The sequence below is a fragment of the Melanotaenia boesemani genome, chromosome 19 (assembly GCF_017639745.1).
Source record: "Melanotaenia boesemani isolate fMelBoe1 chromosome 19, fMelBoe1.pri, whole genome shotgun sequence".
NCBI classification, from domain to species: Eukaryota; Metazoa; Chordata; class Actinopteri; order Atheriniformes; family Melanotaeniidae; genus Melanotaenia; species Melanotaenia boesemani.
The window spans coordinates 10770598-10985578 of NC_055700.1; the positions used below are offsets into that span (position 1 = coordinate 10770598).

At 37.9% G+C, this 214981-nt stretch overlaps 9 protein-coding genes across 13 annotated transcripts; 3 read left to right on the top strand and 6 right to left on the bottom strand.

Annotated features, from left to right (window-relative positions):
• The first annotated feature begins 13996 nt into the window (after positions 1–13996).
• Positions 13997–42140, top strand: pcsk5a (proprotein convertase subtilisin/kexin type 5a). The gene is made up of 37 exons (XM_041970695.1): positions 13997–14158; positions 15764–15868; positions 17984–18136; positions 18258–18401; positions 18696–18772; positions 18997–19085; positions 19186–19358; positions 19516–19722; positions 21465–21565; positions 21674–21777; positions 22103–22223; positions 22481–22669; positions 23436–23572; positions 23666–23788; positions 23913–24015; positions 24299–24489; positions 24694–24778; positions 25181–25284; positions 25427–25565; positions 25801–25916; positions 26301–26403; positions 28456–28592; positions 29291–29491; positions 29667–29735; positions 29895–29937; positions 30098–30240; positions 30685–30885; positions 31871–31954; positions 32063–32261; positions 33069–33283; positions 35409–35651; positions 36337–36573; positions 36689–36866; positions 37376–37593; positions 39476–39576; positions 39994–40192; positions 40904–42140. The coding sequence occupies exons 1-37, from the start codon at positions 13997–13999 to the stop codon at positions 41386–41388; spliced, it is 5679 nt and encodes a 1892-aa protein (XP_041826629.1). The 3' UTR covers positions 41389–42140.
• Positions 42141–42231: 91 nt separating this feature from the next.
• prune2 (prune homolog 2 with BCH domain) lies at positions 42232–56093 on the bottom strand. Of its 2 annotated transcripts, none has more exons than XM_041970016.1 (11): positions 56022–56093; positions 52224–52290; positions 51943–52143; positions 51360–51536; positions 50066–50168; positions 45817–45948; positions 45584–45670; positions 44001–44099; positions 43855–43893; positions 43346–43396; positions 42232–43222 (listed from the first exon to the last, which is right to left on the bottom strand). In XM_041970016.1, exons 2-11 carry the CDS (start codon positions 52252–52254, stop codon positions 43189–43191), a joined length of 954 nt encoding a protein of 317 aa, XP_041825950.1. In that variant the 5' UTR covers positions 52255–52290; positions 56022–56093; the 3' UTR covers positions 42232–43188. The 2 variants fall into 2 exon arrangements, with proteins under 2 accessions (XP_041825950.1, XP_041825948.1); XM_041970014.1 differs by lacking the exon at positions 56022–56093 and adding an exon at positions 55317–56011.
• Positions 56094–56419: 326 nt separating this feature from the next.
• LOC121629528 (guanine nucleotide-binding protein G(q) subunit alpha-like) lies at positions 56420–65010 on the bottom strand. Its single transcript, XM_041969151.1, has 7 exons — positions 64724–65010; positions 62457–62641; positions 60244–60398; positions 59921–60049; positions 59573–59702; positions 59304–59457; positions 56420–58333 (listed from the first exon to the last, which is right to left on the bottom strand). The coding sequence occupies exons 1-7, from the start codon at positions 64842–64844 to the stop codon at positions 58143–58145; spliced, it is 1065 nt and encodes a 354-aa protein (XP_041825085.1). The 5' UTR covers positions 64845–65010; the 3' UTR covers positions 56420–58142.
• Positions 65011–67606: 2596 nt separating this feature from the next.
• On the bottom strand, positions 67607–79186 carry LOC121629527 (guanine nucleotide-binding protein G(q) subunit alpha-like). Its single transcript, XM_041969150.1, has 8 exons — positions 78896–79186; positions 78503–78659; positions 75501–75685; positions 72192–72346; positions 71870–71998; positions 69855–69984; positions 69205–69358; positions 67607–69018 (listed from the first exon to the last, which is right to left on the bottom strand). The coding sequence occupies exons 2-8, from the start codon at positions 78636–78638 to the stop codon at positions 68828–68830; spliced, it is 1080 nt and encodes a 359-aa protein (XP_041825084.1). The 5' UTR covers positions 78639–78659; positions 78896–79186; the 3' UTR covers positions 67607–68827.
• A 104-nt stretch (positions 79187–79290) lies between these two features.
• hnrpkl (heterogeneous nuclear ribonucleoprotein K, like) lies at positions 79291–93865 on the bottom strand. 4 transcript variants are annotated; one of them, XM_041969147.1, is made up of 16 exons: positions 93671–93865; positions 92155–92264; positions 91467–91564; positions 91318–91374; positions 90407–90450; positions 89052–89124; positions 87764–87877; positions 87346–87474; positions 86817–87124; positions 86592–86645; positions 86385–86421; positions 84567–84582; positions 82124–82156; positions 81933–82000; positions 81670–81839; positions 79291–81179 (listed from the first exon to the last, which is right to left on the bottom strand). In XM_041969147.1, exons 2-16 carry the CDS (start codon positions 92219–92221, stop codon positions 81149–81151), a joined length of 1299 nt encoding a protein of 432 aa, XP_041825081.1. In that variant the 5' UTR covers positions 92222–92264; positions 93671–93865; the 3' UTR covers positions 79291–81148. The 4 variants fall into 4 exon arrangements, with proteins under 4 accessions (XP_041825081.1, XP_041825080.1, XP_041825082.1 ...); XM_041969146.1 differs by lacking the exon at positions 93671–93865 and adding an exon at positions 93496–93648; XM_041969148.1 differs by lacking the exon at positions 93671–93865 and adding an exon at positions 93279–93332.
• Positions 93866–97298: 3433 nt separating this feature from the next.
• ntrk2b (neurotrophic tyrosine kinase, receptor, type 2b) lies at positions 97299–114154 on the top strand. The gene is made up of 18 exons (XM_041970746.1): positions 97299–98346; positions 100078–100152; positions 100224–100295; positions 100381–100449; positions 100551–100699; positions 100869–101005; positions 101979–102111; positions 102566–102874; positions 102973–102987; positions 103109–103111; positions 103234–103268; positions 103437–103536; positions 107944–108132; positions 108519–108649; positions 108783–108955; positions 109173–109413; positions 110783–110941; positions 112758–114154. The coding sequence occupies exons 1-18, from the start codon at positions 98150–98152 to the stop codon at positions 112941–112943; spliced, it is 2373 nt and encodes a 790-aa protein (XP_041826680.1). The 5' UTR covers positions 97299–98149; the 3' UTR covers positions 112944–114154.
• Positions 114155–116186: 2032 nt separating this feature from the next.
• On the bottom strand, positions 116187–126374 carry kcmf1 (potassium channel modulatory factor 1). The gene is made up of 7 exons (XM_041970726.1): positions 126173–126374; positions 124324–124491; positions 124054–124193; positions 121993–122094; positions 120776–120959; positions 119946–120240; positions 116187–119185 (listed from the first exon to the last, which is right to left on the bottom strand). Exons 1-7 carry the CDS (start codon positions 126186–126188, stop codon positions 118921–118923), a joined length of 1170 nt encoding a protein of 389 aa, XP_041826660.1. The 5' UTR covers positions 126189–126374; the 3' UTR covers positions 116187–118920.
• Positions 126375–127137: 763 nt separating this feature from the next.
• Positions 127138–181745, bottom strand: itga1 (integrin, alpha 1). The gene is made up of 30 exons (XM_041970436.1): positions 181501–181745; positions 159716–159836; positions 157099–157208; positions 153339–153427; positions 149693–149807; positions 148459–148586; positions 147662–147810; positions 147127–147277; positions 146615–146789; positions 145441–145514; positions 143237–143384; positions 142445–142587; positions 141252–141395; positions 140851–141102; positions 140363–140493; positions 139407–139582; positions 139128–139282; positions 135891–136001; positions 134047–134123; positions 133465–133594; positions 133292–133369; positions 132997–133073; positions 132768–132857; positions 132028–132130; positions 131764–131880; positions 131071–131169; positions 130889–130993; positions 130651–130746; positions 130413–130526; positions 127138–129113 (listed from the first exon to the last, which is right to left on the bottom strand). The coding sequence occupies exons 1-30, from the start codon at positions 181547–181549 to the stop codon at positions 129057–129059; spliced, it is 3564 nt and encodes a 1187-aa protein (XP_041826370.1). The 5' UTR covers positions 181550–181745; the 3' UTR covers positions 127138–129056.
• A 17287-nt stretch (positions 181746–199032) lies between these two features.
• LOC121630102 (Golgi phosphoprotein 3-like) lies at positions 199033–202766 on the top strand. Its single transcript, XM_041970177.1, has 5 exons — positions 199033–199450; positions 199873–200004; positions 200214–200328; positions 200499–200659; positions 201963–202766. Exons 1-5 carry the CDS (start codon positions 199241–199243, stop codon positions 202224–202226), a joined length of 882 nt encoding a protein of 293 aa, XP_041826111.1. The 5' UTR covers positions 199033–199240; the 3' UTR covers positions 202227–202766.
• The last annotated feature ends 12215 nt before the right edge of the window (positions 202767–214981 follow it).

The window sequence follows — 214981 nt, forward strand, 5'->3', positions numbered from 1 at the left end:
CATGAGATCCTGGCCTAATTTAATTCCAAACTTTGCAAAGTGTTAGCTCTCAATTTATTTGCCTGCTTATTTGGATTGGTACAACTACTGCCAGCTCCCTCTTCGCCTCAAACAAAGCGGTTAGAAACAGACTGTTGTGTTTTTGTTGGGAAAAGATTTTGCAGGCATCAGTGTCAGGTAGCAGTCCATGCTCCCTCATGTGTTGCTCATGTGTTTCCTCTTTTTTTATTTTCTTGGATCTCAGGACATAAGTGCACAACTGTGTTTGATTACACATGAAAATACTCACATGCAGAAGTATAAACTGTTTTAAAGGCCGCATGACAACCTGTTGGGATTTTTTTTTTAACTCTGGGAGAGGGCTTTGCATGTAATGTTGGGAATATTTAAATATTACATGTGCCATGGTACTCATCAATACCACTTCTATTCCTCAAAACTTGAGGACATAAAGTCACAATATATCAAGGTCCTTGAACTTCTCTGTTATCGTTACGTCCCCTGACTCTCTCCCTAGGGTTCCTCCTACTTCTTTGAAAATACTACCAACAATCATCAAAGAAAACTACATGACAACTTTAACACTTTTAAACAAGCAACAGTAGAGCTGGACAAGAAAATGAGACTCCAGTGTTTGCTTTTTAAAAATTAAGATATTTGCAGAGCAGTGCCAAATTTCCTGAGTGCAATGTCATGCTCTTATTATGGTCTGTAAATGTACAAAAATATAGACTTTATATTTATATGGATCCATATAATTTACATCTGAAGAAAAAAAAATTCTGAAGGCATAGTGGCTTTTATATTGATGTGGTGGTGCAACACACTCATTTACATGTAGTGGAAATTCTGGTATGATAAGATGTTTCCTTACCAAAGAAATCTATGTGAATATGAAGAACACAGCCAATTTCACTAGAGCAAGAAGGTACAGACAAAAGTAATCGAAGTTAGATTACCCAACTAAGCCCCCTTTGCAAAGAATTAACAAATGACTAAAAATGATCCCATTTTAACGCTTTAAAGTAGAACTATATAACTTTTTTTGAACTTTGATAGTACAGTGACAATCATTACGTTCATTCCTGAAGTCATCATTGTCCAGCAGTGTCCCAAGGCCTAAAAATACACTTCAACAACTTTTTCTTCTAGGACGCTGCATCACTTGACAGCTGGCCATTTTGAATGTGCACTGTTGCTGATTAATCAAAGAGAATATTATTGCGGGAGAGAAGAAAGGAAGGGGCAGCGAGAGATAACACAAAAGTCAAGATTGGACCGACTTTTACTGGCTGTAGAGAACTCAGTATACATGTAGGACGCAAGACCAACACCGCATAAGTCATTGTTAGGGGGTGCCTCACAGAAAAAATCTGCCAAAGTTCAGTAGTGCTTCTTTAAATATAAAGAGTTTTAATTGTTCTTCAACTTGCATCTCAACAAAAATGGTTCCTTGTGATTGATCTTTGTACTGTGAAATAAGAATTTATTGTCTTTATCGCTGTAACAGATAAGTGCTTCTTTTTAACTTGTCACACAACGATTTGACTCTGACCTGCTGTGCTGAACTGAGATGTGGAAGTGGTGAAGCCTTTGCTGCACGTACGAGCACTTTAAAATAAGCAACACATTTGCACACAAACCCTGTGACACACACAACTGTGCACACAATCTCACCCCTAACATATTGTTCTCAGACCAACACAATGCATTATCTCCCCCGCAGTTGTTCTTCTCTCCATCACAACCAGGCACACGCTCCATCCTGGTAGCTCTGTGTGTGCTGTGCAATGCTGAGAGGAGTGTGGAGTTGTCAGTCATTAATTTGCTACAGCACAGCCTGTAATCCTGATGACAGAGCGGAGCAGGCTTACAGAGAGCAGAGAGGATCTGAGCCCAGCCTGGAGTAGGGAACAAAGGAGCCAGAGAAGACTGGCTTTGAATCTACAAAGAGAAAGGAGTGTGTGTGTGTGTGTGTGTGTGTGTGTGTGTGTGTGTGTGTGTGTGTGTGTGTGTGTGTGTGTGTGTGTGTGTGTGTGAGAGCAGGGATTCTGGGGTGAGCCAGGTAACTATTTTGTCAGCATTGCTGCAATGCTGCTCCAGAATGCTGGCACACACAAAAGAGAGAGAAGCTTTACATGGAAAGCATTTACAGCTGCTGGGGTGTGACACTGACACATCAGATCAACCAACTCTGGTCAAGACTGGACATTGTGGAGCTCTGGAGAGATGCAAAAGTCTGCATAGAAAGATAGAGAACAGGCTTATTTTGAGGGCTCTTCAAAGAAACATCAAGGGTCAAAGTTGGCTCACGCAATTCGGTGCAACATCAGAGGAGACTCGGCTAAAATTGAAGGAGAGAAAAATAGCCGTGTCTCGCGGCATCAACAAGCATGCATAATGGCCATGTGGAAACAGTTATAACTGCAGATGCATGCTGAGAGGAAGCAGCAAAGCTAATACTGCATGAGTCATTGATCTTAGGCTGCTATGGAGGTATTATGTTTCACTTCACCACATTACAACCAAAGAGGTCATTTCACAGTCAATCAGTCTCAGAAGTCAGAGGTGCTACATTTCGCACTCCAGTCCCGAAGCAAAACAATATTATCTTAAAGCTAACACAATAAATGATGAAATACAAGCTGTCTCATAATGATGCTGATAAACAAGCCCCAAAATTGCAATAATACTTTAAAGAAATTTACTTTCTTTGAACTCCGATAGAAGGTTCATTAGAGACCAAATAAAAGAAAATATGGATTGAATGTCAACTAGAGTATCTAAAGTAAAAACACACAGAAACACATGGGTACATACTCAGGCCTAACACTTCTGGATTGCAGAGGCATTAAACACCAACACACGTCACTGGGAAATGGTAAATAATGGATAAAAAAAATTCCATTTTTAAGATGACCTGCCAAGTTTCTAAGTCAAATGTGATAGCTGTAAAATTGGTTTAATAAAATATGAGCTAAATTCTCCCCTGCCACTGCAGTCACTGATGCAAAAAAGGGCAATGAAATGTAAATACGCTGGGATGGCGAGGACACAAAAAAAGAGCTGTGACACAAGAAGCGCAAAGGAATATGGTCTGATATTCACGCAGAAGTAATGGGAAGACGAAGAAAAGAAGTGTAATTTGTCATAAAGCTGTGTTTAGTTTAGGACATGGTGTCATAGAAACCCCCCAGAGCAGACACACACAGTGAAGGTTTTGAAAAAAGAAAGTTGCTTTGTGGCAGGGCTCTGACTGAACTCATGTTGGAAGAAGGTCAAAAGATTCAGACAAAATTTCAAAATAGGAGTTTGCATGGTTGCTGTGGTGACATTTAATTAGTATTTATTTATTGACTTTGTTCATTCTTTAACTTGAATTTTTTTCTATGCTTTTGTTCTATGAGCAGCAGTTCAATGTGCACAGTTTATACCAGAAATACATTTATCATTTTATCTCAGAAGGAAGACTAGTGTGTTTTATTAGGGTTATGGTGGGTTCCTTTCTGTGTTGGAAAAAGAATATACATTATTACCAAGGCTTTCTATATTAGAAAATCTCCAGTATTGTAGAACAGTGCTAAAGATTTTCTCTTGGCAGAATAAAAACATCACTTAGAAAGTTTTTCCCCACATTCCAAGTTAAGTTTTTATTGGCACTCCTTGCATTTTCAGATATTTCTCACATATATGGCCACTTACTAAAAGTAAAAATACACTATCAAATAAAAAGACAAAGGAAAAATATTTATGCTGTACATTATTTCAACTTAGTGTGTTAAATTTCCTTTAGTTTTCTTTGTTTTCTGTGTACTGTAGAAATTCCAGCAACAGTCTGGACAATTAATTTCCTTTCATTCTTCTTTTATATTTCAGGTATTACTATTGCAAGCCCATAAATGGCTACAGTTTTACATTAATCTGTTTTACTAGCATAACTAAAGTAATGATGGTTCGTGCTTAGCAGAGGTTTCGCTTTTTTTTTCTCCAGATAAAATGCCACTATTCTACAATAGTGGATATTTTTTAGATCTACCTGATATTACTTAGAATAAATAGGCTAATTAAATAACTGCTATTATCACAGCTAATAATGGCTGTGTCATGGCCACATTACCACCTCAATAACTTCACCCCTTACATAAAACCAACACAATGCACAGATACATACACTTAACATGACTTTTGAAACTTCTTTAAAAAGAAAGAAAGAAAGAAAGAAAGAAAGAAAGAAAGAAAGAAAGAATGAAAGAAAGAAAAAGATCTATGAAATACAGGTTGCTTTTGGACTGGATCTTTAAAAGTTGCTGTATTATCAGGGAAATCAAAAAAATATATATATTTTCATCCATCTTGCTTTTATCACTTCCTACTGCATCAGGAAGGCCCAGCACGATTAAATCAGGTCATCATCAGGTTAAAAACTAGACTATCAAGAATGTAAAGGCTCCTTGTGATAACAACCCAATGTACCAGACCAAAACTATGATATGATGTTTGGTCAAACTCTCAAACATCTTTTTGGGAATTCAGAAGTTATGATATAGTAAAGATTTTATGTGCAACTGGTCACATAAATAAGCAGCTGTTTTAGATGTTAACAGAATGATAACTTTTCTACATACATATGTTTTTTCTTTTTCTTTTTTTTTTTCTTGGTCTTAAATGGCCAATGTAGCAAATGTTGTTTGCATCTTCTTTCTTAAAATTTGTGTTTATTTTATTTTATTTTATTTTGTGTATTACAGCCAGGTATAACATAACTATGCTGCCACCCTCCGACAAAACTAGCAGTTTTGATAATTTGCTTTAAACCTGTTAGCAGTTAAAAAATAGATTTTTCTCAGTGACTTAAAGTTTTGCTTCAAGTTCATAAAGCATTTTAATGGAAATACAACATATGTGTTTGCTCTTAAAATAGGCCAAATAAATGAGCCAACAAAACTATTAAATTCCCATTTCTGATGATATTCAGGTCTTCAAAATGTGAAACAGAAATGATGCCATATAAAAGAACTTATTGAAGAGCAGAACATTTTGAACAAAGAATAACAAGAGTTCAAGTGTGTGCTTGCCTGCAGGGCAGGCTGTGTGCTCACCAACACATTTAACAATTATTTTCAGGGGAAAATGTCACAGAGAAGAGTTTTCAGAACATCAAAGTCAGCTTCTCTAAAGACACGTTAGATAACTTCAAAGTGTTGTGTCTGCTTTGCCAAGAGGTGTTTTTCTTTTGTCTTTTTCTGCTAGCTTGTTTTGCTCCTCACTGTGGAGAAGATGATAGGGACTGTGAGAGCATGTTGCATCATGAACCTGTTCTTTGTAATTTACCATTCAACAACACAATGGACATTAAGCACATCTTCAAATGCCAAAATACTCTGACAGGTGGGCATCCCTGCAAGCTGTTTTCTCCCACTTATTTTATTATTGTCATGAAATGAAATGAAATGTGTGAATGATGAAATTTTATTATTTCAGAATTTTTCAGAATAGTCTTGCAATGGAATGACTGCATATTACATTTACTATTTTTTTTTTACCTTAAGTTTCTTTTACAGACAATGAAGAGCTTTTCTACAAATAAATGATCACAATGTGCAATCAATGCATATATGAACCAGAAATATTACTAAAAATAAAAGCCACGCTCTTATACTATATCATGGCATAAGCACTTTTAATAGTTTTTAACTACAATTAGCTTCTTCTCTTTTTGTCCAGCAGTCTAGATCCAATGCTAAGTGACAGCTGGTTGTAAAATTAAATATTTCAAATTAATATCCATCTGGAAATACATAGGTATACAAAGGCTGATAGAAGGGCCAGCTGCTGCCTCATCAGAAATGATCAGCTGTTGTGCTGCCTTCATTTCCCACAGCATCAGAGCACAACACAAGACTGATGCCTACAAGTCTCCTTAATTAGTAAGGCAGCATGCAGTATACATACCATTATGAGCCTCGTCTACCAGATGCAAATATACTAGTGGCCTAATTATTTGACTGATCAAGTTGCATTAATTGAAATAACTATCTATGAAGATCAGTGTCTGGATGTATTATAGAACAATCTCCGTGGTATTGGCCTGCAGCCCATGCGGACAGCACAGAGTCACAATGTGCAATCAATGCATATATGAACCAGATAATGCTTGATTACATTGGTGAAAATGAAAACTCTAATCTTACCAATCTATCAGCAGCTATCGAGAAAATTATGGTCTTAGATTTATTTTAAACTTTCTTTTCTTGCATCTCTTTTTTTGAGGTGAGTAACAGCAATGAATTAGAATGACTTCCACTGTTTTGGTGCGATTGCAAAGCCAGATGGAGACTTGCAAAACATTTTCACTAATCTCACATCTTTTGTGATAAAGCAACAAGATTAAACTGAAATTAACTGAGCTTCTGGGGTGTGTTGCATCACTTGTTCTGGTTATCCTCCACTTCTTATCATCTCCCTTTGATTTTATGTATTGCAGTATTGTGGATAGCAATAATAACCTTTTCTTGGCGCTGGGTGAGAAGATTTGCTGCCATAATGGTAAATGCTACAATATAATAGGATAAAAAAGTAGCTTTTTAACTTCTGAGATACATAAACTGTTTAATTTAGTCCATACCCTCTTTCAGAGTTTAGTCACTATTAACAATATGGAAAGCAAGTTAAATGTTAAATACAGTGGCAGTAAATTTAAATGAGCCCTTTTGGATGAACCTATGTTTAAATATTTAAATAAAAGAAATAAATATGTTAAAATATGGCTAGATGTTGTTTTCATTGTCTATAAAGAAAAAAACAGAAATGCACAAACCAACCCAAGACTTAATGACCAAGAGGCTGTGCTGCAAAATGAAGCCATCTGAGGGTTTTATTATTCGGTCAATGGTCTGACAACATATTTGGAGACAGAAACCATTCGGTTTTTTGTTACCATAGATGTATATGCAGTTAAAGTGATTCCAGAAGCTCAATGCACATGCACTGAATGCAGGCTCACACAAAGGAGTCCACAAATCATGATGCAAGGTTTTATGGAGCATTGTGTTCACAGGATGACACTAAGGAGGAAGCAAGCACCTTAAGAGTCAACAACCCTACAGGGGAAATGTTTATTGACCAATGAAAACAGCAGGAAAGAGGCTTGCTTCTTTCTGCCTGTAGGCTTGGACAGCTTGCTGGCATTGAGGGAGAAAATGAAATCCCAAGTTGAACTTAACGCAGGAACTCTGAAAGACAGCTGAGATTAAGAATAGAAGCAGAAAATGTGTATTTGTCTCTTAAGCTTGCTTCAAAAAAGTTTATGGCTGCAGAGATCTTTTCTGTTTAATAACCTGTGAGAATGGAAAGAGATGTGTACACCAGCTCAAAGATAAAAAATCAAGTTTGAGCTATCATTATGTTCACATTAAAGACACAAATTTAGCATTGAGTTACTGTTTTGGTATATGGCTGATCACAAGGTCTGTTTTATATTTAATCATTTTAGGTCAGCAAAGGTCTACTTCATTCCTTTACAGCTGATTGTGTAGTCCTCAACACACTTCACAGGACATAGAAGAATCTTTATAATCTAAAACCTGAAAAGCTTACAGTCTTATAATCAGGCAATTACTTTGTAGAGCTAGTCATCTCTCTTGGTTTATCCCAGGACCTAATAAAAAGTTACTAAAACAGCACGATCCCTTCACCTCTAAAAACAACTTGCTTTCAAGCAATTTCTTGGCCAGAAAAAAAAAAACACTGTTGTTTCTTTAAATCTTGCAGAAAGTAAGTTGTTGTTTTCCATTTTCATTAGCTACTTGTACTAAGGTAAGCTAATGTAGCTGAGTCAGCAGCTAGCTTAAGCTTAAGCTATATATACATACATGTAAATATACATAAATTAAACAGAATACAGAAAACATTCAAAATGAAAAGCAAGACACAAGAGACATGGGGGGATCATAGGGAGTACCAAGAGTTTGAAAAGAATAGTTATAAGTTTGGATCTGAATAGTGGAAGTGAGATGATATTGCAGCAGTCAGGGGGAAATGGGTTCCATAATTGGGGAGAAATCAATGCTCTGCCCCTCCATGCAAGTAAGGCGTGAATGGGATAGAGTGAGACAGATGGAAGAAGAGGATCCAAGAGCACGTTAGCAACATGGATGAGAGCTGAGATATATGGAGGGGCGAGATTATGGATGGCCTTTTAAGTAAGTAGTAAATGTTTTAATTGAATGTGGTATGAAATGGGAAGCCAGTGGAACTGCTGCAGGACAGCTGTAATGTGGTGGGAAAATGGAGTCCTAGTTAAGATTCTGAACCATTTGCAGTTTGTGTAAAGTTTTGTGAGGGAGACCAAGTAAAAGGTGAGTTGCAGTAGTCTAGGCGAGACGTGACTAGACGAACCAGGATAGAAGCAGTGTGGGGTGTGAGGTAGGGGCATATATGGTTGATATTGCAGAGATTAATGTTTTTTTGTTTGTTTGTTTGTCTGTTTGGTTGGTTGGTTTTGGATTTTTTTTTTTTTTTTTTTTTGTTAAGGTACCACAAGAATGTCACGTGATCCAGTCCCACCAGCATGAACACAGATAAAAGGATAACAGTGATAAAACTGCAGTAACTAGATCAGCTTTAGCATGGTTGTTAAGTAAACATATATTTTTAGAATAAATTAGGTAGTATATATCTGATCTAATCATTTTCACAGCACCAAAACAGAACAACTAGCTTACCTGGCCTACTGTCAGGTTCACTGGAGACTTAAGATCTGAGACTTTCTCCCAGTTTCTGTTTGATGTTGATGGACCACATAAATCCAGAGATATGATAGTTTGAATTTAATTAAACAAAATTTTTTATTCAAGCTTAAAACTGGGATGAACCGGTGTTTGTAGGTTATTATTGTAATGAATATTACTTTTTTATTATTAAGACTTTATTATTTTTGTGTATTTTTGGTCTGATATGTTAATAAAGTGTGTTAAAGTGGGAAAATGATAAGATAATGGTGTGGTTATGTTGAAAAAGTGACACTAAACATAGGTATTGGAAACATTTTTCTATATGGTATATATCAAAGTCAAAGTCTCAGAGCTCTCAGGATTATCAGGATGTTGTTGAGGGGTTACAGCTGAGTTGTAAGTCAACGTTTTAGGTGATAAACCCCTTTCACAGTGCAAGCAAATTAGCAATACAATAAATAATATTGTTGTCTGAAATTATTAAATCATTATTGCTCATGCTCTAGCACAGGGGTACCCAGCTCCGGTCCTCAAGGGCCACAATCCTGCAAGTTTTTGATGTGTCCCTGCTCCAAAACCACCTGACTCAAATTGATGAGTCATTGTGCAAAACTTAATAGGTTGTTGGATCTATTTAGAATAGAATAGAATAGAATAGAATAGAAATACTTTATTAATCCCTTTGGAGAGTCCTCAGGGAAATTTGGGTCATTTGAGTCAGGTGTGTTGAAGCAGGAAACATCGGAAAATCTGCAGGACAGCGGCCCTCGAGGACCGACTTTGGGCACCCCTGCTCTAGCACTACTTCATAGACTTTCTTCAGCACTGTACCCCTATGAAATATCCTCTGACCAGAGCAAAATATTGTTGAGAATTATTCCAAACATGACATGAGAAAAACTAAAATATTCATATATGTGGGTTTTTTTGTACTTTTCTGTTGATTTTATTCTTGATAATTATTTTATGACTCAAAGTTTTATTCTCTGATATTTTATTTATCTCAAGAACTTTCTGCAGTATTTCATAGTACTCCCATTTGAGAACCACTGCTCAGCCAGGAAGGCTGAATGAGAGCTGAGATGTTTGGAGAGGTGAAGCTGAATGCTAGCATTCTTGTTGAACATTTAGATTTTTTGTGTGCTTGTTTTTGAGCAATTTAATGTTAAACATTTCATTGTTTTTATGCTCAAGGTGGCAGGAGAGAGACAAAACTAGTGAAGGGAAAATGAAGGTGGAAGGAGCAGTTACAGTAGATGAAGAAAAAAGAAGGCAAAGCAACAGGAGAAGGCAAAGACGGATAAACTAAGCTTTATAAAGTTTTTCATTCTTTCTTTCTTTTTTTTTTTACCTCAAATGTAACCTTCCAAAAAACATTAGATATTAGATCTAACATTAGATGGAAGGTTATACATCATCAAGCATTAGATGCAACATTACACTGTTTAAGCTGGATTGCAGTTTGTCAGTCTCCACCCTTTACGGTCAGATCAGTAAGACTGGAACCCCAACAGTAGGGTCCCAAAAGAGTAGGACGAGACAGATTTGCTTATTTTGGCACCCAAGTTTTTGCCTGTGGAAACTAAACGAAATGTATATTAACCTAGACCCATTAATGGAGATGGGGCTTTGAGGAGAAAGTGATAAATGTGGTTTTGATCCTGTAACTATTCACCTAAAAGTAAAATTTAAAACTTGAGACCCAATACAATTAAGCCTGTTGCATACTCTGCGAAAGCGAGAACTTTTTTCATGTAACAAGAACAAAATCATGGAAATCTTGCGGACGTATTTAGGGACATCTTGCAGCTTGTTCTTGACACATCAGCTGAGCAGAACTTTCTTCTCGTGGGTCTCTAAGAGGTATTGTGTGATTGGTCGGACATCAAAGGTGGGCGTGGTTAACGCAGAAAAGCTTGGAGTGGAAAGTTGTCACTTCTGTTGAGCAGAAATGTAATAACGCTGATAGGGGTTGTGAGTTTCTTTTTATGAAAGCTAGGGACAAAAGTAACAGCCTAATCACCCTGCTAACTGATGCATACAAATCTAAGATTAAAGCAAAGCTGGTTTCTAAAATAAATTCATGCCTACAAATACTTGAGACCCAATTGACAAACTAAAATAATAAAATAGGAAAAGGAAGCAACGATTGCCATATCAGAGAAACATTGAAACATTTGCAGAACACAACTGAATACAGCTCCGGTCACTAGAGGGTATTCACATGGAAAATTATTATTAGATTTTTTTTTACTACCCCAAAACTAAAACTAAAACAGAAAGGCCAGTCTGAGTATGGACATTGTTGGAGACAATATGAAGAACTGGTAGCTCATCACTTTCACATCTTCTGCGGTTGCCTTGATATTCAACCATATAATATATAGGAGACAAATTGTAGAAGAAAGTAACCCATGTAATGTGTTTTGAATTGAAATATAATTTTTGTACTATTTACTTGGAAAATACTCCTACATCTGTTTCCTCCGGTGAATGATACTTAAATAATATTTTGTTGGGAGCTGATTGAAAAAAAGAGAAAAGCTGTTACCAGGAAATGACTAATGAAAGAACCTCCAGCAAAGAAAGAATTGATAGAATAGCAATGGAAATATATCAAATGGAGAAACATTTTTCTTTAACCTTAGAATGAAACAGTTCCATAAGTGCTGGAAGAAATGGGAAAGCTATGGGGCCACCATGTCATGTACTAGTTAATATCTGCAACTTGATGTTAATGTGGAGCTATGTATTTTGACAGAAAGGTATGTGCTTGCCTTTAACACCAATTAATCCAATCCAAATAACGTTTAATGCAACTTTTGTTTTTACTTTTTGTTCTGGGTCTAAAATTTGACAGCAGTCAGTTTGTGAACATAAAAATATTAATAAAAAAAAACATCACATGCTACTTATGAAAGGGAAAAAGTATGACCATATATTATGCTTCAAATCAAACTCTTTGTGTTCAAATGTTTGTACTTTTATGTCACGATACTCTGCTGTTTGAGATTCTTTGGTGCAGCTTCACACACATGTTAAAGAACTCTAGTAAAAATTAATCCCTAATGATGTTGAAATTGAAAGAGTGTCCAAAATTAAATTTCTTGGAGTAATTATAGATAACAAAAATGGATGAGAGGGAGAGGCCGAGATGGAAATGAAGGTGAAAGATAATAGTTTTTTAGCTTGTCCTGTTTTGCTTATTTTGTATGATGGTGTTTTTGAATTGCTTTTATGGTTTTGTAAGATTTTCATATTATAGAATTAACTTCTGAAAGAAGACAATATTGCATTATGAAATCTTTTTCTAATTATTTATGTTATACATTAGAATTGTATTGTACATGACTTGTGTAGATTTATTGGTTACTGGATTTCTTATTTAGCATTTCCAAGCATTCTAACACAGTTTTCTGACCACGTAGCATGCTCATAAAACAAAACAAAATTAAATTAAATTAACTTTTTTTCTTGTCTTCTGTCCATCCTCTGTGTCATTACATGTTACTTTACATATTTCAATTATGTTTTCAGAGATCTTGCGGATCTCTGAACTAGCCAAATGCAGCAAAACAGAACAGTACCTCTGGAAATCGTAGGAGCAGAGTTGTGTAGTGTAGCTCATATGCGACCAGTAAAAGGAACACAGAAGAAAAATAAGATGCTGCGTGGTATTTAATAGCCGCACAGACCACCACCATCTGCTGTGCTGCCTTTCCTTCTGTCTTTTTTCTGACAATGTGAATCTGAACTCTGCACTGGCTTCTGGTGTTGTCTAACACTATGCAAAGTAAAACATGTAAATGTAAATGTAAAACTGCAAAGCACCTTTGCAGTAATATTTGACAACACTTGAAGCAGATGTACATATATACACTGAGTAAGGATAAATGAGCTCAAATGGACACAAAGGTTTGTCTCTGGGGTGGTACCCTCAAAGGTGCGAATCTTGTTCATACCCTTGTTGTTTGTACCTTATGAAGACCAAAATTGTACCTCTGGTGGTCTCCTTGTACCCTGATTTAAACAAAAAAAATGTCTGTGCCAAACTACAGGCTAAAACAAAGATGATGCTTTTTCTCTAATTAAACATGCATTCACCTGCCAATGAGCACATATCAGAGGCAACATAGGGTTCAGCGTCTTGTCCAATACATAGCCTTCTGGGAAATCCTCGACTCAAACCACAAACCATCTGACTGCCAGACAAACACTCTACATCCTGAGCTACAGCCACCCCAAAAGCAAGACAATAATGTAAAATGTTTAAAAAAAAACACATGTGGTATATCATTGTACATAAAAAAATTAAATCCACAAATTAACCTTCTTTTTCTTTCCTCAAGACAGCTATATAGCAGCTTATTAATATGTGCTTTGAATGTATGAGGGAACTGTAAAGCATATCAGTGATGATTATTTAACCTTTTTTCCTGTTTTCCCACACACACTACCTTCTAAGATTGTAACAGGAAAGAGTAAACATGTCTAATGATAACATAGGAAGAAAAGAAGTTTAAAATAGCCATGAAGTCTAAACTTGAATAAAAAAGAAAATGCAAACTAAAACACACACACACACACACACAAAAATCAAAATATTCTAGACATAATATATATAATATATATATATATATAGTCATAATATGTATTTCATATAAAACAACTCAAGTACTCAAGAAAGAAAGAAAACTGTCCTACAAAAAATATAGTTTACATCATGTTATGATTAATGTATGTATTTATTTATTATTCATTTCACAACCGCATGTTTTGGGCCTGAACAATCTCTCCAGCATCTTTTAAATCATTCATATCAATGATGTTGTCAATGCAACATGTTAAATTACCAAAGCCTATTTTCTCCTATCGTCTCTTATATCATTTGTCAGGCTGAAGATATAGAGAATCAATTTGATTAAACTGGGACATGTAGACACATCGTGAACTGGAATACCCAGGTGAGATCATTGTAAGGGACAGACTAGTTGATCTGTCGCTCCCATGTTGAAGTAATTTGATAGGTGATTGCTGGCAGTGAAACAGAGTCAAGTCTTGACAACTTCAGCTGGCAAACATCATTTAGTTTCTGTAGAACATCAGTGTGTTGGCAGCAGTAGTCTTTACCTTCATTTTTTATTTCTTTTTAATTCATATTTTAAATTAGATAGTCCACAATGATAAGCACCTTTAGCAGAGCTAGCAGCAGTCACAACTTGTGAAACTTCTGGTTAGAGTCTAATTGAGGAAACCTGTTATAAATGTTGGCAGTAATGGTGCGATTTTTCATGCTGTGGATGGGAACTCTCCTTCAGCTTTCTCATGCAACAATTTACACCAACAACTGGGCGATAAAAGTAAGAGGGGACCTTGAGTCTGTGAACAGAATCGCAGAGAAATATGGACTTACCAACATGGGTCAGGTGAGTGTGTTCAAACATCAGGAGCAGACAGAAAGAAGACATCAGGCTTTTTTTTTTTTTTTTATCTATCAGGGTTATGTGACTGTAAATAATTTCTTAGATGGTTGTATCTAAGCTAGCAAGTGAAAATGAACAGAGGATGTAACATATAAAAGGATGTAACACTGCCTATAATTCAATCACTTTGAATGACACTGAGTCAAAGAAAATGTTATTAAATATTCACAGTTTTACATTAATTGAAATTATTGTGCTCTAATATAAACAACTAGCCATTAACATTTAAATTAATTTAATCTGAGAAATCAGCAGAGTTCTACTTAGACTTCTAAGAAGGAAACATCCGCCAAAGTGCTTTAGTATTTTCAGAAATGCATTTAATTGTATTGTGCTGGCAGACATTTTCTGAGGAATATTTTGGATCAGGGCTATTCAGTTCGGTCCTACGAGGGCCACAGTCCTGCAGGTTTTCAACACACTCAAACATGCCTGATTTAAATTAAATAGATGCAACAGCTTCTAAATTTCTGTACAATGACTCATTAAATTGAGTCAGGTGTAGTGGAGCAGGGAAACAATGAAAACCTGCAGGACTGTGGCCCTCGAGTGACCGAACTGAATAGCCCTGATCTAGATCAATGAATACATTTCTATTCAAGTGGAAGAAAATAAAAGCTCCAAAAAGAGATGATGAAAACATTATGGACCCATTAGATGGAGCACATGAGGTAAAGTAAGCTTCTGCTAAGTTGAGATATTTTTAGTTTCATAGTGTAGACTCAGATTTTACTTCTGTGGGATATCTAGAAAGAGGGAAAAAAACTGTATATAAAAAAAGATAAAACAAATCAGCAGCTGCTCATCAACAGTAGAAACCTGTCTGGTTTATTTAGTTTCAGCTGTCTAGAGAGAGCTAAAAAAGTCCTAATTTATCCTCAAGCCTCTTAATTTAATCTCTGCCAGTTAAGCCCTACAGGACTAAGATCCTGAACCTAATTACTGTTTTATTCAAGGTTGCAAGACCCACAGAATGGTAGCATAAATAATTTATTAAAGCAAATAAATAAACTGAGTAATAGGGCCCATGAAAATTAACGTGTACTCCCTTGGGTTTGATGCTGTAATGAAACTTTCAGGTCTTGGATTTGCTGCAAGTAAAATGAAGCAGAAAGCTCAAATGAAGTTATATAAAATACTTTATTGTTCTAAAGGAAGAAATTTAAAGAAACATTTCACAGCAGAGTCCCCTGGGAATAAATTAAGGTCACAATTTACTGCAAAAGAAAATGGCCAACTAATGACTTTTTGTAAGAATTGAACATAAAAGACCTCATTAAAAAAAAAAGAAAAATCTATATGACCTTATCGACACAAATCCACACGTGCATGTGGAAGTCAAACTCACACAGGCAGCAGTGTGGCTCAGGTTGCCCTCAGCTGAAAAACTATCACAGGTGTAAGGTAGCTGCCTGAACGAAAGAGGCCAACAACTGTTTCATAATTCAACAGCTGTTTAGAACAATGAGAGAAAGAGATGAACTGCCCCTTCACCTAAAAACAATAAATACATATTTCATTTAGAGGATTTAATGTCTGTCTTACTAGATTGGAGACCTGAAGAGCTACTACAGTTTCCGTCACCACGAGACAGCAAATCGTTCCACAATATGCAACAAAGAAGTGACTGGACGCGTTGCCAAGGAGACCGAGGTATAGTAATGTGATATGAGGAGAGATGGACGACTCTGCTGGATTATTGATAAGCAGCATGTCCACTCCCTTCCTCACGTTTGCTGACCGCCTGCACACGACACCATTAATTACAACCCCACCCCCCAAAAAATGTGAAGATGACAAGAGTCAGAGCAGAACAATAAAATGTCAAGTACCCATCACATTTAGAGGATAGTTGCAGTGTTTTTAGATTAAATTGGAAAATCAACCTAATTTCTGTCAAACGAAAAGCAAGAAAGGCAGATATACAATGACATGTCCATGACATGCGGGGCAGCATGGCTCAGTGGGTAGAGTGGTCGTCCTGCAGCCCAAGGGTTTCCAGTTCGATCCCGGCCCTGAGCAAAACACCAAGCCCCTAATAGCTCCTGATGGGTCATGGTTGAGTGCCTTGCATGGCAGCTTTTGCCATCCTTGTATGAATGTGTGTGTGAATGGGTAAATGTGATGTACATGTAAAGCGCTTTGGATAAAAGTGCTATATAAGTACAAACCATTTAAAGAGCCCATATTATGTTCATTTGTAGGCTCCTCATTTTTTCTTAATGCAGGACAGAATATCCCTACATTGTGAACTTTGTAACTCTGCATTTCTTTAACATGCACAAAAAGGTTCATGGCAAAATAAAGGAAACACAAAATATGAAATAGGTCATCAAGGTAACTTAGCATTGGACAAAAAGAAAACAAAACAAAGGCAATTGCAAACAAAAATATGTTTTTTTGGTCCTTCATTGTGAATTATGAAGGTAAACTTAACCAATTTTGACCTGACACAAGTAGTATAGTGGATGTTTAATGAGCAGTTTTCACACTGATGCTAGGTGTGGAAAGTCATCTAGTCAAGATTATGTACAGTAGTATTTAAGACTTTTTAACAACAGTAAATTGTGTTAAAAGACACAGCTGGATTGTGTTGTCACACAGAAACTGCAGCAGCCCTCTTAGTTACTATAAATGAAAAGAAACATGGCTCTTTCTGGTGTAACATAGAAGAGATCAGAATTGTAAACTTCTTCATGTATAATGGACCACAGATTTATAATTAGGAGTCTGTAAGATGTCAAAGAGACCAGAAGTTGGCAAGAAGCTGCAGATATAACAGCCACATGCAAGAAATTAGGCCAATTTTATTCAACAGAATATTGTTCTCCTAAGCTGAGTGGTAATGTTTGTTATAACTTGTTATATAAAAAAGGTCAGATTGAGGAGAAGGCAGAGACAGCAAGAAGTAAATAAAACCAAATGTTTACTGATGTGATCCTTGAAGAAACCAAACTTTAGTCCTCCCAGGCTATAGGTGTCTGTGAATGTTAGATATGGCAGCTAACACAGAAAATCCCAGAGTCCGAATAAATCTTGTACTGAACAGTTGTGGCTGAACAAAAGCTTGGCAGGAACTCCCGTGGCTGGTAGAGATCCTTCCAAAATAGACAGATGTTACTGAGGTAAAGGCAATGCAGCAGAAAAAAACACTGGCTCAATGTGGTGTGGTATGAACTGCTCCAGTCTGGACAGGGTTCTCACACTAAAAGAGGTACACAAAAAGACAAGTCATTATAAAACAAAAACTTAGATTTGGCCAGCATTGTATCACTCTGGTGAGGCAACAATCTGACTCTGTTGAGACTGCAGACTGGAGCTTAAGTAGGCACTGGTAGGTGATCTGCAGCAGGCGACATACTAACCAAAAACAAGGTTCCTGACAATGTTAATGGTCAGTGTGGCAACTTTTAAATGTTAACTAAAATAGTCACCTATCCTGTACTTCACATTGCTACTGGCAGGCATAGCTAATGATTTTGTCATTAGATCTGCAGGTTTTAGTATTTTAATAAATCATTTGGATTAATAAAATACTTCTTTAAGGTGCATGATAAAAAATTAAGATATAACTGTAAGTATGGAAATGACTCCTTGGAGTTTAGGTATAAGCAGGGACATATACTGTAGAAAATTAATGTGTCACTAAGATTTAATGCTAGTTGTTACAGAAGTTACTGAAATATTTAAATTGTCATACAGATTTGGTGTCCCTAGCTTCGCCCCTATCATGGCTAAAGCACATATACCCTGTGTGTTCATTTTAAGGTGGAGTGGATCCAACAGCAGGTGGTCCTGAGAAGAGTAAAGAGGACCTCCAAACATCATGACATCTATCCCACTGGCATAAGGACCAATCAGTTTAACCACAGCCAGACAATGCACCTCAATGATTCAGTGTTAAGCAGCCTGTGGTACATTGTAAGTTTTATTTCTCCTTTACTAAATTCTGAAATACAGATGTGTAAACCCAGACAGACAGAAACTAAAATAGATTTATTCCTTGCTCCTAAGGGCCAATGTCCTACTATTTGCTCCACAGCACTGCAGGGATGACTCCGCAGGCTGCCTGTCTCATATGAACATTGCAGGAGCCTGGAGGAGAGGGTACACTGGGAAGGGTGTGGTGGTGTCTGTCCTAGATGATGGCATTGAGAGAGAGCATCCGGATCTGAAGCCAAATTATGTAAGTGCCCTGGGATGGGACGCTCTTCTTAGGAAGGGGACATTAATCATAAGCAATTTGGCAGGGCTCTTAGTGGAAGAGCGCAGAGCTGAGACAGATATTGCAGGCAGAGCTTTTGGGCCAAAGGTTTGGAAAGGCCGGCTAAGAGTATTGGAATGGACATTAAACGTCTGATCCACTTAACAGTGAAGGGGAGTGGTGAATAATGCTCTTTGTCTGATTTGTTTGATGAAATAGAGACAGATAGTTGCTGGCAGCTTTTATATGCTGCTACTTACTTTCTGCTTGATTTAGGACCCACTTGCCAGCTATGATGTGAATGGACAAGACCCAGATCCCTCTCCCAATTATTCCTACAATGTTGCTAACTTGTGAGTTCTCATTTCTTTATTTCTTTTTGCACCTGCTCTGCTGCTTCCCCATCATAATTTAAATTTAATTAATGCATGATTCAGTAATTACATGCACGTATGGATATGCAAATTCCCCAGTCTGAATTTTGTCTTCACACTGGTCTGATGTTGTGGAAACAGCCTGTCTTTTCTTCATGCATATGCATCTAACCTGTTGTTCTGATCTTCTCCTTTCTCTGAAGCCATGGGACTCAGTGTGCAGGGATTGTTGCTGCAGCTGCAAATAACTCTCAGTGCACGGTTGGAGTATCGTTCCATGCACGGATAGGAGGTGAGTCCATGTGATGGCATAAAAGTAGCATTTTAAAGGACTTCTGCAGGTTGGAGAGTTGTGGTGGATTCAAACTTTTGTTGCTCTTTTCTCACTTTAGGGATCCGTATGCTGGATGGAGATGTAACAGACATTATGGAAGCCCAATCACTGAGCTTCAGGCCACAGTATGTTGATATTTATTTAGCCAGCTGGGGACCAGAAGATGATGGGACTACTTTGGATGGACCTGGATCTTTAGCCCGTCTAGCTTTAAAGAGAGGCATTCAAACAGTGAGAATGACAGAGAAATAACAAGCTTTGCTGATGTTTATGTTTATGTCACCTGCAACTGTATATTTACTTCATTTCCTCTCCTTTATTTTCTCCTTATCAATACCTTGATATCAGTAGGTCATTCATATTTGTCTGCTTCCCAAATTAATTTCAGGGTCGGCATGGGAGGGGATCTGTCTTTGTTTGGGCTTCGGGGAATGGAGGGCGAGAAGGTGACCACTGCTCCTGCGATGGCTACAGCAATAGCATCTACACCGTCTCTATCAGCAGCGGCAGTCGCCATGGAAGCCAGCCAGATTACCTAGAGCGATGCTCCTCCACACTGGCGGCGGCTTACAGTGATGGGAAGACAGAGGAGATGGTGAGTTGAGAACAATGAGTAAGATTAAAAACATCTCTTTATCTGCAGTGTGGCCATTTAGTGTCAGAAGACAAGCACAGGCCTTTGCAGATTATTATCCTTTCTATGTAAACTGAAGTCTGTTTGATCAAATAATTTAACTTGTCTGTTTCTCTTAAATACACTTCTTGCATGCAGTACATTAAAGTTAAAATCCTTGTGCTTTTCTCATGAAAAAGTCCCATTTGTTATAGTAAATGTGTCCTCGTGCATCTCATATAGGATCCTCTCTGATCAGACAAACAACAAACAAACAAATCCACTTTTAAGAAAGTTACAAGAGTTTGCAGTACAAAAATAAAAGGGATAAACTCTGACATATTAAAAAAACGAAATGATAGAAGATGTATGTCATTTTTAAGAGATTAAAATGCAGAGATATAAGATAGATTTATTTACAGCCAAGCCAAGTACCTTAACTGTGTTACTGGAAAATGTTCATTTTCAGTGTATTTAAATAACAAATAGTGGTGAATCAAAAATTACTATTTTATTGTTATTATGAAAACAAAATTTTAATTTTACAGGTCTTTCAACGCCAAAAACGGTTGCCTTGATAATACAGCTGTTATCATAGTTTACAGCCCATTTATTTTTTTTAATAATTTCTTAATTATTTCAGTCCATCACTGACTAGAGTAATTTATTTTGGTTCAATTATTATGAGGACTGGTTAATTAAATAAAAATAACAGAAATAGAACTGGAGAATAGTTTAGTAAATAAGCAATTGATTAGTCTTTAGTGATAATAAGGATGAAAAGAAGAAGTAGATAATGATGAGGAAGATGATAATGATGACCCTGGTGATAAGGATGAAGAATGAGAAGACATAGAAGCAATTTTAAATATTGTTTTAAAAATTATGAGGAGAAAAAGAAATTAGCGGCTGAATCTGTCAACTTATTGTAAAATCTAAAACACAGAAATTTTTTGGGAAACACTAAATGCAAGGACAAACATGGCATATAAAACAAGGACATACAAAACTGAGAGTGAAAAATGAAAGTACTGTGATTCAGAGAAACATTTTTATTTGTTTGCTTGTCTCCAGCAAAGCTGATTCATCTATAAAAGGATGGAGCGTTACAATATCTTAGTATCACCTTTAAAACTAACAGCATGATTCAGAAGTATGTTCTGTCCATTATTATGCCAAATTTTAAAATCAATTATCTGTCATTTTTTTAATCATGCCACCTGTAACTTTGATGTAACTTTAAGGATCGCTTTGTAACGTGCAGCTGGATCTAACAGCAGCTCTTCCTTGTCAGCTCAAAGCCAGAAAACACACATAAGATGGAGGATGAGAGAGTATGACTGCGATGCTCTTAGACATCCTTCAGTCAAACCAAAATGTCTCAGGATTACTTTCTTTAAACTTTCTTCATTTGATAAAATAATATAATTCCTTGTAGCAATCAGTTTAAAATTCTCAACATCACACAGTAGAACAAATAGACTTAAAAGTTGGGCGTCTTGTTTATTTTCCTTTTTCACTTCAGCAGAATATTAGCCGTTGCTTTGTGGTTTATTTTACTGTCAAAGCTACCAATCCTGTCTGCCTGTAATCCTCTTATGCATATAATAAAATAATAAAAAAAATAGCATAAACTCTTCAAAGAGAAAAATCCCATCTTTAAACAGCAGCAGGTGAATACAGTTAATTACTGAAAAGCTAATGAGATGTGTTGTCCTGGACAGATGACACTGGGACCACTGCAGAGCTGCAAGAGGACTCAGTCAGGGACTTCCTTCTCCTCCGCTGTGGCAGCTGGTGTCATTGCTCTCACTTTAGAGGCCAAGTGAGCAGCTCTCTTACACAAAAGCCATACATTCAGGCCATGTTAAAACCATCAAATATAACTGTATACAGAGACCATATTGTCTCCTTCTGTTTGAACTTTTTACAGCCCCTTTCTGAGCTGGAGGGACGTGCAGCACATTATTGTCCGAACATCAAAAGCCCATCATCTTATAGCTTCTGACTGGCATATTAATGGAGCTGGATACAAAGGTACCATCAGATATTTGTTGAATTTCTAAACTGTCTTTTCTTTTCATTTTTAATATTTGCGAGAAGTTTAGAGAAAACTGATTAGATGACATCTTCTGGATCAAATCAGCTCAAAACTCAATATTTTGGTAATATTTCTCTTTACTTTTTTTAGCAAGTAAAAGTTTAAAAGCATAAAGCAGTGAGCATATTCTAAGATAATGAGGTAAAGTGAGCAGAACAGCAATAAACGCCTACAAAGTCTCAAGAGGGTGCAAAATCTGTAGAAGACTCAGTGCCCTTCATAGCCCAGTTAATGTGATGTGTGTGTCACTATGTCTATCAGTTAGCCATCTGTATGGCTTTGGCATGCTGGATGCTGAGAGTATGGTGAAGGAGGCTGAACACTGGAAACACGTTCCCCCGCAGCACGAGTGTGTGGAGGAGGCTGCCATCCAGCTGAGCAGGTATTACACCAGCAGCACTGCAAGAGATCTGTGTTCCGAGCCGGATTTCCTCTCTTCTATCACGCTTCATCTATTCCTGTCTCAGTTCTCACTTGGATCTCTCTTACACTGATTCTCACGCACTTTAATAGGCGTCTTTTTCTTTGGTGTAGCTCTTCTTGTAACTCTCTCCTGCGCCTCTTGTTTTCTGCCTCGCCTCTTATCTCTGCCACTTGCTGTGTCTCTTTATTCTCTTCCCCCTCTGTGTCTCATGACAGGATTATTCATCCTAACTCGGTGCTGACGTCTGTGTATGAGTCTACAGGCTGCTCCAGCAAGGCCCTGCAGCACGTTGTTTATGTGGAACATGTTGTAGTTCGTATAACCATCACTCACAGTCATCGTGGCGACCTTTCCATCACACTCACATCCCCTTCAGGCACTGTGTCAGAGCTGCTAGCAAACAGGTAACTGAAATGCCACACCCGCATTTCCAGTACATGGTGTTTTATATGAGTGATAATCAATAAGCATGCTTGTTCTCATTTTGGCAACTAAGAGCAAAAGTAGATTTTGGCAAACACTACTACAAAAATCACAAGAGTGATGCTCATATGGTGTTTCAAGGGAACTAGTATTTGGGTGAGTTCCTGGCTAAATGAAGTGCTGGCAAGTTTTTAACATGCAGTGTCTTACTTTTAATTAAGTCCTAAAATAAACCACAAATAAGCAAAAACTAAATGTTGAAAATGGCTGATAACTCTAATGATATTTTCAAGATCTCTGGAAAGTTAAAATCTGTATAGCTTTTTCAAATATGCATTTCTAAGTAGATTATTTTACAGTATTAATATGCATTAATAAATCCATGTAGCTCTCAATACATATGTGATTCAAAAGATGCCCTGAATGCTCACGTGTAAGAAAAGCACACTAAGATATTTGAATCATCATGATGTCTCCGTCATTGTCAAATCTGTCATGGATGAGCTTAAAAAATGTACAGCAATCACAGTGAATGTATTTATCTGCAGTCATGATAACTTTAGATTGCATTTTTTTTTGTTTGTTTGTTTCATTTTTTGTTTTTTTCCTTATTAACCCAGACTCAAATTTCCTATATTAATCCATCCATTAGAAGTCATTTGTAATTATCAGTTACTATGTCATCACAGAATGAGTGATCGTAGGGGAGTAGCTGTATGCTTATGGTTATGTAATGTTTTGGTTTAGGCCTCTTGACAGCTCTACTGAGGGATTTCAGAACTGGGAATTCATGACGACTCATTGCTGGGGGGAGCAGGCAGCAGGGGAATGGACTTTGAAAATCAAGGATATGCCCTCTCTGAAGAGAGACAGCACTAAACAAGGTATGCTTATCCTCCTCAGTATCATAAAAGCAACTAACATAGTTTGCAAACGTCATGGGACAGGCGTGTTTACTTGATCTCTGTTGTTTATAGGAATGCTGAAGAACTGGTCTCTGGTGATTTACGGCACTGCAGAGCAGCCTTACCTTGAGCATCATCGACGAGCCCGCTCAGTCGAGATTCCAATGGATGAAGATCTCACTGAAGGATACAACGGTCAGTGACACACTCCACTTTTCTATGAATTTTCCTATAAATGTGAAACTAAAATAGCAATCTGACTAACTTCTCAGTTCATGCCATGGTGATGCTGTGACTTTGTGTCTATCCAACCTTGCAGGACCCTGCGACCCAGAATGCAGCGATGATGGTTGTGAGGGGCCGGGCCCGCAGCAGTGTGTCACATGCCTGCACTTTTTTCTCAAATTCAAGAATAATTCAAGGTCAACCTGATTACACAGAACAGCACAGTTAGAGGATTCAGAAAGCATGTTCTAAACCCTGCTGCTGGAGCGCATACATATTATATTTGTAAATCATCAGCATTTATTTAGTAGACATTTTTGCAAACTACGCTAAATCCCACAAGCTTGTGTGTTTTTAAAATAAAAAGGTTATTAAGGGGGCAAAAACATACCAAGATTAAGTAGTGATTTTCTTTTATCCCATTCGTTGCAACAGTTGTCTCTTGTCTTTTAAATTCCTTGTTTTAATCTTGTCCAAAAGGTTGTGTGTATCGGAGTGTCCACGAGGGTTCTGGGGTGACCGTCGCCGTTGTAAGAGGTGCTACTCCTACTGTGAAAGCTGCACAGGAAGTCGCAACAACCAGTGCACTTCCTGTCAGCCTGGTTATTACCTGACAGATGAGACCAATACCTGCACAGCCACCTGTGGGGATGACTACTACCCTGATCATGGTTGGACTCTTGGATTTTAACTAATCATCATAACATCTCATATAGAACATATTTGTCAATAATTATTCAGAAGAAACATCTTTGAGTGAGCCTTGAGGGATCCATATTTAGCAGCATATGATTGTACTCATAACCAGTCTGTTGTTTTTAATCTAGTTGTGGCTCTAATGTGTAGTGACTGTGTAGTTTTTTATTTCCCTACAGAAACAAACACGTGCAGAAAGTGCAGTGAAAACTGCTTGAAGTGCACCTCCTACAGCATCTGCACAGAATGCAAACCAGACACAAGGTGAAACAAATTCTCTGATGATGCTTGAATTAACTGCTCTGTAAACACTGCTCTCTCTCCTCCAACACTGAGAATACTGATGTGCACACACCGCCGGCAGCAGCACATCAATTAGAAAACGCCACAGTATTTTTGACTCTGTGCCATCGTTACCTTTTCACACACAACTCACAAAGATAAGGGTTTCTTGAAATCTGTTTTGCAGAATCATTACTGGGGAGTTCAAATTCACTGTAATGTTAAGTAAAAAGTGTTCACTGACTAAGTTCACCAAGTGTTTGTGGTGGTGTGCTGTGGGTTGGAAAAGCAAGCCAGCAGTCTGAAGGCAGTGACTCATTTTTGTGGTATCACATGACTTACTGAGTGTGTCATGGTGCCAGATGCTCTCTCCGCCCTCTCCAGTCTGCAGGGGAATCGGTGCCAGCGTAGCTGCATAACTGGATTTTACCATGACACACAGGACAGTATATGCAAGCCCTGTCATGAGGCCTGTGCAACCTGTGCAGGTGAGAACAAGGTTAAGGGGCAGGATCTGTGTGAAAATGCATTTCAATATCTAAAATTCACAACACAACTCTTATTTATTTCATTTTTTTACAACTTAAAATCCTTTGTTTTAAAGTGTATTTTTGCTTAATGTGGCATCAGGTGCAGGTGTTGAGGCATGTAGTCACTGTGCAGAAGGCTACTTGATGGAGGAGTGGAGGTGTGTGTCCTCCTGCAGTGCTGGCTTCTACGCCACAGAGCCAAGCCCCGAGATAGCTGATGGGCACAGGATATGTAGGAGGTGAGCTCACTGGTGTGTGTTCAGGTGTGGGTGGTTTGTTTATCGGCTGACGGCAGGACTTATTCTGGTTGTTGGCTTCAGCCTGTGTTTGCGCTTGTTTTGGCACTTCTGTTTGTTGTTGTGTGCCTGTATGTATTGGGGGTAGTTATTTTCTCTGGGTTTGTCTTGTCTGCTGGTCAGCAATGTGCATTTGTTGGTTTCAATGTGTGTTCAGTCTCTGTGCTGTTCTCCTCAGGTGTGACGCCAGCTGTCTCACCTGTGTGGGGCCGAGCAGGGGGAACTGCAGCAGCTGTTCCAGTGGTCACAGCCTACAGGAGGGAGTGTGTGTTGTTAACACTGAATGCACAGACGGTCAGCATCTCCCTGCTCTATTACATGTTGGCGTAGCACTGCTGGATAAATATAATGCAGCCTTTACAACTTGTGTTTACACTTCGCCAAATGTATTTAATGCAAGAACACAGATAATATGTTATGTTCACACAAGCTACTAAAGTTTGCTTATGACAAAAATGACTTATTTGCTTTTCATATAAGTCTACTGCTGTATTATTGCCTCTTTTTTCAGAGACTAAGTCAATCATAAGCCAGCTGTGTTTCTTTGTAATAACAAAAAATGCAGGGTTGTTTGGTTTTATGCACCTTCCACTCTTTGGCATCTGACATTAAACCATCAAATGTGCCTCAGACTGTTTTTCATTTCTGAGTCAGCATGGTTCTCTTGCTGTCTATCAGGAGAGTATCATGATAGTGACGGGGGGTGCCGTGAATGTGATGCAACGTGTTTGAAGTGCACAGGGCCACGAAGCGAAGACTGCATCAGCTGTGCTTCTTCACGGTGAGTTAGACGTTTTTGATTTAAGCTCTGAGGGGAAATCAACGCATCCTCTGTTTATCTGAGTAATAAATGTTATTTCATCAAGGTGTTGAGTAGCAAATAATAATGTTTCAGAAATATTGGTTTAGATATCATTAAAGCAAATAGAATGCTCATTCATTCTCTATTAATGAAAAGTTTGATTTACACATGTTAATCACAACAAACATAACACAGAAATTAAAAGCAAACTATTCAAAACTTTGAACATGGAACTGATGTTTCTGGGCTGTTGATTGTAAGGTTGACTTTTATAGAATATATTTAGTGAATGTGACTCATTTTTAAACAAGTTGTTATTAATGCTCATCTTAAATGAATCAGATGGAGTACAAATGGATTAATAAATGCATGCACTTAAGTTGAATGTCTATCAGTTAGTCAGTGTAAATAAGATGTGTATGTAAAAATGGCGATAAGAGGGGAGTCGGTACACATTGCTGTTGACTTCCATTTCAAGGCAACAAATTAGAAGTGATTATTTAACTTTGTACTCCCAGGTCGGGAGCTCATATCATCAATAACACATCTTTTACCCTGAAAGCAGGCGAGAGAATCTCTTAAATCTGAGTAAGGTGAACTTGAACTCATCATGTGATGCATCGCCTCTAATTTACATGGTTTTGATTAAATTGTTTTTCTTGCACAATTTCATGTTAAACATACTCAGATTTATGGAGTTAATTTAAACTCTATAAACTTAAATTGTTTCAGTTAATTGTACTCAGTAACTCGTGTTTCTAAAACTGATTTTTTGAGGCAATGAGTTTGTTTTTGTTTCTTTGTTGAAAGCCAGCTTGTTAGATTTTTACTGTGTGGGATTATATCAGCATTTGCAGTAAATATTTTCTCTCTCTACAATCCCAGTAACAAACAGGGGCCCTGAATCTGTCATGATCTGCGGGTTTTAGTTCTGTGTTTGGTCTAATTCTTAACAGATTTCCATTTGTAGTTTTTTTCACCTCATGTTGGTCTGTAAGCTTTGTTTTCTGGTATCATTTACATGCTAGTTAGTCTTACTACTTGTTTTATTTTGTAGTCTATTCCCTTGTGTATTGAATTGAAATTAGTTCCTGCTCCTCTTTTTTGCCTGGTTTCCATTTCCTGGTTAACATACTTGCTCCTTACTAATCAGCTCCCTCTGTATAAAAACTCCTTGTTTTTATTTTGTAAATCCTAGTCCACCTGCTCCTGCGTTGTAGTCTTGCATTTGGGACCTACCTCCTCCTCGTGTCCCCACTATGACCCATGACAGAATCAAACATCATTCAATGCAAACTTACTTTGCTGTTTTTAATGTTGTTTTTTTTTTGTTTTGTTTTTTTTTTTTAAAAAAAAGCCCCTGTATTTGCAAAAAACAATCACAAAAAAAGAATAGTACAGCAATTTACACTGTAGATGAAACAGTTTGGTAGCACAAGGGTTTATTGTGTACTAGGGCTTACAGATGTGGACGCAAGATGTGGTACAAGCCTTAGCTGGCCAAATTTTAAGAACTGTAGCTTAAAGAGAATTTTAAAACAAGGGCTCAAGTAGAGCCGTACTATGCAGTAGCAAAATTACATTTAGTTTAAAATTTATTCTGATGTAAAGAACATTAGAAAAATTGCTTATATGCATTGTGCACAAACGAACTGAGGATGCTTTAAAAAGTAAAAACTGGACTAGCCTTTTATTTAACTACCATCCCCACTCCCTCCATTTCCTCTCCCTTTGTTAACTTACTCAGTTACGCCTGTGTAAATGTGCCACATTGCTAGCCTCTTAGCATGATTGCCTGAGTCATATTTTAAGGTTTTATAGGCAATGATGCGCAGTCAATCAGCAATATTAAGAGAGTACAGTTAAACAGAAATCACAATTTAGTCAAAATATAACTTAGAAATTGTACTATGAGGCTAATGATATGGTGCATGCTGGAATGTAAGTCAGCTCTGCTCATTTAGAAAGACATGATTCATATGTATTAATTTTTTCTCTCTTTTTGTTGGGGTGGGGGGTGGTTGGCTGCAGGGTTTTAGAAGAAGGCCAGTGCATGGTGGAGTGTGGCAAGGGGAAGTATGAATCGGGTGGACAGTGTCACCTGTGTGACCATACCTGTGCCACATGTATAGATGCGGGAATTGCCAGCTGTACCAGCTGTGATACAGGTGAGGAAGAAAATGGTAGCTCACACTGTGGAAAAGCATGTGGGTTGAACATATGAGCTTATAAGAAAAATACCCTGTAGTTTTGTTGTACTGCTGGGCCAATTTAGTCTCATAGTATGGGTCCACTTGTCTCCATAGAGAGAAGGGTCACTGCAGATTAATTATTAGCTGTAAAGAGGGATGATCTTTATCCTGTGATGAAACAATTTTATCCTGTCTTAACTGGAGTGGCATTCTTGAAGAATGCCACTCCAGTTAGGACACCCCTTTCCACTCATTTTGAATGGAAGGGGGGTCCTGTATTTTGAATTGCGCTTTAGGTTTTCATCACACAAAGAATGATAAGCAGTATCTTGACTTTAATACTGTTCTAGTCACTAACTGTGGCTGCTTGGTCGTGATTTAATGGGGTTTTATTGCTTTTCCACTGAAATAAGCTCCCTGATGCATCTGAAAATGTTGCTTATGAGACCAGTGACAGTGAATCAATACTTTTTTGTCACTACAAGTGATCCATTTCATCCTACAAATAATCATTTAGTCACTTACATTTTGTCCAGTAGCTTCATTGACTATGTAAGCCCTTTAAAGCTTAAAGCTTTGTGTATTGCTTTAGGTTAATAAAAAAATTAATGGTATATAACCAGGAAGTTAAGATGGTATGATTCACCTCAATGATACCCTCTTTTCTGCTCCAGATAAGTTTGGAATAGAGCGTTACCTGTATAACAATCTCTGCCTGGACACCTGTCCTGAGGCCTTCCACCACACCAATGAGAAGACCTGTGAGCCCTGTTCAGAGCACTGTCACCTCTGTACAGGCCCCAACCAATGCCTGAAGTGTAACTCCTTCTACTACATCTCCGATGGACAGTGTGTGAAGCTGGAGTGTGGTGAAGGTAAACAAGGTCACAGCATTGTTTGTGAGGCAATTTTTTGGGTAACTGTTGTGTGAGTGACCTTGCAGAGTGTCGTTTCACTAACGTCCACTCACAGCCCCCTCTCTTCCTCCGATTTCAGTTGTTTTGCTTGCTGCACCTTTCCCCACAGTTTGTCTGTTTTCTGTGTTTTCAGGGGAGGTGGAGGACCCAGATTATGATGAATGCATGGCGTGTGAGGAGGGCTGCAGAAAGTGTGTCTTGTGTAAGTCACAGTTCAGCAGCTATAATAGTTTTCCCCAAGTGAGCACCCCCTGTAGATGACTGCGCTCTTGTGCCGGCGTGTCATAGACCATGTTCAGAGGTTTTTCCAGGTAGCTCCTGTTTAAAAGGAGAGCTGAGTGTTTTTGTCTGCTTTCAACAGATAACCCCAGGCACTGCCTGTCCTGCATTGAGGGCTTTTACAAGTAAGGCTGTGTGCCTCGCTTTGCCATGTGTGATCTCACCTCTGCGCTCACTCTGCCTTTCATTTCACTGCTATACCTGAATGAAAAGGCTTATTTTTGCCACGAAAGCAGAGTGGATTTCTGTGTACGTGCAAGTATCGACTGCTGCTTTTATTATCAGCTTTCAGGATGGCTGCTACAAAAACTGCCCTGCAAAGACATACAGCGTGGAGGAGGAGATGACTTGTGTTCCATGTGATGACAATTGTGTGAGCTGTGATGAACATGAGTGCTACTGGTGTGAGACCGACCTCTTCTTATCAGGTAAAACTGTATTTTTGACATTAATGGAGGTTCTTTAGTCAAGCACCAAAGGTAATCAATAAACATTATTATGCATGACATATTAATATATATTTTTTCCCTGATATATGTTTTTCTCTACTTCTTTTCTTGTGTTTTCTTTGGTTAGGGTTCCTTTTTGTATTTATATGTTAATTTAAAAAGGCAGAAAGAAGTGCATGGTAATAAATACATCTGTGGTTTGGAGTCTTTTGGGCTTTAAAAGGGCTGCCACCTCAGTGCAATACAATTTTTTTCACTTCAACATTTGTAATTTTCGGCCCCAAATGATCCATCAAAACATCCTGAACATTTTGTTCCCTCCATGAAATAATACTTTAAACACACTTTGATATGTAGAATCAGTGAAGTTTGGTTTAAAGTGAAGCACAGCCACCCAAAAGGGAATCTTCTCTTCTTCTGCAGAGGGGAGGTGTGTTTCAGTATGTTCTGATGGTTTCTACGGAGATGAAGACTCCAACGACTGTGAGGAGTGTCACTTGGACTGTGAGACATGTAGCGGTCCTGAGGACAGTGACTGTCTGTCATGTGAAGACGGAAAGATTCTTCAAAATGGGGAATGTGTGTTTGGCCATGAGGCCTGCCCCATTAAGACCTTTCTCAACGGTGAGCCTACTACTTATTTTCCACTAATCTAACTGTCGGCCTTTAATGAAGCAGGGATTTAGGCACTTTCACAGGGGCAGGGAAGAAATCTTGGAGGGTAATTGGTCTGTGTGCCTCTTTCCCTCATCCTGCACCCACTTAAGTACTAAAAGTACAATAAATGTCAGACAGATACAGAGTTTTAAATAATTGACTGTATATCCTGAACATTTTGTTCCTCCCATGAACAGGCTTTAAAACAACATAGTAATTAAAGTGAGGCAAGACATCTTAATTATAGGAGCTACAATAACTCTGACAGAAGTGCATGGGTTAACACAAAGTCTGAAAATGAACACAGAAGTGAAGTTAGTTTTACTCTTCAAATCTCAGCAATGACAAAAGTTGATAGTTAAGGATAAATTGTTTACAAAAGATGGATGTTATCAACTAGTGTCAGGAGAGACGTGCAGCACCACTGACAGTTTCTACGTTCTGGCTCTTATGCAAAAGTGTTAGATTAATATTGTAATAAGTTTCTAAGAAATTTAATGCAGTTCAAACTAGGCCAAGAGGATAAAGTAGACCCTGATCTGTCATCTCAGTGACACAAAAGGAGGAAGAGATAGGACACCTCTGAGTCTAGACACTGGTGGTGAATCAGCAGTTAGGAAGTGGTAGAGATGTCTGATTAGGCTTCCTCTAGCAAGTTAGATGGGGAGAAGACAGGGGCATCCCTGTTAGTTTGGAGGAGAAATGACAGGACAGAAGAGAGTTTTAAAGAACAGAGATCAGACTTAATTGCTCAAAATGTAATGAAAGATAATAATCAGAACTTTTTTCTCAAGATTAAGTTAGTGTGTATTTATCTGAAGCACTGTTTAGCATAAATAGGTATGAAAGTCCTTCAGGTCTCATTTTTTTCTGTTCTCTATAGAGCTGTAATAAGAAACTACTTTATCACCCACTATGGTTATATGATGTTCAAAGTGTTGTTTCCCTCCAGATGATGGGGCATGTGAAGACTGCCACCCATCCTGTGAGTCCTGTTCAGGAGAGCAGAAAAACCAGTGCACGAAATGTGGAAAAGGTGTCAATCATTCATACCTGCAGCAGTAATTTATTATTTTCATGCTTACACCACTTTAAATCAGCTCTTTTAAAGCTAATGTTTACTGCTTGCTGTTTTCCCCTTCAGGGCGTTTTCTAACCATGCAGCAGACGTGTGTGTCGAAGTGTCCGGTGGGCTTCTTTGCCAATCGGCTGAGCGGCAAGTGCGAGGCGTGCCCTGTAGGCTGCTTGCAGTGTGTGGATGCTCAGAGCTGCAGTCGATGTCAGAGTTCTCGGAAAGCTCAGTTATTCCTCCAGGATGGACAGTGTGTTCAAGAGTGTGTCAGGTCAGGGGGCAATCCTATCTCAGTTGGTTTATTTGACTCATTTAATTGGGCTTGTATGTTTCTTTTCAGCTCTGCAAATATTCTTGGTTTGACGAGTTTTAACCCTGCAGGCAGAATCATATAATCATTTCTCCTGAACGTCAAACCAGATGTATTAGAGACACATGCTCTGAAGTGCCAAAAATAAATGACACAAGACATATTTGCTGCTGTGATTATGCTGCTTCTTTCTTGATGTTTATATGCCATCAAGCTGTGACATACTTGAGACTGGAAGCGTCAAACTGTCCTGTCAGAAGCTCAAAAAGCACTGAGAGGAGTATTTTAATTTTTCAACTGTGGATGTTTTTATCATTTTGTTTTTAAAACATCTACAATTTTTTTTTAGCCATTTGAGTATTACCTAACCTCAACAGAGTTTTCTGGATAAATTTCTAGTTGTCCTCTTTATTGTGCAGCAAAGAACACAACAACATGTCAGTCTGCTTGTTTACCCCAACGGCAATCATGACAGCTTATTTGATCTTTTTCACATCCGAAAAGAGGAAATAAATGTCCAGCTAGACATTAATATGAGAAAAACAAATAAACTCAGGGAAATAAAATTGTACTTATATGTAAATTGTTATTGTTCAACGTTCACTGCCATGTGCTTTATTAGGAATATGAGAGACATGCAGTATGTGTATATTAAGCAGCCTGCTCTGCAGAATAAAGGCAAATCAATGCAGAGCATGCATGCAGTAATTCAGTGTATGGTAGTTTGTTTGTTAATCCATCTACTGATCTCTGATTGGATATCGACAGGGGTTATCCTGCAGGCCAGCTGTGTCTCAACTGTGCACCCGGCTGTGCATCCTGTGAGAGTAATACCACGCACTGCCTCACCTGTGAAGAGCCTCTCCTACTACATAAGCACCTGTGTGTGGAGGAGTGTCCTCCAGGGCACATTGTCCGAGAAAGGGAGTGCCATCATTGCCCAGCAGCCTGCAGAGAGTGCAGCCCACTTGGGCTGTGCACAGGTACCAAAACACACTGCAAATCAGGTCAATGTCAGCTCTTGGGATTCACTCACAATGTGTGCTTTTGTAGTGATGTGAATAAAAAAAAAAAAAAAACTGTAATGGCTCTTTAACCATTTAAAACAAAAATCAAATTGAAAGAAAGAAAAGAAAGACAATATAACAGATGTTAAATGTGCTTAGAACTGTGTGATGTTTGTTATTGCTTGATTTAAGATTTCAGATACCCAATTGTTCATCAGCCCCTACATTGTTGTTGTGTTTTTTATGATAATGGCAAATTTTTTCATTGGGTTACAGATCTGAACAAGTTTAGCCAGTTTAGCACCTGCACTGTTAGTACACAATGATGTTCTTGCTTTTGCACGATTTTCCTATTAACCTCAATCCATCCTGAATAATATACTCAAATATCGTTAACTCTTTGATGCATAGTGTCCACTACAGTGGACACATATTTAAAGGCTGTTTTTAAATGTATGCATGGGTGTGGATCATACATTAGCAACTCCATTGGACCTCAGTGAGTCACCAATACATACAGCCATGTATAAAGAATAACTAGTTGATATAGTATTCATACATACGTTGTAATTACCAAGTTTGCCTCAGTGATAAAAAGGACAAGAAAATGATCCAGGTGTTTATAGAAAATTTATATTAATATGACAAGATATTATTTTATAAATATTTTCATAGATAAAATAGAAAAATCAATACACTGAGTAAAAGTTAGCATAAGATTGAAAAACTAAAAGACATCAATCTGCATGTCTGTAGAAGTAAAATATTTTATTTAAAAAAATGTGGTACTTTTCTGTACTAATTCATGCACCAGAGGGTTAAAAATGTACTTTTTTTTTTTTCATGGTAGATTTTGTAATTTGTATTTGTGAATGCAGCAACAGTCCATGTTGTTATGAAGGACCTCACAGAGAGAGAACTGAAGTGACAGGTTTATTGTGAACCAGGTTATCACATCCAGAATATTACTAGTTCCAAAGATGGTGCTGAGTCCAAGTAATTAGCTGGGTCAGTCGGGACGGGGAACAGGGGAAGTTCAGGTAGCTTGAACGAGGTCCGACGGAGACTGGTAGGTGAACTGGAGCTTATAAGGACTGGTGAGACAATGGGGAACAGGTGTGGCAGGTTGGGTGGATTGAGAGCTGGGATCAGGGACAGGTGTGGAGGATCAGGGGAGTGCTGGAGGAGTGGCAGGACAGACTGTGACACATGTACTGACTGGTCTCCAGTATGTCAGCCAGCCTGCAGGGATCTTACCTTTTGAATTCTAATACTTGTCTTATCTGAATATTTTTTAAATAAATCTGTGGGACTTGTCACAGTAATATGTTTGGAAACTTTTTGTTAGTCAAACATGTTGCTTACCAGCTGGTAATTAATCCAAAGGTAGTCCATGTATCAGGTTGTGACTGAAAAATCAACAGCTGAAATGAAGACTAAACCTGGTCCATGAAGATTATAGGGTCAGTTTAATTTGCAATGTTTTACTGCAATATTTGTTTACAGGAAAATTAAGTTGGCTTGACAAAATTTATATTCTTTGCCTCACCTTGTCTTATTTTTTATTCAAGGTTTGTCATTTTTCTAACAAATCTGGTCATTTTTTCTCTTCTTTTTGCAGTTCTCTTCATGAGTTTGAAGCACTCAGTTTAATATTGATTAGCTGTAACCAGTGTTGGGGTAGTTACTCTAAAAAAGTAATTAGTTACTAGTTACTCATTATTTCTGTAAATTGTAATGAAATTACTTTACTCGTTACTGCATTTGAAACGTAACGCCACTACTTATTACTTTACCATATCTTAATTCACCGTGTGGACAAACATCCAGGCAAGCACACACACAGGCAGCAGCATGCGTGCACCACTTTAAAAGATCAGAACTTTACACGTAGGCAGACACGGCCCAAGTAACGCAGAAAAACATGTTACTGTAGTCCAGTAAAGTAATTTCGTCACTGATATTTTAAGTGTAACGCACTACTTTTACCCAAAAAAGTAATATCGTTACTGCAACACGTTACTTTGAAACGCATTACTCCCAACACTGGCTGTAACGAATCATTTCTCCATATATAGTTCAAAAGCTCATCTTTCTGCAGGCTGTGAGGAGTATCACTTTCTCCATGAGGGCCTCTGTGTGCCCAACTGTCCTGAGAGGTTTTTTGAGGACAGCGAGCAAGGGAAGTGTTTGCATTGCCACCCTGACTGCGCATTGTGTGATGGGCCGAACAGCAATGATTGTGATGCCTGTGTGGATTCTGAGGCCACCCTGCACAATGGAGCCTGTCTGGCTGCCTGCCCCTCCCATACATATAGGGATGCTGTAACAGGAGAGTGTAAAGGTATACCATCCTTCAAGCTTTGCAAAGTATTTAGTAAAAGGTAAACTATTTTTGCAGGCTTTTTGGGGGGCAAAAATTCCATCATAGAAGACTAAATGTATCTTACTAGCAAGAAAAAGCTCTCAAGTAATTAAACTGAAATCACAACTAAAAGTATGACAAAGACAGCTCCATCTATCCTAAAATGATGTGTGTTCTGTACTGTAGAGTACTCCTCATGCATTTTCTAAATTATTCTCTACTACGCCTGAGTGTGTTTCTTGACTTCAGCTCAGACTAAAATAGCAACACTTTCAGATGGTTAACAGGCAGCTGTCAAACGATGGAAACTGCACAGTGATGCCAACAACAGTTCCCTAGAGAAAGACACATCGCTCTGGTTTTGTTTTTCAAAAACACAGAGGATGGTGTGTTCCTCACAAGAAAATGTTGTAGGCAATCACTGCTTTTTCTTTCCTGCTGAAAGTAGCTGCCAGTAGAAAGATATATAAAAGGAAGTGCATTGCTTTGCTGCAAAATGGAATGTAATTTTGCAGCAGAAAATGTTTTATAGACCATATACTCAAAGCTCAATGTGTGAAAACTATTGGATAAAATGTACAATGCAGAACGTATTTGACCTTGTATGGATAGAGTTTTTCAGTTACCATTCACTGTAGTTATAATAATCTTTGTGTATTTCCAGACTGTGATGCATCGTGTCTTACATGTTTTGGGCCCCACGTGAGTTCCTGCACCAGCTGCAGAGACAGTCAGAGGCTGGACAGCAACAACCACTGTGTGTCATCAGACCACAAATGCTCAGCTCACCAGTACACAGACCAGGACGGGGAATGCCACCCTTGCCACAAATACTGCCACAGGTGTTCAGGTCCAGGCAAAACCCACTGTCTGAGCTGCAACCAGGGACATCTTTTGCTTAGTTAGTCAAGTTTGTTTTTTATTCATTTTCTGAAGTTCTGTGTGTCCTGGAGAGCTCCTCATGCTTATGTGACATGTTTGATTAACTGCATGATCCTGTGTGTTTGTTGGTACAGATGGCACCTGTGTGGATGAGTGCCCAACAGGCTACTATGAGGAGGAGTCAGAGCAGAAATGTCAACTTTGTCATGCTTCCTGTCATACTTGCATTGGAAAGCAGAGCCATCAGTGTCTCACCTGCAAAGCCCACCTGTTCCGAGAGGCCAAAGAATGTGTGGAGACCTGCCAGCATGGGTAGTTTAACCTGCTCACCATCCAACTGTGTTGCTAATCCATCACATTAAATGCAGTGGCACCGAGCTGTGATTAAGAAAAGATCAGTTTGGCAACATAATGTCGTTGTGGACACTAAACTAAAGCTGGACAGATTTGGAGATGCAGGCTAATTTAGCTTTAGATTAAATAGCCATTCATGTGGTCTGGTTCAGTAATTGAGAGAGTTATATTAATGTGCTGTTAAATTGATGTGCAGTTAAACACTCAAAGAGAAAAATAACAGGATACAAAAGCTACATAAGTACCTTACAGACCTAAATGCAAACACTGTGTTATCCTCAGCAATGAATGAAGTGCTACAAATGCAGCTCCTCTGTTTTGTGTTGGTCTATGACATATCCAAGTATTTCTGGCAGTCTATATGTAAGGCTGTGAAAAGGAATTTCCTCTTGTGCACGAACAAACCTCTAATCTCGTTTCATTTAATTGAATCTCATCTATCACAACTTTTACCATCTGTCCCCTAGTCACTATGGAAACACTGCCTCAAGGATGTGTGAAAAGTGTGACCCAAGTTGTGGTGAGTGCATGGTGGGTGGGGAGGATGGCTGCCTGAGCTGCGCTCCCGGCCTCATCTACTTGCGGAAAGAAGGCCGCTGTCTCCCTTCATGCCCTCAGGGATACTATCATGATTCTGTGCACCGGACCTGCGAGCCCTGCCATGCCACCTGCAGAACATGCTCAGGTACAAATATCCATTCAGTAGTAATTTAATGGATTGTGGACACACACACACACACAAACACACAAATCATGTACAGGTTATGAGATACTGATGACGTTTTCTCTGTGGACTGCAGATGTTAAAGTGTTGGAGAACTGTTCTCTGTGCCCTTTAGCAGTGTTATATATAGTGCAGTCCCATGTGCGCTGTGTATCCTCAGAAAACACACAAAATTAAGCCACAAACGATGAAACTGTTGATCAGTGGTATAGGACTGTTTCTCACTTCAGCTTCCTTATTTTGTATGTGGCTTTCATTCTTATAAGTAGACTAACAAGTTCAATTAGGAAAACTCTGAACATTAATATTGATTAAACAAATTGTGCTTTGTGGAGATACAGTTCAAAGAATGAAGTCAAACTCCTCATTTTGCTTTTGTGGTTCTATATTTTGGTTGCAGTTCTGGCTTTGATTTCATGTTATTTTATGTCAGCCCCTCCCTTTTAAACTGTTGACCCTCCTGGTGCTTATTAAGCTTCTGGAGAATGTGTAACAATTCGATCCAGACTTTCTTCACAGTTGCTTTTCACACATGCACTTCACAGCTGGAGATTCTGTTCTAAAGATGCTCACTCACAGCTGGAAATGCAAGGAATGGCTGTGTAGAGCGCATAGGAAGACATGACAGAAATAGTACATGGAAACTGTATTTTGTTTACAGCTTGTTGAGAATGGCTGACAAAGCCCTTTTCATGTTTTCAGTGCTTCATGTTTTTGATCAGAAAGTATTATTTAGTATGTGGAAAGGAGCATGCAGGTCAGATTTAAAGAATATAAAGCATGTATTTTTACTAACACATTCACCTTTTCGCTTGCAGATTTCCTGGGTGGAAATTCTTTGCAAAAATCCAGGATGAATGTTGCAAACTCTTGCCCTCTCAAATGCAGGCCCTCTGAAAGATGTTTGCCAAGTTTTAAGGCTAAAGAGCATGTGTGAAAATTGCTCAAAAGAAAGAATTCCTGCATTACATTGTGAAAAACAAAATGAGAGATGGTGGTACAAAGGCATCCCACTGGAATGAAACCAGAGTCAACACTGATCTGACATGGAGCTTCCTCTGTTCAAGCACTCCCATTTAATTCTGATTTCAGTTTTGGTCCTGTTAGTTGTTTGTCTTAAATGGTTGATACTGTAGTGTAGCATCCAGCTGTTCTCTAAGTTTTTCTACATTACTTTTGAATCTTTGCAAAGGATGCACAATTTTAAAAAGAGAGTGTATCTTTTCATAATGTAAGGGACATTTACCAGTGAGTTCTTATCTTCTTGATGAGGAACATAAGACAGTATTTCCAAAACAGCATTTTGACTGATTAGTGTGCTGACCCCTGCCTGCCACCAAAAATTCTAATTGTGAGCATCAGACCTCCATCATTAACCAAAGGAAGAAAGCAGCCTGGTCTGATGAGCCATATTTTCTTCACATCATGTAAACGATGGCGCTAATGTTCATGTTTAGCTCAGGGGAAAGAGGGCAGCAGGATGCTATATTGGTCAAAGGAAGCCAGCAGGGTCTGGATAATATTTTTTTCTTGGAAACCTTGGATCCTGGCAACCATGTGCATGTTAATTTAACATGTGTCTCCTATCTACAAATTGTTGCAGACTGCGTACAACCTTCACAGCGTTAGTATTAAGTGAATCCTGTTGCCGTTTGCAGCAGGATAATGCAAAAACTGCCAGGAATGTTTAGATGAACACTTTACAATTGTGGAAACTTTTCAGTACAGGATAGAAGAATAATTAATGTCATTCCTTTTTTTCTATGAACTGATATCTTGGAGACTTTTAAGAGAAAATAGCAGATTATTACCACTTACCCTTTAAGTTGACATGTTTTCACAGAAAAAGCCTCCCAGTCCTGTGACTCCTGCTACCCTGGATACCTGTTGTCAAATGGCAGGTGTGAGTCCATGTGCGATACTGGCCAGCATCCTGTTATAAAGGTAACAATATTTTTCTGTATTTTAGTTTCACAAATACTAACTTTTTGATTAAAAACCCATTTAGCCAGTCCCTCAACGAAACAACTAATAACTACTAATGTTTTGGCCTCAGGTGTCATGTAATGTAATTCAGACTGGCTTATTACTCCACCAGAAGCTGTTTCAAACAGCAGAGTGAAAATTATTACACTGTCTCGCTTTCTGAATAAATCTTCCTCCTCCTGCTGTGAGGCAGCTGATTGAGACTGTTTGACAGGTGGAGATGCATGTTAATTGACTGCTGCGAGACTGCTCATCATTTTTGCTTAACTCTTCAACAAAGTTTTAGAAGCAAAGAAACAATAACTATGATATATTTTTAAGAAACGAAACAAAAACTGTAACTGTTTATCAGTCCTCTCTGTTTCAACTCATCAGGGTTCAGGCTACGCTTGTGAAGACTGTGACAGCTCCTGTTTGGAGTGCCGGGGACCTGGTCCATCCAACTGCACTATGTGTCCTGCTCAGGCAATCTTAGAAGCTGGGGGGCGCTGTCTGATGTGTTGCCGCCATGAAGAGAAAAACGAGGACATTGCATTGCCACAGCAGGATTGTTGTAACTGCACTGAAACCCGAGGTTGGCTGTTCTAATATCATGCTTGTTGGGTCAAGGCTGGGTGAGATGGTGATCTTTGTCAGGTTTTTAGGGATAATTAATTGTTTCTGTCTGAATTTATGATAGCAATATCCAAAAGCTCTGTAGCTGCAATTATACGTAAAAAGCACAAAGGCATTTGCTAAATTTTCCCAAGATTTGCTCCAAAACTGAAAGTTAACTCTTGAAGTTATATTTATAAAGCCAATTTTTCTTAGCTTGATATTTTTAAGGTCTGTGATTGAAAGTTTCCTTCCAAAAAGAAGACTGAGAGTTGTGATTAACTATTTAAACAAGCTTTATACTTTGAGTTTTTATCAAAGAACCAAGTGTTATATAATGCATTTGTTAATCTCTTGAACTGATAAATCAGTCAGTTTCGTGTTGGTCCAAGCCACAGTTGAGCTTGAAATTAATGTTTTTCACTTCTCAAGCAGGAGTGTCTGGAATAACTCTTCTACTTCACAAACTCTATTTCTTTTTTTTTCTTTTTTTTTTTACTTTGAAAAGTTCCATCCAAAGCCCCAAGATATTATTCAATTGTTCGGCAGCCTCAGAAGTATTTTTGATTCTGAGAAAACCAAAGTTCATGTGTAAAATTGGCAGAGTGCCCTTTGAATTTTGTCATCTTGTAAGCCCCATTTTATCTTTCCATTTAGACTGCACAGTAAGTGGTGCAATTGTTCTCTGCAGGAGAGTGCATCCTCAGTACCAACTTGCCATTCAGGAATGAGGAGGAGGAGGAGGCTAGAGGTAACCTGACAATCTTCATAATCACCTGCATCCTGCTTGTGCTGGGGCTCGTGGTAGTCGCCTTCCTCATCAAACACTCCAGGTCCAAAAGCATACCCTCGGACCTCCCTCCCCGTGGATACGAGAAGTTGGGCTCTGGCAGAGGATTTGGAGGTGGAAGCAGACATGGTGGCTACAGCTCTTCTTCTGCATCTTACAGCGGGAGAGGCAGCTCCTCTGGAGGCCGATTCCAAGAGACTCAGCTGGTTGACATCAGTGAGCGTCGCTCAGGGAATAAGGATGATGATGATGATGACGACGATGATGAGGACATTGTTTATATGGGCCATGATGGCACCGTGTACCGGAAGTTCCGGTACGGGCAGCTGGGGGAGGACAACGAGAATGAGCTGGAGTATGATGATGAGAGCTACACATTCCGATGAAGCATAAAAAGTTGCCTTCTGTTTTCTTCTACAAGCTTCTGTCTCTCTGATTCCCTCCTCTCTTCTGTTTGTCTCTTCCTGCCCTCAGGGACAGACCTATTTATCCTTCACTGAATGAGCTCAAACAAATGAGACGTGAGAAGCTATTTATAATGATCTGCATTTCATAACTGTTATCCATTCACAAAATTAAATATGCTGCAGAAACAAATCCATATTCAACATGCATGAAGGGGGTTGGTTTCACTCTTTTCTTTTACGTGTGACAGTTTTGGATATATTTACATGGCCAAAGCTTCAAACAATGTGGCATCCCCCAAAACATATTACACGAGTAGTTTAATTGGTGTTTAGATATATTTCCAGTATACAGCAGTGAATGGAGATACTAAACACTGACAGCAGAATAACATTTTAGCAACTACAATGCATTTCTCCACACTGCAAATGTTTTCCTTTCAGTTAATATTTTAGATTAAAGATAAAAACAGAAAATATGCATAATATACTTGTTGATTAGGCTTTGTTTTTTTTTGTTTTTTTGTTTGTTTGTTTGTTTTTTGGCTTTATTTGAGTATGACCTTATGTGTATATTTATTATGGACATTTACTAGTTTTTGCTTTTCTGACCTTTTACTTGTTGTAGTGTTTTGACTAGGATTTGAAAATGTTGCCTTTTGCTGTATCTCATGAGTTTGTCATTGAAATTTAATTTGACAACGTGTTATTCTGTTGAAATAAAAAACACTTTTGAAAACAATGAGCTGCTGCTTCACAAGGTGGAAAATTATTCATCATTTGGCAGCAAAGCTTCTCTGACCAATAAGACATGACCACATTTAGGCTTAAATTTCTTTTTTATTGAATTTATAGACATCAATCCATAATTTCTTTGCACATCCTTAACTCCATTAAAGACTCGTGGCTTAGAGGACCATCAGATATCTAATGAGGGGACATGCACAGATGTACAAATACACACATGCATGTGGAAACACACAGAAGATGTTGTGCTTTATTGAGGTCCCATTGTTACGTTCATCTGAGGTTTCTTCCTGATTATCCAACTGAGACTTTATATTCCCATTTTATTTTGACAAAGAAACATGCACACACACAAACACACCCACACGCACACACATCTTTAGAACAAGGCTAGAAATATATGCTGTCATACCACACTGACAGCTTGATTTCATATTTAACTTGCACTTGCTTTGAGTCATATCAACACTATACAGTTGAAGTATCTATTTATAGGTTTATTCTGTAGGACAAGATAAAGGTTTGAGTTGCTTAAATGCAAGCAGGTCATCAGCTATGGCACAAGGTTCTAGGCAACACCTTGTCTTTTTTTGTGTAGCCGGTTGACACACACAAGTTGTCTGTTTATCAGTAACCAGTAAGGGGAGATATTATTGCTTCACTGCTTCTCATGCACACAAAAAAACTATAGTCTACAAATTGATTTGTGCAGTGCATTGTCTGGTGTGTAATTGCATTTTCTACCCTAAAGTAAACACTGATGCTACTCTGTTGATGCTGGCACGCATCACACTTGATTATATAGCTCTTAGGACTCCAAGTGCACAGTACAGCAGATGCTACAGCAGCAGTAAAGACTGATCTGAGTGTTAACAGGAACTACTGTAAATTGTTCATATTAAACTCTAGTGTCTAATTGAGAAACAGTGACACACACATACATACACACACAGGCTGCACTTTCCAGCTTGACCCATTCATTAAAACAGCAACTTTTGAAGATTGAGGTGTCCCATCCATTCAGGATGTGTGGGTTTACGAGCTGCCGGCACCAGCGTCGCCTTGTCTGCTGCAAAGATGAAAATACAAAGCAGAGACATTAAGGATGGGTGTGTTTATGTATTGGTGACAGACTGAAGATACAAGCCCATTTGTCTTCCATGTGTGAACTTTAACGCCTCTGAAGACTTACTCTGTTCTGCTTGCCGCTGTTGGCTCAGTCCCCTGCAGAAAACTATTCATTCTTGAAGGAAAGAGACAAATGGAGAGGTTGTTCTAGCAGGATTTACTGCTACTGTTATATGCTTCCATGAACTGAATTTGAAGACACATGCAATTTATTTATTTATTTATTTTATTTACGACTCAGTATGCAATTAGCCCACCAATGATTAGTGTATGAAGTCTCCAGCTTTGTTATTACATCTGTTATCAGTGAAATAAATCACCATGTAATAAGGAGACGCTCATTTATTTTACTGTATTGATAAATGAGATGAAAGCAGTGCATTTAGCATCTTTAGCAACTTTTTTTGCATTTCTCTACTGTAATTTGAAACTCCAGTGTTGGTTCTCATCCAGCAGAAAAATCTTTGATCTTAAAGTGAGCCATAAATGAGCTTTCCAGCCATGGATAAAACTGAGGCAGGGGCCACTGCCTCCACAGAGGAGGTAACAAGAGACAGGAGAGTCAACACTTACTTTGAGTTCTCTGCTGCTTCCTTCAGTTCCTTATCGAGTCTAGGGGTGAGAGTTCAAACAGCAAGATGAGTAATAAAGTCATTAAGACAAGTCAGGCTTGGATGGGGTAAAGGTGGTGCTGCATTCAGGGACTTCGAGAAACTCACTTAATGATGCATTCTGGGATCTGGATGGAATCCATCGGGATGAGTTCCTGCAGCTCATCTAAACTGTTCACATACCTAATCTTACTGCTGAACTTGGCACTGCAGAAAGAAACACATATAAACATGTTTACATGCTTTCCAAATTATTATGGCAATTTACACATTTAGACATGTATACAGCTTCATATTATTATTTATATTCATATAAATTTTTGATTATTTTTTTATTTAACCTGAAGGTTTTTGTGGCTGAAAGTGACGAATGACAAAGCAGTTTGACACTAAGTCAGAAATGTTAATCACAAATATTTGGAGTTTGTTTTTGCTTATAATTGGTTATTCTTTTCCAGAAAACAATCTCAAAGCCTTTATGCACATTTGCATGAATCAGTTCTTACAAAAGCTACCAAGCTTGCTGCATGCCTCCACCAAACTTTTAAGCCACTCTTCTTTTGCAATGACCTCCGGGTCCTCAAGGTTTATGGTTTCCTTTCCACCTTTCTGTTATTTAGTTTCTCCAAACATTCAGGTCTGGATTCTGGTCCAAAATACTGACCAGACAACTCAACTCAACTTACTCACTTGTCCTTGTCTTATTGTAAGACCTGAAGTCTGAATTTTTCTCCAGAATCTTAAAATACTCTTCTTTAAAAGGTTGCTTATCCTTTACAAAAAGCTAATATGTAAAGTTAAAAAAGTTTTTGGAGATGAACTCTGAGGTCAAATTAGTCACAAGTTAGGTTGTTTAGACACATATGAGGCTTCTCATAAACACTTGGGCCCCAAAATGCCACACTGGTCAAGTAAGAGGATTTTTCGTCCCCCATGTCAATAATCTAAAACAACTTCATGATAGCAAATGACAGATAAGATGTTTACGTTAAGACTCTCAAAGAAAAAAGCTACATGCAAGACAATTATCAAATACAGCAACAGTTAAGTGCCAAACATCTACCAACTCCCTTTTTGGACATAAAACGTCTGTTTAAATCACCATAAGAAAAAAAATCTCATTTCCATTTTCAAAATGATTTACAGAGAATAATATCAGCATTCTGGAGAGACAAAGCAAAAGTTCAGATGTGATACATCACAACTTTGCAAAGCCTTTCAGATTTAAAGACCTGGAAAACAGTGACTCAGAATCCTGAATCCCAGTGGAACAAAAAGTCTTCTAGCAACTTTTAAAAACCCTGTGGTTCCTGAAATGAGAAAGTGGGTTTTGTTCTTTTTGTTTTGTTTGTTTGTTTGTTTTTTTCAACAACACAACATTTAATCATGTTTTGCAATTTGTGTAATTTCCAGTCAGAATATAACTACAGGTCTAATAAAATTCCCAATTAATCAAGGATGCAATTCTGAATAAAATAATGCATTAGCTCTAACAGAATAATAAAAACAGCAAATCATATTTGCAACCAGTCTGAAAATCTCTTAAGTCTTAAAAAGTTAAAGTTATTACTACAACAGTATTTACTAGCATTCACTCAACAAATGTTCATTGTATGAAAGTTTTAATAACATTCAGTAAATCTGTCTGAAATGACACAATCCAGTATTTTTGTGCTGTGAAATTTGTTTACCTGATGAACGGCTTGGTAATGGCTAGAACGGTCCTGATAAACCATGAAGGATGAAGAATAATGAAGGACTTCAAATTCTTCCTGAGCCTGAAGATAACATGTCTCGTGAAACAGTGCACATGTTCACTTTTACACTTGAAAGATACAAATTTAACTCATAGTCATGAAATGTCATCATTAACTCACATACAAAAAAAACCTGAGTAGTATCTTATCATAGATAGAGGACAAACCTTCTGTCAATCATTTGATAGCATTTCTTCAGCCAACCAAGGCCAGGCATTCTTCTGTGAGGAGTGGCTCCATTCAGATACACAATCATGTAGTCCTCAGCCACCATCAGCTCCAGTGTGCTGATCACATAGCTGAAGTCACACACAAGGATTCATATCTCCATCAGTTCACAGGACCTTACATTGATAAACATTCATTTCTTGGAGTCCTACCCTGACTGTAAACTAAGCCTTCAAGAAAATATAACAGCTCACTTCATGTGGGCTTTTTTCCCCCAAAATGGAGGCAGGTCCTTACACATTTATTTGTAAATGGGAGAAGACGTACAGCTCACAAGACATAGCTAAAAGTACAATTTCAGACCCTCTAGATATCCTAAATATTACAAAATATTATAAAAATAATAATAATATATATAAAACAATCTATTGTTTGTGCACTTGTGCAGATGCTTTAATCTAAATGCTACTTTAAGCATCCTAGCATGCTCACATTATCATCATCTTCATGTTTTGCAGGAACATTTCAAGGGAACCTGTTCATTATATTTAAAGGTCTATATTATCTTATCTTAGACAAACCACCAGAGCAGCTTTGCATATTTTTTTGCAGATTGAGTTCATCATATTAGAGACTAATTGTTTTAGCTCCTTTCGCTGTAAGGTTCTGCACTCTGACAAGCTTCTGGCTTGCACTCCCAAAAAGAAACATGTTTTCAATGATGTACAAATATATCACATAACTTCAAAGTTAAATGCAAAAAGCAGGTTAAATCCTGTAGTTGTGGCTCAAAGGAATCCTGCTTATTAGCACTAGAGTTAATGCAAATTACAGAATTCTGTGAGAATTAAATTAAATTTACACATCATCCTCTGGGTAAGATAAAGAGCTGAAGCTATAGTAATGTTATGATAATCCCTTTAATAATTTTTTCTCACCCCCAAATTTAATCATTCTAATGGTACTAGAAAACAAAAACGAGTGGATCCCTGAAGTCATTAAACCTCTCCTTTAAGAAGCAGAATATTTGCATCTATTATACACTACCAGTCAAAGGTTTGGACACACTTTCCCATTAAATCTGGAGGCAAAGTGTGTCTAAACCTTTGACGTGTGAAAGTGTGTAAATAACCTAACAGGTGAGATATTTTGGCCTTTGTTCAATGTGCTACACAGACCAACAGATCATTGCTTTCCCCATATTGTTAGTGATATATCTTGACAGAAGGCTTAGTTTTGAAGCAAAAAAAATTGAGAAGATCTTTCTGCAAATTTTAAAATTCAGTTTTTCTTGTAAATTATTGACTTTGCTGTCAAGTTTGTAGATATTTGATTATTTTAAAGGCATGTGACTTGAAAAGGTTGATGCAACATGTGCATCACTCCTGTTATGAACAGTGAAAACACGGCATGTTGCATCAGCTGATGATTTGTTAATATGGCATTCAGCTCTGGAGATGGTACTACAAGAGAACACAAAAAAGGTAATGGAAAATACTACAATGGCAGTATCTTTTATTTGTGTAGACATCAATGTGGGTGATGCAGTATTTACACTAAAAACAAGCAAGGAAATAAGGAGCATTGAACCTATTATATATTTTAGTCAGAAGATTCAACATATTATTTATGTATTTGGAATTTGTCAATATTTTGGAAGAGAGAAGCAACTTTTGTACTGAACCTAAGATATGAGGAAACAGTAGACAAGTCTTACTCTAATGTGAAAAAGTCAACTATCTGCATGTTTGAAATTTCACTCCTCTGAAGTCAGAAATTGGTACAAGTGTTGCTTCATGGGAGATCCATTTTGAATTTCCTCATCTTTCCTTCTTTACATCAATCTCAGAAGCTCAATCAGACCACTTTCCAAAATCCAATTCCCCGATTCAAACCCCAAGAAACTGCTATCTCTTTCTCATTTCTCTCGTCATTCCCCTCTGTCCTCTCTGTCAGTGGGGAATTTTTTTTGCTTCCTTTGAAAAAAGGAGTTGAAAATATCCTCAGCCACTTTCTTCAATAACTCCTTTAACTTCGCTGACTTTGGTTTCAGTCTGACTCTTCTGTCGTTTTAATCGAATGTCCTTCTTCAGCTTACAATCCAACACTGCTGATCCACTTGTTTTGTGACTATTGTGATCATCTCCCACTGACAAACTCTGTACTGTTAAATACAAAGCTACACCTACTCCTCCTTGCAAGAAAATCAGACTTTGAGCCATCTGGCATCAGACACTGCAGACACTACTGTTTACCTTCTCTCATTTCTATCCAAAACTCTCAGACATGCTAGCTTACGCAATATCTCTCACAGACCAGCCAGTGGGATCCCAACCACACTTTCCAGGCATAAAATACAATCCTGCCAGCAGAGTGGAGCTATAAACACGGCAGGTCTCTGGAAATAAGATTTGTTTCTCATCATTTTATTTGGAGAGAGGCACTGAGGCTTCTTTTAGATGCAATGCAACATCTTCACACACATAATAGCTTAATTCCAAAAGATTTTGATGTTCCACCAGTAGCCAACACCGATTGGGAGTCAAGTTTTGTGTAGTTTTGCATTGCCTGTCGATGGGATTCCTTGTGTTTCATAACAAAGTGAAGTCTTATTTCATTGTTTAGTTTGCAGTCATGTACTTGTTTGTGATCTTTTGATTCCATATTTTATCTGTACTGTTTTCTGTGTTACCATTCTTTAATATGGTTTTAGTCACAAAAAGTCACTTCAGTCCCAAATGTCTTAGACTTGTTTGTCAAATTTTACATTCCCACTGGAGACCAAATTTTTTTGTTTGTTTGTTTTATTAAATTCCTTGCCAATTCAACAGAATATATTTGGCCCTGCGGTGTCATTCAGTGCCAATCAACCTGTTTCTCAAAAACCCTTTATTCTTTTTTTTTGGTACACCTCCAAAAACCCTCAGGAAATCATTTGCACCAGCACGCACACTGCCAGTCAACTTTGACTTCAGAGAAATAAACTTCCTGAACTAATCCATTTGGACGCTGCAGAGACTAATCAACTTCACTTTATTTAGATCACAGTTTTCAAACACAAATGCAACACAAGGATTAACACAGAATGATGAAATCATGGCAATAAAATATAAACGATAAAAAATGTAACAAAACAAACTGCGGTAAAATATTTATGTAAATGAAAGTAAAAGAAAAACATCAATTAATAAGTGTACAAAGGATAGAAAAGACAGAAAGAGCATATCTAAAATAAGAAAAAGAAGTGCACCAACAGACTAGATAATTAAAGCTTTTTCTTCTTCTTAGCAAAGAGGGAGTTGTAGCTCTGCTCCCAACAGGCTGCTGGTTTTACAGAAGAGGAATCTGATAACTAAAAGCTCTTCTTCTTGTTCTAGTTCTAGAAATTATGGGAACCACAAGTAGAACAGGGGGTTCTTCTGGGGTTATGAAAACCAACAGGATCTTCAGATTTTTGTACAATATGAGGATTTTAGATTATTTTATTATTCTTACTGGGAGCTGGTGTTGAGAAACTGCAGGAGAAATGTGATTTTTTTACTGGTGGTGACAGAACTCTGGCCTCAGCATTTTGGATCAATGATTGTTTTGACACTTTCACACAGATAAAATTAGATCAGATGTGATAAATACATGAACAAGTTTCCTGGGAAAGGTTTGGGAAAGGGTACACCTGATTTGGGGAATATTATGCAGATAAATGTGACGCTCTACAGTCCTATTTAAAACAAGACTTGATAAGTTTCTGGCCTTAAAACTCTGTACTTCAGACTGATTTTGATGGCACACTGACATTCATTATGTACATTTCTGAAGCCATTGTTGCACTGCAACATCCCAGGGCTGAAAAAAACCCACATTTAACAATGTGACACACACTGGCAACTGGATATCAACTCTAGACACTACACTACCCATTTTGAATGTGGACAATGACTGATGAAGCAAAGAAATGCAAAGGGACATTTTTGGAAGAAGTAAAGAAAAACAGAAGGAAAGTGACAGAGCAGAAGATTTATGTTAACTTGCTGGAGAGAGCTCAAAGAAGAGACAGGATGCAAGATGGGTGCTGAATTAGCCTTTGTTAGGAGGCACCAAAATGAAAACATCTGCGAGACTTTAGACCTTTATTATGTTTGTATTTAAGCATTTGCTTAAAGCATGCAACTTTAAAAATGATTAATGATTTGTCATTAGTATAAACTACGAGAGGCCATAGGAAACAGGGCAAAAAAAGAAAATACTTACAGGAAAAGGTTCTCCATTATTTCATGGTATTCCTCTCGGTTGCTGTCTGGCAGGAAACAGGCAGCAAACACTATGATAGCATTCACTCCGTTGCCATAGTAGCCTTGAATACAAAAAAAAAAAAGAGGACACAAAAAATGAAAGTAGTAAGAGTCAACTTGAATGTTTTGCTTTATAGGTGAAGACTTGATTTGTCTGTTATTTCCCTTCTTTTTGTTCTTTTTATCAGTGAGTCTGAGTTTCTTTTGTCTGTCTTTCGGTCCCGTTTCATCCAGCTACTCTTCAGATTAATGTAATTTCCTTTTATTCACCAACCCATTCATCAGCGGATTCAGAGTCACTGAGAAAGAGTGTTTTCTCTAGATGGCATTGCTTCTGATATTGATTTTTCAGTGACAGATATCTCAGTTTATATGGGATGTCTGTGTTTCACGTAAGCCCACAGCACTGAGCAGAGTGAGGAACACTGTAGGGTTAGTTTTCTGTTCATTATTGTATATGATCAGTGTTTACACCGTGTCACTAGATTACCAGAGGGTTGCCTGCAGCCATGAGGACCTCTGAGAGAAGGGTCTTTAGATGTGAAACTAGTAATATGTGACCCTGTATCTTTCTTTGTTCATTTTTAGATTCTATTAGCTTATCAAGATGCCTGGCCTTCTAGCATAAAAGAGAAAATACTTTTCAAGATAACTGATGTCACTTGGACCTCTTATGTCTTAAATAGAAACATAAATTTCCCTTTAATTCATGTAAGCATACTTGTAGCAAGCTGACACCGTTCATTAAACAAGCTGCAGCTCTGCCAGTGTGCATAACCAGCCCTGATGCAGAGGACACAAAATCAGACACAAATTTGGATTCCTTGAATTCCCACCAGCTGACTACACTGAGAACTGTACTTCCTTGCTTTGATGTTTCCTCATTATTAAGATAAGACAAAGATAAGACATGTTCTTGCTAGCTAAGAAATTATGAGTAATTGCGATAGAGTAGATGATAGAGACTTACTTTTTCACAGTTTTGCTTTTGTAGTAAGACAGACTAACTGCAAAAGAACATCTAACTTCTGCATAAAGACTGTGTTTTGTTTATCTAATTATGTAAATCTCATAATTATTTTTTAACCAAAATCACAAAAACAGACATGCAGGTTTTTGGATCTGGATGCACGCAGTCCCTTTAATCTGCCTTTAAGATAATAAACCACTCTTGATTTTATTGGCATTTTCTTAGGCAGAGTATATCTGAGAAGTATTTTCCTCTGTAAAAACAGCTCATATTGAATAGTCACCTCCATGGGAGATGACTCTCATGTAGGGTTCAATGATCTTCATGTTAATGCGGTGCTCCTGCTCCCCGATAATAACGGTCCTCCATAGCTTGCCATCCTGGCGCTCCTCCTCGGCGCTGTATGTTGGAATCGTATTGTAGGAGTCACTTGTCCCACTCCTGTTGGCTGCACTGGGATCTGAAATGGAAAAAGTCCAAATACAAATATCATTTCTTAAGTCTATGCTCTCTTGATGTCTCCTTAACACTGTGGCAGTGAGCAATGAGTCACCATGTAAAATAGCAGAACCCTGAAAATTACACAGCCAAAATAGAAATCCTAATCTAAAATAAACTCACTTAATTAATCAAAGCATTGAAACTAATCTTTATTAAAATATCTTCCATGGAAAAGGATTTTAAAACCAAAGGAACATCCGTGATTTGTCCTTTAGCTAAAATATTGACACTTAAAACAGAAAATGTGGAAAGGAAAGCTGCAGCAAGTGTTTGGCACATGACACATTCATTCTCAGCAAATATGACTTCACCATAATCATTTCAGGGCCATCATCAAAACATTGTTTGTTTCTCATGTGACCCACCTTCCCAGTCCATTTCATGATCAGTGTAGTCGAGGTAATCGCCCTCATCTGGAGTGTCGAGGTCATCAACATTAATGTCGAGGTCGTCTGGCGTCTCCCCCAAATCATCCTCACTCTGGTCCAGTGACAGGCTGATTCGAGGCGCAGAGAGTTTTTTTCGCTGAGTAGCCCCCCCTTGCAGGGGTAGCGAAGTAGGAGGGACTAGAAAACAAAACAAAAAAATCAGTGCAAGAAAGACATTTTTTAAATTGAGCCACAATGTTCTTTAAATTCACACTCACCTGGTCTGCTGTCGGCACCGTCTGAGCTCATTTTGCTCTCTGACGCCAGGTCCGACCACAGGAGGACCTATAGAGAAATAATTACATTATTTCACATTGTGATGGAACACAACAACATGAAAATGCCCAAATTTTTACGTAATCTATCTCCTGCATTTCCTCTGTGTGATGATTTATCAGAGTGAGAGTCGGGCTAATGTTATGACAAATTGTAATTGACTGGTATGTACGTGTTTTTAAGTGCTGAATCCCAGGGATATTTTGTCCTCCTAAATAACTTGGCTTCAGCTCTTTAGTCCCCTACATTACTTTTCCAGCTTTGGTAGCAATTCTGCCACCAAGAAATAAGCTTTGTAAGATGATGCACCCCCAAAGTTCCTTTACTATTTGAATTTTTACATTTAAAAAGTATATGGTGAACTTCAACAGGTCACAAAACATATTGACTGAATACATTTTTACAAAAGAATTTTGGATCACTTGGAAAATAAGCTGTAAAATTCATCATGAATAACCAAAAGGGCACTGAGGGCATATCTTCAGCTTAGACCAAGGAGTGTGCTTACACTGGCAAATATATACATCTGTCTCAGCAAGAGTAAATGTGTATAATGTTATAAAACAAAAAATAAGACAAGTTTTAACCTCACTACATTTAGGTTACATTTCAAAAGTCTGATTTTAATTCTAATGCAGTATTTCTATGTTATAGAATTGCTCTGCTTAAATACAGTACATACACATGTTATATAAGTTAGAATAAGAAATAATAAGTGATGTAGAAACAGGGTGTAGACCAGGTGTGACAAGCTGGCCTGTGTGACCGGCTGTAAACAGTGAAGCAATAAAAGCGGAATCGAGTAAAAAATTATTTTATTTATTACATTTCAAACGGACCAGGGGACTCACCATCCTATTGTGGAGCAGCCCAGCTCCACCAGCAGCAGCTTTCCAAATGAGTAAATAGTAATTTATCTCCTCTGATGCCGATTGGGCTAAACTACTTCCTGCTGAACAGAGTTGTTTCCCAGGTCATAAAAGAAACTCTATATTTTAGAAAACTCACAATATGGATCTTAAAAATATCCATAACCTGCCTACTTAAATAATTATAAACACACATTGTAAACTAAACCCAAACCTATTGCCCAACACCTAAAACCCAAATACTAATAATCTCATAGTTCAATAAATACCAATAAATAATCCAACATTTGTGTGCAAATATGCATATTTAAAGTGCAAATATGCATGAACAAACAGCCTACAGTGCTAATACAGTTAAGTTACAGATGCCATGTAACGAACTGCTTCTTAATTACACCGCAACTCAATGCGGTCACATGAGGGCCGGAACCTTGCAGGTTTTCAGTGTCTCCCTGCTCCAACATACCTGACTTAAATTAATGAGTTATTGTGCTGAACTTGATAGGTGGTTGGATCCACTGAATTTGAATCAGGTGTGTTGGAAAAAGAAGTGATTTCCTTAAGAAACGGGGGGAAAGAATCCAGCCAAGACTTGACACAGCACTCAAGAAATGAATCTGAACTCCCTTTTAATCCATCAAATTCTCATCAGAAATGCTCTCCATGGAAATGTGGCTGTCTATAGGCCATTCTTAAGGAAGGGAAACAAGAGAAAAGGCCGAGGAATGCCAAATGACAAAAAAACTAGTCTAGCAATCAGTAGCAACAGGTTTTATGGGCTGATGACTCACCAAATTTAAGACCTTAGCCCTATTGAAGAAGTATGGGATTATCTTGACAGAGAACAGAACAAAAGGCAGCCAACATCCATAGAAGGGCTTTGAAATGTCTGAAACGACATGTCTGAACGTATTGCTGAAAAATACTTAACGAACAGAACTACTTGTCCAACAGGATTTAGGCTGTTTTGAGGAATAAAGAAAGCCATACCAAATATGAACTTTTATTTTCATTATGATTGTACAAGCTGTTTTTGCCTTGTACAGCGTTTTTCCATTTATATTGACATGCTTACATAAATTACTTCAACTATTTTTTGTTTTCTTTGTCCAAGAAACATGCGGTGTCTCGAGAATTTCCTACAAAAATGTATAAGTGTGAACATCTTGTTTCTAGTCAGATAATGTAATGTTTCTCAGAGAGGGCTTTCATTGCTTTCATTTAACCAACAATAGATATCTTATAGAAACTACACATGTATAAAGTTGTTTTGGTTTTAAATATTTTTGTTTAAATATTAATGCTTAGCCAGGTTTATCCTAATCAGATGTGTCACACACCCTGTTTCAGTCTGAAACCCCAGAGACCCCACCCTCTGTACAAACCCTGACATGTCTTCACATACGTATTGATCAGGGCAAATTAAGCTCCATAATGAAAAGGGAGCCACAAAGGGGGAGGGGAGGGCAAAGATAAGCGTATAAGCATGTAAGGGAGAGAACACTGGAGGAGGGAAATGAGTAAGATTGAGGTTAAAAGGTCATTTTTCCTTGTGGATAATCCTTCTATTGAAAGTGGAGGAGGGGTAGGGTGGTGCGTACTGGAGGGGGGTCTTGTTACATCCTGACAGGCTCGTTCCCCTCCTCGCTTCCTAGTGCTGATTCAAATCGAATGACTGCATGCTTGCCTGAGCACAGATTGGGCAGAGATGCAAATTCACAGCAAGTCACGTGACATGCTCACTCGCATAAAAAAAACACATCCTTGTTCTTCCTCGCTAGAATTTCTGTGGAACAGTGGAAATGTGATTGCATTAGCAGCTGAATCAGAAAAATGCTGAATGTTTTAATTCTTGTATGCTGACGAGGGCTATTGATGAGTCAGTGTGTCTATAATATGTGCACACACACTTCCATACACAGATGTATAACAGCACTGATACATAGAACAATAAAAGAAGAAATGACATATTTTCTGCATCTTTTTACAGAGGATGCTGAGCTGCTTCTGATCTACTTCCACATCACAGCACAGGACCACAGTGCTGATGACAGCAGCCCCTCCCTCACTCTCGCTTCCTGACTGCTGGTTGTGATGGAGGGGGGGAAGCAGAACATATACCTCTTTCTCCTCTTTTTATCTTCACTGAAGAAACAGTTTACTCACCACTGCTAGGGCTCAGGAATCTTTGTCCTCCTGCGAGTCAGAGCATGGATATACCTCCCGTTTCCTGCTTCCAACCTCTCGATGGAGATGCTCAGCTTATAAACAGCTCACAGCTTCCACCATTTTGTGGTCACATGATCTGGGCCATTACCAAATAAGGGCAATCACCTGCTATAGCAGCTCTTCACACAGCAGCTTCCTAAGGCAGCGCTAATGAACAGCATATATATAGGAGGGTACATTTGTGTGTCATTATCTTTGACTGGAGGGGATAATCTCTGAGTATAGTGTTTGCGTAGGCATTGCTGTGTTAGCAGTGAGAAGAGCAGGGGACTGCTGTTAATACCTGACTCTTGTGCCTGGCTGTGCAGTTACAAGATTTTATTAGCCCTCGGGGAGAGGAAAAAAAGCAATAACATCCAAACGAAAATGCTGTCAGCTTTGTGTGCAGATAATATTTCCAAGCTTTACCATAAGCTACAAGAAAATAGTGACTGGTTCAAAGCAAACATCTGCAGCATATCACCCCACTGTTTATACGGCCGCTTCCAATGTGTCCTATCCAGTTTGAACTGAACTTTTCAACCTTAACCAAACAAACTATAACCACAAAGCAGATAAATATCAATAATGCCTGCACAATTTCTCCTTCAGTGTGTGTACTGTCTACAGATCTAACCTTACTGGAAGCCTCTTCGTACTTACCACTTCTCAGTCAAAACAGTAACTCAGTAAGACGGAGAGCAGTCTGCCAGCCCTCATTGTTGAGCACTGTTTGGTACAAAGGTCAATACCAAAGCATGCCAATCAGTGAGGTAAAAGCAACCATTTGTTAATCAGTACCATTTAGTGGTTGTAATATAGAAAGAAGTGAATAATGCACGGTCTAAATTAAACCTTAGTCTTACATACACAGACATGCATGTATATTTTAAATGAAAAAAATAGCTCAAATAAGGAACAATAAAGTACACCAGCATTCAGATTAAATGACGTGTTTTTTATTTGGTCAAAGCCAGTGGAATAAAGATAATTAGAAAAGTAAAATATTAGAAAAATATGAATAATCACTCATAGAAAGATAACTGAGGCACTCAGGAAAATGATGAATAAAAAGCCTTTATTGTATCATGGCTAGTCTAATAAAAACATGGCCATGCCAAATCGTTTCAGCCTAAAAGGCCTTTGTCAGGGCAAATGGCAAAATGTTTGTCAGGCAGCTCAGTTCATGTTTAAATAGACAATCAAAGACAGCCGCTCTGTGTGGGCAGGTAGGTAGTCACAATTTTTCACTGCATAATTAAACAAGATGTAAGAAACATATATGTAGACATACATATCAACAAGTGTATCTTCTTAAAAGTAGACAGAGATATTTTTTCTTTTTTCTAAGACACCACAGAGCTATTAGTTAAACAGCAAAACCATTACAAAAAGGAAGAAAAATCTAGGTCTCCATTTAAACCTGGGTAATGTGCAGCTTTCAATGTATAGATCCAAAAGGACTCTCTTTGGTAGAGTCTTTTTGAGCCTGTCTCCACCTCTGACTGAGTTTTCAGTATGCTCTATACCTGATATCTTCAATGAATTACAACTGCTATGATTAGCATATTTATAATAAACAGCCATAAGATATTGGGGGTTGCCAGTTCTTATTATGTTCAGCCAATCTTGCCTTCAGTTTGCACTTTGTTCTCCTAATATAAAAACAACCACAAGCACTTTCGAGTCTATAGAATACATATGAGGAATTGCAATTAATAAATGATTTTATGTCAAACTTACGACCAGATGAAACATTGGTGAAGTAGTTGACACTTATGTTACTGCAGTGGTTACACTTGTGGTTACCTTTTTTGGTTGAAAGCCAAGATTTTTGTCCTGTCGAGGATGAGATGACGTTTAACAAGTTGATCGTTTAAGGTTGGAGCTTTTTTAAAACCAATCATCAGTGAATATGTGGGGGAGCTTCCTGAAGAACACTATCACTTTTCAATATGTCCCAATTTTTTGGGGCAATTTGTTTAATTTGATTTGCTTCATTGCTATACTGTGTCACAAAATATATTTAGAATTTGGTCAATCTTTCTGTTTAGGAACCAACAACTGTTTGCTTTATTATATGCTTTGAGCAGTTTTTTGTTGATATCATCTTGTCTTAAATTTCTGACTCATGTCTTGTGCATTTCTCTCAAACTTTTCTTCTGTATCACATATATGTTTCAGCCTCTTAAACTTACCAAAAGGAATGTTATTTACTAGTCAAGGAGGATGAAAACTATCAGCTCTAAGAATTGTGTTGCAATCTGTAGATTTTCTAAAAATGCAGATGTGTAAATCCCCGTTGATATCCTTTGATATTTTAATAATAGTAATAATTACTTTAACAAAAGAGAAAAAAAAGGAATTGTAGTTGCTGACGGGGTGTTTTTTTTACTTCCTCCTCAAGGAGCTGCAAAGCAGGCTGAGTCACATTTTTTCTAGATAGTTCCTCTACCAGTCTGATGCCGCCTGCTGATTTAAACAGTACTGTCATACAAAAACAGTCAGCATTTACAAAACTAACAATGCAGATGTCCATTTTTCCTTAGTAGCAAAAGGAAGCATGTCTACTAATAATTTATGATCACCTAATTTGCAATTAAATGACACTTACTGTCTGATATAGTTGAGGTAAATGTGTCTTACCTGGCTGTGCTGTCTGACTTTCTCACTTTGATGTTTCTGAACATCATTTAACTGACAAATTGTCTTTAAAGCTGTTACAACATTGGATTCTAACCAGTATTTGTGTTACTGAGGGTGAGATAATTATTCTGTGCAGGCTTATTCGAGGTTGAACCTTTCGAGGTTATCTCTGAGGAGTGTATCTCTGACTGCTTTGAAGACAACGCGGATGTTCTCCGTGTCTGTGGCGCAGGTGTAGTGTGAGTAGAGAGGTTTATGGCGCCCGCTGTGCCGATCCACGTACATTCTCAGGATGAATTTCTTCGCTGACTCAGCATCAGCTTGAGGTCCTATGGGAGCGAAGTTGGTTCAAATTAGTGAGAGGCTGCTTTAAACTGGTAGAACTTTGAAGAAATGTTAAGAAAAATGACCAAATGAAGGAAGATAAGCCTCATTTTATTATTAAAAAAAATAAAAAAAATGTATTCTGTGAGATTGAAAAACAGCAATTTGCGAGTTGAATTTTTATTATACACTTTTTGATCTTTAGTCCCTAATATAGAGCATGTTTAGATCTTCTCGCATTGTTAGTGGCACTGATTGCTTTTCTTAGATTCCTTTTCTGTTTGTTTGGCCTTTGCCTTTTTTTTGTTCTATATTTCAGTTACCCTCATTAATGATTAATTTTGTTCTGTTTTTTCCTGAACCTTGAAGTTTTACTTCCTGGTTTTATCTGTAGAACTTGTATCCCCTGTGCATCTTGTTTAGTTTTGCTTCCTGCTTTTCTTTCACGTCACATGTTTCGGTTGTTCATTGTTCTGTAGATGGTATATACTACCAGGTTTCAACTTTCCTGTAGTTTCTGTCGTGTCTATGGATTGTTTCTTGTTGAGCTTAATGTCCTCGAACTAATACCTTTCAGCATCTTACGGCCTTTTTTTTGTTTTAGTTTTTTTTTAGTTTATTTATCTATCTATCTATCTATTAGATGTGTCCTTTGTGCTCCTGTGTTACTCAAACTCCAGCCACCCTGGAGACCATTACGTATCTCTAAGTCAAGCTGATTAGTTTCAGTCAAATGTGATATCAAAAGCTTACAATACTGTCAACATAAAATATTCAAATCAAAACCTAAATGGTAGTTTCTTTAGAAGTTTTCTTCAAATCACTTGTATTGTCAAACCAATACTCAAAACACAAAGACATAAACTTTACAATAACTTCAAGAGTCCTTTAAATTTGACTCAAACAAGTAAGGTAATAAAAAAAAAAGAAACTCAAAGAATAAAACATATTTTGTGAAAAGAGAGCAGGCTTTACCTGTGTATTCTGGGAAGTAGGTTGCCAAATGCGACTTTGTGATTTTCTCCTCTAGCAGGTCTGTTTTGTTCAGAAAGATGATGGTGGAGGACTCTTGAAACCACTGGCATGACATGATGGTCTTAAACAAAGCGAGGCTCTCAACCAGTCGGTTCTGAAAAAGCAAATGGGAAAAGTTTAGCTAAAGACAACATATCACCCCTTTTTAAAGCAGGAGAACAGATACAGGAAGAGTTACTGAGAGTGACTGCATTGCTACATTAACATACATCGTTTTCACTCTCATAAAGGACTTGATCGAACTCGCTGAGAGCCGCCAGGAAGATGATGGAGGTGACGTTCTCAAAACAGTGTATCCATTTCTTCCTTTCTGAGCGCTGGCCACCCACATCCACCATCCTTGAGACACATGAGTGATACAGTTTAATATGCATTACAGAAAACTTTCAATTTAGAATTAGCTTAAATTATCATTTTTGGCATCTAACATGGCAATCAGCAATTAATGACTACTAAATGGTTGCAAGCACATGCAGACTATTCTACTCTATACACTGCTTTAGCTTTAAAATAGCTTTACATTTGTTCTGACCAGATAGTCAGGTGTCGTACTGTACCTGAAGAGAACTTTTGACAGGTCAAATGGGTACTCTATGATGCCTGTAGTGGCAACCCTGACCCTCAAGATGTCCTGCAGGGTGGGAATGTACGCTGGGTCTGCGATCCTGTCCATGTCAGTGAGGTAACTGAAAGGTTAAGCAATGCATCCAGTTTACTATCCTGACAAATCTAACCAGATAAAGGGAGACATCTTACAGAAATTGGAACAACTTGTTTTTTTTAGGTTTATTAGCATATATCTCACTCTGTTAAACTGAGTTTATGAACTCAAGATAAAGCATTGTGAAAATATCTAATATGAAATACATAAAGGACTTACTATTTGGCAGAGTCCGACAACTGGTACTCCCTTCTACGGTCGTAGCATTTTTGAATACCGTGGTCATTCCACACTCTCTTAATGGCGTCCACCTGCCAGGACTCCAAAGTAGACACCTGGGTTGAATCCACTTGGCTCAGCTTCTCTGCATGGCTCTGACACAAAAAAAACAGCCACAAGGCACTCAACCTAAATCGAGCTTTCATTTCCTGGAGGAAAAATGTGCACTTTCCTGAAGAGATGATTTTTGTGGAAATATTTATCACTTTTAGGCAAGCTGACAGTGTAACCGGGTATAAATCATCATATTTGTGAATATATTTATACTGTCTGATGTCATTATCTTTTTTTATTTTTTTAACAAATGGTTGAGATGACAGTTAATATAGCCAATTCACAATTGTTAAATGGTCAAAATTTGAAACAGTAAATGAGATAAACACTTGCTTTTGGAGTAATGTACTCAAACCAAGTGGTAGAGATCACTCAGACAGATTTATTTACACTATTTTTTTTTATAAAATTCATTATAGTCACTAGATTTTTTATTTTTTTTTACCAAACGGCTGTTAAAGGGTTGAACTCTAAATACACAAATACCTGCACCTCAGAAGTTAAACTATTTTAACTTTGGTAATCTTTCACATTTCTAGTTTAAGTATTTCTAAAATCATGTTAATTACACTGTAAACCCCCAATTCATCAGTATCTGGCCCAACAATGACATATTCTTAATAATTCTTTGGAGTTTCTAATATTCTGCTTAAGGACTGAAAAGTGATGATGACTCATCCTGTATGTAAGTGCAATTGTTGGATGACTCCACTAGGAAGTACACCAGTAAACTAAAATTATACAGGACTTAGAGACAGTGGGGCAGGTCCTGCTTCAAGATGTTGGATTTCCAGTTTAATTTCTTTCTATCAGTCACCTGCATATTGCATATAGTGTTCCAGAGGACAAGTAAAACCAATGTTCCACATGAACACAGGAAGGTAGCCTCAACAAGTTAACGTGCAATAAAAAGAAAGAATATCCTTTGGCTACTACAGAGGGTGTGAATTGTTCAGTTTGACATGAACGAGGAAGCGCTACTCTACTGAATTTCAGCTAGTTAAATATTAGCAATCCTTTATATTTTGCAAGAAAGATAGGACTGTGTTGGTGCAAGTGCATGAGAATTCAGTAAATATTTGGTTTCATGATAACAAACTCCATCAGTACAGCTATGAATTAAATGTTTATTTTAATGATTATGTTTCCAATGATTAATTCATAAAATCAAAATCTCTCTACAATATTTAGCTGCATAGCATGACATTCTTTTTGTTGCAGCTCTGTAAAGGCAGCGCTCAACATAAGCAGTAGCCTGATGACCCAGCGTCAGTTAATAAGCACCCACAAGTCCTTTTACCTCTGATGCTAGATGGCTTAGGCTCGCCCTCGGCTCCCTGACAAGATGTGGCCTGTTGTCAGCATTTTCACTTTAGTCAATTCTTTGAAAATAATGTTAAAAGATTTGTCAGAGGCATTGGCTGGAAGAAGAGGAAGGTAGCAGTAAATAGAGGCAGGGTCCTCATTAGATGAGCTTTGCTGGAAAACACCAGCGGCAGCAGTTTAATGGTTGGCCAGTAAGCATTAAAAAGGCCACTGGCAGCACTGAATTTCCTTAGTGCTGGAGATGCACACACCTCTCTCCCTCTGCAGGTACCTTTGGCTGTTGCTACCAACTTGCTCATTGTTTATTGTTCATCAGTGCTGATTCTGTCTGTTTCCTTTCACCCCACCTAGTTGAGGCAGATGGCCCACCACCTTGAGTCTAACTCGGTTGGAGGTTCTTTTCAAATTGGAGTTTTTCTTTCCAGCTGTGCTGCTGAAGGGAGCAAAAACCTGTTTTCACTCTGTAATACGCCACTGAGTCCTCTGAGATAACAGTATCTGCAGGATTGTTTTGGGGTAATTATCAAAACAGGATGTGACATTAGTTCCTAAAGAGAAAAAAAAATATCACCATGAGGATGTCCACATGCTGATGCAAGCATTAGTTTGAATCTCTGCTGTGTCTAAGTGCAGCCTCACAGAGCCGCTAGCAAAGGCTGCAGACTCTTGTTGAGTTTTATTACATTGTACCGACCCTCTGAGCCTTATCAAAAGCAATACAAGAAATTAAGACATCAGTGTGGTCTTTTAGGAAAGTGTGTACATCTTCTCACAATGTTCTGGTCGTCAACATAGTCAATTTGTAGAGTGCTCATGGCACTGATCAGCGCCTGGATGGCTGTCACGATGTTCTGAAACACCACCCGCGTGAAGCCTTTCTTGTCAGCATCACTGTATCCCGTGCCATGGATGATCCTCATCTGTTTGATAAAGGTGCTCTTCCCACTTTCACCAGTCCCTAGGTGGTTGAGATGAATGAGAACAAAAGATGAAAAGTGGAATAAGATCAAAGTAATGGCAGAAATAGGACATTTGTGGCATACACATAGGGGAAAAAATGAAAATAAAATCAACATCAATTAGCAGCAACTTAAATGGATTTTGGCAGCAAAAACAAAAAAAACAAAAACAAAACTGAAGCCTTTAGAGAATAAGAATGTTCTCAGAAGTTGAGATTCACACGTCACAATAGTTTCTCAAGCCAAAGACGTGTGTGTGATGGTTTGTTTATACGATTTTAATTCTTCCAATCATTCATTTGATTCACCTCATTAGTAAAAAACAATAGAGTATGAATTAAATATGTAACTGGTTCCTTTTTGTCCTCTAACAATTAACATTGAAAGTTGGTGCTGCATTCAAGGAATTCAATGTTTTGTTTAGTTTTTTTCAACAGTCATGTCCTTGAAACTAAGTGGTGCTTCCTGCCTCTTGTTGTAAATTGTTCTCGATAAAAGTGTCAGCTAAATACCTAAAATGCCTAAAAATGTTAACCATTACTCTGACCTTAACAGGGTGATATTGTTCTCCAAACAACTCAAGCTCAACTTTGAAGTAAATCTGACCTTTAAGATAAATAAACTCCCTCAGGTAGAATACATTGTTTCCAACACAACCACCAGTCAAGCTATTCTAAGTGGCCTGTTCTGATAGATCTAGAATAAAAACAGGCCTTATATCATTTTATGAGACATTCACTCATCAACATAGCTGACCTAATCTTGTCATTCTCTTTTTAAAAAGCTGGACAAAACATTAGCTTTCAAAAAGGAGTATCTATCATATTGCTCCAAAAGCAACTTGACATTAAGGAATTATCTCAGAAGTAAAATCTAGTCACTAAATAGTATGCACAGCCTCAGTACACTTTATTCCCAAGTGTCTAGTCTTATAGTATGAAAACATGCAGCAGTTCATTCTAGTTTTATTTTAACAAGGAAACAAGCCTATCAAGCGGACTTATCAGGGTTTCAGCTGTGTGAGGAATGCAAAGGCTGATCTGCCTGTGTGTTAAGGGAACACTACAGCAAAAAACAAATACCAAAGTCTTGTAATCTGTTATTTGCTGGGTTTACCTGTTTAACAAATCTATTCCAGCTCAGTGACACGTAGATTCAGGATGACAGAAATATTCACTGAATGATTCCTGTGTTTCTTTCAAGCATAACACTCACATCGAACAAACTTTAGTGATATTTTCATTGACAATCTATTTTTTTTTTCAAGGTAGTTTTTGCATCAGACTGAAATTTCTGGGTGTATTTAGGGTCCTATTGTATGAGTAACCACAAACTTTGGTACAAGCATAAATGCTGTCCAGATGATGGTGATGGTGAACAGTATTTGAGTCCATTACCCTAAATTGGAGAAATATATTCAGGTTCCCTTTAGAGTTAAGTGTAATAATATTGGCAGATACTTCACAGTTTCATTAGTCCACATGGTTTATGTGCAGAAGTGGCTTTTCATGAACTTCACTTGTATTTCCTAAAGTTTGCAGGCCAGCATTCATAATGCTATAAGCTAGTGTGTAAGCAAAGAAACACACAGGTATTTTTTTGTAATAATAAAAAAAGGGGTTTGATAACCTTTCAAATACAGTCTTTTAAGAATTCAGTAAGCAATTAAAGTCATCTTTTGTGACAATGAATGGCAGGTCCATTTATTGTCACTTTTTTGTGTGTGTGTGTGTTTGTTTTGTTTTGTTAATACTACTCATAGCTGATAACTACTGATAATAATAATGATTTTAATATGGTTTTTACACATATAGGTGCGTATTATAACACTCGTGAAAGGTAAAAAAAATATCGTAATATAAACACTGCAAATAATTAAATAATTATTATTGTAATGTAATATGAAGAAAGAAAGAAAGAAAGAAAGAAAGAAAGAAAGAAAGAAAGAAAGAAAGAAAGAAAGAAAGAAAGAAAGAAAGAAAGAAAGAAAGAAAGAAATTTCCACACTACAGCCAACGACTGTAACCAGATTTAAAGAGTAAAAAAAAAAAAAACTTGGAGTTTGTTTGCTGAACTCTTACCTAAAAGCAGCAGCTTGAGCTCCCGGTGGGACTCTCTTTTATCCCGGCGAAGTTGTCTTTCTATTTCTCTGTGTATCCTCAATCTATCCTCTTCATCAGGAGACAAGCAACACTCGTCCATTGTTGTTCACGTTCACCAGCTGCCGTTTGTTAAATTATTTCACCCTAACAGATGAATGAATCTTGATTTCTTTTTTTCTTTTTTTTTTTTCGCTCCAACCTGCCAGAGAAACTCTCCTCCCGGAACAGGTGGTTTGTCGGCAACTTTCTGCAGTCATTCTTCCTCCTGCGGGATCTAGTTCAGGTGCATTTCACATTCCTGCTGCGCAGGGGGCGGGCCCAGACTCAAAGGCAAAGTCATATATCTGCTTTCAGCTCCATACTCTCTTGGGCAGCTGAATTTGAAACTCCTCTGCCACTTTGATGGAAAACAAATTGGAGGTCTGCCAGGTGCAACATAATGTAGCCCACAAAATGTGTTTCTACCTACAGCAGTGATTTCAGAGTAATTTAGTCCAAGATCAAGTGCTATCAAAATTATCAGTCACATTTTCATAAGGTTAAACAAGGGTTATTGCTGATCCTCCTGCTGAACTTGCCTTATATTTCAATCAACTGACAGAGGCCAAAATACCACAGTTGTATTCACAGGTTAAGACTTTCAAGAATTTAAAACTAGGTGTGAGATGACCCTAGTGCAGGACTGTTCAACCCTGGCCCACTAGGGTCACTGAAATGCAGGTTTTAGATGCTACAATACCCCTGATTCAAATTAAAGGAATCCAACATCTTGTGAGGTTCTGCACACGACCCATTAATTTGAGTTATGTATGTTGAGGCAAGGAGACATCTACAACCTACAGAACAGTGGCCCTCACAGGCTGGAGTTGAATAACCCTGCGCCAGTGACACAATCATCCCAAACCTGTTTCTATAGGGTGTGCTGTCTTCATTGGAATGTTGTAAGTCTAACATTGGTGTTAGACTTACTCATCATCAATCAACATTATAAAATTCATTTATGCTGTTCTTTTGTCCAAATTACCCAGCTTACTTACTAACCAGGCTAACCAGGCTTTGGGCCTCTTAGAACCTGATTGGATACTTAAAGACTTGGACAAATCCTCTAGTTCACCTCTCAAAAAACAAATAGGGTTGTCTCTGTTTGTTGTGCCAAACCATTTTCACAGACTATTTGAGACAGGAGGATGAGTTCAGATGCACTTAATATTGTAATTAACATATTTCTACTAAACATGAATTAAATATTCTGCACACTAGCAGACGTTCCCTTAAGAAGAATGCAGTCAGCATTATCTCACCTGTGCCCAATTTTTTTGGAATGTCAGAATGTGTTTTATACTTTGAAAGTGTTATCAGTCCATTGCTGTGAATATTAGTTGCAACAGTTATGCAGTTAGTTATTAAACAGACCCAGATAATTGTTAATAGTTTATTCTTGTTTTTCCGTAGCAGAGATGAGGGCAGTTTAGGCAGGGTATTATGTACGACTAAGGTGAAATTATTTTGTTTAATATCAGACATGATTTTATCTTTCTACTGCAGCTCATTCAGTGATGCACTCACAAGCTGTATTAGCAACTTCTTTACTAAGCCCACGATGCCCCTTTTTAGTCTCTTCTGCCATCTTTGCTTTTCCATGGTGGTCTCTAGCCATGTTTGTCTCATTTGTGCTGACAGGTGGCGACGTTAATGTGATTTCTAACATCCGATATAAGCACCCAAAAATGCATGTAAATGTAAGGCTATTCCAATAAATGACACTTTGGTGTTTTAACAGGTTTTGGTCCATTCTTAAATATTGCTGGCAGTTTCTGTAAAATTGTGAAGACAAGTTTGAAGAGATTTTAAATTTCGTATGGATATATCATTTCTGCATCCAGGCCTTGAAATGATGGCAGTGATGGTGATGTGGTTCTTCTAGGAGTTAAAACGGTAAAGAAACAAATGAAATGTAAAAATATAAAGAAAATAAAAATTTTAGATTAAAAGCATAGATGCTAGTATTCATAAGTAAACATATAAGTAATTTATCTTTATAGCCACCCATTTAATAGAGTAATTTTTTCTCAGGTTGCATAAAGATCTCTGACCAGGACAAAGACAAAGGACATCTGAAGAGGTCCTGGACTGTCTGCTTTTCAGACCATAAACAATAATCCTTTGGTCCCTGTGGGCTGTGTTCTTTTTAGATTAGGTTTTCTTCCAACTAATGCCATCAAATCCCATCAGACTGGTATGTGAAGAGTTTGGAAGTGAGGTGAACACCTCACAGACACTTTTCCATGTTTTTTAGGACTCTGTCATGCAGTGGGTGGTTGATAATGTAGAAGAGCTCTGTTGCTGTGTGGGGGGTGTAATTGGTTTACAAAAATTTTTGTTTATGTAGGTGGCAAGTGTCAAAGTAACATTCCCAGCAGAATGTTGCATTGCAGTATTCAGCAGTTGTGATTACATTTGTCAGGGGCTTTAAAATTGTGGCTGATCAGTATAATTATGTTCTTATTTATCCCTCTGCATGAATCTATCATTTTTACAGATTCTATGCTTTTTGAATAAACCCTGAATACATCATATGATAATAGAAACACTATTAGAGCCCCAGGTGTACTTAACTGTCACCAAGATGTTATTTGCATCACCGATACAGTATATACAAAACAATTACTTTCATCTTTCATAGCTCAAGAATTATAGGTGGAATTATAAATTAGTGTTGGTTCCAAAAGTTTCTTGCTCCAGTTTGTTTCAACAATTTTCTTGAACTGTTTGCTGCAACAAAGACAAACACTTGAATGACAAACCATCAGTGTGTTATAGCTCATTTGTAAACACAAGCGAAGACTGAGAACCAGAGCAGAAAACGAGCAAACAATTTATTTATCCAATCACATTTAAAAACATTAAGACAGCATTAAGATACTGCAACAACACTAAAAGTACCCATAAATTAAATAGTACAAATTAGAGTGCAATTAATTTTACAAGAGAAAAAGCGTTGTGCAAACATTAGCACGGCAGCTTTGCCTTCATTATCTTTTTTTCTTTGTGCATGTGATACCCTTGATCAGCATAATTTAGAAGCACGAATGCACTGATTTAATCCCTTAGAGATCCATATTTAATAGCTTCCTCTTTAACAGGTGACCATTTAGCACTGGCCTTCATGCAAATAAAAAAGACAAATAACCACAGCAGATTACTCTACCATGTAATGTATACACAATGTATAAAAAATAAGCTTAGAGGTCTTTTAGCACATGATTTTTGAGTTAAGAAAACTGCTTAAAAATCAGATTGTAAAGTCCCTGAACTGAGAGGGTATGTAATTCTACTGTACAGCTTTGAGTCAAGAGTTGAAAACACTAAATATGACTTTTCTTTTAAAGAAATGGGTCAAAATGTATTAATGACATGGCCACAAAAAAGTGTTTCTTTAAGCCACAAGTGAAACAAGGTTAAAGAAAGGATCCAATTATCTCGACATAAAGTAACAATACTACAAATCGTAGAGTGTTTCACTATATATGTCATTAGTGTTAATTATTATTTGTTCCCTTTCAGTTAAGATGAAAACTAAGCATTTCAAACAGTTGTTAACTTTAAAAGATAAGACTAAGTTGGTTTAGTGATGCGAGGTGCTGCAGTGCAGTTAGTCAACATTCACTCCACACTTTCCCTGAAGGGGAGATCTAGCACATCGCAATTCCTCAAAGGCCTGTGAGGCCACTAAAATACTTTTCTCCCTCTTAATCCGTCTGTGCATTTACACTGTTACAGCTCAGAATGACCACAAAGCGCTCCATAATTTCAGAGTGAGTGCTATATTAGCCTCCTCGGCAAGGCAGCACTTTAATTGGCAGGTCACACTTCGTAATAGCCAGAGACATCCATTTTCAAAGAGTCTAACACGAAAATTTGAAATGCATCAGTAGTACGGTCATTTGATGACAAGCTCTGAAGCTTCTCAATTTCCTGTTTTGGATTATAGTGTAGAGCAGCAGCAAACTGAGCCACTGCAGAGCCCTTCCTGACTGCCAGCTGCACAGAGCCGATTAAATTACAGCGGCAACACCAGCATTTTTAAACCAAGTTGTGGTCCTCCAGGTTGCCCTGCAAGATGTGGTGCTTCACCGCGCGGAAGACAAATCGAATGTTGTCCGTGTCTGTGGCACACGTGAAGTGGGAGTAGATAATTTTGTCCTCGTTTGGATTGAGACTGACAAACATGTCCAAGATGAATTCTTTTCCTGCTTGGACGTCCCGCTGGGGACCTGGGAAATATAAACAAAGGGCCAGAACAGCAGATGGAAGTTACTGGAGCATTGTCAGCAGTTGCAGACAAATTCAAATGGCACAGTGTCAGTTTATTATCAGTTCAATGCATACTGGCATTGCTGGGCCTATTCATTGGTTAGACCAAGTTTTGTTTTAGTGTTGCAGTCAAATTTTTCTCTTACCGTTGTACTCAGGGAAGTAGTCGACCAAATGTGAGTGCATGATTTTTTCCTCCAGCAGGTCTATCTTGTTGAGGAACAAGATGATTGAGGAGTCTTTGAACCATTTGTAGGTTATGATTGTCTTAAACAAGGCCATGCTTTCCTCCATTCGATTCTTTGAAAAACACATGCACATCAGTAGAAATATTAAATAAGACACTGACAGCAGTTCTTCAGCAGTGATTGTCTGTGTGAGCAAATTCAATTGGCTGTAATCTCATCAAGCCTTGCTGAGGTGCCCTTTGCTTAACAGAGTAACTAAAGAGCTCCTCCTGCAGGTGAATAACATGAACTGCCATGAAGAATTGTGCAGATGAGGCTTTTAAGTGGGACCACAGAGAGAGAGAGAGAGAGAGAGAGAGAGAGAGAGAGAGAGAGAGAGAGAGAGAGAGAGAGCAGGACTGCTGAAATCTGGGTCATCATTTCCACCTATTACGTTTGGTTTAAACAAAGGAAACAATGCCGCTTTGTGTCCCTCACTGACATTTTTTTTTTCTTTTTGTATCACAAAGTAAGCCTCTTCTTCATCCCATGCACAGAACAGTAAGATATTGTACTATACATAGGAAAAGATGGATTTGTTTTACGGCCCACAGATGCCTGTTACTCACCTCACTGTCAGACTCAACAAGGACTTGATCATACTCGCTAAGTGCCACCAAAAACATGATCGAGGTCACTTTCTCAAAACAGTGGATCCACTTCCTCCTCTCAGAACGCTGGCCACCCACGTCCACCATCCTGCAGCCACAGGTGTGAGCCGTGAATGAAGGACAATTCAAAGCATACATCTGGAGACTAGAATTGTATATGTAGGCAACAAAATATATGATTAGAGATGAAAAAATAATGTAAAAGGGAAAGCAGATGTTAGCCACTTCTTTTTTTTTTTTTTTTTTTTTTTTAAGGGACAGCTTTGGACTTAAAAAAACAGCATATTTTTATATTACATAAGTGAATTTAGCAGAAACTAATTAAAACTTTCTTTAATGTTTGCAAATATTTCACTGTAGGTGCAACTGATATTTAAAAAATTATCTCAATGTAACTTGTTATATAGACAAATACACCCACTGTACATGTCTCATGTCTGTAAATATATTTTACCTACAATGGTAATCGTAAAACAGTCAATAGACTTTATGAGTACTATGTAAACATCTTGAGTCACCACTTTTTCTTTTAATATTTGACTTCCAAGAGGCTTGCATGTAATCTTTTTAAGTGATCTTGAGTCACAAGTTTTACTTCGGCTTTGTTTGCTTTTTTACTCCTATTCAATCAAGTTCTTCTACTTGAGGACAATAATTTTAGTGGAATGGGATTTTTTTCTGTTTTATGCAACTTAACAATGACCAATAGATCTTTCTAGCTCAAAGAATGAACTAGTGTTAATTCATTTTCTGCCTGTCACAAAATAGTCTCCATGGAAGGATTGCTGTCAAGGAGCAATGTTTAAGGAAGGGAAAGAGGGAGAAATGGCTGAGGTATGTCAAATGTCACCAGAACTGATCTAAAAATCATGTGTAACTGGTCTTTTGAGGGATAAATCCATCAACATTACTGAAGCAGTGTCAGATTATCTTAACAAACACCAACAAAAGGACGCCAACATCCAAAGAGGAAAATTCCATCAAGGAGCGTGGTGAGCTATTCCTGAAAACTACTTAAGAAATTACAGAAAAGTTCCCCTAACAGGTTTCGAGTTGTGTTGACAAATAAAGTTGGTCCAAATACTGACTTTCCAATTTTTTGAATTTTACAAATTCTGTCATTACATCAGTGTTTGGCAGCAACATACGAGTGGTTTACGGGATCTCTTGTTATCAACTCAGTCCTTGCATTACTTCAAATAAACTACCATTAAATGCAGCAACAAATCACAGGACAGATCCCTTTAAAGAGAGCTGTCGCTTGTCTTGACCCAGCAGAGCAGCTGTCTGTTAGCTGCACATTAACATCCTCAAAGCAATTTTACATTAAAGTAAAATCAAAACAAAGATCAAAATGTGATCTTATCAGATGCTGTCACAGTTGTAAAAAGTGACATCTGGTGAGCATGTAGCACTAATAGGAGTTATTTTAGTCAGCATTTCTGACTCTTTCTGCTTTCTGATGGTAGAAATAGGAAAGAAATGAGCTTAGTTGCAATAAAATACAGAATATAAGGAGAGATTGTGGGAAAGAAGCAAACAGATAGTAACTGCTGACATGAATAACATAAGGTAGGATACAAATACTTAAGTTTTCCGTAGTACTATTAAGTGTTATAATAATAAATATTCACCTAAATTACCAGCCAATGCAGCCATTCTGTCTGAAAATACCAGGGCATCACTTTTTGCCTGCATTACCTAGCCAAACAAATTAATCTGACTGCATTTTGTACTTATTAAAATTATTCTCTATTAACTATTTTGTGCTGTTATTGTTAAATACTCTCCACTTATTTAGTAAGTGCAAGTGATTTGCCATTAATGTAATTTCTTATCAATTATTATGGCCAACATAATCCATCAGTCAAAGTCTGATGTTGCGACAGCCCAAAATTTAGAGACATTCTGACCAGACATGTCCTCCATCTGTCCTGCTACAATGAAACCATTATAGCAATGAAAACACTCACCTGAACACCACACTTTCCAGGTCAAAGGGGTACTCTATAATACCAGTTGTAGGCACCCTGACCCTCAGGATGTCTTGCTGGGTTGGCAGATAAGCAGCATCAGCAATTCGGTCCAAGTCATTCAGGTAGCTAATGCCACAGGAAGATACAGAGTTAACAACATATAACTGCTTAATAAGATTTACTTTTTCACAGATAGAAGCTTTTCAACTTTTGTCAACAGCCTTAAAAGGAAAAACTGAACTTTAGTGTCCTGAGACGACTGGCAACACTATAAACTATTTGACAATGTCTGAGGAGTTATTAGTCTGTTTACACTCACTATTTGGCTGAGTCTGAGAGCTGGTATTCCCTCTTTCGACTGTAACATTCCTGAATCCCCAGGTCGTTCCACAGGCTTTTCAAGGCATCAACATAAGCATTTGATAAAGATGTGACTCTTTCCACATCCACCCTACTGACCATAATGGCGTTGGCCTGGACAGCAGAAAAACAACAGCGAAGTCGATGTCATTAAAGAGTTTCCTCAAGCAGGAAGTAATTCAGAGCCTGAGGCACACAACCAACACAGCACTGAAACCACACTTGTCCTGAAACAAATACAAAGATTTAATAGATGTGACTCCCTTTTTTTTGGTATGTCTGTTTGGGTTTGCAAACTGAAACCCCTCATCTGCAGACATGCTGTGCAATCGTTCAGCCAAATACCCTTTAAGTTTGGAGCAGCTTCATGCACATTTATGGGTGCACTTTTTTAGTCTGTTTTCTCTCAGTTGTGCTGCTGCAGACATTTTTGTTGATGTGCAGCTGTGTTTGATGTTTACATATTTTCTTCCACTTCTACACTGACAAAGCAGAATATCTGAACCCCTCATTATACTATCACTCACAAGCTGGGATACTGTGGGAAATTCCAGCGTTATGAAATGTGTCTTTACACACTATAAATGGGTTGATTACACTGTTGATTCTCGTGAAGCCATTACTGTGACAGAGCTGTTTGTTAAGTCATATATCTGCTCACAATGTAGAAGCAGCAAGAAGTTGTTTTCTTTTTCCTGCATGAATGTTATTGCTAAAAAACGCTGTATTATGCACACAACTCTTTCTTTGTAGTTTGAGTGCTCCACCCTTCACTTTGCTGAAATTATGGGACACGTTTAAAGCGATCCATAAAAAGATCTTAACAACCTCTCTCTTTTTTTTTAAATCCACCACCAAAAACCTCTTAGGAGGACTTTCTTGCAATTTATTCAAGGGGTCTTTAGGAAATATTCTTCAGGTTTCTTGAAGGATATTTCAATGCTCTTCTTTAGATAGTGGCTGCCTTTTGTTTTTTTTCATCCCAATGCAATCCCGCTGCATCAGTGATGGTGAAGTCTGACTTCTAGGAAGGCTGATAGTGTTCTATCCTATGTTTCTCTATCCAGGTGTGCTTTCATTACATTGCCAGTATGCTTTGTATCATTGTCATGCTAACAAAAATGGTCTTGTAGGGTTAACAAAATAGTTCTATGGTCATTATTAAATCAGTTTTGACAAGATGTCCCTGTTTCCAAGTCTCCTACTGCTCAAATGACCAACATTGCCAAAAAAAATTGTAAACTTTTGATTCATCACTGCATAAACCTGCTGTTGCTGATTTTAAGAACGGCTTCTTGGAGAGCCTTGACAACTATCTTAAGACCACTTTAAAATGTTACAAAGTCAGCTCCTAGGAACCAAAACATAAATAAATGGGAGGTGACGGAAGATTTTGGCAAAGGCCTGAATATTGGACACATATACCACCACTAAATCACCACCTTGATTTAACTAAGCAATTTACGTAAGGGATAATGCCCGACGAGGTGGCCATTATCATAAATTAATGGACGACGCGGAGGCGTGAACCGTCCTCTGCGAATGGTTCATGCCTCCGCTTCATCCATTAATTTATGATAATGGCCACCTCGGAGGGCATTATCCCGCTTATACCATGGTCCATTAAGAAAGAAAAAAATATTAAATAAATTATTAATGCGTTAATGTTGTTTTTTACTGGTAAAATCGTAAGTTTTTCACAAGAAGCAGCTGAGAGGACTATTTCGTTGTTACCAAGGTAACAGGCTCTGACACAGAACCTGCAGATCGGTCGGCTGCAGTTGTTATATTAGACCAGATCATTGGAGAGTAGGGAGATGATTGCTTAACGTTATGTTACGTGACAGAAAGTGTCATTTCAGAGGGCGGGTGCAGCTCTTACAGTTTGTGTGTGTCCAGAGGATGATGCAGCATTTTGTTTCAAACAGTCAAAGTCCACAGATAGTTTCCTACATCGTTCAATAAGCCTGCAGGCTGCTCTGATCTGGTGTCTGCTGCCCGGCATCTGAGTTTCTGTTGCCACGGTTACCAACTACCATTTAGTCAGCGCAATAACTTACAACAATAAGTCTATTTGACCGGAACTTCTTTCATAGGTGTCCATTATCAATTTTAAATGGACACCTTCCAGCCAATCAGAATCGAATATTCACCCAGTATAAGAGTTGCTTCAGTTGGTCATGTCAAGGTGCAGCAATATGAGGTCAGCTGACTACCTGAATATACTGAACGAGCAGGTTTTTCCATTAACTATTTTTGTTCTTCCCTGATTGCACTGGCATGTTCCACTATGGCAATGCCAGGATTAATCAGGCTCAAATTTCAACAGCGTTTCAGGGAGCATCAGACATCATTTTCACTCGCAGATTGGCCACCAGAATCCAAAATCTTCAGGATATGCTGAAGAGAACTTTGCACAGTGGCCCAACCTTTCCATAATCAACACTGGCTTTCATGGCAAAACACAAAAAATGTTTTGACGCTGAACTCACTGAAACAATACCACAGAAAATGTATGATGTAATCAAAGTTAAACTGGTCCAGCAAATAATTTGAGTGCATGACTTTTATTGGCCAGGAAATACATTTGGTACACTGCAGTGTATGACTGCTAGCAGAGAGCAGTGCACATGCACAATGCAATGTATTTACTAGAGATTTTTACACTGAAATTTAAAACACAGCCATTGGCTTCTTAATCTATCTGACCAATAAGTTATTGTCATTCCACACTGATATCTGCATGCTGAGTTAAAATACCATCATCAATCTTATGAGCTTCTACAGAGCACTGTCTCAGGAGAAAGAAAAAAATAAATTCAGCTGACATGCTGACTCAGACTTAGCTCTCTTTATCTGGGTTTTATCCGAACCTGGAGTTTTGACTGTTTTACTGTGACATATGGGTGTGTGCCAGCAAATTTGACTGATTAATGAGCTCCTGCTATTGGTGGGACAGGTGCAGATTCTTGTACGATTAATGAGGAATTTGCTGTCTTTACGAGCTGGCTGTGTACCATTATGTGTACTTCAAAAAGACAACCTCCTCCTTAAGTAGACAAAACTCTCGAGCAGCTGGATTGAAAAACTAAACAGTGTTGCAAATTACCAGAAGTGCTTCACCCACCATAAGTACACAGTAATACACACTGCAGTGGAAGTTAACCTTGCACATGCATCTCTGGGACAGTGTGTGGTAAAAACCTCTTACTCAATTTGTCTGAGCAATGCAGCATAGAAGAGAAACAGAAACAACTGTCTGGCCTACCTTGTTGTTTTCATACTTGTAGGGGATCTGTAATGAGTTCATGGCCTGGATCATGGCCTGCATGGCAGTGAAGATGTTCTGGTAGACGAGTCTGGTGAAACCTCGCTTGTCCTCGTCGGAGTATCCACAGCCATGGATGATCCTCATCTGTTTAATGAAAGTGCTCTTTCCACTTTCACCAGTTCCTAATCACCAACAGATACATAATATTACTGCACACATACAGTACAAAAGGTTTACAGAACAGGCCAGAAACAAATGAATTAATACAACATTCAAATACAAGTACACAACATTTTCCATCTCTTAAACTTTAGAACTTTTTTGTTTAATCCCAAACTCATTGATTCTCACTTAATACATAAATGCTGAACAAGTTTAGCTTTTTTTTTTTTTTTTTAGTCAAATGTGATTACATTTACACACGTAGATGGAATCAGATAGTTATATTTTATTTAATTAGTCATTTATTTATGGCATTTTTATGATTTTCTTCTCTTTTTTTTTACCCCACCTTTAAAGGGTTGCGGTTTTACTGAATTTTAAGGCATTTCTGTTACATTCTGTTTTCTCAGAAGTCGGTGATTAAATTATGCTTCACCCAAGCTGACAGAGTTCTAGTTAATAAAATGGAAAACCGCTGAATTTGCACAAAGTTCTGATATCGGTTGATAAGAAAGCATTATGCAGCATCTGGCATTAATGACAACAGCAGAGTAATCTTCACAAAAACAGGCTGGACGGTACTAAGGTGTGAGACTGATTTAATGGCAGAAGCGCAGATAAGTGTGTGTACCATGCCATGTTGGATTTTAAGGTCAGGGTTGGCATGATACTTTCCAAACAGGAGGCATGTTCCAGTTGAAATTTCCCATAAGAAACTTGGATATTCTGATTTCCCAATTCTATATCAGCTTCATGTTTTAGATGTTATGGCAATGCATCTCTTTAATATATAGCTAAGAGATGAACTCACTGATTTGCACGGGTTGCTACATGTTGTTGTGGTGGAAGATTGATCAGGTTGTCTGGTTGTCACGTGAGGAAGAAGTTATAACCATGAGAGCATGTCTTACTGAGTAAAGAGAAAACCTGGTATTTTTAAAAAAGAAATTCATTTGTAAGGCAAATAAACAAGAAAGGACGAAGGACGCAAGATAAATGTTAATGTTGTCATAAAACGGTGCTTACAAAAGAAAGACACTACAGTGACCAACATGAAGACCTTCATAAGAATTTGGTGAAACCGCTGACTCATCAGACGAAGCTGTTACATGGCTGCAAGGCTTGCTGTTGTGGAGTACATGTGTCTTGGTATTTAAGACAAGAGACGAGAACCAACATCCAGACAAGATCGTACTTGTCTGGATATGTTCTTTTAATTGGAACAGGATTTGGGCTTCAGCTAATAATCTTTCACAAGTGCAGACAAGTAGGCATATTGAATAAAGGCCAAAATCTCATCTGTATCCACTTTACCATTGATACGGTTAAAGCTCTTATTCTGGTTTTGGGCAAGAGCCAGGCCACACAGCACACAGGTTGCTAGTCCATCACAGGGCCAACTCTGGGACTAAAAACTCTTCACCATCACAATGATGTTCATTTTATAATCACAGATTAACCAAACATGAATTCCTTAATACTGCTGGAAGAAACAAGCATCAGGAAAACATGCAAACCTTACTGAGAAAGACCCCAGCTGACCAGCAGCAGGTTCAAACCTAAAACTTTGTAGCTGTTAGGTGACTTTCTGCCAAAATCTAAACACTTTCAGGATTATTTGCATCTTGAATTGCTTCCCTAACCACATTTTCATTTGGATGTAAAGTGATAAATGCGTCAGTTTGTTTACATCATTATTATTATTATTATTATTATTATTATTATTATTATTAATATTATTATTATTCCGACTTAATGTCACCATGTTAGATTTATCATTGTAAGCATCATGGAGCGCTGAAGTTAGTACTTAACCTAGTGAGTCCCAATTCCTCAGCACAACTCCACTACCAACCTGGGTGTAGATGAGTTCGAAAGCAAAAGTTAATGGTTTCAGGAATCACTCTTATGTCATCCTGGATTCACCTTAATTGCCCAAGTCCGGGTTGTACCTTTTGGAGGGTTTCCCTTTTACAGCACTACATTATTAACAGCTTAGTAGCTTATTCTCATCTCCCTTCGTCCTCCTTGGCTTGAAGAATAACATATATCCAGTATTAGTAAGTAAACAGAAAGAAGAAATAAAAAAAAAGAAAGAAAAAAAAAAGTAAGAAATGGTATTTATTTGAATGTTAGATATTCTTCCAGAAATATCTTTTGACTTTCTTACATGCCTCAACCCCTAGGTTGGGAAAAATAAGATTAAAATGAGAGACACTATATACATATCTAGCGTTCTTTTATGTGGTTAAAATGTAGTTCACACATCGAAGCATTAGTGTTGTAATAAATAGTAAAATCAGTCATGCAAATTTTTTTTAAGTAGTTTTATTTTTAGAAATTTTAATAATCTATTACTCCTGTTTTTTGGACTTTTTCTTGGGTAAGCATCTGAATACCTCCAAGTACAATATTCAGTGTTTAAAATCTAAACTACTTCTAGTAAACCAAGCAGGCATATTAACATATTAAAGTAGCTGTTACAGGTTGTTGTTAGATCCATGTTTTTTAAAGGCTCGATTTGATTTTTTTTTTTTTTTTAAGGAATTGAAAGTATTTTTAAGCCATTTTGAAGTATTTACACCGAAAACAATTTTAACTTCTTGCACTGTGCAAATCTACACACTAAACTACTTCAAGAATGAAGTGATATAAATTACCCAGATAAATTAATTTAAAGGATAAATAAACTCAAGCAAAACATTATGATCTTATCCTGCTGTTGCATACTTAAGAAACTTTGTTAGAACTCACTTGATGAATGAATACAACTTGCAAAATATCTGAATACTTCCGCCTGACTCTAGCCTACCACCGATGCGTACAGAGTCTCTCACCCAGCAGAAGGAGTTTATATTCCCGTCGGGAATCCTTTTTGTCCCTCCGGAGTTGCCTCTCAATCTCATCGTTGATCCTGCGAGCTTCTTTAGCCTCCGGGCTGAGGCAGCAAGCTCCCACAGAGCTCAGAGTCATTATTCCTGGGTAACACTTCACCTTCCAAGGTAGAGACACATTTGTAAAAATACAGTAAGGAGAAGCCCCGTATACTCTGTAAAAGGTTATTAAATCTAATTACTGCGTAAAACCGAAACACTTCTGGCTGATAACTAGATTTAGACAGTTTAAGGAAGTACTGGTACTCCCCATGCGCTTTGCATTACATTGTTCCTCCCCAGAAATGAGGAAAGTAACTTTGTGCAGCAACTTTTGTGTAGCAAGTCTTTACAAACCCTGGTGGCAGAGCTCCGGGCGTGGTGGGGTGATTATGGCGGAGTTAGTGCTTCAAAATATTGGAAAACGATAAACGGATGGTGGAAAATAATTCTCCAGGGGTAAACAAATGGGATCTTCTTAGTTTCTGTCTCTGCTGAGCGTGAAACTCGTGTTATCCTTCTCGGAATCCAGTTTACGATCTCCTCTCCTGGATGAAAACCTAGTGAGCAGTGTGTAGCAGGGCTGCGCTGTGACGGGAAACCGTGTGGGCTTCCCTTATTACATTATGGGAACATGTTTCCGGTGTTAACAAGCAGGCTACGGATGTACGAGACACAGCATCAGGTTGCATCTTCGCCTTAACTGGAAACACCTACAGTTCTCCGTTGTGCCAAGAAAAACACACAACTCGTGAGCTGACAGACTTTATTTAATAAACACCTGCAGCTACTACAGATATCACACAGAATACACCCCAAGCTGCACACTCATATCAAACTGCTTCTTTAGAGGTCATTTGAAAAACTTCAAAAACGTATTATTTTTTTAAAATGGTTAAAATTAAAAGCAAGGATAAATGCATGCAACTTATGAGATACTGAGACTGGAATACAGCAAGTCCATCCCTCTGAGTGGTGGAAAAGAAATCAAATGATTAAAAAAAAAAAATCCTGATGGCCCTGAGATGCAGCATCACACAACCAAAAACATGTCACACAAAATGACATAATTAAATCTGCATGCTATAAAACAAACTTTGGAAAACTACTTTAAAAAAAATCCTACAAATTTCAAGATTAAAAAAAAAGTTTCTGAAAGGTTTACTGTTCTGCTTTCTGGCAAAGGTTTCCTTTTTAATATATTTTGTAAAATGCTGCACATCTTGCCATTGCGTTTTATAATCTTTTGGCACCTCTGAGCCACCGTATAAAAGAGAAGCAAAGGCTGAAACAATCCAACCTCTCATGAAACAACTATTTATGCAAATAAATACACACTTTATACATCTTTGTCTTTCTATGAAAAACAAAACGTTCCATTTTTTTTTTTGCACAAACAATCTGGCACTTTAATGACAACTTAAAGCAAATCAAACATTCGGGGGAAAACATGTTTATTTGCCCTCTAGCTGGAACTGCCTCAAAGTCTGGAACCAGCTTGGTTCTGCTGAATAACAACAAAGAGCACCAACTGCACCAGGACCTCAGCAATATTCCCGTTATCCAGCATTTCTTGTTTTATGCAATTTTGATTTGGAAGGTAGGATATAAAAGTCCAAGCGCCCAAGAGTTTCAAAGCCCCTCCTCCCAATTGAACAAATTACTAAAAAGAGGCATTTACATGTGAGCCTTAAAGGCACCATTACAACCAGACAAAGCCAGTCTGGTTCTTTGCTAGTTTCCAAACTTTATGCTAAACTAAGTTCCTTTGATGAACCTTCATATTTTACCTCCAATGATGAGGCCAGTCTCACAAAAACATTTCAGAATGGTTTTAATTTTACAATTAGTCTAATGTGAATCACAGTGATAAATACAAATTTAATTTTAGAGTTAGCAAACGTACATCCTGTCCATCTCTGAAAAAAAGACTGTTTCTAAATTAACAGTCAATGCTCATGTGTTCTTTCTTCATAATAAACTAGAAAACGTGAACATTAGTTTTATTCCTCATAAAACTGGCCAATGAGATTACCCTTTGATTATCTCAGCTCCTAAATTATATCATGTTAAATTAACTTATTTACTAATATGACTCAAGACGACTGAATTTAAGCCCATTTTACATTTAACCCCCCCCCCCCCCCAAAAAAAAAAAAAAAAAAAAAAAACATTCTTGGACCCATCTATCTTCTTTAAAATGCACATCTTCATTAGGACAGTGTGCTTAAAATTTTGAGGGACCAAAAAAAAATTAAATAAAATAAAACTGAACAAAACGTCTGAACAAACTATTACATTCTGCATGCTGTACTGAAATGAGACAAAAGGCCCAGGGCCGGCTCACAACACAAAGTTCTCACACAGATGGGTTCACTCCAGTGATAGCACAAAAATCTTCTCCCAAAAATATTTGAATATAATCACCTGCACAGAAATGCTGACTTGTAAAAGAAAAGAAGTTTCGATTCATACATAGGTGTGGTGTGAGACAGTGAGGGGAGGGGGCAAATCTACCCAAAGCAGCGGAATGTTTGCTCTGAATAGAGAGGGGGGGGGGGTAACAGTATGGCAGCATGGCTTCATTTTTCTCCTTCACTTCCTCCTTCCTTAGAAGAACCGACCAGAGTACTGCCTCACACTGAAACGAGACAGATACAAGAACCGAAAACATGAAGTATATTTACACGAACAAGGACATATACATATATGAGCAGGGGAGGGGGGGTAGCCACTGAGAGCCACTTAGTTATTTGGTGTTGACAAGGGATGTGACTGAACTGTGTGCTCCAAATGAGGAGCTTCTGTATTTACATAATCAATTAATCTTCCAATTACTGGCTTGACTGATAAATTTACGATTAAACATGTATGAAAATAGTTTACAGTCACGTAACACAAACCGCACCTCTTCCCATTTGAGATGGGGCCACAAATGGTTAATTTGTGGTAACTGTCAGCTCTAGAGAAAAGTACTGCTCTGTAGTTCCCTTTCTGTTGTGTTTAACTTGAAGCTGTGATCTATAATAATAAACTCTGTGTTATGCCGTGTACATTTATTTGAAAACAAAAATGTAATAACTTAGTAACACTAGTGCGATAATGATGATGTTTGTGGGAAAAACACATGCCTGTTTTGCAGTAGGTACTGGGCGTTCTGGATCTGGTCTTGCGTCCCTGTGATGGTGATGATGCGGTCCTCAGAGCCCTCTAGTGGTTCATCGATTTTGATGGATGCCCCAGACTCATGGCGGATCTGCTTGATCCTCTGGCCGCCCTTACCGATGATTGAACCCGCCAACTGCAGAACAACAGCCACACAGGCCCAAAAGAAATGGATTTGGAAGTGCTATTTCATCCATGTCACCATTTTAACCAGTCATGCTTTACTTACATCTTTTGGGATGGTGACTTGTGTTGTAATGACCGGGCCTCCGATATCGCTGTATGACCCTCTACCACCTAGACAGTGAGTAGAGAACATTTGAGGGGAGGTTGTCTTTGACTGAAACACACATCAAGAAAAACAATCCCTTCAGGTCAGGAAACAAGACTCTGGGACAGTAACTATCCATCCCAACTCACCATACTGAAAGAGATCCCAGGAAGAATTGTTGTCTTTGAAAACAATGAAAAGGAAACAAGAAAGTGAAAAATGAAAATATACCTTAGGAAGTGTGAAGAGAATAGATAAAGTGGTAGTAAACAAGTTGTACAGCCTGAATGTCCAAGACAACAGCTGCAGTGATTAAAAACAAACAATATAGACACATCTAATTAGACTTTTTAGGGTTTAAATTTTATTTTATTGGCTGACAGGAAGGCTGTCCTAATATTTTATATTTTTAAGAGTACTTCCATATTTTGTTTTACATAAAAATTGTCATACTTCATTTTCTAAAGATTATAGCTTTAGAGAAATAAGTGCATTTTGCGATATTAAGAGAAATGCTGCTAATAATAATAATAATAATAATAATAATAATAATAAGAAGAAGAAGTAGAAGTCATTGTTAAACAGCTCAGCCGGATAAAAGGAGATGATTCATAAAACCTCGGAGGAAAATTACAAAACTATTTTCACGTAACTGAAAGAATAATTTCTGTGGTTGCAAACATTTTAATATGAGCTCAAACAAATGTGTCTGTGTGTCTTAGCTATGTTAGTTAAAGGATGCAGCATGTCAGCCCTTGTAGCCACAACTGGACACTAAGTTTAATAACTTTTAGAGAGAAGTGCTGCAAACATTTACAGTTTATTCGTGCAATAAAAAGGGGCTTATTGGGAAAGATCACAATTGCATTATATGAACACAATCATAATGAACGGGACTAATGGGAATTATTATGATTTAATGGGATTACAATCTCATTACAATAAACTGGACTGAACAAGACGGCTCCTTTAAAACTGCCTTGAGATGACCTGGTGCTGTTTTACATGGTACCATGCAAATAAACTGAATTTTACTTTATGCCAAACTTTTCTAATAATTATTTAGAAAATACAGTAATTTACAATAAAATATGATTTAATCATTTATTATATAGTAAAACTGTCAGCCACACAGGCTTTTTTCAAGTTTCTTTTAAACAGCTGCTGCCTACATTTTCCGTCATCTAAAGTGATGCAGAGATTAGGTAACTATTCATCTAATTTCCAGTTTAATGTTATAAAAAGTCCCACATCGCAAGCAAATTAAAGCAAATCTTCTATGTCCCAGACGTGTTGTTCAAAGGATGGCTCCAAAACACAACAATGAAGCCCTCCTGTAAGCAAACCTTGCCATTTCATTCCTGTCCTAACAAACTATTTGCAGTCCTGAACCTTAGGAAAGCATAACTTTCTCCAAGAGAAATCAAGATATCAATAGCTGAATTCAGAGCACAGACTTCGCTTTTAACTTTGATTAAAATCACTATCAAACTTTGTCTGAATCTGAATTGCAGCCTAGCACATCCCTTTTATTTCAAACTTTTTCTACTGTCAGACAACAGAAAGAAAAACAAGTATTAATGATTTGGCTTTAGTGAAAAGCAGGATATATGAAGTCAGAAGTAGGGGGAGAATCAAACAGAAAAGGGGACAGAAAAAAGCCAGAGACGTTTGCGTTACAAAAGAAGAAAGAGGCCATTTCAAAAGACAGCAACTGCATCAGATAGTTGAATTGGATTATTTCAAGGCTACATGCTACATGTAGCTCCATTCACAATCAACATTTGCAACTGCATTCATAAATATCCTTTAAGTTTTTAAGATAATCTAGATAGCATTTATAAATCCTGCCTGAAATAATTATATCTATATATTTTTTTTTTTTTTGTTTGTTTTTTTTTTGCACCAATTGCCGTTTGTAACAACCCTTAGAAATGCAAAACTAGAAAAAGAATTTAAAATAAGACACCAAGTTGTGAATAAAATGAGGCAAGCATTCTGACCCGGGGAGAATAGAAAAAAAACAACTTCTGCACAGTTGGTGTGGCTGAAATAACATCGACATTTACAAACAATAGCACCACCCCCAGCATTACACCTTAAATTATAGTATTATTAATAAAAAACTGACAGTTGAATATCAGAGACAGAATGATGGAAACACAGAGGCTGGGACGTGATGAACATTCAAAAATGTATTTGAATGTTCTGCAAGCCCCACCATAAAGTATCAGGTATTATCAATAGTACCACCCACTGTTCAGTGCTTAGGTATGTAGAATACAGTGTTTTTACAGCAGTCCATCTATGATTTGGTCCAGTCAGGCTGACAACTTGGAATCTAGAAAGTTCATAACCTTGAGGAAAGTTTCTGCATTGAAAATATTGCGTCTACCACATGCAACTAAAGTATGGGGCAAATACCAATTTTGCATACAATGAAATGTTTTCTTTGAATTTTGAATTTCAGCAGATATGAAGCAGACAAATAGAAGTGTGTCAGCAACTTCATTGGGACTTTAAATAATGGCAGAATAATTCTGATTAAATCAACTTAATCTATGCAGGATTTACAAGTATATAAATACTCACCATATCCACCTCCACTCTGCATTTCAGGATCGAATGAATAGAAAAGGGAAAACAAAGGATGTAAGAAAATTGCACTGATGTAAAAATAAAGACAGAGCTCTCAGAGATATATATATATATATATATATATATATATATATATATATGTATATATATAAAATCTCAATATTAAACCATAAACTATAAACTCATTAACCATTTATGTGGGACATTGATGCCTTAAATATTGCCTGAAAAGTACACAAATGTTTTAAAATCTGTGGCAAAAAGGGTGCTACACTGTTTAGATGAGTATGCTGAATAGACTGACATAAAGCTGACCTGAGAAATGAACAAATACTTGTTAAAAAAAGATTTACCACTTATGTATAAATAACTAAGAAACCTCAAAAGCTTTCAGCACCAAAAGATCACAAGGATCCAACCTCTCGAGTACACACACAGTCCTTCATGACAAGCATCGGAAAGCATCAGTAGTTAAACCTGCTCATCAAGTGCATAAGTCTTCGGAAAGATCAGCTAAAATTAGTTTGAAGTTTGGAAAATTAAGTGTTTTTCAGATGTTAATTTCTATTTCAAACAAACTCTTCTTCTGTCCAACAAAATAACCAAAATATTAAATTACCCGACTATACTGACTCGGTACAATTTTACCTTTAATATGGCTCTGACAATAGGAGAGAGAGTTCAAATATTACAATTAGGGCTGCACAATATATCGAGATTTTCAAATATATCGAGACTTTATCAGATGCAATATAGAAAGAGGGAAAATCGTTTATATCGAGATGGCTTGTTTTAAATTAAAAGCATCTTTTGTTTTGCATTTTGCACAGCTGTATTTTTGTCTTGGTCATTGAAAAGTATTTTAATTTGTTTTAGGAGCATTAATTTAATATAAAGGTACTTTAATTTCAGTCAGCTGTTTTAATGCACATGTGCTGCTGATCGTTAATAAAAGTATATTTAGCACTGAAGACTGTAAATTAGAGCTGTCTTGTTTGTTACTTGACAAAAAATAAATAAATAAAATAAAATAATCGAGAAATATATTGTGTATCGTGATTCAGGTAAAATATATCGAGATATAAGATTTGGTTCATATCATATCTTATCAAGGAATGAATTGCCCTAAATATTAAGATGCATGGAAATAATTTCTCTTAACAGCCATACAGACTTTTTTGGTCTACCTACATTATTCAGAGCAAGATATAAAGCACAATGTCCCAAATTAAATAAAAAACTTAATTCCTTTATTATTCAATCCTGTGAACACTATTAAATTTACAGTATGCAGCAGTAACCTAACTTATGTTTTATAAAGCCTTCAGATGACTCTTAAAGCTCACAATATTAAAAAATTAAAAGGATACATGTGTGATTTGTGACATTTTCTTGGACATTGAGATTACATCTCAAGAGTTATCTGGCATCTAATAAAAAAAAATTTGATCAAAACATATTCTTCAGCCTTTTAACAAAAAACTATTTGCTTTCAGCAACAACCTGCAAGGAACTGCTTCAGGAATTGCTTTGGTTTCAGCTCAAGTTCATTTGCTAGCCTGGTGAATCTCTGCACTACGCACTCAGCTGCTCTGTGGTAACCACGGAGACAACTGTTGCCAGGCAACAACAGGCCTACATGAGGGTGCATACACAGTGGAAACAGCAGCAATGTCCAAGCTTCTTTACTCGTGATACACTCAAAAAAAAAAAAAAAAAAAAAAAAAACCTAATGCATTCACTTCATTTGAAACATAATTTCAAACTACATGGACGTAGAAAGCGTCAAAATGCATGCACATGACAACTCACCATGCTGTCGTAACGGTCTCCTCTGCTTCTTCTGTCACTATGATCAAAAATAAATAATATTTATGCATTAATGAGGTTATCAGAGGAGTCCTGGACTGATACTTGGGAGATGGCCTGTAATTAAACTTCCCAATTTCTGCCAGTGAACACGCAAAATGGACATTTTGCTCCGCTTTGCAATGAAATTAAAGTGACAGTGCTCCTCACCTTGGTCTGTCGTCCATGCTACTATGATAGCTGCCGTGTGAATACCTGTCACCTCTGCAAACAATGACAAAGAAAAATAGGGAGTGAAGAAAAAAGAAATGAAAACAATCAAAGGAATTGCAACAGCCGGGTATCTAATGGTTTGGTTCATGGCTTTACTTTTCTTTTAACTGGACCAAACAGACTTAGTTAGAAAACACTAAAGTTACTTGGCTCCATCCTCACCCTCCTCTTGGTGGTGGTGGTGGGGGAAGAGGCAGGTTACGTGCTCGACTCCCTCCTCGCCCCCCCCTGCTGAGTGGTGGTGGAGGACCTCGGCGGGGGCTCATGTCATCATAATCCCTTCTGGAGGGAGGCAGTGGTCTGCTGCCACGCACAGGTGGCATGCGCTCAAAATTACCACGTACACGAATGGGGAACCCACCCATAGGCCGTCTGCCCCTGTCCTCAAATAACATGGTGAAGCCGCCATAGTCGTATGTCTCATCATAGAAGTTAGGGTCATAAGGCTGGGCACGACCTTTGATTGGAGCCTACAAATTGAATAAAAAATATAAGTTGAGGAGGAAATATAAATAATTGCGAAAAATCAAACGTTAAAACAAAAACATTACATCATGCTGAATTATTGATACTTAGAAAAATAAGTCAATATAAAGTCATGAGCTTCTAGATTTAAAAGCATTCTTACTGCAAGAGACACCTGTATATGGTGCATATAAGCTTTTAACAGACCTCAAGGGTGGAAGCTCACCTCTGAAACCAGCTCCAGAATGACTTTTATACATTCAATGACACGTTCTGGCTTTCCTCCCACTAAGACAACTCTGTCAGTGGAGTGTGGACAGCACTCCTGAAACAACTTGATAGTGGTCTGGGTGTTCTACAGTACAGATATGGAAATACTTAAGAGTCAACTTTTAATCACTGATTCAGAGAAAGTCAAGAGCACCAGTAAAAACAATTTCCAATTAAATACATGTATACAATACATGGGTGGGTTAAAAAACATGCAAGAACTTTTGGAAAATTAAGACGAACCAGACAACTAGAAGGAAAAAAGAAAACCTACAACGGGGGACAAACATATTAATTGTTCACACAGTAATTATCATTAACAGGTGATCTATTAGTGCAGGGGATGTGAGCTGGTACTCGGGACCAGGTCCTACCTCTCTCAGCTCCTTTATCTTGGCCCCTTTCACGCCAATGATGCCACCAGCCAAGCTCTGATGGATCAGCAGGCGAAGCTCACAGTCAAAATCCATCCCGCTGTAATGTTGGTACTACCGAAACAATGCAACAAGAGTAGTTATGGCTCAGTATGGACTTTCCACTTTTTACAGTTTAATTTTCACCGTGGCTGCTTTCTGGTTGCTCTGTGGTTTACTGCAAAGTGGGCTGCAAATGGTATTCACCAAAGTGGGATTAATGGTAGGGAGCAGGAAAGACCAGTTCAAAAGGAAACTTTGAATTTTGTAGGAAAGACCTGAACCACAGTTCATCACTTCTCAATAAATCAAACAGCGAGCAGTGATAGCACCCTGACTGAGTTCCAACCAAAAAACAGAGAATTTGCTAAACACTTTATGTCCACTGTAACAGCAACAGATATTGTTGGGATTTAAGTTAAGCTACCTAAAAACAACAATGTTTAAAAACTACAGAAATTCTCACATCTTCAGGAAAACAATGGAATGTAACATCTCACTGTAACTGTGTCAAAACATATAACAATGACATTAAAACACAATTTCAATTTATCTGTGTCAAGAAATGTGAAAGTTTGTATAAGAGAAAGATTGTAAGGATAAGAATATATTGTTTGGAAACACACTGAATGATCAGAAAATGTGAAGCTGAATTTCAGTTTTGCAGCGTGAAAGACATTTACGAGCAAAAATGAAAGATTTCATATGAATCAGACATCTTAAGAGAAACATTTACCACTCCTGGCTAAAAAAAAACAGTATAAGAAAATCTCCTACATCGTTCATAAAAGGTAGACAAGGAAAAAATTTGAGCAGATTTAGGGTATCTGACCAAATGAGTTAACATTACAAAAGTTCTTATTTTGCCCTTGCATGTCATTACTGGCAAATCAGTTGTGCCATGTCGCCATGGTCTACAGCTTTACAGATCAGTGGTAAAAGAAATAAAAAGAAAAGTACAGATTTAGCATGTGATCAGATTCTGGTGTTAGTGGTTTGTTTAAGTCTAATAATTTCTTAAAGATAAAAATGCTTTGTGTATTTTCCTGTTAATGTTAACTTTTCTGACCACAAGATACACTGCACATCCTTATGATACACAATGTGAAAAAAATAAATGAGCAGAAAAGCAAGAGTTGAGCTGTTAAATCTAAAATTTTTAATAGTTGTATGACCTACAGGTAAGGGGTTTTAAGTCTGAGAGTCATCACTAATCCTGGTCTGCTTTCTGCTTTAATACACAGCTTACCTCCTCTAGAGTTGGGATGATTTTCAGCAGAATCTCTCCAATAGTGTCGATGCCGGCGTTCACACTGAGGATTCTGTCAGGAACCAATTTGGCCAAAAAGAAGCCAGGCATTACAAAAGGGTTATAGAGTGAAACAGAGAGCTAAACCTGATCAAAATAATATAATATAGTCCAGCAAACAGGCAAAGACAGACTCATGAAAGGTTTCAATTTACAAAAAAAACAAAAAAAAAAGGTAAAAGGAAAAAAATAAAAAGGAGCAATTAGAACTGCCGCATACTATGAAAAGTTGTTACTTTTCCCCAACACTTTACTTATGAAATAAGCAGCAGCCTTGCAGTGAATCAAATAACGAATCTAATACTGAAATACTTTAGAACGGCTAAAATAAACGTGAAAGAGGCCACAAAGAGTTCGGGGAGGGGGTGCGAGCGGGAGAGATCTTCAATAACCATCCCACCACCAGCAAGTTGGGGAAAAGGACAGTATCAATCTAAAACTATAGCTTCCATAAAAACTGCGCCACCAGCACACCTTCTCATTGTGACCAGGGAGTTGGATAGAGGGGGTGGGGTGGGGTGGGTGGTGGAGGAAAGAGGGCAAGGGCTCTGAGGTGAGAGGAGACGGGGTGGGCAGAAGAAAACAGTAACAGAGCAGAAGGGTTGAGGTGGGGAAGAAAATGTGTGGTTACCAACTGTGGCAGAGAACAGGAGCAGGTTGGGAGGGTTATGAAAGGCTTGGTAGGCAGATCTGATCTGATGCGGCCAGAGGGCAATTTAACAGAGGGGAAGCAGCACAATGAAATCAAGAGACAACATTAATGAAGTGACAGAGCGGGGAGACAGAGCCTCCAAACGAGAGCAAACACGCTCTTAGAGATCATGGACAGTGATGCTGAAAAACAGTAGGGAGGTAAGGGGTTGTGGAAGAAGAGGGGTGGAGGTAAGGGGGAGGCCAGGTGGGTCACAGAGGACAGAGCAAGAAAGAGATGTCTGCTTTCCACACGTTTCATGGTAAAAAATAAACACCACAGCAAGGACAAAACAACATCCAACTGCTGTGTCATCAGGTAGAAAATAACTACTTGGTTGTGGGCTGTCAGTGATTCTCTGCATGGATAATTAGCTGTTTGACAGAAAGTCCAACTTAATGGAAATACTAAAAATGGACAGAAAAATCAAAAAGAACAATACATGTCTCTTACAAGTGGAGGAAGGGGTGTTTGTGGGAAGGGGGAGGGGTGGAAACTGTAATATATATATAAAAATGTTTAAAAGAAAACAGAAGGCAAGTTATCAAAGACATGTGTTTCACTGTTCTAATCAGGCAGTGAGGCAATAACTGGTGGGACATACCGCTCGGGGCCACTGCTGTCTGGGACTGATACACTGGCATTGTACTGCATGGGCCGAGGTGGTGGTGGTGGTGGAGGAAGTTGGCATTGGGCGGGGGCATTCAATCACATCATGTCAAGTTAGGTGCCCGAATAAGCAGGGGCACAGTTTATGGGCAGGGCCAACCGGGAGTGTCAGGTGGGCGGGCGGGCGTTCAGGGGCGGGCGGAGGTTGGGCCAACGTCAAGGTGGGCAACGCAGGAGGGGCATGTCGATCCAGTACATGGGCAACAGAGGAAGGTGGCCAAAAGTGAAAACAAAAAAAGTAAAGGAGAAAGGAAGAGGGGGAGAAGGAATACAGTTTTAATTGAATACAAGCTACACTTTGTCCCAAAAAGTGAAATGAGAAACTGTGATGAGTGAAGAACAGGAGGTGTGACTTGGAGAAAATAAGTATAATAACGTATCTACAACACTACAGATTTACAGCCGAGGGAAACTAAAGGAAAATTAAAAGCCCTTTCAAATCGGGCTTTAAGGAACCTGTTACTTCATATGGCTTCTACAAACAGATGTGAACTGAAATCAGGTTCACAACAGGACTAAAAACCAAATCCAACACAACTGTCTAATAAAGCCTTCCTCATCTGTCCAACTTTGCTTCATTGTAGTACTAATGCATGTCAGTTATAGTCTAATGATAGAAACTGACAGGAATAAAATCTGGGCCAGTTTCTGTGGGAATGCAGTGAAAAGGGCTTGGGATTAGAAGGGATTTAGGTATGGATCATTTCAATTGAAATAACCTCCCAAAAAATAGTTACAGTTATCACCAACAAGACCCCCACAGGATCTGCAACACAGGCAGTATTAGCCAGGTAAACTTTCCTCTCGTGTGCAGGCATACTTGCAGCTGTTAATCCATTTACTCACATCTGTCCGCAGGGCTTTTATGTTCTTTCCACCTTTTCCAATTACTGCGCCGGCATTCTGTTTAGAAAAAAAAGAAAAAAAAAAAAAAAAAAGCTTTGATCAACAGCAGAAAAACAACTAATACTCCTCACAGTGTAAGCCCTCCTTACTTTGCTCTGAAGAAGTACACGCAGCTCCACCATCTCATCTGTGTTTCGTGAACGTTTGAATGCGTGTTCTTCATCCATGTCCTCAGCAGGGCGCTTACCTGACAGGAAAGACAAGATCCATCAAAACTGACCCAGACACCAACTTTAAAGGAGGCATTTAGAGAAGAATGGATTAGTGGTATTAATTATCTATTTATTGTCACAGATTATTATGATGGCCATACAATTAGCCAAAAAGAAATTAACCAAATCAGTTTAATAAAAGTGATAAAAAAAAAAATAAAAAAAACTACATGGCAAGTGCTAGAACTGCAGCACATTTTACCCAAAGAACTGGTTTCATTCAGCAGCCAACTGTAACCTGGACTGTCTCCAGCACCAACATGTACGCTTCCTGGATTAAAACAGCAGATCTGCTAAGAGCCTGCAGAACAGCAGTATCCTGGATGGGAGAATCCCTCAACCATCTGACAGAGCCACATGCTATGTAGTGACAGCCAGAAATGCAAAAGCTTATTTTTCTCTCAAGCACACCAGTTGGCCTGTATGTTTCTTAAACATTTCATTTATTATCATGTCAGGACAGGACGAGTTAATCATCTTCTCAGTGCATGAGTTAATTGCATGCAGTTTGCAATATGTGCATCAATTACTTTGAAGTAATAATTATCAAAAATGGATATCTTACCATTTGTGTCAGTATTGCTGAATGTAATGTCTTCGTCCTGTGATTCTTCTTTCATCTCCATTGTCATGCACCTGCAGTGGACAGCAAACTGGTTCCTCTCCTCAGATGTCCTAAAACGGTAGAAGAGGGCAATGATATAATTTCCTAAATCAAATTCTTCACATACAAAAACACAGCTGATCAATGACTATGTAGAGTTGCAACAAACTTTTTTCTTAGCTAATAAGCCTGAAAAACATTTTCCCAAGTATCCAGTCATTAAGCTCTTTCAGTTTGAATCGATAGTTATTTTTCTCACCACCTGTGGAAGAAACCACATCTGCTGTTTTTGTTTAATGTGTGTTTTGTTTTATGTTAAAATATTCAAAACCAATTATTGTCATTTAAAACATGTACAATATGTATTATTTAACTGTTTATCATTATGGAAAATTAAATTAACGGTTTTAAAATATATATGATATATTTTGATATATATATCAAAATTACACGACTGCTATAATTTGAAAATGTTCAGTAAATTTGCTTGATGCTTGACTGAAACAGTAATGGATCCAGTAAAATGTGACAAACCCAGCATGCATGATGACAGCAGATGTCCCAGAGGTGAGAGGCATTCATACACCTGTGCATTCCCGGTTCTATCAGTATGTTTGATGCGAACAGGGTTTATAATAATAACAATAATCATCTCGGGCCGAAGATTTTGATTGCAGTCTCAGAGGAGCCTCCGTGTACTCAGTGTACACATGCTGCCCTCTACATGCGCGGCCCACTGTTGCTAACTGACCAGTACACAAGCTGCCTAGACTTCTACAAACATCACTCCCACACCAAGGCCTTGCTTAACTTCAACGCCTGCATAGCTAAGGAATTAAGAGCACCTATTAACAAAAAATAAACAAATATATAAAAACATGGGGCTTACTGAAGCTGTCAGTCAGCTCATGTTTGCATGACATCCTCCAGAGAGCGCGACACTAGTGCAATTCAGGGCAAATCAAACATTGCTGTAATTAGCTCAACACACGAGGCATTTAATTATTTTTAAATTACAATAAAACGCCTTCATAGTGGAGAAAATGCGCAGCTCCATACAGGTAGTGGGAAACCTTGTTTCTCACCTGACATGTCTGTATACAAGCCAAAGTTAGCCTTAAGCGTTGTTGACATTGCTAATCAATGCTAACAGTTCTGCTAAGCTAGCCAATTGGTTTCTGTTTTTACGAGGCGTGTCTACCAGCCACACTGTCCACGTTGCGACCGCACAACACTCAGTGTTGAGAAATAACAAAGCAGCCAGCCTATTTTACTGTCAGTGACGATGTCTGATTTACTCACCTCCAGCTAGCAAACAGGATACCTGAGGTGACGACACAAGCTGAGCTATCAAAATATTACAATTATAAAAACAAAGCTGCGACAAAACCACGTTCACTGCGGTCCTCAACGGTCGCCTCGCCCTCAACGTTGGCAAGCGGGTAGCAGACAATGTGGAAGAGTTTGATTCGTTTACCTTCTCGCGGTGGTTTCTTGCACACGCTTGTCAAGTTAGCAAGGACGGGCGGAGCTAACAGAGCAAGTTAAATTCGACCAAAGATATCGATATATCTTTAGTGTCAGTCCAGCTTTTTATCTACATCGCTGATTATTGGAAGAATTATAGCTCCTCAGTATGACTGGCAGGCAGCTCGTCGTGCTTACTTGCCTAATACCCCACCTCCTCCGGAGGACACGGCGCCGTTCAACCTGCAATAATCACCGACGGAAATATTTGGGATTTTTTGCCCTGCACTAGGACTGTCAGGGTACATTATTTATGTTCTAGTAAGATCATTTTTACATTTGATCCAACAGATTCGACATTCAGTCGTTTCTTATTAATGTATGCATAATAATTTTAGTAGGAATCTTGGTCTGCTGTAAAAATGCAATGGTAAATGCTGAACACTCATAATTTTTTCTCTTAGTGACTTAGATAAGGTCACTTAGCTCAAGGATGTTTGTTAGATTTATGAATATCTAAAATTAGTCTAAATTCAATGTGAGAAGTCAAAAAGTGGTTTTCAAAATATGCTCTGAATAAAAGTATGAACAATATCCATCTCATTTATGTATACATGCTGTAAAATTCTTTCTACAGATAATGTTTCTCTCTCTCGCTTTTTATTTCATGTGGCTGATTTGACCAGTCGCAAATTAATTAAAGTAGTTTTGTATAGCATAGATAAAGTTTGTGTGTGTAACCCACAAGAATGAGCTGGAAGCTGATTGTTCAGATTGGCTATCAATGCAAGGTTCAAGGCAAGTTTGCCACCAGAAGTAAGGCCTCAGAGATGGATGTTGCAGGAGTGGCATCAAACTAAATTCTTTTACAGCTTATCTTTTTTCTCTATAGTGGTGCAATTTCTAAAGAGAGCTTTACAATTAAACAGTTGATTAAAAAGTCTTCATAGCTGCTTTAAATATACATATCCAGTCCAAATTCCAGTGTCCTTGCTGTACATCCTGGTAAGGTGGGTCAATGAGTTAATGCCTTGCTCAGTCTTGGCATATAGTATCCATAGTCAGTCTATTGCTATGGTCTGACTGAAGGGGGTTCAGGCTCATGAAGAACAGGAGTGGGGACAGGGCACCTCCTACCACGTCTGATAGTGACTTATACAGTGGCTTTGAATCCTCTTCCAGATTTGTTTTCCACATTCACTGAGTTCCTGATGAAGGCTCTTATGGTCCTGTTGATGTGGCTTTCTGTTTGTATTGTATTGTTATGCCCAGGTACATTGCTTTAACAAAGACCTTTATTTATATTTTATGCCTGTTGCTTTTATTTGGTTTCATTGTTTAACATTTTTAACTCCAGTGTTTTTCCTAATGGGGACCCTTCATGTCGGAGGCTATCCCTGCTTGGTCTGCAAGATTGTTGCCACAGTGATCACCCTTGTCTAGGTAGCTGTGGATCCTGGGCAGGCCACCTTTCCAGTGGTAGCAGCCTCTGTGGTCATGAGTGGGTTGACTCCCAGTGTGAACAGATCCCCAAGATAAATTTCCCTCACAGCAGCGTCAGCCCAGATGTTCTTTTCCTTATTAATATACAGTTAAAAAGACAGAAGCTAGAGGTTAGAGTCACAATAGGATGGAGGGTGTGGGTGATTGTGGTGGTGGGGTGGATGCATGCATGGTTTGTGTGTGTGTGTGTGTGTTTATACTTGGGTGTGTAAAAACTTGTTTTTGATTTGTCCCCAATTTTTTTTTTTAAATTTGTAAAGCACTTTGGGCTACATTTTGTATGAAAAGTGCTTTATAAATAATATTTGATTCGATTCGATTATAGTTCTAAGTATTCCAATATTCCATGAGTTCAGCTTTGAATCACAAGCTTTCTTGTTGTCTAGGCAGTGCACAGATTTGTATGTCTGATCTTACTGTCTCATGCAATGACTCTGTTGATCAGTAGCTGGTGTTTAGCTCCTCTGAGGCTACTTCTAATTCCTTTCTGAGCCCCACGGATGTAATGCCTACTCTTATCCACCTTGATGCTTGACAGAAGCTTTCATGTTGTACAGAGGCAGGTTATTGGCCAATAGTTAGAACTACTCCTTTCTGGGGGACCTTTCATGATCAGGACTATCCAACCTTTAAGTAGCCATTCAGGGTGAGCCCCATCCATGAGCAGTTGGTTCATGTGTGCTGCTTGGCATTCATGGAATAAAGATGATTTATTTAACCAGTAGTTGTGTATCATGTCAGGGCCTGGAACAGTTCAACTCTGCTTGGGCTTGGATGTCTGAGAGATTGCTGTGGTCAGCTCTTAGAGCCACATATACATATACAAATACATTATATATTTTTGTGGGAATTTCTAATGTCTGGTGAATGAGATTAAGTCAAAAATGCATTGGAATTGTCAGTTTATGTTTTATTCTTGCAAAAAGGATCAGTTCACACAATACAAAGTCTGTCAGAGAAGAGCTCACTGGCTCAACAGTGCAGTAACTATTTATAACATAGCATGCACCCTTAGAAAGTCCAATGGCTGGAAAGATAGAAGGAACTTTCTGCCAAAATGTTTCAATGCCTCTTTGAAGACTAGAGTTGTCTTAATGGAAGGGTGTGGAAATTTGTGTTAAATTAGATTTTTTTAAAAAAAGTTGCATATAAGCTCACAAATATAACTTAGCAGAATGATCAAACATTCAAGTTGTTTAATATTCTGCTTACACCCTATACTTAATTCACTGCCATATAAATGTAATAACATGACAAGGCCATGATATCAGACTTCTTAGGACCTCTCTGCCCATCTATTTCAAATTACATCCATATTTGACCTATTAATTTTTTTTATAGTGTTGTGTTTTGAATGCTTCCTGAAATATAAGCAAAGATCTATTGCAAACTAGAGCTCTCTCTTCCCTCTGCTATACTCTGAGGTTACCATGGAGACAGATATAATTCAGTTCTTGATGTTTCTCATAAAAAAAAAGCCTGCGTACATATTTTCATCTGCAACCATAGCGACACTTGACATTGTCCGTGCTATTTGTAAAAAGCAAGTCACCATAGCGACACTAACCATCCAGGCTGTGTCATAGATCATGTGTCCTGGCTGCCTCCTCATCATGAGGAAACTTAGGAATCTGTTGGTGAACAGGATTTTTGGTCAATTTGAAGATATTGTCCTCTTCATTGTCAGAATTACTGATCAGATTGAAAGGCAGGCAAGCTATGTGCTCTAGACATTTAAAGGTTAAATATATACACTGCAATTGAACTGTGTCAAAGTCAAGTACAAATTTATGAGTGAGGGCCAACATCATGTTTCCAGCCCCCAAATAACACTGAAAATACTTTAACCCTGTAATAAACAGGTCAGAGTTGATCCTGAAATGTCTTGAAGTTCAACCCAAACATCTATTTCTTCAATCTATTTATGTATTTTATATTTCTGTAATAATCTGTGCAAGAAATAAAATAAAAAGTATCAAAGAGTTAATTCAGCAAACACAGTTGTGCTCCTATATCTTGCACTGCTCAGAGACTTAAGTGAAACCTATTTGAAGTTTGCAGACATAGTGTAGGTAATTATTTTTCATAGATGCACCCCATCTTGTGCGTCACCCGTACGTCACTCTAGGCCTAATGGGCAACCGTACAACAGCCTTGTTGTGGAAAAAAAATCTCAGCTTTCGTCCAATGCATGGCTTCAGAGTTACCACAACACAAGAGTTTACATTTATTTGACCCACGGCTTCCCACTTAGTGGGTCAACTACTTACAAAACATCAGCAGCTATGTGTTGCGTTTTTCTTGGAAAATCAAATGATAATTCCCCAATAAGTTATCTTGAAAACATCTCGTATGGTATGAAATTACCATCGCAACCATCTTATATAGTCCCAGTGATGGCTGGGAGATGCGCTCGTCTTCGGTGATAATCGATAGTCGGATGCAGGTAGCCGTCCTCCTTACACACGCAGCATCACCACGCATCCTTACTCTGCTGTGCAGTTTTCCTCCTCATCACCACACATATGAGAAATCGCTCGTGGGGGCCTGCCTATTGATCTCTAAACATCTGGAACACCTCATATTTGCTTTACAAGGCAGAGGCGAGCAGTCAGTGGCTGCGATAGGGAAGTGAGACAGCTTCAGCAGCACCAGGACGGAGCACTTGACACCTTGCTTCGCGGCATCGATATGCAGTAGTGTGATACCAGCTCTGCGGAGACGAGAAGGCCAGTCCATGGCATCTTGATATTAAAACCGTGGGCTCTGCGCATTCCTCACTAACAGCGTCCTTTTTGTCACTCTTTGTTTTTTTGTTTTTTTTTTTTGTTTTTTGTTTTTTTATTTATTTTTTTCGCCTTTTTTTCCTCCTAGTCGAAAGGATTAACTTGACCAGAATAAAGGCGGCGAGTGAGGACATCTTAACAATAATTCAATTTGACCAGATTCTTTTCGGGGAGATTCGTGGGATATAATTGGACCTGAGATGGACTCCAGTGCGGGGGAATATGGCATGGCTCGTTTTGGATTGTTTTTGCTTTTGATGGGGTTGTGGAGATATAGCGATGCTTGCCCCGAATCCTGCACTTGCAGCATCTCAATGATTGTTTGTATTGATTCTGAACCAGGGATCGAGGATTTCCCTGTCCTCACGTTAGATGACATGGAAAACATCACCGAAATGTAAGTGCATGGAAATGATCGTGCAGCCAGCATTAACTTCACAGGGTGCAGAGAGCTCCATTGGATCGTGAGGGTTGCAGTGATGCCAAACACTTAGGGTTATATCAATAATGATAATTATAATGATATCAACATCAACAGTAATGTTAATCACCATAGGCCTAATAATATCATTCCCACGTGCTTTAAACAGCCGCTCAGATCTCTTTTTATCATTTTGTCAAACGTAATTTGCGATTTTCTTTTCTTATAACCTGTATGGTTTGTCAGATCATGTAGCCTCGTATGTGTGCGTACGTGTGAGTATGTAGCGTGGAGGAGATAGTGCTTGCGCGTGCGTGTATGTGCGCGTAACGATGGCGAGAGTGCGCGTCAGGCTTATTTGGATTAGTGTGTTTTCCTTTACAAAACAGCTCCAGAGGTAGTGGTGGAGTAAAATGCTCAGGCCCAATGCAGCCTCCGGGGTGTTAATTCGGTTTTTGGGCGGTGGTGTGAAATACCCCCCAAAATTTCCATATGACCACACAGTTGGCTGATTACACACAAGATCACATCAGTTGTGCACAGCCGGCAATATAGGCTACCGACAGTTATGTACTCTTATCTGCGTCAGTATATAGGCCTGTGTTGGAGTGTGCTTGTTACAACCTTGCACAACAACTGCATGGCACCTAGTGGAGAATGTGGGGAGACTGGTGTGTGATTTAGAGGCAGACAGACTGGAGCGATCCTGAATGTTATTTAACAGGCATTTGTGCCAACTTGATGTCTTCATGTCAGTCATGCAGCAGCCACCAATTTGCAAAATGTCCACAGTTTTGCGTAAAAAACCCTGCAGTTTTGACTTAAAGATTCAGCAGCTATCCTTACAGCACAACAGAATATTAAATTAAAGTTTTGGATTGCCATACTTTACTTTTTATTAGCAAACTGTGAATTTACAAATTCCTGTCAGACAAAACTATCGACAATATAGAAAGTTAAAAGTCCATTATTTGGCACAGTAATCCTGTTAAACATATTTCAGTATGAAACACAAACTTCTAGCTCAAACAACTCATAGCCATATCACAATTTGAATCTAAATTTACCCTATTTTATTTACTTTTGATCTCATATAAAAATCTCTACTTGATTTATTAGATTTACATTAAAATAATGATCTGCAAAACATTATAAATGTGAAGGTAAATGGTAGGTTACACATTAAAAAAATAGATTACAAGTTTTGAAAGTGTTTGTTTTAAAAAATAAAATAAAATACTTGTCTATTTCCAGGATGTTACACTTATTAGATATTAAGTTAGGGTATAACACACTTGTGGAAGTAATCATTTCATTAAAAGTAAATTAAAAAATGGCACTTGTGGTCTTTCAAAACTACAAAAACAACAAAAAATACAGGGGCTCCTTGTCTTTATAAATAAAAGGGAAATTTCTTCAGTGAAGCACAACTTTGTTGCCAGTTTAAGATTTAGCTAACCAAGTCAAAAACAAAATAAATAAAAATGAATAAAGATGTCTCAGATGAAAACTATATAATATAACTTACACAAATTTCTTTCACTGTGCAATGTTATGTGTAAGTAAATTTCTAAAAGGAAAATGGATTCATGAACAGCTTCAACATTACCTCAAGTTCATGCAACTGAACTTTGCATTACAAATACAGATAATGTCCCTTTAGAATAAGTTTCATAACAGGTTTTCCCATTACATTTCCTTTCACAGATACATTGCCAATCAAAGCAGACTGTTTGACATCAGCAATAACAGTCTGAGGCACTACATTAACCTCAGAAATCTGTAAGTACTACTCATAATTTATTTGTGTATCACTTGGATTTAAAGTAACTCTACATTTTAATGTCTAACAGAACAGTGACAAAGACAAGATTGACATCAATATCATCAGATGCTTTTTATAACAACACAAGACTTCAATATGTGTAAGCAGCATCTTTCATTATCTTTAGCTATTTCAACATGAGTTGCCTTATTTGGATTCTCACATTTTTTGCCCTCCCTCTTCAGAAATCTCAGAGACAATAACCTGTCAACATTGTCATGGAGAACATTTCAGAACTTTAACATTGCATATCCGTAAGTGATGGGTGCACATAAAACTGTCAGTGTATCTCTCTCTGTTTGAGCAGCCTCTTATACAGCATGTTTCTGCTTTCTTTTTTCTGTTTAATCACAAGGCTCCTTCTGTCTGGAAATCCCCTGAATTGTGTTTGTGAGAATTTGTGGGTCAAATTGAGGCTCCAAGAAGAAATAGATGGTCCAGAGCTGACATGTATTGACAGAGGAGTGACAAAGGACTTTGCCACGCTCAGTCCACCAGATTGCTGTAATGTAAAATCACGTTCTAAAAAGAATAGCTAAGCTCCTTACTGAGCATGATTGTTTTGTAAAGATGGAAAGTTGAAACAAAAACAGAAAGAATGTTAGAAACAGTCAATGTATGTCGTGTTTGTTTACAATCACATTTAGATGTATTGTTTGCATGCCACTTGCAGTAGTTCCTAATGTAGAGGTCACCCCCAAAACTGTGACTAAGATGGAGGGGAGCAGTGTCACAGCGGTGTGTAGCGCCTCTGGCTCCCCTAAACCTGTGATCCGGTGGAACCTTGAAATGCTCTCAACCCACGCTGAGGTGAGCAGTTTACCTTGAAGCTCCTCTCATATCTTAGCAATAACACTGTCCTCCTAAGTTATTTAAGGCTAAATGTAATGACCAAGAGTCTTCGTTTCCAAACCATGAAAATGACTACTTATTGTTTTGTTATCCAAAGAAGCTTACAATGGAAGCTTTGTGAGGTTCAGAAGGTTCCCAAAGACCCTTCGACATGTGAGCTATGTGGGAACTGGGGATTGAATGAGTAACTTATGTATTGAGAGATAAGCACTTCTTCAACAACAGCTGCCTGATTTTTTAGGAATGTAGTCTCAGTTATTACCACTGGATAAGGTACTAATGATCAAGGTGTCAAATATCTATTTTATCAACAATGTTAATCTGTTAGTGAACACAGTCTGTCTCTTATTTGAGTAACACTTGATTGAAAACACAGGGCAGTTGTTGTGGTTGGTAATTTAATTTCCCCAAAGTTTGGTTTAAAAATAAATTAATAAATATAAAAAAAACATCTGTTTTATGGGATCCACCATTACTAAAAAGATATATAGAATATGATAACGTGGTAAACTTCAAAAAGAGCTTGGAGACTTATAGACTAAAACTATTTGAATACAACTAATACATTTTTGCACTAAGGACATTGTAGCATTGCTTATGTGCTTTTAATTATTTAAACTCTTTATCCATCATGTTTAGCAAACTAATTTTAGTAGAGCTTATATAGAAGAATGGGTGGTGCCTGATCAGGCCACTTGAGCTGACCAAATTAGAACAGATTATGCATTTTGGGGAAGGTGGGCGGTCCAAGCTCCCTAACATGGTTTTTAGCAGTAAGCATTTTCTTATGCCTAAGCAATTCACATGCATTCATAGTATCTTTAAGTCATACTGTACACTGTTTTATAGTGTTGTTTATTGGTTATTATGCATGTGCTTAAGATCAACATCACACCAAGGTAACAGACAGAATTGAATGATGTGTTTACAGATAGATACCTTGGATACAAAGAGCATCCTCAGATTGTCAGGCCTGTCTACGGATGATAATGGGAGGATGATCATATGCAGCGCTGAGAACATGGTCGGTCAGACTGAGGCCACCCTCCAGCTCAACATTCTCTGTAAGGACTTCAGTTACATCATAGAAATTATACTTACATGGATAAGTTTAATTTGTCTAATTTGCCATGCAATGAGCTTTTAAATGCTTTGTTCTCGACCATGTTTTTCCTGTGGAAGCAGAAGGCTCCTTAGTTTGTTATCATTAGTGTCTCTTGGCAAATCTTATTGACTTTCCACGTTTCCTGCCCATAACTCTTCCTCCTGTAAAGGTCCTCATGCCTTGCCATACATCTATTCTTGTTTAATGCCACCCTTCTCCATATTCTCCTCTTTCACATTTTCCTGTTGTCACACTTTAAATGTTGTGTGATCAGTCTAACCTCTCCTTTCCTCTTATCCATATGTTTCTATTTTTTAAACCCATAAGTGTTGCTTTTCCTACTCGCTTTATTCCTAGTGTTTATTTCCTATCATCCCGTGATTACTCTTCCTCTACTGTTGCCTTCGTGTCAGTTGCCCCCACCATCCCGCAGCTGCTGCCTCCAGAGCGGGACCACCACTGGTGCATCCCATTCACTGTGACAGGGAACCCCAAGCCTGAGCTGCATTGGTATCACAAGAATATGCTGCTCCTGGAACAAAACTACACTTGCACCAAGATTCATGAGTCCACTAAGAATGAGGACCATGGCTGCCTGCAGCTGGTCAACCCCACGCACATTCATAACGGCGAGTACAAACTGGTGGCAAAGAATGAATTCGGCCAGGCCGAGAAGACAATTTCTGCCCAGTTTATTGATCCACCTGACTTCAATCACTCAGGTCAGTGTGCAATGTCATTACAAGGGTTTAATAATTGTAACAGTCAGGTAATTTCTGAGCTAATCTCTAAAGCACCTAATGTCTTTTTCTTTTTATAGAGGACTTTGAATACTGTAAGTAACATTTAAAAATTAGAACATCAAAAGTAGTTACTATACTGCCACAACAGAGTTCAAACTAACTGATGCTTGTTTATCTTACCTATTTTGGCTTGTACCTGCATCTCCTATCCAGATGGTAGGTGTTTAAAATCTTACCAGCCTGAAGCTACATAAAATTGCATTAATATTTACAAATGATAAATGGGATTACTTCTAAATGCTTATATAAGCATTGTTATGCTTTTTTTTTTTTTTCAGATACGCCAATCCCTCCTCTGGATGATAGTGTTGCAGTAAGTGATCCTACTTACTCATTACTTACCACATATAGTCGTAGTCCTTATGAGACTTTATAAAAAATGTTTTCATTGTAATTTTTTTGTTTTGTGATGCCTCCCTGTGTCTAATGAAATGTAATGACTCCCTATATTATTGCTTTTTGTTTTTTATTTTCTTGCCAGGTGTATGTAGTCGTGGGAATTGCCGGAATTGCCTTGACGGGCTGTGTTTTGATGGTAATCATTCTGAAGTATGGAAGAAACACAAACTTTGGTATTAAAGGTGATTCAAATACTTCGTCTTAAAATTGATAAACTGTCCTTTAAGAGATATAAAATTATGCACTTACTTGCCCAGAAAAGATAATTGTTTAATCAGGAGTCATAGTCAATGATGGATGTTTAGCATAATATTATATAGTGGGATACATTTATATGGCAGCCTTTTAAGTATAAATTGGCATAATTATCTTATTTGACATCCAGACATCCACTTCTTTTTTATCTCTGCTCCTCTTACTCCTCCACTTTGACTGTTACAGCTAGCCCCTTATGGTAACATCCACACATCACCACCAGTGTATTTCCAATTTAAATTTCTTTTACAGGCATCACTTCAAACTATTACACACAACACAACAAATTATTACTTTAATAAGTTATTTTATTTTTCTCACACCTTACAGTGTTATTATTTCAACACTGAAATGTCAATTCTTTTATATTGTATTAGTTATTGTATTATCATATTGTTTCTTTCTCTTTGAGTTACTTGGGGCTTGGTTTATCTTTCCTGGTACAAGCCAACGGCTGAGAACTTTAACATACTGCTGTTAGCCTCAGTGGACTGAACCACATGCTGCTCTGTCACAGGGGTGTTTGGGGTTTATGTGTTTTTGAATATTTTAAAATGTGGCAGCCATTTGATTTCCCCCCTTTGTGTTACTAATGGTTTAACTAAACCAGCAAGTTAATTTTTGTGTCTTTTCCGCTTGGTATGTTTGTCTATAAAGTTCATTCATTTGTTGGAGTTTTCTAACTTTATGTTGAGTTATATTATGTTGACTTCTTTTATAGGCCTGCTTTGTTTAACTTTTGGTTTGGCCACGTTTTCTTATATTTCTGGGGGTAAAATAAGTTAAGAATTTGTGCCAGTGATGGGATCATCCACTTTTGTTTTCTTCCTTTTTTTCTACCTTTTTCTGATTTTTTTTCCCCCACTTAGATGAAATGCATTTCAGTCTCACCCATAAATAAAGTCCAGGATGGAAAAATTAACTGACGATAACAATGAACACTTCTTAATTATATTTGAATGTATGGCTATAACATACCTTTGGCAGAACTCTAACTAGAGGTGCATATATACAAATGGACATTGATGATTCCTTAGACTAGCCCGATGTTAATTCTGCCATTCACTCGAAATAAAATGGTAATCCTGAGACCTCCAAGCAAAGATTCTGATCCCTGGGAGTTAAACCTGATGAAAGCCCACAAGAACTGTATGCCAGGCTTAAGGAGCTCTGTTGGAAATTGATCCAGCCAAAAGTTAAAACCATCCAAGACATAGGTGAATTCATTTTGGAGCAATATCTGAGAATGCCGCAACTCAAGATTCAGGTTTGGATTCAAAAACACAATCCCCTTTCAGCATAAGATCGTTGATGTATCTTTGGCTACCAGGAAGAAGGGAGAAACTATGAAGCTACAATTCTCGGAAAACTTCAAAGTACGACTGGAAGATGCTTCAACAGCACCAGCAGGAGACAGTAAATATAAGCACCAGTAAGACTGTTATTATGCTACATGATCAGCTCATCAGCAGGGCTGAAGCTGGTAAGAAGCCAATTTGTTGCCTCTGTGGTTTGGAAGTCCATACAAAGCCTATGTGTCTCAAAAATTCAATTAATATAGTACAAATGTGCTTTGTGTTGAACTTGAACAGAGGAGTGACACTTCTGTTAAAATTTGTCAGATTAATTTAGTTAAGTTAATGGAGTGTACTCAAGGCCTTTCTTGATTGTGAGAGTTTTTGGATTCTTGATCACTCACATTTTGTTCTGTGCAATATTATTCACACTAGTGACACTGTTTTGATCTGCCGTGCTCATGGGGAAAAGAAAAGTTATCCAACAGCTGACATGTACATAAAAGTTCAGGATCAGATGTTGTCTTCTAAATGCTGGTGTTGTCGAGAGTCTTCCCTGTTCTGCTGTGCTTGGACGTTTCTTCCTATGCTTTTTAACTTACAAAGTTCTGATCAAATTCAGGAATATTATGTTGCTGTTACCAGAGCACAGACTAAACAAACCAATAATCCAAGATTCTGAGTACCCTGCCTTGTTTCAAAGAGGAGTTGGAAACAACTGCTGTGAAACCAATGAAGGTCCACAGACGAAGAAAGTACCTGTAAAGATGTCAACTAACAATGAACCAGTATTGAAGCTATGATACCCGGAACAGTGAGAAACTATCTTCACCTTGGAGCACTCTATTCCCTGGGTTGGCGACCTAGGTAAGCACAAGACCACAGTTTGCATCAAATGCCATTTTCACTGGCCAGTGCTGTACAAGGATGTTGCTCAAATAAATGTCCTCACTGCCAGTTAACATCTGCCAAAGATTCCTTCCAGAGCTTCACTCCAGCCGCTCCCTGTCATCGGTACTCCTTTTGAGTGCCTTGTAATGAGATTTTACTTGTTCAGAGCCAGAGGCCTAGTAACAACAGAAGTCCTGGTATTTTAAATCTGTCTGGTAGAGACATTTTGAGCCCGGACAAAAAGTGCTATTGCTCCTTCGCAGTAATAACAACAAACTGCTGGCCAATTAGCAAGGACCATTTGAAATTGTGAAGAAGCTCAGCCCTACCACCTTCAAGGTGTCCACACCTGGGCAGTCATGCTCCAGTAAGGTTTTGCATGTTCTCCTGAGGGTGTGGATGCAGCATCCTGAAAGCAGGGCAGATGTGAAGCTCATACCTGAGGTGCTGGAGGAAGAGGATGTGGACAAGCAATATTTATCACCTGCTTGCTCTATGGACTGTGATCTCAGCCATCTTCCAGAAAACAAGCAGCAACTGGTGAGAGATCTTGTTAAATCAGGGGTATTCCAAAAATATTAAGGGAGAACAAATATTGTTGAACATGACATTGATGTTCAGGAAGGTGCTTTGGTGAGATGATTAAGTTACACGATCCCTGAACGTCTACTGTCCTCGCTGAAGGCTGCGATTGATCTGAGGCTGTCCCTGGGGATCATTGAGACCTCTAAAAGAGAGTGGTCTAGCTCAGTGGTTCTGGTACCTAAGAAGGATGAAAGCATTAGGTTATTTTTCATTTTTTTTCACTTTACCATCTTACCCTTTGGACAGCATGGGGCCCTAGCAACCTTCTAATGACTAATGAACTGGGTACAGTGCAGGTGCTCAGAGGATTGCTCATAAGGTCACAAATCAACAAGAATCAGGCCATAGAGTCATGTCCTCTGCCTCAAACAAGAAAGCAGCCCAGGTCCATTCTAGCTTTTCACAACATCCAACAGTCACTAAGTAAGCAACCTGTCTTGTATAGTCCAAACTTTGACATGGTACTCGATTTTATAGACTGATTCTTCAGATAGGGGTCTGGGAGCTTTCCTTCTGCAGGGGCCAACAGGAAAACACCATCCAGTAGCGTACATCAGCCAGAAGCTGTTTCTCCAAGGAGTTCATTATTCTTTATGTTGAGAAGGAGTTGTAAGTGAAAAAGTGGGCTCTAGACTCCCTTTGTTATCTACTGGTAAGAGAATTTACCTTGGAAACTGAGCACAGGGCGTTCAGTGGCAACACAAGATGAAGGACTCAAATGAGCACATCACTCATTGGTATCTAGCCCTTCAATCTTTCCGGTTTACTATCCACCACATGCCATGCAAGGAGAACCTCACTGCTGACAATCTCTCTTGCTGGCACAGTTATTCTTGAAGAGGGGGTTGCGTGATGGCTAGCCACACATGGCAACATCCACATCTCACCACCAGTATACTTCCACATTGATTTGCTTCACAGTCACTACTACAAGCCTTTACACACACTACTCAACACATTATTTCTTTAATAAGTTATTTATTTTTCTCACATTTTACAGCGTTAAGAAGGAGTGCACACATATCAACACTGCAAGGTCAAATTTTGTTTATGTTGTGTTAATATTTGTTTCTTTCCTTTGAGTTACCTGGGGCTTGTTTTCTCCTTGGTGTAGCAAAAGGCATGGCCAGTGGCTGAGGAGTTTAATATATTGTTGCCAGCCTCATTGGACTGAACCACATGCTGTACTATCACAGGGGTGTTTGGGGTTTATTTTATGTTCTTTGGTAGGTTTAAAATGTTGCAGCTATTTTGTTTTTTCCTTTTTGTGGTACTTGTGTTTAGCTAAACCAGCATTTAAGTTCCCTTGTGTGTCTTTTCAGATAGGTCACTTTGTCTGTTTTCATTCATTTGTTTGAGGTTTGTTTCCACTTAAATTATGTTGCCCTCTAATATTTTGGGAGTAAATTAAATACCTAATTTTGAAATAAAAACACCTCCTATATCCTTGCTGTCTTACTGCTTGGTCCCTGACAATGACCAACACCTAACATCTCCTTCTGTGTGCATCTCTCCTCCTTCTCTTTTCTGATCATCTTCTCCACTTCTTCTGTGGCTCCCTAGCCTCCTCCTCAGTCATCAGTAATGACGATGACTCTGCCAGTCCTCTTCATCACGTTTCCAATGGCAACAACACCCCGTCGTCCTCGGAGATGGGTCCAGACGCAGTGATCATTGGGATGACAAAGATTCCTGTCATTGAGAACCCACAGTACTTCCGTAACTCCGGCAGCATGCTGAAATCTGACACATGTGAGTTACCGCTTCACTCAAGAAATGCCGGGTAACCTAGGCCTTTTCTGATAAATCCATGCAGGGATTGCTGCTAGGCGCCATATTTAATGTCTGGATCCTGCTGCATTGTAATACTGACTCCTACCCAGGGGCCCACTGGACAGTTGACGTATAGATGTGGAGGAATGTTAATCTTAATCTAATGGTAATTTTTAAAAATAATTAATAGCTCAAACGAGTAAGTACCTTAACAAGTAGAAATATAAAGTTTAAATAACATGACCTACATAAGGGTATAGGTGACAAATTCTAACTTCTGTGGATATTTTCTTTAAAATTTCCAACTAAATAATTAAGGTGCACACATGATATTAAGAATGATTTGACTTGTTTTGTGTTCACAGTTGTCCAGCACATCAAAAGACACAACATTGTATTGAAGCGGGAATTGGGAGAAGGAGCCTTTGGGAAGGTGTTTCTCGCTGAGTGCTATGACCTGGTACCAGACCAAGAGAAGATCCATGTGGCAGTCAAGGTACAGATCAGCTAGCTCAAGCAATCAATACATCTGCCACACAGTTAGGGAATTCTATTGATTAGATGTACATTCTTGTAGATAATGCTCTTCAGTGTGTGTGCCTGGTCTTTGTGTCTTTGCCTTCCATCAGACTTTGAAGGAGGCCAGTGAGAGCGGCCGAGCAGACTTCTACAGAGAGGCCGAGCTGCTCACCAACCTCCAGCATGAACATATTGTCACCTTCTATGGAGTGTGTGTAGAGAGTGACCCACTCATCATGGTGTTTGAATACATGAAACACGGTGACCTCAATAAGTTTCTCAGGTGGGCTGATTTTTGACAATAAAATGCAAAAGAATGTCAAAATGTATTATTATTATTATTAGTATTATTATTGTGTTAATGAGTTTTTACCTTGTAGTATTTATTTGCTGTCTTTTACCTTTGCTGTGTACAGTGTTGTTTTTAAATTGGTTTACAAATAATATTGGATTGGATTGGATGTTAAAGTTATTCAAAGTGCAATGGTTTCTGGGTACAGGTCTCATGGTCCTGATGCAGTTCTCATGGCAGACGGTCAGCACAGTGTCCTGGTGGAGCTAACTCAATCCCAGATGCTGCACATTGCCCAACAGATTGCTGCTGGCATGGTCTACCTGGCCTCCCAGCACTTTGTCCACAGAGACTTGGCAACAAGAAACTGCCTGGTAGGAGAAAACCTGCTGGTCAAGATAGGAGACTTTGGCATGTCCAGAGATGTTTACAGCACAGACTACTACAGAGTAAGTATTTTAGATTAATCCCCTAAAATATACAGCTATAATTAGATTTTTCCTTTATTCTTTCCTTTCTTTTCTTTGTTTTAACCACCTTTGGACATGAAATAAGTGTATAGCAAAATAGTAAATTAATTGTATTTATTTGGAAAACCATTTACATACAAATTGCATAATCTATTAAATTCTTTTGTTTGGATGGGCACTTTTTCATTTTCTCCAGGCAAGAACTTCATCCTTTCCCTGACCCAACATGGATGGCATCATATAAAACCATGAAGGAATACTGAACCTCTGATTAACATAAAATTAAAGCCAGATAATGACCTAATGTTATATTACATGTGGATTGAACAAAAGTACAACATTTACAGAATGAATGAATCTTATTCCTACAAATGTGTCTTTGATTTCAGCTTGAATACCACAGTGCCCTCTGCTGGTGTCAGAAATCTAAAATACACACAAAAACACAAAATATTCATATCTAAGGTCATTTCAAACAAGGCCCATCACCAACTTCTGCTGTCAGACATTTTTATCAAATGGAAAACAAATGAAAGAACAAAGTAGATAATAGGAAGTGCTTGCCCGGTGTGCTGTAATGCTCTCATTTCACATATAAAATCATCTTGAACAACAGATTAGATTAAACAGGAAAATAAACAAACAAAAAAAACAGCATTAGACTCACATTTTAATGTAGGTGAACAACATTTTACTCTGGAATTTTACATGTCCACAACATTATTGATCTGCCAGTAATAAAGTCCATTATGGGATCATGTGCTGTGGCTACTCCTGCGGAAAATTCCAAGTACACTTGTGGTGATGTGTTGTCTCCATCACAGGGAGGGCTTAGCAACGAACAGCTCTCAGGATCATTAACCAGTAATGGCCAGATGAAGCTTCTTGAAGTACAGAGACCTTCCAGTCAACTGTGTTAAAAATTGTTCATTTTTTAATGGGTTCTAATATTCAGTTGAACCATATGTTGATTAATTTGAGTATTGAAAGACGGTACAATATTTATGGGCTGCATGGCTGTGTGGTGGTTAACATCATCGCCTCACAGCCTTTCTGTATGGAGTTTGCATGTTCTCCCAGTATGTGTGTGAATTCCCTCTGGGTACTTCAGCTTCCTCCCACAGTCCAAAACCAGGCTGTCTAGGTATATCAGTTTCTCTAAACTCGCCCTTGGAGTGAGTGTTAGCATGGGTGGTTGTATTTCTCTGTGTTGGCTTTGTGATGGACTGGCAGCCTATCCAGGGCGAGCCCTGTGTCTTGCTCAGTAGCTGCTCTATATGACCGTAAACCCCTCAGCTGAATATTTGATGCCATATGCTCAGGGAGGCTGTCTTTTCCGTCTCTGCAGGTGGGCGGCCACACAATGCTGCCGATTCGCTGGATGCCCCCAGAGAGCATCATGTACCGGCGATTCACCACAGAAAGTGATGTGTGGAGCCTTGGTGTGGTGTTGTGGGAGATTTTCACCTACGGCAAGCAGCCCTGGTACCAGCTTTCCAACAATGAGGTCAGTCACACAACGTTCTACCTATGAGAAGGTTTGATATAGTTTTGCAGTTTTAATTTTAATTTAAATGTAAAACACTTTGCCAAGAGCTGGAAACCTGAAATAACTTTAATAGCCCTCAATCTAAACACAACATAATAACCACTATAGGCTACAGAATGAGAAGCGTAGCAGGCATTGTTTAAAAAAAAAAAAGACAAATAGAAGAACTCAAAGCTTTAACGGATTCACAACCAGTGCTTCTATAATGTTTAATTAAGTGTAAGTCACAGATCTTTATAAAAGCACAAAACTAAAATGTTGAAGATGCACTGCAATACTTAAGTATCCCATCATAATTCACATAATATTGATAATGGAAGCACGTAAAAACATGTAGTTGATGGTGACCTTTTAATTGAAGGGTAATATAGAAAATCTAAACGTAAAATGTTGCACTGTCATGTTTTTTTTTTAAACTCCAACACTGGTTATAATAATTGTCCTTATACTAGGGAGGAGCTTCTCCCACATTGTACACTAATATAAGGAGAGTTGACATAAATTAGGTAACACTTTACATTGCAGCTTTTTAATAAGATGATAAAGTGGGATTTGATAATAAAGATTTATTGGTCAGGGAATATTATGTAATTACCAAAGTGATGACAGGTAATAGGTTGGCAGAAGTAATGAGTAGCTACATCTGTTTTGTGTGTGTGTGTGTGTGTGAGTGAGTGAGGAGAAAAAAAACAAAGCCAATAAAGTATTTGATCCTAGTTTAGTAATACCTTATTAATATTATCATATGAATATTAATATAAATATTTTCATAAGAAATTGGTACTAATGTGACAATGTGGTAAAAACAAAATGATGTAATATAGAATTATGTTTTTATATTTTAGGTTACAATCATCCAACCTTTAAAAATGATGAAAGAATTAAACTCATTAACCATATCATTTTACTGAAATTATACCGTACTATCAAACATTATGTTGTTTTAAAGTCAGGTGGTATAAATGAGATGTTAACAGCTGTAACAGGCTACCTGGAAAAACATCTGGTAGTGCTAAAACAAACTATAAATCAGGGCTGCTAAGTGATGAAGTGCCTGTTTCTACTTCATTTCATGATAATATTACAATAAACCAAACATCTAGAAGTGTAATAATAACTTACAAAATATTGCAGTTGTGTAACATTTTATTTAGTCTGTGCATACATTGTGGGAGAAGTTTGTTTTTTAAAAAAAGCTCCTCACTAGCAAAAGGATTTAGATGAAAGGGGTGTCTGGGATTATATTACAAAGCCTGCCAGCTCTTATCTGTTTTTAAACATACTTTTCTGAAATGTTACTGGCAAGGTGGATTCGAGCTCAGGGGCGAAAACCTGCCTCCTTTATATATTCTATCCTCACAAGTAATGGCAGGATTATTTGTGAATCATCGGTATGAGTTACAAATGTGTTTTCTGCAGTGCTGCTCTGTGATGATGAGCTCTAAACCTTCAAATCTGCTTTCATTTGATTCCTATACGACAGATGGACAGAGCGTTGCTTGACTTTAATGCTATCAGTAAAATAATTTGAGACTTTTTAGAAGAAACTTAAACATGATGAGCGAAATGTAAATTCTGCCACTATATTTTAGATGGCTTCAGCTTTTACTGAGGAAAATTAGCCAAGTCTACAGGGATTGAAAGTTGATTGGCTTGTATTTACTGGATGCTTTTAAATTATTTTATATATGATGCAAAATCTGGTTGTAATTGTTTTTTTGTTTTTTTTTAAGAGAAAATACATAAATGTGTATTTTCCCACTGTCTCCTGCAGGTGATTGAATGCATCACGCAGGGCAGAGTGCTACAGCGGCCTCGTACCTGTCCTAAAGAGGTGTATGACCTGATGCTGGGCTGCTGGCAGAGGGAGCCCTACATGAGGCTGAACATCAAGGAGATCCACAGCATGCTCCAGAGCCTTGCCAAGGCCTCACCTGTGTACCTGGACATACTGGGCTGATGCGCCGGCATCTGTGTATGTAGTTTGTGTGGCATGTGTGTTTGTACGTGGACGTATGTGTTTGACAGCACATTATGGGGCAGAGCGAGTGGAGGAAGCGATGGCTGTGTGACAGCGTCTGTGTACAGAACCTGGCTGTAAATGTGACTGTAAATGCTAACCGTCCATGTCCTCATTACATTGAGAGAAGCCTTAAATTTGGAGTTTTGCTTTTTTTCTGGTTTATTTGTGGATTTTCTGAAGCATGTTTCACAAAAGGAAACCAAAATACATACAGAGTTATGTAACTTACCCAAACCTTTAAAGCTCCAGACTTAAAAAGAAACGAATAGATGTCTCATTCTGCCAACGTTCACCTCATTAAATCGTCACTGTCTTATTTTCCATATTTGCTGGGATTAAATAAAGGGAAATAAACATGTCACTCCTTGACAGACAGCTTATGGACACATCTATGTAGATAGAGCTTTTCCATATCTTTTCTCTAAAAAATGAAGAGGTTATTTGTTTTATTCTGTGAATATCTGATAATATTTTATGTTAATTATATAAAGTGCTTGATACAGTAAGTGGAAATGTTTTAAAAGTTGTTGAAGAACTACCTGTCCAATCTACATTTCATTTGGTGGACTTATCTAAAGCACACAGATCGGAGACTCTGCAGCACAGATCATTTTTGTTTTACATTGTTTCTCATTCACCAGCAACGTCATTTAGCAAATCTCTGTTGTTCGGTGGCTCATATCTGTAAGTGATGTGGCTTGTGTGTGTCTTCAGAGGTAGTTTTCAGACATTGTGGGTGCTGGTCAGGCTGAGTTCATCGTGTGGACTGATGAGACATTTAGGCACAGTTTATTGTGCATTTACTGAGGGTTTCAGTGTTGTTTTGTATCCCTTGCATAAGAATAGTGTAACTGTGAGGCTGCAGTTAAAAGGCAAATAAAGAGTCTACCTAATCATGAGATAATGCAGGAGTGCTTTCATCTCAACTTGCTGTCCCTGCCAGCCTGGTGGCAACTGAAATAGCAATGGTGAAGCACATTTGCATGGGAAGTAAATGAAGTAAAGTAAAAAGTACTCTCGTAATGTTTTCCTGAGATTAAAAATAATAATAAAAAAAAGAGTAAAAGGTTTAAAACATGTTCCAAGAGTTAAAACATCTGTATTAATCTTAGCAAAAAGAGCAGCAATCCCTCAGTCATGCAAATCATCCTGTTTTTCTATATGAAGGTGTACAGCAGTAAGACAATAAGTTATGTTTGTCGAGTGCACTTTGTAGCGTTTCTGAACTTCCAAATGCACAACCCGAGCAGCTGTGCTCATCCCCAACTCCCTCCATCTTGACCTCAGCTTTACCTGAAAACATCATCCTGGCTGTTTTGAAGCAAGTCCAAACTTAAACACACTGTCCCTGATGAAAACAAGTTTTTGTGTCCCTCTATGTTTTTATACAGTGTTCTGTATAATAGTCACGTGTCTGCTGTACATAAACTGCTGTCCATTCTGTACAGTTCTGATATTTGTCTATATGAATAGTAGGCTATGTTTAATAGTATAATCTGTTTAAAGCAGGTATCATGTCAAAACTGTGTGACATCTATTGAAGACAAAGTGTTATGGGCCACTGGCAATACATACTAAATGTAAATACGGTTTTATTTGTGATACGTTGTATGATTTCTTTGTGCTCGTTCATAATACCAGTGAGAATACAATCCTCTTCTGGCAACCTTTGATCTACTGAGGACTTTAAAGCAAGTGTGTTTTTCTCTGAAGAAAAAAAAGAAAAATATCCTCTTTCCTCTCCACTGTGATGGAGAGCTCTCACAGAGGCTGTCTGGCTGCCTGTAGGAGGACCACAGACTAAACATCAGGATCCCTCTTTGTTGACAGGCGTGCCAGCAGATGTGTGGCTGATGGCGAGGACGTTAAAGGTGTCCTCCTTGCTGACCCCACCACTCTGACCACGTCTGACTGACTGTAGCCTATTTTGATCCTCTTTCAGATGAATAACTGTGACTTTGCATCATGAATAGTATATTATTTTGAATGTAATCTAGACAGGTGGGGACCTTTTTTGAATGTCATCTCTCTTGGGGGTGGGGGGGTGGGTGGGGGTATTGATGATGTTTTTGTAAATATATGGTAAAAGAAGAAAAAAGATTTTCATTCTTGTGCAGATGAAATTTACTATATGAATACAAAGAGAGTGAGGATGTGTTTGTGTGTGCCTTTGCACATACATCTGAATGCACGAGTGTGCGTATGTGTGCGTGCATACTCTCCTGGCAGATTTAATCCTGCTTTAATCAGCCGGTTCTATCAATCAATTCAATGCTTTGTGCATCATGTGAGTAGCTTATCCACATTTAATGGAAATGTTTCTTGTGATACTGTGCATTTAATAAAGGTGGTATGTCTTACAACATGATCTGCACCCTCTCAAGTTTTTTTGATGCATGAAAGTCGACACATTTAAACTATACTAGGCAACGGAGGAAGCATTCATGTTTACATTGCTAAAACAATGTGGCAAAATGTGTCCTAGTCTAAGTCCAAATGAAGTCTGATCAACCTGTAACTGTTTACCAACGCACCAGGTGTAAACAGGATGCTGATGTTGTGAGAAAAGAACACAGACCACATTTTTCAAATTTAAAAAGCTCTCATCTGCAGGCTGTTGTTTTACATTTATGTAGGTTTATGAATCGGGTGCCTAAAGGTAGCAATGACTCAGATATCTGCAGGCTATGTGATAAAGCTGGACATACTGAATGTAGTTCCTGGAAGCAAAGTCATCAGGAAGCTATTTGTACCAAGAAACTTGAGGTGTGTGAATGTTCAGTCTGTCAAATCAGGTATTTTTTCTAGTGAATCCTATCTTTTTTTTCCCCAACAGAGCACCAGCTTAGTTCAGGAATAACACAACCAGTAAGTGTGTTTTCCATCGTAAAGTATAAAACAGATGTGTGCCTTGTCGATGACACTTGCTATACTTAACCATTACAGCAGGTGCAGCATGTGCATCACTCATTATCCAGCAGAGTAAAAACACACCTTTAGGCTCTGTAAGGGCCGTCCGACCCACACCTACAGGGATATAAAGTGCTTTTCTTTATTAAACTGTGTATTCTCACTTTCCCTAACAAGTCTTTCCTTGCATCTGAGCTCTTCCCAGCAAGACAATGAAAAAGATGCAAAAGAAATCTTCAGTTACTTTATAAAAGCAACTTTAAAATGTCTGCTACATGAAACGACAAAATATAAAACAGGCAATTCGTTAAAATTCTTCTGCATAGGATACACTTGTGTTATTGCTCTGAGCTTTCCCAGCAGTCTTCTCTCTATTCACAATGTTTTGAAGACACAAGAAGTTTTAACTTCTGAAATGGGAAAGAACTTCTGGATCAAAGTGCAGAAACAAGCCTGACCCACAGGATCTAAAGGATCCACTGCCAAGGTCACGGTATTGAGTCATCACAGGAAAATGCTCAAGATTTAGTGATAATGATGGGTGTCAGCTCATGAGGCTAAGAATATAAGTTAGAAAATTTTGAAAATAGAACAAACTGAAAACACTTAAATGAGTAAATAGGTCCAGGTTTACTTGTGTGTACATTTAAGATTACTGTGCTCCCCCCCCAAGTATTTTCATTTCATCATTTAACTTCTGCTTCACATTTTTTCCTTTAGCAAAGCATCCAAGCAGAGGACTGATTTTCAGCAGTCAAAATATGATTCCAGTTAACTTTCTTCATTATTGGCCCAGCAGTTTAGGACAAATTATAACCTCTGACACTGACAGACTGTCACCTTAAATATGAATCATATTCCGACACTGGCTCCTTTAAAAACAACAAGCAGCCCCACATGTGCCATGGAAAAGCCCCTTTTGTTTCTAACAATATCTACTCAGGAATGGCGAGGACAGCTGGCCCACAGGCCTTCACACACACACACACACACACAAACCAAGGGCAAACTAACAACAACTTATTCAGTTATACATGTGTTTCTGAGGCGTTGCGGTGCAATGCATTGGTTTATACTGACCAAATCGTCTTTATGTCATCTGTGAAGAGGTCCATTCTGAATGTGAGGACAAAGGCCGAGTCGATGCACCCTTCAAACACAAAAACATCTTAACAGACTTGTCTTGTGTCTTAGAAGTGGGACGTTTTATCATAACCTATCTGATAAAGGAAAAGTCAAAGTCCACTCTTTTAATTTACACTCATATGAATGTATAGGGTGCTACGGAAACAGTGTTCAGCTTCCATGTTTCAGCTGTGAGGGTTGATATCTACAAGCTATGCAGTGACTTAATGTTTGACTTCACACTATCTCCTAATCTCCATAGCACTTGGAACTGCCTCAACAATTTTCAAAGTTAAGATGTCGCTTTCTATTAGAGATCAAAAACAAAATGGTCACCAAGCCCTTCTTCTGGAGCAATGAAAGCCATTTAGATGGCTAGATAGCCACTACTCCTTCATCCATAAAGAAGAGAGTTAGTTTGCATGAGCAAAACATTGACAGGTCAACAAATAAAAACTTTCCCTAAACATAGTTACACAAATATATCTACTTACAGCCATATAAGTGTTATTAACTATTAATTCAATGTGTATTTACTGTTTTCAATGCTTAAATAGGGGTGAGGAGTAATGATGTGCTCAACTCTTGAAAGTGGATGAAGGAGGCAGAGCTTTCGTCGATGAAACAATAAAAAGGTGCAAAAAGTTTGGTGTTCTCTGGCTTTCTTCAAAAGCTATGCGCAGTTTATATTTATTGTTTCCTAAATTTACATTTTTTTATAATAAAAAAAAAACCAAAACAAAGTCTGCCCGTGACTTAATACCATTATGAAAGTTAACGCACAAATTCAATATAATTTTTTTTAAACATAGAGGATAAAAGTTTAGGCATGAAGGTGGAATCATCCATAACAAGGCTACAAAAAGAAGAAAAAAATCAAAAACATGAATAAATAGAAAGTGCTAGTTTTAGCAGAACAAAAAAAAAACTTCTTGTTAAAACAAAACAAAAGAGAAGAAAAAAACTGCAATGAGAAAAGTCTCAAGCTCCTGTTTTCAAGAAAAAAAAAAACTTAAAACAAGCCATTGAAAGCACGTGGTCTGACATGAGCAGAGGGTGGAGGAGCACTGGATTGAATCGTCTAGAAATCATACTTCGCTTAAACAACGTATAACTAAACATTAACATCTAGAGAGGCAAACTCTTTTCTTTCACTTAGTTTTTATCTAATGTGCGAAGTTGGTTGTCAGAGGTGGAGCTAAACACGCAATGTGGTATTTATTTAGGAGCCACCGTTGAATCCAATAGTTTTTCTTTGCTTGCAGAAAACCTAACAGAGCATATTGTAATTGATTTTCTGCATTAAGCAACTGAATTTAAAATACTAGTCTGAAGTAACCGTTTAAAAACAGTTGAAAGCTTTGGGATATCTTAAAAGTTTTAATGACAAGGTCATTAAAAGTCATGCACGCTGCAAATAACTGCATGCAGTAGTTTATGGTAACCCATCCAAGCACTTTTTATTAATAATCATTAACACACACAGCAGCTTCATCAGAGGAGCCTGTGCCCTCTCGACTTTTGAATGTGTAGTATTTATATGGAGAGCCATTTGTATGCCACAGCAGCCTGTAACATTAACCTGATAAAGAAAAGTTAAGTTGACTGATTATCGACTTCATATATATATTTTATATATATATTTATATATTTCTCTTCTCGCTTGCTTGCTCACTCTCACATTTAATCCCACTTGCTCTCATTTAGTTTTGTTTACAATGTAACAAATATGGTGACAGGCCTGAAATTACAATCACCAAAAACAAACTCAGAAAATAGGAAGGAGAAAGGAGGGTGAGGCTGGGGAGGACTGCTGCTGTCTGCTGCCCATCACTGACAGTTGCAGCACAGAGGACACAGTCTGCTTGATGCTCGGACATCAAAGAGGCGGCGGCGGAGGCTCTTTCCCCGAAGAGCTCCGCTCTCTAAGCTGGAGATTCTCCAGCGCCACATCTAAAGGCATGATATCCACGCAGCCCATGGCTCCGAAGTCGGTAAAATCTCGGCGCTCATCTTCATCAGAAGAGGAGCTTTCTTCGTGCATCAGCGTAGACAAAAGCAGCTCCTGGACAAACAGACTGCGGTCGGCACGCTCTCCTTCTAGAAACTGTCGCTCTGCTTCAGACATTTTAGGTTCATTCAACCTGAAAAACATTTAAAGTTTCATTTGAAGGACATATCTTAGGAGGGAAAATAACAAGCTGGCTTATACTCTGAGGTTGTGATGCTATGTATGAGCTGGACTGATCCTTATAGGACAGATGCTGTTCTGATTAATCTGAAGGTTTTGGCTATTTTTGCATAAATAAAACCCATTCTTTATTAAAAGAAATAGTTAAGTTTAACATTTATTTGCTTCAGTATAACTGCCCAACTTATTACAATCTAATGCTGAACTTAGGAAAGAAAAAGAAAAAAAAAAAAAACAAGCATCCTGGCATTCACATGGATATTAATTCAACACTTCCATCCTAAACACTGATATAGACCAGGCTGGAGCTCAGAAGCCACAACGCCCAAAGGAACTATTGTAAAGAATCAATACCACAAACTCAAACACACTTTCAGATCACACCAGACTGGTCAGAGCTTTTTCAGGAGAAACTGATAGACAACTCAAATTAAAATGAATGAACCATCTTAATTATTCCAGACAATCATGCTTCTCGGAAACTTGTGGAACACTGTCACATCGTGCCTTCATGTTCTAGTTGACTATATAATAATATTTTACCCGGAAAGTTAAAGCACTGATTTTAAAGAGTCCCTTGAGCACTGAGAGTAAACATGCTGCTTTAAATAAGCTTATTACAGTGGGTATGCCTACATTTGTAAAATATGTGGATTACGTAATGCAAGGATTTCTTTCCCAAACTTTAAAACTTCCCAACTAGCTACACTCACCGTGCTAATAGGAACTGGGAGCTGTGGGACGAGGACGAGGGATTGCTGTCGCCTACAGTGGCTGCGTTGGCAGTTGCTGTGCTGGGTGGTGGTACGGCGGTGCCAGTGTTGCCTGGGTTGTTGCCACGTCTCGTTGCATGACGGCCCGTCTCTACCTGCTGTCGTGCTGCCTGAGCCTGCTGACGCTCCAACTGTAGTTGCATCTGGAGCTGTTGGAGCTGTGAGGCCGAAGGCCCTGATGAGTTTATTTGGCCCCCTGCAGCACGTCGGACACCTGACAGCTGAGACAGCAACTCTTCAAGAAGAACAAAAACAAGGTTTAGTCATTGTTTTTATTTATTTATTTTTTTTAAATAATTCAACATACAGGGGTATGGCCAAGCGCATTTATGGTACCAAAACAACAACAAAAAAGAAGTAATCCATTCTGTGTTCCAGGTGGGTTTCCCACTGAAAACTACAAGTCTTGTTTTTGAAAATACTGGAATTATACAAATAAAAAAAATGTGAAAATGCAAATTACAGCTATATACCCTCAAAATGAACAAATAAACAAACTGATCCCACTTCTGTAGTTATTTAAAAATGTTGAAGATATTTGGTGTCGGACCACATATCCTAAATGTTTGGTTTAGCCGCCCTAATTATGAATTATTCACCAAATAGTAAACTATTTCTCATCAAAGTTTGATGGTTAACTTTTCAGACTGCAGAGGGTCATTTAGAGGACAAATTCAGCCTCTTGCTGTTTGATACCAAAAAGATTCTGACACAGACAGAAACCATGAAAATGTGTTGAACATTACTCGTGGCACAACCCTGGTTCTCACCTGCAATTGGGTCCATTGCTTCTCTGTTACTGGGGGTGTAAGTCGAGCTCTGTGTTGAGGAGGATGAAAGTCCCCCTGCAGAGCCACTAGTAAAGTGCATATTTGTCCGTCGTGCTCTGGGTCCGCCCAGTCCTCGTCCAGGGTGAAACATCCTGCGTACGTGCCGGACGCTGCTGGACTCATCGTGAACAGGACTGTTAAGGTCAAATTTAGTCATGGCGTATGTTACTAATATAACTTGGAAATGCAAATGAATTTATGAAAACATACTGATATTCTGACTAGGGCTGCACGATATCAGGAAAACATGCGATAATACTGTTGAAAGTTGCAATGATGATATGACTTGCGATAAATAAAATAAAGTTGCTGCTTTGATGTTTTCTCATATGTAGCTCCACTGGCAAAAGTCTAATACACAGATGTCTGCTGGACTTCATAGCTTGTGCTATAATAACATTAGTAGCATGTTTTAGCTAACGATAGATCTTTGTGACACTTCTTAATAAAAATCATACTGACACACATAGATCATGTACTATGGTGTCCTTCAGCCTAAAGACCAAAGATAAAATAGAAAATTGACAGCTATTGCAAAAGTTTGAAGATGTTTACCAACTTTTGATGGAGATTCATTTTATATTCCTGTGTGGATTGTCAAAAACAGGTTCTGTCAGATGAAGCAGAGTTTACGTTAACGGATTGATGACTCCTTGTGGTTGTACTGTAGGAGGCAGTGAAGATTAAACATGTGTCCCCTGGTGTTTGGCACAAGTATTCGACATGTCTTGCAGAGCACTTGTGTTCGTAGTGTCATCTCTCTTTAACCAACATAGTTAGAAATGGTCGACATGCTGTTCTGTTAAGCCAAAACTTCTTCTGGATCCACATTTTTCTCGCTCCTCTGGTTACCTTCAACCATCAAAAACATGTGCTCTAGTGCCGCAGCCTCTAACAATCTACATGGAGCACGTATCAAGGACAGTAACAGTCCATTTGATTCACCACTGATGTGCACAGAGCATGAATGCTCAGCAGCGTTTGGAACAGCGTCATTTTCTTAAAATATGCAAATAGGGACTACTATTTATTGCACTTTAGGCAGCTGTTGCAATATGTATATAGAAAAGGCTAATATAGCGATGAGGGTAAATGTTCTATATATTGTGCAGCCGTAATTCTGACTATAATGTGTAGTGGTAGCATAGAAAGGATATTAAATCTCTTGGCGCTCTGTGTTCAAGAGTGAGGTGAGCTGTAAAGTCATCTGTGACGTGGTTGGGGTCCCCTCCTGGCAAGGCAGCACATATTGGACAGATCTGAAATGAGAGTGAGACAGGGGCTTCTGTTTGAGATGCATTAGCAAAACGCTTCAGCATGAGATGTCATAACCAGCTGCACATTGGAAAATGGCTAATGTAACTGCTTCCCAAATGAAAAAAAAAAAGACTGAACTCACAATGAACAGTTAAAAATAACACTTGCAGGGCTAATACAGCAATTAATAAATAAATAAAATAGATATATGTGTGTGTGTGTGTGTGTTTGCTTGTAAAAACCTTTATTATCTTTAACCTCAATGTCATTTAATAGCAAACAGCAGAGCAAACACTGAAGCTCAACTGGTCACAAATAACACTAAAAACTATTTGAACATTAATGGATTTGCTGCAAACAGAAAGCAGTTTAGACTGAAGATGACCCTTTTTATTATGGCACAAAATAACTTCAACTTTAGTCTTTAGAAAACTGCCACATTTTCTCAAGTTCTTTGAAGTAAATATTAATAAACTGACTACATTAGGAATGTGGCTAACAGTAATTAAACACATGGTATGTTGTGCAAAATTAACTGTATATGTTTTACCTCTGACATTTTCTTTTTGAAAAAAACAATAAACTGGAAAAATGCAGTTAAATAAATGATGTAAACAACAAAAACAAAACAAAAAATGCAGCCCAGTAACATGCAGTTTATCATAAATGAGTCCACTAAGTAAAGACAGTCCTAATCATTTGTAAAAAAAACATTCACTTGCTCTCTGTCATCGTACCATCATTTAATTGCATCTAATTCTGGGTGCAGCAGTCAAACAAATCTTTTGCATTACCTGCCATAAACATGCACAAACATGGTGACGTATGAAAATGTCTACATGGATATACATACTGTTTATATAAAAGCACAATGATGTAGTTTTACTCTTTCCCACTGTCATACATATGGCCACCAAATGTGAGCCAATCCACTGCCTTTCATAGCCTCTAACAAATGTATAATCATCTGCTGTTTGAGTGATGTTTGCTAAAAAGTACAGTACCCAGTTCCTTAATACAACACTTACCTAAGTGTAAAATGAAAATGTTTGACTTATTAGAAAGACTTATATCCTCATTAAGAAGAAATGAGCCTTAAACTGACTGCCAGAGGAGGCGTTGTGTAAATGGGGAAGTTTGTTTCTGTCTATTTAAGAGTTTAGAATACTAACACTAAACAGAAATGAATACACAAGTTTCATAAGGGGTGAAAGATTTTTTTAGGGCAAAATTAAATTAATCTAAAAAATTTTAATTAAATTTTTATTCTGGATGATGTGCCTCTTGTCACCTCTGATTCTCAAAAAACACTTGTAGCTAACAAAAGTTTTCATGTGTGTAAACACAAAAAAATGCATCCCTACACGCCCCCGTTGGGTCAGAGATAAGCTAGCAAGCCAACCAGGTGTTAGCACTGCAGGGCTCCAGACAAACTTTTTGCACTGGTGCACCTAACTTCTAAATTTGGGTGCACCCTAATTTTCACAGCGTCACTCTCGACAGCTCATTTAAATGCGTTTTTGTGACTGTCTTTTGATCATTACACAGAGAGATAACTGAAGTCCTTCCCCTGGACCTGTTAGGTACGCCAGTGCGACCAAAAAAAAGTTAGATGCACTCAACAAATTTGTGGCTGTATGTGTGACCAAAATGGTCGCAAACTAGAGCCCTGCACTGTTAACAGCAGTGTGAACCTTTACACTGATTTGCTCAGTAGTGGAAAGTACTCACGAAAAGCCATTCGGTGACAACAAGTAAACCATAAATGTTCTTGGCATGTGCATTAAGGGATGTAATTTCAGCTGACTGAAGTGCAGAACTCAACAAAAATAGAATAGTAAAAGTAAAAAATAAAAATGTTTCCCTCCCTCTGACCTCAATAAACAGCACAACAGTGGAAGGCAGATGTTAACTGGGATGCTAGAGCTGCTTATAGAAATTAAAATGCACATTGAACTCACCACCTCTGTTGATGTTTCTGAATGGTCAGAGGTGACGTGCTCCTGTAGGGATGTTTCTGTGAAGCCCATCTTACCACAGTAAGGACACGTGAATGACTGGGGTTGCTCTACTGAAAAAGTGTCTCCACCATAATACAAGTCTGAAAGACAGGATTAAAACACAGCACATGTTAGGGAATAAATTCATGTTCATATGGGATGAATTGTATGAATCATAATGTTCTACTGCTATGATCAAGTTTCTGTCCATGTTCCCAGCCAGGTCCTTACCATAATCTACCCTGGTTAATATACACTGCATGGGGTGCTCTGTGGTGTGACGTGTTGTAGTGGCTCCGCTCTCATAGCATGATGCACACAGGTCGTAGTCGTAGCAAATTAAACACTTAAACCGTCTTCCTCTAAAGTTGCCTTTTAAACATGCATCACAGCTCACACCTGAAAGAAAAAAAAGAAAGAAAAAAAAAAGAGAGAAAATAAGATTGTTAAATTTGTGGACTCAACAATGCAGTTACAAATTCCATACGACAGTGCCTGCAAGATGGGCTGTGAGAAAGCAATCTTTATCTGATTGCCAGTCTCACATAAGCATGTGTTTTGGAATAGCATCAGCACCAACAAGCAAGTGCCAGCAATGAAGAACCCTGGCATTCCAGTTAGCTTCACAAGCAAGTCAGAGGCACAACACAAACATCTGCGAGCTGCTTTCATTGCAGCGCTCATTTCTCATTTATAGAGCAGTAAACACATTTTCAGGTAGCATACTGTTGCTTATTACACCTTCATACACAAGCCAAATTCATCATGAAAGAATTAACTTAAGGGAGCCAACAAAGGCAGAAAAAAGCCCATTAAAATTACCCTAAAATGTATAAACTACTACTGCATCTTAGTGATAGTATTCAAACACTGGCTCACTGTTTTCCCCAAGGCTTCATGCTGACGTTTAGTTTGTAAGTAAAAACTCCTTATTTGGCAAACATTGTGTAAAAGAGTATAAAGGGAATTTTCTCTGACTGATCTAACAATACTCTGAAGACAGAAAAATCTCAAGAGCTATCATTTTCTAATCAAACCAGGCCCAAACAAACAATCTAGCAACATGTAGTTATTTACTCTATGTGTTGATTAAAGGTTTGGCTGTTCCATAGCAACTTTAACAGGGGCTTACACAGAGAGATAGTAGCTGTGAAACTGTGTGCTTCTCTTCGTAATTTACATAAGAAAATACCCAGACAACCATCGTATTATCTCCAGAACAGGCTTGTCCACTAAAGTACAGTTAAACAAGTTGCCAAGTACCTTTGTTGTTTTCTGAAGAAGAAACAAAGTAAGTTATTGCACTATGTCACTCGGCACTGTAGAGGCTAACTAACCTTACAGTTGCTATGTTTGTATTATTGTACAACTCAGTAACTTAATAGCTGAATCAATTAAACAAACATCTGGCTGTCTAAAAGTGCAGATTGCAACAAAACTTACCCTTGACTAGCTACTTACCTGGCAGCTGGCTAACTTGGTGACTGATTTATGGTCAGAGGCCTGAGACTTTCTGTCTTCTTGATGACAGTGCACTAGCTAACAACAGTATGTGACTACACGAGACAGAATGGTGCTAATTTAACTGCTACATGCTTTTAAATTAACACATAGCCACCATGTAAACAAACAATGATAACATGATGTCTTTTTAAGTTTATGTAATGTCACTAACAATGTGATGAGGGTCAGTATGAACATCAGGAAGTCATAACTAATCCAACGACTTCTTATATTAGCATACTTTAGCCATCTTGCTAGCCCGGCTAACGAAAGGTAACGTAGCACCGAGGAACGGCTAGCTACTAAGCTCCGCTCTACCGCCGTATCAATACGAGCGGGTTGAGTGAGGCTACACCCGTTATCGTTGATTTGCAAAACATGAGACATATTTATATATATATAGACCAGAGATACTGACAGCAAACATACACGTTAAGAGACATGCCTAGGAACCTCCACGAAAAGCGCAACAACCCCTCCTGACTTGGATAAGCACTTAGCAAAGCTAGCAGAGAAGCTAGCTGATCAGGTAAAGTAGCCACCACACCAGACGCTGTGGATCCGTTTATCAACTCACCCTCATGTCGGGACATCCTACAAACAGCGACACAGCCCTCCCTGGGCTCCCCAGAGCACTCAACGGGGAACAAAACAGTTTATGTGACTCTAAACAGAAATTCTTCACCCCTCGCCTCTTTTTTCGGGCAAGATGGATCCCCAACAGCATACAGTTTGTTCTTCTTCCCCTCCCGGAGTATCACTTATGTCCGAGTGTTACTGTTGACTGTTGAACACCAGGTGGCGCTGTCCCATATAAAACAACTTTGGTTGTCGCTATTGTGTTTTTTACCCTATAACTTGACTTGCAGGATTTTATTTAGTTCCTTACCTGAGTAAACACAGAAAGATACTTGCAATCAGGCTACTAGTTGATTAAAATAAAATTATATTATCAGCAGTGTTCTGTAAATATGTTCAAAATGTGCTCTAGACAGGCACCTCACAATATGTACTTGGACAAACATTTTTTGAGTTTTGCAAACATATTTTTTTCTTTTTAGAAATTCTTAGAATATTTCCATTTAGGTGGACAGGAAACATGGAGAACATTGCTCTTAGAAGGCAGAAAGATCACTTTTTTGGGATTTAAAATGCTCATATCATATTACCTATACAATTTCATTTTAGGGAAAAAGTTTGCAAGTGTCTACATGACCATAGGTGTCCTGTTTAGCTTCATCAGTTTAAATTTTTGGTTCCCTAATTCAAAGAAAGTTAAACAAGTTTATAGAGCAACAGCAATTACACACTTTATTCCAAATATAATCTGGGTATATTTGTTTCTAGTATCTTTAATGTTATTTATATTTTATTTATAATTTCTATATCTATGTAGCTACAAAATAATGCGAAAAAAATCTATTTTTACTTTTGTTTATCTCTCTTTAGACACTATAATAATATAAAAGAGAATTGTGTTTTACTAGAAATAAACCAGAGGCTTGTTCATTAATACACTACTTTTTCAGCAGCAAAACAGTGTTTCTCATAAAATGTCTTTATTTTGGTACATAGGATTTAGTTCATTTCTGTGCTGATGAAGACACATAAAATCTAACAAACCAGTGCATTACATTGAAAACTTCACAGCAGTGTAGAAGGCAGGCCTGGAGCTCATAACTTTCACTTTGTGCCTCTTACTCCCCTTCGTGCATAAATCAGATGTGGCCATACAATCTTAAAACAACTAATGCTTTCATGTTTTGTACAAACAATTTATTACATGTACTTCATGCCAACAGTAAAGGGCGAGAGCTGAGGAGAACTGAAATGCTCAAAAGCTGTCTCTTTATATTGCCATTTCCCCTAAAATTTATTCCACACCAGTGAGGGAAAAAGTCAAATATATTTGCAGAAAATATTTCCCCAGCATCTCTCTCAGTATACTGTGTAGCTGTTCCACTGCTGGAAACAAAAACAAAGCAGAGAACCTGAATGAATAAGGTACTATGTATCGCTTACGGGGTGACAGTGAACCTACAGTGAGCTAATGTTTTGTGTAAATGTTGAAGCAAACAGGGAATCCCTTTACTAGATGGAGAAAACTGGAGAATGGGAAGACATTTATTTCTAAATTGGAGCAATATGCCCATCATTTCTATTGTTCAGCACTTTGGGCAACTGCTGTTGCAAAAAATTTGCTATATAAATAAACTTGAACTTGATCTATTATGCAAATAAAAAGGTTGAAATCTAATCTAATCTCATTCAGCATCAAAATTCAGTATTTCAACAAGTTTGAAAAATAATTTGCTGATCAAATAAAACCAAAATAGCAGATACAAACCATCATCACTGTATATTTTTCAGTACAGAAAATTATATGTTAATTTTTCATCAAATATAACAATATTTACATATTTGCATAAGCTTTAACTTTGTGGCAAAAGCCAGATAATTTTCTGATGTGTCCAATGCAGATGTCCTTATTCATTATACTTTTAGCACCTGAGCAAAATCCACAAAAATAAGGAATGACCACAAAAAAGAAAAGAAAATTAAACATTAAATTAAATGCAAACAAAATTATGTACATATGAAAGCTTTACATCTGTGAGCACATCTATTTACAGTACAATCAAAGGTGCTGCTTTCTGTATCTCAGTAACCAAGGTGACATGAACTACACTCACTTAACACCAAAACTGGATAGCAATAAAAGAAAGCATACAGACTGCACCTTTGCTTGAGGAAAATCTTGCATTCCTTTTTCATATTTGGCCAACACTTTAAAATAAAACATGTGCCAAGTTATATAGTTAAAATACAGCAACAACAAAATGCTATAAAATGCTAGAAGTTACAGTGTTTCGTAAAATGTATCAAGAAAACATGTTTTAACACAAGAGTCAACGCTATAAGACAAACTTCTCCAGCGCATGTAGAATTCACATATTGTCTTTTCATACAATTGGCCGCAAATGTTTTAACATTAATTACTGTTTGTAAGATGGTTTAGGCAACTTTGGATTCGCATAATAAAAAACCTGAGACTATTTTTCCTTTTAAACTGGAGTTGAGCTACGGTAGCTTTGAAGCAGATGTGAAACGCCTGTGTGTGATGCAGGTAAAATGCTACTTTGTCAGCAGTTAATGGGAGGGGGGAGAAGCTGAAGCAAAATAAAAAGTTTTACAGTGAGTGTCATTGGCTCTGTTTATGGGGCCATCTAAAGTGGACCCCAGTCTTGTAACCTGATGCCTGAAACAGCACAGAAAAATCATTTGGAAGTATTTGCAAAGATTCTCTGACACATGTCAGTGTCGGACACAGTTTTAGAAACTGTGTTTTCCAGGTAGTCAATGTGTCAAAGCACTGAGGTGTCTGTGGGTTTTATGGCATTTCCTCCCTCTGGTTGGTTGTCTGTCTCACTGAGTGATCCAGTGGTGGTTTTCTGAAAGCTTCAGTCCATCATGTCCTCCTTTGAGTAGTCCCGGGATTTCCTCTTGAAGAAGCCAAACTGAAAGACCAGAAAACTTAGTCAAAAAAAAAAAAAAAAAAAATATAGTTTCACATTCAGCGAAAGGGGGTATTATATGTCTCTAGACACCAAGATAATCCATATTCCAGGATTCTGTCTTTTCTGGGACTACAGATGCAAATTAGCTTGTTAGCTATAATCCAGCATGTTTAAATCTGTTGCTAGATGTTCACAAATATGTGCTGTCCCTATCTAATAAACTACTAAATGGAAAATTAAATAAATATATACTATTATTGTGGAGCAATTCTTAATTTATTTTTGGATATGTCTTTTTTGGCATTTTTCCTGAAAATAGGGCTTGGGCTTAAGGGGTTAAAGAGGCTAATGTCATTTCAGTCCTGGGTCTTTTGCATTTTTACTGCAGTATATGGTACAGGGTAGATTAGGCAAATTAAGCCCACTTAAGTGTGTCACTCCTCCTATATTTTCCCTTGAGTGTTGGAGCTTCTGCACTAGGTCACACCAGGAGGTGCCCTTCAGCTTTAACAGAAACATTAGCTTATGTAGCACACTTGTATGGGTTGTAGGTGTCATTATTAGCTGTGGGCAAAATCCCTGTGAAACAATCAGACAAATGGTTAATTGCTTATATTCACGTCTTTCTTGTCATTATCAGAGTTCTTCGTCCTCCTCGGTAATGCACAAAGGAGTTGCATTAAATGAAGGACGTTTGCTTCAGCTCCATTTACTTTAAATCTCATAATAGTAAATTTGTATTTTATTTGTGCTTTTGAGCATAATTGCTGTGAAACTCTCAGAGATTAACATTTTATTGCCCTGATTTCAATGCTTTTTTGATCTGAACAAAGCTCTTCATTCATTCTCCAGTATCCATAACAACTGTAGCCTATGTGTGCAATTTCTTCTCATTACACCTGAGATGACAGAGACAGAGTGGTGGAAATGAATACTCATCATTCAGAAGCCCTTCCAAGGTAATTTTTTTAAGGTTGAAATGTTTCCCCTGCAATCCTCTTTAGCTTTTGGTTCCTGCAGTGCAAATGAAGAGGGCTAGAAAAGGCCCTGATTTATACAAAAAGTTAAAATTAACCAGTGATGCACTGTTTTAACAGACAGGTTTCTTCATTCTTTTTCTATTCTCTATGCTAAACTAAGCTCATCATCTTATTTTCAATTTTAACTTCACATAAAAACTTCTCACAAAACTAAACTTTCCAAGATCATGTTTATGCTGCAGTGACAAAATGCCACAGGCTGGTTCAGAAAGGATTAGAAGATTAATGATACTCAGCAGAATGAATCAGGAAATATTACCCTCCAGAGAATGAAGATGACAAGTGCTAAGATGAGCAGTCCTATCAGGATACTGATGATGACGATCCAGATGGGAATCCCACTGACTGTCTCTTTTGAGACCTGGATCTTCACCTGTTCAGCAAACAAAACATTGTAAATGCAGACATACATCATAACATGCATGTGGACTAGTAAAAATCTAAAAACAAAAATAAACCAGAATATATGAAAATAATATAAAAACCTTATGACTTACACTTCTAATCCTGTCATTACTGTCCAGTTCAAATAGACGAGTGTTTACAAGGTTCAAGGTGCCATTCACTGTCATGGAAAGGCTGGAAAACTCCCCCTGTAAGACAGATATGTCTTTAAATGTTTGTTTTCCTATCTACCCACCAGTCACACATCAGTCTACTTTATATTGTGTTATTCTTCAATGTATCCCCATTCATAAAAAGTACAAAACTACATAACATGCTTCTTTAACCTACCTTGATGAACGTAGGTTTCCACACCCGGAACGTAACATTGATGTAACTCTTCTTGGCTTCGAGGATTTTACAGTTAAATGATGCACACGTTGTTTGTCCACATTGCTGCAAAGAAATGACATCAGTAAGATAGAAGCAGAAACAATTTAGCAGTGTTTGGAATTGAAAATCGTATCACTTACCAACAGGAAGAAACTGAGTGTTTCCTTTTTTGGTTTGGGTACTATAACACGTGGGTTGATTTTATCCGGGTTGATCAAATTATTTGAGTCACATTTTACCTGCAGAAGGAATCATAATGGTGAGTCTGCTAGTTTAGAAACAACTGCATGTCTGTATGTATGGGCTTTTTTTTTTTTAAATTTATGTTGAATTTACTAATCTTGTTGTTGGGGCAAATATCACTTATGAGGACTAAAAGTGCTCATGAGGTAAAAACACCTCTGCATAACACAATGCAAAGTCCTACTAAGCCCTGCTGTCCCAGTTTGTGTGTGTTTGTGTTTGTTTTTATATCATTTCGAGGACCAAAGTGCGAGTTTTCAAGGAAGATGAAAGGAAAGGTTGACATAAAAGGTCCTGGGTGAAAGTGAAAGTGAAGACTGAGAAGAATTGACGAGGCACTGGCAAAAGCTGAATGGGTTTGGTGACTGCACACTCAAAGATAGTTAGGGTTAGGATAACCAACCAGGGTGAGTATAAGACATTAAAAGGGCTGGGAACGTATTGCGTTAATGGAGTATCCCAACAAAAATTCTAGTGTGTTAGGGTTAGGACAGCCCCTAATGTGTGTGTGTGTGTGTGTGTGTGTGTGTGTGTGTGTGTGTGTGTGTGTGTGTGTGTGTGTGTGTGTGTGTGTGTGTGTGTATAGACACCTGTGGGCTGGTGATGACATGTGTCAGGTACAGTAACCTGTTATTCAGTGGAGACAAATATGGATATGACACTGTAAGTTGAAGAGGTGGAATCTTCGAATCACTTGACGTCATAACCTGTGGATATGTGAGATGGAGAAGATTAAAAAGTTAAATAAATTTTTAAAGTGTCCTCCCTGACTACTGGAATACCAAACTACATGCAACTTAATTCTCTGTTTATTTGAATAAATCATCATTTATGGTGTTGTGTGTAGATGCTACCGTGTAGTTGATGTTGACCTCCTCTCCGATCATGCTGGTGTCATTGAATTCTGATGCGTACTGCTCACCATCTTTTACTTCGACATGTACATTCCTATGCTCTCTGGAGGATGAATGTTTTTAAGAAGATCTGTTAATATATACTTCATAACTTAAACCTATGCAAATATATATTTTTGCCACATGAAAACAGCACAAGATGGGCGTTAATGTTGTCAATTTATACAGATGATTGTGTAAAAGAAATATTTGCACTTATTTGGAGTTTTGTGTTGGGCCACTTCATTAATCCAGTTGAGTTATTTACTCTTTTTAGAGAAGAATATAACTCGCTATGTATCACCCAATTGCTCTATTAACTACAACATTACCAGCTTTATTTGCATTGCTGCATCTGATGAGAGATTTTAAGCATGTTGTATAGATGAACTGCAATTTTTTGCAATACAAAAAAGTGAAATTTGAAACTTTTTGCATATTACAATTAGCCGTCAAACCACTGTAAGTCTCTAATTATAATTACTCTTTTACAGAAAGTTAAAGGCTAAATATCTAGCACTCGTTATAAGTCATGCAACCAATGTGGCTCTGAGGAAGGGAGAGGTTAAGATTTAATGCAATAAGAAAACTCATTCAATTATTATTGATATTACTGTAAAAATATTTGTTGGATGTTTTATGTTATGAGTATATATACTGTCATGACTGCAGTGATTTGTTAGCTTTTCCACAATACTCACGCATTAAAAATGACTCCAGCTTCATACTTCACAGGGATGGCGATCTGCCAAGTGTTGTCACCCTGGGTTTGAGGCAGCTCCTCACTGTCACTGTGAGGAAAGTATTTATTAATGTACAATTCTATTGCTCAAATTGTAACAGTGACAAGAAAACCCCTTTCACTGATTCCAAAAAACTTCAAAATTTATCTTATCAGTGTTAGACAGTAAACTGCACTGACTTTCTCACCTTATAGCAGTCACAGCGATCTCAATGTTTTCCTGAAAATGCTTGGGATTTGTCTCAAATTTCACATTGAAATTTTCCTGTGGGTGTCAGATCACACAATAACTAATTAGTTAGTACAGCCAAGTAGGATGCCTTGCACATCAAATGTAATTATAAAATACATTTAAACCTAATTTTATACAAGAGTACAACTGCAATTAAAAAAAAAGTTGGAAAAAAAGTCAATATAATGCTTAAAATCAATTTATTAAGTGACACATATTCCAGGTCATGCACAGGACAAGCTGAAACCAACCTCCTCCTTACTCCCTAGAAAAGGGTATCCAACAGCACACTCCACTCTCGTGTGATTTAGAGAGCAGTCCTTCTCCGGCTGATGATTTAAAACATAACATTATTAGATCTGTTGCTTTAATCTCCTCTGTGCTTAATAAAAAATATGAAGAGGGCGGAAAATGGAAATCTTACCTCTACTTTAACAAAGTTGATGTTCTCTGTGAAGGTGACAATTACTTTGGTGTTGTAGGCGTTGTCTTTCTTGTTTTTTAAGTTGATGTTCAAGTCAATCCTGTCCTTTGTATTAACTTTAATCAGCACTCTGGAGAAGTAAATGAAGCGTCAGCGTGCATAGGTGTGATGGGAATGTCTCCCCACTAGGGTGCAGTCATGCTCTGCAGGGATTCAAGGCACGTTACACAATCCAATGTGCTGTCAGATTATAATGATGTAAATATATATAAAGTACATATTGCAAAGGACAAGTAACTTTAATTAGACAATGTATGTTTTTTTTAAAAGCACAAGAATGAATATATGTATATTTAAAGAGCAACTTGTTATTTTTATAGTTCCTGTTGACTGTACTGGTTATAAAACAATTTTAGATTAAGTAACTAAATTAGACTAATGTTGGCTTAAATGATCTTTTTGTGGCACTGTTATCTGCAGTCCAGCACAGTAGCCTAATATAGCCTAATCCAGCTTAATGTAAGATTCACCTTCAGCTCACTCAGTCATGCAAAAGTATATTCTTTTGATTATATCACGTACTTGTTTACGCTGAGTGTTGCTTTGAGCGAGAGGTCAGTGATGCACTTCTGATTGCCTCCACAGTCCACCAAAGGTATCTAGGAGACAAGAAAAAAAGTTCAGTCGTCATATTTAGGTTATTCATACTTTAATTAATATTTAACCTTTACTCTAAAGAAGGATGTACAGATTTAAAGAGAAGTTTAGCTACTGTAAAACTAGAGCAAACTGGACTCAGTAACTGAGGCTTTTCAGGCAGAGAACAGAGTTTATTCAGTGAAAGAAATCTTGAAGCTTTGCTTGCTCTGTACTTTATTACAGAAACCAGACACAGTAACACAAACACACTATCTTGATATACAACACTGAACTCTCTTGGGAAAACATAATTATGCCTCTATATCTTGGCTTAGCAAAAGCTTTTTTTTGTTGATATGGTATATTGAAAACATAGTGTAACCTTAAAAAGTAATGGAGACTAAATAAGATTGTCATATGTCATACTTTAAAAATTGAGATTATCATCAGTGCCTAAATTACAAAGATATTTCATCACATCAAAAATATTCTAAAGCAATTATGAAAAAGCAAATAATATGTTAGAAGTTATGCCAGCACAAACATGCTACGTCATAGGTAAACTTAAAAAACACTAAACTAGCAAGTCTGTCTGTTACTTCAGCTACTTCAGCTACATATATATATATATATATATTTATATATATATAGTGCTGTTTACATGTACCTATGATGATGGGTTGACTGTTATTTTCTAGTGTAAATTTAGTATTTGAACTTGTGTATTTGCATCCTGTTTAATACAGACTAATTATAATAAAATGCTTATTTTGGTTTATCCAACTGATGTCATTTAAAGTGAACTTTATCAGAAAACCACATGAGATTGAAAGTAGAGCATCTTTATAAGTAAACTCTTGGAGCTGCAGCTAATTTGTTTGCTCCCCTGACAAAAAGGGGTGCATTCAGATGAACTTAATTTCCTTCCTTTTACCCCTGAGGGTTTCATAGGCGCAGTTACATTTTATCCCATTCGCAAAACTGTCCCACTGGACCATTATAAGATCAACAGTCTTCACTCACCCAAGACAGGACGAGACACCAGACTAAGTTACACAGCATGATGTTAAAACAACTATGTGAGTCCCATCTTTATCTTCAAATAATAACAGAAGTCCTAATATTGTTTCCTTGCTAGCCTAAGTACAGCAGCATGTGTCACCGTGATTGTACAGAGAAGAATGTGCCAAAGCCCTTAAATGTAGTGTTAAGCAGTGCGTAACAGTGATGCTGCCACCTACGTGTGGTTCACACACACACACACACACACACACACACACACACACACACACACACACACACACACACACACACACACACACACACACACACACACACACACACACACACACAAACCTTAATGGCACTCAGATATGGTGACGTCTCCTATGATAGTTTCCCACTATCTGGAAACCAGCCTACAGGTGTCTATCTGGAAAATCCATGCAATAATTACATGGAAACCTTCTTGTTTTTGGAGCAAATAGGCATGTGGGAGTGTGGGAAGATTGTCTTGGCTGTTGGTGTTGAAACACTAATGCAGACTTGGGGAAACACTGAAGGACAGCAGTCAGCTGTTGCAGATATAAATGCACTGTAACAGCAGCATGTTTGAAGCCAGGAATGAAAACCCAAGTTCTTAGTACTGGTTTAAACAAACAGACAGACACATATTTAAGACAAGCTTTAAATCTCCTGTCTGGGACTTTAAATGTTCTGCTCTTCATCATTTAACAGTTAATCTGCTGTTAAATGAGAGAGTTAAATATGACATGAAGTAGCCTTACTGTCTTATTAATCGATTTAGGAAGGCTTTCGTCCAGGACAGGACCTGTGTCCTCATCAGCTTGCCCAAACACCAAAGACACCAAGAGAGGATCTCGGAAGTCCAGCCGGGCCTGAAGTTAAAGGATGAGGAGAAGTAGAAAAGCATATAAAAAGACAGATGGGAAAAAGGGATGAGAATGTGGACAAATTACATGAACCTGTGATGTGCGTTTCTTGCTTTTTTATTTAAGACATTACAGTATGTACACATAACTGACTGAAAGCTTTCTGATTGTTTGATGTTTTCTTTTATATAATTTCTGCAGAATTTCCTAAATTAATGGATCCATTATGACCTATTGTGCATACTCCAGGCTGCTGGTGGTGGGGTAACACTGGGGGAGGTTTTACTGGCAACCTTTAAGCCCCTTGAAAGCAATCAGTCATGGTTTGAATGCCACACCCTAATCTGAATATTGCTATTAACCAAGTGCATCCCACTGGACTTCATCGAGAGGCTATGCAGCTGACAAATCTGCAGAAATGTTGCAATCATGCCAATATGGATGAGAATCTTAGAGGAATGTGTCGAAGATGGTGTGGAGTCCATGACACAAACTATTTGAGGCTGCTTTGGGAACAAACAGTGACCCTGGCCTAAGCATGTTGTTTTAACTTGGTGTACATAGAAAACTTCTTTGCACATGACACAACAATTTACACCAAACAAAAATACAGCCTGATGGCAGAGCATAGGTCAGGTAATCAGGAGCCTGTAGGATTCATCCTCTGGGAACTATGAATGTCTGAACAAATTTATGTACCAGTCCATTTTGCAGATTTGAGATGATGTATTTACTGGTTAAGACAGAGGAGTACAAACAGCCACAACTGTGGGCACAGGAAGGGTTAACAAATGGGAATATAAATAAATGAGATGGCAGAGCTGATCTTTATATTAAACTTGGATCCATTTACTTTAATTTTTCCCACATGATTGCTATTTATTGATATAATTGTGGGGTAGGGCATTATTTTTTCTTGGCTTCTACTGAGGTTGATGCCAGAAAAAAACTACAAAACATTCACTGAATTAAGTGCAGCTGGTGCCACAACAGGGACTTATTAAATGCTATACATCAGCTAATAAGGGCTAATTAATGAGGGCTGGATGCACGTTCATCAGCTAACCAGCATGCACAGGTGAAGTTGAAAACAGCCCTTGATACACCTGAGACAGTACCGTTTATTGAAATATGTGTTATGTACTGCAATGTTCAACAATGATATGACATGTTTTCCTAATATTGTGCAGCCTGAATCTGCAATAGACTTGATTATTTATCACTTTTTTGTGTTGAACCATAGAATTATCGTCAAACTTTTTCCACTTTGGGTGTTGTTTGTATTGGATTTAAGGGAGACACAGTTGGTGAAGGAGACACGTTAATTTATTGGTTACAACTGTCATCTCATACTCTGGGTCCAAATCTGATGGTCATCTCTTTTTTACAAAGATGTTGGTCTGCTTCAGAAGGGTAAAATCACTAACATGCATCAGGCAGAGAAAAAAAATCTAAGGAGATTGCACAAATTGTGTTAAGAACTGTCCAATGCTTTGGTGAACACTGGAAGGAAAGCAGGGAGCCATCATCTTTAAAGAAGAAATGTTGGAAAAAAATCCTGAATGATGGTGATCGTCGATCACTTTTGTAAAATCAGATTGAAGAAAAACAACAGTAGAACTCAGGGCTATATTTAATGGCCAAAGTAAAAACATTTACTTAAACATGCACAATTCACATTGCAAAGGGAACTCAAGGAATTTGGACTGAACAGTTGTGTAGTCATAAGAAAACCACTAATCAGTGAGGCTAACAGGAGAAACAGGCTTCGGTTTGCTAGGGAGCATAAAGATTGGACCCTGGAGCAATGGAAGAAGGTCATGTTGTCTGATGAATCCAGATTTACCATGTTTGGGAGCGATGAGAGCATCAGGGTAAGAAGAGAGGCAGATGTGATGCAGCCATTATGCTTAGCTCCTACTGTACAAGCCTGTGGGGGCAGTGCTATGATCAGGGGTTGTTGCAGTTGGTCAGGTCTGGGTTAGGCAACATCATGACCCCAAAGAATGAAGTCAGCTGACTACCTGAATATACTCAAAGACCAGGTTATTCCATCAATGGTTTCTTTCTTCCCTGATGACATGGATATATTCCAAGATGAAAATGTCAGGATTCATCAGGCTCAAGTTATGAAAGAGTTGTTCAGGGAGCATGAGATATAATTGTCACACATGGATTGGCCACCACAGAGTCCAGAACTGAACCCCATTGAAAACCTTTGGCATGTGCTAGAGAAGGCTTTGCACAGTGGTTGGATTCTCCCATAATCAATACAAGATCTTGGAGAAAAACTAAAGCAACAGTGGGTGGAAATAAATCTTGTGACATTGCAGAAGCTTATTAAAACAATGACACAGCGAATGCTGCTGTCATCAAAGCTAAAGGTGGTCCAATGAAATGTTAGTGTGTGACCTTGTCTTTTAGTGGTGACTTTTCTTTTGGCCAGGCAGTGTAAAAGGTGCTTTGCATGCAGGACAAATTTTGTAACCCTTGAAGACTTCTGCTTTGGACTATGTGAGAAGTTTCTGTACAAACTGGAACAAGAGAACAGAGTGTATATTCATGCTCAGCATTCACAATATCACCAGCTGTTTCCACTGATTAGTTCCTCTTTTCTAGTCTCAGGGCAGCTAATCACATACATCCAAGGCTGCAGTTGCAGACTGGAAATAGAAAACTACTGTTGAGTTGTAAAACTGCTGTAACCGGGAATGTCATTGTGTCGCTTACATAAAACACTTAGTTTACCCCTTTTGTTCACTTTCTGTGCTCTTTCACGGTATTTTTTCTTCTCCCCACGTGTCTCCAGATAATTTATCACTCCTAGGAGCACGGGGGTGAACTCTGCATGCTTTGATCAGGATGGGTCTGTTTTATGTTATAACCAAGGCCTTCCTGCTCTGCATAGGCCTTCTCACAGCTTTGTCCTGTTTTCTTTCTAACAGCTCTGAGACATAATTTACAACTCCCACAGGCCAGGGATAATGCTTCCATGAATGAACAGCAAAAAAAAAAAAAGGAATCTGGTTATCTGAATATGTTCTCTAATGAACACAAAATTAAGTTTGGTGCTGACTTTGCACAGGTAAGAAACCATAACTGACACCACATTATAAAGATCAGAGTACTTGCCGACATCATGATGGTTTCTTTCACGCATTTTTTCTCTTTGTCTTTGATCTCAAAGGTCTTTGTAATCTTTCGATCACTTTTATCCATAACCAAGTCAATAAACGAAGCCCTAGCTTTGGCACGCAGAGCATCCAGAGTCATGTTGTAGCGTATTTCTGCAGAATACAACAAAACAAAAATTATGCAGTGAAGAAATTAAAACTGATTAACAAATAAAAAGGAATCATCAGATTATCACTTTTATGGCAGGAACTTCAATATCAGGGCTGCATGGCTAACCTGAAGGAGGCTTTATTTCATCCTTGTCAGATTTGACATTGTACTGGAAACACACTGTTGCATTCACACACACAGATTTGCGTCCCCCATATTCACACTGGTGCTGAGCCTGGTGCAGGTTGATTTTATCAGGTTCGAAAGTCATTTCAGCACGAAGCTCTGCAACATCTCTGGACCTATTGGTAAAATAAAGATACACATTTCTAGAAAAGATAGATAATTGATTATATATGATTTATGGGGGGCATGGGGGCCAGACAAAATGAAAACCTGGAGCCGATGAGCTAATCTGTACTACTAAACTGCACAGTAATAAGATTCAGAAACTATATGCACGTCAGTCAAGGGCACATTTCCATGATCAATCATTCTATTTTTGAAGCATGTGTGTATCTATGTGTGTGTCTGTATGTGTGTGCATGTATGCATACATTTAGTCAAAGTGAGGAACAAGGAATGGATGTTCTGCGTCCCGAGTATAAAACTTGGCTTCAGTTCCCTTTATCCTACTGTTAAGCTTTCTAAAACAGAGCCAGCAGCCCAGGAAGAGCAGCCGCCTGCAGCCAAATCCTATTTAAACTCGAAGCCATTTGGGATATGGAGTTTTCACACAGCTTAGTTGAGCTCCTGCCAGTAAAAGCTGTGGGAGAAGATCTGCCTGGGAAATTAAATCATAATGTGGACTGATGTTTCAGAACCTTCTGGGCTGATATCCGCTTGCTGGTGTCCAATAGTGAAGTAGAGTATGTAGGCGGGGGTTTTAAGATTATTAGGAAGTTGCTGGTCTCCAGCCTACAAGCCCAGTGGGACATGCACAGCTGTCTAAACTCAAATAAGACAATGCAAAGTGGACATGTAAGATGATGTCTGTGGGATCTGCTGCTACGAATGATTGAAGTGGAATGTGTAGCATAAGGCGTGATTGTTTTTATGTGGGGATGGGCCGTTTGTCTCACCAGAACAAGGAAGCCCCTCCTAGACCTCCTATAGTAACATCAGTGATTCCATCTCCATTCAGATCCATAACTCCATGTATGGACTGACCAAAGAATTTCACCTTTTCACCATCACCACCTGCAGGGATACGCTGTGGAGACACCAGAAAACAAAGCAATAGGTTCTAAGATGCTTTTAAGGTTTTTCCACTTCCTTCAGTGTGTTATAAAACATTTTTATGCAAGTAACAGGTCTGCATAGTTGCAAAGCCCACATCAAAGACAGTTACTGTCTTTCACAGACTTCTCCTCAACAGAGGACAACAAATTTCCAAAGAGAAAAGTAGGACTGGAGCTGATTGATTATTATCTTTTGCAGCTTTTATTGACACAAATAAGATTTCTCAACATATGAATACCGACCAAATAATATGGGAGTACTATCAAATAATTTTCTGTCCTTTAAATTAACAATAAAATATATTTTGGAGTTAAATCTGGTTTCTCACCTGGACAAACTCCTGTTTTAGGGATTTCTTGTCTCCATGATAGATATAGACGGCTCCTCTATGATCATTCTCAAAGGGTGCACCTATCGCCACATCGTTGAGCCCATCGAGGTTCAGATCTGACACTGCTGCTATGGCTGTGCCAAACCGGGCACCACATGGTTCATTTTTATTGGTGCAGCCAGCAGAGCTGGCAGTACAACAGTGCTGGTTGACAGGTTTTAGAGTAAATTCATGCTCAAATTTGCCCTCCTATTGATTAAAAAGAAAGAAGAAGAAGAAGAAAAAAAAAGAAAAATCAGAATTATAACAATCAATGGACAGAGGCTGTTATTAATATACCTTTTCCAGTGGTAAGCCAATGTAAGAAAAATGTAAGATGTTTTGTTACTGTGGTGTACCTGATTGAGTTTATAGACGTAGACTTGTCCCTGTTCATCTTTTTCAGAGCCCATGTACATTGGAGCTCCCACCAAAAGGAGGTCTGTATTGGAGTCCCCATCGATGTCAACAGTCTGGAGGACACTGCCGAAGTATGAACCAATCTGTTCAGAGGAGCAAGAAATCATGTGTGACTGGTGACCTGGTTAGTTTAACATTTTTATACAATCTAAGAAAAACGTCTGTAACAAAAACACAATAAAATTCTGGCAGAAAATTACCAGGACATTTTACTGTCAACTATATGGACACTTAAGTTAACCAAAAAAATGGAAAATTATGTACTTCCACAGTATACTATGCCTATTAGCACCACAATTAACAAAACAGAAAATAGTTGAGCCAAAGTAAATTATGTGCTTCAGTTGGTAACAAGTGACTGTATAAAGTTAATCAAAGATCAGTTATTAAATTGTTCATAACCATCTAAATTTCTACTCCCAGTGAAACAAATAGATTAAAGTAAAGGGTGGTGGCGGGTGTCTCTGTCTGTACTGTACTGTCCAATTCACTTGTGGTGTCAACTTTAACTTTTAAACAGAACTGAATATCCTAATAACACTATCTAACGGTTAACATAACATAACACTAGAACTTTCCCATTAAATCAATTCCAAACGTTTGACTGTTAGTGTAGCTTTGAGTTTATCCTCTATAGCGGCCTTTCCCAAACTGGGGATCCCAACCCCCAAAGGGGTCCCCAAGATAATTTTAGGAGGGTTGCCAGTTCATTGTGAAAAAAATATAGCCTACATTCATCAAATAAATTTGGGATTTTCATTAGGGTTGTCAAAATTAACGCGTTAATGCAAAGAGATTAATCTGTGAAATGAATTAAATATTTTTTAACACATCAAAGTTATTACTCATGCCATATCAAAACTTTGAATTTGGTCTTGTCACAGTAGTGAACCAGTTGGAGGTGTTGTACATTATCTTACACTAACGTATATTATGTTGGGTGTCATGGCTCATAAAGTTTGGGTACCACTGCTCTTTAGGATATCGTCTATCCATTTTTACAGCCGTAGAATGCTGATTTAAATATGAGGTAATACATTTATAGCTCTACTTATAACAGCACACACTGTGTTAGCTTAAAATATACTCTGTTCAAATATCTTTTTCAAAAAAACAAACTGTCAAAGCTCACCTGTTCTCCCTTCAGTATCTGTGAAATGACAATTTTGTTCCTCCTCAGACGGTAGATAACAACACGGCCTACGTGGTTATACCGCGGTGCTCCTGTGATGTACAGCACTCCTTTAGGGGTGGACGCTGACTGGACATCATATCCTGCAGAAGTAGCATTTAACACAAACAAGCTTCATCTTTAACGTGTCAAAAAGAATTTCATATTTACAGTTTCAGATGTGAGATATTTTTAAATGCTTCTTCGGGCCACAGTTTATGTCTACCTGTATGGAGGAAACAGTAAAACAGGTCTGGAAACTGGCAGCAGCACAAATCCTCTCGGAAAAGCATACAGAAGCTCTACAAGCTGCAGTCTGGCCACATCAAGCATGTGCCAACAGCTGAGTTTACAGTACGCGAGCCTGAACCTACCAGTGCTCCTTCTAATGACATGTTGATTAAATAACTTGATATTACGATGCTGCAGTTGCTTTACAGGCCATAAAAGGCAGCAGGATGAACAGAAGCGTCTGTGTACTTTATTGATGGGACACAGAGAAAAAGAAAGAACTGCTGTCAGAGACAAATCACTGAATATATCTTTCTCATGCAGACAACTGAAAGCTTATATTTGCTCAGCAGTTAAAGTGCCATACAGTACACATACAGTCAGTTATTGTAAACTCTCTTGGCCTCAGCTGCAGATAAACTGTCTTTAATTCATAAAGATTTCATATTTTCAAATATTACTCTAAAAGGAATTATTTTATGTTTGCGATGAATGATGGGGAGGATCTCAGGATCCACTCACCGTAGTATGCAGCCAATCCTTCATAGGCGTTCTTAGAATTTGGGTCGTAAAACTCATTTTTTTTAGGAATAAGTGTTCCTTGGGCAGTTTGCATCACCACTGTCCCATTCCAGTCATATGCTCCCACTGCTCCCAGTAACACACCTTCCTATAAGAGCCAACACAGCTGATGTCAGAACAATATGACAAGATATAAGAAGCAGGAGGATCATCTTGGTCTATAAGTGATTCCGCTGTGATCTGAAGATTCTGGTGGAGGTAATTGATAAAAACAAACAAACAAATAAAACCAAAACAATACCGTGAATCAAAGTTAAAAAAACAGATGGGCTGCCAAGAAACTATGCATGATGTTTCAGAAGTACTCAAGCTGCTGAATAGCTTCATAAGCCTTGGAGCCCATGAAAACGAACTGAATTAGTGAACAAGAACAAGATTTAATTGATCATCATCATCATCATCATCATCATCATCATCAGTAACTGATTTATAAAGCACTTTAACACCAGCCACAGCTGAACAAAGATAAATAAAATAAAAGCATGACAACCATAAAAATAACAACATAAAACAATTAAAATAAATAAAATATATAAAAAAAAACAGAAAAAAAATCTCTAGTCCAGACAATGAAAACTGGATAAAATTCATTAAAAACCAAATAAGATCAAGTCTCAGGTTGGGTTGAAGGCCAATGAGTAAAAGTGAATTTTAAGACGGGCTTTAAAAACGGACAGATAAGGACCCTGGTGAATGGGCAAAGGTAGGTTGTTCCATAATTTGAAGGTCAGTCCCCTCTGAGCTTCCGTTTAGAACTGGGGACGACCAGGCACAGCTGGTCTGCCGACCTGAGGGACCGGGAAGCAGTATAGTGGTGGAGAAGGTCAGATTAATAAGGTAGAGCAAGACCATTAAACTTTAAAAGCAAACATATGGACTTTAAAATTGACTCTAAAGTGCACAGGCAACCAGTGGAGTGGAGCCAGGGCAGGGGTTATGTGTTCTATATGCTAATAAATAGATTTATTTACATCAACAAATGCAGCACAAACAAATCCAACATGTACTGCCAGTTTATACATTTGGACATTTAATGGTACTCTATATTCAAATAAATTCATCAATATCATCCCCTGTGTCAGATACTTTTAAAGGTAGCCTGCGTAGAGTGAACAATACTTCATTAATATCCATAAACAAGAAGAAGTACAGAATACAAGCACAATACAAGCATGAGTGGAATATTTGTGTACATGTACTTTATTATTGTTCATTGCCATTTAAGAACAAATACTAATATCTGCTGAATGTTTGCCAAAACATTTGTCAACATAAGAAATGAATTATTGTTGACATAAATAATTAAGAGAAAATAACAAATATTCAGGGAAATCTGGCTTTAAATCATAACTTTGTATCTGGGTGAATTTAATTAAATTAAAAATTTAACTGATAAACAAAAGTTTACAGATAAAATAAAACTGAAAGAGGTGTGGTCGCGTAGAGCAGAGAACTGATAGTCATAATAAACTGCATCAAGTGGGATATTTACCACTATGAACTTCTGAAGTGTGTTGTCACATGTTTTGCCTTCAGTGGTACAACTAATTGTGTTTGGTTATGTTGAACTGAGTGAGCCTCCTCAGGCATAGTGACGGCGTCCACATTGATAGATGAGGTGATAAACATAAGTCAGGAGCAGGAAGAGAGAAGTAAGAAAATATCCTGTTTGTTTTTAAATAGACGCAGGAAATACCTATTGAATGAATTTGAGAAGCGTGCGAGGGGTCAAAATCAACAAGCATCTGATTCAGCTTCCCAAACCGTCTCTCTTATAGCTCGTGTTTGCCTTCCACTCTCCTTAAATCTCTAATGCAATCAAACAAAACAGCAGCATTGCAGGAGTGTGGGCACAGAGGACAGAGTGTCTCTGTCTGCAGTCTACTGACTTAGGTGACTCACTACAAGGCTGAGAATTCACCAGGGATAATACTGTGGACATTTTTTTTGTGAATTAGGGAGTCACATACAGTACATACATGTACATTTCTTTACTGACTGCCAGCAGACATGTCAACTGTGACCTAAAGACATGATTCACTTATCTGTTTGGTTCTGTAAAGTAAGAGTTAGTCACTGAAGAAATCTTTGCAAATATCCTAGTTGTATATTATTCTGACACAAATAGTTGGACTTGTGCTTACCTTGGAAGTGTGAGCACTAAACCCAGCTTGGGACATCTCCATCTCAAAGGAGGAGGTGAAGTTACCAGTTGTAGCTGAAAAAGGAAAAGTTCAGTTTAGCTACATACAAATAAACCACACAAAATGAAAAAAAAAATGTATCTTGTCACATTACAGATTAATTGCTGAATCAAAATCTTTAGGTAAATAGTTTGGCTTTTGCGTGAATTTCTGCAGATCTATCTCTATCATCCCTCTGTCAGGGAAAGATGAAGCATGCCATCTTAGCTCTTTTTTAAAAACAGAAATGTAGACCAATCAGCATACTGACAGCTACAAATGGGATAGTTGTATGGAAGAAGTTTTAGAAACAACATTGAGTGATTTTGTGATGGAAAAAGATGCATTTTCTCCTCCAACTGGGATTTGGGAGGCCTGACCATTTACTCTCTTGACTGGTTGCAACACCAAATACCTGTCCTTTTTCCTCTCCTGTTCTTCAGATTGCTTCTATGTATAATGAATGATTCTCAGATTTAAAGTTTGATGTGCTGCTAAAAAACCTCTCTGTGTTTCCACACACATTGGATTTCACATCGTTACTGTTTGTGGAGCTGAAATAACTCCACATGATTGCATTTGCATTCAGTCATTGTTGTCGACTGGCTGTGAGTGAGCACTGAGAAACGCAGTGAGTGATGCTTGCATCGTCCCATATTTCACATATGATTATGGGAGGTGGATGAAGAAGTAGTTCCAACCAACTGGGTATCATTTAGATGAGATCCTGATAGTACTTTCTGCTGTGTTTGTCATGATTTGGGCATTTTTGGTTTAGTTCTTGTTGTTTTCATTGTCTCAGTCCTGTCTTGTTTCCTGTTTTTATTTTTTGATTTATGCCCCTTCATGCTCTGTTCTGTTCAAACTAAACTTTTGACTGGTAATGCAAATATAATGACAGTATTGATATTTCACTGTTAGTCAACACACCATTATTTGACTTCAGTGGAATCCCATAAATGTTCATGATCTGCATTTTGGTTTGGTTTCAGAGTTTTGCAAAGTTAAGAATAAAAGAAAAAGTTTACACATTTTGTTTATTCTGAACTTTGTTTTTCTGCTTTGTTGTTTGGCACCTGTAGGATAACAATAGTGGCTGAGATTGTAAAACTTGTGCATGGGTTTTTGTGTTTACCTTCCAAGGCAAAAATCCTGCTTCCAAGTGTATCCACTATATTCACCAAAGCAAATTCATCAGCCACGTTGAAGAAGTGGTCTTTTAAAGGCTGACTGGAAATGGACTCAATCTCTTTGATAAACTTCTGCACCTCTTCGTCACTTTTATTCTGACGGTTGTAGTCTCCCAAAACCTAGAAGGAACAATAAACTATGAAATGAATAATGTTTTATTATGATCAGATTATGATATAATTATCTTCAAGTGACTAAATAGATGATTCAAAAGTTGTTAAAGAAGCTGTTTTTTAAATTTTTTAAATTTATTTTTGTTTTATATTTTCATTCACTAGTGAAGCAAACCTTTTTTCTCTCTAAAAATTTCTAAAAATAACAATGGAAACCAAGCTACAGCTGGAAAAGCCAATTTAGTAGCTACAGGTCAGTGTGATTTACATCACAGTGTGTCAAAATAAACTTCCCTCGTCATGTTTAGCAATGTGTAAAAGGCAAAAGAGAGTTTGTACCCACAGCAATGCCGAACCTCTCGATGCCATCTTTTTCACATTCTCCAATGACCCTGTCCAGATCATAGAAGTCATGTGACTCTCCGTCAGTCACAATCACCATGACTTTCTTTGCCTCGGGTCGTGCACCCCGCTCTGGCATGAAGGCCTCTTTCCTGATTGGTACAAATGAGAAAAACTAGATTATTGCATCTTCTAGAATAACAGCTATTGACAGCAACTAATCACATCATATTTCACCCTTGCTGATATGAATGAAAAGGACAATCAACCAAGATCTGCTTGCCCTACAAGATTTTAGTTTGGAAAACTTTATCAACAAAGCTTCTTCAGCTAGTCGGAGATTTCCTATTAACTAGTAAAAGGTACAAATATACATAACTATGACGAAACCTTTCAAATGTGTCCATCTGAGTAGAAACATTTTAGTGCATCCGATTTTTTTTTTTAGCTGACCATTAACCTTTCTTCAACTATAAATTATAGAAAGGACATTGTTAGGCTCTCTTAGATAAGTATGAGGAGCTAATGATGGGTACCTGGCTGTATCAATGGCCAAGAACGTGTGGGTCTTGGTACCGGTGTGCTGAGGAAGTCTTTCGACAAATTTCAGCATATCGTTTCTGTTGCCAAACTGGTTCAGGTTGACTTGGTGAGTCACATTCTCACCATAGGACACTATGCCCACCTGGAAAACACACACACAGACATATACATTTATCTTGTAGATATTATTCTATATTAACTTTTTTTTCCATTCTCTCCTGTAATGTTCTTTTTTTATCTCACTCCTGCCCCTCCCAGGCAGTCTGCAGAGGATGTGGCTGGGTCCGCTGAGGTTGAAATGACACAATTTTCTTTATACAGAAGACTTAAGCAGTCATGGAAGATGTGACTTCAACCACTGGACTTCCCAGTGAGAAGACTTTCCAGTGTTTCCCTGTGGAAAACTCCACTAGCTCCCAGCCAGATCATCATAACCATAATAAAACCCAATCACTCATTTCCAGTGTGATCCAAGACAAATGAGCATGGATACACTCTAAGTATAACTTATTAAGATAGAGGTCTGTCAAAATATAGAAAATTACATAACTAAGGGAACCAAAGTCATCAATTATATCACTGAAAATAGAATTGGCAGCAAATAAGAGATTCTATCAATCCTTTTCTATTAAGGATTCTTATACAGCATTACCAGTACAGCGATTAACCCTTGTTTGACTCTGAACACTACATCCACAGGTTTAAATCCAACAAAATAATTTCCAATAGAAACTGGCATTTAAAAACTAACTAACTAACTAAATAATTTTCATTTAATCGTGACACTGACTTGTGAGAGTCCAGGTCCAATATTGATGTTCTTGAGGAAGCGAAGCAAAAAGTCAACGATGCTGCTCCAGGGGTAGATACTGTTGGATCCATCCAGAACTAACACAATGTCCAAATTCTTTGAACATTCTGCAACAAAGCCAGAATTTATAGTTAATTTAAGGATAAGTTTAGTTTTAAGTTTCTCACTAGGCAATAAGGAGCATGCTGAAAGAAACTTGTTCTATACACTTGACGGGTGAAGCACATGAAACTGGTGGTTTCTACCTAAATATATATATATATATTAAATGAAGCAATCTACAGTCATCTTTCATGAAAAAAAAGAATAAAAATAAAAAATTTCATCCAACAAAATATGCGCATTTCTGTAATACACTTAATTTTCAGTTAATCATTGCATATATTAAAGACATTTTCATTTTTAACAGAACAAAGAGGACAAAGACTTTATTCAGTAAAATTAAACAAAGATGCAAAGACATCCTTTTTCTACTAATAATGGACGTTCTCTGTGAGTTCAGTGTGTACCTCAGGGCTAACCCAGGAATTAAAAGTCTTGAGATCTGGTCTGGTAAATAGTGGTTTTAAATCAGATTTAAAGCCCTCCAACTGCGTGCAAAGATGTTAAAAAGCAGCAATTATGTTTTTCTCACTTGAGGCAAAAAGGCAGAAAAAGTTCAACTATGTTAAAATTGCAATCTGTTAATCTGTCAGTTCTGTAATTTACTTTCACGAGGTATTGATAAAATCAGTTCATGTTAAACCATTTTGGATATTTCACTGATCTAAATTGTTTTAAAGGGTTTTTAAAGCATTTCATAATCAGTCTACGTTTGCCTCGGTTAAAGGAATGAAAGAGAAAGTAGTTCTCAAGGGAAAGAGAAACAGAAAGACACAATGATTGCAAACTGTTTATTTTGCTCTTCTTTCTTGAATGTTTCCTTCCAGGGAAACTGAACGCAGTCCTAGTAAATTGTCTCCTAACTTGGGCATGCAATGCAGCAAAAGGGATGGGCCGGTCTGGACCAGAGAGGAATGGGGGTGGCAGACAAGTTTACATTAAGAAGAATGCTCTAATCTCCCATTTCTCTGAAGGAGGGTAAGTCTGATGTCGGGGTCTTGGGTGGTACTGCTTTAATGGGTAGATTTTAATCTCTTATCCTGGACAATTTGTACCAATAGTGTCACGTCCTGTGTGGAGTAGCTGCATCTTTCTCTGACTGGCTTCATACCTTGCACTGCAGGAGCTATGGAGTTGAGGATCTGGAAAGAGGAGCTGACATTCGCACAAACACCTGAGATGTACTGCTGCTGGCCGCACATGTAGCCATACTGGGGACCACACGCCTGTGGAGATAGGGCACACACATACAAACAAACTGAAACACTGAGAAAGGGAAACTCACAGGCTGTCACTGGTTAGCTTTTCACCAGCATGAGGTCATGGGTGAGAGGACGTTCAGGGCTACTGGAGAAGAATAGCAGAGAACCCAAGAGGAAAGAACTAGTCAAATGAAAGATTTAGGAGAGACTATTTGAAAACCACTAGAGATCCCTGAAGTCTCTGCAGAAAGAGGGACAAGAAGAAAGCAGAGACACAGAGCCAGTGAGGAAGCAGGGCTTAAAACTGACCAGAAATAACTGGAAAATTAAATAACAGCTATCAATTTATTGGCCCCATTTCCTTAAGTTTCCCAAAATGTTCCTGAATCCCAGGGATTTTCTCATTTACAAAGGGAACTGTACCAGAAGTCCACAGTTTACAATCTTGTGAAGCTGCACAGTGCAGCTCTGAGGTAATCCCTAGTGTCAGTATGCTAACATGTTCACTATGGCGATGGCTTAATATTTATCCTAATCACTTTGTTTGCTATGCCCACTTTCCTATTATTAAAATCCAGAACAGAATCTGAATCATAATTCATTCTCTGTAAAAATTTCAGTCAGACAGAATGGAGGATGGAAAAAAAACCAGGCCAACCCAGTAGCATGACCAAGCAGAAACTTTCAGGGCTGAAAAATTAGACAGCATAAAAAAGCACCAAAAAGGGTAGTTAAACTTTATTTGATCACTTGATTCTCTTTTTCTTCTTCTTAAGATGCACATTTAAAAAAATCCTCTAGCATTGAACACAGCAATGATATTGTTTACTTCTGTAAACAATATCATTGCTGTGTTTAATGCTCGATGAATTTCTTTTCTTCTACCAATTATTTCTTTTAGCAAAGTACCATTGTGTGCAACAATATTAATAGCCTATCAGGTGGTATCTACACACCAGTTACATACATAGTTTACAGTATGAAGTACATACTGCAAATCATCTAGTATGTGTGGTAAATAACATTTATTTTAATGTGTTCCCCGTGTTGGGGCTTCACAGAAATACATGTTATAGCTTTTTGCTGCGTCTTAGGGGAAGTCTCAGAAATATAAGTCAGAAGTCATTTTAACAAATATCTGTTTTGTGGTGGAGTAAATAATGAAGACTGTGCTTTGTACTTTTTTACTTGTGCTTCTCTGTTATCTGTTGTTTTTTTGGTGCAATATTCTCTTTGTTGCCAGCTCTGTCTTGCTCCAGCAGATTAAAACTAACTTTGAACCAATCAGCATTTGATCAACATGTAGTGTCCTCTCTGGACTCTCTGGATTTTATTTTTCTTCTTCTTTTTTGGATGAGGGAATCACTTAAAAAAAAAAAAAAAAAAAGAATAAAAAAATTTCAAAAATGGTTGTCTGTGAAAAGTAAAATCCCTTCTGTGCAATACCACCAATGACCACTAGGTTCTGAATCAAAACATGCCTGGCTTTAACAGACTCATATTCAAAACATGTTAACCTCTCTCATAAAATACAAAGTCAGTACAGTTTTCCTACAAGTCTTTATATGTTAATTACTGGATTCATCCCCTTTTATTCATGTGCTTGTTGTCTTTCTGAAAAATTTATTTCAGAATTCAACAGATAAATATCCTTAAAAATAGAAAAGTACTCTACAACTCTTTCCCAGATGAAAATGCCTAAACTTTTAAGAAAATTAAACACATTTTCAAATTCGTGTGACTAGGTTCATTTTGTCTATTCAAATTGTAGTTGTAATAATTCTTTTTGATCAGACAAACAGTTTTTAAGGGAAAACGTCAGAAAACATCATGATGTTTTCTGAAGAAGACGTTTCAGACTAAACATGTGAAAAATGTAAATACAACTTTTTAATGACTATTTGTCTGATCAAAAAGAATCCTTACATCTACATTTCCAAACTTGTGTAAAAATGTTTTTTGGTCTAAAAGAGTTGATTTCTCCCTTCATGGAAACAATTTGGGGGTTAATAACTGTTTAGTATAGTTAATATTGGCTCCAACAACCTAAAACAGCAACAGCCAAATGTCAAACTAGAGGAACGATAGTTCAAAGGTCAGATAGTGAGGCCTTAGAGGCTAAGTGGCTTTATTGCTTTAATGACTGAATGATCTCTTAGAATCCATTCTTTAAAGTGAGTTAATGATCTCAGAGTTCTTTTTATTTCCTCAGAGTAAATCTTGTTATACATTTTATATATATATATATAAATACTTTACACTCTCTGTAGTGTGCTCATTAATTGCCGCAATGAATTAACATGTAAATGCATATTAAAGAGTTTATTCTGACTAACTGAGGAGCTGGATCATTCCTTGACTGACTTGACTGAACAAAGGAGCTGCAAACTGACAGGAAAGACACAGAGCACCAATTGAGCAGGATGTAGAGACCCAGCAAGAATGTGGGGTCATCAACATCCATCCATACCCAAATGAGAGCTGACATGCTCCAAAGTTTTAACAAAAAAGGTGCTGACAATTATGAAGCATGTGCAGAATGGCTATCACACCCTTTTAGATATTCCTGATGCAAACGTCATAACCAAGAACTGATTAAAAAAAAGCAACAGAGACAGGATGGGGAAAATGCTTTTGTTTGTGTGGCAAAGTCCCACAAAGAGTGTTTCTGAAAACCTTTGACAATGACTCAGTAAAGCTGTTTAGAAATTATGAATACAATTATTACACGATTATTTAATTATAAAGTCACATATGGAGGCCCCTATGGGCGGCAGATCCCAGCTGATATTCATAATACAGCCTAAATATTACATTTAGGAAAAGATGGAATGGGCATCTTTACACCCCATACCTCAAAATGCAGCACAGCACCACCAGTATACAAACCAGTAAACTGCACAGGAAAATGTGGATATGACAGATGATGTGTACAAATATCATGAGTAGAATAAACAACTGAATGAGCAAAGAAAAATCTTTCCATTGAATGGAGCAAAACTAAGAAGTTATGCCAAGCAAAATTTTCATGACTAATGGATCATGATTACAATGGCAAAAAATCAGTAAACAAGTCAAACTCTGTGTAAATATACTAGAATTCAACAAACTTCACGATAACTACAAAATGAATCTGCAGTGTGAATTAAAACTGTTGAATGAGTGTAAAGCTGTCATCACATCATCATTATATTGATATTTAGGTTTCAGTTATATTACTTTTTCTTTTCAAACTTTCTTGGACCACTTAACAAGTTGCATAAATACACATTAGGACATATTGTTTTCACACCCTGTCAAAGAGATCATCAGACTGAAATAAAAGTAGTTACAGGAGTTCTTTACCATTATACATGTACATTTCTTCATGTGTACAGTTAATTTACAGTATTGGATTACACCCTCAGGGCATAAAGCCTGATGAGGGAACCCAGAATGTCAAACCCACTGTTTCCAGGGTCTAAAGGTCTAGTGAACATATACTTGGCAGCCCAGTTTCTGGTAAAAATTTGCCTTTTTTTTTTTTAGTATAGATGTAGAACGCTTCCTTCTTACCAGAAATCCTCCACTGGGATTGGTCACCAGTGTGGTTCCCATGGTCATGTTCTCCTTGACTTCACGCAACTTGGGAACAGTTGTGTTTTCTAAAGACGAAATTGAAGGAAAATAGGATGAATAAACAGAGTGAGACCAACATAAAGCAGCACAGAAGATGAACAGCTGGACAAATTCCTTTCCTTCTTTTTCCCACAGGAAGAGTCCTGATCACTCTCCTCTCATACTTCCGTCTGTCCAGAAAACGCAATAACCACTCACATGTAGTTAAATATAGTTTGTTTTATTACTTTACCATGACGCCCCTCTGTGTAAAGCTTATAGATATCAACAGCAGCTGATGTGTAGAAAATAGGGGCGGAATCGACTCATTAAGCAATCACAACATGTGGCTAAAATTAGCAACTAAAGCCACTGTACAATGTTTGGATGTGATTTAGTTTTTCCTTTGGGGGCATCAACATATTCCTGCTATTTCAATTCTGATTCTGCAAAACAGAACTATTAGCAGTTAGCAAGTCAAGCTTTGCCTTTTTATTAGTTTCTGTTTGTGCAGATCTTTAATTCTTCTTTCCAATGCACACATGCACATTAAAATATACTAAAGCATTGCACACATGGCAGGGTGTTTAATACTATATTGTGAAAATCTTGAAAATTTAAGGAACAGTAAAAGAAGGTAAAACAAACATTTTGTATAACTGATATATCATTTGCTGTCTTGCAAAATTAGTATATTAATTGGTATAATTGGTATAAACTGGAAGAAGCATTGCCAAGTAGTTCCCCAGTTTGTAAGCCTGCAGGCTGAGACTGCATTTGTGCAGACAACAGAATGCAGACTTTTTATGATTATTCATTATATTACATGCATACAGTTTTCCAAACAGGCTTTGACCATATTACATTGCTGTTTAGCAGACGACCCAGAAATCCTCAGCACTTTTTTCTGTCTGTATTTCAACATGCATAATGATCATGGTATAACCACCTTTCAATTTTACTGATGGAAGAGTAGTTAAAGATTACAACACAACAACCACACAATTTAACCCCACTCATTATGGTTTGGGCTTGCTCGTCTGCACTGGGAAAGTATAAACCCAGTATGAAGACAGAGTTGGCAGTGTAAGAGTAGAGTGTCGTTAACTGGAAGGGATTTGACATAACTCATAACAGATGACTGATAAGGAGTAATGGTTCTCTTAGAAATTAACATTTAATCAACATGAGCACCTCAAGAAATAACCACCACCTAAGTCCAAGGTAAGAAAGAGGTCATGCATGTGCTGAGATGCCTACGGCATCACTGTAAATTCAAAATACAGTATTGTTGTTGTCACTGTGTAAACTACCAGCTCCAACAGCAAGTCTAAATCAATCCCCAGTGGATGTTTTCCAGACTAAACTTGAGTCTGTGAACTTCTGCTTTTCTTACTCAACCATGATTAAAAAGCACCATCCAATCTTTTTCTACCATCAGAATACCTTTCCTGCCATTGTTTGACATTTCTTAGGTGTGAACAGCCATGTTAAAGTGTTTGAGTAATAATCTCTGAACTGTAAGTTGAAGATCTGCTAGACACAGTACCTCCCACTTGTCCTTTATTGACACACAGAAAGTACACTAATAAAGGCTTCGCATCTTCCAGACTGGGAGCAGAGTTTTGTTTATCTTCTTAATTAAGATAAATTGGAAGGATGAAACACTAAAACCCTGTTTATTTACTGTCTTCCTGTTCAGATGGACCAAACTTCCTCCCCGCGAGACACAGTTAGACGTGCAGTTAACTTAAACAACAGCTCTGAGGCAAAGTGTAAAATAAGACAAGGCACTTCTCATTTTGGCAGTTCAGAGAAACACATTTGATTTATTGATTTATCAAGCGTCCATCTTATTTTTTGTAAAAGTTTTTTCGGATGATTTTAAACGAAGAAGCAGGAGATTGGTCATTTGGAAATTGAAAAAAGGCCTAAAGCGCATATACTTAGCTTTATAGCCAATAGTCTGTTCATATAAATGCAGTTGCTATTTGTTTCTGGATTGAAAATGATGATCTAAAATAAATCATTTTCACATGATGAATGAGCAATGTACTGAAAACATTACTTTTGCTCATTAATATGTTAACTGTGGAACTACAACACTCACACATGCAGACATCTACTATAACTCACCGAGCATCTTCTCATAATGTATGCTGTTATAATGTGTGCTTTATTATTTGATTTTTTTAGTTTGTCATTTAAGTTCAATAGTTGATGCTGTGATGAAATTAATGAAAAAAAAACACCTACTCGTTTGTGTAGTGAAGTAGAAGAATTGTCTGACTCTGCTTTCCTGCAGTATACACTGATGATGCTAACATCTGTCTGCTGGACGTTTCCAGAAAAAGCTCTTTGCAAACATGACAACTAATGTGGTTTCTCTCATATTGAATTGCTCAGCTACAGCTGTGTGTGTCAGCGACCCAATGACTTTTACTGCTTCTCACGTTCTCAGTATTTGAGTGAAAAAAACAGCTTTTTCTTAAACAATGGCTATCCTAGTTGAGTTTATTACATTATCTGTGCTAATACTTTGCAGCGCTTTGTCAGTGCTTGTGGCTTAACATGTAGGCACTTGACTAAAAATTTTCTGTTCTTTTGACCAAGTAGTTTAAATTATGTTTAAATATTTTGTTTTATTGTCTAGGAGAAATGTGTACAACACACGCACACACACACACAAAATTAAATAAAAAAGATAGCATTTTTAGTATCCTATCGCGTGTAACTTCAGTGTAGGCAACCAAAGTGATCATGGACTGGTACAGTCTTTAACATAACTAATCTAGCCAACAGTGCCCACTGACTTTCTAGCAACTAAAAACCAGAAAGCTTTAAAGCAATACCACATATGTTTTTGACCTTAAAGCAGAACTAATAAAAAGATTTTTACATTTTGGCACTCCCTAACAGAGGCCAATTCTCCATCCATCTTGCATCCTGTCTCTTCTCTGAGCTCTTTCCAGCCAGTAAAATCAGTCAGATGTTGACGCTTGTTCTATCACTTTCTCTCTTTCTTCTCCCTGCTTCATCTTATAATGTCTTCTAGCGTTTCTTTGTCGTAAAGCAAAGCACAACTGTCACATGATGACCTGGGTTGAAGAATGAAATTGTGAAGAGCAGTTTTCCAGCTCCAGAAAACTACAGGGCAAGGATGGCTCCAGGAATCTGCATAATAAAGTGAAGTGCCAGTAACCCATTAAAATGAGCCAGAAGCACAGAGTTTTAAGGTCAGAAAGTAGTGTAGTATTGCTTTAAATAAAAATACTGACAAAATACTGTTAAATGCCGTTCGTTTTTAGTATGAAGTTTTATCTGTAAACTTTGTATCATTTCACAATTTTATCAAGTGAAATGTCTCTACTGTGTAAACTTAACAAGAACTTAAGACATGTTTTCATACAGATTTGGTTTGCTTTTAAGTTGTTCTTTGAAAGCTTATGTCATATATTCATTATTTTTTTTGTTTAACTCTGAATCAGGTGAAATTAGATCAAATCTATTTATTTACCAAATTAGGTTAACAACAGTACAATGACATGTATGGAAAAAACCACTTCATGTAGGGACATTGTAAAGCACACTGAAGCAGAATAACATGAAAGTATATCTGCATATTGCATAGGAATAACAATACAATGTCAAACACTAATCAAGATTAATGTTATATATTGTTAGCACACACACAAACACACTTAGACAAGGTTCTTACTGGGCAGCTCCAGTTTGACACATGTGTTGTCCCCCGTCCCTACAGGACATTTGTAGACGTCTCCTGTTCGCTTGGCTGGCTGACCAGACAGCGGTGAACCAATCAGAACCCTGAAGAAATAAAAATTATTTGGAGCTGGTATTGGGTTGGAAATGCAGCCAAAAACCACAGAACAGAATCGCGACTTTACAATACAATTATGATAACAAGCACAACGCACGTATTTCAGAAATTAAGGGTTGGCAGGTTGAAAGCAGTAACTGTGAGGTCCACCTCTGAGGTCCACATTAATTTGATCCCTGCTTAATCACACTTATATACCTAAATTAAGCATAAACCGCTTGTTCAGATTGGCTGGGAAAGCTGTTACAGGTTATTATGATTGGCTCATGTGGCTGTCATTTAACCTTATTATCAGCCTAACCCAACATTTAAAGACTGACAATAAAAACATTTAATAAACATTTATTTCTTATCTCGCCACATTCAATTGGACACGTTGCAGCTGTTTGCAGAAGGGTGTAATTTTACTTTGTCTGTAGGTCTATTCAGGCCTTACAGGGTCAATATGCACAATTGTGTCAAACATTCATGTGTGTGTGTGTGTCATGACATCATGTCACTCCATCTGTAAATTGATGCTAAAAACAGTCTGTCATCTGCCTTCCTCTAAACGCTCAGACTTATTAACATTCCTCGACACTAATGGGGCGTGGTCATTTAAAACGAGATGCAGCGTGCAGCAACAGCAGGCTCAGCTCGGCCTGCGATCAGCAACCTGTGAGAAACACCACAATGTTATAACCATTTATTTCATAGCAAGCAGTCTTTTTTGTTTACACCTATTATATACTGAAAAAAACAGCTATTAAATCATTGGTGATATTTCCCAGGGTGTAATTTCTCAGGTCAGAAAGTAACAGTTTTATGCTCATTTAGGTTATTAGAGGATCCTGAATTGGAGTTCTTTTGGGGCTCTGACGTTTTTCTAAATTTCTGAACACACACAAAGAATAATTTGTATGTTTATAGGAGGAAATATTTTTGCAGCTTTGTGGGTTGACTCAAAAACAACATGGCATTATTTCTGAGATCTGTTGTAACACTAATGATGAACCAAAGCTACAAAGGCATAAATTATAAAAATGATAAACCATTTGTGGCAAATGTTGTGCAGCTGATTCACCTTTTAACACTGCTGAGGGTGGAGGCCTGGTGGAGACATCTGTGACTAATCAGTCACCTCCCTGTTACAACCTGCATGATACATCACTATGTGATTGCTGTGTTTTTTCCATTAAAAAAGCTCCCACAATCAGCCTTGAAAACAACATACTATATGTCTAATTCTACACATTTAAACCTTTGCATCATTCAGCCTCTCTTACACCCTTCCACTGCTCTCTGGTTTAACTTATCACTCAGACCTCTTTGGCTGATTCTTTTCTTTAAATGGGAACTAAGTGCAGTCCCAATGGGCTCTACTGATTAGCAGTGAAGTGAATTACTAAAACTGATTTCATGTGAGCTTGATAAGTTCATTACTGTGGAACAGTATCAGGTACAAACACGTGCAGTCGAATTAAATGTGACATTGCAACAGGTTGGAGAGAAGCTAACTGAAGTAGAAATGTAGGAAAGAAAATGAGAGACAAAGAGATGCTTATAGCACTCTAACAGTATTTAACAAGGTTTTAAAATGTGTTCCCGGGCTGTTTAAGTAGGGATGCTTGGTTTCAGTGTATTTACAGGCAGTGCATGTGGATACTCTGGTGGGTAGTTGACAGTTAACAGCTAAGTAGTAAAGACAAGGTTTCTTGTTACAGCAGCAGCTGGTGTGCTCGCTTACTTTTACTGGTAAATTAGGGATTTTAATTTTCGCTATGTGCTAAAGTATTTTCACACAGAGCTCTTAAAATATTCACATTTCACAAAGTCACTACTGCATCACACTGTTCACAACTTGCAGCCACGAGGCATGTTACGAGGTACCAGTCAAATAAACTGATGCAGAAGTGACAAAATATAAAAGTTCACATTACATTCTTTTCTAGAAGTGCATTGTTAAGAGATGGCTCTTCTCATGGCCCCTTTCTGAGCTTTTAGGTTAATTTACTTGTAAGGAAACTTTGCTACTGCCCATCTGAGAGAGTGCTGACCACTGTCTATGCTCACACAATCTGACTTTAAAAGAGAAAATATACAGGAGATATTAACATGTAAACAGTGATTAACCAGCAACATTAAACCAGAGATACTTTTGAGGGACTCTTTTAATACTTTAAATGCATTTAAAAATATCAGGCACTCTCTTAGCTCACCGAATTGCCCATTATTATGAAGTTAAAGACAGAAACTATTACTTTAAACAGTGAATAAAACAATCATTTATTTGATCTGTGGCCTATTAACTGAGCAGTTAGAGGTTGTACATTAATTTGGCTAAATTCTGCTCAGACACTATAGATATTTTTAAGATATTACATGAAGGATGCCTGTTTTCACACACAAAGAGGTGCATGTTTGAAATAGCAGTGAGGTTGATGCAGAGTAGATGTTGTAGTTATAGACTGAACCACCATCATTTGCTGTAAAATGCACCTCAGGTGAGACTCACCATTTTCCCTCGCTGTTCTCAAACTGCTGGACAGTGTAGCCGAACATGTCCTCCAGTGGCCCACTAAAGGACAAACCATTCTTCTGGTCTACGTTGAAGGACAACACAGAAGCCAACAGCACTGCAAGGATAAAGAGGGAGAAAAGGTCACACATAATAAGATTGCTGTGAGCTGAATAGCCTTATTAGTTATTATAGTCTACAGTGGTGCTCTCTGCTCCGAGTTTATTTTAAATAAACTGACTGAAATCCTGAAACAAGAGATGTGAATATGAATTTTCTCATTTCAGGAGGCCATAAACATACTTCGCAAATATTTAGAAATGGCTAAAAATGCAACTCGGACATGAAAAATAAGCAAATCAAGTAAAACAATATCCTAAAGTAATAAATAAAAGTGGACATTTACGCATTTATGGCCACAAACTGAATCTGATTATGTCAATAAAAAAATTGGTAGCATAGAAATACTACATTGAAACGAGGCATGAACTTTCAGGCTTCAGTATATGGACAGAACACACACACACACTCATTCTGAAGGATGTTGAAGGAATTTTGAACATCAGTGTGAAGCACATTGGTCAGAGTTCAATTTGACCTGCAGGACAATGGCTTCTTCACTGCTTTCTGCACAGTCTGGCTCCATCTGTCACTGAGCTGAATATATCACAGAGGCTCTATATAAATCCATCCATGTCTCATTGTCCCTGTACCACAATGACACTCTTTATATTTACTGTGCTAGTGAATTCCTTCGGCATAATTGATTAAATTCCAGGACTTGTGAGGGAGAAGAGAGAAGTGGAAGAACAGAGGGATTTAAAGCAGACCACATACATGGAGACACAAATACAAGCAGCTATTTGTAGTGTGATGGGGATGCTTTGTTGAAAATGTGTTTGAGCCAAAGATTACAGAGAACCATCATGTTGCGTCTGGGCTGAGCAATAACAGACCATTTAGTAGGCTTGGTCTTGAAATCCGAGCGATGAAGATGATGGCTGTTGGGCCAGTTGAGCCACCACTTTGCTTCAGACTAAAATATCTCAACATCTACAAAAACATTTACAAACCCCAAAGGATCAATCTAAGAGACTATCTGCACTGACTTCTCCATTCCGCTCTCCTCAGGAGTGTTTTCAGAAATTCTTTTCATGCTTGTAAAGCCGCATTCCTTTACACATTTACATTTATTTGTCAAGCTATTACAACAATGATAAATAGTATTTTTTTTTTAACTTGTAACCCCTCATTGTTTCTGTTAATTTCACCGTATTTTCCTTTCAAGTTCACAACTTTTAATGCCATTAGTGTTGTAAGGCCTGGGTGTCTGGGGCTGCAGCTCTTAAAGTTCTCTGAATAACCCCAGATCTCTTCATGCACTGAGCTAAAAGCACAAAAATGTTTTAGATTCTCTGTATTTCATGTAAGCAGCATCTGCTTCACTACCTGATACCATAAATTGTCCTCTTTCCCTCTATGAAAATGTGCAAATGTGGCATTTCCCTGCTGGGCTAAGCTGCTGTTTCTAAATCCTAAAACATGCCCACGTTTATTGCTAAAACAACCAAGTGTTCGCGTATTTGCTGATGTTAGTGAGCTGCTGCAAATTTAAAATAAATAAAAGGTTATGAATTTGTTGTTAGTGGATGATAAAGATTATTTTTATGTCATCCTGACTTTTCCTCTACCACAAGGGAGCTTAAATAGCATACCGATTCATAAAATTCATGCTTCCATCCGGATAATCTATAATAACTTTGATGATCAATACATTTCTTATATGGTGCTAAAGTTTTCTTTTTCTTTATTCTATCACCAATTCCCTAAATATCATTTGTGCTTTATTTAATTTAGTCTATCATATTGACAACTGTTATGTATTTGCAGGTTTTTTTTCTTTTTTGATATTACAATTTAAATTTCAACACATTCTTGTGCAAGCAGAATGGCTGAACATATGGTGCAGTCTCATGTGTGTGTTAACAAGACATGCCTCATCACAGAGAGTACAATGAATACAAACAGTGATCACAGCGTGTGTGCGGTCCATAATTCAAATAGGCTTACAGGCTTGAGTTGTAAGTGTGTACTGTGTTATGGCCCCTCTTGCTTCTTTCCTATAAGCAGGGGAGATATAAAAATGTTCTGCTGTCAGTCATGTGTAGACTGTGATCAGCAGATTTCACATGAGCAAGTACTTTCTAAATTCCCATAAAGTGAGGATCAGACCTGCAGAGTCATATTGAGGGATTCTTGCCTAAATATATTTTCTTCTCTACTTTGCCCTCCATCTTTTTTGTGTTTATTCTGTGACCCCCTTTCCATCTCCCAGAGAAGCTCCATTTCCTGTTCCTATTAAACTTCATTATACATCTCCTCAAATCCACAGGTACACAAACACTCACACACATACACACAAAGCTAATTTCGCTAATTTAAGATGGCTTCAGGCCAGTCGAGCCTTTTCCATTTATAACAGACTGAGCTCAAGTACAGTTCACAGTCATGCTGCCTTGAGCTGTAAATTATACACAAATGTCCTCTGTCTACAGGCAGAAACAAAGTTCTCTCATCCTGCCGGCCTTTTTGTCTCCTGATTCTACTCCACTCTAATAAAAAACCACAAGTTATGTAACTGGCTATTTTTATGAGCAGGGCAAACACTGGTCCTGGAAAACCAGAAAGTAAGCTGGTTCCTTTGCAGATGGAAATTGTCATGAGCCTCTAATAATAATAATAATAATACATTTTATTTAAAAGAGCCTTTCAAAACACCCAAGGACACTGTACAAATGAACATTAAAATAGTTTAAAAACCACTATGTACAAAACAAACATTAAAACAGTTAAAAACAATAAGGTCTAAGGTATTGACATATGAAGTTGTCCATCACTGTCTGGAGAATTCAGTACCTAATCACACCTGCTAAGCAGAGCAGAAAGAAGACTTCATTCAGATAATCAGGACTCAGTGCAGTTGGTCTAAATGGTCACATCTCAGATATTATGGGATGAATTTCTATGAAGTGGAGCACAAAGATTTGGTGTCCACAGAAGACAAAAACTACTTACTTTGACAGTGATTTGTCTTCCAAGAAGGAGTTTTATTTTTTACTTAAGAAATCTTACATAAAATATAATTTCATAGTTTATGTGAGATTTCTATTTAACAAATTTAATTTCATAATTGAAGGCAGTAAAATAAAATACAATAAAATAAAAATTCAAACATTAAAGTAATAAATTTAAGAGAAAAAAAAAGCTGTTTTTGTAATTTGATGGCTATATCCTGAAGCAAAATAATTACAGAACAAAAGCTGAAACATTCTCAGACTATCATAGCTTGATTTATGTTAAAAGATCCGATATTCTCTGCGAATAAATAAACTAATATTACAAAAATAAATACATGATGAAATAAAACTGATAAATTAAGTTATTTCTCACACAGTCTTACTTCACAAAGTAGGGGCAACATCATTTCACCAGAAAGGCCACCAGTAAACAGGGAGTAGCACGCTCTCACATTAGAAAGGAGATACAGAACTACAGCAGCATAAACTGTGTCACTGCATCATCTAAATCAGCTGTTTTCTTCTGAATAGACCAGCAATGTGTCTTCAAAGCCTGTAAAATATAGCGTGATAATAGTGTGATTCTGGGGCTAAAATCATATGTCTTTTCTGCTTAGTCCAAATATAAATTTCTCCTTATTTCTTTTCTCAAGCAAAATAAAAGAATTGTCTTAATTTAACATCTAACACATGTGAACACAATCCACTGAACACAATCCAGAAACCTGCACAAGTTACATAATTAGCAGATTGCTCACATTACAAGTGATACATAAATAGTTTTTTTTTTACTTCATTTTTTCTGTTTTATGTAATCATTATTACTTTTGGCCTTTTAAGTGCTGCAAAAACACCAGGGACCCAAACTTCATACTGTGACTGAGTGCATCCTGTCTATCCACAGAGGACTGAGGTTGATATTGCTAATGTATTATTAGCCATGCACAACCTTGTGTACTGCAGAATAAAAAAAAATCTTGTTGAGCAGAAATTTCTAATCTAAATTGTTTCAAATAAAACAGCCTTAAGTCTTCAAGGGTTCTGTTCTTGGTCAACCTCCTTGTAGTCCTGATTGATCCCGGCAGTCTGTCAGCCACACTAACCCACAATAAAACCCAGCCACAGTTATCACAAGCAAAACTACTCCATTTCAGCATTTAACAGCCCTGCAAGACATCAAGCCAAACAGCAAAAGTCAGATGTGGTTGATGCAGCCATGGCAAAAGGCAGCAGAGATCAGCACCTGTTAGCCTGTTAGACTTCAAACCTGCTATAAAAATCACCCAACTCAGCACCTGTAAGCTTCAAAGTCTGTTTCAGCTACAGTAAAAACACACACCAAGCTGGCACCTGCTCATCTGTAGCACATCTAACCAACTATAAACAGCTTTAAAGCACAACACAAATCAGCACCTGTGTGCAGCAAACTCATTAAGCAACCATAAAACTCTGCCTAAATTAGCTGTGGTAAGAAACCTGTCATGTGGATCCGAGACAGACAGTCAAACATCCTAAAATTAAAGACAGCAAACATCTGTATTACCTCTTAATCTGAACAGGGTTAATGATGGAGTGAAGACTGATTGAATCAACACACTTTTGCACACACTGATGTTTGACCCTTTAAAAAAATTTAGTCAAAATGATCTTTGGGTGGGGCCTGGAGCTTTTCACCATCATATGCTGGCATTTAACAGACACCCCTGGCAAGACAGAGACTTCATATTCTGGCATGGCCGTAGGCAGTTTAGATGCCATGAAAATCTTCTGAAACTGAAATATTTCCAGATTTCCTCCTTTGTTCTTTTATCTATATCAGTTTTTTCCTCTGTTGATCTTCTTTCTTATCCTTTCCCCTCCTTCCTCACAATCCTCCCACTGATGCTAGCCTGCTCTACTATCGCCACTTGTTTTGTCCTTTAACAGTATCCACACTCTCCTCTCTAATCACTCCAGGAATGGTTATCACGAGCTGAACTTCTGAAAGATTTTAGCTCTGCTTACTTTGACTTAATTTTCTCATTTGGCTGTCTGCTCAGTTGCTGCTTCATTCTTGGCAAATGCACAGTGTGGGTGTGCAACAGACATGAGAGGTCATGAATGTGGGCATTTTTGTGTCTTAATATGCACAGGAGAACAAGGGGTGGAATTCCTTTGAGTTTTAGAGATAATGTCTGAAAACATATGAGGAATGGATAAATAACCAAAGCTAACAGCATCACTGGAGACAACAGCATGGAGCTCTGTAAAGTGTCATATGTTCCTACACAGAAACAATGAGAGCATGAAAAGCTAGGTGATCTGTTTATATAATATGCATTAAGGAATAGTCATGGGCTGTGGGTCTCTTGCATCAGCAATGTACCAGGACCCCAACCCACAATCCCTGCCCTTTTCAAACAGCACACACAAGGCAAGATTGTTGCAGCAACCCAACTTTACATATGGTATAGAGACAAATGAGGAGGCATTATTGTTGCTTTGCTAAACAAAGAAAGTTCCTGAGCTGAAGTGATGCAAATAGGAGAGCACAGTGTGGAATCACAAGAGAGAGGCATCCCAGACAGCAGCTGACTCCGGATCCGCCTCCATACCAGCACATGGATCTTAACCGTCACAGCCATTTCAGGGCTGCAACACAGACCTGTGCCAAGTACAGGCTTCAGTAGGTGGGAACATGTTAATAAAGGACACTAAAACCAAAATGATCTTTTTTTTTTTATAGTTCACAGAAGAAGGATAATGAGCTTGACTTGTGTTTTAGTGCCACAGCAAGGATGATCATTTAATTTTGAAGTGAAATCTCTCTTTATTTCCTTTTGTTGTCTTAACTTCACATCTAAAACTCAACAAAACTAAGGGCATTTCCAATATGGCTGCACTCAGCATTAACTAGTAAATGTTAGCGTGCTAGTATGTGAAAATATAATGGTTAACATGGTGAATACTTCCTAAATATCAAAGCCTGATAGTAAACTGATGTTAACATATATGACTGTATAGTCAGGAGACTTGAAGAGCTGAATCCAGACCTGACCCAGGGTCGGTCCTGTTCTGGGCCAAATTTGGACAAGCGTATCTGAACTCTATTGGTCATGGATCTGTTGTTCAGATCTGGGCCAGAATTTGTGTGGGCTCTGGCCCAGATCCGGGCCAAATTATAAAGCACTCTGGTTAGTGTGCAACAGTAGCATTATGAGAAAGTCATCTAGACGTAAGACTGAAACAGACACACTACGCATAAGTGGAACCCGAGGCTGCTGTATCATTAGAGGAATAACACTGCCCTCTCAGACTAACATTAGACAGAAAATTTGAAAACATACAGTAGCTGAAATGCTTTCTTCAGTTCTTGGCACAACCCTGAAAATGTTGCAATGCTTTGGTGTGGTACTGTAGATGCCATAGGTCCTGGAGATACTGAACAAAGTGCAATTGAACCAACACCTGAAGGTGCTGTGAATCCTGGGCAATATTGTACAATGTAATAGAACAATAATAAATAAAACTGTGGAAACACGTAATCTAAGCAGCTCAAAGACAAATACAGATGGAGTAACCCCAATTAAGTCTGAGCAAATTTAAATTAACTTCAAAATTTGCTCTTAGAAACGACCTCATTGTTAGTTCATAAACTTACTGAATGTTAGAAGATGAGGGAGCAGTCATCGGAGCAATAAGTAAAAGGTCATAAATAGGGATGCACAATGTTGGATTTTTGGCCGATAGCCGATACTGATATTTCAACCCCCAAACCTAATTGTAGAGCTGATAATCGTGCCAACTAATTTGTGTATTTCTAGTCATAAATGGTGTTCATTTGCATGAGGGGGCATAAAGAAATAGTTGTACTGCCTGAACACAACCATCTTATATGAAATGTGTTCTGTTGTTGACATTTTATTAATACAACTAACAAAATAAACACATTGATGTTTTGCATGTATCTCAGATCTAAGCATGATTGTTTTCTGATCCAAGCCAAGTACTGTTGCTGTCTAAATCTAGTGGTTCCCAAACTGGGGGACCATGACAGCAAGACTAAAAAAACGTGTGGTTTTACCCTGCTAGCAAAACATGGACAAATTTGTGAAATTAACAATGGGCAAGCAATGATGAATCAAGAACAGAGATTTCAACAACCAAAAAAAAAAAAAAAAAAAAAACCCAATAGAAGAAGAAACTATAACGAGGCATACCTTGCATCCCTACAGCTTATACATTATTGTTGTCATTGAAAAGGTGGCCCAACCCAACCAGGAAGAAACAAAATGGTTTAAGTAAAGTTTTGCCCTGTTACTGACTGAAAATGAAATCTTGCCTTCAAACTCAGGTCATATGGTAGAAAACAACACACTTTACAAATGACCAAAATCACGTATTTCTTTTTAATCTACTTCCTCTCCTCCATCCACCCCTTATTTCATTTGACCACCCTCTGTTCCTCACCGTCATTCATCTCTCTACTACCTCTCCTGCCAATTTATCTCTATTCCTCCTTCCTTCTCACCATCCATCCTACAATCTCCCCGCTTGCATCCCTTCCTTCATTGATTGAACAAGTTGGCCTGACGGTGTCGGGTTCCACTCTGTGTAACTTCCAGATGTATCCTCTGGAGCTCTGTTTTCTCACTGGTGCAGAAAACATCCAGGCTTACAAGCGGAGACCCACACATGACATCATCCCCCCAGATGACCATCAAAGCTTCCATCCCCCTCAAAATCTCTTTCTCTATAATGCAGGGGTGGTTGACAATCTTCTAACCGTATCCCTCCAGCAGTCGTAGAGTGTCTGCTAAATCTGCTGATCACAACAGTTTTAATGTAGAGGGAGCAGCTGGAAGGAGGGGCATGTCTGGGTAAGATCAAACTAAAAATACACACAGCTAGGGGCCAAAGAATGACCTCCTCCCAGAATCAATAAGCAACATGCTAAAATAATCATTCATGTTATGAGAGAAAAAGTAAGAGGAAGTCATATAACCTCAAGCTTTTATTTAAACTGTAAATCACCAACTTTTAAAACATCACCACAGTTTGCTTTATTAAGTCAATCAAAGTAAATAGAAGCTTGGCAAGAAAACAGAGAAGCACATAAACATGAAGCAAAGAGTCTGCAATCAGGGAACAATTATCTGTAAAGCTCTACACATACGTACAGTAACTTAGTCATAATAACTGCACACCTAATAACAACATACATTACAGCAGTAATTACAGTTTGACTGAACATAGCTGTTAATTTGTGCTATCTTTAGTCTGTTTTTAATAATGAAGTGGTACTAAAGCTCTTCCCCAGACTCCTACTCAGCAGACCAACACATTGATCTGCACAAACTACTTATGTTGCTTAAATTTTCATTAGTGGTGCAGGAACAGCAAAGTGCTTCTGCCTCCCCTGCAGAAGGACTGATGGCGTTCACTCGCAGGAGAAACAGGAGTGAACACAAATAAGCTCGGAGACCATTTTAAAGACTTTGTTTTATTTGTTTTATCATTCAGATCAATGTGTGATCCCCAGAAAACGACTCATCACAAATGTGAAATACTGAAAACAAACTACAAGAGCTATGAAAATAATAAATGTCAAGTCTAAACAATTAGCACTGGGTAAGAGTTGAATTCCCAGCTAATGTAATCTAAACAGGATATGTATTGTAGTGTATTGTAGCACTAAGAAGAGGTCAGTTTTAACCTCCAAAGAGTGTTTTAAAAAACCAAATCTGAGAAGCAAGCTGTTTAACTGTATATTGGATGGTCTCACATGTTCAGTCAAGCACAATCTGAACACACAGGAGTCTATTCTGAAGGACCAAATTTACTATGTACATTTTGCTTCTATGCAAAATAAACAAATCTGGTACAAGATGTAAATGATTAAGCTTTTTAGGAATGTAAACTTTAAATTTTTTGTCACAGACAGACTAGCATGTTTCCCCTCTCATTTTTCTTATTTTTGCAAGCTGAACTGATCAACTCACATCCCTAGAACCATATTCCATGTATATACATGAGAATTATATAATTAAAAAGAGAAAATAAAGTAAAAAAAATCATCTGTCTTTTTAAGCAATGTGGGTTTGTTTGATCTAAATTCATGTGTATGTTTTACAAAGAAGAAGCACTGAGTTCAGAAACACACCTGTCTTATTTAAATCCTTCAGAAAGCTGCAGTAATATTTGTTTAGTGTAAATAATAACAGCTGATTAGTGTAATGGTTACCTGGGAGATGTGTGGTAAACGTATCATTTACTCAGAACTGAAAAGGAAAAGCATGCACACCAGAAATAACTACATGCTTATGTTGCAGCGCAGACTAGTTCACACGGTCAACTGAATACTGTCACAAGTTAAAACTAATACAACACACCAGTTTTATTAAAATAATGGATAATAATGGAAAATAAAACATAAAGTCCAACAAGGACACGGAAATAAGAATATTGCATAAGTTCCTCGGTTGAATGGACAAGATTGTGCACCCTCTACATAACATAGCTTAGTAATCAAACAATGAAGTGTTCAGTCAGAGGCTTCTTCTACTCTGGTGCAGAAAGTCATTCACGCTTGCAGAAATATAACTGAATAATAATTGATAATTCTTTATATTTTATGCTGCAAAAATAAATTCCTTTATTACTTTATTTTATAATTCCCTTTTTGGGAATAATTTGCATTTGATTTTTTTGGATCTTAATTCTGTTTGAGAAATTAACCAAATATGTCAGGCAAACTCTTCACAACAGACCAAATAATTCAGATTTGATTAAAAAGAAACCATTTTGGATAATTACAAATAAAAGGATCAGATCTAGTGTGAGCAGCTTTCTAAACTGTGTACAAACTAGCCACAGTCTCTGGAAGTTGTGAACTGGTACCTGTTAACGTCAGCAACAGGAACAACAAACTGTGTGTTATAGTTTTAATTTATTATTGCACGTGTTGAGTATGCTTTAAAATCCATTCGATTAAATGGATGGCTGACACAAGAACTCTGACATAGAATAATGATTAGTTTTTAAAAATGATGGCTAAACACATTATCTAGCGTAGTTACAAGTTACGTTGATCCACAGAGTTACTATGAAATGCTGCTTTGGAACCAGAATACTCCTGTCTGTTTAGGCTACTCAACTTCTTTGTAAGTGTAAGAAAAGCTTCACTTCATATGTGATAACTTATTTTGCTATGACAAATATGACAGATAAATCCATGTTTATAAGAGAGATTAACTATTGTCAAACTATTTGGGATGATCCTAACTATTGTGATCAACAGAAGCATTGAAAGACGGCTGTATACTTTGCTTGTTTGTTGGGTGTGCTGTCAGACTCGGAGGTCAGCCTCTGATCATTCCTGTCATTTTCTTTAACAATCTGACATTCACATCTATTTCAGATTCTTGTTTATGGTTTTTTATATTTATGCCAAATTTGTAATTTTTCCACATCAATAACCAAGTACAACTTTGAGGATGACAATTTTCTTTCTTTTTTTTTAAGAGCTAAAAAGTTATCTTCTCTATGATGGTCATTTTGGTCTTTTGCCAAATGAACCTTCACAAGCTGTTTTATTTTCCCATTATTCTTGTCTGGGAAAAGACCATTGTGACCAGTATAGTTGCTAGTGAGCGTCTTGTTGCAGGTTAATGTGAACATAGTGTTCCCGTCAGATGCTGCAGCTCAACAGATCCTTGAATGATGCCAGTTTGATGAATAGCTCTGGCCCCCGCTGCCTTGGGAGAGAGACATGGGGATGGAGGGCCAGACGGCCTGGTGCACAGATGCAGCACTGCACATATATATCCAGGCTATCAGCAGTAACCTGATACAGAAAACTCTAGTGGATTAAAAGTATGTGTACGTGGGTAGGTACACCATATAATTTTTTCTCCTGCCAAGATGTAAGGGGTGTGTTGTCAAAAACAAGGAAATGGCTAAATACAGACTTAGATCCTGTTTAACAAAAGAAAAAAAATAACAAAAACAAAACAGCTTCTCAAATCACCATTAATACTGGGAAATGAAAGAGGTTTACTGGAGCACCTCTGATGTTAGCAGTTTTTATCAGCAATCTGCATTGTTAATTCTAAAGATAATGCAATCTCTTCCCACCAGAAATTCGCCTTATTAGAGCTCCCCTCTTGACTCCTGATTGTCTCATCAACAGCAGCTTTCCTCTCCCAAGAAGCTCTTTCACCGTTTCCCTCACTGTCTGCCCTGCTGCCTCCACCTCCCTCCTCTTTGCTCTTGATGCCTCACAACAACTGTGCAGTGGCAAAGGTCACATGACCAGAAAATACCACAGCATACACAAGCTATCTGTGGGCATGACCGAGAGATAGCCATAAATTCCTGGAAATAATGGATGACTTCTGCGGCTTGGGCAGAAGCATGAAAAATTATAAACTGCTGATTTACACTTAGACCATGAGTTTCTTCAATATGGAAAAAATTAAACCAGTGCTTTTGGGGGTTAAGAGGACATTCACAAAGCTGCTAAAATTGTAACATTTGAAACAAAATGCTGATAAGCGGTGAAGTGTGAAAACATATGCAGAACGGCCTTTTGAATTCAATGTGTTTGTGTGTGCATATGTGTGTGGCTTGACCCTTTGTGGAGGTTAACACCTTTAGAAGTATTTATTACATGTCTACTCACACCTCAACGGGTGTCTCGCTCATTTATGATATCAGTGTCTCTCCAACGTGTGTAGGGGATTGTAATACTCTCATTATCATCAGAGTCCAAGTTTATCTTTGAGCTTGATGGAAACTTGAAGGAAGATTAAGTTTTTAAACATTTATTGGAGATCATCCCACAATCAGTGACAGTCTCTCAGTCACATCTGACACAAAACGTTCCACACAAATAGTCATTTTGTTGCACTCAGCTCTCATAAATTATGCAACAAAGACCTGAATTTTGCTGCTTAAGCTGTAAAAGGTCTGCAGATGATTTCACTTTTTCAGTCGTACAGCAGAAAAGGTTTGGCACTGAGGCTTTGAAGCTCATTTTAAACTAAATCAAACTAAACAATCATTTAAAAAGAAATATTTTGACCAAATTATGATGTTAAATAAAGATTTATCACATAACAAAAACTGACAAATATGCTGCTTCTGCTGGATGAGTAAATAAGCAACTGTTTCCTAACAAGCTTGCAGTATTAACCTAAAAGGTGCTGGTGTGTCATTGTTGTGTTGGTAACATCAATCCACTAGTTGGAAGAGTCTGTTAGTCCAGGTTGAATGGTTTTTGTAAATTAGGATTATTTAAACCTGCAAAATATAATTTGACGTCAGGCTAAATTAAACCACCTTTCTGTAGGAGACCTTTTTTGTGACACTAAAACGTCCTTCCAGATGATTGGAAAATGCACTGTTCCTCGTTTTCAGTGAGTCATATCATAAATGGAGAAATGGTATTTTTAGCAGCAAACCTTTTGAGGCTGTCTGTCTGCCTGTGCACATCTTCATGGCAAAATGTGGTATTCAAAACATGAACTGTTGCCAGGGTAACCATGAAGATGGTTTGGCAAGTGTTTATGTGTCTTGTCTCTCTATTTATCGGCAAGACACAGTCACAAGTTTTGTATATTTTGGATCAAAATGCAAGAAAAGCTTGAGGACGGGTGTGGCTCAGAGTAAATAGGGGAGCAACCAGTGCACCATCTGAATTTACACTTCTCCCACATTCTTTTCTATTTATACTGTATTCATAATTCATATGAAGTATCTGTTAGATGAACACATTATTTTCCACAAAAAGGGTATGAAAACTCACTGGCATCACGGGATAGTCTCTAGTTTGTCCTTTGCTCATTTATAGGTTATATGGTCCATAATGTGTACATCTCTAGGTGTCAGTTCTTTGACTGAGTGGTGGCTTGTCCAGAATGTACTTTGGCTTTCGCCCAGAGAGCTGGGATAGGCTCCAGCTCTGCAATGCGAACCTTCCAAAAGATGTGCTGGTGCAGCTTCAGGATGTTGTACAGCACAGCAGTTGTCTTATTTTAAATTAAGTTTTGCTGTGGTGGCTATTACATTTATATCCTGACAACAGATCATTTCTATAGATGCACACATAAATGTTACAAATAAATAAATGCATAAAAAGTGAAGATCTGTAGTGGCTTAGTGGTGAAGAAGCATTTCTTTTGCACTGCACAAATCTAAAGAAAAAAAAATCCTCTTTAAGCTATGAATCTTTCATAATTCTGTTTTCTTTTACTCAAAAAGTAAAGGAATACTTTCATAATTGTTGATTAATGCCTACCACATACTGACATTAAACAGTATCTTTGCTTTACCTGATTCTAACCATCTTTCATTTCCAAGTGATAGTGGGTTAGAGCAGGTTTACCACATGCTGCAGAAACCGCACAAATACTGAAAGCATCAGAGTTTGCACATCTGTAGCTGGTTCAAGCGGCAGAGTATCACACTAAGTCATGTGGGTGGCCTGTGTGGTTTCAGAGGCTTGGTGTGTGCATCTTTCTAACATTACTTTCACAAACACAGTTCATCAAGTAAATATACGTTCCTCTTTCTTGTTTAGTCACAGAGTGCAACTTCCTGTCAAATTAGCTATTCTCTGACATAGTTTAACTTTACATGCACCTAACATGCACACATTGAAATTGCTTTTTCCTATCCAGACAAAAATCCAAAGTTCAGTTTCAAACAAATCAAAGTAGCAAATCAGCTCTGTGAAACTGGAGGAAGGAGCATTTTTTTCCTTAAAAACATTAGAGCTTAATGAATTCTTAAAGCTGTTAGTCAAGAACACTTTTCAACTCCACAATCACTGGGAGTTTACAGCATGAGCCACTTATACACTTGTTAAAATGTTTTTGCAGCTTGTTTGTGTGTCTTCTAAATTCATACACACATCAACGCAGCAGCAGCATATTAGCTGCAAAAGTCAAATAAAAGAAAATGAAGACTCACACATCCTACAAGATGTATGCTAACATCATAATATTCGCCTCAGCTTCCTCCTTGAGCTCAGTTTGTCTAACTTTTCTGAAACAAACAATATATAAAGAACATTAGCTTTCTTTGTAGAACTGAGCAAACATTTGAGATAATTTCTTCCTTACCTTAATGCATAAATACATTTTGCTTAATGCATAAATATAATTTGTGTTTTCCTCAAATAACTGCTTGTTTTTTATACTTGAGATTTTGGTGTTGCATGCACCAGCTGAACTCACAGCAGCCCCACATATTTGCTGTTAAGAAACCACACGGTTCCTGTGTGGTGGTCCCTGATGTGAGTGCATGGCAAGAACAGATCTTACAAGAAAACCACTGCAGGTGTTGGCAGTTTGGGGGTTTCAGTTTCAAGATCAGCATAAATAATAAATACTGGGCCACAAACTGATTTGCAAACGTTGTTAACCTTACTGACATTTTATGTTCCGTCTCAGCATTTTCTTTCCTCTGTTCCCATGACAACAAACCCAAATATTTTGTTTTGACGTTTCACATTTTTCTGACTGTTACTATCTTGTAAAGATTTTGAGCAACACAGATAAAACAATGATCAATACAGTGCCCTTTCACCCAAACAAAATACAGATAGAGGTTGATATTTTTTAAAGTGAAGATACACACCAAAAATAGACAGTGCAAAGGTCAGCAGTAGCTTGTTTATCCTCAGTGCTCTGAAATGTTGTTACACAGAGCTGGACTTAAATACAGTAACTACAGCTGCATACCAGGGAACAAGCCTTTACGCTCACACACAACATGAAGGGGTGACGTTACATTGTTGGACAACATGCTCCAGTAAGCTAAAACTTCCTGACATCATTAAAGAAAGTGAACTGCCAGCTGCCATGAAAGCAGGTAAATCAATTAGTCTTGTCTCTTTTTGCATTTGAATTGTTGCTATTAGCTTCAGAGCCTCTATCTAAGATTAGCACACTCTGTAAATGTGGTAATTAAAAAAAAAAAAACTAAAAGCAGCATCCTCAGTGAACATTAGCATGTGCATCCGAACGGTGCGTTCCCATCAAAGCTGATCAGAGCCAGAGGCAATAAATACCAGTCACTACCACAGAGTCATGCTTTTTAAAACATTTTCCTATAGCACTCAAAAATCAGACAATAGCAGGAGTTAGTGGGTTTTCAACCAGTATAAAAGAGGCACAAAAGTATTGAAACTGTGATCCACTTCTAATGTTATTAAAAGATTAACGATTAAAAGCAACCAGTCATACAGCAGACTAGTGATAGCATGGATATGGACATGAAATTCTGGGTATAACATGATACTTACACCAGGTCTCACAAGATCTGGAGTCACAATTTTTTAAATAAAAAAAAACTGGGTAATAGGTCAGAGGAACATGTATTTGAAACCTATTCTTTTCATCAACTCTTGTATTTTACTTAACTGTCTTTATCATGAAAGACTATTCTTTAACTGAGACTGGTGACAAAGTTCCTCCCCAGAACATAACCATGTACAGTAATAGAGACAGTGGAACTCTGAGAAACATACCAGAGTGAGTCTGGTCTCACACTTAATACTGTATGTAAGTGTGTCAATGAACATTCATCATATTCTGGGTTCATTCTTTCACAGTCACAATATTTGCATTTAGCTGATCGACAGCAAAGCGTCACCATGCAGCTTTAAGAACATTTCTTGCATAAACTTCAAATGTAAACCATGAGCTAAGTGTTAATATGCAGCTATCTCCATGTGAAAAGTTTCACCTGGGTCATATTACATATTATAACCACAAGCTGTCAGCAAAACTAGTGGAATTTCCCTCTTGGTAAGTATGTCTCAGTTAAAAAGATTTTGTAGTTTTTAAACTAAAATATGTAAAGACGTGTACAAAAATGCCCTTCCTCTGATAGAAAGCTACATTGTTTTTGTCATCCAGACAAATAGGAGTTATTACTACCAACACTACTTTAAATAATACATTTAGTTAAATGTAATGTCTTAGGTTAGTTTGTTTGGTTTCTCAATAGGATGTGGGACATATGGAGACAGATGGGTCAGGAATTCCTGTAAAACCTTCAAAAGATTAAGAACATATATAGGTTAAGTAACATATATACATATACGTAACATATCCTATTGTGTTTATTTCATGCCAACTACATAACCATCTTTGTGTCATCAATTCATGAGAAATCCCCAAATCTCAAGTTCAACTCTAAATACCTTTCAGTGTTGCTTGTTTTCACTAGGTCTGTTTTTACCATGAAACCTTCAGGATCGACCTCAGCTTTGCCTTTGAAAAACAATAGCCATGAAATTGATTAAACTGACATTAGGAAAAGAAAATCACAAATGAACAGCTCAACTAGTTTAAACTTTAGAGCACCAAATACAAAAAAGATGCTAACTAGACTAGAGCATGTTTTCCTCCGGAAAAGTGTTGAGCTTATTTAGCTATTTATTTTTACGTAATTCCTCTCAAGAAATTTCATGACTCAAACCAGGAGGAAAGGCATGGACTGGCCCAGTTACTCAGCGTTCCAGGAAATTTGTCTGCTGGCACCAGCAAGCAGATTGTGTCAGATAAGTGCTACAACCCAGGGAGTGAGCTGACTCAAATGAAAAGATAGGGTCACTGGAGGAGGATGAGGAGGAGGAGAAGACATATTGCTAATGACGGAGGCGGCTAAGTTCACTGAAAAGTCTTGGCGAGCTCATAAATTCAATTCAGAGCTTTAATGTCTGAAGACTTCCATCCCTTGACCTTACAGCTCTCAATGAATTAACCATCTTCTCTGGTCAGCTACTGCAGCATTCCGTGAGATGACTAAAGAAAAATATGGGAAAAAGACAAATTCCCTGATCTGAGATGTGAGAAACTGCAGGGAAAAGCATCCCAGCTCTCAAAGGAATGCTGTGTGTTCTAAATTGGGTTGCGTTCTTCTAACCTTTCACCCCTTCTTTCCTTCTCTGCAGCATACTGTTGTAAAAAGCTTAAATATCTGTTATATCCAGTCAGAAAACATCCTGTGATACCAGCACCACAGTAAACCACAAGTTAAGCTTAATCTCAAATCAGATTGAATTATTCAATTTGTTCTAACCCAAAAAAGTTAACCTTGTCTTTGTTAAGCAGCCAAATGAGCTCAAAAATACCCTTCAGCTGTTTTATCACAGCTCAGAAACAAATGTCTCATTATGTGTGATCTCTGTAAACAAGTCCAGCTTCTATAAGTCACAAGGTCAGAGAGAAAGAAGAAAGGCACACATCCCCCTGGTTTGTCAAAATGACTAAACAGCCTTTAGTCTCTAAAATGTGATCAAATTTGACTGATGCATCAGTAAATTTGATAAGATCATTTTAAATTTCTTTTTCTAAACCATACAAAGACTGACTGGTGATGTAAATGATTTTTACTTGCAGTCTTAGTCTCAGGTGTCCACTGATGTTCAAGTGCTCAGTTTGGTCACTCCGGTCCAACACATACTGATTGAAACCAGATGCCCCTCTCTCTCCCCTACAGCACCAAACTCAAACCACCTGCAGGCCCATCTCCGTTAGGAATTTACAAAGATTAAATGCTGTCACTACAATAACCACATGTGGGCCTCTGAGACAAGCAAAGGTAGCTCCAATAGCAAAACACAGGATCCCAGTAAGAGATGTCAAACCAGAAGGCTTCAACCTATGTGTCGTCCAACTGTGCTATAGTCCAGCAGATTGGCTTAAATCACTGAATAAGTAGGGCTGTGTAGTTTAAACAAGAGATGGTAAAGATCATTCAGATGCAGGTAACGTTCATGCTGGCATTCGTGCATCATGGAAAGAGGCACGGCACGATTCTAACAAAGGATCAAGGTACATCCAAAAGATGAGGCCAAAGTTTTTTTTTCTACAGCTTAAATTTTGATTATTCGGTACATCAATGTCTAAAGTCTCCATGCATGTTCCTATGTGATAATGTCCACTTTTCATGTCTCAGTAGTGTTGACTTAGCCACAAATGCTTTAAGGAAGAAGAAGGGGATGGTGAAAGCTGCTAATCCAAAGACCTTCCCCTGGATTCACATTTTTTCATCTTATTACCATAGTTTCACTCATGATTTGTTAAAATGAGAAGATAAAAGCACATGTTTCGGGATTCAGTTAACCTATAATGTTAAGCAGATATATTCCAAAATACTGTACAAGACAGTTGCAAAGATTTTAATGATCAGGGTTTATCTGACACCGGTTTGAACCTGCCTCCAATGGCCCTTGGCTGGTTGAGCCAACTTATTATTATTATTATTATTATTATTTTCATTATTATTATTATTACTATTATTATTATTATTATTATTATTATTATTATTATTATTATTATTATTATTATTATTATATTTCTTTTCTTTTTGTCCCTAAATTAAAAATTGTTCATACCCAGTGTCTTCTTTTTTAATCAAACAACTTGCTCTTTTGTTTTTTCTTTGTCTGATATGTCTCTTTAATTCATTTATTTTTTCTTTTCCTTATTCCCCCACCCCATGTGGTTGTTAAATGTCCCATGTTCTGTCTTTTTATACTTGTTACACTTGCTATAACATAAAAAAGGTTATGGTTTAAACCTTGTGACCCTTTTCATGCCACCTGACAGAAAAGAGCAAAGCAAGGCTGCTGGTGGTAAGCTGTCAACCTTACTACCTTCCCAGGGAGATCTTGCATGTTATTGTTACTGTTGTCTACATCCCACCATCCGCTAACTGAAAGTTGGCTACAGAGACAGTATCGAATGATGCATGAGTTACAGCGCTCCTCCCCTGATGCCCTGGTTATTATAAGGGGACTTTAATCACTGCTGTCTTTCTTCTGCGCTGCCGTCTTTTAAACAGATGGTCAAATGTCCCACGAGAGGAACAAAGACAATTGACTTGTTTTATACGAACATCAAGGACAGTTTTGTTTCCTCTCCCCTTCCTCCACTTGGACAATCGGACCATAACCTTGTGCTACTGAGATCCAAGTATACACCGGTTGTGCAGAAGCAGCCAGTCACTTATAAGACTGTGTGCGTGTGGTCGGAGGAGGCGTGTGAGGCGCTAAAAGGGAGCTTCGAATGCACGGATTGGCCTGTGTTTTCAGAGGACAATAAGTCTTGTTTTATTAGTGTCTTGTTTTATGCTGTACTTTGTTGGGGTGGGAGCATCCCCTTGGAAGACAAAAATTGGATGAACAAACTGAATAAAAAGGCCAGCTCAGTGGTGGGGCTGCGCTTGGACTCTGTGGACATTATTGTGGACAAGAGGATGAGGACCAAACTAAGAACTGTTCTGTCTTTCACAGACCATCCTCTCCACAGTGTTCTAAGTGAATTTAAGAGCTCTTTTAGTGGGCGAATAGTGATGCCTCGGTGCTCAACTGAACGTTTAAGGAAGTCTTTTGTTCCTGCTGCTGTGCGCTTTTATAATGAGCACTTTTTATGATTTTCATTGTATTTGTATGTTTTAATGGTTGTGTTCTGTGTAGCAGAGTCTATTAATGTAGTGTTGATGTTTTTGTGTTAAGCGTCCTTGGCAATGTAGTTTCCCCCCTCGGGATTAATAAAGTTATCTTATCTTATCTTATTACCATCTCAGATTTTATAACCATGGATTATAAACTATACTAAGCTACTATGGAGCAAGCTGACAAACATGCCTATTGGATGTCTCTTGGTTAAACTAGGCTGCGTCATTGAAACGGACTGATTAACACAGATACAATCAGAGGATTATGTGACAGCAGACAAATGGGATGATGGAGAATCTGCTCCACTGCAGCCCACTGCAGGGACTCTAAAACTATCTATTTCTAGCTTTGTGATGAAATACTGTTGAAATGAGTAAGCATCCTTGACATTCTTGTTTGTGACAGTGTAAACAACAGATGTAAGTTTAGAAAGGTTGAAGCCAGAAACTATAAAGTAATCAACACACACACACACACACACACACACACACACACACACACACACACACACACACACTCACACACAAACACAGAGAGAGAGAGAAGGTCAAGCAACAAGCATCCAAAAAACCAACCCTTCTCATTACGTCGTTGTAGACATCCATGTTTTTTTCCGTTAATCTATCTTAAGATGTTGTCGTCATTGCTACATGCTGGACCAGTTCCAGAAATTATTATGTGAATGTGACCTGGATGTACACTGATCGAGCTAAGATCACCACTGAATGACCTGCACCAGGCTGATTGGAGAAGATAAACAGACTGTACGCTGGGATATATAATTAACCTGACTTCATTTTTGATATGATGGCAATTATTTGCTTTGTGATCTTCACCAGATCCCCTTACAGTCACACAGACACACGATTATGTCTACTTGTCTAACTCAATTCTCTAATGACCATCACAAGCCAGTATCACATGTAAGTAAAGGAATCTGAGCATTAAAGAGACATTCACTCTTTGCTTTGCTCCTTATCAGTCTTCTTCCCTCCATCTTTCTCCATCCTCTAAAAACAGAGGGGAGTCCAGCTTTGTTGGTACTTTTAAAACATGTTTAAAGTATTGGACATTCATTTGTAACTGAAGCTCATCCTTAGAGTGCAGAATCACCAGAGCATTTTAGGTGTTGCTGAAACAACCTTAATGTCACCTTTCACCCTCTAAAAGAGCTCCTGAGTCTTCTTCCAAAGGTTTGTTTTGAGACAAGACGTGACACAATTTATCATGAAGAAAAGAATGATGGCTTACAGTATACAGAGAAAACACTGACATCTAATTAGAGCTCCATACAGTAATTTGACTGTAATCTCTGTGTTTTATGGAGCAATACTTCTCAGAATATGCTCCTGCTTGTGTAAACAATTAAGAGCTGCGGATTCCCTGAGTCACAGTAAAACACATATGGGCAATTCAGATGGAAAGTATTTAGGAACAGTTTATGAAGACACTGTGGTGCCACTGTGTCTTCATGAGCCAGTCCCAGATGAGGGTTTAAGGTGACACACCTCAAAGATGTTAGATCAGTGGTTCCCCACATTGGTACTCTGGCAAAGATCACAGTGGGTGGTTACTATAACCAGATCTATTAAGGCATAATGGATTATTAAGTCTCTGAGCATGAAGCGCATCAAACATGCTGTCAGACAAAGATACATTGGCTGTGATGTGGACAAGTGTATTATGTGTGTTAGTGTGTTATGTCTAAAATAATTACTAATGGTCTACAACTTTGCGAAAAATACTTTCATACAAGCAGATGAATGAATCATCATGCAGTGCTCTTCAAGCCGGAAGACAAAGTTGGAAAAACGTCAAACCAGGAGCCGCAACAGCTGCTACTGCAGCATTGTGTCTGCATCTTTACGCATTTATGTATTATACGAACATGTTTCGCGGGGAAATTAAATCATTTTTTGCGGATGTTGGTTTGTACTTAGGAGTTATGAGTGTTTTATATCTGCATCTCACATAAAAAGACACAAAACACCACGAGCTATGAAGGTGAACGCGCCCATCAGCTGATACAGCATGGAAAGAGGTACCAAAAAAGACATTTCCTTATGAGTGAGCGCCCATAGGATGTGTCTGGGCTGGCAGGAGGGTCGCAACTTTTTATCGATACAAGCAGGGGACTTCCAGGAAAAAGTGTCTTTAGTCTAAATAATACATATACTGGAAACACAGGCGCCCCTGAGTCTGTCAGATTATTTCATGCGCAAAGATCCGCATGTTGAGACGTTACTTACCAAAAGCTGCGACTGCTGTCAAATTGACAGCACCACTCAACCCGAGCATCCTGCCTCACTCAGCGTGTCTTGTAGCTTCCACGGACTAAGCTCTGCTAAGCAGGGATCCTCAAAGAAGCAAAATTCGTTATATGACCATCAAGAGTCCAGAAGGCATTTCCTTCCCTTCAGCGCAATTCCACTGCGTGTCCGCTCCACTCAGAGGGAACGACAGATGCACAGACGAGTACGAGGGCGGGTAGAGTTGTAAGAAGTTCCACTTATTCACAGGATCTTATAACCTAAACAGAGGGGTTGGACTGCTAGTATTGGGTGGGTGGGGGGACTTAGTCCCAGAGATGGGACAAGACTAGAACAGAGCGGCCACACCTGACCATACTCATGAACATAAAGAAAGTCTGTGACAGATAACTGTCTTCAGAAGTCAAATTAATCAGGCAACTTAGAGTTTTCAACAGCAACATCATAACAGGAGAAAATGCCTTGCAGGTCTATCCATGTGGGAATTAAAACGTTTCCAAACTTAGTTTAGTTAAGTTGTTTTGAACAATTTAAGTAAAATCCAAAAACACCATATATCAGGGAGGCTGGTCTCAGACTTGTAGCATTCTCATGGGAATATAAATAGAATGGAAGGAGAGCTCAGCATGGTCTTATAAATATTTATATTTAATGTGAATAAGGGTAAAACTGTCAAAGCCTTTAAGTTTAGTGTGCCAGTCTGGGTAAATCCTTGTGAACATAAGCAAAAAAAAAAAAAAAAAAAAAAAAAAACTGCACTGAGGAAAGAAATAGAGCTGGTTTTATGTAAACATCAGCTTTGCTTTTCATGCTCCCTGATAAAATTAGTAAAATCACCCTTTGGCACTCAACCATTCATGGAAGTCTGTCCCAAGGGTCCGTGTTCACACACCAGCTGTGGTTTAGTGTTGAGAGTTGGGGTCAGACACAGCTATATATCAAAAACAGGCCTGAAAACTCAACATTTGCATTAGAAACCTTTGAAAGATGTTTTTTTTATCTGTCAGCTGGAGAATAGTTCCCACTTTCACATAAAACTCTAAACATTTTAAAATTAAAACCTATTTTATTATTTTTACAGTTTTAAGCAAGCAGCATGAAACCATTAAATCACTGAAATGCAAAAACTAAAGTTTTTTCTTTTAGCCACAAATGATTGTTAATGTATGATGTTTGCATAGGAATGCAGTCAATGATTGCTCTGATTCTTGTGGCTGTTATATTTCAGGTAAAAGATGTTAGATTAAATTTCAGCTGTAACTAACATATTCTTGAAAAAACATTAAGTCTATTGGTGACATATTGAAACCTAAAGACGTCCTCAGAACGAAAGCCTGTCTGTAAGATGCAGCACTTCACATGTATTGAGAGTTACTGGTTTGAATTTGCAAAAACATTCAGACCAGGTTGCAAACAGTCTGAAATCTGTTGCCAGATCCAGAAGACAAAACAGCTGAAAAGAGTTCACAAAAGTCCAGGTGAGATTATTAAAGGATCATTCCAGGGAAAGTGGTTGACAGTATTCATTCACTGCACCTGGAGTGAGATACTTACAATAATCCATGCAAGTGTAGTGTTACAGTATAATGCAGAAAACAGTCATCTTGTAGAGCATTTACTCGGAGTGAGAAGGTTAACTTATATAGCACTACTTGAGTATTTAGTTTTTTTTTCTATAATCCTATAATGAAGACTTACCCCTCAAATGCCTACAGATACCTGAGTAGCCTCTGCTCACTTGACAGGCAACCATTCTGGGATAAGTTGCAGGCACCAGATTTATAAAATCAACTGGGAAAATATAGTGCACACACCACACATTTATATGTTGTGTTTCCTTGATTACTTATCATATTGGTTGGCCATTACTTTTCTGATCATGCATACAATCTTTCTTAGATACTTTCCCAGCAGTTGCAGTGTGGTCAGCTTAAAACACTATTCTTTCATTCTTACACTTGAATTAGTAGGAAATCATCCTTTCTCTGTGCTTTCCAATAAAGGTTTTTGGTAAAAACAAGGACTTAATTTGGCTCAGGTCTGAATTAGGCTTTAGTAGTAATCAACACTTAGCTTTAACGTTGTTGGATGATCATGCTTATGCATGACAAAAACAATGTTGGAAACCAGAAAACAAAAAAAATTGCTGTGCATCCACCTCAACCTCCTTCCTATGGACTATGTAATCTACACCAGGGATTCTCAGCAGTTGTAAGATTATATCTGGGTATCAGCAGATGGCTGTGAATAAAAGTCTAAATCAGATTAAAAAAATAACAGATTCCATAAAGGGGAATAATTGAAACATGACATCATCAGAACAAGTGATATGATATGAATTAAAATAGATTTTATTGATTGTCTTTGGTGGCTTCACAGCGTTGTGATTAGCACTGTAGCTTTGTAGCAAGAATGCTCCTGGTTTGTGCTTCTCTGGCTTCCTCCCACAGTCCAAAATGCACATTAATTTGACATTTCTAAATAGCCCTGAGTGTGAGTGGTTGCTTGTCTCTTTATGTTGGCTCTGTGATAGACTGACAATCTGTTCAGGGTGTACTCTGCCTCTCGCCTGATACCAGCTGGAACTGACTCCAGAAAAGGGGGAAGAGTCGATTTGCTGCGCTTACCACAGCCACTTTGTGTGCTATTGCAGAATGTAAATGTGTTGTTGTTAAAGAAAATAACTGTGTGTAAACTGTACCTTTAGCAAGTGAATACTATTTAGCAGATTTACCTCAAAACCACAATTTCAAAGACCTCACACCTGAAGTCTGCTATTAATGTTCGCTTTTTGTTGTATTGAACTTACTTTTCAGCCCTTTTAATTAATTTGCTGTTAGTGCCTCCCAGGTTTTCCCCTCTTTCTGCAATATTAGACTCAGTCATTTGACCCACAGAAATAATCACACCTGCACACCATGTCCCTTTTCATAAGGATAACACAGTAATACAGATATCCCTCTCCATGTCTGCTTCTAAATATTATGACCTTTTAATATTCAGAGAACTACAAACATGAGGAATAATGAATTATTTAGTATGCATACAGAACATCCTCTTATAGCCTAGGAGAATATATGGGGCCTGCACATCATATACAAACAGCAAATGCAACACATACACACTTTTAATGTAAACAAATACACACTTCTGCCTCAGACAGGATCTCAGGAACACCCAACAAATGAAACAGTTTATGAGAGTCTTCCTGTCTTCAGCCCTGCAGACATCCCTTACTGAGACTCAGGAAGACTCTGATTAGTTTCAATGCACAACATGCCCCTCCCCACCCATCTACTCCCCTCCCCACCCATCTACTCCCCTCCCTCATTCTCTTGCCTGAGCCCATTCATGCGCTTTTCCCCCAGGTAACGATGTATAGAGAGTGCACTAATGATAATCCATGTTTTCTTTTTTGATCCATACATAGGTTCCTCCCTGCCCTGCCCTTTATTTTGACATGCTGTTTTCCTCTCTGGCTCTAGCTCTGGGAGTCTATGCTAATGTATTTTTCTTCTCTCTATCACTTTAAATGTTTCAGGACACACAGACAGGAAGAGAACATTAAGATAGTACAGGACAATGAGGCTCACTGCCTCCTTAAGGTATCTTCATTCAATTACACTGATACTTTCACTGAAAAGGAAACTCAGAAAAACATTCATATTACGAAATCGCAGTTTGTACAGCCCACTTTTGAAGCTCCACTTAGATAATCAAGACAAATTCTGCGTGCCAGACAGTGTATATCTCTTTAAGTGATCTAAACTATGATGGTTTATAAATTTAAACAGACAGTATTTTTGTGCAGATGAAGTTGATAATTGAGTCATGACAAGCCTCTGCTCCCCTAACAGTCCTTCTGTTTCACTGAAATCTGTTTACAGCAAGGATGTAAGGAATCTGTAATGTATACATAGGGATAGTGCTGGTGCATGAGTGAAAGCTCACAGTAAATATATACTATGCATGGTATTCTCTGTTATTGCACTAGATACAGTACATACTTGATACCTGGACAAAATTTAAGCCTTCAAAGAGGATTCCACTGGTTCATTCTCCAAAAAATGCAGTGGATTGATTGACTATAATATGTAATATTCCCCTCAGGTATGTGTTAAAATGTAAATGTTCTAAATGCAACATCCCAAACACAAAACAATAGTCACACAGTTTGACTACTAGGTGAATAGTTGAATATTTAACTGTTCAAAAAACAGATATTTCCCTTAGGAAACGTGGAGACCAAAACAGAGTGAAACAAAAAAAAAAAGCAAATATTGTACTCATGAATTTAAATAAATAATGCTGCCCTGTGTTTGTCAGATGCATAAGAATTGTTTGCATCCAGTTTAATAATTAAATTACTCAATAAGTATGGGTTTTGATTACAGGTTCATCTTTTGTTTCCCAGTTCGATATTCACTGCAGAAAAGATAGGCAGATATTTCATATGATAAAGCTGTAGAATTTAGTTATGGGTTTAGTGCAATACCATCGATGGTCCCTAGGGTGTGGTTCCAAAACATCTCTAATGTAATTCCATTCATTCCCTCTCAAAAAATGAATAGGTTTATCCTATAAATCCTAGAGTGTCATTAGCTAAATTCACTCCCTCCGATCAGTACAGTGTCTTTAAAAGTAGTTTAATTCTTTCATGAGATTTTCTTCTTCTCAAAACATACCCATGTGAGGTTTGTGCATGCTTGGAAATAAACGTTGTATTTAAGTTCAGAAAATATGCAACCCATAGTGGTGGTGAGTCAGTGCATGTAAAAAGAATGTATTTTATCCCTAACATGATCCTTTCTAACCTTTACAAGACCGGTTAGTTTAAATAATTCTGCAGAACTACTATTTTAAGCCCTGTAAGTGAGATAAGTGTTAGTCTCAATCTCACATTTTAAGAAGTGTAAAAAAATGCTACTTAGCTCCACCCTCCTGCCTTCTTGTGAAGACTTCGTGGTTTGATTACAACAAACAAACACTTTTACAAGACTTGTTTCCACGCAAAACATAAATATTTCTCATTTGTGTTTTTGAGCCAAAAAAAAAAAAAAGAGAGAAAAAGGCATTTACACAACAGTGGCGAAAACACAAAGAGGACCAGAAATGATGTAGTGCGCATGCCAGGCCTCTAGTGGAAAGTTAATCTGAAAGTGAATTTTGCAGTGACACACACAGGTGTGCACATCATCCTCATAAGACCTCAAAACACAACACAACACACAGTTATGTGGCACATGTGACTATACTTTTCCACAAGCAGGTTTTGCTTCAATTCCCCTTTTTTGTAGAAATGTGGTCACTTGTGTTTTTTCAGAAAGCCAAGATAATGCCAAACCCACGGCTTCAAAACTGCAGTTCACACACTAGTTGGTGGCACAACACCACAACATAATTTATTTACCCACCATGAACTATCCAGACATACTTTAAGGCTTAAAAGGACATTGAAAAAACAAACAAAAACAGGATTTTCTGAAAACCTTCCATGTAAAACATTTGTTTCAGCTGCTTAAAAAAAAAAAACAACAGACTAAATAAAATCAGTTTGAAGGAATAAACCTTTTGACTTAAGTTTTAGAAAAATAAGGGACTCAAACCAGTTTTTGACCTACAGATGCAGCTGCTAACAAATGCCTTTCCCAGTCAAATGCTACCCATTTCCAGCTAATTTCAGGCATAAAACTTGTAGAAAAATCAGCTGATAGATGAGTGATACATATATTAAACTGATACATCTGTCCTGAGTGGCAGTATTTGCATTTGCAACAGATTATAACTGTTTGCAAAAATACAAACTGAATATAGGGTTGTATCAATGCAAAGATTCTAAAACAGGATGTTTACAACCAGAAGACACCACAGCTCCCAGGTCTATTTTCGAGGGTTGACTCTGCAGTCAGAAACCTAAAGGCACACAGCTCATAGCTATAAAAGGATATGTTTGCTTGGTACAGTTGTACAGGATGCCTATAAGTGACTTCAACAAACAGTGAGGGTCCTGACAGTAAAAGATAAGACTACTTTATCAATGTGGATTTCTATTGGTAGCTGCCACACAGTTGGTTGCTTGTGAGCGTGACTTAGCAAAACCACTGAGGATGAACTTGAAGGGGAAAGTGAGTCCTGTGACAGCTCAATGTAGAAAAAAAGCAGATCCATCCGTTCTGATTCCATTTTGATGAGAACAGCTTTTGACAATGCTATTAACTCTAACATTAACCAGCCCAAAGAAAGCAAACAGAAACATGTTGAGTAAAACAGGCCACTATGATCCTAACTCCTGCTCGCTCACATATTCATGGTTTTTACTTTGCTCTATTTGTCTATAACAATAATAATGCAGTCACTTCAAAGACAGAAATACATATTAACTTTTCAGGAACGTCCCAGACTGTAAAGATAAGAAAGTTAGATGAGAATATCTTAGTCAACACATTCAGTGAATAAGTTTAAGCTGATCAGTCTTCTCTAATCAAATGAACCTCTGTTGTTTGAATAGGAACATATGAGTATAAATTAGCACACTTTCTTCAAAGTGGCCCTGCCATCACCCCCTGGGCAGGGGAAAACAACAGTCTGACACATGTGGGCAGCAATTAGGAGTCTCTTCAATCTCCTCCCTCTGAGGGCCTGACAGTACCTGGAGCTTCAATTCACAGAAGACCAGCAGAAGGTCAGGACCCTCTGACTCTGTCAACACTTTGGTAGTTTCAGTTACACCCCGACCACTGTTTCTCTGTCTCACTTCCAGACACAGTGGACTTCCCTCACCTCTGTTATAGTGATGGTTAATCCATCTCTGCCGAATATTTTCAGCCAACAATGAAATTCCGGTTTTGAACTACTGCAACTTTCTTCACTTAAACCATTGCAGTCTCCCTCCATAATATGTAACAGATACATTCAGCTCAAAATGTCCCATAGCAAAGGCTCATAAGTTGTAAAACTCTGGTTACAAAATCCTTACATGCCTACTTTTTGTATTATGCAAAACTCTCGCACATGATCAAAAAGTTTAAAGTGCAAATGTAACATGCTTATTCATTTTCACCATGTGAAACTGTAAAATTCAAAACTACTTATACAGATGTGCAGTAGGACAAAGTGGATGGTGGCATAAAGAACCAAGTTTGTCAGACCTAATATTCACCAACTTTTCTCATGGGTCATCAGTTGTGGTTAGTTTGGGTTTGGCATAGAGTAAGTAGTAAAGCTCATATATAAGTTAAACGGGGTTACAGGTCTATAAGTTTGCATTAAATCCCCCAGACAGCCTATACAAAACAACAGGCAATGAAAAATTTTTTAAGATACTGCTGTGTTTTGGACATGAGGATATCTATTGCCTTTTTGTTTTTGTGAAGATGAGTTAAAACCTCATTAAAACACAAACGAAGGCCATGTTTAGCATCATTATTGTCATATTTATGCTTAAGTGTTGAGAAATCCCAGAAAAAATCAGATCCAAACAGTGCTTGGGTTTGCATAATCACACTTGAGATTGTATTCTTTGTTTAAAACTTCTTCATAAAGATGCTTGTTTTTCTTTTTTAAATTTCTACAGCATCTAAGTTCATTTGTATTACCAAAGAAAAGAGTGAAAAGCAATACAGGTCCTCATCACATAGCTGCTTGCTCTGAATTCACAGGAGTTGGTTGTTCTAAAAATATATGGGCTCAAAATTCTCTGCAGTTCTTAAATGCAGCCCTTTTATGAAATGACTTCAAAATCCTACTTATTGTGCATGTCTAAAAATCGCTGATGTTTGCATTATGATTGTGGATGTGCTATTAAGCTGACAGCATTAAGCTCAAAGCCTCATGGTGATTCTTACATGCCTGTCTTTCTTCCTGCATCTGATGACAAGCGCATTGTTTGGAAGTGGAGTCAAAAGTTTGAGGCTATTATACTTCTGTCTTATTTGTTCTTTGACTCTTACTGCTTAACAATGACAGGAATGTGATTTCTATCACTTTGTCCCCAGACCCTGGTGTCAGTATACAGGAAATGGGGCTTCACTGGATTGTTTATATGGTATGGTCCAACAGCATTTCATACTGGGAGGCTTCACTTGTAAACAGTAAACTGATATGATAACGTTACTCTTTTGCTTCAGTGAACAGAAATTCATGCATACTTACTAAAAAAGGATGTAGACATGTGAGCACATGCATGCACAGTTGTTTCTAGCATTACGTTCTGGGCATGTCGGACAGCCATTGTGACTGAAGGATGTCGTATCCAGCACAGAGTTAAGTCATTTATTGGCACGGCATCTGACATGAGAGCATAACAGGCACAGGAGGAGACAAGGGAGGAAGGAGATTCTAAAAGTTATGTTCACAATTTAACACAAGAAAGAGTTGTCCACGTTTGATGCAGCATGTGCCCTCACATTTCAAAAAGGCAGACAGCAGCTTTGCAGGAGCCCACCCACAAAGTGGAGACAGACCACTTCTCAATAAAAAGAGCCTGAGATAAGAAACATAAAGAATTCAGTTTAACCGTGTATCATTTTGTTGTACAGGTCTTTGGAAAGCATTAGTATGACGCCTTCCCCTTGTTTTAATGTGGAATATTTGACTTTTAAAAAGATAAAAAAAATAATAATTAATAACATATTAAACATAAGGGAGCTATAAGTTTACACTATTAGTAATAGGTGTGCTTTCCCATGTAATGTTTAATACCAGACTATATAGAAATGGTTGATTTACTTTTGTCCTAAATATTTTACAGTTCGTTAAGCAGTATTAGATAAAAAGGCTAAAACTTCAAAATGATTGATAGGTTTGCAATTTTCAAATAAGTACTGTTGAATTTTACAATACACAAATCATCATATAAAACAAATTTAATCAAATTAGAGACCAATAATTAGATTGTAAAATTTATTCAAGGTGATTCTGATACTAATTAATGTATTACATGATTAAAATGCATTTTCCACTATTACTCTCCAGCTCCAAATGCCATGCTCACTTGTAACTGCAGATAAGGCAGATTGGCAGAGGCCGACTGTCAAACTGGAGGCTTTAAAAACACCAGTTTAGAAACAAATGTGGGACATCATACCATCACTGCCATGTGTCACAACAGGGAATTTTCACTACAGGGTTATTGTGGTCCAAAATATTTACTGCAATCACATTATTTCAACATTAATTTAAATAAACAAAAAAACAAACAAATAAATAAATAAATAGGATATTGAAAACCAATATGCTGGACAAATTCAACTTATTTATTTATTTATTTATTTATTTATTCCCCTTTTGGCATTCTATTATTTCATGGCGACTGAACTGCATTCAAAATAGGAAGCAAGGAAGTTTAAAAATTGTATAAATATCAACTCTGAACCATACTAATAATAATGAATTATATTTATATTGTACTTCTATGCTGACAGCACTCTAAGAGCTTACAATGAATTTATTCACTCCACATTCATACATGGTGGTGGTAGCCACAGCTGCACTGGAACAGACTGATGGAAACATGGCAGCCACAGCAGTGATGCCAGCAGGCAAAGAGGGTGAAGTCTTGCCCAAGCACAGTCTGACAGACTGATTAGGATGAAGCAGGATGCAAACCATGAATCTTCCATTTATTGGACAACCTGCTCTACCACCCAAGCCAATGTCCCCCCCTTGAGAAAAGCCATAAAACTATAAATGTGAAAAAGGAAGAAACTGAAAACAATACATGTTAGAATAAAATATCTAGTGGAGACATGTTTTGAAACAACTGCAAAACTGAAAATTAAAAGTTTCTAAAATACTAAAATGCAAAATATGGAGATACAGTTACTAAAATATCCAAACACAACAGAACATAAAACTTATTAAAAACAAAGACACATGCATATATTTAAGCAGCATGACTGAACTTATTTAGGATCCATCTTGCATCCTGTCTCTTCTCTCAGCCCTCTCCAGCCACTAAAGGTCAATCAAATGTTGACTCTTTTCTTATCTTTTGCTCTGTCACTTGTTGTAGAAAAATTACCAACAGTCTGGATTGAGTAAAAGTATATAAGGTTTATTACAGGAGAAGTATTGAATGCAGAATTACTGGCAAGTAATTGAGAGGGGTCGTCCCGACTCGCGTGAAGTTGAGAGAGACTCTGGTGAGGCAAGAGGAAAAACAATTGATATACATTTCTGTATGAAGAATCCTCCTTTCTGAAGACCTTGGGTGGACACAAAACTCAAAGAGCTGGCGTCAAAACAACCTCACATAGTTGTATCTCCACCAAAACCAGTCTGACTAAGGGTCTGGGGCAGGACCAGATAAAGGTCATCTTACCCTTGTAGTGAACTTTTAACAGAGCATGTACATGAAGAGAATAAACCTTAAAAGTGAATAAAAGCATGATGAGTAAAAATGTATAATGTAAAAAGTGTAATATAGTAACAATCAGTGTAAATACAATTTATATGTGAATATAGTAAAGGAAGTAATTATAGGTGTGATTATAATATTATATATAGAGCATAATAAGTAAAATTTCTTCCACACACTTTCTCTCTTTTATCCATTCTTCCTCCAATAATACATTCTTGCATTTCTTTCCTGAATCAGCCATGTGTGCATGGCGTGTGATGCGATGCCAACAAGCAAAAAGCAGCTGTCACATGATGCTTCGGGATGGAAAAATAAATGGTAAAGCTTGGTTTCTAAGCCTTGGGATGCTGCAGGGCAACAACAGCTCTAGGAAATGAATGTCGTGTGTCATCAAAAACTGTCAGAAGCACAGAGTTTTAAGGTTGGAAACATTTCTAGTGATGCTTTAAACCATAAATTGTGTTTTGTCTGATCACAAACAGCATTCTTGCAGCATTTTTTGTTAAAAAAAAATAAATAAATAAATCAACATCTTTGTTAATTGTAAAATGTTTTTGTTTGGTTTCTGTGTATTCCATAAATTTATCTTTCTGATAGGTTATAAAACATCTAAAATATGTTACATTTTTATAAAAATGTATTGTTTTCTCATGATTTTGTTTGCTTTTTTCTCTTTGGTTGTTTTGTCTGATGCTTTTCTACTTTTTTTTTTTTTTACCTGACGATTCAGTGCTGGTCATTTTCTTTTTATTTCTCACACATCAGTGGAATAAAACATTTTAGAGTTCATCTAAGATGGATTCGACTTTTCTAAAGTTAAAGCCACTTGGAACAAAACATTTATTTATGCTTCTGTAAAGTCAGCCTTTCTTTTTATCGCATTTTTTTCCCAACATTTTGCTATCAGCTTGAACAAATTTCACTTCATCATAAGAAGCTATACAATTCTCTTTAATTTTTAAAGAAAACAACAAAATGAATTTATTGTGCCTTTAAACAAGTTCCCATGCTTTTAATTATATTGTTAGGACTAATAAAATTATGTTTGACTTTTATAAGAAGTAATAAGATTTGTTATTTTGTAAAAAGAACAATAAAAAAGGTGTTTTTACCTATAATGTCATGCAGTAGCATATGCTTCCGCTCTCTTGTGTTGTAACTCCTGAACGGTGAGTTTATTGTGTTTTCCCTCATATGGCTTCAGTGTAATACTACACTTACAGTTTAAAGTTTATACGGTTTGCTTCTGGCTTTTATTACATGTTATTTTGCTGGCTCGGACCATTTGGATGAGAGGCTATTCAAATTACAGGCAAAATGTTGTTTACTAGTCAGTTGCCAGAAATGGCAATGGTGAACATTGTCAGCAAAATTCATAGCACGCCCACATCAGGAACATGACACCTCATGTAGCAAAAAAGAAGCAGTAAATTAGAGATCTTGTGACAGTCTGAGTTGAATATTGTGTCAATCAAATCATAGAAAGGGATTTTCTACGGCAGTTTACTTTTTGTTTTTGAATTCCTGTGTCATAACTTTGAGCAACTTAAGTTTTGACAGACCTGGCTGTGGTCATGGCAACAGGTCTCCAGTAATGAATTCAGGGAGTGAAGAGGGCACAACCACTCCAGTTCAGGCCCTCGGGGGTCACATCTCCTCAGGTATATTCTGTGCTACTCAGTGGGAATATCTTGTATGTGTGTGGTTGAATGCATGATCAAGGTGTTTGACCCTTCTATGCTTGACCTCCCACTGTGTAGCCAGATGATGACTGAGATCATGGGGTCTCCATGCCCCCTCATCACGTTCACTTTCACTTGACTTTTTGAGCCAGCGAATTGCATGTTTTGGGGCGAGCATAGTTTGGCCTTTGACCACAAGTAGAGAGCAGCCATGAGAAGTCATCTGGTCAAGATTATCTGCAGCCTAAATCTGCATTTTTTTAGTTTTTGTTTTTTACTTTTCAGGTACTTTTGGTTTTCATTGGTAAATGAAGCATTAAAAGCTTAAGCTTGGAGTCATTTTCATGAATATTTTTTAAATATTAAATGACTATAAGTTGACAGCTCTGCAATGTATTTTTGGCTCCTATTTTTCTATTTGTCTGTTTTTTCCATTCTGGGTCAAAAAACCCAAGATCACCACATTTTTTACTTAGAATCACCCTGTCGTTAAACTGTGCTAAACTTGCTTTGCCTTGGGAACTAGAAAACGGTACTTACAGAGTAAAACATAGTGGAACGGGGAAGCTGGAGTTCCCAAAAAGAACCCATACATACACGGGGAGAACATTCAAACTCCACACAGAAAGGTCACTGTTCGAACAGTCCCTCGGCCAAGGCTTGAACCAGCGACCTTCTTGCTTTGAGGCCACGATGCTAACTACTACACCACTGTGCATCATAATTATCACCAAGAATTCTAATTTAACATAAAAAACAAAGAAAAAGGAAAAGGAAAGAACAGATAGCTTTACTTGGGTTTATTCATCAATAACTTGCAGGTATTGCTACAGAATAAATTTCCTTCTGGTGTATAAGTGTAAAATGGAAGCACTTTACTTTAAAATTGTTCATGGTGGAAGTACAGTATTAAAAAATATGCATTCATTTACTTTTTTGTTTTGCCTTCAAGAGGGCAGGGTTTCTTTGAGTCACTCCATTGCCTCTGATGAGAAAATAAAGCAAATGCTGAGGTCAGCTGTGCTGCTTATTCATCAGCTGTTGTCTGGATGATTCATGTGTGTCTCCTGTCAAGACAAGTTTCCATCACACTAACAATGGAAGCTTCTATTTAACACAGAAGTAAATGAGTGGCTGAGTTTTCACTGTGTAAAGTGTAAATGTGTGAGTGTATATGCAGATGTAGACTCAGTCACAAGTTTGTCTGTACGATAAGCGTGTGTGTGTGTATTTGTGTGTGCATATGTGTGTATGTGTGTGTGTGTGTGTATCTTACACTCTCTGGCAGGGTCCTATTGTTCAAGACTTCCTGCAGAAACCGAGCAAGGTGACCAGAGGAAAGGGAGGATCACACAGATTCAGAAGTTAAGGAATTTTAAAAAAAAGATTTCATTCATTTTTGGTTTAAAATTTGTTAATTAAATCCAACTGACAATATCAATATATAAATTTTGAATTTCATGCCAGCAATACATTTCTAAATTATCGGGTAAAACATCTTAAGTTAAAAATCGAGCTTCTATAACAGGATGAGGGTACATTTGCAAGCATAGCATGGGTAACTTGCACATCTATGAAGGCAGCATTAATGCTGAACAATGTTTTCAGGTTTTGAATTAAATTTACAGTATGTGTTGCCATCCAGGATGCTCTTTTTTAGAGAGAGAGAGAAAATCTTACTAATGTCATTAAGACGATACTTAACCACATTCTGCTCTTATTACAACAACGTGGCTCTACAAGAGCATAGTTATTAAAGTCAAGGTCTTTAATCTGGGCCTGTCATCTACTGAAATATTTGGTACATTAAGAAGTTATAGAAAGATGGGAAAACCTTCAACTACTGAACAAGTAAAATCCTATATCAACTAAAAATGAATATACACATTAATTAGTTTCCTTAGTTTCCAGTTACTATGTTGTTAAAACAAATTCCAAATATACACATATGTTTGATTTTGAAGCAAGCATTTCCTGGCATTCTGTATTATTGCACATTTCACAGTGTTACAACTCTTTGGGAAACAACTCTTCAGAAATAAATCTCTGATCACATTATCAGAGCATGTATAAGTCCAGATTTGACAGCCTTAATTTCATGCAGTTTTAGTCAGACTGGTGTGTTTACACATTTACCAGCTGCAATACATTACAGTGACATTAGCTTTTGTTGGGAGGGGTGTTTATGGCTAACTAGATGATATTTATTTTCTTGTAGCTAAGTTTTTGTCTCCACTGGATCTTGGGGAGAAGCTGCTATTATTCACTATGTTCCCAGAATAATTGTTTGCCAAGTCCATCTGAGTTTCTCTGCTGAATCTGTAAAATATGGTCTGGTTGTTGAATATGTAAAGTGAAAAATAAAAGAAAATAGGAGAGAAAAGAAAAGACTGCTTCAGTGATGAAGGCTACAAGGTGAGAACAACCATTATCACGTGGCAATGGGCCTTCATAAAGCTTCAGATTTTGGGTGATTAATTATTTTTGTTCCATGCAACTTTCACATTCAGCAGTCCTAAAATGACTGGAAAACAGACATCACAACTTCTTGATACAAGACCTAACTTTAGCTTTCCTAGCAAGTCAAAAATGGTTAAACAAGATTAGTCAAACATGTTAAAGTTCTTCTTTTTAGTGTCATGTTTTCTGTTTCTGACAGATCCTGAAAACAACGCCCTCATTCAGCCAAATGCATGTAATAAAAGACTTCCTTGGTCCACTGACTGATAAGTCTCCCAGATACAGAGCCTTCACTACATGTATTCAAGCCTTTTCTGTGCAGTTAAGTTCCTGTTTGGTCAGTATAGGCTGTAGATGTATTACCTCATTGTTATGTTTATTGTTCATGTCATTGTGAATGGGGCAAAAGCAAAGCACTTCCAGTAATTGTGCAGACTTGGAGCAGATGTTCGTGCGTAGATTATTTTGTAGTTTTCAGCTGTGTCACCTCAATATTCTTGGTCCTCTGCTTTCCTTTTCTTTTTTAATTCTTGCTGGATGGCATGCAGCCTTATCTTCCCCATCGGGCCTTGAAGCCAGCACGTCCTTGGAAGTGCTGCTATCATGATCGCCCTGCAATTTGCACAGAGCTTCTGTTTCATTTGCTTCTCAAGTTCACACAAACCCAAAACAGAGAAACAACACCAACCTCAGAGAATTTGCAGACATGACCTTTTATCATCCAATTGTTTCCACACAGTTATGCCTCTCATCCTATCTGGTTTCTTGTTATTGTAACAAACTGCAAGAAAACTGATAGGATCTCTACGTTCAAGCCTTTCCCATATGATCCCAAAATTATGATTCTGCTTTTTCTCAGCCTTCAAGGAAACACTGAAGCTTTTGAATAACACAAGCTATTGAATATAATTATATTTTCTCAGCCATTATTCTCCAGTAAGATGCTGTGTGTGTGTCTGTGTGTGCGTGTGTGTGTGTGTGTGTGTGTGTGTGTGTGTGTGTGTGTGTGTGTGTGTGTGTGTGTGTGTGTGTGTGTGTGTAGGCAGCTGACAGATTCTATAATTCACTTACCGAAGTGCAAATGTAAAGTGACTTCCCTGGTTCTCTCTGTAGGGATGTTGTCTTAAACGAGTGTGCACAAATGTGTATGTGAGTACATTCATGTGCATTTATATGGGAGGGTTACTAAGGGTCACCCTTACGTCCACTTCAGAGACAGGAAATGGCTCCAATATGGGCCTGAGTGAGGCTTCCTTTAAAGCCCTGGGGAGTGATTTGGTCTCCATGTCAGGACCAGGACTCCAAGATCAGTGAACAAAAATGTACAAAGTGAAAAATACAGATGTTTTGTTCTAGGCATTTGTAACCAGAGATTTCTGGTAGACTTTAAAGGGATGCAAAGGTTTATTAAGAGTGTCACTGGGGCAGAAGATGAGGAGTTGATATGTCAAAAAACATTTATGTCCAAGTTTTTATTAACATATCTAAAACTTTAATTTCATGTTTATTTTATAACTTTTTTTTTTTTTACTTGAATATCAAGTCACTAGTCACTAGTGTTTCCACCTGTTCACATTCTTAAGCACCAGGATATTTTGTTGTTAGACATTTTCCAGATGTAATCATCTAATGCTTGTACATCTTGTCATCTTGGACTGAGTGCAAATATTCTACATAGATGGTCAGTGTTAGGCAACTGTCTTTGCTCGGATGCTTGTGGAGATTGTTGTTTACACAAAGCATATTTTCAGTCATCTGGAGAATTATCTGTCCTAGCAATTTTAATGACTCTTTCTTGTCAGAGAAGCATACACTTCAACTTGCAGGCTGTTTCTACTATACAAATAAAGGAGAAGTGTTTTTGTGTATGATGAAAACACATCACATGTTTATAATGTGCTGCAATCAGGAGTAAATCACAGCTGCTATCAGGTGAGAGGCAGGGTACACCCTGAACAGGTTGTTAATCCTTCACAGGGCCTGGACACCAAATGTTTCTTACTTAACTTGGGCAGTATGAAGATAAAACAAATGTCTTACTGTCAGTGTCAATCAGACATTTAAGAGTATATCTGCAAATGAATCATCATTGATGTTCCCCTCAAAATGATCAAGTGATTCTACATAATTACAAACATACAGTAGCTGAAAAAGCAGTGTACCCTCACTCAATTACATCACAGTGTAGGAAATATTACTGATATAAAGTGAATGTTATAAAATGGTTAATTTTCAATAATGTCTGTAGGTACTCCAGTCTCAGTGGTTGTGATGAGCCAGTAATAGATGATTAAGCAAAGGAAGAAGGTAAGGCAGTCATATTTTTAACAGTAGTCTGCCACCTTGTGTTGACAGTCTGTGTTACATAATGTACTCAAATTCATTGTATGTGCAAACTTACTTGGCAATAAAGTCCCATTCTAATTCTGAAATGCCCTATTTTATTTTAATAATATTAAAGTAATCATTTCTGGTAGAGCATTTCAGGATTATAATTCAGATATATAATAATCATTCATTGTATATATTATAAACATTGGCTACAACATAACATAAGAGACATAAACGTCTCTCAGCTAAATCTGGCAGGTTAAATCAGGGTTCATTTATGTAACGACAAATGTTTAAAATAAAACATAATCAAGCTTGGGTTTGTGTTGTTGTTAGTATTTGCCTTGCAATTTTTGTAAATGCCATTTTTTTTCATTAAAAAATACCCTGCTGTACATGTGCACACATGTAGGCTATGCCATTAAAACCATCGACCTGCAGAAATAGGTGTTTTCTGTTGTTTTGTACCGCTGCGTTTCTGAAATGTCTTTTTTCTGATTTATTGTTGTATGTATTATTATTATTATTATTATTATTATTATTATTATTATTATTATTATTATTATTATTATTATTATTTCCTTCACCCCACACTTTAATGCATTTTTACACTATTTCCTACGGTAATGAATGCAGCGCACGAGACGCCTTCAAGGCTTCAGTCCACATTTGACGTCACTGCCAGCGCCACCATGTTGGATCAGGAAGTGGACAGAGGCTACACAGGAATTCCGAGACGAGCTTAACGTCAACGACGCCGTCTGTAGTTGATCGTTCCACCTTTTCCCCATTTTCACCCATAACTTTTAGGTTACATGCTGCTCGGCTTTCTGTCTAATAGAAATAGACACTTGTCTTCATATTTAGTCGTCGTGCAGCCCCCATTATGACTTCGCTCACGCAGAGGACCTCGGGCCTCGTCCAACGGAGGACCGACGCCATTCGCAGCGCCGCCGCCGATAAGGAGAAGGAGTCTGGCGGTGAGGAAGATGAGGCCCGTCGCGGTGAAGAAGAAGACGACGACAAAGGGGACTCGAAGGAAACGAGGCTCACGCTCATGGAGGAAGTGTTGCTCCTGGGCCTAAAGGACCGAGAGGTGTGGGATGTTTGTAATCCGTTATTCAGCCTAGCTAGTTAAATTAACCAAATCTTAACTAACACAGTGTTTACGTTGCGTCACCAACCAAATGTCAACACAACAAACTTCGTGTATTTGAGCCGTTGCTATTATTTCTTGGAATTTTATGTTCACCGCTGGAAGCGTCTCGATTTAAAGTGTTATATTGTACAGCTTGTTAGCAATTGTGCCAAGTAGCTTGTATTTATCAACGTCTCAGTGAAACGTGTCATTATCCAAGGTGCTTAATAACAGCCTTGTAGGGATTCTCATATCAACGCCATCATAGTCATCGTTACCTGGGCAGTTTTCATTACTGCTTGAGGTGTACATTTCAACCTAAACTGCGTAACTTGTTCAACACGTCAGCTAAGTTTTTTTCTTCTTCTTCTTCCTCCCAGGGCTACACGTCTTTCTGGAACGACTGTATTTCTTCCGGGCTTCGCGGATGCATGTTGGTGGAGCTGGCTCTAAGAGGGAGATTACAGCTAGAAGCCTGCGGTGTGAGGAGGAAAAGTCTGCTTGCAAGGAAGGTGAGGATAATAATGATGTGTTTAGAAGTGGAAGAAGGTCTGCTTGGTGCCCCTGTCACCCTTTTGTTTGTGCAGAGTGATGTATTTCTCCTGTAGGGGTTGGAGGAAGAATGGCACTCCCTGCACATATTTTAATTCCTGTTTGCACAGGATGTAAGTCCACGTCTGTTGGGTAAATGCTTCATAACATTAATCTTTTGTTTGGCAAGGTCATCTGCAAGTCTGATGCTCCAACGGGAGATGTGCTACTGGATGAGGCGTTGAAGCATATTAAAGAAACTCAACCTCCAGAGAGTGTCCAGAGCTGGATAGAGCTACTGAGTGGTGAGATAAGCTTTACTGATTTTGCTAAGTACTTAATTTAATGTAGTCATTGTTTCACCTGTAGGACTCTAGTCCTTAAAACATTTGAGTTGACACTCAAATAGACATTGATAATTTGTCTTTGTTGTGAGTATTTAAAGTGTAAAAGTGGATCTGATCTTGTCTTGTAGGAGAGACTTGGAATCCCCTAAAGCTGCACTACCAGCTGAGAAATGTCAGAGAACGTCTGGCAAAAAACTTAGTAGAGAAAGGTGTTCTCACCACAGAGAAACAGAACTTCTTGCTTTTTGATATGACCACGCATCCACTCACCAACAGTTCAATTAAGCAGGTATGATGTGGGTGTTTTCATCCTTTCTTTCTAGCGTGTTTAAGTTAATTAGCTTTACAAGTAATGAATTGGAGTGTGCACACACTGGCTTTTATGAGAGAGGCAGTCACACCCTTGACTTACATTTTTTATAGGTTTACCTTCTCCTATACTTACATCTGAATTTGGTCAGGTTGATAGACAGTTAACAGCTCTGTAAATTGCATGACATGAGTCAATTTAAAATATGCTGAAACATTTTTTATCTACAGTAAAGTAAGGTTAACTGACTTCAGATAGATGTTCAAGGAGTTTTGTTTTTCCCACAGTTCACCTTGCAATAATTTATTTATCTTTTATTTTTAACTTTTCAGTGGATTCTTGCTCCACTGGCTAGTATGATCAATACACCAGGCTTTATAGCCAATCTTTTAGAGACGTATGGATTACCCCAAAAAAAAAAAAAAAGAAACTCTTAGTAATATTTAGCTGCATGCCTACTGAGGAAACCTTTCGGCTCCACAAAGGCATCTGCCACATTGTCATGCTACTAGCATTTTTAAATCATGAACAGGACCTTTAAAACATCTCTAGTACAATATATTACAGTGCCGTTGAGGTGCGAATATTATTCCTTCATTACTTTGATAAGCCTCTGTTTTAGAGTGCTCTGCTGTAAGCTGTTTAAGATCATTTTCCTCTGTAACTTGTCTCAAAAAAAGCACTGTTACATTCAGGCACATTTCTTAATCAGAAGTTTCAAATTATCAAATAACTTATTGATAACTATTGAACTAGAAATTCATTATAGGTCTCCTGAAGTGTTATTTGAAAAGCATTTAGTGTTCCTGGAAAACTTATTTCTTGTCACTGGTAAGCTGAGCAGCAGGCTCCATACTACCATTGTTGCATTCTCCACCTGGGTGTGCGGTCTGTGAAACCAAAAACTCTTTCTTTTTGTGCTCTTACATTTCCGTTTTTCTCTCTCTTTGTTCTTTTAAACCACTGACTTGGTTAAAGTTTTACTAAGTGAAACTCAGGAAATCAAGGATAAGGGTTATCTAGTTGACATTACAAGTGAAAATGTCTGATTGACAGAGACTCATCATTGGCCTGGAAAGCCTTTCATATACCTCATGCTAAACTGTAGCCTTATGTGTAAAGAGGAGAAATTAAAGCAGTATTGATCTTCTCATTTAAGTCTTTGACCCATTTTTTTAATATTGTGATGGCAATTAGTTCCTTCACGTTTCTGCCTCCATGTAAGCTTCAAATGTGATACATGTACATGTTAGAGACACGATTGTCCCTTGATTCTCTGCAGCGTCTTATCAAGAAGGTCCAGGACTCCGTTTTGGAGAAGTGGGTCAACGATCCCCATCGCATGGACAAGCGGGTTCTAGCCCTGATCCTTCTGGCTCACTCATCCGACGTTCTTGAGAACGCCTTCGCCCCACTCCAAGACGACCAGTACGACCTGGGCATGAAGAGAGTCCACGCTCTGCTTGAGCTGGAGCCCGAGAAAGAGAGTGCAAAGCCCAACGCCAATGAACTAATGTGGGCTGTGGTGGCTGCATTCACTAAATGAAAACACCTGTTTGGTTGGACTGAAAGATCTGGCTATGGTCTGTGTTATTTAATTGGTTGAAGGACTTAATGAGACAGACTTCACTTTAATGAGACAATCTATTCTGGTTGAGGAGCCTGTTTATACATCTATTCTGGATGACATTTTGGTGGTAGTCCATATTAACACAGTGCAGTTTGATTGGTAGTGGGCTTCACCAAGTAACAGTTGATTGGATGGAAAAGGTCTTAATTAAAAACGATGGGGTGCTTTTGGATAAGTGAGGTAAGTTACCTGCCACTGCGAAGATGGGATTTTTTCTTTTTTTTTTTTTAACATCCACACTACAAGCAGATGGGTTTCTGTTATTCTAAGATGACATCAGAAAATACAGCAGGTGGCAACGGTAGTCACGGTGAATATGAAGATATTGACTGGGGCCAAGTTTCAGCTCTACAACTTCAAAAACAAGAACAAAAGATCACCTCTCCGTTACTTTAGGATCTGGCCAGAGCCTGAAAACTGGTCTCTTCAATCTCACACACTCGTGCAAGGATATATTAAAAAAAAGTAAATCGCATAACTGTTAATGCTCTTTGCACTCTGCTTCCGCCTGTTCATTCAGACTTAATGGGGTTCATGCTCATGGTTACTGATAAAAAACAGACTAGCTGAATGTTTTCCAAATTCATTTATTACAGATTTTTCCTGCCTCCGTCCTCATTGCATTTTGAGGAGGAAAGGGAGGATAGATAAACTCTTGACTTCAGTTCCTCACCCAGTAAAAGAAAACTGGGTAATTTTGCCCTTAATGAAGAATTAAACCTTGAGTCTCGCTAAACTCTTAATTCGCAGGTTGCGAGTAGGTCCATTCTGTGTTTTATAGAATGTGGTCAGTCTTCCATTGCTACTTATGTTGCTTGTCGATGCTTGGAGTAGACGCCCATTTATCAACTATTTTGCACAGTCAGTAGCCCTGTTGGATACTATTTATAGGTATTTTCTTGGGTTGTATTAACTCACCAATGTTTGAAAATGATAAAACCTTAGCAACTCTAGTAAAAGGTAAAACATCTCACTTATTTTGTCTAAAGCTACTGAGCTCTTGTGAATACTTAAAAATCATTCCTTTTGACAATTAAAAAAAAAAAAGACGTCTGCTTATATTTTTAAGTGTGAGTTAACATGTAAAGATGCAAGAAAACCCGATCTAATCTCTGATTTGGTTCTGTGAACACCCAGAAGATCAGAAATGGTTGCTTACGCAAAGGCTGTTGAGCCAAAATAGATAGTTTCAGTTCAGTAAATGTTTGTCCATCCACCTACATTTTGTTTATAGCTATATATATAAAGAAGGAAAGAAAAGCACATTTCTTCACTTAACACTGGTGGTTTGTAGTCATGCAGATGGTCTTGTTAGTGTTTGGCTTTGAGATATTTATGAATGCAATGGAAGTGAATGGAAATGTTCAGTTAAGATCATCGGCTGCAAACTTGTCCTTTTACTGGGGAAATAATGTCTATGAATTGTGTGTGGATTAAAGCACCAGTGGTAAGTGGAAAAAAAATGTGTAATTTGGGTGAACTGACCCTTTAAACTTCTATCTTGCTGTGGATGTTTTTCTTTTTGTTCGTCTTGACATAAATCAGAAGCTATTACTGTCCGAAAGGTCACTGGGCATGTGGGATTGCTTTATACATGAGGATGATAGGATGGTTTCTTGGGCCTAAATATAATCCAGATGGAAACGTGTAGTCCATTGGAAAAAAAACTAACTCCAAACATGATTTAGCATAGGTCTGGTAAACTTCAACTTCTCTGTAAAATGATTATTACAATAATAATAATTCATTTCTAGTTGATGTGATCCAGATGACGTGAAAATGCCTTTTGTTTGATGGTATACTAGTTTTATTTCTACCTGTGAAATACCATGTGATAAGAACCATTCAGAGCCGTTTACAGCAGAGAGCATGCATGCTATTGGTGGAGGGCCTGGGTACTTGCAGATGTAGCTACAGAGAAAAGGCTTGTATGTAATTATTAGTCATTTTATGTGTATGATCTAATGGACTTCAATGAAAGGGATCTTCTCTTCTATCCTCTATAATTCTGTATGCTTTTTGTATTACCACACAAAATAAATTAAGGATCCTTTAAGTGCCTGAATTTACATTGCTTTGCTGCTGTTTTTATTTCTAATTGTATTAATGGATTCAGTATAACTTGTTCTTGGGTGGGAAGCTGTGGCCCTCACATTAATGAGATTTAACCTTAGTTTACCACTGATAATGGGTTTTTAACAACACACCACCACTCTAATCAAAATATGAAATTATGAAATATCTTTTGGAAGAAAAGCTGCTCTGGTGGTTCAGTATTCGATTAAGATATCTTACACTATTCTCTCACCACTACTCAGAAAATTGCTCCTTGACACCAACAAGGCAAAAGAGCTTCTTGTTGACTTCAGGAAACAAGAACACTACACAGGCTGATTTGGTCATCAGTGGAGAAAGGGACGTTTTAAGCACCTTGGTGGTGTTTCTCAAGAAGACTAGATTCAGGGAGTGAACACCAACGAGCTGGTGAAGAAGACCAAGCAGACACACCTGGTCAGATTTTACCAGCAGAAGCACCATAGAAGGTGTCCTGAGTCATGGATGCTGCACCACAGAAGAGAGGAAGGGCTGATCAGCTGATTATCAAGGCTGGTCTGTGTCTCTCTTCCTCACCTGGAGCATATCTGCTCTGCTCAGGTGAAACGATCAGGTCTGAGTGTATACACAATCTGAACAAGGTCTTTCTGATACCCTCCTCTCTGGCTGGCTCAGGATCATACAGGGCTTGAACGAAGATTGAAGAAGAGTTTCATCCCCAGAGCTGCAAAAGTTCTGCCGAAAGCCTGAGCTGGAGCTTTTTTTTATTCTTTGTCTAGTCATTTTATTCCCTGACCTGTTCTGCCTTACAGCTACAATACTTTTAGATTATTATCTACTTATTACTCTGTTTTATTAGATATTCTGCTACTGTATATGTGGGATTTTTGTCAAGGACAATTATGTTGTATAGAAATGTGAAATTACAATAAAGATGCTATTCTTAAAGAGTTAAAATACCAAGAACAAATATTATTTTTCATACATCTGTGGCCAAGTTTTTTTTGTTTTTTTTTGTTAGTTTTTTTTGTTGTTTTTTCTCTCTCTCTTTTTGGGGGGGGATAGAAATTGTGGATGTTCCCACCAAATTAATTGATCTATCTCTTTTAAAAAAGCTTTACATCTTTAGGTGTTCGTTTAGAAATGTGGGTGATATTAGCCAAGTTTAGCCACCATACACATAACAAAATTAAACACTCAGTCAGGAGTTTGATTATGTCTGACGATGAAAAGTAGTGCATTTGTAACCTGTATTAAAATAACACTTTTTTTTAGTTTAATACATTTTGTTTTATTGAAGTATGGTATCTTGATTGAACATAAATCATAAAGTTTGTTGAGCTCACCACCACATATATCACACAGGATTACATATAAACAGACTGAATCATATTTTAATATTTGTCAAAAACGTCTCATTCAACAAACGTCTTTTTAGAGATTTTTTTTTTTCATTAGCACGTGATCATTTATCCAACTTCATAAATGCGACAGACTTTAAACTGATAAATGTCATGAAAAATGTAAATGTCCACAGTATAGCCTCATAAGTGAGCAGGCTATATCTTCTCCAGACAGCTGCCAACCAGATGTTCCTCTTGGTCCAGTCAGCCAACAGGTCACAGGATCTCTTTCCACAGGCTCGTTTCTCTGTAGATCTCCGGTCTTTATTCGAGTCCACAGTTCGCACCAGTGACTCCAAAAGCTGTTTACACACGTTTATGTTTACATTTGAGTGCAGTCACTTTAACGCCAGTAATGAGTCTATACCTGAGACTCTTCTGTTTGGGCTCAGTGCCGTTCAATTTTACAATTCCTCTTATTCCGACACGATGTCTCATTTGATTTGAGTGACGGTCTTGTAGTTCCTGATGAGTATTTCCAGTAGCTTGTATCTCCAGTAAAGCTTATCTCCAGCTTCGCGCAGCTCGCGTGCGCAGAGATCAACAGTGGTAGCAATATCTGACGGGAAAAAAAATCACAGTTTGGATTAGATAATTTAATACACTGGAATAAATAAATAAACGAATTGATTTACTTTTACATTTTGCTCAGTCGAATGTTTTTACTCACCGCAGCTAGCCATTTTTTTTTTATTGTGGATCTGTAGAAGAGAGAGTCTCACACAGTTAAGGGTTTCTTCGCTCACAGCGCGCTTATAAAGCTCTGCTGTTGCTCTGTGACAAGACGGAACAGGTTTGAACTATTGATAGCGTGCTCAGCTTAAATACCAACGACTGGTGACGTCATTACGTACATGCGGTATCCCCAACAACAAGTTTATGTAGAAGTTTATGATATTATGCTAGTGTCTTATCAGTTCTGTTAGATAAAACTTGTACCCTCTTTACACTCAGCTGAACACCTATCTGTACTGAATGTCTCAGCTAAAGATGTTTGACAACATTAAATAATAAATACATTTATACGCGATCCTTAATGAGGTCACATGCAGCGTCACACCGAAAGTAAAAGAAACCAGTTGCCGAGAATCACGTGAAGCAGGATGTCATTATTACAGACCTCAATATCTGTTTATCAAGAAGTCACACTTATATAATCTCACCATAAAGCTTTTTGTTTATTTATATTCTTCTTTGTCAGAGTACAATTTAAGCTCCAACAGCTCACAAGAGCCTCGGTGGCCAATTTACTATCATAATTGACTGAAAGTGATGATGAAGTAGATACACAGTAGTTGTTTACAAGTATGTTCAGAACAGTGATGCCTCATATAAACAAGACACAACATTCAAAATAAAAACAGCGTATGATCAACAGAAAGTCTTCTGAATCGAAACATTATAGGGATAGAATAAAAATAGGCCTATGGTCTCAACAATCTGCTGTCATCATGAACATGTAACAACTTGCCATGCTACTTTTCTTCTATTCTGTAGAAACGGGGAAGTACCTTGGAAAATACCAGCTTCTGCAGTCAGGTGATCTGAGGGTTGAACTGCAGTAATATTACATCATTCAGAATAAAAACAATAAATAAGTGTATTAGTGTTATTGTGAAGAAAATTGAAGACACGAGCGTATTAGGAGATGGTCAGTTGTGTTTATCCCTTGTCCTAGGCTGTATTTGTCTTCTTTAATAATCTGTCAGTGAAATCTATGGTAGTCCCTTTAACCTTCTTATCATTTTTTTATTATGTGGCACAATGAGTGAGAGCAGACTCTTGATTATTCTCACCATCATTCTCACAAGTTTGTCTGCCCATAATCTAGTGCCACCAGGTTTATATGTTACACAGACAGGTGTTAAAAGCATACTTGTTACACAGATTAAACCAGCTACTGTGTATATTTGCATGATTTGGGGCTTACTTGGATTTAAAAAACAAAAAAAGAAAAAAACATGTAAAAAGATTGTGTCACAGTCTTTGGTGGTGGCTGCAAAAGAGTGTTTATTATTCACCCTGTGTGACAAGTTTTTAGACAACTGCTCTTATGATCTCCTGACTCAGTTCAACTTTACTTACATGCCACCCTAATCATTTTACAAAACAAATGCAAGACATAAACGTGAACAGCTAAAGCAAAAAGACAAAAATAGGAAATATTAAGACCACTAACAATATCAGTTACGTCTATAATTAAAATCAAGACATCAGAAAGGTTATAACTATTCAAAAAACAAATAACAGAGAAGGTGTTAGTGTCCCACACCCAAGGAAGGAGTTTGTTCCACAGAAGAAGAGCCAGAAAATTAAGTGTTCTGCATCCAATTCTAGTTCTTGAAAGTTTAGTAAGTACAAGTACACCTGCATACTAAAAGTAAAATGTTTGACCTGGAAGATTGGGAACAATAAGCTCTTACAGACAGGTCAGAACGTGGCCTTTAAGAGCTTTAATGAGAAAGAGTTCAAACTGAATTCTAATTTTTACAGTGAACCAGTCAGAGACTAATACCAAAGACATTATCAATGTGACACAAGCACTGTAAAAAAAACACAAAACTAGGTAGATGCGGGTAAAATGTTCAAAACAACATTGCTGGGAGTTCCATTTTACAGCCAATTGCAATATGTTGATGTAAAGAAGGTCATGTTTGTGGCTGTTTCATTCACTGACATCAGACTTGGTGCTTGGGTTTTCCATCCCTCTATGGAAAGAAAACATCTCATTCAACCAGGGCTGTTTTGCAAACACTTGTATAAATGTTTTACTTTTGTATTGCTTGGTTTTGTTTTAATTGGTTATAAAAACAAAATAGATAAATGAAAATAAAATTAAAGTTGCTGCCCTGAACTTATTACCCCATGTTCTTTGCAGCTGTATTTTTAACCCCTTTATCTTATTTAGTAGTCTCATAGCCTTACAACTGGGCCCCTTCACAATATGTGAGGGATCATAAGATGATTTTGAAAAAACAAACAGAAAAATCCTACACCTATAAATGCAAAATTATAAAGATAAAAGTAGATAACATAATCATGTAATATACCATGAATTGCTCATTAAAATCTTTAGGTTTCATATATATTTTCAAATTTAAAAATTTAAAGACATGCATTGTAGCAAGGAGCTCTAAATGGACACAAACAACAGCCAAAAGCCAAAAAGACTTCATTATTCATTCTTACCTGTCCTGTATTTCATCTTGTCACCATGTATTAAATCTTGATCTGTTTAGTAACCATATAAGTCTATGACATAATTGTACTCATGTAGAGCAAATGTTTGTTCTACCAAACTACTTACATGTACACTGTTGTTCGCACACACTGCAGACTGGTCACATGGTTGAAGAAGGTGCGGGCATCGTTGCTGATAAGAGGGTTTTTAAGTTGTCTGTTATTGCAAAATACTGAAGGTTGTGTGAGAAGAGAGATTCTGTTGTCCATGGAAGCTTATTGTGAACATGCTTATCAGTTGTACCTATTCAGTGTTTACTTGTGTGATATTCTATACTACAACAGTTTGTTGTTGTGACAGATTTTTCTGGAAATAAATCACCTTAATGGTCTGCAGGACTGGAGTGGACCAATTTTCAGCCCGGGAATTTTTTTTTTTTTTTTTAAGACCAGCCCACCTCTTTTTGATGCAGAGTGACCTGGATAATTAAAACATCTGTTTACTATTTACAATCCTGTTGGTTTTTTTGTGAAAATAAAGACAGTAAAAATCTAATTTCCTGTATTAATGCACCTGAATAGTGCCTGATAGTTAATGCCTGCAGCGCCAAAGGACTCAGAGTGACGTTTCTCCTCCTCCCTAGCACCTGTCCTCCTCCTCCTCTCCTCATTAGTTTGCTTCAACATAACCTCATCACCTCTGCTTCAGTGTTATGACTGATTCTCAGTCATTTAACCCATAAGAACCCGACGTGACATATTTGTCACATACAGTTTCTGAGACATTTTGCTTCAATTTATGGTATAAACTTTGCTCAGAATCCTGTTGAACACAATCTGATACTCATCTTCTGTCCCCTAATAGACACCCAGAAGCAGAAAACCATATTATAATATTTTTTATATATCACATGGTAATAAATGGTAGATATACCCCTAAAAAATGTAAATTTTTTTGTTACATTTTGTTAAAGGGCCAAATAAAGATCTCATATTTTAAAAAATGAACTTTTCTTACCATTTTTTCATGGGTCGGGCCTTAATGGGTTAAGGAGGTTTTTGGTCTTCACACACATACACATCAAACTGTGAATCGTTGCTGCTAGTTGAACTGAAATATCTCCATTCAGTGTTGCAGTGAATGAACCTGAGCCTTGTTTGACATATGCCTTTGGCAGGCAGAAGAAGAAATAGTTCCTATCTATCCTGAAAGTTTAATTATATAAATGTTGGTGTAGGAGGAATAGATATTTTAGTATTGATCTGCACATCACTAATAATTATTATCCTCAGATAACTACTTAGATCAAAGCATAGTCCCCTATTTCCTTTCATTCATTCATTCTTTTTTTTTTTTTTGATCGGGACACCGGTCCAAGAATTATGCTGGATACCAGCCCAGTTTCTGCGTCACCTCCCTGGATCTGTGGAGGCTTGTCACGTACCTGTTCCTGCTCTAAAGGCCACAACTAACAAAAAAGAATATTTCCACTTTCAGTATTTAAGAATAAGCTATCTTTTGAAGTTGAGAGACTTAAACTTATCCTTTATATCCAATAATGCACTTTAACTGCCAATGTATTGTCCTCTATTTATTCATTTATTTTTATACGATTATGTTTATATATACCTTTCCTCCTGTTTTTCTCCTTTTTCTGCAATTTGTGTTGTTTACAATAAAGTTTCCGTAAAAAACAAAAGTTAAAAAAAAGAGGGAGATGTGCACCTCTTCCAGACCTGACATATATGGCAAGCGAAGAAGGCCAAAATTTGCCACTCTAATGGCTCGTTTGTATTGAAACATATAAATGCCATTTTGTAGTGAAGAACGGTGTTAAAAGCACCATCTTATACGACCATGCAGACAGACGGACAGTTTCATATCTATTCTGCATTAGTTACACATGTAAACTGGTCCATTTTCTGAAAGCTTAGCTAATTGTTGCTTGATGCAGAAGATACCAATACCACTGAAGAATCGCAACAGCAGTGCTGAGCGATTAACTGACAAGCGACCTGGTAAAAAAAACAAACCAGAGAAGGAGAAGAGATTAAGGAAGGGAACAAGAAAGAAGAAGAGGAACGTGGAAATTGTGCAAGTTTTTGAGGAAACACCATATGCAAATGTTTAAGATGTGTAGGGCAGTTGGAAACAACTTTATAGCAACGCATTAATGCTGCCAAACGGTGTCTGAAACTGACTTCAGCTTGTGGGAGTGAACTCTGAACTTAGCACTGCCTGCTAGTGGAGGAATTGACTTAACAACCATGACCATGCAAAACACGCATAGAAGTACGAGGAAGGTGACGTATGACAACGTTTGAAATGGACATCACTATTTACACATATAAGGTAGCATAAATGGGCCTTCAGAGTGATCAAGATATTGACTTACTGATCCACACCACCAGGATCTACAGCAGGGACATCGGAATGTCATTCGGACTGTAGAAATGTGGCCAAATGTCTACGAAGAGAGGGCATTACACGCCCAGAGGGCAGAATAACAGATGTTGAGGAGAGCTAGTACCTTGAAAAAAAAAGTACCTTGGCGTACCACAAACAAATGGCAACCACGAAGAAGCTACAAGGACAGCTGCCACAGCAAACTATCTGCATCGAGTGAGGCAAGTCCTGAGAAGTCAGCTCAATGGCAGGAAACTAACAGCTGTGCCCTGCCAGTGATCAGTAGCAAGTAGTAACAGGGGTAAGACTTACCTCTTTCTGGAAGGAAAAACCCAGAGTTTCCCTCAGTTTGAGGTTAACACACTCAGAGTTTCTACACAACCTGTTTTCTCAAAGCCCAATTGATGATGGTTTTTAACTGTGATCCATAAATGTGTCTGATTCTGGGTAAAGATTCTATGGAAGTAACTCCAATCAGCTGATCGGACTTCAAGCTCAGAGCTTTTGATAAGAGCAAGGCTGTGTTGAACCTGCTTTCTGGAACAGATGTTTTTGTTTGGTGTTTTGTTTGTTATTTTTGTTTGTTTGTTTTTATTTGTCTTTTGTTTGTTTTGTTTGTTTTATTGTTTAGGCAGTTTTAGTTAGTATTCAGATAATGACAATTTTAATGGTATGATGATGAACGATCATTTGTTTTTCATTCCTTTGGTTAAAATAATAATAATAATAATAATAATAATAATAATAATAATAATAATAATAATAATAATAAAAAGAAAGATTGAACATAAACCATAGTTTTGATTTGGGTTGTTTTTTATTTTATGTTTTTGTTGTTTTTTTTTTAGAGGGGATAGAAAAGGAGGAAAGTGAGATAAGAGACATGGTTAAAGGATTGAGAGTAAAGGAAAAAGGAGAAAGACCCACTGAGCATGAGACACTGATTTTTGGTTGAAAATAAATTGATTTTGCAGTCTGAATGAAATAATCCATGTTCAAGGGGAAGACTGTGGCTATATCTCAGCTGCAATCATCTCTGTCGTTGTGTGACTGAAAATTTCTGTTGAACTATACAGCTATACTTTCAGGAAATTAATACCTAATTATACCATTAGTGGTACAAAGGATTACCACTGGGGTAGAACCCTTAAAAGGTATAGCTGTTGTACCCTTAACAGCACAGCTTATACCTCAAAAAGACCTATACTGTTCCTCTAGGGGCCGTCTGGTCTTAATAAGGTACAAACTGCATAGTTGAGGTAACAACAGCAGCACCTTTAAAGGTACCACCCCAGTGATAATCCATTTTACCCCTGAAGGTACAATTAGGTATTTATTTTCTGAAAGCAGAAACAATGACAGAGATCTTAAAATCAGTTTAGATTTAAGGCTAATATAATAATAATAAGGCTAATATAAAATAATAAGGTTAGGATTATCATCCCAGAAATTCCTCAGCGTCCACCGTGGAGAGATTTCTGTCTCACTGATGTCTTTTGGGCTTCTTCTTCTGTTAACATCAGAGCTTCTAGGTTCTGAACTCTTCTCAGTAAGCTCTCTCTAAAGCATTTTCTCTCTCTTTTTTTCTCTTCTTGTGACTTCTTCAGAGTGGCTATTTTTTCTAGAAGCTCTGATTTTTCATTTTGCTGCTGCTTCTCCAGGTCTTCCATTCTCTCTCCGACTCCATCACGGATCTTTCTGTGGAGGTTTTAGCTTCTTCCCGCTCAACCAGGAGAAGGTTCTTGTGCTGCTCCCATTGGTGTTTCTGTTCATCGAGTTCTTCCTGGGTTTTCACCAGAGCAGACTTTATTCTGGAGCTTTCCTCCACCGCCTGGGCCAAGCAGCTCTCAGCTCTCGATGCTCTTGACGGATGACTCTGCTGGAGACGTCTGCATGCCGCTGATGTTTTTTTCTCAGTTCAGCGTACAGAATAGCTATCTCCTTCTCAGACACAGATTTCTGAGATTTCAATTTTTGTTTCAGCTTCTCCACCTCAGTCATGAGAGCTGTTTTCTCATCACTGGTGTCCTGTTGGTGATCCTGGAGCTGAATGTATATCTGGCTCAGTTTGGTTTTGGCTTTGTCTGTTTCATGTTGCAGCTCAGATAAAGAAGTTTCAGCCGATTCTCTTCTCATTTTCTCCTCTTGGAGTTCTGCCTCCAGTTTCTGCACCTGCTTAGACTCTAATGACTGCGTGATCTTACTTTTGTGGACTTCCTTTAGTTGATTCAGCAAGTCCTTGTGTTGTTTCTATAGCTCTGAGATCTTTTCATCTTTTACAGTCAAGGTCTGATGAAACTGGAGTTCTGGAATCATCAGCAGACCTGAGCTGTGAGGGATATTCTTTTCATCAACATGGTTCATGTTGACAGGCTGTTTGTTGGTTGGTTTGTTAGCCAGCAGAAGTTTTAGGATTGGATGTGGCTCCTCGGCTGGAGGTGCTAACACTGAAGGGATCGATTCAGGCTGGGGTTCTGTTGATTGTATTAGAACCACAGATTGAAGACCATAGACTGAAGGGACCCCAACGGGGATTTCTGAATCTGGGTTTCCAGATGTTTTTTTGGAGATTCCCCGAGTTTTCAGAAATCTTGCAGATGTCTTTCTGAGTCGTGGCTATGTCATGATCAGATGTTTGACTCACTGTCTGAGTGTTTAACAATGCACCAGAGTAAGACTCGCTTTTACCCTGAACATTTGATGGATGTTTAACCAGATTTGGCAACTTAGGGAATTCCTTAAGATAATCCTCATGGTTTTTGTCTGTGGAGTCCAGTGGTCGATCCCAGACAGGTGCTAAAATTATATCTTTCCTGCATTTCTTGCGGAGTTTTCTTGTACTTTGTTGTTCATTCTCCGACACTGGTTTGGTGGAAGTCTGCTGTTCTGCAGGGATTGGAGCAAGCGTGGTGGATGCAGGTGCTTGCTCAGAAAGGGTTGCTCCAGGTTGGGGAACCTGGTCTTCAGCAGACATATTGACAACACTTTTAGTTTCCATTACAGATAAATCTTTATTGTGTTCTCTGGCTGGAGGCTTCCAGATTTCACTGATGAAGTTTCAGCAAATTTTGGTGCCTGAGGAGAGGGCACCTCAAAGTAAGGTACCAAAGGTTTCCGTCTCCTAACGTTACCTTGTTTAATTTTGTTTTTTTCTCCTTCAAGTTCTCCCTTGATGTTAAGATGTTTCCTAGCTTTGCTGGGCTGGTTTGTCTTTGTAAGGAGTTCAGTGGGGATTTCTGATCCTGGGCCTCCGAATGTTATTTCCTGGAGATTCTCCAGGTTTTCAGATTTTTTGGAAACGTCTGTGTCCTCTCTCTGAATCTCTTCTTTGGGATCCTCAGTTGTTTGTTTCTTAGCCTGATGACAGGGCTGGTTTCTGTTCACAAGAAGTTCAACTGGGATTTCGGATTCTGGGCCTCCAAATGTTACTGGATGACTCTTTAGACGTTTGGACTTGACATCATTCTCCAAAAGGTTTGATCCCAGAAGAGACTCATCTGTGGGCTTAAACGCCGCCTCAAAGATAGGTACCAAAGCTGTATGTCTTTTAACCTTCTTTCTATGTTTGATTTCAGACAGATGGCCTTGTCTGTGTCACTCTAAGTGGTGGGCCTGGGTGGCTGGAA

Bases quoted from the DNA above. Each gene is read 5' to 3' on its own strand.
- pcsk5a (XM_041970695.1), top strand. From the start codon at position 13,997: ATGTTGGCAGTAATGGTGCGATTTTTCATGCTGTGGATGGGAACTCTC. The intron at 24,016-24,298 runs GTCAACCTGATT...CTTGTCCAAAAG, and splicing joins AAATTCAAGAATAATTCAAG to GTTGTGTGTATCGGAGTGTC. The intron at 31,955-32,062 runs GTGTCAATCATT...TTTCCCCTTCAG, and splicing joins GTGCACGAAATGTGGAAAAG to GGCGTTTTCTAACCATGCAG.
- prune2 (XM_041970016.1), bottom strand. From the start codon at position 52,254: ATGAGCTCAGACGGTGCCGACAGCAGACCAG. The intron at 52,144-52,223 runs GTGAGTGTGAAT...TTTGTTTTCTAG, and splicing joins CGGTGCCGACAGCAGACCAG to TCCCTCCTACTTCGCTACCC. The intron at 45,949-50,065 runs GTAAGTATTTTC...GTGTGACTTCAG, and splicing joins ATAATGGAGAACCTTTTCCT to CTATGTGATCAGCACACTGG.
- LOC121629528 (XM_041969151.1), bottom strand. From the start codon at position 64,844: ATGGACGAGTGTTGCTTGTCTCCTGATGAAGAGGATAGATTGAGGATA. The intron at 62,642-64,723 runs GTAAGAGTTCAG...TCAACCACCTAG, and splicing joins GCTCAAGCTGCTGCTTTTAG to GGACTGGTGAAAGTGGGAAG. The intron at 60,050-60,243 runs GTAAGTCCTTTA...TTAACCTTTCAG, and splicing joins TTGTCGGACTCTGCCAAATA to TTACCTCACTGACATGGACA.
- LOC121629527 (XM_041969150.1), bottom strand. From the start codon at position 78,638: ATGACTCTGAGCTCTGTGGGAGCTTGCTGCCTCAGCCCGGAGGCTAAA. The intron at 71,999-72,191 runs GTGAGTGTAAAC...CTGTGGCATTAG, and splicing joins CTCTCAGACTCAGCCAAATA to CTACCTGAATGACTTGGACC. The intron at 69,985-71,869 runs GTGAGTGTTTTC...CTGTGGCTGCAG, and splicing joins CTGGAAAGTGTGGTGTTCAG to GATGGTGGACGTGGGTGGCC.
- hnrpkl (XM_041969147.1), bottom strand. From the start codon at position 92,221: ATGACAATGGAGATGAAAGAAGAATCACAGGACGAAGACATTACATTC. The intron at 82,001-82,123 runs GTGAGTTGGGAT...CTCACTGTCTAG, and splicing joins CTGGGATCTCTTTCAGTATG to GTGGTAGAGGGTCATACAGC. The intron at 81,180-81,669 runs GCATGTGTTTTT...GTCTCGTTTCAG, and splicing joins CAGTACCTACTGCAAAACAG to TGTGAGGCAGTACTCTGGTC.
- ntrk2b (XM_041970746.1), top strand. From the start codon at position 98,150: ATGGACTCCAGTGCGGGGGAATATGGCATGGCTCGTTTTGGATTGTTT. The intron at 98,347-100,077 runs GTAAGTGCATGG...TTCCTTTCACAG, and splicing joins ATGGAAAACATCACCGAAAT to ATACATTGCCAATCAAAGCA. The intron at 103,537-107,943 runs GTGATTCAAATA...GTGGCTCCCTAG, and splicing joins CACAAACTTTGGTATTAAAG to CCTCCTCCTCAGTCATCAGT.
- kcmf1 (XM_041970726.1), bottom strand. The intron at 122,095-124,053 runs GTGAGTTCAATG...CTCTCATTTCAG, and splicing joins CAGAAACATCAACAGAGGTG to ATCTGTCCAATATGTGCTGC. The intron at 120,960-121,992 runs ATATCCTTTCTA...AGTCCTGTTCAC, and splicing joins ACAGAGCGCCAAGAGATTTA to GATGAGTCCAGCAGCGTCCG.
- itga1 (XM_041970436.1), bottom strand. From the start codon at position 181,549: ATGCTCGGGTTGAGTGGTGCTGTCAATTTGACAGCAGTCGCAGCTTTT. The intron at 153,428-157,098 runs GTAAGAACCTTG...TTTCGTCTTTAG, and splicing joins TGTCAAACTGGAGCTGCCCA to AAAACACAACTGTTCCCAAG. The intron at 147,278-147,661 runs GTACCCATCATT...TGTACCAATCAG, and splicing joins TTGGCCATTGATACAGCCAG to GAAAGAGGCCTTCATGCCAG.
- LOC121630102 (XM_041970177.1), top strand. From the start codon at position 199,241: ATGACTTCGCTCACGCAGAGGACCTCGGGCCTCGTCCAACGGAGGACC. The intron at 199,451-199,872 runs GTGTGGGATGTT...TCTTCCTCCCAG, and splicing joins TGGGCCTAAAGGACCGAGAG to GGCTACACGTCTTTCTGGAA. The intron at 200,660-201,962 runs GTATGATGTGGG...GATTCTCTGCAG, and splicing joins CCAACAGTTCAATTAAGCAG to CGTCTTATCAAGAAGGTCCA.